This window comes from Argiope bruennichi, chromosome 3 (assembly GCF_947563725.1).
Source record: "Argiope bruennichi chromosome 3, qqArgBrue1.1, whole genome shotgun sequence".
NCBI lineage: Eukaryota > Metazoa > Arthropoda > Arachnida > Araneae > Araneidae > Argiope > Argiope bruennichi.
Window position 1 is genome coordinate 6,475,867 of NC_079153.1, and position 288,358 is coordinate 6,764,224.

Here is a 288,358-nt window from a genome sequence, read left to right on the forward strand (position 1 = left end):
CATGAAGATGGTTAACAGTGCTTCACATGTAGCTTTGGCAGCTAAACTGGTTAGTGGTACTACCTCAGCCCATCTCGTGTGTTCATCAACTAGATATAATATATATCTGTGACCTTTTGCACTCGGCGGATCTATAGGTCCAATGATGTCGATGTTTACAACTTGGAATGGCAATTCTGGTCTTGCCACAGGAGTAATTGGTACTCTGTCCTTTTGATTTATTCGCTTTGCCAACTGACACTCTTTGCACTGTTGACAAAAAGCTATGACATCTTTGGATATTACATGCCAGTAAAAGGAATACCTTAGTCTTTAAGCAGTTTTTCTTGCGCCCATGTGACCTCCAAATACTGAACAGTGAGCTAACTTCAGAACTTCAAATCTACGTTTCATGGGCAAAACTAGCTGAGCAACGAAGTCCCCTAAAACTTTTTCTTTGTGAAATAAAAATTTATTATGGAAATAAAATCTCCGGACTTTTCATTTTCACATTTTCTAGCATATTCTAAATCTGGACAATCCACCTAATCTTTAAGAAATTCGTCTTTACTTCATAGTTCTTTAGTATTTTATTCTGAATTTTCCACAGAAAATGCCTTTATTTCTTCAATACCCAAGACTGGGTTGTCATCACTTGTTTCATCGACGATTTCTCTATTTTTAATTTTCTTCGGTTCTGTGTTCTTTTCGGAAATAATTAACCCTGCAACTTGTCTCTTATTTCTGGGGGCAACAGTACATCATCCACCAGAGTAGGAGCAACTACACACAACACTTCTTGTTGAATCATATTCCCGTCTTTGCCAACGATGATACCCATTGGAATATTGACAAGAGAACATTTCTCTGCTGAACTAAAAATGCCTTTTTATATAAATTGAAGCCTTATCTTCAATAGGAAAATCAGTCAATAGCTCTCTTCTGACTACAGTTATTTCAGTGTCAGAATCAATTAAAGCTGTTGCAGGCTTTCCATTCACACTTTTACGTATCTTTTCTAGATTACAAAGACCTTTATCAAGAGAAAGTCGTCTGTGAGACATCACTTTAGCCACTACTGCCGTTTTCTTAGTGACCGGTTCTGGGTCCACGACTGTTCTGTGAACATTTGCTTTTCATCTACTATCTTGATCTGAGTCCGTCTTTAAAAGTTTGGGACATGATTTCTGTACATGACCATCCTCTCCACAGAAATATCAGGTAAACTTTGGACGGTTTTTCGGTTAGTATCGATTCCGTGTAAATCCTTATCTTGCTTCGTCTGTTTAAGGATACCATTATAGTCCCTGTTATCACGGCTAAAGGCTTTACTTCTAGCATTTACTTGTTGATGAGTCTTGGGATTTGAATTCGATGGTCACTGATAAGTTTTTCGGACACGTACTCGTCTAGCTTGTCCGCTAAATCTTGGGGTTTGACTATTGTCCTCCACACGTCAACAAAATAGTCACGAACCTCTTGTAGAACTCTCTTTTTTACTTGATCCGTAATAATCAAATCTTTAAGTCCCTCCAAATCCATGACATTCAAAGCACTTATCCAGCCTTGAAAGTAATTTGTAACTTCATAAACGAAATATTTCCAACTCTTCTCTGGGCTTCTTTGGTGCTGAACAAATTTCTGGCGGAAGCCTTCAGCATTCAATTTAAATTTCTTCATCAAGATTTCCTTTACATGTTCAAAATTGAAAAATTATTCTGGAATTCTTGCGATCAGTTCCACTATCTCTGCAGGCATGAGAGGTATTAAACATGACACCCAGTTTCCCTTATCAATTTTCAGTCTCTTGAATTGTCTCTCAAACAATGACATATATAAGACAAGGTCACTTTTTTTTTTTTTTTGTAGAATTTTGGCATAGACTTGGAAATTTCAATCTGCGGATTGATATGATATTGTCCACCACTAGCTTACACTAGCATTAGATGCAGCCATTCCTGCTTCTATTTTTTCTTTTCCAAATCAAATTCCATCTCCATCTGCAACTTCGACTTACTCTCTTGTTTCTTTCTTGTAGAGATTATTGTTTCTAGTAAAGTTTTGACAAATTCTTCTTCATATACCTGACTGCCAGTTATTAATGATTTTAGCCCATATACCGTCATATCAGATTTATGTTTCTCTCCCATTTCAGTTGCCAACACTATAAGATCACACTTGATACCCTTTGCCAAAAACCCCATTATAAAATAATAATTCTGACCCGAAAATAGAAATTTACTCTGTTTCTTTTAAATTATACAAATGTTTTTTTTTAAACACGCAACAAGAATTCTGTTACTGCGGAGATTCTCATTACAATATTGAAAAATATTCAAAATAAAATAAAGTAAAAATAATAATAATTGCTAACAAAATTATCTTGATAATTTTTAAATTCATAAAAAAATTATTTTAACAATCTAAAATTTAAATACATGTCCCAAACAACTTTTGCTTTATTTAAAAATATTTCTTAAAATATTAAACATAAAATGTTTTATGCATTTGCGACACACTTTTTATAATCTAACACAAATTAACTTTTGTTGTCTTTCTATTCTACAACAATAAAATATAACCTCTAGTACAACAGTTCCTTTATACTTATATCAATAAAAAAGAAAATGCAAAAGTAATAAATCTTCCATTAATAAAGATCATTCATATTAAAATATTAAACCAGAATTATTTGTTTGAGCTATAGTCAAATGTTACGCAACAATTGCTAAAAGAATTTAGTACATAAACAATCATAAAATGAAGAGAGTATTAGAATGCTTTCCCAAATAACAGCAAATATTATTAATTCAAAGAAATATCCGTTTAATAAAAAAAAACACAAATGGCATGAATTAGATGATAAAAAAACCCATAAATCTACTCTTTCCTTTTACTGATTTCTTGTTTTCTTTTTTTTAACTGCCGTCAACATGATTCATAAAACAGGAATGAAGTAACTATCCAGAACACCGGAAATACGAATACCATTCAGAAAAGTATTATTTTAAAAATATCTTTCGGTCGGAATCGAAGCGAAAGTTTTACTGGTAATTATTTTTCAGCTAGAATATAGAATTATTAAGCATAAAATACAATTAAACAAATCACTTATTTAAGACAACAATCAAAATAAATTCTTTAATGTCCAGAATATCTGAAAAAAGAACATAAATATCAAAACGTGAAACAAAACCTCGTAGAGCTTATTATTATATTTCCAAAGAATTAATTCGTTGCAATGTTTATTGAACAATGACTTTATTATATATTTTTAAAAATATCAAAAGAACATCAGTCTTATTCTTATAAAAATATAGAATTTATTACAAAATGATATCAATTATTTATGACAGCATTCACCCTTTCAAAACGAAACGATAGTGTCAACAGTTGTTCACCTCATTTCTTGATAGAAATAAATATTTAACATAGCATGTCTTATTATTATTTCTCTAAAAGGTACAATAATCACCTTTCTCTTTTTTTTTATTTTACTGACGTAAAATATATTTAATCATCGTAACCACTGACGCGGTATTATCACTGACTTAACATATAAAATGACAAATTCCTGGAGGAACAAAGTATAAACAATAATAATTTAATACTTGTTTGTGCTGTAAAGATATATTACCAACATGTTAGAAAATTTGGATATCATTGACGTGATACTTAAGTCTATATTCCTGGCGGAACAAAATCACTGGTGTGATACAACAAATTATATTCCTGACGGAACAAAATCACTGGCGTAATACAACAAATTATATTCCTGACGGAACAAAACTATATCTTTACGCGCAGTCAGTAAACATTTAGCTTAACCGAGTTCCTTTGGCTACTGCCGTAACTTCCCTCATCACATACCTGGATTCAATGGGTTACCTCGATTTCCATCTGGATTAACTGGAAAGATAATAGACACCTTCATTAGTCCAGATCCCGTTCGCTGCCACCAAGATGTCGGCGCTGCCGAGCTTTCTCAATTTTGATTTCTCCTCTGGAAAGATAAGTAAGGCAGAGACTGCCCTTTTCATTAGCAAATGTAAACTAAAATAATTAGTATGACACCAAATTTAATTTTTTTAACAATATTTAATTGACATTCACTTAGGAAGACACATAGCATACAAGAACAATATAATGAAATTTTTTACAAGAACATCATCGAGCTCCAAACATCAATCTTTTCTCCGTGCACCGTCTCTCCCCTCGTTCAACTCTTCCCTTCAGTTCGTTTTCTGATTCTCATCATCCGCAGCGCCTTCACAATGCTTACTGCAATTGAACTACGATGTCAGATTTAACACCCACCGAAGTGTAAACGGATAAATGACGGAGTCTGGTTTGAATCTGAAACCTTCCAATTCCAAGCTTAATATCTCACCACCAAAGAACCACTACAAACTAGTGGCCCGAATAAAACAATGTATTAAAATTTATCTACTTAAAATAACAAGAACAATGAAAACAAACTATCAGTTACATCAAATATTTATTTAACGGAAAAGTACTATTTATATTTATCACGATATCAAGCATTTTCCATATCTCTTAGACAAACAATAAAGCTTCAGTCAGAAACATAAATCATTTTCTCCAGTTGTTAAGCACTAACAATGCTATCCGAAAAGCCTCGGGGTCTTTGAAATCCTTCATCCAGTGCGCCTCAAATTTGTTTCAGACTAGCGTAACAACTTGAGTAAACAGACAGAAGTACACAGAAATTGGTTTTCCTAATGCAAACACATATCAGGAACATTATTTTACCTTTGTAAGTCCGGAACTCTTTCGCTCGTACTTTGAGTTTAACTAGAGGCTTTAAGTCTCAGATCATGCTCGGAAGCATTTTGCTAAGTTTAAGCAACTATTAGTGATTTTCTTTCTCAAGTTGTTGTTAAAACTCTCTTAATTACTTCAATTCCAATTGAAATGTCTAGAATTTTATTCTTGTAAGATACTTTAAGTTTGAGATAGTTATATATATATATATATATATATATATATATATATATATATATATATATATACTGTTTTCGATATATAAGCATTTTTATAGATATTATAGATTGCCACAGAATAATTCTAATTACATTTTTACTATTTTAATCGATGTAAAGTTATATTGAAGCCATTTCAAAATAAGCTTAAATCATCAAATTTTTAACTTCAAACTCTTCAACTTTTCTGTTTTGTTACATGATCTCATAATTATAAACATTTATGTAAATCAATCAGCTTTTAATAACTATTGTTTTATTGTACCGAGATCTTCACATAAAGAAGACCAGGACTAGTTCTTAAGCTTTCTTTCAAGACTTATTTTGTAAAGAATCTTTAAATACTTTTTTAAAAATGTACTCTACTTATTGAGGATCCATAACATAAACTATTTGGTAACAATAATTCGAACAGTATGAACAGTTTTATACATATAAGAATTTCGTAAGAAATTGCCTCACAAAGGAGTATATTGTTACACTGCATGGGGAAATTTGTTACATGCTATATATCAGCAATAAAAACAAATATAATTTTACGTTTCTATTATTTTGCAAGTTCTATGGAACAACAATAGATATATGAAGATTATTCATTATGCGTTTAACTTCAAAAGTTATTTTAATGAACCATTTTAATTATAATTGATGCCTGAATTGCAGTTTTTACAAATATACAATTTGTGAAATTATCTCTATAGTCATGAACGCATTCCAATCATTTGTGACGTTGAAGCCTGCTTGAATTTTAAGATTCGTTCAGAAAATGTTATACAGTACCAATTGGCATCCTCTTCATAAACAAAAATGTCTGTTAAGGGGCCCTTTTCCTTCATTTATTTGCCTGAGTTCATGTCTTTTCCTTTCAGTGCTTAACAATTTTCTCTGCATAGCTTTTCATTTTGCAACTTCAGTTTGCAAAATATTTTTTTTACGAAAGAGTATATTTAAATGAAGAGTTTCTGCTTTGATCATTTTCCTGTTATCAGCTTTTGGAAATGACCTTGTTTACTATCGACTGACATGAACATCTCCTCCCTCCTGTGGAATTACACGGACCTGTTCTAATGATGGATTTGTTTTTTATCGTTCATTACCAAAGACTGATACATACATATATATATATATATATATATATATATATATATATATATATATATATATATATATATATATATATATATATATATACTTTTTTAGATTATCAAACTTATGAAACTTAAATTTCATAACTTTTCTTTAGTAAAACAATTGTCTTATTGTCTTTAACAATTGTCTTTCGAAAGATGTCTTATTATATATTTGTCTGCATGCGAAAAAGAATCCAATAAAATATGTATTTAGCTTAAAAGGCTTACAAAATTATATCTAGCATGTTTGGAACACTCACAAAGATAATTCATTCAAAAAGATTTTGGAGTTTCAAATGAATTCAAATTACAAAAAAATAAATAGAAAATGTAGCATAATATGTATATATCAAAGTTTTAATAGGTATCTCGCTAATGTCATTAAATCTCAGCCATAGAATTTTAAAATATTATATTTAATTAAATATTTCGAATTTATCACACTTACATTTCCTGCTACGCTTTGGTTCCTTTTGTCCTAATTGTAACTTTCAGCTACTGAAGTAATTTAGAATAAGAATCAAACTCTTCTTAAAAATATTTTAAGTTTCATTTCGGAATCCTTAAATTCTTGAATTTTTTCCAGAATCCCCCAAATTTTAATCATTTAAAAGTTCAAGTATAATTTTATGAGCTTTCAATTACACATATTACTTAATTACTCAATTTTAATTACACATATTACTAATATAATAGACTTATTATGTATTAATTACAGGTGAAAATTGCGTTTTATGTATTAAATGTATGAATCCAATATATGTATCAAAAAATAAGCGAAATAAAAGTCTTTTTTTAATAAAGTTAGATACAATACACATTCTTATAAAATATTTTTAAAAATTTTTGAATTTTCTTAAAAAATTATACTTATTTACTTTACGGTAGGGAAATGCAATTCTCTACTGTAATTAATAAAATTAAAATTATTGTAGTCTATAATTTACGAAAACAATACTAGTAGAGATGATCATTTGAAACATACTACGACAGCTTACGAATTACTTTCCCACATATTAAGATAACGATCTTTACTCCACCTACTAGAGTGTAACGGGTTTATTTTTCAAGCTCCATAACTTTCAAGGATTACAAAAGCTTTAAAACTTGTTCAATATTGATTCTCGTTTCATCTGCATGAGCTCAGAGGATGCCATTAACTGAAATTTAGGGGATTTCTAATAAGTTGACAAGGAATTAACTAGTTGAATCAATTCATTAATGAAGTTTGCAATAACCACAGATAATCAGCAAAATTTGGAAATATGATAACTGTAATTAAAGTGAGGTTAAAATGTGTATAATTTATATTATCAAAGTAAGAGTAAAATTGAATAAAGTATTAAGGAATGTAATGAAATAAACAATAAAGCACAGTGATATAAATCCTATATTCTATGAAGCTCTTTAAAATGCACTTATTCGAATTTATCAACATATGCCGACGGCGTGTTATGCTTACTAATACTATGCCAACAACTTAGGATTAGAATAAAGAGAAGTTTCAGAGGGCTTAATTACCTGTGGTCCATAAAATAGAGTATTCTAGATCCTTAACGAGATATTTCAATCGAAGAAATATTTTTCGAGCCCTGAATAAAATATCTTTCAGAATATCATTTTAAATTAAGAATGTGATTATTTACATACAGATTAATGCATAAAAGATAATAGAATACAACTCGATGATTATTGGAATTATAATACATAGAATTATATGAATATTTTATTTTCAGGACTGCATTTCTGTTTAATAATAAATTCTAATGCAAATGTATTTGAGATTCTATTAATAATATAGTAAATCAAATAAACTAACTAAAGTTTATTTGCCAGCTTAATAAGCATACTTAAGCCAGCCACTCAAGATTATAAAAAGACAAAAAGTTTCGGAGTACTTTTAATATTTTTGGTCGATAAACCTGAATATTCTAGTGCATTAATAAACTATATTTCAATTGAAGCAATATCTGGTGAAGATTGAATAAAATCCTTTCCAAAATATGATTTAATAAAAGGAATAGAAGGTTATTTGCATACAGAGTAATACAAAAGTGGATAATCTAATGCACAGAATAATAACATCCAGAATGATATAAATCTTTTTCTTTTTTCTTTTTTTTACTTTTTAGATTATATTTCAGATTAATAATACATTTTTGTTCAAAATTGTTTGATATCATATATATAATAAAATATTAAAAGAACATCATTTTTTTAAATAATATCGGCAAGGCCATTCATGAACGTAACTAAAAAAAATTAATTCTTTTGATTACTATAATTTTTAACCTTTAAAAAATACTATATGTTATTTCCATTCTTGTTGTATATTAATCTTAATATATATAAATTACGTGTCACGTTGTTTGTCCGCGATGGACTCCTAAACTACTTAACCGATTTTAATCAAATTTGCACACCGTGTGCAGTTTGATCTAACTTAAAAGATAGGATAGCCCTTTTTTTGAATTTTTAATTAGAATTTTAATTATTAATTAAAAACTAACTTTCCCGCCAAAACAATCTTTTAAATTTCCCCACCGCCAAATAAATACGGCTTCACTTTTTTCCCCAACAGTCATGAGGCTAGGCTTAAGATTTTTCGGCTGATTATTTGAAACGATTCTATTTATTTTCTTAATGTTTGATGCATTTAAAATTAAACATTGTTAATTAATCGATCTTTCGGATTCATTCTTAAGTACTTTTGAATTAAAATAAAACAGAATAAAGGAAATTAAAAATTTCTAATCTGCATAGCGTTACCCCAACTGGCGTAGAAAAACTCACGCATTTGTGTTACCGTAACTGGCGTTGAAAATTCACGCATGCGCATTGTGTTCTGATTGTTGACATGACAACCATTATCAGCGGATGATTTAAATTATTTTGAGGTTAGTTGCATGTTTTTGTAATTAAATTGTATTTATATTAGTTATATATTTTTTGTATACGCTTATAGTTTTAAGTACATCGTTTTTTAAGTAGTTTTTTTTAACCTGTTTTCAACCAATTATTTTAAACAATTCGTTTTATTTTCTTAGTGTTGGATACATTTTAAATTAAACATTGTTAATTAATCGTTCTGGTCATGATGAATCTGAGAATATTTTGTTGACAAATTCTTGAAATATTACATAAATTAGGAAAGATTTTCTTTAGTGCCCATAAAGTTTAAACGCTGAGTGACTGTTTTCTGTAATCATATTACAAAAAAATACTTTGTTTCAGTAAAAAATATTATTATATTAATTGCAGATTAATCCTTTTCACTTTAATTTATAGTATAAATTCTACGAGAACTAACAGAAAATTAGAGAGATACATATTACGTTATGACTGAAGGCGTTTATAATTATGAGTAAATTATATGACTATCAAAATTTGAAAATATTTTGATGAAGAAGCTATTAAAGTAGGAATTGCATAAAATATTTAATTATTAAAATTTTAAAGAACATTAAGATTGGCGAGCCGGCTGGGCGCCAAAGGTGGCTTGTAGAATTATATAGTATAAAATCTTGAAATACAAATCATCGATTTGTTTGTATTCTACAGCTTTCGAAATTTAAGATATCTTAAATCATCAGAGAATGATTTACGATATAATTAAAAAAAAGTATTAAATTTAAATATTGTCTCCACTGATTTGAAGCATACTAATGATTTATTGTTTATCTGTTTCATTCTCTGTGCTGATAATAGATTAATAACAATACCGCTGATTATTATACTAAGATTACTTCACTAATACTTTAATAATAATAAAGTATTAGCCAAACTTATAATTTTCTTCCGGGGAATTAAACAAAGCAATGATTTTCCGTTTTGCATTTTAAATATTTAAATCATTAATGATTTAAAATTAATTTTCTTTATAATTTGTGTAGGAGGATTTGTTTGAAAATATCAAGTTTTAGAAAGCTTTTTTTTAATAATTAATTTTTCAGGTCAGTTTTCAGGCATTTATCACTTGGGTGATATGTATTTTATTTGTTTGGTCCTGATGTTTTAGATTATATAAGGTTAAAATTTAATAAACAAAAAATCAAAATGTAAGAATAAAAACGCATAAAAACATAAATATTAAAAAAAAGAATAAAATGAGTATTTCTCTTGTAAGATGATGGCTTTTTTTATTCAATAATTTTATTTCTCTAATTTTGATATTAAGAATTCTAAAATTATATATTCTTTCTCATATACGTTTAATTCTAAAATTACACTTCAAAACATAAATTTCAGAAATCAGTGAATATATTAAAAATTTTCATAATTACAAATGGTATTATGAATACAGTATTATGCATTTAGTCAAGTTAAATTAGTTTTTATTCATTCTCATCAATACAAAATTTTATAATCATTATTTTTTTTATACAAAGCAAAACTGTATTGTAAAATGTTATTGTAAATTTGGCCTTTATGAAACTCAAATGCTTTAGTAGCAGACACATAGTCATTAATTTCGTTGTCACTAATGAATTTTACAGCCAAATAACAACCGGTGTTTTATTTGACAAATTTAATTGACTCTTTTCACATCCGTTAAATTCTAAACTAAACAATTTGCATTTTTGTTAATTTGTAGCATTTCCAAAATTATCAGAATTAATGTGAGAAATAATTATGCAACTTCGAAAATACCTCATTATCTTTTCAAAAAATATCCAAACATGATGGATAAATATTAATATAAAATGACCAGTGAAATTATCAAATTTACGACCAAACATTGAGTAAAAGTAACATTTTTAGAAAAATCCTTTACTTTACTTCAAAATAAAAAAAAGTTTAGTGGCTTTCCAATAAAAATATAAAATAATATGTTGGAAGAGGACTTGGCTTTTGATATCGCACCCGTCCAAATGCCTTCCTATCTAGCAAAATAGTTGTTCGATCCTTTTCAAATTTTAAGAGAATCCAGACAAAGGTTCAGAGATAATTGTAAACACAAAATACAAAAACCATTTAAACCAAATATTGCAAATAACCAATACCAAAACCATTACACACCACAAAATACATTAACCATTTAAACCGGTTTGAAACGATCACGAGGGTTCTCTGTCATATATATATGACAGAGAACCGGTTTAAATGGTTAAGAATTATATATATATATATATATATATATATATATATATATATATATATATATATATATATATATATATAGGCTATTTCCAAGTAATAAACTATTTACCAATAAATTATTAAACCTATTAATTTATATAGAATTTTTATGAAAACAATATTTTTGTAAACACAAACTGCTATTTTCTAATTTCTGAAATCATAAAACATTTTCATCATGGATTATCTTAGAACAAGAGTCAAATCCTTCAATGTTTCCCGCTTAAGAATGAATGAAGTGATATTTTCCCACTGGGAGAAAGAGAAATTACTTTTATAAAAACTGTTATTAAACGCGAGTTAAATTTTTTTAAACATATTATAAAAATTAAATTATTTAATTTCCACCGAAAAAAATTATTTTCCATGAAAATAACAGCTATGATATCATAGTTCTATGTCACATTTTTAAAAACGCATCTGTTGTCAAAGAAGCATACGTAATAATAAAGCAGTACTGGTAAAAGCAGATCAACCTTTTAAAAACGCATCTGCTTTCAAAGAAGCATACATAATAATAATGCAATACTGGTTGGTTAAAGCAGGTAAAAAATTACAAGCGATTAAAAGGTGAAGATGTAAATTGGCATTTATGCTTTTTTCCTTGCCTACGCGATTTCCAGCTTCAATTATTTATTGAGTACGTGAGCTTCGAAAATTTCCTAACCAAAACAATATCCTGTTCTCACATGATTATAACTAAAACTCAACTATCTCTGACATTACTTGATCATCTCCTGAGTTGTGAAACTACTTAAACTGTAAAATCAGACACCCGTTAATCGTCTAACAGAAAATGCGGGCAATTGGTTAATGAAAGTCCTTTAAACAAGCATAACTTCTACAATATAGGTAATTATTTCCTGTCAAGTGATCTGAATTACCTGAAATCCAAAACCGCTTAACGGCAGTGCCTCAGATCAACTTGATTAACCATGGGTGAATACTTTGGGACACTTCACTGAGCGTTATATTAGATGTCTCGTGTGCAAAATACTCATTATGCAACAGGAGTGATAGACGTGCTGTTGATATTTTCTGTTGATAGAAGAGTTCATTTGGCCTGGTGTTGTGAAAAAGAAAGTGCTCTGAAAGTGATTCGTGGTCTGAGTGAGTAAATCTGATTTATTTTAAGACAAATTATTATTTTTATGAAAATATGTAACTTGTTGCTCCGTATTTTTATCATAAAGTTGGTAAGCGCAAAGGTGTTAAGATGTTTTTTTATAAAGATTTTTTTAATTTCATATGAAATTTCCACTTTAAACATACTTTTAATGGGCATTTATGGAATAAGTTAGTAATTCTAAATTATTTTTCCTTGTATAAATATAAAAATCGCATTTCAATGCTTATTATGCAAAAATATCATGAGATATTTTTGCAGGATTTCAGAAGTAGGAATAAATATATATATACATCGATTTATATTCCTGAAGTTTTTATTTAAAAAGTGTTTCAATTTAAATTCAAGCAAAAAGTTACGAAATTAAAAACTCGATATGTTTTTAAATGAATAAAATGCTAATTAAAAAAAATGGTAATGAATAAATTTGGAAACCACTCTGATATTTTGTGATCTATTAAGCAAATTTAAAACTATTAACGATTTCTAAGTTTTTTTAAATACATGAAAAGAAGAATATATGTATGTTGGCTGCAAATTGTAGTCTGGTTTAAAATATATCATATTGATAAAGTCTCATTTTTATTGCTAAGCAACACTTATAAGATAATAGTGTTGAGATTAGAATTAAGAATTTTATTGAAAGACATTCAAAATATTGGATATCGATTTCAAGTACATATATTTGTATAATAGCTTTTCAATTCAAGATTAATTTTGCTTTCTGAAACCAAAAAAAGTGTTATTCTAAATTCAATTGTACAGTACTTTTTTTAAAAAAATTTACACTTTGAAGTAATTTTTTTAAAACCACAAATGATGGCTTGAAAAACCTCTAACGAATTCTTTCTAATTAATGCAATAGAATCTATTAATATTTTCAATATTTAACTAGCGTATAAATATTTTTTTATATTTTTAAAAGATCAGAAAATAAATAGTAATATCAGTAATAAATATTTTTAAATGCCACACTATTAAAACATAATTAATTAATTTCAGATTAAGAAAATTGACATGAGAGGTATGAATTAGAAATAGTATTTTATATAAAACAATCAATAAAGGAATCCCCCCCCTCAAATAAAAGGTAACTTGAATAGCTAAGATTTTTTCAAATTGTTTGGATTTTAAAATCCATTATTTCAATGCAAAAAAAAATCTCAATATTTCTTATAAATTCGTTCCCAAATATATTATAAATATAATATATCTGAAATATATTTTTTGATAAACCCATATAAATATCACTCAAAACATATTTTGATATTTCAAATCAAAATCTTGAAAATATTAAAATTTTAAACTATCTGTGGTTTGATGCCCTTCTTAGGATTATTAATATAACTTACTACTAATTTTTATCAATTTTGCTGTCACAACTATCTTTGAATTTTTGGCAATTTTCAAAGCTTCTGGTAAATTTAACAGTTGAAATGAAAATAATCATGCTGTTACTAATCAGATGCAATTTTATTTGAAATAATTAGGGCAACAGTGATATGAAGCTTCTAATTATATCAAATCCCATCAACCTGTCCAGAAACTCTGGAAATCTTACTCAAAATGTAAAGGGTGTCAAGGATTCCAGAACAGTTATGTATTCCACTTTATGCATATTGATCACTCGGATAGATTGCAATTATAGGCTGCTGCTTTGACAGGTTTGTTTATTTCCAAATGGCCACAAACTTCGTCGAGTCCTCGATTTATCATCAATGTAATTCGGCGCAATTCATACTTCTTGATTTCTGAAATGAAATTTGGAAGCAGATAAGGTTGATTAGCTAGCAGAGAATTGCACTTTTCTCACACATATATATTTCCCATTTATTTCAAAGATAACTGTAATTACTTTTGAAGATGGACCGAATTAGTATTCTTTTGAAAATGAAATAAGTTGGAGAACTATCTAATCAGATATTATTAGATAGTTGTATTTCATTCGCTGGATATGTCACAATGTTTTACATTTAATTAAAGCATCTTCCCTACTTGTATATTTTCGGCCTTCCAATGACCTATTTGAGAAATGCAAGCTGCGAGATTTTCGATCATGAAAGCGATTAAATCGCACTTTTTGACAACATTCGGAATTATAAATTGATTTAAATTTCCTTCACTAAATTAAAATCGAAACTTTAATTGAAATAAATCAATTATTTGTTGTGTATTTTTAACCTATTTGCAGCGCTGTTGAGTTATTTACATTTAAAAAAATATTTTAAAAGCATATATCTGGAAAAATTTCTGAATTTTCAATAGCAGTTACGATTTGTTTTTATGTAATGTAATATTTAATTATTTATTCGCAATATAATAAATAACATTTTAATTTTATTGTCTAGCAGAAAATATAATTCTATTTTTCGTAGATAAGATTAATTAAATGGTTATAATTTGTGTGGAGTTAATTTTTTAAAATTTTTTTGCAAAGTATAACTGATTGTTACACGTGTAATTGATTTAAATCTTAATCATAAGTATAAAGACTTAAAACAGTTATACAGGTAACAAATTGCTCTATCAGTGCTATTCTATGTTGTATGAAAAAAAGAAAAGAAAAGTTAGTTTCAAAAATGATTAGTCAAAAAATAATTTTATTATGAGAATTACAAATTTTAACGAAATAATTTTTAACAGATTATTGACATATTTATGTACAAAAATGTTTTCATTATCTATGCTGATCGTCAACAATTGAAATCCTTTTTATCCTTTTATCGAAATCAAATCCTTTTTATCAATGCACACCAAGATAAAGACTGTGTGAGTAAAATAGTAAATTTAAATTTTTTTTACATATACAACTGGCCAATACATTTACATTCATCATATTCTTTATTAGTGAAATGTGTGATATGTAATAATTATATTTAGACTAAACTTATTTCAAAGGATAAAACTGGGTGCGATTTTATCCGAATATGAATACGAATTTATGACTATATAAAACCGCCGAGGGATAAATATACTTTCATTGAAATGCTTCTGTTTTATACTAAATGCATGTACTTTCTTAGTTACGTTTAATAGTTAGAAATAAAGGAAAGCAACTCTATGACATTATAAGGTGAAAGTAAATTAACCTACAGAAAAACTGGTGTTCATCGAATGTATAATTTTTAAAACTCTTGTATTCAACAGTTTTTGGGACATAGCATTTATAGAAATCTGCTATTAATTTATTTTTCCCAAATTGTAACATGTTGCTCATTATCAGTAGTTCAGTATAACCTCTTAGTTTACCTACGATATACCTACCGCATATTCCTACCTGATTCCAACAGTTAAAATGGGAAGGGGTGGGGGGATATGTGAATCCAAATTTCGAAACATTCCCTTTTAAGTTTATATGCAAATAATAAACATATGTAATAAGATGCTGCAATGATGAGACCGAAAACTCATTAAAAAGAAATTAAGGAATATGCATTTTCTACTTTATGATGGAACGTGTGCTCTAGATTTCATCATGCGATCATGACTTCAATAAGTTTTTATTTCTCTGACAAGAGCCACAGTTGAACGGATGTATCATGGATGATGGAACATTGTTGTCATCCTTCCATATTTTATCACGCATTATCGCATAATTTATTTATTGGGAACACGTTTAATTTCATTTTCATTTTTCCAGGGAATGCAAAAAAAAAAAAAAAAAAATTATTCGTCGAGTGACAGCAATTTAACTGGGACAGACATAGATAAGCTTTCTGCTCCAATGTTTTGTCTTCTAATATTGCGCCAAAATGTATTTATTGTAAAGAATGGATCATTTTAAATAAAGACCTTTATGTCAAAGGTGACTTCCACAACTGTTCAAATTTTAGCAAAATTGAAAAACTTTTTTTAGCAGTTATTCAAGAGTATTTTTTTTTTTTTTGTCATTTTCATTTTTCTTATTTATTCATTTTTGCATCTCAGTAACAATAAATAAATAATAATGACAAAAAATTCTCTGATTTAGTGAAAGTTTCGAATTTATCTGTTTCATCTGTCGTTTTTCATAATAATAAAACAAATCGCCTTTAGTGACCAGTTGTTTCGTCGGAATCATAGGTTGCTAAAAGTTTCAATTACATAGCATTCCCGTAATAGTTTTCTCAATAAAATATTTTTGAAATTCAAATGACAAACATCTCATAAACTAGTTTGTTATACTGTTTTGTAATATTTATGCCATTCTCATCAATGCATCTCATTAATTTTCTGCCTATATCTTTGTAAATTATATCGCAAGAAAACACAGAAGTCTTTAAAAATGGACACATTAAAAAATATTTTCACTTTTGCTTGATTCTGAAATTAAAGTTTCATCGCATATACAATAAACAATTTTTAAAAAATAATTATACTCTACTAATAATACCTACCTACTTGTTCTACTAATAATAAAGACGGAAAGAGTGAACAGATACTAAGCAAAATTCTAAATTGATCTTCCAGGAATGGAAAAAATCACGTAATTAAGTATCTGATAGAACAATGATAATGGTTTGGGTTTTATTCAAAACGATATAAACACTGCTATAAAATATATTTAAAAGTATATTAAAAATTGACTTAGTCTATATTAATGAATTTTGCAGCAATAAAATAGTATCATTAAAAATGGAATTCTTTTTATGCCTTAAAGCATTTTTAAAATACTTTTTTGCTGGAATATTTCCAGAGCTTATCACAGAAGAAATGCTAACATTTAGCTTACATTTAATTAAATAAAATTATTGTTAAAATTTCAAAAAAATCGCTTCATAGCATATAGTTGCCGACTTCGGTAATTTCTAGTTAAGCGATCTGACCTGTTTAGCACCCAAACACGCACGCGCCTTTTTCTGTATTATTAGTAAAGAATATTAATAAATATGCATTTAACATATAATTGAGCACCATTATACTTGCAAATAGTTCGGTGGGTAAAATAGCAAATCATTTCAAAGAAATTGAAATTATTAGCTATTTTGTTTATTATTTCAAGGAAATTGAATAATTGAAGATTATACTGAAAGAAGGAGAATCTACAATAAAAATCAATTTGGTAATCAAATGCATAAAACATAACTTTAATCGAAATATTTAAATATTATAATGAAAACAGTTTATTTCAATAAATGCAAAACCTGAAAGTGAAAATATACTGACACAATTTTAATTTACTAGGTTAAAAAATTGGGACTAGACATTAGACTTTCATTCAATTTTGAATTTAATTCTGTTTGAAAAATTCTTCATTCCTCTGAACTATTTCTTCTAAATAAAAAATCTTAACAGTCACATTGTAGCTTGTTTGGCATAATTTTATACTACTTTTAAATATCAAATATGCGCAGAATTTGTATCTGGAAATTCCGTTTAATTACTAGCTATATCCAACATTAGAAATTTAAAAAAAATCAATTCAGTACAGATACCACAGCAGAGCATATCATTACTTATCAGATAAAATTAATGATTATCAGATATAGCTAAAGTTAATCGAAGAGATAAATTTAACATTAAAGAACTGTTAAAATGATTACATGTCCATTTCTTCTAATAAATGTCCAATTTGTATTTATTCTGTATTCGAGAAATAAATAAAAAACAGACATTTATTATAAGCATTTAATATAATATCGGGATAAATGATTATTTAAAAAAATTCACTGTACTTGTTTTGGTTGGCCTGTTTATCCCATTTGCAATAATATAATTACAGAGATTATAAGAAATTCACTTAATAGAAGTGAAACATTTTCTGCAGTGTCGGCAAATACGAAATCTATTTTAAAATCAAATGTTAAAATTGGTCAAATAACTAAAATAAATGCGAATTAAAAGTTTAAAAATTAATGGGATAATGTTTAATATCAAAAAGAGTTTAATATCAATTCCAAAGTGAAATAAAAACGTAATTATTTACCTGAAGGGCTCACAGAGCGTAGAATGCATATTTATAGGATATCAACTGATAAATTTAGGTATATACTGTGAAATTGTAGAATTGAAGGCTGTAGAACAGTAGAATGAAAGATGAAAATAACATTACATTTTAGAGAAAATATATTTAAGGAAAATTCTGAATAGTAAGGAAGTAAGAAATTTTCTAGTAAATTTAAAATTAAGTATGAGATTATTAATTTTAAATGGAAACTTTTAAAAGAGTGGCTAATAAAATACGAATAGGACAAAAAAGAACTTGTAAAACCTGATGAATCGATATATTTCCAAGGTTCAAATGAAATTTTGTTGGGTTGCTATATAATTGCAAAAAAAAAAAAAAAAAGAATTACCAATACTAAACGTAAATAAATTTATAATTTGAAGTCATTCTAAATACTTTATTCTCGTTTTCATTGTTTTTCCTCTCTTAATTTTCCTTAAGCAATCAAAATTCATCAAACTTATTTCCTTTCTACTTCTTATCTTTTTTTTAATTAATTATGTTATGCGCATCATTATAAAGACACATGTATTGCATTTGTAATTTTGAAGAAAGAACTAGGGATATTTGAAGATAATAGACATGGTTCCAAGTCTCTCCCTACTAGTGTTACATTAATAATTCAATATAATTGAATTGTATTGTATAATTGAATAATATTCCATATCATTTTAAAAGCAATCCTTTACTTCCTCATTAATAGAATAATTAAAAATTTTCAGAGTGAAGCAGGGGTATAATATATTATGAGGGTATTTCTAAAGACTTTCTGTTAATTTTTATAAGAATGTATATCAAATTTTATAAGAATTTAATGTTAATTAGAAGTTTAGTGTTAGTTTCATAAGATACGTTTCGGAAAAAAAAATGTCGTTCCATTTAATATTTAACAAAAACATTGAAATAAAATATGACAAAGAGAGTATACGTACATTTTTCAGAGTGCGGCATTTTTCAAACTCAGACAAAGTCATTATATCACATAATTGAAGTTGATTAATTTCTTTTTAATTTTTTCATTCCGTTTTGTCTACCACTTCAATTATAACATATTTTATAATGTATCGTTTAGTTTAAATATTGTGCTTTGGCTTTTTTATAATGCCAAGCAAAAGATATGCTATTTTAGAGTTGTTTAAGCAAGGAAAACGTCAGTATGAAGTTGTTTATTTGCTTAATATGCCTCAACGAACAGTGTCTGATTCAATCTATCATTTCAAAGAGCTTGGCAATGATGGTCCAAGTCCAATAAGTGAACAAGAAGTTATGCTGAACACTTTCAATAGCCGTTAGATTATCAAAAAACAAGTTCAATGAAATTTGAGGGTTTCCATGAGAAAGATCGCTCATGAACTGATGTAATGAATGGCAAAAACAGAGCTTGGACTAAAGCCTTACAAGTTCCAAAAAGTTTAGTTTCTCACTAAAGAAAAAACGCGGCTTCAAAGACGCCGAAAATTTTTGAGACGGGCTGCAAGTCAGCGCTGAGAGAGATTCATTTGCACTATTGAGAAGCTCTTTTACATCCAAAAACTCATAACTCCCAGAACTACATGATCTAGTCTGTAGAAATCTCTAAGCATTTCAGAAATTGTTGAAAATTTCGAAAATCGGAAGTCGGTCATGGTCTAGGGCGAAATTTGCGAGAGCGGCAAGACATATCTGGTTTTTGTGCATGAGGACGTTAAAATAAATTAAAATGTTTACCAACCGGACATTCCAGAAGATGTTGTATCTCTGTGGGCCAAAATGCACAATGTAAAGTGGCAGTTTCAACAAGTCTCCGCACTAGCTCACAAGGCTAAAAAGACAGAAGAGTAGTGCAAGTCGCATTTCCCTGAAGTGGTATCATCTAGAGAATGGGCACAATATTTGCCGATCCTCAATCCCATGATTACAGTGTATGGTTCATTTTGGAGTCAAGGGCTTGCACTAAACGGCATAAAAATTTGGACTCTCTAAAGCAATAGCTTCGGCGGGAATGAGATAGATTAAAGGTAGAAGACTTGTGGTCTATTGCTGAAAGTTTCAATAAGCGTTTGCGCCAGTGCATCGCTGCAAAAGGCGGCCATATTGAATTTATTTATTAGTAAAAGTATGCTCTTAATATGGCTTATTATATTTTTAATTTATTTATTTATAATCAAGATATATCAAAAATTGTTTGTCCGGGTTTTCTACCGCATCTGTATTGAGTCCATAGTGTTTTTAAATAATATACCGTTTGCTGTTATGTAAAAGTATGTGAAAAGAAATTTTATACGCATTTAATAGGATTATCATAATTTATTTCAGATTAAAAAATCGTTGATGAAAGGAAATTTAAAAATGCAGAAACAACTCAAAATGCTTTAGAAAATTAGATGCTAGGTAAAGTGAGCAATATCGCAAAATGTTTCTTTCTTTTTCCTTTCTTTTTTTAGGGGAGGGGGGTAACATAAATGTTGGTACTGAATAAATATTTTTTGAAAAAGTATTTTCTGAAAAACAAAATTAAGTTGAATTGCATAAATACAGGTACTTTTTTGCTTCTTACAAGCACTGTTACAGTGAAGTTATATAACATTATATTTCAGAAGAGAAATTTATATTTGAATGTGTAGGAAGCGTACTTAAAGAATGAAATTTATATTTGGATTAAAAAAAGTAAATTTTTTATCATTTTGGAAATGAAGAAACCGATGAAAATATAGCTCAAGAAAAAAATGATTCATAATTACCAGATTTTTCGAACAATTCTGAGATTTCAACAAAATATGAAATTAGTTTTATGTGAAATTCTCAAGTAACTAAAAAAAATTCCTCATTAATTGTATGTAGTTGAAACTTCAAAAGAAAGACGAGAAGCATCTAGTTTAAACTGCATAATTTTTTTTTAATTTTTAAATAAAAACATTTAGAAGATTAAAATAATTTTTTTCAGTATTTTGAGAATCTCTAATACATACTTTACTAGAAACTCTTATTTTGTCCTCAACAAAGATATTCACATCAATAAAATATTTTTTAAGCAGACTAACAATTCTAGATTAAAGTCAAATCATGTTTCTAATACTGCTTAATAACTACAAAAAATTACGAGCATAGGATAAATAAAAGATGAAAAGATGTTTTATTTTGATTAACAAGAACCTGAAAAACTTCGGTTTCTTTTCATGCATATATAGAAAATATTTTGTTTTGTAGAAGCGACTGATCTCCGGTGGTTTTGCGTGTTGTTTTTCTTAAAATGTATCAAAATTTGATACTTCGGAGCTTTATTCATGTGTTCAATGACCCGTATAAACACCTATTAAATTATCTCATCAGTTCCGTGCTTCGGTAATGCGGTTGATATGATTACTCAAGCATTCAATGAACTAGCATACTTCTATAATTGATACACGTGCCAACGATTGAGCGCTGCACACACAAAAAAATAACAACTAAGTCATATTTGTTATTTGTACCACTTCCAAAAGAGTTGTAGGCGTGAGATGATCAAACTGTCATATATTTTTTTTTAAACAATTGAGATTTATAGATAAAACTAAGCTTCACATATCCGCATTCTCAATGTGCTAACATATTTAAAGGTCTGTTGATTTCTGAAATAAGTTATTGTTATTGCAGAAATAATTGAATTATTTTTGATATTCATCATCCACAGCAAAATTTAATTTATAACGTATTTAAATTGGATTAAACATACATTTTATTCTTATATATCTTCTATCTTTACAAATGGTCTTTTAGATTCAAAAGTCAGATTGAGATATTTTTCCGAGTGGCTACAGCAAATTTCGAAAAATCTGAAATATGTTAATTATAATTAATTACAGAGGGGATATATATTTAGTCATAAAAATAATGTGTCTGGGAAGAAAAATAAATATTTATATAAAAAGAAAAGAAATGAATTCATGTATTATCGTTATTAAAAATATTCTTACAACAAGATCAATTAAATGGACTGTTATGGCTTTGTCTTTCAGAAAAAAGAAATGTATGTCAATTTGCATTCTATTTTATAGCATTGACATTTATTATAAAACTGGAAATATTTTTGATACGCTTTATTATTATTGCAGCTTATTCAGCATATTGTAAATAATATTTGTAATTAAACAAAACCATGAATGGGATTGCCCTAATATCTCCGGGCTGAATTCAAAAATTTGAAACTTGTTCGATGAACACATCAGGATGATCTTTCAATTTTACTCTAAATTGATGATCATGATTCTAGAAAAAATAATCAAGGTTTTATACATAGGCGCTATGCATTTAAAGTTTTATATGCAAGTTCTATACATAGAAATGATCTAGAACTGAATTAATACGCCAGGAATTGGGCAGGTTTAATTTCAATGAATCTTTTTATAAATAACGCGATATTCACGATTCCGACAAAGAAGTATTAATTACTTACGAATTCGTGATAAACATTATAATTGTATGATTTTAGTTGTCTTTCCTCTTCTCTGTTTGTTGTGTGTATAAGACTTTTCTAATAAAGCCAAGTAACTCTCATGACATTATAGCGTCTTTCAGAAAAGGGTCACTTTCTTGAAACTACACCTCGTATTTCTAGTGAATGTAGACTCATCTCTTATTTTCAATGCAAGTTGGCCAGATAATGAACATCAATCATTTCTCTTCCTTTCAAAAGTGTTAACTAAATATTAACAAGTCAAAATTCAAAATTTTGCGGCAACAAAATTTGTATATTTGGTGATAATATCTTATTTTTTATCTTAAAATAATACATTTTATACAGTGATTTAATCATACAGTGTTCCATTTTATGCAATAATATTTTGGAAGTTAGTATAAAAAATGTCAAATTAGCCTTTTTTATATTATATTATATTTTTTTTGTCAAATTTTGAGGCTCTGAGAGCAATTACCAAGGCTGTAGAAACCAAAATGTTCAAACACGCATGCACATATTTTCATTTATTATGAGATGAAAATATAAAACTGCCATTTGTGAAAATAGTTGTCAAAATCGACTGACAGACTGACATAGTACGTATTAGAATAACTGAGGCTTTTAGCCATCATATATCTGGAAAAAAAAAAATCAGTCGTTACAAATATTTAGTCAAGCTATTCAATTCATTTATTTTTAAACACATTGCACATACTTTTTTCCAAAATTTTTTATTCTGTTAAAGTAAAAAGAGAATTCTTGTTCCGTTTCCTGAATTTATTTAATACATATTATTCAAATAACACTTATATATTGGTGAGAACGTATTTTTCAAATAGAATTGCGAATGCACGCCTATTGAAATACATTTCATCTATCACGTATATTATATATTCTATTTAAATCACGCCCATTTCCCAAGATAAAATATTCATGAAGCTGCTAAAAGTTTCGAACAACGTGAAAACTGCAAATAACGAATTTCCAAAGTTTCTCTCGAACTTTCTCCTGAGTCAGACAAGGGATATTTGAACTCCTGGATCGCACGAAAGTACTGTAATTACAATGATCTGACTGATACTTCGGTTGAAAGCGAAAAATTGAAAAAAAAAAAAAAAAAAGGAATCGCTTCCAATGCAAATCAGTAGCGGAAAGAATTGGGAAATCTTTATCACCTGCTCGAAACACACGAATGAGGTCACGGAATGTTTAAAAAGTTGGCCAAGAAAGTGGCTTCAACCGAATTCTTTGGCGGTGATAATAATTATATAGGTTATTTCTGATTCTACTTTCACTATTTGAATTATGTTCTTCCACAAAACTGTGATATCAGGTTCCTACTCTAAAGATAATTTTGCTAACTAAATGTAATATATATTTCAAGTATTTCCTTTATTGCAAAATTAAAAACAAACAAACAAATAATTATATAGTTCTATCATTTCCAATCACAAGGGAGGTAATAATTAAGTTCATAGAATGGATACTACGCAAATTATATTTAGTTTCATTTTACTAATTAATAATAGTTTCTCAATTAAAAACTTATATTCCTAATTGAGATTTCAAATAAATTCATTTTTCATTTTTACAGTTGTAAGCATTTGCTTTCTCTATCATTTGGCTACATTTTACCAAATAGAATCTAATTACCTACTTAATTAATACCAATTATTTTGCGTAAGAATTAAAAAAAAATAGCTTTGAACTGATATCCATAATATTAAAATATAATATAGCAATGCATTTTAAATCGTGCTCTACAAAATAGTTATTTTAGAATAAAAGTTTTCAACATAAAAGAATAATTTATAAGATAATAATGCTTTAAAGAAATGATACTGAGTGGAAGTTTTACAATACATTAGATTTAAAGATCTTAAATGTCACAAAACACATAAAATAATCTTGTTCTGTTTAGGCCATTTACTAATTGTTCTTTACACAAAATCTTTTGAGGAAAGTAGTTATTACGTATTGCAGGCATTCAAATTTGAACTCAACTTTTATCTCAAACTCAATTCAACTCAAATTTAATACAAGTGGACAATCTTTTACTCAGTTATTTTACTTTAATTATTTACCTACTTCACTTACTAAATAATCTTTTAGATTTAAAGTTTTATTTAATTACTCTTCATTTTACATGCAGAAGGTTCTTTCTTGAAAGTAAATATATTATTTTCTCATTTTTAAAAGCATTTGCAACTGAACAATCTTAAATCTACATCTGTAAAATGGAAATCTATAAAATTTTATATTTATGCTTTAGTAAAGGTAGATAAGAATTCGGATATGAAGTTTTTAATCTGTTATCAATTTAAATTATTCAAGTCCTACAAACACTAAATTTTTATGTCTCTTTATTATAATTTATTATCTGTTTAATCTTTTCTCTTTTAACTCCATCATTAAATTCATACAATTATCAATTACGGTATGAATTATGTCCATAAGGAATCATATAAACACTGAACTTTCTAAATTTCTTCCATGCATAAAATTACCTTTGTAAACAAGACAGTACTTCAGGATGTGCCATTTTGTTTGTAATAAGCTTCCGTATGACACATTTTTTTAGTAATCTGCTGTAAACAGATTAATGTGAAATGAAAGCTAATGGTGCATAACATTGCCATAAAACCTTAAGTACGCAAAATCCTTTCCCACGACATTTCAACTTTCACCGAGGAAAGTATATGTTACAGTTCGGAGCGCGCGTTCCACACGACTAAACTTTGGGATGAGTTAACCTGGTTCAACAAGCATTATCATAGATACGGATGATAGCTTACACGTGTAGCTGTCACATGGAAGTTAGAAATGGCATGCGTCTCATGATGAACGACCAGTTGTGAAGTGAAATCCACTACACTTTATCCCACTCATTGTATTAGGTCCTGTCTGTATTAAGTTAAGCGTTGAAATATAATTAATATTTTAAATTACAAGGAAAACTTGGTAATTACAGCTTAAAAATTATACATTATAATTTATAAAGAATGATTAAACTAAACAAAGGATTTACTCAAGTTTAGAATTATTTGAGTACTGAAGAATTCCTTTGTTTTAATATTATTTAATGGCAAATTAGGCATTTTAAATTCCTTTTTTTTGTGAAAAAAATCTGTTTAATGAAAATTAAATGTTTAAATATTTAGAAATCACTCGCATTAATATTTTTTTGGGATAACATGAAGTAAATTAAGCTACACGATATTAACTAGTTATATGCTCTAATACTCTGCCTTAAATTCTGTAATGCTTTTCATATAATTTACTTTACCACTTGATGAGTTTGTGTCATTTATTAGAGAAATTAAAAAGTAAGTTATTAGAAAAGAACCTTTATTAATTATGGTTATTAATAAAGGCTATTTTTTTTTAAAAAAAGGTAAGTGAAAATGTTTTAATGAAAAGCTCATTCGTTTTGTAAATATTTGGATTCTGATTATTAATATAATTCTTATATGGATTTTTTTTAAAAAAATTCGAATAGATATATATTGATTTTGGTTCATTAAACACATAAATTGCGTAAATAGAAATAAAGAGTCACCTAACTTGGCAATAATTTCCCACATTCAGACAGCATTCTTTTCCGAATTACATAGAAATAGAGAGGGAAAAAAGCAAAAGAAAATGATGCAATGACATATCATCGTTATTTTCTAATTGGAATTCGAGTGCTTTCGAAAAAGAGAGAAGATGAAGAAGAATTGCATTTCTTCTTTCTATTCCCATGGCAAGAAAATCACAATTGCATGGGATTTCGGGAGCGCGTCTCTACCGGGCCCTGCTGTCATTTTATTAAAGGCAATTCATTATATACGGCGGAAACTAATATCTTGTGAGCCAAAGAAAGGCGACCTGCCGGCTTGTGGTGATGGACGAGGAAATAATAATGCGGTCTTTCTCCCGATTGATAGATTGAAGCTGCGCCATTACGTGTCGTACTTCATTCGGTGAAGGATTGATTGTCTTGGCGACCTTTGACCGCAGACGCCAATTACTTTCGCCAGTCCCTATACCGCAGAGAAATTCTTGGGATGATTATGGTTTTTCTATAGACGATTAATTTTCTCGTCAATTTTTTCGGGCTGTTTCTTTTTAATATATCAATTATATTTTCATCAGTTTTCGTGTATTTAAATTATTAATGAATAGTTTTTTCTATACTGTTAATTGTTCGTTAATTCCGTCAAGATATTTTTATAGAATTTAATATGACAGATATTTAATATACAATTTAAAACTGCAAGATATAAAGGCAACGGGTAAAAAGAGTTACTTATTTATTTATTTATATTAAATGAAATTCTTTACTGCAGAAATTGAATGATCTATACAGGGCATTATAAAACGTAATATATTATCTAAAAACATGAATAAAAATGATAATTTTTTTATACACTATTGTTCAAAATCAATTTTTTCTGATCATAAAACAATTCCAAAGAATACATGAATACGTTACACATGCATAATGTACTTTTTAAGGAAGGAAAAAGTTTTCTGGGGGAAAAATGAATAGGACGCGTACATGTAATCTGAAAGTAGTAAGCCATAAAAAACATTTTTCAAAAGTAAGCTCTAAGTAAAACTAAATTTTGAAATTTAATTCATTAATTTAAAAATGTAAAAAATCATTCACCTAAACTCTTTTTTTATGATAGTATAAGGTATTCTACATATTTTCATTCCTGGTAGCACAGCCAGGAATGAAAATATGTACAATATTGTACAACATTATGCAATATTATATTATTCAACAATATTATACAATAGTGCGAATATTGTTAAATAACATACAATATCATATAATATGGGTGTGCTAGTAGAGATCATATTTAGCATAAAAAAGTGATTTTTATTCCATGAAAATATTACAAAATTGATTTTAAAAAAATTTAAATTTTAACATCCTTAAATTTTAGCACAAATTAGAGAAGCGTATTTTATAGGGACATGCAAAATTTCGGTTTATTCCTACACGTAGTTTTCCTTTACATTAAGTATTGCTCCTAAAATTATACATTTAGGGATACATCTATAAATTTCAAAATATCGGCGGCTTTTTATTTGGATTTAAAATGCTGCCGATCATGCATTCCTCTAAACAAGTATCATTTTCTTCATTGTTGAAATATAAAAATATCTTTAAAAAATACGACAACGGCAAAAAAAATGAAATTAAAAAAAAAGAATCCCATTATCATAATATTTTATTATTATTCGCTACTTTGAAATGTGGAGGGTTCTGTACTTTTAAATATGTATGTCCTTATAGAAAGCTAAATTTTCACTCGTCAGCTCATATAATGTCACTTAAAGAATATAACAATTTCCAAAAAGCAGGAATTTTTTTCGTAATAAATCTTTGTAGGATATGACTATTTAATATTTCAAATATTCTGCCAAATTACATCTCTTATTAATTTATGGCAAAAGAACTTCATATTTGCTAACAAGAAAAGGACCATCTGTGTTCGTTTAAATTTACTCAAGTTTGTTTAAACATATAAAATTTCTGACACAAATCTCAAATTTCATAATATCAATCTGCCGTAATTATAATTATTGTATATAATCATATACGTAATAAAAATAATTCAGGCATCAAAACATTATTTATTAAGTATTTAGCATTGATATTGTTAATAATATGTACAACATTGTAATAGTATATTTCCAATAATGGTTTATTATTGTTGATTTATTTTATTAATCTATTTAATACAGTTGATTAATAAGTACTCAAATTTTAATGCCAATTCATTTAAATTAACTTTGTTCCATTTAAGCAAATAGATTCTAATGCAAATTTTCGAAATTAAGCTGATTACTTCTTAGAGACATCCAAGGAAATGATATTCTTACAATTATCTAAATTGATATTTATTGTAACTATATATAATTATTCTTATAATTCTATATAACTGTTCTTATAATTCTATATATTAATTCTCATAACAATGCTTCCTTTCAAATTTCTATTCATATAGGAAGCAGTTCAATTATATGTGTTGAATTATAGCTTAAAAAAAGTCTACAATACTTAAAATCAGAGATATGAATGAACATTTAGAGGGATGTTCTGTAATTTGCTTTTCACGTCTATAATACTCAGATATCCTGAGCTACTATGTTGCATGCTCATAAAATAAACTGGTGCATCAATTCATGTCCATTTATGAATAGTAAGCAGTACGCTTAAGAGGTAAAAGAAAAGATTTCAAATTATTTTGTAAAAAGTTAATAAGCTTCTATTAAAGATAAATCAACTTCCATTTGCGAACTATATTGATTTCCTTAGCACAAGTCCTATTAAGAATATATCATATAAGCAACTTTTTTTCTATGACATTCAAGATAGCAATTATCTAACAAATATTCATATAATTCTACCAAATATAGTATGTTTAAAAAATATTTGCACATTTTAAATATTTCAAAAGCGAATCAAAAGTCCATTCAATTATTTTATTCACTAATCTTTAAAGAGGGAAGATGTCATATTTTAAACTGAACGTATTTTTTATGTTTTTCAATATTTTTTAACATAAGACAGTACACCAGAAATTTCAGATTTTCTGAAAAAAAAATTGGAAAAATTGTGAACTGTATTTAAACCGCATCTTATTCTTTAATGTTATTAATTTAAATTTATGGGATTTTTCAGAATATATTTTACATTATTCATCTGAGAACCAATGAAACTGCAATATTTTAGATGCATTCTTTTGAATATCTGTTGGATTCCACAGACACGAAAATACTTTTTCAAGTTATCTGCATATAGCAGAATGAAATATTTTATCAGATATAGAATGACATACAGCAGTTGAAAATTTGAGAAAGCAGTTTGAAAATAATTTTAGAGAACTCTATCAGGAAACGTATCTGTAGTCTACTACATTTTGTGTTTGGCATCAAAACACTATTTCGATTTTTTTTAAAGAATACTTGCTCTCCTATACAGACGTAAAACTCTCCAATTCTGTAAGATCTCACGGAGAATACGAAAGAAAATGGCTCTACTAAACATATTTCGCTTTCCGATATTTGGATTGTTACTCTTTTTTTTTATTCTATGTCTCCCATCTCTATTTTTAGGAACATTTACATTTGATTCAGGACGCTTCAGTGAGATTCTGGTGAAAATATCTCTAAAATTCTTGAGAGCAAACAGCAAAATGGGAAATCGGTTGAATAGTGCGCTCTTATTCCTTCTCTTTTTGTACTGTTTCGTAAAAATCAGAAATAGCACAAAGCCAGAAAAAAAAAAAAAAATAGAATCCGCTCGATTCGGTGTTCGGAAGTAATTCACGTCCAAACGCGAATGCAGTTGCTGCGAATTCTTTCCGATTCTAGAATAGAGATTTCAAAAGCGATTTCTGCATAGCTTGATTTCTTTCCTTTTTCTATTTTTTTTGTTATGTTGTTGCCGCGTTTCTATACCTTTTTGCCTTTCTTTTTTTTTTACCATACACACTTTAGTGGTACTGAAATCTGGGTGCAAATACTGACAAAAGTTTACGTTCGAAAGTTTTAGGCTTAAAGTCGGTCTTTTTGAAGAAGATTTGCCAGTGAATACTATCTGGGAAGGTAAATAAAAACGCGAATTTTAGAAAATGTAGAGATTGTTTCAAGTTTTTTTTTTTTTTTTTTTTATTGAACTGTATGTTGGCGTTTTTCTGAATGCTTCTTCAAACACTGATACGCTTACATGATATTTCCTTTTATAGTTCTAACGATGATTTCACAGCTTAATAGAATAATAATAATAATAATAATATATATATATATATATATATATATATATATATATATATATATATATATATATATATATATATATATATATATATATATATATATATATATATATATATATATATATATATATATATATATATATATATATAGATATAGATATAGATATAGATATAGATATATATATAGATATTTTAAGATGTCTACAGGCAGAGAATTAGAAGCACATGGTTAAAGGAAAGTAATAAAATTACAAACACTGCATGATTTTTTTTATTTTTCCTTGAAAAAAATATATATGTATTTATATATAGTGAGAAAGCATGAAAAAATATTTAAAAAAAATTAGCTCTAAATGTTCATTATTTTTTAATTAAATATTAATTTGTTGCCAAATGGCAACAACATGCAGTTGAACATAATAAGAAAAAAATAAAACATGCGCCAAATGGTTACACCATGCAGTCAACAAAGAAAAATTACTTAAAATGATAGTCTCTGAAACAGTTTTTCTCTTTGTGAAAGCATAGAGGAATTGAGCATTTGGTTCACTGTACTCTTGTAAATCCTTTGCAGTTCAACGTTTTACATCGTTGTTTATTTGTAAAGTACTTTGGCTAATGATCAATTCTATCAAATTTGATATCTTTTGGAGGATCTTTTGAGCAAACATTTTTTTGATTGTTTTCCATCTATTTCCTCTGTGGCTGATGGTCTCCCTCATTTTAGTAATTTTGCTTGTCCATGTAAGCACAGAGTTTGTGCTACTGCAATTTAAAAGTAACAAGTTTTACAGGCTTTTCAAATGTTTACAGGCTTTTGAAATTTTTTTTGTGCATTCTCTTATACAACAACCAATCATTGATAATTGCCAGGTCTAATAGATTGTGAAACAACCGAAAATACCACTTTTTGCTTCGCATGATGACTTTATATCTTCCAATCAAACTATCAAGTAAGTCCACACCTCCCATGGGCTTGTTGTAAGTTGTTATGATGTAAGGACAATTTACTTTCACATGACACTTTTACTTTCTATCAAATATCTGTACTTCACTGACCGGATTAGTACCAGCAAATGTGGAGAGCATCAATACACTTTTGTTATCTTTCCATGCCACGTTTAAAAGTTCAACACCATCATATTCAGTCACAAAATCAGTGGTGTATCCACGAACCTGTAGTTTCAGTTCCTTATCACTTGGAAGTTTGGAGTCTGGAATTCTATTTCTTCTAATAGTTCCAAGAGAAAGTATTCCTTTTTTTTTCAAATATACTTGCAATGGAATAGATGTTTAGTAGTTGTCAAAATAAAGTTTGTGTTTAACGTTTTCTTGAACTGGACGAATTGATCTAATAACAACATTACTACTAGCTCCTAAATCAGGCTCTTGAGGTATACAATCTACATCATGCCCTTTGCCGCCATAAATCTCGAAATTATATGCAAATCCTGATATTCCAATCAAAATGAACAATTTGTAACCATATTTATGAGGCTTATCAAGCATATACTGTTTTAAGTGATGTCTACATTTAGTGGCGCACATTTGTTCATCGACGCACAAAAATTCTTCCATAGGAATGGAAAGAAAAGATTTTTGAAGTTGATCAATCAAAGGTCTCAATTTGAAAAATTTATCCTGACTATGCAAATCAGTTGAAAATGCATTATTGTCATTGAAATGTAGATATTGTCTCATTTTTTTTCAAATTCGTTGCCATAGAATTTTTAATGAGAGAAATTCCAACAACAGGGTTCCAGTACAATCTAATGTCTTTAACGCTTGTTACAGAACTCAATATATAAATTCCTAAATATTTTATTATATCTGATGATGTTATATTGAGCGGTTTTCCAAGCGTCTGTTGTACACTATATAGAATAGTTTGTTCGGTAATAAAAGTTATGAGTTCAGGAGGGAAAAAATACGAAAAAAACTCATAAGGTGTTTCCAAATCCAAAATATTTTGAAGTAGCTTTGTATTTCCACTGAAAGTTATGAATTCAGGATTTAAAAACTTTTTCTTCCATACAAGTTTAATTTTTTTTTCTTTTCAATGTTACTTTTATTCTCTAACGCCTTGTTACATGAAGTAGAACTTTCATTTTGAATATTCACTTCATTTTCAAAAGATTCTGAATCATTTTCACTGTCAGAACTATCCTCTTGATTTCTATTAAAGAGAAGATTAGGATTAAATATAGGATCTTCATCACTACCATCCAAATCGCCATCACTTCCACTGGAAAGAGCATTCCATATTTCATTCGTCAATAATTTTTTTTTTACCGTCTTTATCAATAAAGTACACAGAACTATGGGCTTCCATTATTCTAGCTTACAGAATTTCAAAAAATAATTAAATTTCTTCTTATTATATCCCAAAAAATTCGTAATTAAAACTGCATGGGCGAAAAAAGACAGAATATGAAACGTAAATAAAACACATGCCAGAGTTGCTCACTGCATCCTTCCTGCATAGTGTTGCCAAATGGCTACAGATATATTTTATGGCCTAAATTATTTTTTAATGTTTACTTCAATATAAAATGCATGTTAAATGAAAGATAAATGTTTATTTTATGCTTATGATATTTTTAATTGACATATAAAAACATTTAATTGTAAATAACAGTTTCGAAATTTGGTCATTCAAATGATTTGAAAAGTTTTAATTTATTTCTATGTTACGATCAAGTACTGCCATCTATTGAAGATAAATGGTGATAATTGAATCACTGACGTCCAAAACTTCCTTTTGATGCATAAAGTTGCCATATGGCTACATTTTGATGGTCATGAAGACAATTCGCCTGTGTAGCCAATTGGCAACACGATGCAGTGTAGGGTTGTAACTATTTTTTTAAGATGTCTACAGGCAGAGAATTAGAAGGATTAGTTAAAGGAAAGTAAAAAAATTACAAAATTTTTAACTAAATATACAATTTCTTCTATAGTTCAAAATTAAAAATTTACAGAAAAACAACACAACGGATCATTTCACAAAAAAGGATCATTTCAACAACAAGGGATCATTTCACAACTTTATCAGTTTAGTTCTTTTAATCCACAATTAAACTTACTGAAATATGCTTCCCTCGACAAACACAATACGGCTCATTTTATGGTTCAAAGTAACATAAAGGATAGCCGACTGTTAAAGCGGGAAGTCTTTCTTTCCTCCATTTGATATCAAAATTTGATAAAAATTTATAATTTTGATGACAAGATTGCACGCTGAATTCTATTTGTCTAATCTGTCACATTTTTTTTTTGTTATAGTATTCGCACACAAATAAATAAATATACAAACCGATGACGGTCCACTCTTTAACGAATTTAGTTGTGAATTAAAGACATATCTAAAATTCTAATTCTAAATTTCTGAAACTATAGACATATGTATATCCATCTAATTGGATTTTTAAGTCATCGTTCTCCAATATATATGGGTTAATCATAATGCTCATATATAAATGTGTCACCGCTAAAGTGCAGATTAGCTACTAATCTGCACATTAACTAGGATAATTCGTTAAACTGCAGAAAATTGTTTTATTTTTCAAATTACCAAGGTAATCTGAGAATTACTTAGATTTGGCAAATTGCCAATTAGATACTCGTTGTTCTGTTTTAATGAAGTGTATTTAATTACTTGATCATTATGTCTCTTCCATCTCGCCCAATTGGCAAATAAGTGAAATACAATATGACAAATAATTCTTCTGCATGGACAAACCTTTTCACACTTTCTCATGCATCGGACAACGGTTCAATGCGTTTTTTACAGCTTTGCTCACTCAACACATCATACCTTTGAATTAATTATTCGATAATCTCCAGATGTTCCTTGTAAACTTTTATTCGCTTAATATGTTCATCCATCCATCATATCAGTGATATGGAATCATTCTTTTGTCTTGTCATTAAATCACTATTATATTTTGAATTTTCGTTAAAGAGGTTTGTGAAGAAACTTTCGTACATTTTACTTACCAATTCCGTTCTTGCTTCCGTACTTGGAGCTAGATTTTCTACTTTAAAAAAAAATTATAACGCGCTAATCGGCAGAAACGAATTTGAAAATAGAATTAGCTATGCTACGCACTGGCAGCCGACACAAATTATGAGAAATAAAATCAACCGGTGACGTTCAGACGCTGGGAAACCAAACCAAAAGTGGAAGGATAGGGGGAAGGAGTAGGGAAAGGGAATGGGAGAAATAAAATTTTGAACTTTAGGATATGGAAGCCGCTAATGTGCATATTACCTATTAAAATGAGGAAAACTCTCGATTCCGCACTTTAACGGAGCATATAAGTAGAGAATTTGCACATTAACGGCTTTCAATTTTTAACTGTAACATAATAATATAAATAAATATAAATTATCTACCAATAAGTAATTGGACACCTGTGATAAAAGAGAGAAACACAATTTATTCATATTCAATAGTTGGTATGCACAGCCTCCACCTGAAGCAATTATAGCCTTAACCCTCATTGGCATACTTTTCACAAGAGTTTGGATGATAGATAGAGATATTTTCTTCTGTTTGGCTTGGAGAAGGCATGTAAGTTTTTTCACCGATTTTGAACAGTCGTTGCACCTCTTAATTCGGCCATCCAATTCGCCCTAGAGGTTATTTTATAGGATTCAAGTCTGGAATTTGAGCGAGGCCAGTTCATTCGGGTCATTCCATTGTCGTCATACCAATCCATGATGGTTCTCGCAACAGGACAAATGGCGTTGCCATTCTGAAAATAACAATGATCCACCATATAGCATTGCCTCAGCGTAGGGAGCACATTGTTGTCTAGAAAAGTGGAGCAGGAGTCAGCGTGAATCTAACCATGAATTTGAATCAAAGTTCCCTGTTCATAACACGAGAAACATCCCCAAACCATAATTCCACCTAATTTTACTGTATGCACAATGCATTATGGCACAAGGAGTTCTCCATATATATGCCAAACACAACTCTTCCATCCATTTAGTAGAGATTGAGCTATCACTCAAGAGATCCCGTTTCCATTCATCTACGGTTGAATTCCGACGTACTTTGCCCCACCTCAACCGATCAGCACAATTGAACTTTGTAATCAAAGGCTTATGTGTGGTAGCACGACCATAGATACCTAACAAATGTGCTTCCGTACTGACGGTATTTATCGAAAAAACAGTCTCGGATTTGTTGGAACTTCTGAAGTATGTGGGCCATTGATGTGGTGCGGCTTTTCCGATTTTCTTTGTACAACACTCGTCCGTCTCGGTCTCTTCGTTTCATTTGTCTACCGGGTCGAAGCACATTCCAACAATCGTCATTCATCTTCCACTTCTATATAACAAAAGTCATTATTGATTTTGCAACGTTTAATTCCCTTGATATGTTCCTTAATGATCGGTCATTTCTATGATATCCGACAATTACACCTCTCTCGAAGTAAGACAACTCTGAATTTCATAGTACCTTGCATGCGACTAATGCTAATGTTGTTTCCTACTCGATATTCAAACAAAGAAGGCGTGATGTTGATCAGGGCAGCAAATATCCTTATTATCATGGGTGCCCAAATACTTATTGGTAGATAGTGTACGAACTGGCAGGTGGTCCAATATTTAATGAATTTGCTTCTTGATATAATGATTACCTAAAATTATAATTCTAAATTCACTTAAATCCATTCAATCAACTATTTGGATTTTTGAGATTCTGTAATTAGATGGATGGATGAAAAAATATACTTTCCTGTGAGAAAATTTCAAATTTAACAAATTAAAATTTTAATGAAAAGATTATGAATTCGCCGATATATGCTTGAATCTCGTTGCGTATTTCATTTATCAGGTCCCGAGTCTTTAGGAAGAATTTCTAATTAATACCTCAAGCTCAAATCTTTAATGATTACAATATGTCCTCTCCATGTATTCAGTAGACAAAAACAAAAACAGTTGTTTGATGAATTGTAAAATATTTTGAAAAACATATTAGATGAACGTTGATATTCTTTTTATTTCAATACTAGCGTACGTTTATTAGATAAAAATGTATACAAATTTCATAAAAATCGACTTCCATACATTTCTTAAGATTAAAATTCGGCGTTTTAAAAACAAGTCGCATTTTTCATATACTGTTTTTTTGAGTTTTCTATGCTGCATTTTAAATATTTTATTCCTTATTCACATAAAAATACAGCAACACAAATCTAAAACAGCAAACATTTCAGCAGATTTTTCTTATATATCTCTTCGATACAAATAAATTTTTCATCACGTTATCTGTATGTATCTGCAGGAAGAAAATATATTTCCCCAATGATGGCATGCACACAACAGTTTCGAATTTCGAGATAGCCCTCTCTGCATCGGAAATGATTTCGAAAACAAGCATTTCGTACAAGATCAAAAAACGTATCTGTAGTTTACTACCTTTTGTATTTCGTATCGGAGCTATATTTCCTTTCCTCCCATTTCCGAATGGATGCTTGCATGAGAGTAACGGAAGTAAATCTCTCCAATTTCGAAAGATATCGCGCAGAATGCGGGAGAAAACTGTTCTGCCTCAACATGTTTTCGCTTTCCGATATTTTGATTTTTACTCCGTTTTTTTCTCAATTCCGTTCAGCATCTCTGTTTTTAGGTGCATTTACATTCGATTTCACTCCCAGCAGCATGATATTGGCGAAAATATCACTAAAATTCTGAAGAGGAACAAGGGAATAGGAAATCTCTTGGAGAGCGACTGCTTTTACTTTCGGTTTTTGGCAGTTATGGGATAAATAGAAAATAAATCAAAGCCGAAGAAGGAAAACAAAATTCTTCCTCTAACTGGTATTTAGTAGTAATTTCATATCCAGCCGCGCATAGAGATGTTGTAATTTTTTCCAATCTTTAAAACAGAGATTAAAGAACATAAAAATAATAATAATAGATGCGTTAAAATGAAATCTGCGATCGCAAATTTCAAGTTATCATGTGAGAAATTTTTATTTTTTAAGTCATTATTTGTCTTAATTAATTTAAGTCATTAACCAGTTTTAACAGATTTACGAAAGATTCAAAACTTTTTTTGCCAGCCAAGAAAAAGTTGAAAATGAAAATTGCCATTTATACTTTATTCATTGCCTACGCGATTTCGAGCTTCAAAACTCCCTAACCAAACCAACATCAGGTTCTCACTAAAAGGAATGCCATGTTTGGAAGCTAAATAACGAGTGTTTCCGTTGCAAAGCGATTTCCAAATGATAAACTATTTACCAATAAATTTTTTAACATATTAATTTAAATAGAATTTTATAAAAATATTTTTGTAAACAGAAACTGCTAATTTTTTTTTTTTTTTTTTTAATTTCTGAGATCATAAAACAGTTTCATAATGGATCAATCTTAGAACAGGAGTCAAATCCTTCAATGTTTCCCGCTTAAGAATGAATGAAGTAATATTTCCCCTTTGGGGAAAAGAGAAAATACTTCTATCAAAACTATTATTAAACGCAAGTGAAGTTTTAACATATTATAAAAATTAAATTATTTAATTTCCTTCGAAAAAAATTACTTTCCATGAAAATAACAGCTACATATGATGTTATAGTTCTACATCAACCTTTTAAAAACGCATCTGCTTTCAAAGAAGCATACATAATAATATTGCAATGCTGGTAAAAGCAGATAAAAATATACGCGATTAAAAGATGATGACGAAAATTCACCATTTATGTTTTATTCATTGCCTACGCGATTTCGAGCTTCTAAACCTCCTAACCAAAACAATAAGTTTTCTCATGATAAAAAACAAAAATCTGCATTGCTTGGTTTTTTTTCTTTTAATATTTGCTTATTATCGTGTGAGAACATAGTGTTGTCTCGGCTTGAGGTTTTTGAAGCGATTTGAAGGTAACAAATTCTTGAAGCATCAAAATGCGTAGGCAACAAATTCTTTAAGCATCAAAATACTTAGGCAAGAAATTGGCGATTTATCCCTTTTTTTATTTTGGTGTCGGCTTTCACAGTATAGTTTTTCCATTATCTATCGTCTGCTAATGCAGTTTTATTTTGGAGTCGGCTTTCACAGTATAGTTTTTCCATTATCTATCGTCTGCTAATGCAGTTTTATTTTGGAGTCGGCTTTCAATGTATAGCTTTTGAATTACCTATCGTCTGCTTTTGTAGTATTTCCCTTGGAAATGGCAATGTTATTGCCTACCTCGCGCAACGTTTTTTTTTTTTTTTTTTTTTTTCTTGAAATAAACTAAACAAGTTAAAATATTGTTTGTGTAATCGATAATATATTGTTGGTTCTGGGATAATTTCAACTAATTAAAATAAGGTTATTAGAAAATAATGCAGAAAGTTGTCACATTTGGCGATTTATCGCCAACTAAAGTTACAACTTGATTTCCAAATTATATATTCTCTGAATTCTTATGAATTTTCTTAATTAATTTAAGTCATTAACCAGTTTAAACCTCTTTGAAACAATCACAAGACTATCAGATTATGCATGCGCCGGTATTTACAAAAACGATGGATTTTTTTCATCTGAAAATCGGTGGAGCTCCAAAACTTTGTTTGCGAGCTAGAAAAATTGAAAAAGGAAGTTTAAAACCAATTATCATTATATATAGAGACAGAGAGAAAGAGAAGGGGATAGAGACCGATAGACAAGTCTCGTGATTGTTTCAAACAGGTTTTAGCTAGTTAATGACTTTAATTAAGACAAATAATAACTTAAAAATTGATAATGTTCTCATATGATAATTTGAAGTTTGTGATAGTAGATTTAATTTTTTTTATTTATTTTCTTTACTTTTAGTTTCTCTTTTAACTGGTTCGCATTTCCATATATTTTAACATTTTTTTCCCTTTATTTCGAATAGTGGTTTTGAAAATTTTCAGATTTTGGACAAAATCCTAGATTTAGAAGTCAGGTCAGAATTTTCCTGTTAAAAAATTTCATCTTTAAGGGAACAGTGGACTTTGAAATAAGCGAAAATGGACGAAAAGCAAGAAATGTTATTTTAATCACTTCGTCACCAAAATATTTGTTTATGTTCAACCAAAAAAAAGTGTCATAATATGTATATTTCAGTAAAATGAATATTTGAATAGTATAGGAAAATAAAGTACATTTCAATGACTTTTCTCAAAATAATATCGTAATTGGACTTAAACATCTTTGAAATGTTCCAGGTGCCTTAATTTTTGAAAAAATTATATTCAATACCTATGATAATAAAGATTTTAGTTAAACATTAAAAGAAAATATGGTATGTATTTAAGATAGTTTAAAGTAAATTTCAGTTCAGAAAAAAAAGAAATTCTTATCAAAATTTAGTAAGAATGTATAAAAACATTTCTAAAAGTTTAGCATTTTATTAAAATTACAAAATTATAAGAAGAAACTATTTATGTATGAAAGTTATCAAATATTAAGAAATCTAGAAATGCGACAGATTTTTATGCTTTGAATTTAGTATAAAATATTTCTCAATGCTTCTTCTAAAACTCAAATCATTTGTTTTAGCATTCTTTCAGATCTCTATTTGAGCAAATATTTAGGTGATTTTAAATAATAAAAAAAGAATTTTTTTTATATTGTTGTTGAATTTTCATCCTCAGTTAAAACATTGACTTTGGTATTTCGGAAATTAAATACAAAATCATTCATTTTTCTTTTTAAATCTGAAAAATGGCTAATTTTGAAAAGACAAAATGCTTACACTTGCATAAACAGTAATTTAAACAGTCAATATTGAAAAGAGTGACAGAAAATATGGCAAAAAGTTTTTTTTGTTGTTAATAACGAAATATAGTTATTTCTTATTTTTTTAAAATTGATTATATATTTGCTTATTAACATACTGATTATTTTTTTAAAAAAAAATACATTCTATGAATAGGCTTATCATGAAAGCAGAATTGAATTTTTTTTTTTTTCAAATTAAGTTGGCGCCTTTTACTAAAAAAACATTTTGGTATTTGAAAATAATGTAATATACAATATTATTCCTCTGATACTTAAAAAATAGGCCTTTTATGTTTGATTTCTCACTGGGAGGGGCACCTCGTAATTGAAGATGAGACATCTCCGGCAGGTGGTTGGTTTTCGCCACCCTGGAGGGTACATGAAAGGGTGAGGATCCAGCTCTTCCCATTGATGACGAGACGTACTTCCTTAGGGAAAGGTTGTACCGTGGCTGGTAAAGGCCTTTAGGACTCAACCACAGTTCTCGCCAGTATTGCTGTTGCGGCGGCCAGCTCATTCAAGTTTTTCTGTGTGCGTTCCGGCAGTTCGGAATAGTCAGTTTGTGATTATGTTTGATATTTATATGTAGCTTTGCAGTTAATAATTTTATATTCAAAGAATTATTTGAGATTTTTATTCTTAATAATATAGCAAGTACCAGTATCAAATAAATGATACTGAAAAGAATTTCGTTATATAAAATGTATATCACAAATAAAATTTAATCTATTAATCATATTTTAATTGATCTGATTAATTGATTTGCTCAAATTCTGTCGCCTAGGTATCTTCAAATGCCTTTCCTCTACAACAACAACAAATAATGCCTTTTTTTTCAGTTTTTTTTTTTTACACCTTAATAAATTTTTTAATCAATATTATACGTATTCCAAAATAAAATTAAATTAGCTTCGCTTTCATTAACCTAATGTAGTAATCCTAACCTCAAATGCGAGATTTTATCACATTTCACAAAGAAAAAATATCAATGACCGCGCACTCATCTGCTGCCTCGTTTCAAAAATGAAGTAGGAAACCAAAGCGCTGTGAACGCGGCACTTTGTTTCCATTATGAGAGCGCCTAAATGTCTTAATAAGAAACACTTACAGCTCCATTGGTTTCCTGAAAACTACAATTACCGAGTCGGCTTAGAGACGCCAAATGGCGTTCTCAGGTGTCATGTTAACACATTACCCTGCAATTCCGGCCCGCGATAGCATCTCGCTAAGTGCCTAGTTAACGGCCCGCACTGCCGGCTCGTTCCACGTTGTCATTCGAAGGCCATTGTTTTATATGCGGGAGCGTCGCTCATTCCGGGAGACGTATTTCCCGGAGATTAATAGACTGGGAACTTTCAGTTTAACGCAGTTTTCCGTCCTAATGAGCACAGCGGTGGATCTTGCGTTGGGAGAAATTGATTTTGCTCAAAATGGCTGCCTTAATCACCCTATAAATGTTCGCTGGGATGTTCAGGTTATCTGGTGGACTCCAGATTTGGGGAAAGTATCTTCATCTTTTTATTGAGTGGAACATTGTGGCAGTTCTGTTGTGTTTATTTACTTTTATTTTTATTCTCTAATATACAAAGAGATAAAAAAGCAGCACAACAATAAAAAAATTCGACCTCTAGGATTTTGAGAGTTTTCAATTTTTTAAAATCCGATTAGCAGAATTAAAAAAAAAATCATTTATCGCAGTCTTCTATTTGTTTGCAAATGAATTCGTAAAAATAAATTCTAAAGAAAAAAATCCATGAAATTTTGTATAATGTGAAAATTATATTAAATTTTGAGATCTGCATACAATTTTAGATGCCCATTTTACGTTTATTATTAAACGCTGTCCGGTGCTATGAACATGATAACTCGGTAAGAGTAACAAGTATTATCTTCGCATCAAAACTTTATATCTTTTCATATTTAGGGACACAAAAGATGAACTGTCTAATATTCTGACTATGTAAGTGTCAAAATCGCAGTTAATAAATAAAAAAAAATGTCTAAAATGTTGAAACAAAACTGTGCATGTGTATCAGACTCTTCCCCAAATGATGAAAAGACATTCGTCAAAAGTGAGAAGCAATTATTTATTATATACATAACGATGAGCATACAATAGTTTATATAAATACATGACGCACCACAATATAGCCGAAAACATGAATGTCGAAGGAGAACTATCTGTTTAACTATCAAGTGTCTACGGTATCCGCACAGACAAAGATCGCACATTTTTTCATTGCCATTAGCTTAATTTGAAAATTATTGCTTCCAGAAAATAAGAAGATCGGGTTGAAACCTACTGAGGTATTCGAAATCATGTGTTAATCCTTTATTTTCATAAAAAGAAATATTTTGTCAGTCTTTAAAATTCAATTATATTGCTTATAATTAATTTTGAAATTAATAAATATTATCTACCATATCTAACTTATTATATACCAACTTTAATATCCATCATATTATCTACCATATCTAACTTATTATATACCAACTATAATATCCACCATATTTTCTAGCATAACCAAATGTCTTCCATAAGACGATTAAAGCCATTGATTTAGTAATATAATATTATAGAATTGATAGTAAATTGGTAAAGCATATGTTTTCATTTTTGTAATTTCTTTTTTGATCCTATAAAATGCAAATAAATTATATTTACTGGAAAAAATATTTTAGTTCTTATCTTAAATTTATTCTATAAAAAGAAATTTTATGCTAATGTAGTATGGATTGCTGTTATGAACTTAAGTTTCAAACTTGAATTTGCTGATGGATAACAATTAATAAAATGGTGACACTATTCATTTGCATATAAAAAAAATTGTTAATTTTTGTGTGCATTATACAAATAATCTGATATTATCATTTTTTTTATATATTGTTAAAAATAAAATTCAGATATTATTTTTTTCAATTAAAAGAAATCTTCAAATCTCTAAAATTGCTGCACAATTTAAAACAAATAAGTACATATAATCTTGCATCAGAATACTAAACATCATTTTTTGTTTTACCACATTATTAAATATTGGTGAATTGAAATTGCTCCCAATTAAAACAATTCCTATAGTTAAGTACAAACAAATAAACATTAGCAGATTTTTTTTTCTTTTTTACAAACATTTTAATCATTTTCTTCTATCTGAACATGCTATAAACAAAAGGTAAATATTTCACATTCGAATTTTGCATTTCATACTCGTGGCGCCATCTACTAATACATATAGAAATTATTTTAACATTATAATAACGAAAAATATGTAAAAATTGTACATTCATCACACCAGAATACAAACAAAATGGAAAATGAATTTAATTGGTGATAAGTAAGAATAAGAAAAGAATGATAAATACTCAGATTAAAAAAAATGAATTTTTGTGCCTAATTGCATGACTATTTAAGCATGCTTATTTTATACTGTTATCGTCTTAATGAGAACAATAATTAACTATAGTTAGAATTTGTAAGAAAAAAATAATAACTAAATGCACGATACATGTGTGCTCAAATCTGAAAAGTTGCAAATATTATAGTTTTATGAAATAATTAGGTAAACCTGTTCTCTGAGATAATTTTACAGAATATTTAATAACAAAGACTTTTCATTTAAAAATACAATGATACAAATTTTTGTTAGCAGAGTAAAATCTTGCTTCAGCAGGATACATGTTTAAAAATATCTTAGATTCACCCTTTTTTATATCATGAAAAACAATTTATGTTTAGATAAAACCATGAAGTTGAATAAAAATGTGTTCAAAAATTGTCAAGCATTATTGACGGAATTAAGCAAATATTTCAACAATCAAAAGACAGCAGGTTTCATTAAGATAGGGATTGTTTTATATAATCCATTCGTGCACAATAACTATCCACACTTGTAATGCATTATTAAAACCAAAATGCGTAGCAATGAGCATGTGCCGTGATATTTTGCAAGCAAATTAACAAATGTCATTCGTGAATTCTGTATAGAGCATGACTTTATTTGTTATTATATTTCAATGTAATTGCAAAATAATTTATTTAATCAATGTAATTACAAATTTATGCCAAATATGAATAAGTATAACAATATTTTAGTAAATTACAGGAATATGACAAAACTAATTTTAGATGTTTTGCAAAGACATAAAAAAATACGTTAGACTTTTATTCTACGAAGACTCTGTTGTTGATATAAAAAAATGTAACTGATACATCAAGAGGTGAAAAGAATTCCCTTCTAACATTTAGAAATATCGTTACTTAAAAAAATATAAGGCAATGAAAAAAATATTAAACGAGCTTAAAACTTGAAAAAATCAACTTAAAGTGTCCGGTCTTATTTTCAGTGAAAATTCAGGAATTGGAAAATTAGTTAATTTTACGTCACTATCTCATGTACATTAAAAAACAGGTAAGAACAAACATGCAACTCCTTTTTACATTTTTACGGAATTTGTTTATCTTCTATACTTATATAAAGCTCAATGTGTGTGTCTGTGTGTTGGCGCTCTACAGGCCAGTCCGTTTGACCTACAGCTACTAAATTTGGTACATGTATACCTTAGAGGTCGGGAATGTGCACCTGGGGTCCCTTTTTTTGAATTTTTAATTAGAATTTTAATTATTAATTAAAAATTAACTTTCCCGTCAAAAAATCTTTTTATTTTCCACAACGCCAAATGAGTAAGGCTTCAGTTTTTTTTCCCAACAGTAATGAGGCTAGAGTTAACATTTTTCGGCCGATTATTTCAAACGATTCTGTTTATTTTCTTAATGTTTGATGCATTTAAAATTAAACATTGTGAATGAATCGATCTTTCAGATTCATTCTGAAGTACATTTGAATTAAACTAAAACAGAATAAAGGAAACTAAAATTTTCTAATCTGTATAGCGTTACCCCAATTGGCGTAGAAAAATTCACGCATTTGCGTTACCGTAACTGGCGTTGAAAATTCACGCATGCGTATTGTGTTCTGATTGTTGACAATATTATCAACGGATGATTCTTGATTTAAATTATTTTTAGGATAGTTGCATGCTTTTGTAATTAAATTGTATTTATGTTAGTTATATATTTTTTGTATATGCTTATAGTTTTAAGTACATCGTTTTTTAAGTAGTTTTTTAAACCTTTTTTTGACCATTATTTTAAACGATTCTGTTTATTTTCTTAGTGTTTGATGTATTTAAAATTAAACATTTTTAATTAATCGATCTGTTCATGATGAATCTGAGAAAACAAATTCTTGAGATATAACATAAATTAAAAAAAGATATTCTTTAGTGTCCATAAAGTTTAAACGCTCAGTGACTATGTTATCAGTAATCATATTATAAATAAAATGCTTTGTTTCAGTAAAAAATATTATTATATTAATTGCAGATTAATTCGTTCCACTTTAATTTAAAGCATAAATTCTACGAAAGCTAATAGAAAATTAGAGAGATACATATTAAGTTATGACTGAAGGCCTTTATAATATTATGAGTGAATTATATGACTATCAAAATTTGAAGTTTTAAAATATTCTGATGAAGAAATCTAGTAAAGTAGGAATTGCGTAAAATATTAAATTATTAGAATTTAAACGAACATTAAGATTGGCGAACCGGCTGGTCACCAAAGGCGGCTAGTTGCTAATAAAAAAAAATCCCAATAGAGACTCCCTAGAATAATAAATAGTCTAGATTTTAAAAAAATTCCATATAATTTTTGTTTAGTATAATGGGTTTTTTAAGTAATACCTTAATAAAAAATTATTGAAATCGCTATAAAACATACTTTCATTGTCTGATATTACTTGCCAAGGAAACAATACACACAAGCATAAAATAATCAGTTCGTTATCAAACAGCAATCACTGAAATAAATGAAAAGTATGAGCACGTGTAACCTGATCACAATAACTCTTTTTCAGGAACTAAAGATCCTATCAGATATTTCGAAAGGTCGCTAAGTGTCTTTCTATTTTTGAAAATGGCCCAAGCGATAAAAGGAATAAATAGGGGAGACAAATAAAAGACGGTAAAAAAATTCAAATATCGATAGAACGTCGATTTATTTATTTATTTTTTTCTAACGATTTTCATATTTTAGATAACGGAAGGTACATTTTGTAAATTTCTTTGCCATTAATATTTATTATAATTTTCAGAGGCAATTCTAAATATCTATAAATGAAAAATAATTCAGACAAACAATAAAATAATTATTTATCTATTTTAAATTTGCAATTATTTTTTCTAAAACAGTCATTAAAAATTATTCCAAATTATTATGGTTTGATCTTTTTACTTTTTCTCACCCTCTCTTTCTCTTTAGTATTGTGTGTGAGAGAATATGTTACGTAATCAAACAAAAATCTCTCCATCCTTATGATCGTGAATTAAAACTATACGATTCATACATGTCTATAATCACATATTCTGAGCAGTCACGAATCTTTCAGAATGAAAAATTCTGACTTTTAATATTTTTTTAATAATTTTTTGGTTTAATTTTTATTTGATTTTTGTTTTTCCTATTAACTTGATTCTAATACTTTTGTATATATATATATATATATATATATATATATATATATATATATATATATATATATATATATATATATATATATATATATATATATATATATATATATATATATATATATATATATATATATATATATATATATATATGTAATTATATTCCTTAATATAATTTAATTTTTAATTGATTTTCTATTTTTTTAATTTTAAATTAGACAATAATCATGTATTCTAAAATTTATCTCTCTTTTTTTTTTTAATCCCAGTCCTATTTTTCATTTAATTATTTCTAATATGCGCTCTAGAAAAATTGATGAGTACGGAATTCTCATTATCATAGTTTAAGGCTAAAAATCCCAAACGGCTACGACGTAGCTTCTAAAGATGCTTAAGATTATCTTTCCTGAACTAACACGTAACACAGAAATTCCTGTAAGAATATCTAAGTTAAAGCATTAAGGGAAAAATTTCTCACACTTTCGTCCTTTTATTCTGGTGTAAAACAAGCATGTTTCATCAATCTATGTACAAACTTTACACTTACATAAAAAAATAAATTCAGTTTAAACTTTTAGTTTGCCTTCTTTTTGGTCGCTCTTCTACAATATTACCCTACACACACACGCGCGCGCGCACACACACACACACGCGTACACACACACACAAACACACACACGCGTACACACACACACAAACACACACACACGCGTACACACACACGCGCACACGCACGCACACACGCACACACTCACACACAAACTTATATATATAAACACAAAGGCAGAAATTTATTTTACATAAATTTTTCTTTTAATTTTATTCAGTTTTATTAACCCTTAACTGGGGACGTGCGGTCTGTGAGACCGCCAGCGATGGATTTTCCGTCCCCCCTATTCTATTTTTAGCTCAATTGAATGGAATAATCCTGTAGCTTCTTGTATTGTGACCTTCAATACATGTGCACTTTTTCAACCGATTTCAGCGGATGCGTTTTTAAATAATTCAGTTATTTCTTTAAGCGCGGTCTGTAAGACCGCACCCCCCTGTTAATGCCCCAGTGATAAACAAGGCATAGCAGATGGCGCTAAAACTTTGGCCCTGAAATATCATCCAATTTACTGATCCTATAATGAAGCAGTACTCCAGACACTTTTAAATGAAGCAAAAAGTGATTTTAGTGATAAGGATAATACACAGTTAAATACACATATACACAGTTAAATACACATATACACAGTTAAATACACATATACACAGTTAAATACACATATACACAGTTAAATACACATATACACAGTTAAATACACATATACACAGTAAATACACATATACACAGTTAAATACACATATACACAGTTAAATACACATATACACAGTTAAATACACAGGATAATACACATGTACATATCAGTTTTTCGATGAAAATTCGCATTCAACTGATTCTGATATGTATGTTCAAACATAACTAATTTTTCTAGTGATATTGTATTTTGAAAAATTTATAAAATATATTAATATACCAAGAGATATATATACATAATTTGTAGGTTGATTTTTATACTAGTTCTTAACCTGTATGTTTAAAATACCCTAGAAAACTTGCTATGAATGTCACAGAAGCCGATAAAAAAGGGCCAATTTCACCCATTGTCATTTTTTTAATTTTTTATATAATTGTTAAATTTTACATTATATTGTCTTCTATATACATTCATATACTGTAACAATAAGTAGGATTTAAAAAGTAAAAAATAATATGTTTTTCAAGAATATTATGTATTGTAACATGTAATTTGTGAAGAAAATGTATGTTCCAACGCATTTACTTTTTTCAATGATAATATATTTTGAAAAATTTCTAAAACATATTTAGATATCAAGAAAAATATCTGCAAAATATAAGGGTTAACCATTCAAAGAATAATTAGACAACCAACTGCTTGAAAACAATTTCAAGGCAAGATAATCTATCTTGAATGCATTAAATGACTTTCTGAAATTTTTTAAGGCAGTATGAGAATGACAAAATCTATTATGCAATAAATGCTTTTCTACAAATATTATATTATTCATTACAAAGAGATAAAATTTTGTATGCAATGGCGTCATAACCAATCTTCTGGGCATTTGTAATAAATAAATAAATAGTTAGATAAAATCTTGTAGATAAAAAACTTGAAGGCAATAAAATAAATTTGGATACGGTAGCAATTGTAAATATGTAAGGTAACAAATAGGTAAATATATTGTAATCGGAACTGAATTCTGTCTCAGGTTTACTGAATTTATATACATATTGATTAAAAGGCCAAGATTACAGACAAATAAATTCTTGTTTAGTGGCAAAAATAAAGGCTTATTTCTATTCTTAACGGTGAAATTATTCATGTAGAATAAACTTTTCATCCTCACTCTTTTGTTAATTGTTAATTTTAAAATTTGTTTTGAGATTCAGGATCGTTTTGGCGTTTTTACAAACAAATTAGCTTTCATAATTCATTTTCGGTGCAAGTGTATATCAGACAGTTCTTTTTGTATTTCAAGTGTTTTTTTGCCTATTTTATTTAAGTGGTATTTGTAAATATAATTTAGCTTAAATAGTAATCTCTTTTCAAAGTATATAAGGAAAAGGCAAACAGATCTCAAATTCTTTGCATTAAAGTGATTTATTAAGATACATAACATTATATAACTCGTTCCTTTTAGTTTTTTTGAAGTTCTTACGATATAATAATGTCTTCTCAGATATGCGTGTCAAAACATTCACTTTTATTTTGCTACAAAATTACATGATTATTATTAAAATTTATAAGGTATATTTATTATCATATTTATGTTTGCATATTTTTCAATTATTTTTAATAATTTTTAGAAATAGTTAATTTTTTTCTTCAGCATTTCCATTTTCTTTTTTGGAGAAAATTTTAAATTCTGAAACATTAGAATATTGTCGTTTCATTTCTCTTTATATATATGAAAAATATGAATACTTTTGGAAAGAAATTCGCCTAACGCTTTAACTTGCAGATGATATTTTTGACGAAAACGGCATTTCGCTAACAATATCCAGAAGAAGAAATTATCTTTTTTAATATGCATAAAATAATCACAAAGCAGTATTTGTTTGTGACCTTTTGTTTATGATTAGCATTTGAATGATAAATCTTATTAATAAATGTAAAGATAAAAACAGTAATCTTTGCCATCAGTTCTAACAAAAGCCTTGTAATCTATGGCTATTGAAAGCAGTTAAAAACTAGATTTTTTTCGCATTGTTCCACTGCTTTTTATATATATCTACACTTGATCTATATCCTTTTGATAAGTGCATGAAGGGAAGGGGGGGAGTGTTACTTATCATATGTCATAGTTTCCCGTTAAACTATGATACGACTGTCATCTCGACACTCTTTATTGTCTTTTTTTGAATGATGCAATTGCCGGAACATCAGTTATTTATGTGCTATATAACATAGACACTGATATGCCAATATGATAATCAAAAACAATGAAATGATATAAGCAGGAAAATTTAGCTGGATTTACGAGAAAAAATTATGAGCAAAAATAAGACAATGCATTTAGTAGTAGTTCTAATACACTTCTATTGGTGCACTGAGAGTAAAAATATCGTAAAAGTTTTGAAATAATTCAATTTCTATTTTTCTGCTATAAATGTCTACCTTTTTTTATTTTAATTAATGTTCGCAGTTATAAATATTATGGTAAACTAAAATGAATTTTTTAATATAGTTAACTAGTAAGTGCTGCTTTAAGAGATAAATGAAAATTTAATTAGATAAATGATAAACTGATAGTTATATCTTGAAAATATAAATATATTATACTGTCAATAAAAATGTATTAAACTTTCAAAACTCTCTCCTCTCAAGGAGGAAATAAAAATGAATTGCCAACATTACTCTTTACAATCTTGAAACAAGTCAAGATAAATAAAAATGCTGGATTATTTTCTATGCAACAATTGCTTTTTTTTATGACGCAAAGGCCATTTTCCTAAACGTATTGCGTCAAGCAAGACTGAAAAAAAATGTCAAGATAAAAATATAGCTTTTTAATTCAGTAAAATTCCTTTCTATAACAAATATTATATTTCATATTTGCGAATTAAAATTCTTTAAATTCTCTTAAAAATGTTACCTACCAGTTGTAATTTGTGAATGTCCTGTTGAGAAAGAACAAAATTTTGAAATAAATACATAGTTAATATGAAGAAACAAATTTTTAAAATTAGGAAAAACATTTACTTTAGTATGATGGATTTACAATAAATAAAATCTGAGTATATTTTAAGTGGAACAATTTTAAAATTGATCAACTATACTGTAAAAAAAAAAGTGTATTCAATAAAATTATTTGCCTTCATTTGGATGAATCAAAATTTATTTAAATTATTGTTTGAATAATAATTAAATTTTAAATATATTAAAACAGAGCATCGTCATCGAATTTGCAATCGTGAACTAAAGTTCAGAACTTAAACATTTCAGAAACTAAGTAAAAAATTGATTGCAATCGGTTTCATGTTATATAAAAATATGTAAAACACCTTTCACAAAATATATATATATATAATATATATATATATATATATATATATATATATATATATATATATATATATATATATATATATATATATATATATATATATATATATATATATATATATATATATATATATATATATATATTTACTGTTATTGAGTAAATCGTTGTTTCCCAATGCTTTTCTTCAATTCTGAGAATGCAAAGAGATTTATTAACTGTCAAATCTTTCGATTCTATTGGATCTGGAAGATTACTTCGAGTTTCTTTGAAAATATTATTATATAAGGAACAGCATCATTTTATTAAACTAAATAACGTACATTTTATGTAAAAGTAATATTATGGAAAGAAATAAACACGAAAATAAACAAAGGTATGTGTTATGAGTTTTTAAAAATATCAAAAAGGGTAGCTGATTCTCATTCGATTTTGATTTTATCATATTCATCATAATATATATTTTTGCAGTTTATTTTGAGACAAAATAAAAATCGTTAGATATGAGTGATAAAACTAGAGTAGCAAAATAAATTTCCTGGATGAGTTCAATATACTTTAAATTAAGGAAGTATTGAAGAAAAAAAGGGATTCATGAATAAAAATAATTACCATTAATATGCTGGGAGAAATATTTGAAACCAAGATGCACATCCTGATACATAAGTGGTAAGCTATGTATAGTTAAAGTTACAAAGTGTTTATTGAAAACTAAAGGCACACAGTTGCAATTCATAGTTTAAAGTTATTTAATTATTAGAATACATATGTTTGAACATAGATGCCTTTAGCTTACAATAGCCTCTCTGGGTTGAATTCATTTCAATTAAATCTCGTATGCCTTATTTCATGATTAATTAAAGTATTTTTAATTATCATATTGTGATAAATATTTAAAGGCGTTTGTATTGTTATAGTTTTATAACTATCAAATTAAAATGGTTATCATGTTGGGAATACGAACTTTCTTAATAAAATGAACACCATCGCGTCACAAAGGCATTACAAATGTAACTATCTGGTTAATTTATCTTTGTATTAATTAACTTTAGCTGTAGTGAAACTTCGTTTTTTTTTAAATTTTTTATTTAAATTGTACGTGTGTGCGGTGTACGAACAAATAAGTGTTAGATTTTTTTTCTTTTTCTTTAAATAACGAAAAAAAGCTAGAACAGTTCATACAATGATTCAATTTCAAGATTTTTTTTAAAATTATGCAAAAAATATTTCTGTCAAAATACCGCAATAATATTTTACGATTATGAGATTGAGATCATAAACAGCATATTTTTTTTAAAAAAAACTTTTCCGAATTACATATTTTTGCACTTAAAAGTATATTTGTACCTAATGTTGATAACTCAAATATTTGTAGGTTTGTTAGGCTTGTAGAAATGCAAGAGATGCACGGACGTGCACACATACACAAACAGAAAGAGGCATATTTTCGTTTATTGTCAGTAGAGAAAAAAATAATGCGGAGATTTAGATCAAGATTCAAATTACATTTTCCACCATTCTTTTAATTATAAATTTAACTCGTGTCAAGTAAAAAAGAAAAATTACATTGTGAAACTCATGGTTACTTTAATATTTTACTTCTTTTTTTTTCTGCAAATCATTTATGATTTTTTTTAAATTCAATTTTATATTTATTTTAGCTTTGCGTAAATTTATACCAAATGTTCTTTTATCTGGCGCTTTATGTGAGTCAATAATCGAATATTCCTTTTACATTGCATATATTTCTAGATAAAATTTTGAATCATGCAAATTGTATGCAATTCAAATATATAGGTAAAATAATAGAAATGCACTAATTGTTCCGTATTTTTTTGTGCTTTGTTTTGTACATCTATACAATAAATAAGCTAAATTTTTTTGTAATGTTTGGATTGTTTTCTTCGGTATGTTTATTCAATAATTTTAGTTTTGAAATGGAATTTAAAGAAAATGTACTACTCGGTATATTGAAGGATTCACTTATGTTGACATTCATTTAAAGATCTTAATTAGTTTTATAATAAGAAATGATGTCATTATCTTCTAGAAATATAGGTTATTAGGGAAGAAAACACGAAAAGCAAAATTGTAAATAAATGAATTTATTATCAAAGATTTCTAGAAATCCTGATATCAAAAATTTGAATATTGTCTAATCACTATTTTTTTCCATTATTTACAGGTTTTGAGAATGAAATTATATTCTTTTGAGATTGTAAAAGAATTATAATATGGTAAGAAAGTTTTTGCGATTTAAGTGGCAAAGAGAGTACGAAGTTAACTGCACTTTGAGACCAGAAGAGCGAAAAATTCAAGAAAATAAAAAGTAATTTCATTTTGCTTTAAATATGTCAGATATAAAATTACGTTGTTTAATCAAAGTTTGCATTGTTTAATAATTTTTTATAATGCGGATATAATTAACAAAAAATTCAACTACTTTTAGTGCGTTTCAGTCGTTTCATTTACACTAAATATGGCAAGAGGAGAGGCAACTGTTTTCCTAAATGCCTCATAAGTTAAAGCCTCATTGCATGAGGGTAAGACAGGTTGATACTTAAAAATATGTAATGGGAAGTTCTTTATTGGAAGAAAAAAATCACTTATATTGGCATTGATTTCAGCAATTATCGCAAAAGTACTCTGATTACAAACTAATATGGTTCATGTAGAATAGTTTAAAATTTTTGTTAAGTCACATATGAATTTTGAGATGGATATTATTTTTCAAAACCTAAGTCAGTTTTGTTATATTGACGTTGCATTTTAAAGAGGACATTTTGGAATGGACCTTGATAAAAATAATGATAATAATTTTTATGAGCATATAGAAAAAATATGAATACAAAGATAGAGGCACTGTTTTGAGATAGGAGTTGTAAAAACTTTGAAAACTTAAATCACATTTACATAGATTCGAATTGCAAATGTGTATTTAAAATTATTAAATTAAATAAATCATAATAGGTAAATGTAATTTATCTATCTTATTTTTATCTTTAATTATGCTAGGTCAATGAAATATTGCTTTTTAAAGTCACTACAAATTTTTAATTGGTGCATTTTGTTTACTATAATTGGAACTTTAAATTTACAATACATTTTTTAACATTTAAAACTTTTAAGGCAAATACATATTTAGATTAGAATTATTCTGAATAAAATATTTTAAAATTTCTAATTTTCAGTTTTATTAAGGAGCATAAAAAAATTCATAAACTATTATTTAAATACTAAATTGGCTGTTAAATAAAAAGCTATATTATTCTGTCACATCTAATCATAGACGATCCGCCCGTTTTCACACATTTCCCCGAATCTCGACATACTTGAAAATCAAGGTCAAGGTATCAAGGTTTTGTCTTGTACTTTCGAGACAAGACGAGAAATTGAAGAAAATGTGGCGGTTGCAAAAAGGAAGAAGAAAATTAGATATAAAAATAAAATTACAGAAGTTTTCGAATGCTTGATTAAAATTATAATATTTATTAAAAGAAAGTAATTTTATTCTTAAAAATTTTCAAAACTTGGTCAAATATGATATACATTCTCGGTAAAATGAAGTTATTTTCTTTAAAAACAAACAAAAAAAGATTCTTGGTCAGATCCTTGACTGAAAAGTTTGAATTTGAGTTTTTATCTCTAAATCTTTCCCACTTATTTACATTTCTCTTTTGATTAAATCTCTTTGATTGATGATTGACCCTTTGTTAATTTAAATTGATACAAAGATCCCCGAAACGGGATATCAGATTTAAATTTTCGCTTTTATCAAAGAATTATGGTTCAGATTTCTGATATTTCAGTAACATAGCAAGCAAGTACTGAGAAATTAAACTAACTTGTTAATCAATATTTATTTTTATAATTTTAAGCAGCTTAAGCTATCATTTTTTTGTCTTTAGATTTTAATATCATTTTATTATACTGAAATATTAAATCTTATTTTTATTTATGTCATAATTTTTACTATATCTAAGTATTATTGAATACTACCGTTTCATTTGAAGGTTGGAAGACGTAAAATATAAAGACAATTGGACAATGACTGTCAATGAGAAAGATATACTCGAAACAGAAGCAAATCCTAAACACTTGTAAGTCTTTCTTACATCTCAAAAGAAATTAAAAATGTTGGATCTATTTTCGAAATAGTCAAAAAATACTTTTGTTTTCTAAGGGAAACCGAGAAAACCCTTTTAAAGCCCTTAAATACAACTGATTGAAATTCGGGACATGAATACTTTTCTCTGCAGGCTAAGAATATTCACAAAAACTAAATAAATGCATAAATTGTTACAATTGCATTTGCAAAACAGTTTCCGTATCTATTATTACCTAAATAGCTAACCAAATGAGAAATTATAAATACTACAGAAAGGTTTCTCCTAAATGTGTGAAATAGAAAATTGTATAATGAAGTTAATACCAAATTATCGTATTAAAATTCATCTGTATGGATGCTATTAATGTATAAAAATTATTTTTCAAATTAAATCAAATGATCTGTGGAAATTGAAAATTTTCCATATTTCAGAAAACACTATTTAATAATAAATGAGTTTATGTTCAATTGAGATATTATCTCAGTACATGTAAACCTCTCTAAAGTTTGGATTTGTTGACAATTTAGGAAGAAATCTCATTATTGCAGCTCTTCCAATTGTTGCAACAATGCATTAATTTAAAAAAAAATATTTTTCTATTTTGATATTTAAAACTTCCAATATTCTGCAATCATCTATGCGTTTTCTAGATATTTTATATATTCTTATACAAAATTATTAGCAGTTCAATAAATATTGTACGTGATTTATAAAAAATAAATTTATTTATAATATCTAAAATAGTTTATTTTTAATTTCATTCATTAGAAAACACTTCAAATAATTCAAAATATTTCAATATAGATAAATGTTCATATCACTATAAATTATGCTTTGTTTAAAATTATTAGAATAATCAAAAATTTCCGGTGGAAAAACAGCAAAACCAAATTATTATTTTTAAAATTAAATAACATTTATTAATATTTAGTTTGTCTACCTTCACCATCTACCACTGAATTCAGTGATCCAATTCATATAATCAAGTTATTTCTGATAGTATTTGCACTATTTGACACTGTGCCATTCATCTTTGATCGTTTCAAAATACCAACTTTTATTTTTTCGCTCTCCCAAAGTATATTTCTTTATCAAAATCTACAAATTCAATCGGATTTGTTCAATATTTCAATCGGATTAAGATATGTAGTGGTCACATCGATTCATTATTATTTGGGAGATGGAGAGTAGAATAAACTTGAAAATTTGTCTTTGACCTATTCTCAAATTTTCAATTATGTATTTAATGCCTTTACTTTCAATCATTTTAATTCTATTAACAATTATTAAGAAAACTCTCATACCATTACAAGCATATATTTCCATGTTTTTCTGTTCGCAAGATTTTTAAATTGATTTAAACACCTCACTTATTCGTGGTCAAGATCGTTTACTCCTTTTCCATTTAAAGAGCTTCTATTTGTTTTTGTTTTTTTCAGATTTTAAAACATTGCCTTAGATTTGGGAATCTTTTGAAAGATATATTTTCATAAAAGTCAAATGCTTTGCAGTATTTTATTTCTAGATATATAGTGCTTTTTTTTTTCTTTGGGGGAAATCCTGAACAGTTGCTTTAACAGCTAAGTGTTAGAGTTGATGATATCAATTTCTAATCTTCTATCATTTCTTAAGAAGGTATCTCTTTCATTTTCATTTTCATTTTCATACGATGATATAGAATATTCTCCTCTGCTTGTTTTCAGTTTTTCAAAAAGCACTTATCCTATTTCAGTTTTAATAATGTTCCATGCTTTTTGCACAAATATTAGATACTGATTTCGACGACAAATTTGCTGATTTTTTATATGATACCGTTTTTTTTTTTTTCTGTCTTCAATTATGTTTCGATAAAATAGAGATAAATGTGATTCTAATTTATTTAAATACAATTTATATTACCAACTATTATGATAAAATTATGATAACCAAAATATACGATTTGAAAAGGAATATTTTTATAAATAATTATAATTTATATAAATTTGTGAATAATGAAATAAAATACGAAAAATATCATAACAAAAAAATTATTAAGTTTTTTTCCTTAAATTTTCTGAATAAAAAAAATATGTTCATGGGCCATTCTAATAAGAATGAACAAAACTGCATGCATTTAATTAGTTTATACAATAGTTAATAATATAATGTAAAAAATAATAATAAAAATAAAAATTATATATATATATATATATATATATATATATATATATATATATATATATATTAAAGATATACCTTTACAAACTAAATAAAAATAAACAAATATAGCCATTATTTTTGAAAAAATCATTCCAAGATTTACTACAAATCATTTTCGTCATTTTGGAATCCATCCAAAATAACTGTGAGTATATGGATTTTGGAGTAATGAATTTGCTGAGTGCGAAGTTGGTCAATACTTCAATAAATCTTGTCTTGAAGAATTTCGTTGAAAATTTTAAAATGCATATGTTTAATTATGCTCATGATGATTTTCAAAAATTGTGTTAGATAGCAGAATTATATTTTTGCCTTCTTGTTCCTTTTCTCTACTTGTAAGCGTGTTTAGAATATAGAAAAAACAACAACATTTTATTCATAAATGGGATAGGGGAATATGTTTATAATGTGAATGGTATTGCGAGAACCAGATGATTAAGAATTATTTATCGATCGCTACGCATACGAAATGTCAAAGATGTTATTTGAATCCCCTTTACAATTAATTATATCCGAATATAATAAGAAATTATTATCCACTGAAATCTTTTGAATTATTTAAGGGAAAGATATATGGACAAAAGCAAAAAGAGAATCGCTGTCATCGGCGCTGGTGTTTCAGGAATGTCCTCAATAGCTATGCTCAAAGAAGAAGGGCTCGAACCTGTTTGCTTTGAAAAGACCGACAGGCCAGGTGGCACGTGGTTCTATAGAGAGGAAACCATAGAAGGTGTTGCTTCCATTATGCCAACGACAATCATCAATCACAGCAAGGAAATGGGAGCATTTAGCACTTTCCCTCCTGCCAAGGAATATAATAATTACATGAGACATTACGAAATGTACCAATATCTAATGGAATACTGGAGCAAATACGATTGCTTGAAGCATGTCAGAGTGAACATGGAAGTCATTAGCGTCAAGCGAACAGATGATTACAATGAAACAGGACGCTGGGCAGTAACGGCGAAGAGTTTAATTACGAATGAGATATCAACTGAAGTTTATGATGGCGTGGTGGTTTGTGTTGGTCACATTAATCGCCCGAAAATGGCCATTTTCCCTGGACAAGACAAGTTTAAAGGCAAGATAATACACAGTCACAGCTTAAAAGGTGTAGATGAATATAAAAATCAGGTGATTGTGATTGTAGGAACAGGATGCTCCGCTTTGGATGCAGCAGTAGAAACGAGTAATGTGGCGAAACAAGTAAGTTCCCCGATAACTTATTATCAAATACATTAGTCAAGCCAATTTATATTTTTCTAATTGATTAGTTGATCTAATATTTAAATATTTTTAGAAAATTATCAGATAGCAAGATGAATGAATTTTGAGATTCACAACCATAGCATGCTAAAATGAATAATAACAATTTTTCTTTATAATATATCACTTATATTACATAACCGAATACAGGGGACACTTCCCTTACTAAGTATTTCTGCTCTATTCGTGAGCCCATACCCTGTGCTCCTGTTTGCAAAAAACAGAAGATTCTAAGCAAGAAAAATCAGGGAACATTTTTCTTGACTAGTCAGCCATTTATTCACATCGAGCCACTCCTTATTTTTATACCATTTTCGATAAGTAGTGTCGTATCTTACGAATATTTCTAAAGGCAATAAAAATTATTTTTTTCATAAACTACTAATTTCATAAGAAACTCGCTGGATTTCTGCGTGATCGTTATAATTAATTTGATCTGTTTTTCCTCGCGAGATACTGATCACTCATACTCACGTGAGCATCTATTTTTTTTGACTGCTAAGCAAACCAGAACTCTTTTCTGCCTAACGTTCAAGACAACGGAAATAGGCTGCCATCTGGGTTTAGAAAAGGGAAAGAATTTCGACATACATCAAACCCCATTTTTAGAGCCACGAAGCTCTCTTCTGGCTTAAATGAAAAGGGATGAATTCTAAACTTTTGAGATAAAAGACAAATTGTGGGGACAAAATACAAAATTAATATACTAATGCGAATACAAACACAAAAACCGCATAGAAAGCAAATAATAAGAAAAAATAAATAGGCTGAGTTTTGAGTAGAGGTGTATATCGTAAGCTATATGTAATATCCATTCAGAGAACATTACACTTTATATTAAAAAAGAAAAAACCGAATATTAAAATAAAAATAAAGTTATATTGTTGAAAGAAAAACTACTTGACTTTTCTTTATTCAAAACAAACTGTCTATTTTTATGCAAAACTTAAAAAATATTTTAAGAATTTTATAAAATCGAAAGGGCTAATCAATTAAAGAATTTCTAAAGTTTTTATTTCATTATTTAATAGGTATATGTCAGTTCAAAAACTGGAGCTCATATCATGACAAGAATTGGACCCCATGGGAAACCTATGGATTATGTTCTTCTCAGGAGATACTTAACAAACTATTTGAACTTATGGCCTCGAGACTGGTGCAGTAAGTTCCTAGAAAAGAAATTTTTAGATTCGAAATTCGATCACAAATTATATAAAGTTCACCCAAAACATAGAATGCTTTCAAAAGATCCCATCATCAACGATCATATCGGATCGAAATTACTCTCTGGGTCCGTCGTTCAGAAGGGAGACATCAGCCATTTTACAGAAACCGGTGTCGTCTTCAACGGCGAGGATGAAGAGACCAGGGCAGATACTGTAATCATGGCAACCGGCTACACGTGGAAATTTCCTTTTCTGGATGATGATATCGTCATCCAAGAAGAAGGAAGATTTAAACTTTACAAATGCATGTATCCTCCGCATTTGCCACACCCCACTTTGGTCCTTGTAGGTTTCGTTTTAGTTTGGGGACCTGGCATGCCAGTTGGTGAAATGCAAGCTCGGTGGGCTGCTAGTATTTTTTCGGGCAGAAACAGTTTACCCTCAGTTGAAGAAATGGAAAAAGATATTCAGAAAAGACATTCAAGAAATGCAAAATGGTATGCACCGAATGATAAAATGACTATTCGTGTTGATTTCGTTCAATACTTGGACGAAATTGCAACACTGTTAGGTGCGAAGCCAAACTTTTGCAAATTGTTCTTCACTGATCCAAAACTATTTTGGAAATTAATTTGGGGTCCTTCGCTTTCGTATCAGTATCGATTACAGGGCCCTCACAAATGGAAAGGCGCAAGGGAGACCATTTTGACAAGCAAGGAAAGATTGATGTTCCCACTTAAATTTCACCAATGCCAAAAAAGAGGAGTTGAAAAGGAAAAAGGTCTGGTGAAGGCTTTCTAACAGAAAATAATTTATTTCTTTTAGAAAGACAAGGGAGAGAAACTAAAGATATTTATTGAATTACTGAATGAAGCGTAGTATTCTAAATGTACTTTCTTATTGGAAAGTCGTTTAGGAAAACAATTAGACAAAAATCAAGTAATTGCTTTAAAATTCAAAAGCAAAAATTTTATTTTTTGCTGGATTTACAAGTTTTTGCATACTTTTAAAAATGGATACTAGAGTTTGTATATTGCAAACTTAAGACGGAAAACGACATTTAAAAAGTTAGATTTCTTAGCATTGGAAAATTCTTTTCAGTTAATGCATTCTAAGTGCTTAACATTATATTATTTTTTATTTTGTCTTTGTGTTTTATTACAAACAAATAAGTTTATTTGCTTTAACATGATTTGTATATTTCTAAAAAAGTTACTGTAAAAAACTGTATTATTTTTTATATGTATCACCTTTTTTGTATACTTCATTGTTTATTAGATAATATGTTGTTCCGTAATCTCAAAAGTTCCTGTAAACATGTACTTAAATTTCGAATAAAATAAATGTGTTCTTTTATTCCATATCATACTGCTTGATATTTTAACTGTTTTTAAATATAATTGTAATATAAAAAAATCCATTTATTCCATTCATTATTTTGTTACTTTTTGTTTTTTTATCTGTGAAATGCTTTTAAAAAGATTTAAAAATAGAAACAAAATATTTGACATTTTAACGCTCCTTCTCTTGAAAGCAATTTAAAACAATTATATAAGGATAGTTACGCATGGAAGGGTGAAATGAACTCAGTTATTATTTCTCCTCACTACGGTGGTGGAAAATCCAAAGGTATCGTTAATTGACAAGTGCAATAGTGACTGTAAAATCACCAGGTGTTATTCTGTCTTAGGCGTAAAAATCTTGGCCTTGCACAAGATTCAGAATTTTATGCCGGAGGAGGACATATAAGTCCTTTACTGGAAACAAGACAGTTTCGCTAAGACCACTTTTTTTCTGCTTTTACATTTATCTCGTAATTGAAGTAAAGACGAATGCTGTTGAATAACTAAAATCAATAAATGAAAATTAGTCTTCTTTAACAATCGTTGAAGACTGAAAATTTCAATTATTATAATTTGTTATTAAAAACATTTACTTTGAATAATGTCTTCTATAAAAAAATTATCTTGCACCGTGCCCCATTTTGTGTTTTATTTATCAAATTATTTAGTGATATTTTAACTGGGGCTAATACAAATGAAATAATTCAATGGGAGAATTATAATTTCTTAGTTGAATTCAGTGGAGATCCATCCATTGAGTTCAAATAAACGTAAAGAATGTGGCGTTGATGCCTAGAGTGCTCTCAAAGATTCATGAGATTTAGAGATTGAGAAATGAACCCTAATTGAATGCGAGTCTAGTAACAAAGTCAAAGCAAAGAAATTTTTGGAATAATGTAGAAATGGATGCAAAGAAAATGCATGTATATTCTATTCAAATGAAATTTGAATCAAAATTACTTTACTGTAGTTGAGATACATAATAGCCAATTTAATTTGATACACTTTTTCTGTTAACACAGTTTTGCTACAAAGAAAATAAAGTAAAATCGAATAGTCAGGTTTGAAAGAAGATTCCCATAATGACTTTCTTCCCACTTTCTCCTTTGTTTTCTTTTTCCATATTGCTTTTTTTATCATTTTGAAAATTGTGATGCCAATTTTACATCGTATTGAACTACAATGGCGTGCATTTCATTCAATCTGAATCATGCCAAAACTTAGCAACCTTAATGGAAACGTTGAAAAAATGAAATATGTGGCAAAAGTGCATGTTAAAGCAGAACTGAATGCAAACATTCAAGAAACATACACGATTAATAAAGAGCGTTGAAAAGAAAGTATATAATACAAATAGCTTTATCTAAAAAAAATCTCATGGTTATTATTATGAAATATGAAAAATAAAAGGTCAATAGCTAAAATAAAACAAAAAAAATCTAAAATTATTAAACGTATAAAATTAACACGGAGATTTTCCTCGGAGGTTATAGTTATCGTATTCTCTTTTCCTGTATCCGATTCTGAGATATTCAATTCCATAAGGCAAAAATATTATAAAGTACTTTTATTTAAAATATAAATGTAATTTTTATTGTGATAAAAATACATATTTATACATATTAAAAATATATATGTAAATTTTTTATTGAAATAAGACTGAGAATGATTACTTATATATTTAACGATCAAATTTTACTTTTCAATCGAATTTCATATTCAATACTCATAAGAATATTAAAATTCGATCAAAAGTCAATCCTTTTAAAACCTTATCAAATCCTTTTACCTACTTTATTAACAGTAATAACAATTAAAATGGTACTTTCATTTTAGCGTTTCATAAAAAATGTATTTGAGGATAAGTTATCTGAAGTTAAAGCTAGAATATAATTCGATATTTATTCACGCCTATCGGTTTTTAACATGGAAAAAGATCCATTGAAGTAAAACAACAAAAAAAAGCATTCATTGCGTTGCTAAAATATTTTATTAAATCAAAGTAATCTTTTAAACATAAGTTGGTGGAGTGGCCAATAAATATGAAAAATGCAAAAAAAGAAAACCAATTGAATAAACTGATTTTAAGAATAAATATTCATTCAGAAAAAAGTGAAAATTAAAAATAAAAATCAATTTGGAATGAAGCAAAATGCTGATAAGCAAATAAAATAAATTTAGAACAATGCATACATCTAAAAAAGTATGCTGTAAAAATCGTTTCGATTAATTGTGAATAGCTAAAATATTAAACAAAGAAGCTAGAAATTAGTGATACAAAATAATTTGTGAAAAAATATATTGAAATACAATACTGGATTTGTTTGAATTTTTTTAAATTATGAACTGCAGTATTCTTTAATATACATAGCTTGATTTTCATAAAAGGTGATTCATAATATTTAAATAATAAAGATAGTGCAAACAAAGAAGGTTATGGGTTTACACCAGATTCGTATTTTTTGGCAGAACATAATCAATTGATTTACAGTAGATATAGCATATAATAGTAGAATATATAATGCAAAATTACTTTTAATTAGTTATTTGAGGCATTCAGTATAGTACTTGTTTACTATATCAACAGTACTTGAACATTTTACAATCAAAAAATCATATAAAAACCCATAATCCATTGAGATAATCTTTTACAAATAAAAGGCATATAAATAAATGTAAACATACTCAAAATGTAATTTTATAAAAAAATCTGAAATATTTTATATTCATCAGTACAAAAATTTCTAAGATACTCTTATTGCAAAGAAGAATTTTTCTTATCTATATAAAAAAAAGAGTCCTTTTATAAGGAAGTTTTTATGGTTCAATTTATGTTTCAGAAATATTTTTTCTGAATTATTCATTTTTCGAAATGAGCTTGTGGTGAATAGCATATAAGCCAGTTAACATCTCTTCTACCCGAACGATCGTTTAGGTAAAATGGTTTAGTTACTGGACTGCTAACCACATGGTGCCAGGTTCTATCCTTCGCGCATCCCTTACCGCTAAATTGGTGACCGCTGACAATGAACCTTCAACCTTCGTACAGCTGTTGTGGCGCCATCTACCTGCAACCAAATTCGTCAAACTCACTTGACGCAGCAAACCAAAGTCTTCAGACTCACGTAATGCAGCAACCCAAAGCTGTCAGACTCACTTGGCGCATCATCACCCACACACACTCGCCATGACGTTTGGCGCTACTCAACTGGGTAGGCCCATTAAAACAACAGATACTACTAACTACTCAATACATCACCACTCAACAGCCGTATCGTTCGTCTCACCTCCGACTCACCTTAGGGAGAGTACTGTGGTGAATCGCATATGAGCCAGTTAACAACTCTTCTACCCGAACGATCGTTTTGGTAAAATAGTTTAATTACTTGACTGCTAACCACAAGGTCCCAGGTTCTATCCTTAGCGCATTAACTACCGCTTCAAGCTTTTGTTGCTGAACCAAACAATTTTTTTTTTATTTGCAATATTAATCATTTCTTGCAGTTATCTTAATTATGTTACAGCGCATTTAATATTCGAAACAGAATACATAATAAATATAAATATATGCATAAGTAATCAACCATGAATTTTATGTAATTATGTAAAATTACATAAAATTAAATAATTTGCTTTAAAAGAACTGACAGACTTGCTCATTGAAATGTAATTTTTTTTTTATTTATTTAATGTATGACAAACTCGCAGATGAATCAAGTTTTTCAATTTCTTTTCTGATGGTTAATACAATTCTCATGATTCATGAGTTTATTATGTATGGATTTGAAATGATATCTGTTTATTTACGAATACCCTTACTCGAATGTAATAATAATAAAAATGCTATTTGGTCTAGAAAATCTAGCTAAATTCATGAATTAAAGATTCATGACAGCAGGAGACTACAGCTCCTTCCATGGATTAAAGAAATTTGGAAAACATAGCTAGTAGCACTTCAGTTGAAAATCTGAATTAATCCAAATATGAAATCACTTAAGAATTTTTTTGCACAATATCGTTTTATGCCTTCGTTTTCTCACATGCACATATTCACTTAGCCTTATTTTCTTCAAACCAAAATTTAATGACTTTTATGTTCCTTTTTTTTCTTTGCACTGACTTTCTCTGCTTCTAATTTAAGACCACTAATGATTATAAATACTTCCTTTGGTATTGCGCCAGTACAAAATAATTGTTTCACGGAATAAAATGTTCAATTTATGCAACATTTTATAATACAATTCATTAGCCATATTTTTGTTTTCAAGGCAACTTTTGGAAACAACAAAATATCTGAACATTTTATTTTGAATAATTTAATAAAATTATTAAGTGATTTAAAGTCGGGTAATGAGTTTCCTTTCTGTGAAAAAATTTGAGTTCGCTTTATGTTTTTCTTTGTTTAAAAATTCATAAAAAATCAGTCCTTGGTTAAATATTCAATTGGTTGCATCTTGAGGTTAAAATCTACTGTCTAATTAAACTTCAGAGTGTATTTTCTAAAACCATAATTCTATAAATCAAATTTAAAAAATGGCAAAGTAAGTTATTTATCTTATGACCTAAATAATGACTAGTGTTGAGGTTATAATATTAATATAATTTAGTTGCTTTACAAATTTTGGAAGTCTCTCCTTTAACTTTCATTAACTATTTCATTTTATGCCTTATTATTATTTAAATTTAGCCATTTGAAATTTTTCACTTTTTATGAAATATTTTGTGTCAAAATATTTTATGCTTTTGCATTTCACCAGTTTCTAAAATTTTTTATTGTGTCATCAGAAATATCATTTTTGGTATCCAAATTATATTTTCGGCACATTCCACATATAAGTAAGAGAACGAATAATAGATTAGACCTAAATATCATTACTAACGATAATAAAAAATTAAATATCTTCCAGATGATGGAGTCACCGATAAAAAGAGTGGCTGTCATTGGAGGTGGATTTGCTGGACTGTGTTCAGTAGCAACTTTGATGGAGGAAGGAGGTTTTGAACCGGTGTGTTTCGAAAAAACTGACAAACCAGGTGGGACGTGGTGTTACAGAGATGAAGCCATTGAAGGTGTTGCTTCCATCATGCCTACCACCATTATCAACCACAGTAAAGAGATGGGTGCCCTGAGTAATTATCCGCCGCCCAAAGAATGCAGCAACTTTATGCGGCACAAAGAACTCTATCGAAACGTTATAGAGGGAGCAAAAGAACGAGACCTTCTAAAATACATCCAGTGCAACACGGAAGTAATTTCTGTAAAAAGAACAGCAGACTATGAGCAAACGGGCAAATGGATGGTGACAGTGAAGAACACAGCTTCTGGTGAAATAACTGAAGATATTTACGATGGCGTGTTAGCTTGTGTCGGACACATAAATCGACCAAAAATGCCGAGTTTTCCTGGCCAAAACTCATATAAAGGAGAAATCATACACACGCATAGTCTTAGAGGAGTTGAATCGTACCGAAATAAAAGAGTGATTGTGGTAGGTATGGGTTGCTCTGGATTAGATGCTGCTGTAGAAATAAGCAATGTTGCAGAACAAGTATGTGATTCATTTTTTTATAATTAGTTTACTAGATAAATTTAATAATTAAAATATGCAGGTTATTTAAAAAATATCATAAATACCTGTTCTTCCTTTTTTTAAAATTTAAAATAAAGGTTTTGTCTTCAAGTTGTCTTCTCCTTTGCAAGATTTTTTGAAAAAAAATCCTAAAGATTAGTTAAAATTAAATATATTATTTATTTATTACAATTGCCCAGAAGATTGGCTACGACGCCATTAGATATCTAGCCTTCAAAAAATGTCAGAGTCACAAAGAAGGAGGCAAAGCCGTAGCAGATTTAATGTTAACCAGTGTGCACCGCTTAGAGGCCTACTACATTAAACCCCCCTCATACTATTCATCTAAAGTTTGCATTCTTGAAATAGTATTAAGTGATTTTCATTATATTGTTCTTAAATTTGTTGGCAGTGTTATTGTGTTAATTTTATTTTCTCGTATTTGAGGTATAATGAAAGTACTGCAATCATCAAAAAATTCGATGCTGATATTATAAACGTTTTATATCCACTGGTGTTCGGAAAACGCTATTTTGCCACTATGTATATATGTAACAAACAAAACTCAAAACCGCTTTGAAGTAGATTAACGAAATTTTATATATCGTCTTTGCACTATATTTGTAGATTTCTATATTATGTTGAACTGAATTCATTCAGAGGCAGTCTGTCTGAAATTAGAAAAGTATTTACAAAGCGAAGACAGTTGAATAGATAAAATAGGGATCACATATTTAATATTTAAAATATATTCCAATTCTTCAAACAGTTGACTTTCTGGCTGTTTGTAATTTCACAATCATATAAGCCCTATAACTCAAAAAACATATTGTTTGAAATATAAGAAATTCGGTTCGTGATTTTGGATCCCCAACTGTAGTTATCCTATATAGTTGCGATATGAATCCATAGTACCAAATTTGGTTCCTATGAGTTAAAAACAACGGCTCTAAAAGACAAATTCAATTTTTGAGCACCTCTTTCCAAAATTCTGAAATTAATCGCCAAGGATCAGATGACAGATCGAATAAAAATGCTAGTTTTCACCAAATTCAATGTTTTTAACTATTGTTCGCCAATGTCATGCAAATCGTTCATGACCTTACTCAAGTTTCACAATTTTATACGGAAGGCGGTAATAACACGTTTATGCAAGACAAGTTTTAGAAGCCCATTCTCACTGATTTATATATTTTATTTATTTAGATTATTTATCTTTGAAATAAAAAATAATGCAAAATTTTTATAACATATCTCTTTATTGTAGCATTTAATTCGATGAGGCTAACATTCATTAATATGATTTAAGGAATAATTATTTTTCTTTTTTCTTTATAGGTATATCTTAGCACTAGATCCGGCGCACATGTGCTTCAACGTGTCGGACCTCATGGATATCCATATGATTACGTATTGCTTAGGCGCTGTATTTTCTTCTTGTTTGATATACTTCCATCAAATGCTGTTAGTTGGCTTTTAGAGTCTCTTTATTTAGATCCACAATTCAATCACAATATATATGCTGTGAAACCTACTCATCATATCTTCTCTAAAGATCCTGTCATTAATGATCATATAACATCTAAATTACTTTCTGGATCCGTGAAGCAGAAGCCTAACATCAAAAGATTCACTGAAGATGGCGTAATTTTTGAAGGAGATAATGAAGTGACCAAAGCTGATGCGGTTATTATGGCCACCGGCTACACTTGGAAATTTCCTTTTCTTGAAAAGGGCATTATTATGGAGGAAGAGGGTAAAATCAATCTGTACAAATGCATGTTTCCGATTAATCTGAAGCATGCTACTTTTGCAGTGATTGGATTTGTTCTACCATTTGGTCCAGGATTTCCTATAGGAGAGCTCCAGTGTCGATGGGCAGCTCAAGTTTTAGCTGGTAAATGCAGCCTTCCTTCTAAATATAAGATGATTAAGGAGATTAACGACAGATTCATGCACAATAAAACAAGATACGCACCGAATGAAAAAATGTCGATTCGAGTTGATTACATTAAGTACTGCGATGATATAGCATCACAGTTTGGAGCTAAGCCTAATTTCTTAAAATTGTTCCTAACAGACCCAAAATTATTTTTCCATTTGATTTTTGGACCCAGCCTCCCTTACCAATATCGACTGCAGGGACCTCATTCTTGGGATGGAGCTCGGAATGCTATAGTGACTAGCAAAGAAAGAATGTTGTGGCCTATAACGCATAGAAGTTCTGAGGAATATAATGAGAACATAATGATAAAGATTTTCAAAAAAATATTTAGACTTATATTTTATTGAAAGGAAGAGTTTATTCTAAAAAGTTTTTAATATATGTATTCATTTTTAAAACATTCAGACTCTTAATTACAAATTTACTATAAATAGAAATTTCTTATGTCATTTTAATGTTTCATTTTTTATATTGCACCACTATTATTTAATAGATATTTTTTATAATTTGTATTTTTTGTATTAATTAATTTATTTATTTTATAGTTTGTATTATTTTTATATATTTTTATATTTAATGTCTTATTTTCTATATTTAAATAATTTAAATTTAGCGGTTTATTTTTTACTATCTGTGAGAAAAATATTCTGAACTCATTAAACTTAAAGTATCTGAAAGTAATACGGTCTTATTTTACACTAAATTACTTTGTCGGATGCAATATTTAAGAAATTAATATTGTTATCTACCCTTTTTACACTTTTGCAGAAATTTTGTTTTTACCTTTTACTTTTCATTCAAAATTTAAAATTTCGCAAATGCCACTCTTTATTGTAGTAATTTAGTCATAGAAGGCAATTTGAACTTTCTTTTTTCCCCTCAATAAATCCTTTTTTTATTAAATTGTACTTCAATTAAGCAAAAAAAGGTAAGAAAGCCATATTACTTTTGCAACAGTATACTTTTTTTTTACATTTGAAATAGTTTGAATGTAAATAAAAAACGCTTATGCTGTTAAATACAATCAAACAATAATTTTGAATCCATTAAAGAAATATAGAAGTAGATAGGATAAAATAATTATTATAAATGAAAGTTGCAGAATTTTGAAAAAATTGTATCAAGCAAATGCAACAATTGAAACTGGGCTTATTTCTCTACAAATTTATGAAATCTCAAGCATAAATCTAAAATACTTTGAGAAAATTCACCATATATTGTTAAAGAGTATTACAGAGTTTTCAGATTTAATTATAATTTGCATTTCTTCAATTAAAGAAGAGGACAATCATTTGAGATTAAAATAAAAACAATGGCTATCGAAGACAGAAAGTGCAGATTTCTGCATTCGGAAAAGCGTTATTGGACTTTGAATAAACTTTATTTCAAAATAGAAAATGCCTCTATTTTCAGTAAAACCGAGCATAGTGTTAAAACGTTTTGCCTTTTTAGAAACATTGGACGAATTATCTTTAGATATTTTACATATTTTTATGAAAATGAAAGTTTTGCGCGAAAGATTTCCATGACTCCGTTTTAAGATACATCTATATCTATATCTATATCTATATATCTATATATATATATCACTCAGGATTTTCATCTATTTCATTAAATGCTGTTTTGAAAAAAAAAATATTAAATCAAACAGCTGCTTCAAAATTTATCTCAGGAGAAAAATTCTTTCATTTTTCAGCAAATAAACAAGTAATCATAGTAAAAATAAAGCAGCAACAATGTATTCGGGAACTTCGTAGAAACATAGAACATATGAAAATTTCTTCAAAGAGCATGCGATATTTCTAGCTTTTTTTACAAATCTATCACAATAAATAATTTTTGACACGATTGCAGCAAATCTAGTTCTAATGCAATTGTGGGATTCAAAGAAACCTATGTCGGGATAAATAGATAAAATGGGAGCAAAAGAATATGTACGAATCGAATATGAATAGAAAGGCATCCAAATAGAATTCGCTACTTTAATGAAATAATATGTCATCATCATGATCAAGATTCCGAAAAAACAATAATTCTGGTCTACATATTATTACTGTCAAGCAGCATCATACAGAATAAGAAAATAAGGATAAATTATACTTATTCTAGAATCACCACAACCACTTAGGTTGAATAAATCACATATTGACCAAAGAATATATAATAGTAAATACACTAAAGGAAATAAAAATGTTCTTCGTATATCTTGAATACTCACCACTCAAAAAGCTCCATAGAATGAAAAAGAAAATTTATATTCTCCTTAATTTCGGATACTTCCTTCAGACATTATAACTGGCGCATAAAGCAAATACTTTTCTCTAATTGTACTAAAGTTATGACCCTTTTCTCACATTTTTAAAATGATTTACTTAAAAAACACGAACAAACCTGTATATAATTGGAGAACATGGGATAATTGCCCACAACATGCCCTCATAAAAAATATGGCATGCCTCCAAATAAGTAAAGTAAACATTGTACAATAATTCTAATGAAACGAATTCTATTGAAATAAACCTTCGAAAAAAGGATTTTAAAGTTCTAATGAACTTCATAAGGAGCAGAGACATGGTTTCTCTGAGAACAATTTAACAAAAATATAAACATATAAACTACAAATATGGTGTAAATTGAAATTATTGTGTTACCTGTAAAATGAAGCTAAAAATTAATTGAAAGACAAAATTTATAAAATTATTACAAAATATGAACTTCTAAATTATTTAAAGTACTTTTTGTCTACCATGTAATGAATTATTTTGTAAATTTTCATTATTTTATCATTTTATTTATTTATTCATTTTATTTATTTATCATTATTTTATTTTATTTTATTTATTTATTATTTATTTACTTTTTTCATCATTTATTTAAATAAATGATAAATAAATGTTTTGACTGTTTATTTATATTTTATAATTATTGTTGTATTTATTTAATTTAAATTATTGTTATATATTAGCTTGTACCCGGCGCTTTGCTGCCGCAGAAGAAATAATCTTGGAAATACCATTTCAAGCATTAAATAGCTATCGTATTTAATTAGAAATAATAGAAAGAATTATATTTATTTTCTCGTCGACAATGAATATATTCGAAGAAATTGAATGATATATAAAATAGAAACATAAATAAAATTTATTCTATTTCTTTTACTTTATTATTCAAGTAAGGTGATTTTCTTTCGTTTCTGCCCGAACAAACAAAAATATATTTTTATATATTAGATATAACAGTCAGTTTCATTGTTTTTGCAATTGTATTTATATGTTTTTTATTCATTTTGGGTATTTTATCTTATATTGTTATTGAACATTTAATTTTATGAATGCTAATTTTCAATGTGTCAGCTGCTTTTACCTCATAATAATGTACAAGAAAAGTGAAGATTTTAGTTAACATGTAAATTCTTTTGCTCTTGATAATCGGCCATTATAAAGTAGTTGTTGTCACATCTATTCTTTTAGGTGCCTGTTGATTGGTTAACTACATCTTCAAAAAAAGAATTCCCTGCAAGTTAAATCAGTCCGTGATTAAACTAGCAAGGAAATATTATGAAAGTCATAATGATTGGAAATGTTGTGAAGTGATCTTAACAAATCATAAATGATGGATGTTTCAATAGTTTTTATGTTATTTACCAAAGAAATACTTCTTTATAGATTTTTTCTGAAATTGTTCTGAAACACAGGAATAATTTAAATATGAATATTTCTATAACAGTCACAACGCTTTATTTGAAGTTAGTTTGTGACTTAGCTATCAGAAATAATCACTTTAACTTTTCTGAAATCTGAACTATTTACTACATATGTTATAAATACAGTTTGATGCAATAAATTATACTTGAATTATATTGAAAATTGGTGTATTTTTTTGGTTGTTCTTTTATTCCGAAATTAAGAAACGTCTTAACTCAAAGGCATATAAACGTTCATGAACAGAGTTTTAGAAATGAAACTTTGATTTTCAAACAGAAAGAAAAATATATTATTATGCCAGAAGTGCAACTTTTGTGCAAATATATATCCAAGTTGATCAGAAATCCTATATATTTGCATTTACTAATGAAAACTTTTTATATATTTTAATTTTTGAAAAAAATTGCTTTTAGAATCTTGTTGCGAAATTCCAGGATTTCTCTGAATGTTTGAATTATTTAATAATTTGTTATATTTTCAACAGAGAGCAATATTATAAAATTATTTGTAATTCTGGGAACATTATCATGTCTGCCTATAATTCCACTATGTTCAAAGCTTTTATTTGAAATTATTAACTATAATAACTAAATAAAATTAGAAATTTTCAAAAACCCATTTCAAGTTTTGTGGCAAAAATTAGAAAAGCAAAAGGCTATATCAAATATCTAGATAAAAAAAATGGATTATTATAAATCAATGATAATTTTTCATATTACCACATCTGCACTTTTTAGAAATATTTCTAGATATTAGTTTTTTTACTTTCCACCCATAGATACTTTTTTTTTCAATAAATGCGTGGATGCCAGGAACACAATTGATGCAGGTACCCAAAGGAAACTACATGATCATAAAAGTAAACGAAAGGAAATGAAATAATGAAATCTTTAATTAATAAAGGGCATGAATAGTCATATCCTTGTCACTCCTCTCTGAAAATTGAAGAACAACTTATTTTATCACCTATGTTGAAAAGGAAAATGGAGCTAAAAGTAGAAATGAATAATAATGTCAATAACCTCGTTACATTCATGTAAAAACAGAAGTAAATGTGTCACAGTTTTTTTCTAAACATTGGATGTTCAGTTGATAATTCTTTCGATTTCTGCAAGCGTGCTTTATTAAAATTGGGGGCGATAAGTAATTAATAAAGCAATAAAATCGGAGAAAACTAAGAAATTTTATCAAATCGATTAAATTTTTCATAATAAATGTTTATCGGTATAAAAGATTGGTATCGTTAATATAGAAATTGTGATCTAGAAAATGTGATTTACACCATTCATTAAAATAGAAGAGAGTCAAGAAGATAGAAATTATGTTATCACAGTACCATACTCTTATATTGTGGTTATCAAAATTTGGTAGGAGTTTCAAGTCATAACCTTGATCATTGACGTTTAAAAATCCTCTCTGATGATTTTTGTTTATAATAGTTTTGTTTATATATAGTCCGAAGAAGGTGAAATTTGAAAGCACATCATCTTCTTTTCTTTTCCTCTTTTTTTCTGAAAAAAGCAAATAAATTTATTTGAACTTTATAGATATGCTTTCAAATAATGTTTCTAAGGAAAGCATTAGTGTTTATACCTGTTTAAGTTCTTCAGAAAAAAATACAATGTGCCGAATTACATTGAACGAAAGAAACACATCACCAATAATGAATGTTAATCTTTTGCGATAAATCAATATCTATTTTGAGAAAACAATTTTTATTGCCTTAAAACTGTCAAACCTTTCATTGCAAAATACCTTATTCAGCTTTCTGTCTCGTGCATCTTCCAAACATACATTGGATAAATGCATGTAAAAACTCATCAAAATACTGAAAGAATAACAGCATTACCAACCTATAAAATATTCTAATTTTTAGTAGGTTTTGTTGATTAATAGATCTGTAAAAGATTCGATTTTTCTTAATAGGAATCCAAAAATAAATAATTTAGATATATGTAGATGATTTGATCATAGCTTACTTTACGTAGAAGATTCACTTTAGGAATTGCTTTATAAATATACAGTTTCTTCCTTTCATAGTAATCCTTTAAAAATTAATTTCAAAATAGTTAGCGACTCTCTTGCCAGCCTAAGAACTGACGAACGATGTCAAAGAAAATGAAGTCATGTGATACGGTTGCATTTGGTCTTTTAACGTTACAAAATCTCATAAGGATAGATAAATTAAAATCAAGTTTTTTTTTTTTTTTTTTTTATCCTCACGTAAGTGTAACATACTGAAGAAGTCAAGTAATTTCCTACAAGCAAAAGCTCATTTATAGACATTTCTTGAATATGAAATCGTTTGAATGTTTAATTCAATTAGGTGCTTGCATGTATATTGACCACTTTTTCACTTTAAAACGACATTTATTGAGAAACATAGGTACAATATATATCAATCAAAATATTTTTCATCATTTTAATAATAATAATCCAATAAGTCTTGTTATTGATTGTCTTCGATTTTTTGTTTTGTCCTCCAGACCTTTTTTTGTCATTGACATCGAAAACGCCACTCTTAAACCATTGAAGCCAAAACCGACAACTAGAATACGACGGAGCAGCATTACCATGAGTTTCTAAAAGTGATGGGCTTCGGCAGAACATTTCTTCAAATGAAACAAACAAACAAAAAAAAAGCAAAGAATGTAGAATATGCAATTTAGAGATTTCCTTGATTAGGATCTTTATACACTGAATAAATCAATAATTCTAAATGGAAATCTTATTAAATGATAATAATAAATAATAGTAAATTGGGAAAACACAAAATCATTATCGTTTATATAAATACTTTGCATGCTTACCAATAAAGGTCGCTGATGAAAATACATGCAAGCACCTAATACAATGTTTGAATCCAAATACACTAATACAATAATATATGTTTGTAAAATACATATATCATTTTGTGAGAATTAAAGTGATATTATTAAAAAAATAAAATGAAAAAAGAAATTGAATTCCAGAGAAAACACCAAATTCACCCAAAACTTATAACATACATTGTGAATTAACTTGTTTCTTAAATAGTTATTGAAAGCCTTATGATTTAAAAGCAGTTTGACAGTTTTAGTATTACTGTTTTTATATAAATACTCGTTTGTCCTATTTATCTCTCAAGACCTATTAAAGTGACTCGATTAAATGATCAATACGCTTCGAAAGAAAAACTCTAATGCCACAGAATATACTATGAGATTGCGTTCAGAATGTATTTTTTTCAAAAAAGTTCGAAAATAGTTATATTTTTTGAATATTTGTGTTAAAAGGATTTAAAAAAATAGGTTTGAAACCAAAACATAATAGTTAACTCTCAAATTAAAGAAAACAAGAAAAAATTTGGAAAACGGGGGTTTCTTGGCTAAAGACAGGAATAAATCAAACATCTTCTAGTTTAAACGAATGATTTACTTAAAGGATTTGCAGATAGCTTAAGAAATATATAATCTAGTTCCTATACTAAAAAATAAGCCGTATTTTTATCCATTCCTTAAATATGGGGATTAAAATGATAAATAACACGAAATTTCCATTTTTTTTTTCACATTGTGAAGCACGAAAATAAATATAAAATATTCCTAAATGAATAGATTATTTATTCTCCAATTCAGAAACTAAAGAACATACTAAAGGATTTTTATACGAAATTTGAACAAAGAATGTGCATGAGATTTTAATTTATAAAGTTTTTTTTGTAAGGAAATTCTATCAAAGATTAGAATTTGAGGAAATATCATCTAAATACACAAAATTGCATTAAAACATATGTAAAATAGCATAAAAATTAGCGTTACTTCCCCCAAAAAAAGACTTAGAAACAAGATTATCAATCGTTTATAAAGAAACATGTTAAAACATTAAAATTATTAAATATAAAAATTGTCTCTTAAATGTAGTCACCTATCTTAAATCTGCAAAGATTCAAGAGTAAAGATCCAAAAGTATTAAAGGAAAAAATATGAAATTCAGATTTGAAAGCATGAAACGAATCAAGTTAATAAAAATGAGTAATGTCGAACTAACAGAAAGACTACCAAAAAATAAAACAAACAGTAAATTTTTAGTTTCTGTATTAATAACAGTAAAATTAATGCAGAACTGAATATTAATAAATGCGACAAACTAATAAATAAACAAACATGAGAAATAAAGTTAGTTTGAAAATTGTTAATTATTATATGGAAGCAATGCATTTTAAAATTGTTCATAAAATAGACAAAATCAGAAGAAAAAGTTTTAAAAAAATGCATATTAAATTGAAGTGATTCTGTTGAGTCATAATTGAGTTCTCGAAAAAAGACTGTAATGATATAATTTACAGTAAAATGTTACATGATTTATACACATAATTACAGTGTTACATAATTGTTGCGTTATTACAGAATTTATAGCGTCAAAAATTTAAATGTCCATCATAAAATTTGTTAAAAAAAAAAAAAAAATGAGATACAAATTTACGTTTTTAGAACACGAAACAAATCAAGATAATGAAAATCTGTAATGATGAAATAATTGAATTTGGAAACAAAAAAGAATAAAGACACAAATATTAAAACTAATGTAAAAACTGAAAATTAGTAAATGGGACGAACTAAGAAATAAATAATCATGAGAAACAAATGAAATATAGTCAGTGAGAAAATTGCAAATAATAATATTCACGATAAGTATTTTAAAATTCTTCTGAAAGTGGAGGGAGAAAAAAAAGTAAATAAAAAGATGTTGTGGGATCATTTACACTATTTTATAATTTCTCTGTCGTCAAAAAAAAAAAATTAAATATAAATGAGTTGTTTAGGCTTATAATCTAACGTTATAAATCAAATGAAAAATATTAAAAAGGAGCTATATCTTATCATAATGTTTGTAACATACATAATTACCTTCGTGTTTACTGAAATTTTTTAAATGATTTTCTCTTTTATATTCGAAGTATTCTCTTCTAGTATAAAACATTATTTTTCTGAAAGATAAACGATTAGCAAAATTCGTACAAAGTGTTATGCTCAATTTATTATTCGATATCCATAATGGTTAAGATGCTATATAATTTAAATTGATGTCGTTACTAAATTTACTACTTAATTCATTATTCTATGGAATTTTATAAAACATACATACATTATTATTATTTTTTGTTCTTAAATAATTACTGGTATTTAAAGTAATAAATTTCCAATGAGAAGTAGGTGAAAATATGTTTATGTAATAAAAATATGTAAAAACGCAGTATTTCCTAATCAATAGATGGTAGCAAAGGATATTATTATTTTTCATTAAAGATAAATATTTTCAATTCAACATCGCTATAACAATGTGAAAGAAAAAGGATTTTTTTTTAAATTATCAAAACACGCGTAAAAAGAATAATTATGAAATTTCTGATTATCTCTCACATTTTGATAAATATTTTCAATGGTGGAAAGATATCTTTTCTGATGAAAATATGATTTCTGATGAACAGTTCTGATGTATGTAAAAGAGGAATTTGAACGCTTATTATTTTATTAATAGTTTTGTGATACTAGATTAAAAATTTGAAAAAAAAATATTACTTATAAATAATATTTATTAATAATGTTCTAATGTTTACTTCTTATGTTAAATCTTATTTTGGATTGAAAAAAAATAAGAAGAAGCTTTTCAGTTTAACATTTAATTTTTATGAAATTAAACATTGATCATCATACGTTAATTGTAAAAAATAAATCTTACCAGATTTCTAAAAAATTCTATTGTTTTACTCTTGTTACTTGTATTTTAATCAAACAACACCTCAGTGAAATCAACCTCTGGTAGATTTGATTGTTAAAATTTGAATGAGTGGTATTGGTTTTAATGTGAAAAATATTTATTTAAACTTTTACAGTGCCTCATTTTTAATCAATAATTCTTTCAATTTTATGTTTAATTTTAAATGGTAACATAAATGTCTAAAATTAACAAAAAAAAGGAAATATAACTGTGCTGCTTCCATTTGTGAAAAGATATAAATTATTTTCAATTAGATATCACTATATGCTTTAGTTTAAGGAAAATTAAACAGATAAAAACTTTTCTGTCGAAAAGGATTTACGCTTGAAGGATGAACCCTGCGATAAGCTAAAATTTTGTGCAGAACTCTATAAGATTCTCAAGGAATAATTGAGATAAAAGGACATCACACTAAATCCATTCAGAAATAAATGAAATTATGAACATTTTTAAATTTCATTTACAGATTTTATTAAGAATAAGCGAGTTCAAAAAAATTGAGAGATAAATAATATTTTTTTATTAAAGAAAAATTGGTAATGATAATTTCAATAAAGTTATAAATTTCGTATAAAAGGAATCATTCGCTTTGAGTTTAGCATAGAATAAAACAGAAAATTAATATACAAATATAAAAAACAGAGATCAAGACGAAAACAATACATTCCATACTGAAAATTAAAACTAACAGTTTTAAATGAACATTCAATTTTTATTTCTCAAATTTCTCAATAGTTGCTTTAGATTTATTTACATTATCAGAAAGAAAAACTGATGCATTTCAAAATCATTATCCTTTTCTCCTTAAATTTTAAATACTGACATATTAATGCATTTTTATGATGACTGATGCATAATTATTGGAGGCTGCTTTAAATTATGGAATTCATTACAAATGATGATATTTATGAAAAAAAAGTCCTTCTATAAAAAGATCAATGATATTTAATAAAAAATTGATCTCAAAATTTTCAATATAGGCTTCAGCAACATATTTTCCCCATCTGTCCTTGAAGCTCCTTTTGTTAATGGGTAGAATATTCTTTCTTCTGCTGTCATAATAGCGTCCCTAGCACCATCCCAAGAATGAGGCCCTTGAAGTCTGTACTGATAAGGTAGATGGGGTCCAAAAAACAGTTTAAAAAACAGTCTCGTGTCCGTGAAAAGCATTTTCACCAAATTTGGCTTTGCTCCGATTTCAGAAGCTATGTCATCGCAGTATTGTATGTAATCTATTCTAAGTGACATTTTCTCGCTGGGAGCATATCTTTTTAAATTCTTATCGTATCTGTCTTTTGCTTCTTTCAGCATTACTTCCGGTGGTGGAAGTTTACATTTACCAGCTAACACTTGAACTGCCCATCGAATCTGAAGCTCTCCTACTGGAAATCCTGGCCCAAATGGAAGAACTGAGGCTATTACAGCGAGAGTCCCGTGTTTTAATTGCGCTGGAAACACACATTTGTAAAGATCAATTCGTCCTTTTTTCTGTATTACAGTTCCATCTTCCAAGAATGGAAATTTCAATACATAGCCGGTTGCCAGGATAACAGCATCAGCTTTGGTGACTTCAGTATCTCCTTCAAAAATGACACCATCCTCTGTGAAGCAATGGATATCGGGTTTTTGAATAACAGATCCCGACAACAATTTCGAAGCCAGATGATCATTTATAACTGGATCCTTAGACAAAATATGATATTTGGGTCTGATAGCATATAAATTGTGGTTGAATTGTGGATCCATAAAAAGAGACTCAAAAAGCCAGCTCACTGCATTAGATGGAAGTATATCAAATAAAAGGAATATGCAACGTCTTACTAAATGATAATCAAATGGATATCCATGTGGTCCAACCCGTTGAATAACGTGCGCTCCAGAGCGTGTGCTAAGATATACCTGCAAAAGTTAAAAATACAATTATTTCTTTCAATTGTTTAAAAGGCAACTAGCAATTAAAATGTATGGAAAATTTAAGTACTCATTTTGAAGCAAGAAAAATTTATTTTAAAATTATAATATCGGTCTTAAAAGTTTTAGGTGATAATATGCTACTATTTTAACCTCGGAATAATTAAATTCGTTGCTAAAGAGTTTATGAGAACAAATAACCCTGAATATTACTTATAATATAGCCATGTGTATACAATATTTAGGCTTTTAAACAGGATTTTATCTTGAAGAGAATTATGCTATATTGGAGGAAATAAAACTATATTTGTCGGGGAAATTCTTTTATTGTGTAGAATGTTTTCTATATTTACCAAAAATTTTACCATTTTTCTATTTTATCAGTGATTCTACTCATATGATGCTTTATGTGTGGACACTTGCTATTTGACGAGATTTGAATACTTTTATTATATTACAATCAAAATTTATAAAGAAATATAATGTCTTATTTTCATATTTTTATGATAGTATATTTATTGCAAACCTTTAATGCGGTTTTCGTATGAAGTTCTGCTTAGCACTCTCAAATTTGTATTGCGAAAAGTTACTTGTATTAATCTATTAATTGCGAATTAAAATATACTTTTAAACATGAGACAACATTAATGAAATTCAGAATAATGACTGTATTTTAATATTCAAAATAGAAATCTTTGATAGACGAATTAATTGACTGCTCTTTGAAAAATAGCGTATTGAATAAAACATTAAATGAAGGAAATATTAACGGTAAATTTATTTATAAATTTTCCTTTTATAACGCCTTAAACAGTCATTTTAAAGTAATTAGGAATTACATAATTTTTGCAGCTCAGACTGAAAAACTAAAAATGTCTTATTCATTAAATAAAATTTGTTAGGTTTTAAATTCTTTCTTTAATATACTTTTCTTTCTTATGCATGTTAAATATAAATTTCTGTTAGTGTAAACAAAAAAGTATATGAATGTTTTCCTCTTCTATATAGTACCACAATTTTTTAATAAATTTAATACTTTAAAGGCGGTCTCTGTTTTATATTCTGTGACATATAGTTGAACATCCCCCTTTATGAACGAGTTAATTATTTTTGGTAACAAGTCAGTTCTCCGGTAATTCTGTTTGAGTTCACCTTATGAATAATACAATATGTTTAACTCTCTCAAGAAAATAGTTTTGAACATTTGATTGTAACAGAAAATAAAGCGCTTTAAAGTTATTAAGCTATGAAAGTGGATTGAATTTCATTGCAAGAATGTAATATATTATTGAAAATTACACACACACACATATATATATGTGTGTGTGTGTGTGTGTGTGTGTCTTAAAAATTGAGAAAATTCAGAACGCACATGAACAATTTTTAAAAAAAACCGATTAAAAGCCCATTATTTTACTTTAAGACAATGTAAAAATAATTTTGGCGTTTTAATATTTTCAGGAATCATTGTGAATAATCATCACAATTTTGCTAAATTTTGGAATAATTCAAATTGTCATAAACATTTTTTTTAAAAAGAAACGCTCAAATGGGCAAATTCCCATCTTTCATCTATGCCAAATTTGGTTGGTCTAGGTTTGCCTGCCATGTGAAGCTCCGAAATAGACACATTTATACTCCTTTTTACTTAAGCCAAGTGCAAAAGTTCAAGAAGGAAAAATAGCATATGTAGGTACGAATATTTATAAGAAATATATTATTTACCTTGTATCCCCTTATATCATAAGCCAAAATTCTATTATTATATTCTAATTGTTTAATCAACTTCTTTATAAAATATTTCTGGAAATGATTAGATAACTTTCCAAAAACAATAAAAAATTGATGCATTAATTGGTAAACATAAATTTCATGGCATCACTCTTCCTCCTCATGAAAATTCCATGGAATATTCTCAGAAAAGTAATATATATGGAAAAAAAGCAAAATGCTTTCCAAAAGTCTCCTTTAAAAAAAATTATTTTCAAAATCCGAAATTCTTATAATTTTTGAAAAACATTATTTTTAGAAATTAAATTAATAAGTTAATGGTACTTTTTATAGATTGTGAATGTTTAATTTGGGAATATTTTTAAATGAAAAAGCTTAAATACTCATTACATTTACATATAAAAATACTGCTTATATAAGTACTTCATTGAATATAAGAATTGAAAGGTATTCACCTGCTTTGCAATGTTACTGATTTCTACTGCAGCATCCAATCCAGAGCATCCCATGCCCACAACAATCACTCTTTTGTTTCGATATTTTTCAATTCCTCTCAAACTATGCGTATGTGAAATTTCGCCTTTGAAAAAATCTTGACCGTTGTACGTTGGCATTACTTTCTTTGTAAACTGTCCAGTACATACCAGAACACCATCATAAATGTCGGTGGACTCCTCTCCAGTAACTGTGTTCTTCACTGTAACAACCCATCTACCAGTTTCATCGTAGTCATCAGCTCTTCGTACATTTACGATTTCCATGTTGTACCGGACGTGCTTCAGTGCGCCTGTTGCTTCACCAACATTCGTGAAGTATTGGTACAGTTCGCTATGCTTCATGAAATTGTTGAATTCTTTCGGAGGTGGAAATTTGCTGCTAGCGCCCATTTCTTTGCTGTGATTAATGATTGTTGTAGACATGGTACACGATACACCATCGATTACTTCTTCTCTATAACACCAGGTCCCGAATGGTTTGTCTGTTTTTTCGAAACAAATTGGTTCAAAAATGCCTTCTTCATTCAAACAAATTATTGAGTAGATTCCAGCTATACCACCTCCAAGAACAGCTATTCGTTTTTTGATGCCAGCCATTGATCTGAAATATATATTTAAAAATTTTCTTAACATGTATAACGAAATTAATTACTCAGTTCTTAATTACTCTTTTTATAAAAATCATTAAAATGCTGCTTATCTCTATTTAGTGATATTTTGTATACCTATTTTTATTAGATGCTTGCATGTATTTCTATCATTTCTATTTTTATTAGATATTGCATGTATTTCTTGCATATATTTCTATCCGTATTTCACTTTAAAAAAGCATTTATTGAGAAAACTCGGTGCAATATATATCAATCAAATTATTTATCATCATTTTCTACAACCTTTCCCCATTTTCGTTCAGTACGTCTTGCAATTGATTGTTTTCAAATTTTTTGTTCCCAAAGCCCGTATTTTATCACTGACATGGAAATCACCACTCTTAAATCATTGAAACCAAAACCTACAATCGGGATATGACGGAGCAGTATCACCATACGTTTCAAAAAATGATGGGATTCTACAGCAGATTTTTCACAAATCTTATAAACAAAGCAATGAATGTTGAAAATGAAATTTGAAGCTTTCCATGTTTAGGGTCTATATACACTGAATAACTCAATGATATTAAATGGAAAACTTTCCAAAAGAAAACAATAAAGAAAGAGTAAATTGGTAAAACCTATAACCTTTAAAGTTTATATAGATGTTCCGCAATGTTACCAATGCATTTAGCTGATTAAAAAACATGAAAGCACCTCATATAATGAGTGGATATATCAATCACTGAAAATATTTCAAGAAAAAAAATATTACATATTTTAATTAAAATTTAATGTTTAATATAAATAACGCTTTTAAATATTAAAAAATATTTTTTTGTTAGAAATAAGTTTTACTTTTATATATTATATCTACTGTGATTGAGCCAAAATTATATGAAATTATAAATAATATTTTAAAACAGATCACATTTTACAGAAATGACAAACTTATTTAAAGTAAACCATGTTAATCAGCATTATATTCAAATTATTTGAAATATATACATTACATTTTGTGTATTTTAATTGCCTTGAAACAATTATTTTATATATTATAGAAGATGATTTCTTAATGAATATCAAATTTTTACTCATTTTATTTCACAAGGTAATACAAATAAAAAAAATATCCAACACTTCCTTAAAATATGAAATTTAATTTCTTTAAATTTAAAAAAAATCCAGAATGGCTTTCTTTTGATAAACTACAAACTTTTGCATGATGTCCGATTCTCCCCAAATATATATTGGAATACGCCAATACTTATATTTGCAAGACATCAGCAATTAAGATTATAAAAAATTTTCAACTTCTTAGCAAATTTCACACAGATTTAATGCAAATGAAATCGAATTACAAACTGAAAAATCACAAAAATTAATGTCTGATGATATCTGAAGTCATCTGAAAAGGATCAAAATTCAAAACCATATTGCCAAATTCAATTTATCTTTATAAAATAGTCATTTTTATTCTTTTTTGTATTATTCTTGACAGTGCTTTAATGTTGGGATTAACAACTTACATAGAAAAGCCGAAAGTTTGGAATTAAATATTTGGCACTTGGTTTTTCTTCTCCTTGTTTACATTAAAGGGAGTTATTAATATTTTAAAAGTTAAATTATTGAAATACCAATACTTTTCCAATTATACTTTATTTCATATCTTTTATGAAATATATAGAAATAAAACGGATTATGTTGAATTTCTCTGATTTTGTTTTTTAAAAATATGGATATATTCTGCATATTATGATTTAAATACGAGTAAAACCGCATTATTTTTCATCTTTCCTAAATAAATAAGTCATTTTTATGTATTACATAAATTTCTTCAATTTTTTTAAAAAAATTATTAAGTGTAACTAATTTCTAGATCTTACTGAAGATTATCACACAGGAGAGGGCTTTGGCGATCTACAGCTATTAAATTTTTAAAGGCGTTTTTTCAGACTGATTGTTAGGTCTCAAAACGTTTTCCATTTAGAAAGATCTCATGACGTTTTTAAAAGAGATCGTCATTTAAAAATTCAATTTGGTAGTGAAATGAAAAGTGAATAAAATGTCTTCTAAAATTTATATCGCTGAAATCACGCTGAACTAACTTAATAATTTACATTTGTAAGCGATTGAAAATACTCATAGATATCATACACTTTAATAACATGATGGATAATATTTCTTTTATTTTAAATTATTTAAAATGCTGACCAGGTCCATGTAGTCACCAGGCAAAATAAAGTTTTATTTTATCTTGATAGAACTTTTACATGAAAGACAAATCAGTAATTATGTGAAATTATTTTCATACCTGGCAGACAAACGGTAAACTATTTATATTAAATAGACTCTAGCATATTCTAATAAATTGTGTAATTTCCCCTTAAATGTGATATAGCAACATACATTAATGATTGGCACAATTGTATCATTAACTTAATCAACTTCCACTCCTATTTCTTATCTTGAAACTAAAATATGCGATATAATAACTTTTTTTTAATATGATAGTATCAAACTTGTTTTAAACTGCACTCCGGTATATGTGAAAATTAATTGCCAAGAAAGAAAAAGTTTAATACACACAACTTGAATTTTTACTCTTTTTGAGCTGTTTAATACAGATAAGAATACATTCCTCGACTGAACATAATCTGTATTGTTCTAAATAAATTAGATCAATACTGATTTAAATAAATTAGATCAATACAGAAAGCTATAAAAATTTTAAAGTATATTCGGAAATTACGCTAAAAATTCTAATTATTTGACGCTATAAGCTCTTGCCTAAAATATGTACATTTTACGAATTTATTATATACTTAACAGAAAAAAGAAGAAAAAAAAAATGTGAATAATTGTTATCTGGATTCATATAGCTTGAAACTCGATTATTTCAAATACAAATAACTTTTGATTAAATTAGAGACTTTCAAATCTCGAAAGTCATTTAATTTCTTTTGAAAATCGTATGCACCATATTTTATTAAAATTGAGAAATAACTATAGTTTTCTTTTTAAAAAGTTGGCATTGGTTTTTAATGAAATGAGAAGATATATTTAAATGTTTTATTTTCCAGCGAAAAATCAATAATAAAAAGAATTAACAATGGCTTACTAACTTATTCAGAGATATTAACTTATTAGAAATAGTAAAAAGAAAATGAACATAGAAATATTAAATATTAAATTATTAGAAATATTCACTTAACTTTAGCTCGGAAATGCATTGTTATATTTCTAGCAAATTAATTCAGAATTTTTTTTGTTATTTTAAGTTTGGGGTATTTTAATATTTCCCTGTAGAAAAATTACTGAATTTAACTATAAAAGCTCTAACATACCTTTTTTTAGTCAAAAACCCTTTAAATATAATTCAAAGGTACTACCATTGACTTTGTGTGAGTTGAATCAGAGTGTTGAAATGAAATAATATTTATCTTTCTTAGACAATATAATAACCCTTATCAATAATGATATGAAAGTGTAAGGGTTCATTATTATCTTTACCTATTATTTGATGTCGATTATGTATTAAAAATTTATTTACAAGTAAAAATGTTGGTGTTTTCCTTATGAGCACAATAACAACTAACATGGCGATGTTATATATTTCAATATTTGTTTTTATTATACGATTTTCTGATATTTATCAATTAATTTTATGATAAAAAATTCAATAAATATGTAAATTCTTCACTTCATTATTTTAGTTTAAAAGCACTAAAAGACTACTAAAACTTATTCAACTTAGTCTGATTAATTTTATTCTGAGTACGGAATCAGTAATTACCTCAGTACGGCCAAATTGGCTTTTGTGACATTAAAACCAACCAAATCACATCACATATATAAGTGTTTTAACTTTTTAACGTAATGCTATGAAAGTCAGAATGATGTATTTAAAATTATATTAAATGCAAATTGGCAAATTTGGGAATCTAATTCTTTAATTTCATACCGAAATCTTTAAAAACCTTGCTAAATGATCGAATTTTTCTTTAATATAAACTTTCGTATAATGAAAGTCAATCCTATTTACTATTAATTTAGAGTGGATGACTTCGAAAGTTTCTCTTTGATCCTGTATAGATATTCTCATACAATTATCTAATTCATATATTCTGTAGAAAATTGTTAATATTTCACATTGAGAGTATTCATTGGTGATATTGGCTTATTTAAAAAGAAAACCTAGAAAAACTGGATGAATTATCTTTTAATCATATTTATTTTAAATTCAGTTCAAAGAATCAAACTGCATTTATTATATTTAATTTTCACTCAATATACTCAAATTAAATTAAATTAATTGAGTATACTGAGAAAATATATTCAATATTTGCTCAGTATATTCAAATATATACTCAATAATTGCTCAATATACTCAAGCATATATTCAATATTTGCTCAGTATACTCAAACATATACTGAATAGTTGTTGAATATACTCAAGCATATATTCAACATTTGCTCTGTATACTCAAACATATACTGAATAGTTGTTAAATATACTCAAACATATATTCAATATTTGCATAGTAACTCAAATGCATATTCAGTAGTTGCTCAATATACTCAAACATATATTCGATATTTGCTCAGTATACTCAAATATATACTCAATGGATGCTCAATATACTCAAATATGTACTGTATCGAATTGTATATACAGTACAGTAGAGTTGTACATATTGAGAAAATTACATATACTTTTCCCACCAATTGCAAATGAGTTGTGGAGACTCTGGAAAAACTTAGAAGCTCTATAATAGAATAACTTTGTAGTCCAGAATTCAAAGAAGTATCGACTCTACAGAAGAAGTATCTATTGAGTTGAAAATAATTTCCTTTCCCTTCAAGATATTGGACAAAATTCCCAACTTGCTTGCTCTTTAAGCTTATTTACCCAAAGTATTTTGTGAACGTTTTCTAAAAAAACAATGGAATTCAGCTATTCAGCATTTCTGTTCCAGGTGATCAATCAAGTTTGATTATATATCAAACGTTTACCCGAATATTTAATACACTGTATTCTTTCGGGCATTTCATTTTTTAAACTGACTACCTCACACCATAATAAGATTTTAAGTATTAACATTTTTATTTATTTTATTTAAATGAAAAGTTTAAACCTTGTTTCCTGACTGGCGATGAATTTAGATTGGATACTTGGCTAAATTTTAAATTCATATTTTACAGATTACAGTAAACTCGTGAAATGGAGTATAGAAATGGACTTCAGTTAGACCTGAAAAAAAGTTGAATTCATTGAAAAATTAATTCTAAATTTCTTATTTTTTAAATGAATCTTGAAATTCCTCTCGAGGTGTTATATTTCGTTTTTATTATAATAGCTTGATTTTGTCGAGTCGTAGCTAGAAATATAAAATCTGTTTTTAGATATGAGATGTAAATTACTGAATACTGCTAATTATTTCTCATGATTACAATGATTTATTGACTTTTCAATCAATATATTAACGAACAAATTCCTCTGCATACTTATACTTATTTTCTTATATGTTGTAAAATTTAATTTATTGTGCACGGGGCATTTATTCGGATTATTAACGAATTTGCATTAAATATATGTTAGTACTTTTCATATCGTAGTGCAAATAACAGTTGATTTTCAACAATGGATACTTTTACGTTCTTTATGTCTTAAGAAATAGAATCGTAACTTAATTTTTAAAAGTGCTTGTAAACTGTTTATTACGCAGTGTGCGAAGAACTTAACCAATTTTCATTTCATCAGAGGTGGTGATAGCAGGGGGACAAGGGGGGAAATTTCTCCCTTGTCGACAGTCTCTTGCCCCTCCATCCCATCTTCGGCGAGAGAATGAGAGTTTCGTCGGCAAAATGTTCACTATTTCAAGAAGGTTATAGAGAACTGCGCATTATCGAATATGTTTTTTTTTAAACCACCTTAAAGTTAATATATTGAAAACAGCCAAAATATAGAAGTAACGGCTAAAGTGTTTTGATTATACTTGACAAAATAATCGATTGGGTGGTAGGTCAATAATATGTCGTATTTGGCCGACGATTTTTGATCGCAGTGTAATTTCGCAGATTTTCAGACATTTGATTCAAATGTCATACATCCAGCTTACAATTTGTACCACTTTTGGCAATATAACTGAAAAGGTAACAAGTGAATAAGATATCGACAAGGTGATAGCCACATTTTACTGGAATTTTTGGTCGGCCAACTGTGAACCCAATGCGGTGAGTGTCGAAGACTGTAAGTATGCAAATTTTCAGACATTTGAATGAAATATCGTTCATTTAGCCTATAATTTGCACTAGTTTTGGCTATATATCCGATAAGCGAATAAGATAGCACATTCTGCTGACAAGTTTTAGCGTCTTACTATGAACTTAATGTGATGAATATCGAAGACCAAATTCGAAGATTTTTAGACATTTGATTCAAATGCCATTTATAAAGTTTTTAAGCTGCTCTACCTTTGGCAATATAACCGAAAAGGCGATATGTTGATAAGACATGTATTTTGCCAAAAATATTTTGATCGGTCGATTAAGAATTCAATGCGATGAATGTCAACGACGTTAAGTTCAAATTCTCAGTCATCTGATTTAAATGTTATAATGTCGATTTAGTATATAATTTATACTATATTTCGCAGAATAATCAAAGCGCTGGCATGTGAATAAGACGTCACATTTTTAACGTCTAATCTTTGCCCTTCTGATAAGATTTCATCATGGATTATGAATTATTTTGTTTTCATTGAGCGGTTGATTATATACCAATGGAATTGTTGGAGAAATTGTGGCCTTATATTAATCATGATTAGGACGATAGAGTTGTTTTCCATAATTCAACATTAAAATTCAAGTTTTAAAATAAATCATCATCTTATTCATTAAATTATTACTTCATCGTTAACTTAATAAGTAAATTTATTTTATTCATTTCACAATGAGAACTGCCTGACTAAAATCTAGTTAATGGTAAAATAAAATCTAATAAAACACTATTTTCTCTCAACGCTCTTATGCAATATGGATGCTAAGAAGAGTTATCTTGATGTAGCCAAATTATATGAATTGATTATAAATCACTGGAGAAAGTAAATTGTAGAGTTGCAAATTAAGTTTATTTAATAGTAAAATTCGTTTGCAATTTAATTTATCAGGCTTCAATTATTACACTAAAGAAATATTTCCGACTTTAATTGACTATACTTTTTAGCTACATTCAAATAATTTATTCAAGTATGCACTAATTTTTTTAAATAACTACATAAATTCTTCAGACTCTGTATTTCAATATTATGACTATGCAATCGGGGCATAGTCAAAATATTGAAATCGTTATATTACATATCGTTTACAGTTTTTTTTTCATTCAATTACTATTCGCGGCAAGAACTATAAATTTCATGGGCTTCTAAATTTTTAACAGACTTTGAATAAAGATGTCTTGATAAAAGGATGATTAAAATAGTTATTCTTAGGATATTCATATATAACATATTAACCCCTTGATATACGAATTTACTTAACTTCCAAATTAAATGGCAGATCTTTTTTGGGATGTTTATTATATTTTTAATCCCTATAATAATATAAGAGCATTTCAGGTAATGAGACGTTTTCACGTGATTTCTGCATTTTAAATTACTTAATACATTCACTTAACTGCAGATTTAAAATTAAAAAATTTAGTAATTCCATGCGCGAGTAAGATTCGGACTATGCTAAATAATCGCTTTTTTTAAAAAAAAAATCGAATACTATTTATTTATTAATCTGTATTTCTAAAAAAGCTTCTTTTAGAACACTTTTTGTTAGAATATTAATTTTATATAGCTACTGACATAAAATAATAAGAGCCTGCCTTTGTTCAATTAGCATGACACGTCATTCTGGCGCAATCTGTATTTCTATTTATATACTACATTCTAGAATAGAATATAACCATATAACATAAAAATCGAAGTACTTCATTTTGGCATATGGAAGTCCATCGTATCTCTTCCTTAGCGAAAACATGAAAATATGACTTTTAATTCTAAATAATAGAAAGAATTGGTGAGAAGTGCTACAAGGCGAATATATATATTCAGAGATCAGAGATAGATGCATTTCTATGCTATTTAAATGAAATTTGAATCAAAATTACATTACTATAGTGTAGATGCATATTAGCCAATTAAATCTACACACATTTTCTGTTAATACAGTTGTACTAGAAAGAAACGAAAGCAGTATAAAATATTCATGTTTGAAACATGATTCCCACAATATTCACACTTTCGCTTTTGTTTTCTTTTTTCATATTCCTTTTTTATTATTTTGAAAAATGTGATACCATTTTTACAGCGTATTGAACTAAAATGGCGGGAATTTCATTCAATCTGAATTCCTTAAGGCAAAAGTATTATAAAGTACTTTTATTTATTGTAAGCATAATATTAAGAATATATATGTAATTTTTTTTTATGATAAGAATGAGAATGAATATTTATATATTTAAAGATCAAATTTTACTTTTAAATTGAATTTCATATTCAATAATCATAAGAATATTAAAATTCGATCAAAAGTCAATCCTTTTACCTGCTTTTTTTTTAACACTAATTACCGAGGACCGAGTTTTACTGGCCAAAACTCATATAAAGGAGAAATCATACACACGCATAGTCTCAGAGGAGTTGAATCGTACCGAAATAAAAGAGTAATTTTGGTAGGTATGGGTTGCTCTGGTTTAGATGTTGCTGTAGAAATAAGCAATCTTGCAGAACAAGTAGGTGATTCATTTTTTTATAATTAGTTTACTAGATAAATTTAATAATTAAAAACTGTAGATTATTTAAAAAATATCATAAATATGTTCTTCCTTTTTTTAAAATTTAAAATAAAGGTTTTGTCTTCACGTCAATCATTTTTGCAAGATTTTTTGAAAAAAAAAACAAAAAACTAAAGATGAGTGAAATATTAAGTCATTTTATACTCATATTATTTATTTATTACAATTTCCAAGAAGATTGGCTTCGACACCATTAGATATCTAGCCTTCAAAAAATGTCGGAGACACAAAGAGGGAGGCAAAGAAGTAGCAGATTTAATGTTAACCAGAGTGCACCGCGTAGAGGCCTGCTACATTACACCCCCTCATACTATTTATCTAAAGTTTGAATTCTTGAAATAGTATTAAGTGATTTCCATTATATTGCTCTTAAATTAATCTTTAGTGTTATTGTTTTATTTTTACTTTCTCGTATTTGAGGTATAATGAAATTACTGTAATCGTCAAAAATTTCTATGCCGATATTAGTGACGTTTTATATCCACTCGTGGCGTAATGTTTGAAGGAGATAATGAAGTGACCAAAGCGGTTATTATGGCCACCGGATACACATGGAAATTTCCTTTTCTTGAAAAAGGCATTATTATGGAGGAAGAGGGTAAAATCAATCTTTACAAATGTACGTTTCCGATTAATCTGAAGCATGCTACTGTTGCAGTGATTGGATTTGTTCTACCATTTGGTCCAGGATTTCCTATAGGAGAACTCCAGTGTCGATGGGCAGCTCAAGTTTTAACTGGTAAATGCAGCCTTCCTTCTAAAGATAAGATGATTAAGGACATCAACGACAGATTCATGCACAATATAACAAGATACGCACCGAATGAAAAAATGTCGATTCGAGTTGATTACATTAAGTACTGCGATGATATAGCATCACAGTCTGGAGCGAAGCCTAATTTCTTAAAATTGTTCTTGACAGACCGAAAATTATTTTTCCATTTGATTTTTTGACCCATCCTTCCTTACCAATATCGACTGCAGGGACCTCATTCTTGGGATGGAGCTCTGAATGCTATAGTGACTAGCAAAGAAAGAATGTTGTGGCCCATAACGCAAAGAAGTTCTGAGGAATATAATGAGAACATAATGATAAAAATTTTCAAAAAAATATTTAGACTTATATTTTATTGAAAGGAAGAGTTTGTTCTAAAAGTAAAAAGTTTTTAATATATGTATTCATTTTTAAAGCATTCAAACTCTTAATTAGAAATTTACCATAAATACAAATTTTTTATGTAATTTTAATGTTTCCTTTTTTATATTGCACAACTATTATTTAATAGATATTTTTTATAATTTATATTTTTTGTATTAATTAATTTATCCTTTTTAATACTTTGTATTATTTTTATATATTTTATATTTAATGTCTTCTTTTTATATGTAAGTAATTTGAAATTAGCGGTTTATTTTTTACTATCTCTGAGGAAAATATTCTCAACTCATTAAACTTAAAGTTTATTGCACTAAATTGCTTTGTCGGTTGCAAAATTTAAGAAATTAATATATCATGCTTACATTTTAAATACTTTGAGAAAATTCACGATGTATTGTTAACGAGCATTACATATTTTTCAGAATTAATTTTAATTTGCATTTCTTCAATGAAAGAAGAGGACAAAAATCTGAGATGAAAATAAAAATTATGGCTATCGAAGACAGCAAGTACATTTCTGCATCCAAAGAAGCATTGTTGGACTTTGAGTAAAGTTTATTGCAAAATAGTAAATACCTCTGTTTTCAGTAAAACCGAGCGTAGTGTTAAAACTTTTGGCCTTTTTAGCGACATTTTAGATACTTTATATATTTTTATGAAAATGAAAGTTTTAGGCGAAAGATTTTCATGACTCCATTTTAAGATCTAATAAAAAATCGCTCAGGATTTTTATCGATTTCATTAAATGCCGTTTTGAAAAGGAAATATATTAAATCAAACAGCTGCTTCTAAATTTATCTCAGGAGAAAAAATCTTTCATTTATCTGCAAATAAACAAGTAATCATAGTAAAATTAAAACAGCAACAATGTATTAGGGAACTTCATAGAAAGATGAAACATTCTTTAAATTACATTCAATATTTTTAGCTTTTTTTCAAATCTATCACAATAAATAATGTTTGACAAGATTGCTACAAATCTAGTTCCGCAATCAATTCTAATGCAATTGTGGGATTCAAAGAAGTCTATATCGTTATAAATAGATGAAATACCATGAACACAATTCATGCATGTGCCCAAAGGAAACTACATGATCATAAAAGTAAAAGAAAGGAAATGATGTAATGAAATCTTTAATTAATAAAGGACATGAATAGTCATATCCTTGTCAAACCTCTCTGAAAATTGAAGAACAACTTATTTTATCACCTATGTTGGAAAGGAAAATTTGAGCTAAAGTAGAAATGAGTAATAATATCAATAACCTCGTTACATTCATGTAAAAACAGACATAAAATGTGTCAAACTTTTTTTCTAAACATTGGATGTTAAGTTATTATTTCTTTCGATTTTCGCAAGCTTGCTTTATTAAAAAGGGGGGGGGGATAAGTAATTAATAAAATAATAAAATCGGAGAAAAATGAGAAATTTTAACAAATCAATTAAAATTTTCAAAATACATTTTATAGATATAAAAGATTGGTATAGCTAGTATTTGTCTAGAAAATGTGATTTACACCATTCATTAAAAGAGAAGAGAGTCAAAAAGATAGAAATTATGTTATCACAGTACCATACTCTTATATTGCGGTTATCAAAATTTGGTAGGAGTTTCAGCAAGAACATTTAAGTGCAAGAAGACATAATCTTGATGATTTTTGTTTATAATAGTTTTGTTTATATATAGTCCGAAGAAGGTGAAATTTGAAAGCACATCAGCTTCTTTTCTTTTACTCTTTTTTTCTGAAAAAAGCAAATAAATTTAATTGAACTTTATAGAAATACTTTCCAATAATGTTTCTAAGGAAAGCATTAGTGTTTATTCCTGTTTAAGTTCTTCAGAAAAATTTACTATGTGCCGAATTACATTGTACTAAAGAAACACATCACCAATAATGAATGTTAATCTTTTGCGATAAATCAATATCTATTTTGAGAAAACAATTTTTATTGCATTAAAACTGTCAAATCTTGAATTGCAAAATACATTATTCAGCTTCCTGTCTCGTGCATTTTCCAAACATACATTGGATAAACACATGTAAAAACTCATCAAAATACTGAAAGAATAACAGCATCACCAACCTATAAAATATTATAATTTTTAGTACGTTTTGTTGATTAATATACTGTAAAACATTCGATTTTTCTAAATAGGAATTTTTTTAAAAATAATTGAGATGTAGAAGATTCGATCATAGCTTACTTTATGTAGAAGATTCACACAGCTTATTTTGGAATTGCTTTATAAATATAATTATTCTACCTTTCATAGTAATCCTTTTAAATGCGTACATGATTTTAAAAAATACAAGTCTTAAAATTATTTTCCTAAGTAATTAGCGAGTCTCTTGCCAGTCTAAGAACTGACGAACGATGTCTAAGAAAATAAAGTCATGTGATACGGTTAGCATAAATCTCTAAATAGCCATTACATTTAGTCTTACAGCGTTACAAAATCTCATAGGGATCAATAAATTAAAATCAAATTTTTATTTTTATCCTCTCGTAAGTGATACATGCTGAAGAAGTGAAGTAATTTCTTACAAGTAAGAGCTCATTTATAGATATTTCTTGAAAACGAAATCATTTGAATGTTTAATTCAATTAGGTGCTTCCATATATATTGACCACTTTTTCACTTTAAAAAGACATTTATTGAGAAACATAGGTACAATATATATCAATCAAAATATTTTTCATCATTTTAATAATAATAATCCAATAAGTCTTGTAATTGATTGTCTTCGATTTTTTGTTTTGTCCTCCAGACCTTTTTTTGTCATTGACATCGAAAACGACACTCTTAAACCATTGAAGCCAAAACCGACAACTAGAATATGACGGAGCAGCATTACCATGAGTTTTTGAAAGTGATGGGCTTCGGCAGCACATTTCTTCAAATGAAACAAACAAACAAAAAAAAAGCAAAGAATGTAGAATATGCAATTTATAGATTTCCTTGATTAGGATCTTTATACACTGAATAAATCAATAATACTAAATGGAAATCTTATTAAATGATAATAATAAATAATAGTAAATTGGTAAAATACAAAATCATTATCGTTTATATAAATACTGTTTATGCTTACCAATAAAGATCGCTGATGAAAATACATGAGAGCACCTAATACAATGTTTGAATCCTCTATTCACTGATATATGTTTGTAAAATACATATATCATTTTGTGAGGATTAAAGTGATATTTAAAAAAAAATGAAAAAAGAAATTGAATCCCAGAGAAAACACCAAATTCACCCAAAACTTATAACATACATTGTGAATTAACTTATTTCTTAAATAGTTGGTGAAAGCCTTATGATTTAAAAGTAGTTTGACAGTTTTAATGTTACTGTTTTTATTTAGATACGCGTTTGTCCTATTTATCTCTCAAGACCTATTAAATTGATTCGATTAGGTGATAAATAAGCTTCGAAAATTTTAAAAAAATACTCTAATGTTACAGAATATACTATGAGATTACGTTCAGAATGTATTTTTTCAAAAATTTCGAAAATAGTTATATTGTTGAAAATTTGTGTTAAAAGGATTAAAAAAAAACATGTATGAAACAAAAATAGAGCAATTAACTCTCAAATTTAAAAAGAAAATGGAAAATGGGGGTTTCCTGGCTAAAAACAGAAATGAATCAAAAATCTTGAAGTTTAATCAAATGATTTGCTTAAACGGTTTGCAGATAGCTTAAGAAATATATAATCTAGTTCCTATACTAAAAAATAAGCTGCATTTTTATCCATTCCTTAAATATGGGGATTAAAATGATAAATAACACGAAATTTCCATTTTTTTTTTCATATTGTGAAGCACGAAAATAACTATAAAATATTCCTAAATGAATAAATTACTTATTTTCCAATTCAGAAACTAAAGAACACAATGAAGGATTGTTATACGGAATTTGAACAAACAATGTGCATTAGATTTTAATTGTTAAGGGGTTTTTTTGTAAGGAAATTCTATCAAACCTTAGAATTTGAGGAAATATCATCCAAATACTCAAAATTGCATTAAAACATATGTAACCAAACGTAAAAATCAGTGTTATTTCCTAAAAAATAGACTTAGAAATACGATTATCGAGGCTTTATAAAAAAAGATGTTAAAACATTAAAATTATTTAAAAAAATGTGTCTTAAATGTAGTCACCTACCTTAAGTTTGCAAAGATTCAAGAGTAAACATCAAAAAGTATTCAGGGAGAAAGTATGAAATTAAGCTTTGAAAGCATGAAACGAATCAAGTTAATAAAAATGTGTAATGTCGAACTAGTAGTAAGACTACGAAAAAAATTAAACAAACAATAAACTTTTAACAACTAAACTTAACTAAAAAACAAACAAAACTAAGAAATAAACAATCATGAGAAACAAATGAAATATAGTCAGTGAGAAAATTGTAAATAATAATATCCACGATAAGTATTTTAAAATGCTTCTGAAAGTGTAGGAAGAAAAAAAAGTAAATACAAAGATGTTGTGGGATCAAATTTGGAAAACGGGGGTATCTTGGCTAAAGACAGGAATAAATCAAACATCTTCTAGTTTAATCAAATGATTTGCTTAAACGGTTTGCAGATAGCTTAAGAAATATATAATCTAGTTCCTATACTAAACAATAAGCGGTATTTTTATCCATTCCGTAAATATGGGTATTGAAATGATAAATAACACGAAATTTTCATTTTTTTTTTTTTTTTTTTGCATTGTGAAGCACGAAAATAAATATAAAATATTCCTAAATGAATAGGTTACTTATTCTCCAATTCAGAAACTAAAGAACATATTAAAGGATTTTTATACGAAATTTGAACAAAGAATGTGCATTGATTTTAATTTATAAAGTTTTTTTTTTTGTAAGGAAATTCTATCAAAGATTAGAATTTGGGGAAATATCATCTAAATACACAAAATTGCATTGAAATAATATGTAAAATAGCATAAAAATTAGCTTTACTTCCCCCCAAAAAAGACTTAGAAACAAGATTATCAATCGTTTATAAAGAAACATGTTAAAACATTAAAATTATTAAATATAAAAATTGTCTCTTAAATGTAGTCACCTACATTAAATCTGCAAAGATTCAAGAGTAAAGATCAAAAAGTATTAAAGGAAAAAGTATGAAATTCAGATTTGAAAGCATGAAACGAATCAAGTTAATAAAAATGAGTAATGTCGAACTAACAGAAAGACTACCAAAAAAATTAGACAAACAGTAAACTTTCAGTTTCTGTATTAATAACAGTAAAATTAATGAAAAACTGAATATTAATAAATGCGATAAACTAATAAATAATCAAACATGAGAAATAAAGTTAGTTTGAAAATTGCAAATTATTATATAGAAGCAATGCATTTTAAAATTGTTCATAAAGTGGACAAAGTCAGAAGAACAAGTTTTAAAAAAAACTGCATATTAAATTGAAGTGATTCTGTTGAGTCATAACTGAGTTCCGGAAAAAAGACTGTAATGATATAATTTAGAGTAAAATGTTACATGATTTATAAACATAATAATAGTGTTACATAATTTTACATTGTTACAAAAATTCAAATGTTCCATCTTAAAATTTGTAACAAAAAAATGAGAGTACAATATTTACGTTTTAAGAACATGAAACAAATCAAGTTAATGAAAATCTGCAATGGTGAAATAATTGAAATTGGAAACAAAAAAGAATGAAGACATAAATATTAAAATTAATGTAAAAACTGAAAATTAGTAAATGGGACGAACTAAGAAATAAACAATCATGAGAAACAAATGAAATATATTCAGTGAGAAAATTGTAAATAATAATATTCACGATAAGTATTTTAAAATTCTTCTGACAGTGGAGGGAGAAAAAAAAAGTAAATAAAAAGATGTTTTGGGATTATTTACACTATTTTATAATTTCGTTGTTGTCGGAGAAAAAATTAAAATTAAAATATGATGTTTAGGCTTATAATCTAATGTTATAAATCAAATGAAAAATATTAAAAAGGAGTTACATTTTATCATAATGTTTGTAACATACCTAATTACCTTCGTGTTTACTGAAACTTTTTAAATGATTTTTTCTTTTATATTCGAAATCTTCTTTTATATTCGAAGTATTCTCTTCTAGTATAAAACATTATTTTTCTGAAAAAAAAAAACGACTAGCAAAATTCGTACGAAGTGTTATGCTCAATTTATTATTCGATATCCATAATGGTTAAGATGCTATATAATTTAAATTGATTTCTTTACTATATTTACTACTTAATTCATTATTCTATGGAATTATATAAAACATACATATATTTTTATTATAATTTTTGCTCTTAAATAACTACTGCTATTTAAAGTAATAAATTTGCAATGAGAAGTAGGTGAAAATATGTTTATGTAATTAAAGTATGTAAAAAAGCAGTATTTCCTAATCAATAGATGGTAGCAAAGAATAAGATTATTTTTCATTAAAGATAAAAAATTTTAATTCAACATCACTACAACAATGTGAAAGAAAAAGGATTTTTTTTTAAATTATCAAAACACGCGTAAAAAGAATGATGATGAAATTTCTGATTATCTCTCACATTCTGATAAATATTTTCAATAGTGGAAAGATATCTTTTCTGATGAAAATATATCTTGAATTTAGAATAACAGTTCTGATGTATGTAAAAGAGGAATTTGAAGGCTTATTATTTTATTATTATTTTTGTGACACTAGATTAAAAATTTGAAAAATATTACTTATAAATAATATTTATTAATAATGTTCTTATGTTTTCTTCTTATATTAAATCTTATTTTAGAGTGAAATAAAATAAGAAGAAGCTTTTCAGTTTGACATTTAATTTTTATGAAATTAAACATTGATCGTCAAACGTTAATTGCAAAAAATAAATCTTATCACATTGCTGAAAACTTCTATTGTTTTACTTACGTTACTTGTACTTTAATCAAACAACTCCTCAATGAACCATAATCAACCTCTGGTAGATTAAAGTTTTGATTGCTAAAATTTGAATTGAGTGGTATTGGATTTAATGTGAAAAATATTTATTTAAACTTTTACAGTGCCTCATTTTTAATCCATAATTCTTTCAATTTCATGTTTAATTTTAAATGGTAACATATATGTCTAAAATTAACAAAAAAAGGAAATATAACTGTGCTGCTTCAATTTGTGAAAAGATATAAATTATTTTCAGTTACGAAGTGTTATATGCTTTAGTTTAAGGAAAATTAAACTGATAAAACTTTTCTGTCGACGAGTATTTACGCTTGAAGGATGAACCCTGCGATAAGCTAAAATTTTTTGCAGAACTCTATAAAATTCCCAAGGAATAAATGAGGTAAAATGATATCACACTAAATGCATTCAGAAATAAATGAAATTATAAACATTTTTAAATTTCATTTACAGTTGTTATTAAGAAATTAGAAAAAGCGAGTTCAAAAAAATTAGGAGATAAATAATATTTTTTATTAAAGAAAAATTTGTAATGATATTTTTAATAAAGTTATAAGTTCGTATAAATGGAATCATTCATTTTGAGTTTAGAATAGAATAAAACAGAAAATTAATATACAAATATAAAACAAACAGAGATCAAGACGAAAACAATACATTCCATACTGAAAATTAAAACTAACAGTTTTAATGAACATTCAGTTTTCTTTTCTCAAACAGTCACAATTGAAACCAATTGTTGCTTTATATTTATTTACATTATCAGAAACAGAAACTGATGCATTTCAAAATCATTCTTCTTTTCTACTTAAAATTTAAATAATGCCATATTAATGTATTTTTATGATGACTCATGCATAATTATTGGAGGCTGCGTTAAATTATGGAATTCATTACAAATGATGATATTTCTGAAAAAAAAATGTCCTTCTATAAAAATATCAATGATATTTAATAAAAAATTGTTCTCAAAATTTTCAATATAGGCTTAAGCAACATATTTTCCCCATCTGTCCTTGAAGCTCCTTTTGTTAATGGGTAGAATATTCTTTCTTCGGCTGTCATAATAGCGTCCCTAGCACCATCCCAAGAATGAGGCCCTTGAAGTCTGTACTGATAAGGTAGATGGGGTCCAAAAAACAGTTTAAAAAACAGTCTCGTGTCAGTGAAAAGCATTTTCACCAAATTTGGCTTTGCTCCGATTTCAGAAGCTATGTCATCGCAGTATTGTATGTAATCTATTCTAAGTGACATTTTCTCGCTGGGAGCATATCTTTTTAAATTCTTATCGTATCTGTCTTTTGCTTCTTTCAGCATTACTTCCGGTGGTGGAAGTTTACATTTACCAGCTAACACTTGAACTGCCCATCGAATCTGAAGCTCTCCTACTGGAAATCCTGGCCCAAATGGAAGAACTGAGGCTATTACAGCGAGAGTCCCGTGTTTTAATTGCGCTGGAAACACACATTTGTAAAGATCAATTCGTCCTTTTTCCTGTATTACAGTTCCATCTTCCAAAAATGGAAATTTCGATACATAGCCGGTTGCCATGATAACAGCATCAGCTTTGGTGACTTCAGTATCTCCTTCAAAAATGACACCATCCTCTGTGAAGCAATGTATATCGGGCTTTTGAATAACAGATCCCGACAGCAATTTGGAAGCCAGATGATCATTTATAACCGGATCCTTAGACAAAATATTATATTTGGGTCTGATAGCATATAAATTCTGGTTGAATTGTGGATCCATAAAAAGAGACTCAAAAAGCCAGCTCACTGCATTAGATGGAAGTATATCAAATAAAAGGAATATGCAACGTCTTGCTAAATGATAATCAAATGGATATCCATGTGGTCCAACCCGTTGAATAACGTGCGCTCCAGAGCGTGTGCTAAGATATACCTGCAGAAGTTTAAAATACAATTACTTCTTTCATTTGTTTTAAATGCAACTAGCAATTAAAATGCATGGCAAATTTAAGCTGTCATTTTGAAGGAAGAAAAAAATTTATTTTAAAATTATAATATCGCTCTTAAAAGTTTTAGGTCATAATTTGCTACTATTTTAACCTCGGTATAAGTAAATTCGTTGCTAAAGTGTTTATGAGAACAGTAAAATAACCCTGAATATTTCGTATAATATAGCCATGTGTATACAATATTTAGGCTTTTAAACATGATTTTATCTTGAAGAGAATTATGATATATTGGAGGAAATAAAACTATATTTGTCAGGGAAATTCTTTTATTGTGTAGAATGTTTTCTATATTTACCAAAAAGTTTACCAGTTTTCTATTTTACCAGTGATTCTACTCATATGATGCTTTATGTGTGGACACTTACCATTTGACGTCACACCAATTCCGTGCAACTTTGTTAATTTTCTCTTTATAGACTGTGGGGCATGATATGCCTTTAGATGATACTCTCTAATTCTTAAATACTTTTTGATTCATGAAAATGGTTACTAATTTTTTGGATGGGGGTTCAAGTTTACTTTTATTTTACACAGTATTTGACCGAAAGATTTGCTGCGGTTCGTCATATGCAACAATATTTTTATCAATATTTATTCGCATTTTTTTTTTTTACAAATTCTAGTGATGGCAGTCTTGAAACTGTGTGTGTGTGTGTTTATCTTCAAAAATTGCAAAAATTCAGAACACACATGAACAATTTTTAAAAGAGAGCGATTAAAAGCACATTATTTTATTTTAAGATGGTATGAAATTAATTTTTGTGTTTTAATATTTTTAGGAAACATTGTAAATAATCATCAACATTTTGCTAAATTTCGGAATAATTCAAATTGTTATAAAAATTATTAAAAAAGTAACGCTCTAATAGTCGAATTCCCACCTTTCGTCTATGCGAAATTTGGTTGGTCTATGTTTGCCTGCCATATGAAGCTCCGAAATAGACACATTTATACTCCTCTTTACTTAAGCCAAGTGCAAAACTTCATGAAGGAAAAATATCATATGCAGGTACGAATATTTATAAGAAATATCATATTATTTACCTTGTATCCCCTTATATCATAAGCCAAAATTTTATTATTATATTCATATTGTTTAATCAATTCCTTTATAAAATATTTCTGGAAATTATTAGATCACTTTCTAAAAACATCAAAAAAATTGATGCATTAATAGGTGAACATAAATTTCATGGCATCACTGTTCTTCACCATGAAAATTCCATTGAATATTCTTAAAAAAATCTTAATATATATAAATTACATGTCACGTTGTTTGTCCGCGATGGCATCCTAAACTACTTAACCGATTTTAATCAAATTTGCACACCGTGTGCAGTTTGATCTAACTTAAAAGATAGGATAGTCCTTTTATTGAATTTTTAATTAGAATTTTAATTATTAATTAAAAACTAACTTTCCCGTCGAAAAAATCTTCATTTTTCCCATCGCCAAATGAGTACGGCTTCAGTTTTTTTCCCCAACAGTCATGAGGCTAGGCTTAAGATTTTTCGGCTGATTATTTGAAACGATTCTATTTATTTTCTTAATGTTTGATCCATTTAAAATTAAACATTGTTAATTAATCGATCTTTCAGATTCATTCTTAAGTACTTTTGAATTAAAATAAAACAGAATAAAGGAAATTAAAAATTTCTAATCTGCATAGCATTACCCCAACTGGCTTAGAAAAACTCACGCATTTGCGTTACTTTTCGAATCCGAATGTTCGAATTATTTATGATCCTATCCGAAAACGTTTCTCAGGAATAAGATATCATTTTCCACAATTATTTTTTAATGTATACAATAAATTTGATACGTTGCAACGGATAAAGTATCACGATCTTATGTTTGAATTTTGTATTACTATGCAAGGTGGCAATTCTCAGAAATAAGATATTTTATTTGAAAATGATTAATTACAAACGTTTTAACGGATCACTGATTAATATAACATACTAAAGTTCTGCTTTTTTTACTTATAAAGAAGTTTGGAAAAATACTTGGAGGTGCACACGGATAATTATTACTTTTCGTTTTGAATGAATTCCGATTCTTTATCTGACTGTTTACTAAGAAAAATGTTGTACGGCAATAACATTTGTTACCTTCATTGAATTTTCAATTAAATGATTTTATTTCTTTTGTTAAGGATATCGTAAAAAAGGTAAGTGAACGAGCCAATAATAAGTTCCTCTAATCGGATAATAAAAAAATATTAATTCATTTGTATGTTAAATTAAATTTAATCTTTTTTTATATAAATTATTGAAGATATGATAATAAAAAATGGTTACAATAATCGTTTCAGTTTTTCATTTCTTTACTAATAAACTGCATGTACGTATCAAGTTATGTCAGCTGTCATCAACTCAGCTATCATTCACTTCAGCTACAATGCTTATCATTATTTAATAAAAGTTTCTGAAACTGATTTCATTTTGTAAATTAATTTTGAATTATTGCAACAGACAAATGTATCAATGACGGAATAAATCTCATGGCAACTTCATGTGTGGAATATAGAACTTTTTTTAAAAAAAAAATCTTTCCTTTAAGCTGAGGAAACCAGAATCTGTATCACTGAAGTTAGAGGATTTATTATACATCATAAAGGGTTTATACTAAGAAGGAACAAATTATTTGTTCATTATTTGACAGTCAGAATTATCTGTTATCTCCAAGCGATTCTAACAAAGGGCGGTATCTGTTGACTGGATTGAGTTAATAATCTAACAGATGGCGCTGTGTTAAAAGTAGCAACGTTTCACATAAGCTACAATTTAATGGCATAACCACCACGTGTTATTTAGACTGAAGTATAAATTGAATTCATATTATAGTAAAAGTAATACAGTGGAATTCTTCTTGCTTTTTAATTATTAGTGCTTCATTGTTCAACAATTTTTAATTAAAATATATACATGTAAGTATTATCACATAGTTATATTATTATATATTTTCTATACATCAAATCACACTGTATGATATATGTATTTTGATGGTTATAAGGTACTTAAGGCTTCAGGATCAAAAATTAATTAATATATATATATATGGAAAAGTGGTACAAAGCTTCTCACACTTTTTCAATAATTGTTTAAACGGCAATGATAAACTTTTCGGTGGTGCTATCTTACTTTTGTCTGTTGATTTCCGTCAGACCTTACCGGTTATACCTCGCTCTACTTTCGCGGATGAGGTTAATGCATGTTTAAAACAATCATTCTTATGGCGAAGTGTTGAAACACTTCGATTGGCCATAAACATGCGCGTACAATTGCAAAATGATCAATCAGCACAAATATTTTCTGAGCCATTACTAGATATTGGGAACGGTAAAATAGAACTGCAACCAAATACGCAATGCATTAAACTGCCAGACAATTTCTGCACTGTTCTTCAGGGAAAAAATTAATTGATTCAGAGTATTTTTCCGGATATACAGAGTAATTACTTGAATCATAACTGGCTCAGTCATCGGGCTATTTTGGCAGCCAAAAATTTTGATGTTGACGAAATTAACTTCCAAATACAACAGTTGTTACCAGGCGATCTGATGTCTTTTAAATCAATCGATACTGTTGTTGATGAAATTGATAGTGTAAATTTTCCAATTGAATTTTTAAATTCACTAGATATACCTGGAATGCCACCAAATAACCTTCGATTAAAGATTGGTTCACCTATTATTCTCCTGCGTAATTTGAATCCACTTCGATTATGCAACGGTATGCGTTTGGTCATCAAAAAGATCACCGGAAATATACTTGAAGCTACCATTTTAACTGGAAAGTTTAAAGGAGAAGTGGCCCTGTTGCCACGTGTTCAAATGATACCATCAGAATCTACGATACCCTTCAAAAGGTTACAGTTTCCAATTCGTTTAGCTTTTGCCATGTCTATAAATAAGTCTCAAGGCCAAACAATGTCCATTTGTGGTTTAGATTTGGAAAATCCATGTTTTTCTCATGGACAATTATATGTTGCATGTTCACGTGTAGGAAAACCGTCAAATCTATTTGTGTTATCTAAAGACAGGTTAGCCAAAAATATTTTGCACCGATTAGTGCTAAATTAAATTGAAATTAAAAGTATTTATAATTCAAAATAATAAACATTATTGACAAAGATTTAAAACTATCTGCCCTACCTACCTCATTTATAAGTTTAAGTGTTACGTGATTTTTACTAACAACTTTGTAATGTACTCATTTGTTACAAACTTGAATGCAAAAAATAAAGAAATTCAAATTTATTTTTTTTGTATTGATTTTTGCTCAATATCAACGGTAGTAGAAAATCAATCATGGAGGTCCCCATGTGTTTTTACAAATGGCATCTGTGTAAAAAAGCATGGTGGTCCCCATGACTGGTGTTCTCTTACCGTTTCCCTTGAATAATTTACTATTATGTTATATAACAAAAACCTTAGCCACAGCAACACGTGGCCGGGTCTGCTAGTAATATATATGGAAAAAAAAGCAAAATATTTTTTAAAGCATAAGTCGCAATTAAAAAAGAATATTTTCAAAATCCGAAATTCTTAAAATTATTTTCCAAAACATTATGTTTAGAAATTAAATTAATAAGTTTATTGTATTTTTTATAGATTGTGAATGTTGAATTTTGGAAAATTCTTAAATGATGAAGTTTAAATGCTCATTACATTTACATATAAAAATACTGCTTATATAAGTACGTCATTGAATATAAAAATCGAAAGATATTCACCTGCTTTGCAATGTTACTGATTTCTACTGCAGCATCCAATCCAGAGCATCCCATGCCCACAACAATCACTCTTTTGTTTCTATATTTTTCAATTCCTCTCAAACTATGCGTATGTGAAATTTCGCCTTTGAATAGATCTTGACCATTGTACGTTGGCATTACTTTCTTTGTAAACTGTCCAGTACATACCAGAACACCATCATAAATGTCGGTGGACTCCTCTCCAGTAACCGTGTTCTTCACTGTAACAGCCCATCTACCAGTTTCATCGTAGTCATCAGCTCTTCGTACATTTACGATTTCCATGTTGTACTGGACGTGCTTCAGTGCGCCTGTTGATTCACCAATATGCGTGAAGTATTGATACAGTTCGCTATGCTTCATGAAATTGTTGAATTCTTTCGCAGGAGGAAATTTGCTGCAAGCGCCCATTTCTTTGCTATGATTAATGATTGTTGTAGACATGGTACACGATACACCATCGATTACTTCTTCTCTATAACACCAGGTCCCGAATGGTTTGTCTGTTTTTTCGAAACAAATTGGTTCAAAAATGCCTTCTTCATTCAAACAAAGTATTGAGTAGATTCCAGCTATTCCACCTCCAAGAACAGCTATTCGTTTTTTGATGCCAGCCATTGATCTGAAATATATATTTAAAAATTTAATTTTCTGAACATGTATAACGAAATTAATTACTGTTCTTAATTACTCTTTTTATAAAAATCATTAAAATGCTGCTTATCTCTATTTAATGATATTTTGCATACCTATTTTTTTAGATGCTTGCATGTATTTCTATCATTTCTATTTTTATTAGATATTGCATGTATTTCTATCATTTCTATTTTTATTAGATATTCCATGTATTTCTTGCATATATTTCTATCCGTATTTCACTTTAAAAAATCATTTATTGAGAAAACTCGGTGCAATATACATCAATCAAAATATTTATCATCATTTTCAACAACCTTTCCCCATTTTCGTTCAGTACGTCTTGCAATTGATTGTTTTCAAATTTTTTGTTCCCAAAGCCCGTATTTTATCATTGACATGGAAATCACCACTCTTAAATCGTTGAAACCAAAACCTACAATCGGGATATGACGGAGCAGTATCACCATACGTTTCAAAAAATGATGGGCTTCGGCAGCAGATTTTTCACAAATCTTACAAACAAAGCAATGAATGTTGAAAATGAAATTTGAAGCGTTCCATGTTTAGGGTCTATATACACTGAATAACTCAATGATATTAAATGGAAAACTTTGCAAAAGAAAACAATAAAGAAATAGTAAATTGGTAAAACCTATAACCTTTGTCGTTTATATAGATGTTCCGCAATGTTACCAATGCATGTGGCTGATTAAAAAACATGAAAGCACCTCATATATTGAGTGGATATATTAATCACTGAAAATATTTCAAGAAAAAAATATTATAGATTTTACTTAAAATTTAAATTTTTTTATAAAATAATTAATATAAATAACGCTTTCAAATATTAAAAAAATATTTTTTTGTTAGAAATAAGTTTTACTTTTAGATATTATATCTACTGTGATTGAGCCAAAATTATATAAAATTATAAATAATATTTTAAAACATATCACATTTTACAGAAATTACAAACTTATTTAAAGTAAACCATGTTAATCATTATTATATTCAAATTATTTGAAATATATGCATTACATTTTGTCTATTTTAATTGCCTTGAAACAATTATTTTATATATTATAGAAGAGGATTTCTTAATGAATATCAAATTTTTACTCATTTTTATTTCACAAGGTAATACAAATAAAAAAAATATCCAACACAATATCCTTAAAATATAAAGTTTAATTTTTTTAAATTTTAAAAAATTCCAGAATGGCTTCCTTTTGATAAACTACACACTTTTGCATGATGTCCGATTCTCCCCAAATATATATTGGAATACGCCAATACTTATATTTGCAAGACATCAGCAATTAAGATTATAAAAAATTTTCAACTCCTTAGCAAATTTCACACAGATTTAATGCAAATGAAATCGAATTACAAACGGAAAATTCACAAAAATTAATGTCTGATGATATCTGAAGTCATCTGAAAAAGGATCAAAATTCAAAACCATATTGCCAAATTCAATTTATCTTTATAAAATAGTCATTTTTATTCTTTTTTGTATTATTCTTGACAGTGCTTTAATGTTGGGATTAACAACTTACATAGAAAACCGAAAGTTTGGAATTAAATATTTGACACTTTGTTTTTCTTCTTCATGTTTACATTAAAGGGAGTTATTAATATTTTAAAAGTTAAATTATTGAAATACCAATACTTTTCCAATTATACTTTATTTCATTTCTTTTATGAATATATAGAAATAAAACGGATTATGTTGAATTTCTCTGATTTCATTTTCTTAAAAATATAGCAATATTCTAAATGTTATCATTTAAATGCGAGTAAAACAGCATTTTTTTTCATCTTTCCTAAATAAATAAATCATTTTTATGTATTACATAAATTTCTTGAAATTTTTTAAAAAAATTATTAAGTGTAACTAATTTCTAAATCCTATTTGAACCCAATGAGCACTTAATATTCTTTTGTATTTTTCCGAATATCGTATAGATATTGTAACAAAAGTGTTAGATTTTGTGCTAACAGTTAAAGATTTTGATTTACAAATTTTCAAGGAAAAGTCATAAAAGATTTGTAAAACATGAATCAACATTTCTGAATACATATAATCTGAATTAATTCCGAAATTATAAGTAATGTTCCGTAAAAATTAGAAATAAAGCCTTAGTTCTATTTTTAAGCTGGTTCAAAAATAAATGTTATTACTATAAATTACTGTTACGCTATTGTGCTATAATATTGAAAATAACTAACTTATTTAAGTAAAAAATACTAAAGATTGTCACACAGGAGAGGGCTTTGATGATCTACAGCCATTAAATTTTTAAAGGCGTTTTTTCAGACTGATTATTAGGTTTTGAAATGTTTTCCATTTAGAAAGATCTCATGACGTTTTTAAAAGTGGTCGTCATTTCAAAATTCAATTTGAGAGTGAAATGAAGAGTAAATAAAATGTCTTCTAAAATTTATATCGCTGAAATCACGCTGCACTAACTTAATAATTTACATTTGTAAGCGATTGAAAATACTCATAGATATCATACAGTTTAATAACATAATGGAGTATATTTCTGTTATTTTAAAATTTAAATTATTTAAAATTCTGACCAGGTACATGTAGTGACCAGGCAAAATAAAGTTTTATTTTATCTTAACAAAACTTTTACATAAAAAAATAAATCAGTAATTATGTGAAATTATTTTCATACCTGACAGACAAACGGTAAACTATTTATATTAAATAGACTGTAGCATATTCTAATAAATTGTTTAATTTCCCCTTAAATGTGATATAACAAAATACATTAATGATTGGTACAATTGTATCATTAACTTAATCAACTTCCACTCCTATTTCCTATTTTGAAACTAAAATATGCGATATAATAACTTTTTTTAATATGATAGTATCAAACTTGTTTTAAACTGCACTCCGGTATATGTGAAAATTAATTGCCAAAAAAGAAAAAGTTTAATACACACAACTTTAATTTTTACTCTTTTTGAGCGGTTTAATACAGATAAGAATACAATCATCGCCTGAATATAATTCGTATTGATCTAAATAAATTAAATCAATACCGAAAGCTATAAAAATTCAAAAGAATATTCGGAAATTACGCTAAAAATTCTAATTATTTGACGCTATAAGCTCTTGATTAAAATATGTACATATTACGAATTTATTATATACTTAACAGAAAAAAAAATGTGAATAATTTTTATCTGGATCCATATAGCTTGAAACTCTATTATTTCTAATACAAATAAGTTTTGGTTAAATCAGAGACTTTCAAATCTCGAAAGTCATTTTCTTTTGAAAATTGTATGCGCTATATTTCATTAAAATTGGGAAATAACTATAGTTTTCTTTAAAAAAAGTTGGCATTGGTTTTTATAAAAATGAGAAGATATATTTAAATGTTTTATTTTATAGCGAAAAATCAATAATAAAAATAATTATTAATGGCTTACTAACTTATTTAGAGATATTAACTTGTTAAAAATAGTATAAAGAAAATGAACATAGAAATATTAAATATTAACTTATTAGAAATATTAACTTAACTTTAGCTGTGAAATGCATTGTTATATTTCTTACAATTTAATTCAGGAATTTTTTTAATTAAATTATTTTAAGTTTATGGTATTTTAATATTTCCCTGTAGAAAAATTACTAAATTTAACTATAAAATCTCTAACATACCTTTTTTTAGTCAAAAATTCTTTAAATATAATTCAAAGGTACTACCATTGACTTTGGGTGCGTAGAATCAGAGTGTTGAAATGAAATAATATTTATCTTTCTTAGATGATATAATAATCCTTATCAACAATGATATGAAAGTGTAAGGGTTCATTAATACCTTTACCTATCATTTGACGTCGATTGTGTAAATCTGATTTATAGGAAGACTTGCCAATTTAGAATGCATAAATGTTCGCATTTCAAATGCTTATATACTATTTCTTTTTTCTCTTTAACACAGTTCGTATTCCATTGTTCTTTTATTTTTAATTATTTGTTTTCTTTGTCTGAGAAGTTAGCATGATTTCCGAAATTATAATAGTTATAAAACATCAGAAACCTAAGTGCTCATTATTTTTAAAATTTCCGTTTCTTGTTTTGATTCTATTTCTTCATAATGAAAGGAATTAAAAAATGATATTCTTAAAAAATATTTCTTTATATCTTAATTTTTTTAAATATTTTTTTGCACAAATATTAAAAAAAAATCAATTTTTTTTAAATATTTTTTTTGGAAAGTAGGATAAAATTTCCTTGAAACTTAATTTTATATCACAATTATCATAATTTCAATATCTTAAACATGATTTTGAAAAATTTAATCTTATTGTATAAGGTTAAGTTGGAATTCGTTTTATTGAAAAATGAGTAGTTTAAAGAATTTCCCAAATAGCAGGATAAATGATCCATATGATGTAAAAAAAAATATTGGATTTAATTTAAAAATTTATTTAGAAGTAAAAATTTTGTTGTTTTCCTTATGAGCACAATAACAACTAACATGGCGATGTTTTATATTTCAGTATTTGTTTTTATTATACGATTTTATGATTTTTATCAATTAATTTTATGATAAAAAATTCAATAAATATGTAAATTCTTCACTTCATTATTTTAGTTTAAAAGCGCTAAAAGACTACTAAAACTTATTCAACTATGTCTGATTAATTTTATTCTGAGTACGGAATCAGTAAGTACCTCAGTACGGCCAAATTGGCTTTTGTGACATTAAAACCAACCAAATCACATCACATATATAAGTGTTTTAACTTTTTAACGTAATGCTATGAATGTCAGAGTCATTTATTTAAAATTATATTAAATTCAAATTGTCAAATTCGGAAATCTAATTCTTTAAATACATACCGAAATCTTTAAAAACCTTGTTAAATGATCGAATTTTTCTTTAATATAAACTTTCGTATAATGAAAGTCAATGCTATTTACTATTAATTTAGAGTGGAAGACTTCGAATGTTTCTCTTTGATCCTGTATAGATATTCTCATGCAATTATCTAATTCATATATTCTGTAGAAATGTGTTACTATTTCACACTGAGAGAATTCATTAGTGATATTGGCTTATTTAAAAAGAAAACCAAGCAAAACTGGATGAATTATCTTTAATCATATTAATTTTAAATTCAGTTCAAAGAATCAAACTGTAGTTATTATAGTTAATATGCACTCAATATACTCAAATTAAATTAAATTAATTGAGTATACTGAGCAAATATATTCAATATTTGCTCAGTATATTCAAATATATACTCAATAGTTGCTCAATATATTCAAATATATACACAATAGTTGCTCAATATACTCAAGCATATATTCAATATTTTCTCAGTATACTCAAATATATACTGAATAGTTGTTCAATATACTCAAGCATATATTCAATATTTGCTCTGTATACTCAAACATATACTGAATAGTTGTTAAATATATTCAAACATATATTCAATATTTGCATAGTAACTCAAATGCATATTCAGTAGTTGCTCAATATACTCAAACATATATTCGATATTTGCTCAGTATACTCAAATATATACTCAATGGATGCTCAATATACTCATCATAATGGATGCTCATATCGAATTGTATATACAGGACAGTAGAGTTGTACATATTGAGAAAATTACATATACTTTTCCCACCAATTACAAATGAGTTGTGGAGACTCTGGAAAAACTTAGAAGCTCTATAATAGAATAACTTTGTAGTCCAGAATTCAAAGAAGAAGTATCGACTCTACAGAAGAAGTATCTATTGAGTTGAAAATAGTTTCCTTTCCCTTCAAGATATTGGACAAAATTCCCAACTTGCTTGCTCTTTACGCTTATTTACCCAAAGTATTTTGTGAACGTTTTCTAAAAAAACAATGGAATTCAGCTATTCAGCATTTCTGTTCCAGGTGATCAATCAAGTTTGATTATATATCAAATGTTCTCCCGAATATTTAATACGCTTTATTCTTTCGGGTATTTTATTTTTCCTACTGACTACCTCACACCATAATAAAATTTTAAACATTAACATTTTTATTTATTTTACAACTCAAAGATTTGAACCTTATTTCCTGATTGTGATGAATTTAGATTGGATGCTTGGCTAAATTTTAAATTCATATTTTACAGATTACAGTAAACTCGTGAAAAGGAGTATAAAAATGGACTTCAGTTAGACCTGAAAAATTTTTTAATTCATTATAAAATTAATTCTAAATTTCTTATTTATTGAATGAATCTTAAAATTCCTCTCGAGGTATTATATTTCGTTTATATTATTATAGCTTCATTTTGTCGAGTCGTAGCTGGAAATATAAAATATGTTTTTTTTAAACCACCTTAAAGTTAAAATATTGAAAACAGTCGATATATCTAAGTAACGGTTATAAAGTGTTTTGATTATATTTGACAAAATAATCAATTGGGTGATAGGTCAATAATATGTCGTATATGGCAATTTTTGATAGACTGACTAAGTACTGAATGCAATGGATGTCACAGACGTTAATTTCGCAGATTTTCAGACATCTGATTCAAATGTCATCCATTCAGCTTACAATTTGTACCACTTTTGGCAATATAACTGAAAAGGTAAAAAGTGAATAAGATATCGACAAGGTGATACCCACATTTTACTGGAGTTTGTGGTTCGCCAACTGTGTGAACTTAATGCGGTGAATGTCGAAGACGTTAAGTATGCAAATTTTTAGACATTTGAATGAAATGTTCATTTAGCCTATAATTTGCACTAGGTGTGGCACTATATCCGACAAGTGAATAAGATATGGCATTCTGCCGACAATTTATAGGCGGCCGATTATGAACTAAATGTGATGAATGTCGAAGTCTAAATTCACAAAGTTTCAGACATTTGATTCAAATTCATTTATAAAGCTTTTAAGTTGCTCTACCTTTGGCAATATAACCGAAAAGGCGAAATGTGAATAAGACATTTATTTGCCAAAAGTGCATTTTGATCTGTCATGTGTTTTGCCGAAAATATTTTGATCTGTCGACAAAGAATTCAATGCGATAAATGTCAACGACGTTAAGTTCATATTCTATCATCTGATTTAAATGTTAAAATGTTGATTTAGCATATAATTTATACTACATTTAGCAGAATAATCAAAACGCTGGCATGTGAATAAGACGTCACATTTTTCCCGACTAATCTTTGCCCTTCTGCTAAGATTTTATCATGGATTATGAATTATTTTGTTTTCATTGAGCGGTTGATTATATTCCAATGGAATTGTTAGAGAAATTGTGGGATTATATTATTCATGAATAGGACGATATAGTGGTTTTCCATAATTCATCATTAAAATTCAAGTTTTAAAATTAATCATCATCTTATTCATTTAATTATTACTTCATCGGTAACTTAATAGGTAAATTTATTTTATTCATTTCACAATGAGAGCTTCCTGACTAAAATCTAGTTAATGGTTAAATAAAATCTAATAAAACACTGTTTTCTCTCAACGCTCTTATGCAATATGGATGTTAAGAAGAGTTATCTTGATGTAGCCAAATTATATGAATTGATTATAAATCACTGGAGAAAGTAAATTGTAGAGTTGCAAATTAAGTTTATTTAATAGTAAAATTCGTTTGCAATTTAATTTATCAGGCTTATCAATTATTACACTAAAGAAATATTTCCGACTTTAATTGACTATACTTTTTAGCTACATTGAAATAATTTATTCAAGTATGCACTAAATTTTTTAAATAACTACATAAATTCTTCAGACTCTGCATTTCAATATTATGACTATGCAATCGGGTAATAGTTAAAATATTGAAATCGTTATATTACATATCGTTTACAGTTTTTTTTTTTCATTCAATTACTATTCGCGGCAAAAACTATATAATTTCACGGGTTTCTAAATTTTTAACAGACTTTGAATAAAGATGTCTTGATAAAAGGATGATTAAAATAGTTATTCTTAGGATATTCATATATAACATATTAACCCCTTGATATACGAATTTACTTAACTTCCAAATTAAATGGCAGATCTTTTTTGGGATGTTTATTATATTTTTAATCCCTAGAATAATATAAGAGCATTTCAGGTAATAAGACGTTTTCACTTGATTTCTGCATTTTAAATTAATTAATACATTCACTTAACTGCAGATTTAAAATTAAAAATTTAGCAATTCCATGCGCGAGTCAGACTCGTCATTGTATACGAAGGGCTTAAGAAAATCCAATGTAAGCACTTTTTGGGAGGAATATTAGCTTGCAATACTTTTGAATTAAAAAAGTACTTAACCATAAAAACGCGTACCTAAAACTGAAGATAGGAGAATTTATATTGAAAATTTAATTTTTTCTTAGCAAAATTTATTGGTTTTTTTAAGTCTAAATATATATTGAAAAATAAATACATTGGGGATCTAATGTTTAAGCAGTCTATTTATCACAAGAATATTTTTCATATCTTACATAAAATAGTAAGTTTGTACATATATGTACAAAATAATTTTTTAGCTTTTATAAGAAACAACATCATTGTATCTTTTCCACATTATATATTTTTCGTATCTGAACTATCGTAACTATTTGTTGAGAGCGTGCACTTTTTCTCCTCGGATTCAAAACACATCAGAATTCCTGCACGTTGTTACTATTCTTATTTAAAAATATTTTAGGTAAGGGACTATGCTGAAAGATCGCTTTTTGGCGAGAAATCGAGTACTTTTTATTTATTATTCGGTATTTCTAAAATGTTTCTTTTAGAAAACTTTTTGTCTCGATATTCATTTTATATAGCTACTGGCATAAAATAATAAAAGCCTACCTTTGTTCAATTAGCATGACATGTCATTCTGGCGCAATCTGTATTTCTATCTATATACTACAATCTAGAATAGAATATAACCATATTTTTTTCTAAAATTGGATCTCAGAGTAATTAAATTTCAAGAGTCTCATAAATAAATAGACTTAAATATCGACAATTTTTTGATTGTCAGTGAAAAAACTCAGAACTTTTTTTTTTTTTTTTTTTTACAAATTTTTTTGCAAAGTTTTAACAATGAAAGGAATGATTGACATCTGAATAAAAAAAGATGTTAAATAAGACTTAGATTTTTTAAATTAAATTTAAATTTAATTATCATGATTTATTTTGAACCCAAACTAGAGACATTGTGCTTGCCCCCTTGTCGAACTGGTCTTAGATAACATAAAAATCGCAGCACTTCATTTTGGCATATGAAGTCCATCGTATCTCTTCCTTAGCGAAAACGTAAATATATGATTTTTAATTCTAAATAATAGAAAGAATTGTTAAAAAATGCTGCAAGGCGAATATATATATATATATATATATATATATATATATATATATATATATATATATATATATATATATATATATATATATATATATATTTGGAATTGCTGTTTCACCTAGTTTTATGGAAACTACTGATACTGGAAAGTTATGCTTATGCTTCTAATTATTTTCCCTCTGGTTGAATGGATCAGAGACAGATCTGTCTATAAATATTAATATTATTGTTTGAAGAATTTAACCTCAGAATTTTTCAAAAAGAATTAAATTTAGCTTAGGATCATTTTCTAATGATAGAAAATAAATACAAAAATATTTGAATGTGAATGGAAAACAAAAATAGATGCTTAAATGAAAAAAAGCCATAAGTTTTTGAAATTAGCTTACATTATGGTAACATAATTTTAAAGCCATATTGACCGAAATCGACCTTATTCCATCAATCTGTATTCATTTTTATAGTGTATGTTTTACTAATATGCAGGTCCTCCCACTGGTGCTGTATGGAAGTTTGGAGAGAAGGTTCCAGCTCAAATGTCGTCCTCGTCATCCAACCGAGGATCAAAACTAGGGCTATTTAGGATCCTTCTCAAAATAGCCCTAGTGTTGCTTTCAAACGGGATATTAATATAATAAACTAAACTTACTCACTAAATGTGAGTTCCTATGTTGATTGCAAGTTGACAAACCGAACATCATGTAATCTCGAGAAGAAATACTGGAATCCAGCTCTTTTCATGAATGAATATGGTTTATAAGTTTATACTGATATTAAATGTTCTTTTGATTGGGCGGAACATGTAACTCTAAATTCTAGTGCATTTTTGCAATAAAAATCAGATTTAGCATAGAAGGAGCCATACTTGTATCTGTTCTCTCATAAATAATTAATTATCATTTACATAATTAAAAACAATTTCTGTTCTCTTCAAACACATAGGGGTGAGAATGTATACATTTTGCAATCAATTATGCTTTCAATTTGCTATAAATTCAAAATTTATCGACTTAAATAATTGGTTGATTTTACTAATGTAATTGTAGTATTGGGATAATTTGGCTAGCTTTTTGTCGGAACATGAATCTAAGAAAACTCGTTTTGGTTACATTATATTGGTAAATATTCCCCATCACAAACTTTGACATAGTTGTAAAAAGATAAGAAATGAATTTGTTCAAAATTATATGTTTAAACATGAGATTATGACATTTGATGTACATTAGTCAATCTTTTCCAAAAATTCGTAATTTTTTTTATTTCCATTTAATTAAGTTTTGAGTGTGCGTATATTTGAGTGTGCTTATTGCTTAGCACTGTCAATTCATCTAGAGTTATGAAGAAAACTCGCTCCTCATTGCCCATTTCTAAACACGATTTTAAAGTCAACAATTCCAGTTTGCCGATACATGTGTGGTTTAACCCTTTTGATTCGACTTTAGCAGGATTAAAATTTTAATTCCCATGTAAAAGGGATTTTTTTCTGTCATAACTTATTTAAAAGTAAAATTTATATAGCAATTGGGAAAGAAGTCTGATCTACAGGAAGTATATATTCATATCAACCGAAAGGGTTAAAAGTGGGCTTTATTTTCCGAACTGGGAAAGAAATCTAATTTTGATATATACCCATTAGGACGAAAATTGGTGAATTCTCTGAATCTTTACTTTAAGAATTTCTATCTACAGCCTTTTTATCAGAAATTTCTACGATAACTGAAATTTATAAAAAGGAAGAAAGTTTCCTTGAAGTTTCTAATACTTCTTCCTAATAAATAGGTTTTAAAATATTTTTAATGATAATAAATTGATTACCACAAGAAGATTCAGTTTTTGAAAGAGTGAGATACAATGAATTTTTAAATGCAGATTCCAAAAGAAAGAGTACAGGGGTTTGCTGTTATTTAAGAAAATGATGATCTGAATTCATAAAATATTATAAAATTATTCACATATTACTTAATGATCATATTTACTGTGTGTATTTCTAACAGTAAAGAAACCTGCAATTGCAATTTTATTTTATTTATTTATATGATAATTAATTTTCTAAAGACTATGGATTTCTTGAAAATTTGTTAGTGAGCCCGCCTTTAAACACTGCTTAGTAACATATAGTAATACAGCTATAGAGTAACTGTAAAATTATATGTAATTTGTAACATCATGAGGTCAATTAGAAAATTTGCTTGGCAACGAACAATCTTAAAACACGGTTTTGGACATATGTCAAGTTGAATGTCTGGGAAAAATGTCAGCGAGATTTGGAGCACTTTTTCCTGTCTGACAATATTTGGAAGATACTTTTTATCTAGCTCAGATCGACATTATTTTATTTTTTATCAATTTCACTCACTTGCTACAAAGTACATAAAGGGTGATTTTACACAATTTGACATTTTTGTTAACTTTTCCAGATAATGACATTGGTCCCTTCGTCTCTACGTTCAAATAACGTCTAACGTCACTCAGGTTTCTCATAATTCAGTCTCGTCCACTGAAGTTCAATTTTTCTGTCTGAAAATTTTATTAAAATGAAAAAATGGATATGTGCAATTTTGCCTGGTGAACAGTAACGTTAAACATCCGTAGGACAAAAAAAATCTATCAAGATGATGATCTTGATGTAACTAAATTGTTCCATTCTTTAAGAAGCAATTAAAATTATAAAGCGTAGTGACTGTTTCTAAAATAATGTGTTCACTTAGTTAAGTACATGCGAATAACCATTTCATAGTTTTATTCACAGTTATTATTAGTAGTTTTCAAAATGGGTTATAAAAATTTTAAAGCAAGGAATATAATATTCTAATAAAGATACAAATATCATATAAGGAATCATGTATATTGATGTCATAAAGGAGTAAGATAAAATCTTAATATACAAACGATAAAACAAAAGGGCCTAACAGACTATATTTTTACTTTTGCGCAAAAACATTTCTCATATATCAAATTAAAGATTAAAATATTCAATTTTTCGTCCTCAAGAAATATAATTGAAACGGATGGAAGTTTTCGATTGATTTAGATTATTTTAAAAGGCAAATGAGTATTGATTTTTTATAATAGCTCATTCATAAAATTTTATAATTACAATCACAAACAGAATACATTATAAATGATGATACTCCTAGTATAGTATCCAATCTATATAAAAATATATATATATATTTAGAAAAATAAATTTTTTAAAAATTTTCTTATAGTCATGAGGAATATATTGTCCCCATCTGTCTCTGAAGCTCCTTTTGTTAATGGATAGAATATTCTTTCTTCGGCTGTCATAATAGCGTCCCTAGCACCATCCCAGGAATGAGGCCCTTGAAGTCTGTACTGATAAGATAGATGGGGTCCAAAGAATAGCTTCAAAAAAAGCTTGGTATCAGTGAAAAACATTTTCAACAAATTTGGTTTTGCTCCGATTTCAGAAGCTATGTCATCGCAGTATGGTATATAATCTATTCTAAGTGACATTTTCTCGCTGGGAGCGTATCTTTTTAAATTCTTATCATATCTGTCCTTTGCTTCTTTCAGCATCACTTCCGGTGGTGGAAGTTTACATTTACCGGCTAACACTTGAACTGCCCATCGAATCTGAAGCTCTCCGACTGGAAATCCTGGTCCAAATGGAAGAACTGAGGCTATTATTGCAAGAGTTCCGTGTTTTAATTGTGCTGGAAACACACATTTGTAAAGATCAATTCTTCCTTCTTCCTGTATTACGACACCATCTTCAAGAAAAGGAAAAGTGTGTACATAGCCGGTTGCCATGATAACAGCATCAGCCTTGGTGACTTCAGTATCTCCTTCAAAAATGACACCATCTTCTGTGAAGCAATGGATATCGGGCTTTTGAATAACAGATCCCGACAACAATTTCGAAGCCAAATGATCATTTATAACTGGATCCTTGGATAAAACATGATATTTGGGTTTGACAGCGTATAACTTTCTGTTGAATTGCGGATCCATGAAAACAGACTCCAAAAGCCAGCTAAGTGCATATGATGGTAATATATCAAATAAAAGGAATATGTAACGTCTGGCTAAATGGTAATCAAATGGTAATCCGTGTGGGCCAACGCGTTGAATAACGTATGCTCCAGATCGCGTGCTAAGATATACCTGAAACAGAAAAAAAAATTAATCACTTCCATTAGTTGTTTGAAATTGCACCTAGTAGATATATTCCAACTTTACTTAAGGTTGTCACCTTAAGTAAAGTTGGTTGGCTATTTATGGTTCGCTTAATGGTTTATTAATATGAAATCTAAATATTCTTAAATAGGATTTAACTATTACTAGGAGATATTTATGAATTCGAAAGAAATTTAGTTTTAAAGTAAGTTATTGAATAGTGTGTAGAATAAAAATAGAGTTGATATTAATATTACTTCAATGCACTTAATTGCTTTTTTTTTTACTCCACTCAAAATAAGTTGTGTTTTCCGTGTGAAAATTTATCATATGAAACTTAAAGTATGTGAAAGCATGACAATGTAATGATATTTTATTAAAATTTTAGTAGTCATTTGGCCTGCTGTATTGTTAAATGGCATCATTCCAACAAATTTCTGAATTTTTCTGACTTTCACACTTTATTAAAAAGTTGAAAATATTTTGTATTTCTTCATCAGGTTCATAAGCTGTGCATGACTATGGCTTCGGCATTAATACACTTATAATATATTTATGTTATAAAATTTCTCAAAGATTATATTTTGGAGATTTTGCTTAAATTAGTAAACTAAAACAATAAATATTGGGTAGAAAATAAATCTTGAGTAGATTAAAGAAAAACGTCTTCGATTCCCATTTCACTGATTATTATACATATATATATATATATATATATATACAAAAGTATTAGAATCAAGTTAATAGGAAAAACAAAAACCAAATAAAAATTAAACCAAAAAAATTATTAAAAAATATTAAAAAAGAATCCGGATTCTTTTTTAATATTTTTTAATAATTTTTTTGGTTTAATTTTTATTTGGTTTTTGTTTTTCCTATTAACTTGATTCTAATACTTTTGTATCAATTCATCTGTGTTTTAGAAGTAGCTGCAATTGCGCTCTCTAAATACTATGAAGTTCCTTTTTGGTTTTAGTTTAAATAGGTAATAAATTTTAGTTGCGATTTCGAAACTGTTTTGTTTCGTTTTCATTTTAGTTTCGTTTTCAAACTTTTTCTTACTTTAGATTGGTTACTTATATATATATATATATATATATATATATATATATATATATATATATATATATATATATATATATATATATATATCCCCTTGGCAAAAATATGTCTTTAGAATGTGAATGTTTCAAAATTTTTAAAAGAATTCATGCATACAAATTCATGATTTTCCCAGAATCATTCAAGTTTCTCAAATATAAAATAGAATAACTCTTAACTGAAGATGCTATTTCATTTGCTTTTTCTTACTAACTTACTGTTTATATAACTACAGGGTGCGGCAAAAAGACTCGGGCAAAGTTATTACAGCATAGAATAGAGGTTAACTAATTTCTTTTTAATTTGTATTTCTTTCTTTTTGTCTAAAACTTCAATTATAACATATTTTATAATGGGCTTTTTAGTTTACGTGTTATTTTTTGCTTTTTTACAATGATAAGCAAAATATCTGCTATTTTGGAGTTGTTTAATCAAGGAAAACGACTGTGTGAAATCATTCGTTTGCTTAATATGTTCTTGGCAAACGGTGGCTGATGCAATCTTTCATTTCAAAGAGTTTGGCGATGATGGTGAAAGTCCAGGAAGTGAACGAAAATGTATGGTGAACACTTTCAATAGCCGTAAGGCCATCAAAAAGCTAATTCAATGAAATTCAAAGGTTTCCATAAGAAAAATCGTTCGTGAACTGGGAATAAGCGATCAATCAATACGACGAATGGCAACAACAGAGCTTGGACTGAGGGTTTACAAGTTCTAAAAAATTCAGATTCCTACTCAAGGAAAAAGAAAACCTTTGAGTCCCCAAAGATGCCGAATACTATTCAGGCGGGACGCTAGTCAGCCTGGGAGCGGTTGCTTTTCACTAATGAGAAGCTCTTTATTGTCCAAAATCCTCGTAACTCCTAGAACTATAGCATTTAGTCCAAACATTTCAGTAATTGTTGAACATTCAAACATTCAAAGTTAGTCACAGTCTGGGGCGGAATTTGCGCAAACGAAAAAATACCTCTGTGTTTTTTTGTGTGTGTGTGTGTGTGTGTGTGTGGATTAGGGCGATAAAATAATCCAAAATTGTACCAGTAGGACATTCTTAAAGCTGTTATACTTCCGTGGGCTAAAACGCACTTTGCCAATGAAAAGCGGACATTTCAGCAACACTTCGAATCAGCTCACAATGCTAAAAAGAAAAAAGAATAGTGCAAGGTGCATTTTCCGGACATGATATCATCTAGTGAGTGGGCACAATACTAGCCAAATCGAAATCCTATGATTACAGAGTATGGTCCATTTTGGAGTCTCGGGCTCTCACTAAATCACACAAAAGTTTGGACTTTCTAAAGCAATGGCTTCGGAGGGAATAAGATAGATTCAAGGCAGAAGACAAGCGACCCATTGATGAAAATTTCAAAAAGCCTTTTCGCCTTTGCATCACAGCAAAAGGAGGCCATTTTGAAAGAAACTAAATTTATTTATTAGTAAAAGTCTGCTATTATTGTTATTTGTTGTATTTATTTAATATGTTTATTTTTAATAAAGTTATATTAAAAAATGTTTGTCCGTGTTTTTCTGTCTCACCCTGTATACATTATACACAAAAATTGAAATACATATACCTGATTAGCAATATTACTAATTTCTACAGCCGCATCCAATCCAGAGCATCCCATGCCCACCACAATCACTCTTTTCTTGCGATACTTTTCAGTTTCCCTCAAACTGTGAGTATGTGAAATTTCTCCTTTGAATAGATTTTGGCCCTTATACATTGGCATTATTTTCTGAGTATACTGTCCAGTGCATACCAAAACGCCATCATAAATGTCGGTGGATTCTTCTCCGGTTACCGTGTTCTTCGCGGTAACAATCCACCTACCAGTTTCATCATAGTCATCAGCTCGTCGTACATTTACGATTTCCATGTTATACTGGACGTGCTTCAGGGCACCTGTTGATGTCCAAATGTTCATGAAGTATTGGTACAGCTCGCTATGCTTCATGAAATTGTTGAATTCTTTCGATGGTGGATATTTGCTCCAGGCTCCCAGTTCCTTGCTGTGATTAATGATTGTTGTGGACATGGTGCATGAAACGCCATCAATTACCTCTTCTCTGTAACACCATGTACCACCTGGTTTGTCTGTTTTTTCAAAACAAATTGGCTCAAAATTGCCTTCTTCTTTTAAACAAATTATTGAAAAGAGTCCAGCTACTCCACCTCCAAGAACAGCTACTTTTTTCTTAATACTGGCCATTGATCTGAAATTTAAAATTAATTAATTTTCTCACATGCATTATATAATACTTTGTTCACTTACTTATTAACCCTTAACTGGGGATGTGCGGTCTGTGAGACCACTAGCGATGGATTTTCGGTCACCCCTATTCTATTTGTAGATCAATTGAATGGATTGACCCTGTAGCTTCCTTTTTTTTTTACCTTCAATACACGTGCACCTTTTCAACTGATTTCAGCGGATAATTTTTTAAATAATTCAGTTATTTATTTGAGCGCGGTCTCTAAGACCGCACCTCCCTGTTATTGTCCCAGTGATAAACAAGGTTTAGCAGATGGCGCTAAAACTTGGGCCCCGAAATATCATCCAATTTACTGATCCTATTATGAAGCAGTGCTCCAGACACTTTTAAATGAAGCAGAAAGTGATTTTGGTGATAAGGATAACTGTACAGAAGAGTTTTTTCGATGAAAGTTCGCAAATGACTGATTCTGATATGTATGTTCAAACATAATCAATTTTTCTAGTGATAATTTATTTTGAAAAATTTGCAAAATATATTAATATGCCAAGAGATATATATACAGAATTTATAGGTTGATTTTTATACTAGTTCTTAACCTGTATGTTTAAAATGCCCTAGAAAACCGTTATATGAAAGTCACACAAGCCGATTAAAAAAGGGCCGATTTTACCCACTGTCAATTTTTTTATTTTTCATATAATTGTTAAATTTTACTTTATATTGTCTTCTATATACCATCATATACTGTAAAAATAAATATGATTGAAAAAGTAAAAAGTAATATGTTTTTTTCAAGAATATTATTTATTGTAACATATCATTTGAGAAAAAAATGTATGTTCCAACGCATTTTCTTTTTTCAATGATAATATATTTTGAAAAATTTCTAAAACATATCTATATATTAAGAAAAATATCTGCAAAATATATTGGCAGTTTTTTATACTAATACCTTTATTAGAAAATTTAATTTGATTGTAAATGAAATGCGGTCTCGTAGACCGCACCTTCCCAGTTGAATCCTAAAATTTCACCTCCCCAGTTAAGGGTTAAAAAGTCTAAGGAATAAAATAATTAATATATGTTTATATCTTTTCATTATTCTTTTATATCGAATATGTTAATATGAGAATGCATGAATCACTAAATAAAATTCAAGTGGAGATGTTATATTTTTTTTAAAAAAATTAATGACATTAATTAAAATATTCTTGTAATATGGATGTAATTAAATGCATTAATTAAGTAATTAAATTTCCAATTACATGCATTGTAATTCTATAATATAAATTTTTTCTATATTTAACAAAATTTGATAAGGACATAATCTTTTCATACTCCCATAAAAGACAAAATATACATTGTTCAGTATATTTTCGTCAAAAGTATTTTTTATTTAGGAAATGTTTGCTGATGTAAGGTAATGAGGTACAGTACACTCCCGTGTATCCGTTTCCCGACTATTCGGCCTAGTTTTCTTTTATCATAATTAATTGAGGAAGGTAAGGCGTTCTATTGACAGCATTGCGAAAGCATTATAAGCGGGCGGTTGCTACTACCCTCCTACGTGTTGTGAGCAAAATACAAGTTGTGACAGGAAAAGAGCAGCGTTCTGCTCGTTGTTCATTGTTCCCTCAGTGTATAGCGGACATATATTAAGGACGTTTTCAAACATTAAAAAATTTTGTTTCTTATCTTAAGTTTACCGTTTCATATCTACGTAATCATTTATCTGTGAAAAATAGAATCAGTTTGAGTTAATTTTGTTAAGAACTAGGCTTGCGATTTACATTAAGGTTTTGTTTATGTTTCCTGCACTTAAATTATGCATTACAGAATTTATGTTAAAATGTGAACAACTTATATCCTTTAACTTACTTTTCCTCTAATAAATTCTTGAAATATGGAGTGCAATATATAAACATGTATAAACTATCAGTACAGAGCCTTCTATTTTAACTCGATACGTTACTTGCAACTGCTATAATTCACCGTGCCGCGGTCGCGTTCACACTCTAAGTGGCTTGAGATAAATGGAGGACTTAGTACTCAATAAGAAGTGAAGAAATATGTATTATAACAGTGAATTTTGGTATAAAAACTTCTGCTTTCTGGTAGAAAGAAATAAGGCATTGGTTAGAAAGAAATGAAGTGTTCGTTAGAAAGAACGGCCTATCCGGCTTTTTTGTTATCCGGCCTTTCCTTCCACCACATTAGTCCGGACACTCGGGAGTGTATTGTATATAATGTATTTAAATGTAATGACAAAATAAAATCAATACAACAAATGTATTTCTTATTTTCGAAAAAATATTTTCTGAAAGTCGATGAACATATATGTAAATTTAACTTGTAACATAACTCTGTCTTCTAATATGTGAATTTTTCAGTAAATTGGATACGATTCAGTTGTACCATCTTTGATGAGCTATCAATTAGAAAATTTATGAATCAGAAATATTTAGATTTTATTGATTTTGGGGGTTATATTAATCGAAGTTTTTGTTAAAGACAAACATCTATCCGATAATGTTGATATTTATTATAAAATCTTCATATAATTAATGAAATATTAATTGAACTATTTTTTAATCTAAATATTGAATAAAAACATACTTTTGAAAAAAATTAATTAATTTTTCATTTGTTTCTATCTAGACATGTATTTCATAACAATCTATTTCTTTTATCTGCTTAAGAAATTGAAAAGTGATTGTTAGATAAACTATGAGGAAACATGGTAATACTTATCTCAATATCATTCCAGTTTTAATATGAGTGCACATTTATCTTTTACATTGGTATACTTTGCTATTTGATCTTCATTCAAAGTTCAATATAGCTGTTATATTTAACTGAATTGCAGAATCCAAAAAATAATCTGAAGATGTATTTTAAATAGCATCAGATAACATACTTGAATATGATATATTACATAATGCAATTTCCTAGACGTTTAAACTCCAATACACATAATATCAAAAAATATTGATAACAAGGGTAGAAGATTATGAAGGCATTGATATTTTATATCGTTGATTCTCAAGAGTAAATTTATAATTATATGCATTTTTTGAAAAATAAGTTTGAAATGGAAATATATTTTAATTATGAATTGTTTTCCTTAAATCTGTATTAAAAACATCTGAAATCTCACTTTTTTTAAAATAAATGCGTATCTCACATCTAAGTTATGTTTTAGTAAAAGAATCGTCAAAAGCTTTGTGATGCTCACATATGCAATCGCATATTAAACAGAACTTTCTAACTTATAGAGTAACAAAGAATATTAGAAAGTTTCTTTACTGCTATAAAGTTTAATCTGTTTCCAATTTTTCTATATCTTATAATATATTCCATATTATTTCTTATTATGTAAACAAAATTACAGGAAAATAAAAAGAAATAATTTAATAAGAAAATTGCTTACATACATTTTGAAACATATTTCAAGTGAGTTTTATTTTCAATAAAATATCGAAACATAAATATACTCTTTTTTGACCACTCTTAATAACAACAACATAAATAACTCTCTTTTTTTGAAAACTTTCTCACTTTTAGGTAATGGGTCAAATAATAATTTAACATTATAAATTTGTTATTTGTAATTATGAAATGACATTTCGAAATTATATAGATAATAATATAGAAAACTGTATTTTTGTTTTTTCTCGAAAAAATAGCATATTCTGTTATTAAATGATGATATAAATATCAAAATTCAGTAACTGTAAAGACATCAAAAATATTAATGTTAATAATAAAAGAAAGAATTAATAAGTTTAAGTCAATAAAAAAAGAATTTCGAAATTAACCGCAATATTAATATTAAAGCGAAATCAGCAACACGAGCAGATGCTGCTTAGTCATGAAATTACTTTAGTTATAATTATAAATAAAGATATAAACAACAATCTGTTAACAATAAAATATACATAAAATATATGTACAAATTAGCTTTTATTTAGCATTTAATATGAGATTCATTTTACTATGGAAAAGTGGTGTGATATTGAATGAAGCATAACATTCTTTAAGCGATTGTGATAAAATAAGTTATATTTTCTAGAATAAATTAAAGAAGTAAATTTGATATTTTGATTCAAAAACTATAAAGAAAATTTAATTTAGTGATAAGCTGTAGTAGAGTATTTCATGCAAAAGAGAAAAATTAAAAGTGATAAAGGTTGCCAAACATATAAAAATTCCTCATATTTGAAGAAACCTTCTATGGCTATTTATTATTTTATTTTCAAGATAAAATAACTTTGAAGCAAAAATATCATTTCTTTATCCATATACATACTACGCCATATCAAACTGAAGAATTCTACAAAAAGCAGAACAAGAAAAAGTGAAATCTATTATTGAATTTTTTAAAAATAAAAAAAAAGCTACTATTAAGAAAATATTTTTTATTCATCTCTTATTATATAACTGATATCAAGACAATTTTATACACCTTTTATTATTAACTGATAACAAGACAATATTTTTTATTACCTCTTATTATATAACTGATATCAAGACAGTATTTTTTATTCATCTCTTACTATATAACTGATATCAAGACAAAAAATTTTTATTCATCTCTTATTATATAACTGATGTCAATATTTTTTATTCACCTTTTAATATATAACTGATATCAAAACAATATTTTTATCCATCTCTTATTATATAAACAGAATCATTCATCTAAAGCTTTTTGTCTATTAAGATTATTGAAAAAAATACACAATTATGAATTTAGAATTATTAAAGGAATCACGGAAGGAAACTGTACTTGAAAAGGAGGATATTTTATTTAATACTTTTTAATTAAACTCGTTATTATCATGAACATGACATATGAACAAAGGCGGTCCGACTAAACACTTAAATTATAAACTATATAAACAAATTATTCATAAAGAGTAAAAATAACTCAAACATATTTTCCTATATTATAATTGATCAAATTATTCACTGCTAATATTCATCATTCATTTTTATCATTTATTTTTAGATTTTATATAATGTTTTTTTTAGATTTTATAGCATGTATTTTCCTGCCGCAGAAATACAATGAAAAATCAGAGTTAACATTTTGCCTTTTGAGATCATTTACATTATATACTACACATTTTAGGCTTTCTGTCTTATTACAACTATGAAAACCAGTTTAGTATTACTGAAACAATTGATATTAATATAAAAAGAATCTGTAAACAGTTTTTCTTTCTTTCTTTTTTTTGCATTTTATGCCATTTCAACGTTTTTACCAACGATACGTTTGCTTCAGTATTAAACTTATCTGTAAATTTATTCACACGAATGTTATGCCCTTATATAGTAAGGATTTCGTTAACATTCCCAGAATTCAATTCCTTGATGTCCCATAGCCCCCAGAAAGTTTTACAGGCTTGTTATTTAGTAGCTTATACGTGTAATATTTAAATTAAATGTCACTATGAAGTGACAAGAATAATTAACGCAGTTGTTGAACATCATGGAACATGCATGAAGGATTTACTTTTAATTTGCTCGAAAGTTCATTTCATTCCTAACATATTTTGATGCTTTTACGTCTAGAGAAAGTTCAAGCGAGATTTTGTGTAACTTCGAAAGAAACCCAAACTTATTTATATATATATTATATATATTTATATGTTTCTGGATTTTATTAGGATTACGAATAAAATTTTTCGTATTCATTTTGAACGTTAACAGAATAAATTACTGTTAAGCCCATTTAGTTTTCTGATAATCTTTATATATTTTCTATATTTGAAAAGAAATATCTGAAATTTACTATTCACAATGAGATAACACTTACGTCTTATCAATATATCTCTTTTTTTCAATTAAAGACGAACATTTATTATTTTCAAATTAATACATGCTGTGATCTTACAGAAATTTAGAATTCTTATTGAATACAATCAAAAATAAATAGCTGAAAAGTTACTTGCAATTCTGTCCAATCAGATGAGTTTAAAAGTTTTGAGAGTTCATCTGATCTTAGAAATCATGTTTGAATATGAAAACAGCTGCGTGAAATGAACTAAAGTAAATTTTCAATCAGAAAGAAATATGATAAGAAAGCTAAGAATTATAATAAAAGAATTTATTTTTTTAATTGCTACACAAAATATTGAATTATATATTTTTAAAAATTTTAATTATGTTAATATTTAGTTTATAATTCACTGATGTCACAAATTTTATGAAATCTGAAAATACATTTTTTTTCAAATTTATTATCAGTTTACTCCACTTGTAAGGAATTCATATTTAATTTTATCAGCTGATTAGCATTGAGAGATTGTTAGTTTTATCTAAATTTTGATTAACTACTAGATAATTTTTGAGATATGTTTTAAAAAATGCACTCTCATCGAAAATATGCAATTGTAGAATTAAAAAATCTAGCAAATCTAAAAGTAAACGCAAAAGTGAAGTAAATCAAAAATGCTCACATATTTTTCAAATGTGTTTATTTAAACATCCGGAAACGTGCTACATTTTAAAAAAATCTAAGGTACCTTTATATTTTTTTAATAAGCTATATTTACGCAAAGATTTACTATTCTCAGAAGAAGACTTTCTTAGACATTCTAATTTTTTTTCGCAGTTTTATGCTATTATCAGATGCTGAATTTTCTGATAACAGATTCAGATTTATTTGCACACTTCATTAGAAATTTCTCTTATATTTACATATACTAATATAAGATTGGGTGTTAATATTAATTATTAAACTTGTAGTTACAAGTACTACAATCAGTATTTAGGGAGGGTTTTAGCCCAGTTAGAGATTCTTTATACTAGTGCCATTTTTGATTAAATAGAATTTCAAAAAATTCTGAAAAATGTACGTGAGATTAAATACTTTTATTTTAAATAAAATATTATTCTTTTGCAAAAGACTGAAACAGAACGTTTTAGAAATTTATTAACCTGTTCACTTGCTTTAACAATAAATTTTCATGATTTTGTTTTAAGGTGTATTCAATCCTAAATGAAGCGTTTTAAAGGCAGCCATGATTTACAGTTTCTAAAATAACATGTAAAGTGTTTTCTTATTATTCGGCAGAAGCAGTTCATAGATAACTAATATATAATCTGATCATTCAAGAGTTGAGTAGATAACATTGTCGGAGAACGTCGTCGATATCGAATCTAGTGATTAGGCCATCTAAGTACCCAAAAAATACCTGTATATGCAATATTTTAAAACTCGTGTTGACCTTTTGACTTTACCCTAGTTAAATACATATGAAGAAGTGCGATTGGTGTGTGAGAGAGAGAGAAAAAAAAAGTCTTTGAAATAATCTTGAGCTTTAAATGCCTAGACTAATGATAGCACCTCTTTAGTAGCGTTGCAATCAATTACGGTGCACTTAAAAGTTTAATGTGAATTGGTATTCATCACAGCCTAAGTGTTTAAGTGATTTGAGATTCTACGGCCTCTAGAGTAATTGTTTGACAAGTGCGTAGAAACTATTGGAAGTTTGATGATGCACTGAAATATTGCTTTGTTATTATAACTTAAAAGTTTACGACTGGTAAGTTATTTATACAAACAGATATTACTTTAAAAAGAGACTATTTTGAAAATGCTAAAATACTTCTGCTCTGTTCACAATAAAAAAAAAAGTCCAAGGATATTTTTCACGCTTTATTTGTAATGCAATTATTTATTTTCAAGTTCATAACAAGATTATATCTTAACGACATTAACGATTTCATATAGAATTGAAAGTTCAAGGAAGTTTAAACTTTGTAAAACAACTGAGCAAATCATTGTTTGCATTCCTCCTGATTGAATGAAAAATTAGAAAATATTTGCTGAGAAAATATTGTGCCAACCCAGGACAAAAATAAAAACAACAAATTCTTGTGTTTTAATTCCTAATGTTTTATTTTAGAACGAATATTTAACCGTTCTTCTGAGAGCGTGTTCATTTTTCTTGTTCAAAAGCATATAATTTATATTTTTGTATTTATATTCATACTTTCTTATATATCCCTAGTTAATGTATTAACGTGATTAAAAAAAGAAAGCTTTTTTAGCAATACAGCGAATTTTAAATATGGAAATGATTATAATACAACAGAACACAGTTCAGTAAAGTGAAATATTGATTATGTGTTTACTTACGATTTAAATTAACAATAGAAAAAAAAACAGTTTTTTTTCTTTGAAAAGAGATAATTTATTAAACGATTAATATTAACTATCCGACCAGGGAGCCGAAATATTAATACATGGCTTTGATCCTGAAAAGGATGGCATTATTTTATATTTGAATCCATTTGGAAGGGAACTGAGATTTTAAGTCGGATTAAACATCGATTAAGATTAAAAATCAGGATTAAAATACAAAATTCATAATACATTTTTCAAATTTTTATTTGTATTTATTTTTATTCAAGTAGTTAACTGAGGGTATAAAATTCACCTAGAAAAATTAAAATCTTAACAAAATTATAGGTTTGAATATGTAAAGGTGACATTTTAAACTGAAAAATAAATCATAACATTTAAAAAATATACATTTTATATTAAAAATTTCTCATTTCAAAAATTAAATGTATCTAACTAATTTTTACAATTTGGACTACTGCTTTTATCAGTATAAAAAATGCCCCTGAAGTTTTTATAAAATTTTAATACAATTAGCAAAGCTTTTTATCAAATCTCATTTATATAATTAATGGACATACAACAATGTTTACACAAAGATGTTTATCCTATGTATTAAACATTGAGATTTATGTTTAGCAATAAAAAAAATTATCAGAAGAACTGATAGATTACGAATTATGGTATTTCTTCATATCTATATATATAAAAAAGCTTAAAACAGAATAATTTCATCATAAAAAATTTCCTTTACTCTCAGACATCTTAAATCTCTTGGTAGTTCCCAAAGAAGAAACAATATCTTGCATTCAATCTTTTACTTTTATTATTATTATTATTATTTAGTGTAAGTTGAATACAACAAAGACGATATACTCAATACACTCAATATACTCAACTATAATACTATATATACTCAACTAATAAGGACTTTAAAAATTCATTATTCTGACAGACGCGAATAACCGATTTTAATACGAAAAATGCATTAAATTACAACCGTCTGTATTCAAGAATCGGCGATAACAATTTACAAGTAATTTAAAGAATCTCTAAAAGGTTTACAGTTATATCGATATATATATTGCAGATATACTAGCTTGTTCCAAGCACCGTTTGCTGTCTTCTTTAGATTTTTCTTCTTTACTTGTACCATATATTACAAAATAATATTTCTGACACTTTTAGAATGAAAGTAAAGCGATTTCTTCCTCTTTAATTGTAAAGATTAGATCATCAAAGACTTTTGATAAAATAAAAGAATTAATCTGACTAATCAGTTTTAAACAAGAAATAGTATTCGAACATTTTAGCATTGTTCAATTCTGAACTAAGAAATAAAATAAATTGTTTCTAGACACTACTTTTTATGTGTTTCAATTACTATTTCATAATATCGGGACAAGAAAATTATTATATTTTGAAAGTTGGGAAAAAAATGTGTGTACTTTTTTTATTTTTAAAGTATCTCAAAATTCTTTAAAAATACTATGAAGTTGAAAAAGGATGAATTTGGAAATAAATTTATTACTGTTTCCTCAGATTTTCCCAGATTCAATAAAAATTTAACTCCATATTTTAGATTTTGAATTTATTTAGAAATGTTTCTTATTATTCAATTAGATAACTAAAAATTTAAGGGAACGTTTGGCAGTGTGTGGTGAAAAATTTGATTGGTGGCCCTAGATGAAAATCAAATAGTATTGCTTCATATTGAAATAAGGAAATAAAAAGTATTTTAATAAATGCGAAGAAATTATTATGAATAAGAACGAATTAATAGTTTTAATAGAATCAATAATAGTAGAAATAATAATACATTTATGATTATTAATGGTATATTTGTAAATAAATAATAAAATATGTATTATAGTATATTTGTAACATCGAAATTTTTTTTAATACCAATAAAATGTCATGGAATATTTCTTTCCATTCTCAGAGCAGGGATATATTCTCCATGCTTTAATAAGTATCCATGCAGGAAAAAATTTATAAAACTATTTTAGACTTCGGCCTAAATTTGTGCTATATGATTTAAAATATCTTTAAACTGTCATTTTATTTGAAACAGAAATTCGTTCTTATTGTTTCGATTAATTTTGAAATTTGTTTTTGAAGTCCTGACCGATGTCATAATCTTGGATTTTTGTCAGATGAAAAAAAATGAGAAATGCGACGGCATTGTATTAAGTAGTCAAAATGATTATATGATAAATATTTCCCTTATATAAAAGAGTATCTAGTTATGAGCATAAATTCATTTTATTCAAATTCCGAGGAAAATGTTGGATAAAAAGTGTGTTTAACAATGAAAAGAGTTGACAACATGTTTCATTTTTAAGAAATCTATTTTTAAGCATTACATAAAAGGAAATATCCTCACTTTAAATATAAGAAAATATGTGTTAGAACAAAAAATAATTCAAATAAGACAATAAGGTTCAAATCTTCTGATCATGAACTCGATGAAATCTGCAATATATTATGACAACAAACATTTTGTTTTAAAAGAAAGTTAAGAACATGTTCCTTTTGCAGTAATTTGAAGATAAAATGCATCTTCAAACAAATCATTCTTGGTCATACTTATTCTTTTTTTAAATTAGCAATAAACCCAATGAAATTGTATTTTATAATATGATTGCTAAGGGGAGTAAAATTTTGTGTAAGACGTTGAGAAATCGTTCGAATTAGCTACGAGAGAGGCAAAAATAATTAATATATGTATTATACATAAAAATATTATTTATTTTTGGCTTGATAAAAAAAATAATTAATAAAAAAAATTATAAAAGCAAAGAATTAATGGAGGATATAACAATGAGTATTAGTTTCAAAAACATATGCTTTGAATAGCTCCTGAAATACCCTCTTGATGTTTTGTGTGAAATTATGACAAAATTGTATTATAGTTTAAATTTTTGTCTTAAATATATACAAATATGATGCATTTCATTTTTGAATATTGTTCTCATTCTTTTTTCCAGTGAAATGGCATCTATAAATAAAAGAATTGCGATAATTGGAGGAGGGATTGCAGGGATAGCTTCCCTTGTTGCTTTGAAAGAAGAGGGGTGTTTTGACATGATTTGTTTCGAAAAGACAGATAAATACGGAGGAACATGGAACTACAGAGAAGAGCCGATTGTTAGCGTTGGATCAATTATGCCAACAACACATTTTGTTGTCAGCAAAGAGCTCAGTGCCATCAGTAACTTCCCACCTCCAAAAGAGTATAATAATTTTATGAAACACGATCAGATATTTGAATATGTGGAAGAGTACGCGAAGCGTCATGATGTACTGAAGCACATTCAATGTAATTCGGAAGTTACAGAAGTAAAAAGGCACGATGACTTTGAGGAGACGGGAAGGTGGACTGTTACAGTGAAGAACATATTATCGGAAGAAATAACCACTGGAGTTTATGATGGGGTCATGATCTGCATTGGCCACATAAACAGACCAATCATACCTTCATATCCTGGCCAAGATTTGTTTAAAGGAAACTTATTCCACAGTCACAGCTTGAAGGGAGTAGAGCCGTATCGAGACAAAACCGTTGTTGTAGTGGGCATGGGCTGCTCTGGACTAGACGCTGCCATAGAGACAAGCAATGTTGCGAAGCAGGTATGTACCAGCTGATTATATCATACCTTTTAATAGCTTATTGCATTATAAATTTCAAAGAGATTATTCCAATCTCTTAATATATTTTAATTGAAAGTTTATTTGTATTTTTAAATGTTATACATGAATTACTTTTATTTTTAATGAAGAATATTTGGAAAATGTAATCAAAAGTTAGCAACCAATTGCATAGTAGATTTAATATTTTATTAATTTATTCCTTTCTTCTCAATTTTGCCAGTTTGAAAGGAATCTCCAACAAAATAAAACTCGATTCCATTTTCCAAGCGGGCCACGTTGGCCCGGTGGTAAGATCTCGGCTTCCGAACAAGAGGGTTTCCTATTCGGGACCCGATTTCACGGAGCAATCGTCTTGCAAGTGGGTATGGTGCTCGATAAATCTTTCGGGGCCAAATGTCCTCCCGCTGGTGTGGTGTGGAAGTTTATAGAGGGAGTTGCCCTCTCAGATGTCACCCTCGTCTTCTGACCATGATTAAAAAATTACGAGATTGTTGGAGACTGACTAGAAACAAGTCAATTCTCCTTTATACCCTCACAAAAGGCTTTGAAAACAGGAGAAAATTGTTTCTCCTTAAATGTTAATTTTTTACCAATTTCAAAGGTTTTCGATGCTCCTCTCAATCATTCTTGATTTCCCTTGGTAAATCATTATAAAAACTTTCTGTCATATATTTTTCTGTAGTTTATATCAAACTGGATTTTTAAAAAATCAATTATTATAATACAAAAATAAAATATTTAAGAAAAAAAAACACAAAGAAAACATGTTCATAAGTACAATTCTTTGTATTCTCTGCATGCTTTCAGTAGAAACTACCATTTTGGTTTTGATTATAACCCCGGCCCATCAATGCAGAATGTCTATTAGAACGGAAGTTTTCTTTGATGATATACTCATTCTAATAAACCAATGTAATGTCGCATTTTCTTCACTTGGTAAATTAACAATTCAAGAAACAAAATCAGCAAAATATTTTTTTCATTCGTTTACTGCGCACATAGTCTATAAAAATTCTGTAGCAATATTTATTTCAATGTCAGTTTCATTATTATGATACCTTTGTTTCTTATCTTGCAGAGGTTTAGTTTAGCTTGATTTAGTTATATTAAAGCAACACTAGGGCTATTTTGTGAAGAATCTCGTAATTTTGAATATGAGCTGGCACCTCTTACCCAAGCTTTCACACCAAACAGCCCCGACAGATCGGCGCGCACCAGATCCGCTAACGCGACGGTTTTCGGTGGAATCTGGTATCGAAATTGAGACTCCCCTGCTCCGAAGCCGAAACCTTACCACAAAGCCACCGCTGGCCTCGATTTCACGTGAGAGTTTTACTTTATCTAGATTATTTTAATATGGACGATTCTGAGTTAGGCGCCACCTCGAATGATAATGCGCTTGCTCATAGCTCAGACATCTTACGATACGTAATGTTTTTTAAGAAAAAATGTTTCATCCGTTTCCATTGAAAGAATAGGATTATCTATGATGTTTTACACATTCTTAAACTAAACAATTACAATTTGATGATATGCTTGCAGCCTACACAAATTTGTGCTCAAATTTCATCATAATTTTTAACAAAGATTTTAATCTTCAAAATATTAAGAGTATAAAATTATAAATCTCATTTCTATTTGAAGACCAGAATGCGTTAGCTTTCAATAATCACGAATCTAAAAAAATAAATTGTGTGCTGCCGAAATATATCAGTTTTTTTTTTTTTGTTCAATAATAGCTCAATTTCTTTGGTGTTTGATTTTCTTCTACAGCCAACCATCTTTTAATGATGCAGTGGATCTAAATCTTTGTTAGAGTTGCAATTACATATCATCACCACCAATGAAGAGTTCCATGAATAAGCAAAATCATGTGCTGCTTTTTGGTGGAATTCTTCACATTCCATTTAGTTTTGCCGCAAATACACATTATCGAAATAATATCTTTAAAAAAAATAAAGATTCACTACTTTTTAATGTAATGGAAGAAAAATCTATTGTTATCAAGTTGCACAATTGTAAAATTGGAAGTCATATATAAGAATGGATATTTCAACAACTATGAATAGTTTTGACCCTGGTTATTCTCCATCTTACTAGTAAGAGAAACACTTTAAGCTACATTCTGATATCGAGATGACTAACGAAAAACATTCAAATATGCTTTACATTTTAGGTTTATATTCAATATGAAATTAAAATCAAAACCATCAAAATGCTGTTCATCACTTTAAAAAGCTAATACAAAATTTTAATCAAATAATTTCCAAAAAAGTGTTTTATTTTATTTTTTTCGATCATAAGAGAATTTAATTAACAGGAATTAGAAATTCCAGAAAGAAAGTAATTTATTATTTTTAATTTTATGAAGCAAGAATTTGTATTGAAGAGAAAAATGTCAAAAGTCTTTAATTTCTTATGTTGTAGGTTTACCTGAGTGCCCGGTCTGGGGCTCATGTTGTAAACCGAGTAGGCCTAAATGGAATTCCGTACGATTACACCATGCTCCGACCTTACTTATACCAGTTGATGGACGTATTTCCTACCAAATTTGTAAGCTGGTGTTTCGAAACAGGATATCTAGATGTACAATTTAATCACAAACTGTATCCTGTTGTGCCCAAACATCATATATTAAATAAAGATCCATCAGTCACCAGCAATTTTTCAGCAAAATTGATCTGTGGAGCAATCATTCAAAAACCTGGTATCCAGCATTTCACAGAAGACGGTGTCCTTTTCGAAGGTGAAACAGAAGTCACGAAAGCTGATGTCGTAATCATGGCTACAGGATATACATGGAAATTTCCATTCCTCGAAGAAGGTATTTTAATTACAGAGGAAGATAGAATCGATTTGTACAAATGCATATTTCCAATACAACTAAAACACCCAACTCTAGCAATCATTGGGTTTGCTCTTCCATTTGGCCCAGGTTTTCCTATAGGAGAACTACAGTGTAGGTGGGTCACTCAAGTTTTTGCTGGTAAATGCAAACTTCCATCGCAAAAGAAAATGTTTAAAGATGTCAAGAAAAGATACGAAGCGAATGTGGCAAGATACGGCCGGAGTGAAAAGGTATCGATAAAGGTGGACTATATTCAATACTGTGATGAATTAGCTGCTGAATTTGGAGCAAAGCCAAACCTTTCAAAGTACTTTTTTAGCGACATCAAATTATATTCAAAAATTATGTTTGGGCCCAGTCTTTCATATCAATACAGACTGCAGGGACCTCACCCTTGGGATGGAGCCAGAGAAGCTATAATGACGAGCGAAAAGAGAATGCTTTACCCTTTGGCAAGGAGAGATTCGAAGGTTCATGAAAATGCCTTCAAGAAATTTGCTAGAAAGACATTATCGGCTACGGTATTTTGACTTAACCTGAATTATAGTTAAATCTGTGAAAGTGAAATCTGCAACTTACAATATTTTGAACTTACTAAAGTGAATTTTGCAACTTACTAAAGTTGTTTTTGGTAAATTGCTATGTATGATATCCTTTTAATTTGTAAAAATTTGATATGAGCATTTACTTGTAACTACGAATGAACTGTAATAAACTTACAATTTTTTTTATTCTTCTTTTCTAATACTCCTTTCAAGTCTTCTAGCTCATCAACAATCTCACTTCATCTAAATCAGCAGCTAAATAGAATTAAAATATAGATTATATCTGTTATCGCTCAATTAGTTTGAAAATAGCTGTTCATATAATTGATTATGAAATTACCCAAACGTTTCTAAATGTTTCCTAAATTATTTATTTTTTATTTATTTTGTTTAAGTATTTATAAATCTTTTATCGAAGTATAAGCTTATTTTTAAGAATATATTTTTATCAATGGAAAGGAATCGTGATTTAAGAAGCGTAACAGACATTTACAATTTTTTTATGAATTTTTAATATTAAATTTTGCTTTAATATAAGTTTTAAAATTGATTTTAAAAATTCTTAATTCTTTTAGAATCCAAGCAATGCATTTTTTATATTAGATTCATAATAATTTAGGATCTGATTTATGAACGAATTGGAGGAGATGTCAGCCTACCTTGATGTCCACACAGACTCTGTGAGGAAATACTTTTCTCACATATCACAATTATGATAATAGGTCTTCCTGCTTGTGAAACAGACATATTGATAGTTGTTGAGAATTTCAATCGATGGTCATTAATCACAGCATAACATGGTCTTAAAAGCTTAATGAAACAAAATAATTTTAAGTTTCAAATTTCGAAGACTTAGGATTTAGAAGTTTCACATAGTTCTGTTTATTCTGTTATGGACCTCAATAAAATTGGAACATAAGGTTTGAACTTGAACGTGAAAGATAAATTATTAACTTTCGACTAAAACAGTAATTTTCTTATTTAATCGATGCATGTTCATAAAAATATGAGGGAAAAGATTGAACCAATAAGTTTCAAAGTCTACGTAATGAATGACATATGAATTTGCTTCATAATATGAAAAGTTTTCAGAAAAATTTCTCTAATTTCCCTACATTTTTTTTCTAATTTTATAAAAACTTCTATAAACTACAAGAAGGATAAATTTTAAATTTAAGGAAGCAATAATATATTTTTATGCAATTAATCATCCAATAGGGGAGAAAATTCAAATGTTCAAAAATGTGGGGAAACTTCAAAAAGTTTAAATCACTGCTAAATTTTGAAACTAAACCTAAACTATAAATACACAACAATTTCAAAATTTTACTAAATTATGCTTTAAAAAGATTACTTAAAATGAGGAAATTTCCTAATCTTTATATCGTGATGATGAACGAAGGAAAACAAATTTAGAAAGACCTATATTTAGCAAATCAGGAGTTTGTAGTTTTAATTTCATTACAAAAAAAAGGAACTACTATAGTTAAATATACTAATTTTTTTAATTAATTCAAATCCAACAAAATAATGTAAGCAAATAAATTGATTTCATAGAAAAGATAATGCTTAAAATTTTAAAATGCTATAACCATTTTTTTGTTTTATCATCTCCAATTTTAGTGGAATAAAATTAATTTTATTATATTAAATCATTAAAATTTCAAAAAAAATAGCTTAAAAGCGAGTATTTTTTTTCTTTATGTGTATGAAATTCGATTGTTCAAACTATTTAGCTCTTGTAAAGCTATCTGAAGAGTTCTCTTGTAGAAGAATAAAGAGTTCTCCAGTAAAGCTACCTGAAGAATTCACAAAATATTTCAGAGTAGGAACATTTTCATATGGAACTAAATTGTATTTCGTTAATAATTGTTCAAAAAATCAAATTAAAAAGGGGACATATTGATTAAAATCAAATGTAAATATTTAATATATTGTTTGACCTCCCTTATGTGAGTCTTTGATTCCTAGCTCTCAAAACGCTTCTTCGATGCTTCTCCTGATTAATACTGAGTCTTTCGTTATTTATCGATGAATAAAACTGACTTTTAGTTTTCACTCTTTGACTCTTTCATTTTTTATCAGAAATCAAATATAAATTTATGATGGTATGGAGTTCTTAGGATAACAACCTCTGTTCATAAATTTTGTTCTTTTGATAAATATTCTTTGAAATATTTTTTTATCATTATCTTTCAGAAAAAAGTACCATCAATCATATGCAAATAAGTGGTCAATTTTAGATTATAGAGTTGAGACATTGGCATACAATTTCATATTGCACTTGAATTGATACAAAATGAAGTTTCTAATATTTAGCGAAATGTTTCTAACACAATTAGAAAACATACTTAATGATATGATCACTAATAAAGGGTCACATATTGGTAAACCAGATTTAGACAGAGTTATTTTTGGAATTGCAAAAATGTCACAATAATATTAGCTTGTGAGCTAATGAACCAAAAATTAAAAAAAAAATATCCTTATACTGAGTAACAGTTATAAGACGGAATTGATAATATAATGATATTTATAATGAAAGATATTTATAATAAATTCGTGAACGTAATTGATATTTATAATGAAAGAAATTTGCTACTTTTGGTCAGATAAATCTATAAGAAGTCATGTAATTACAGAAAACTGCCATTAAAACTAATGCATAAACATATGAATAATTATTTAATCGGAGATAAAGTGCAAAAATTTTGAAAAAATTTAGAAGTGATATAAGTAATTGACCACTTTGGCTACCTATTATTAGTTACTATAAAAATTGTTTTTAAAAAAGTCACTATTTTTTCGATCTATCCTAATCAGCATCATTTCAACCTTTCAGAATAAAATTCTCCACAAGACTAGCGACATTTAATCAAACGACTTGCAAACCAAGTCCCTTTTCTGTTTCCCTTAAAATTTTACGGAGACCAACAAATTATTTGTACGATTTCACCATAAATTTCAGATACAATACTCCGCAATTAGTTTTAAGCCACGAAAATGTTTTATTTGCTTTTTTTTATTTCGAAATTATATACATGCAATGAAAACATCAGTTTTAATATTTTGAATTTACTTTGTAAATGTTATTAAGCATTTTTGTGATTAAGTATACTTTTAATATCTGTTTGTAGTTATATTTGAGAACTCACTCTGGAAAACAAGTTATTAACTGAATAGCACTAATTGGATATCCCTATTATGATTATATTGTAATTTGACCTTACTTGTTACAGTTTTTGGATATATTTACAGCTAATTTTGTAAGCAGGTGTTTTCAAACTAGCTACCTAGATATCCAATTTCATCAAAAACTATACCTAACCTCCATCAAAGTCCCAGCTATCAGCAGTCAAATTATATTGAAGTTTATGACAGAAGGAGCAATTCAGAAGTTTAACATTGAAAAATTCACAAGATGGCACCTTTTTTGGAGACAATACGGAAGATATAAAAGCTGATGTTACCATCAAGACCACTGGATACACATGGAATTTTCCATATCCTGAGGAAAGCAATATGAACAATAATGAAGGCAAAATTGACCTTTACAAATGTGTATTTCCAATTAATCTAAAACAACACACTCTGTAATTTATTTTTTTTCCCTTTGGGTCTGGAATTCCTCCAGGTGAAATTCAATGTCGGAGGAATGCTCAAGTATTTGCTGGAAAATGCAAGCTCCCAACACAAAACAAAATGTTTAAAGATTCCGAAAGGAGATACAAAGTCAATGTGGCTAGACATAGTCCAAATGAAAACGTATCAATAAACGTTGACTATATTTAATATTGTGAAAAGCTATCTGTTGAATTTGGTCCAAAGCCAAACCTTTTAAAGTATTTTTTCATGGGTATTAGGTTGTTTTCGGAAATCATATTTTTTCCAAGTTTTGCATATCATAACAGACTTCAAGACTGCAAAAAGCTCAATCATGGGATGGAGCCAGAGAATATATTATGACAAGAAGAGATTGAATACTGTATCCTATTATAAAGAAAAGCATGAAAATGTGTTCAAGAGATTTGCTTAGATTGTCTAGTAATCTAAAATAATATGAAACTAGGGTAAATTTGACTAAAGAATCTAATTTATTTTTTTAAGTATTTGAATCTATAGAATTAGTTCTATTAATTCCATTAGTTCTAATATATAATAAGTTCTATTCCATTATTAATTATTTCTTTTGTTAATTATTTAATCCAATTAACAATATTATTTTATTCATAAAGAATATTTAATATTTTAACTATTAATTTTTTATGAATAAATCATTTTCTTAATCGATCATTTGGTGGGATTCAATAACAAGTTTTAATATTAGAGACTGCTTAATGTTTGTAAAAAATCCAATTAAAAATTGTATTTAAAACAATGATTTCATTTGCATCTAAAATATTTTTAAATGAATTAATTTAAATTGCATTTTTTTATTTATTTTCAAATCTTGCTGTTGAGTCTCATATTTTGCTATGAAAATAGAAGAATGAAATATTTCGTTTACCTAAAAGTATATAAATGATTTCCAAATTATGATAATATAATATAATATTATGATAATATAAAGGAATTTCACTGAAAACATTATAATGATGTAAAATTAATGAAGCGCTATGGAAGATTTTCTAAGTCTTGAACAGGTTTTCTGATAGCAATGCCATCTGAATCTAATTGTTTTCATACAACTTCCATGAATCCAATGAAGAGTTATTTCCTCTAATATGAGAAATTCCAAGTAGCACAAGTTTCCTTTGGCACAGGTCCTTAATAAAATTAATAAGCCAACGAATTGATTCAAAAACATTGATACAATGGCTAACATCTTGAAATCGAATGACAATGAAGTCTGGAAACTGAAACAATCCCACATAAAGAATATGGAATATCTAGGAATTTTCCACGTCATTTTTTCAAGGCAGACAAGAATCTTTTTATTTATTAAAACAATTAAAATTTAACACAGTTATTTAACTGTAATGAAATATGCTCATAGAAAAGAACACATGAATATCGTCAGTTTCACCATATAATTGCAAATGATTTAAAGTTTTTTTAAAAAAAATCATTCTTTTTCCAGATAATGTTATGCTTTTATCAGATTCAACAGATGTTTTCTAGTAATTATATACAGAACTATATTCTTTTAAAATTCACTGTTCAATTTATTATAAATCATTCAATTGCTATATCAATGCACATAAAAAATCGCGCGTATTTGAAGATAATAATACCTAATTTGCAAATTTCCATTATCGCTATTATTGCGATAAATAACGGGTGGGGCATAAATTCGTGCAAACTTCAAAAAAATCATAATAAAAAAAGTAATACTCGAAAAAAACTGAGGTTTGCGGGAGTATGTTCAGACAGCCTTTGGATTTTGTTATTTCCATTAAAAAAGGGTATTTAGAAAATGACCGATAGATGGCGCTCACACGTCACGGTTTATGCAAATCAGCATAGCTATAAAACATAAGGCTGAAAATTGTTCTGTCATTCGACGCCAGTAGCATGCTATCGCTACAGGATTGAGCATTAGTGGTTAAACTGTTCTATTAGAACGGTGAATCCGCGACTAAAGCATTGCGACAGTTATAGACGGTGAAAGGAATGAAGACGAACAAAAACCCAATTTCATTGAATGGGATATTGAATTTAGTTCGCCATTTTGAGGAAACGGGAAGATTAGAGGATCGTCCACGAAATGGCAGACCATCCGTCAGCGCTGACCGTGTCCCTGTTATTTAAAGGGTCATGAGAAATGTGGCAGCCGAGACTTCAACGGGAAGTTGCAGTGCACGTGAAGCAGATAAACTAACAGGAATTCCGGAAAGGTCGATCCGACGCATTCTACACGAAATCTTGAAACTGCATCCGTATAAGGTAGAGGCATTTCACCAGTTGTTGGCAGCAGATTGTGAGAAAAGACAAGCCTTTGCAACATGGGTGCTCGCACAAATGGAACGTGACCCAGAATGGCGACTGAGCATCATGTGGACAGATGAATCCCACTTTTCATTGCATGGTGATGTCAATACGCAAAACAGTCGTATCTGGGCGACATCAAACCCTCGTGCGTACACGACCAAACCACTACATTCTCCGCATGTGACTGTTTCGTGCGGTTTGACTGCGTCCTTCATTCTAGGCCCTTTCTTTTTTGAAGAGCGTTGTCTTGTATCCGGTTAAAAAACCTGTTCCATCACTGCAGAACGCTATCTTAGGCTTTTGCGTGACCACGTTATGCCAGCTTTGCAGCAAAGACGTGCATTATCTTTCGTCACCTTCAAGCAGGATGGTGCCCCACCCCACTTTGCTACTTCCGTTAAGACGTTCCTCCTAGACGCATTAACTGAGGACAGAGCGATAAGCCGAGGATGTAAGAATGAGTGGCCCTCATGATAGCCAGATCTTGCTCCAGTGGACTTTTGGTTGTGGGGATATCTAAAGTCTCGTGTCCCGGAGCTCTCCTGCCACTTTGATGGAACTTAAAGATGCCATTCAGTTGGTTGTTGGTGACATCGATGCCGACATCTTACAAGCCTCACTTGCTTAATACCTTGTGGTGACGGTCATGTTGAGCATCTTTTGTTTTAAAATAAAATGTACTATACTGTTACTGGGCTCTGTTTTCCTGAATTGCATAAAACCTCTCGGTATGATGTGTGAGCGCCATCTATCGGTCATTTTCTAAATACACTTTTTTTAATGGAAATAACAAAATCCAAAGGCTTCTGAACATATTCCCGCAAACCGCAATTTTTCTTGAGCATTACTTTTTTATTATGATTTTTTGAAGTTTGCACGAATTTATGCCGCACCCGGTACTTGCAACAATTAATACACACGAATATATTTCTTAAACTGGTAAAACAATTTTCCCCTTTTTGTAACAGATACCCATCGATTTTAAGATTGTATTTTAATTCACTTTTACAAAAAGGATGCAAACTTTTATATTAAATGTTATGAAACTAATTAATGAAAGCATAAATAAATTCCTCCTTTGAAAGAATATAAATGAATTGGAGACTATATTGTTCCATAAAGCTTAATATCGCGTGAAGGTATTATCGACTTTAAATATATATGTTTACAGACAAAGAAAAAAAATTAATTTTAAAAGAGAAGGAGACAAATAGCCGGATTGATGGTTTCAGCAAAGTTTTATACTAGCACTTTAAAGTCAATAGGGTGGCCTAAATGTTTTGTAAATTAATTGTTTGTTAAATAAATTAGTCAAAAATAGGTGGCATTTAAAAAATAAACCCCCAATTATCGAGTTAAAAAAGCAATCGTATTGGATATATCTTTATATAAGATATGCAAAAAATTTGCATTTAGAAATGAATATGCAAAATAGAATTTTGTTTGACGTTTTTGAGAATTTTTCCTCACTTTATAGAACACTGTTGCGTATTCACTTAACAGTGATTGAGTTCGAATTTTAGGAGATAAATAAAGCACGAAAGTGTATTTATAAACGAAGAATCTGGGTAGACAAATATTTCATTTTTTTCAACTGTGCACTTGTATATTTTGATTATTGTTTTCTAAATGTGAAAATAAAATCAAAAATCATTAATCATGAGATTTTTTTTTCAAATCATCTAAAAATTTATAGAAATTTATTATTAAAGCACAAATAATTAATTTTAGTTACAGTTGTTAGTCATTATTCACCCTCTTGAATTTGCAATTCAAAAATTAATGCTCATTTATTCAATCAACAAGGTATGGGAATCAATACACCAAATCGATGCAACAAATTATTTATGTCTTTATAATCTGAATTCCTTCAAAATGACTCAGAATGAATTTCACAATGGTCAGTTGTGCAGTTTTAGAAATATGCAACGTAAATATTTAAAGAATTATGTTATTTCTATCTTTTTTTCAATTTAATAAAAAAGGATTGATGTTATATATGCCTTTGCATACAAATACACTTTATTTGCAAAACTAAATAAATGCAATCCTGCACGAAATTTATAAAAGTTTCACAAAGAGAGGGGGGGAAAAAGGGATAAACGGACGTGAATAAATTTTGAGCTACCATATACCTTTCTCAGTACATTTTCCACATTCAGAATATATCAATGACACAAAGCAGGCAAAAGTATATTTATTTCGATTTCCAGCAAAGGCACGTTTATTTCGAATTCAAACGGAGTATCTGGTTTCCGAATAAGGTTTTGAGCAAACACGAATTTCCATTTTCTCCAATGAAGAAATTCAATCTCGAAGATCGATAGAAAAGTCAATTTTGCCGGCGCATCTGCAGAGGCCAGTTTTATCAATCAAAAACAGACGCACACCATAAATATGCAGTCTGGGGGAAAATACCTTCTCTGAGCTGCATTTAGGCTGATTTTCTGGCGAGAAAGTAGAGCAAGTCCTCCATATGCATGATCTAGTTTTCAAACTTTTGGGTAATGTCATTTTTCTATAATGTTTTCAGCATTTTTCACTTTAAATTTCGAATAAGCATAAAATATTAATCTCCGTAATGGCATTACATTTTACAGCAAAGTGAGTTTTACAACGAAATTGAGAAAAGTTAGTTAATAATGGAATAAAAACAAAAAGCTTGAAGAATTTGTCACATTTGAAAATTTTTAAAGTTCAATAATTTTTGAAATTTTTACTTGAGAAATGTATGTCACAAAATAACTAATTTTATTCGATTCTTGAAAATACAAAGAATTTTATAATTTTACTACATTCAAATCTTAAGTAACTTACTAAAGTCTTTAAATAATTTTCAAAGCTAGAGATAAAAAAATAAAATAATGTTGATTCTTTCAAAGTTGAGATTCCGTTTAATAGAACTGTAATTAAATTTTGCTTATAATGTTATATTTCAGGGCTTTTTGGAAATAAAGAAAGACACCATGACTCCGAAAAATAAATTTAAAATATTACTTCATTTTGATAATAATGTTTAATTAATTGATATTGCAATACTTTCAGGTTTCCACATAAACAAGGAAGAAGAAATATTATTAATCATTATATTTTATAAAGCTAAGGACACAATTTTATTTTTCTGTATGTAAAATCGTGATAAAGTTTTAATAATCATATTTAAAGTAACATTTGTTTATATGGTTAAATTAAGTTTACTTTGAAATAGTTATTTTAACTATGAAAGCTATAATTTTTAGAATGTATAATTTGAATGTTATAATGAATGTTGTAATTTAACTATGAATGTAATAATTCAAAAAATCGTTTTAAAAGGTTTCTTAATAAATTTATCCAAGTTTCTCAAATGCAATAAGCTAAAGTAAAATCAATTAAACGTTTATAAAAATTATAAAAAAATTTCTAATATATAATTTTAACATAATCTTTCATGGTCATTCAAATATTTTAGAAACACATCTTCATACATATATTATTAGGTTCCATTTTTTGGCATTAAAAAAATGGAAAAATATGATTATATGTTTGTTTTTCGTCTAATACGATCACATGTTTATTTAATTCGCCAATTCCAAATTAATTTAGAATATGAGAATTTAAATAATTAGTATTCGTTCATCTAAGATAAATACGTTTCGTGTAGAGTTGTGTTTCCCTTATATGGAGTATTAAATAATTTTGGAAAATCTTAAAAATGATAAGTTAAGTAATTATTAAAAATTAAGTAACCTACTTGTATCATATTTGAATAGATTATAGAACATTTTACCATAATATTGAAGTAATTAGATAATTTATTTTATTTAATTAAAACTTTTGCATTCGATTTAATTAATTAAAATAAATTTTCTAATTATTTCAATTTGATGGGAACACGTTCTATAATAGATAAAATATTACATAAAGTAATACTTTATCATTATAAGTAAAGTATTAAAGTAGTATTGTAGTTGGTAATTAAAGAGGAAATAATTTTAAAAATTATGTTCTTTGAAGATAAATCATATAAATTATTGAATACTTTATAAAAATTTTTCATATTTATTAAAAATAATTTCATAGAATATATATTATCTCTGGAAAGAGACCGAAGATTTAAAATTCAAGACCAATGAACATGAAGATGCACTATGCTATTGAATAATGTTAAATAATAATAATATGACAGGCACTTTGAACATAAAGAATTCTTCTAATTAAATATATATATATATATATATATATTTTAACTGAAACTGTGATTTTGTTTTTCATAAATGTGTAAACGTGGAGTCATTTTGATTCCTGTCTGCAGTTACGGGTTAAATAACATTTTTATTACACTCCTTAAATAACTAGCTATATGGACATACCGGGTAATGTTGTGGGAATTGTCGTTGCTCTGGAAGGCATAAAAAGCACACCTGGTATTTTCCAGCCATTCTGGAAATCGTTCCTGTGCCGTTATTGATCAAGCAATGCGTCAATTGTAGCCACTTCCAATAACCGTATAGTAATGAAACAAATAAATCCTTTTGTAGTTATTATTTTAATTTTGTCATTCCAGACTGAAGTCGAAATCTTCATGAGTGTTTCGCGATTTTTACCTGCTTAACGAGGTTTGCGACACCACACTCGACTGCAATTTTATCTTCTTCATGACTATTAATAAACTTCTGAGTTTTTTGTCCTATTAAAAGAACAATCTATATAAATAAAAATAGCCACAGCATTAAAAATTCGTAAATAATTTTACGATAAAAAATTCACATTTTGAGAATTAATTGATATAAATATTTTTTTTTAATTTTAACTAATGTTTATTTTATAAATTAAATTTTAATTCTTATCTAATTCATTGCATTCATTTAGTTTATCGTTTCAGAAAGTAAGATCCTTTCCTGTTAATTAATAAATTTAAAAATGTAAAAGTATAGTCATGGAAAATATATGCATGGATATTTTTTATTATGCACAAATAAATATATGTTTGAGTATTCAAGTATATATATTTTTTCCTAAAACAATTTTTAAATATTCCTAGCTTTGACGTGAAAATTTGAAAATATTAAAAATACTTTAAACGTATTCTGTGCAAAATATATGAAATAAATTCTCTAAAAAACCGAATATGAATAAGAATGGGGCATTGTGAAAAATTCTTAAAAAAATGAACAAAAAGAAAATTTTTTTGAAAGGCATGAAAGGTACTTTTTTCTGAACTATAAAAACGAATGAAAAAAAAACTTCAAAAGCCTTCCATATAAATATAAAGAAGTGCATATACAAGGTTCAGGCTTACATTCTAAAATGAAAGCCTCATGCATACCTCATTCTCTCTGAAATATGCAGGGAAAAGAGTAGTTTAACTTTTTACTGAATCGATAAGGATGTGTTCAGGTGGGTAGACTTTTTTTTGAAGTTGGAAACTTCTTTATAACGTGTCTGCTTACGAGATACCAAAATTTTTATTCAGTTTGCAGATCTAATATGCAGACTGCATTGAGTTTCGACCGCAGCTGAATTTGTTTTCCAACAAAGAAGGTTTATAAATATATTGCTCCTGGGCTTCAAGATAAATTTCCATCCCTTCTATGCATGCATAAATAAGTAGTACTTTTAGCCACTCTGTGGTGTTGGGGGATCTTGATATTCACCGTTATGAAAATGGAAATAAATGTTATTGTGATTTTATTCAAAATAAACACCATATTAAGCTGAAGTTAGTTTTTTTTTTTAAAGTTTCTTAACAATTTTCTGCTCTTTCAAACATAAAATCAGTAATATATAATTATGGAATAACCTTGTAAAGTCAATTCTTTTACCATTTATAAGAAATGCAAATATGCTTCATGAAATATTTCGAATTCCACCGAATTACATCACTTTAAAAATAGAACTTCTTAATTGCTTGTTTTACATGTTTCTAAATGCTCAATCATCGAACCTAACTTTTATTGTTAAGACGGAAGGCTGTTTAAGAAGGACTGAGACTGTTTGTTAGTCACAAAAGAAAACTACGACTCACAGTGTAAAATGCTGTTAATTTTAAAAAATACTGACAAACATTAATGAAGCAATATATTATATATAAGTGGGCTTACTTGCTTTACTGGAATTATTATATCAAATTAAGTGAAGTTCAAAATCACTCTCAATACATACCAAGCAATATTGTTGTTCACTGACAGGTTAGACAAGCGCTTTCAACTGCCATCTTTTAAATTCGCTCATTTCGAAGAAATTAATATGTTTATGATAATTTAACAGTTAATTTACTAAGATAAATTCATTCTGAAATAACGATAATTCTGTAAAAAAATTTTGCAACATGCGTAAAAATTTGTAATCAAATGTATTGCAGTTTCTTTTTTATGTCAATATTGTCAAGCTCCTAATGAATCTGGTGTCTTTCACTTAAAGATTAAGAAAAAAACCTACCCTCTCAAAAATCTATATGACAGTCCGTATTTTTAAGCGGTTGATATGAAAAGAGAATCTCACTTAGTTGATGAATATTAAGTAAATGCATGCTAAGATATTCTCTGAGAGTTCTCCAAAAACCTCTCTGTCCTCCAAGCCCATGTGGCCGAGCATCTCCAACGAACAAATCACGCACCACTGGTAATCAGTGTTCAATCAGTCACACTTAACAAAAGATGATGAAAATTTTAAAATGATATCCAAGTGACTCGAGCGTTCACCACAGTTTCTCGAAACATGAGTTTGGGGCCTTCTTCATAAAAATTTCTAAAATTCTGCAATTATGTTCTCGATATCAATGTTTCACGCAATGAATTTGATAATGAGAGTGGATTAAATCGATTTAAAATTGAAATCTAATAACGGGAAAAAGGATACAATTATGGGGCTATTTATGAATTATTTGTTGTTAAAATGTTTTAGAGAAAATGCTTAGTCTGACATATTTCCAAATAATAACTTATTTTTCTGAAAAGCGCATCCAAATAAATTTAAATATATCGACAAGAAAGAAAATTTTTAGAAACAAAAAAAGAAAGACGGAAGAAGCAGAAAGAATACAGCTAGATTAAATTCAAATATTCTTTATAAAATAAGAAAAGTGTATCATTATCTTAGAAAATGTTATTAAATTGAGGACTCTAAGTTCAGTTAAAAAATACATGGAAGAGTGTATGGATATTAACATAACATTCATAAGAATGCATCTACTTTTACAAATAAAGTGGATTATCCTCTTGTAGCAAGGGTTTTTTCAAAAATTTTCATTTTTCTTTGAAATGAAATCTAGAAATAACGAAAAATGTGATTAGAAATTTTGAAACATGACGGTTAAAATTTGACTTCTAGATATCAAAAGTCATCTAAATTATTCATTTCAGATTTTAAAGATAAAGTCAGTTCTGTCTATCAAAAATTTTATAAAAAGTATTAAATAAATATAACATTTTGATGATTGGGATGATGCAAAAATAAATGTTTCTCTGAAAAATTCACATTTCTGAATAGATCTGAGATTTATTCGAAAACCTTTTAGATTACCAGACTTCGACTGGCCGGTTTATTTTCAATAAAAAGCAGAATATAAGATTAGACCATAGTTTCTAAACATAAAATTAAGGAAGAAAATATAATCCTAATATATATAATCATGTGTATAAATGCATGATTCGATACATGAAAATATAATCATATATTGAAAAGCATGGCGAAGCAAATGATTGAAATAGAATTTTTAAACATTAGTATAATTTCTGAATTTAAACTATTCTGAAGAAATGACCTGACTTTATTATTAACGATATTGAGAAAAATATTTAACATTGTAGAGTTAAGATGAAATTTAGAACTTTTGATGAAAGGCTTAATAACGTCTATTGATGTTTGAACAGATGGAAGAAATATGTTTGAGATAAGATTGGAAATTTCTAATCAAAATATAGTCAATATACTTTTTTTAAAGTCAATTCGTCCACTCCACATTAATGTTATAAAATAAGCTCATATTTCCAAATTAAACTTTTTTATTTAGAATATTCGGTGTAATAATTTATCTCCCTCTCTTATTTTTTTTTTTCAAATTTTTGCTGATATAAATTGAAAGTAAACTCATTTTAATTATCCAATTTTTTTCTGTTCAAATTTTCCTTATTTTTCTATAGCTTTAAGGAAAATTCATTTCTGCCAAAGTGTCTTTAGGCATCTCGTTCAGATGCTACTAATATTAAAGTTCAGAAATTATTGAAATTTTTGTTTCACTTAACAGATTATCAATTAAAACTTCTATTTCAAGCAGGAAATGAGAAATAAACTGCTATTTAAGCAATCGATTTTCAAAACTGCGAGTAGTATTATCTGAAAAAGAATTAACTTTTATCGCACATTTACCGGATCCCCGCAGTTGACGGAAACTGATAAATGAATTATGGCATTTATGCTGATTATCATAATCTCATACAACTTTGGATGCTAACTAATCTATCCTAATTAAATTTCTAACGTTGTCCGATAATTGACTATAGAGAAATGTATAGCTAGAATGTTGATTTTTTTTTTAATTGGAAACAAGCGTCCTTAGGGACATTAATGTTTAACGATTTTTCCATTCATCCTTTAATTCGTATTTGCAAGGTTTTCAACAAGTTTGGCTCGAAAGTTTTAGTATTTATCAAAAAGGTCCCTGCAAGGTTTATTGAAACGATAACACTTTTTTTCTTTTTTTTTTCTTTTGTGATCATTAACATCTGTATAATAAATGGTTACAAAGTTATTTGAAACAATTCATTTGTACATTTCTAGAAATGATTTATTTCGTTTTTGCATATGTCTGAGCTAAATCGTGGCACAAATAAATTTTCACATCAGCCTGCACGAAAAGCTATACAAACAACAATGTCTTAATTAGGACGATATCTTCATGTACTGTTTAATTGTGACAGCTTTGAAATAAAAGGAGAATAGGCCTCGTATCTGAATCGAATGAAGATATTTAATTATTGAACTTAGTTTCAACCTTAGCTTCTTAAACGAAAATGACAACGACATTAATAAAATTATATTCAGCATCCTAAAACCATTTAAAAGCCTTAGAATACAGCGGTATATCCAGTTATTTCACTTTTTTTCCCTCTTATTGTAAGTAATTTTGTGAAAGAAAGCAAATAAAAAATATTCCATTTATATGAATTTATAAAGAAAATAAATCATGATTATACAATAACAAATAAAGATAGATAAACATCTAAATGTTTTGAACTTTGCCAAAACATTTATGCCAGCAATAGTCATAAAAATTTATTTAAATAGTATATTTGGTTGAGGGAAATATTTCTTTAAAAACTTTGTCAAGATTAAAGGATTGTCCATTGCTTTAAATAATAACAATAAACATCTATGTTCCCACCGTAAACAATTTGTTCGACATCCCAATATCTTTCTTATAGAACTATAAATTTTTCAAGTAAAGGCTTCTGAGTTTTCTTTGTGAGAATTACTTTATATTTTTCTTTGTTCCATGCCTAGATCAGAAAAATTAATATTCAGTGTTCAAGGATCGAACCGTAGGAGGAATTCATAAATTATTTCTAATTAGTATTCTTTTTAGTCACGATCTTTAAGTTTGTAATGACTTTACAAAGATGTACAACAGCCTCAGAAAGGTCCTGCCTTAAATTTTGCTGTTGTAAGTATATCATTTTATTAGTCATTACTGCATATTGCACTTTAAGTTAAAACGCTTTGCATATTTTTATAAATTATTTCCTACTGTTCATATTCGATTGTTTGTTTTATTTGTTATTGTTATCATATGCCGAATTCAAAGGGTGATATTTTTGCATTTTGATCAGGAAATATTGACAGGCTTCCAATTAACAATATTTTAACAATAAAGAAAACACAATTACTGACATTATGTCTAAAAACATTGTCGTTTCTTAGCAGATTCTGTTAGCTTCGATTGTTTTTTAAATAATATTTCATGACGCTTTGTAGTCTTTAAATTATTTTCACTCATTAAAAAGACATTTGAACAAAATGCGTTGACTTTTTCATAAGAATTTTTTTTTAGAAATCATTTCTTTCAAATTAGTTTTTAATTTTCCTGATGCAAGCAATGGTGTACATGTGTGTCTTCGTATGTCGAAAAAAATAAAAGAATTTGCTCCAATCTAATTTAATTTGAAATATACTTTTTGACTCATACATTTTTCAAAGAGGATTGCATTTTTAAATTAAAAGACGTAAAAGGTTCTCTTCCCTTTTATCAAAATTTCGCTTTCTCGAAAAGATATTTAGAGAAAATTAAAATTGATTTGTAAAATAAATATTATTTAATTTTAAAAATTAATGACCTAGAAATTTAAAAACAATCTAAAAATTTTTTTAACCAATAGTTCTCAATTTCCCAAATATAAAAATTAATGCATCGTAAAAATTGGATTTCAGGCTGTGTTATAAATAAAATTGATTAAACGATTACATCATCATTTTTTTTTAAAATGAAAACAATATTTCAAATTCTTTTATCTTGAAAATATGTCACTACTGATAAAATAAAAAAAATATTTAAATACGAAATATTTCTTAAAAAATTTTTTAGCCAACATTTATTGTTGGGGTGCGTTTTTCTACTTTTTTGTTAATAAAAACATTCAAAATTCTTGTTTTTATTTGATTAATTATTTTAAGTTTCCATGCCTTTAAAATTGTCAAAATAGCAGATACTTGGAAAAAATGGTTAAAAATTAATTTTCAATTTAAGGTTTTATGTTAAATTATTTAATTGAATTTTTTTTAAATTATGGTTTCTGCGAAGAAAATACATATTTTTCTAAATTGTATTGATTGAATAGAATATATATATATATATATATATATATATATATATTCTAATCAAGCAATCTAAGACTTGTTTAATACTTTAATTATAAAAGCGTTCTCCAGAAATTGATATTACATGTTCACGAACGAGATTGAAATCTATTCCATGAACTGGTCACATGGAGAAATTTAATTGAAAGTCAAACTACTAATTTAGGGAATCTTAAGGAAGTATGTCTAGTAATATGGCATCTAGTTTTCACAACAAAGCATGGCGTGAGTGCCGGGAAATTAATGAGGGAGCAAGAATGTTAATTAGAGCGATCGAAGCAATCAGAAAGGGACACAGTACACGTGATGAGTCAAATAATTATTTGGAATGAAATGGGCATTGCACGGGGATATTTGCATTTTCATTTCCTTAAATTATTTAGGTTTGATTGAAAAGTGAATTCTCGCATACTTTAAAGCATGAGATATTAAAAGTAATAAAGGATGGAGTTCTCATGAGAAATTAGTAATTAATTATTTTCTTCATTTGCAATTGCTTTCAGTAATGACAACGAATATATGAAAATGAAATTTATGAATAGAAATAGTGAAATATCGTTATATTCAATTTTAAATTGTTGTATTGAAATATTTAATGGTTTATATTCTCGGTTTTAATAATGGGAAATTGGTTCAGGTAGAATACTATATATTCATATCCCCATGTAAGAAACCATACAACAACTGAATAATTGAAAAAAAATATGAAAAAGTCTCCTTTATTTAAAATTAGAAAAACAATCTTTACAGAATTTTCTGAAAAAAGATTATTTGTAGAGATACTATATATCAGAGAATACTGAAATCTTATTTAGACTGAAATTTAAATCAGTTGATTGATTAATAATTAATTTCTAAGAATTATAAGATAGCTAATTGGTATCCAATGTACAAAGTTTCAATATCTCGGCACAGTAGGAAATTACGAAAAATATATTACAGAATTCATCCTTACGAGAAAAATAATGTTAAATAAAACTTTATGAAAGAAGAAAAATAAATAACGTAATCTAATTTATTGCATACATTCATAAAATTAGTACATTTGAACCTACTCGGAATAACAAATTTCCCTCTAGCCTTTCTTTTCTTGCTTGAAAGAAACCCTTTTGCTTTTATCGATTTTATTCCAAGTTTCTTGCGACATTTTAAGCTTGAAAAATGTCGAAATTGATAAGATTGAATGTTTCTTGATACTTTAAATAACCATTATGCAAATATATAAATTAAACAAGAAATTATAGTTTTTCCAAATCGCTCCCCACAGGTACGGGATGGGAAATGTTTCGTCTACGGCGGGGGATCGATTCCGATTTTTTCGTTTTTAAGTTTGACTATAAATCCTTTATACAGTCAAAATACTTTGTAAAAAAAGCATAAATAGAACTAAAATGAGTTTTCCTCATCTCACCATATTCCTCTTTTTTCGCTTTTGCATTATTCATAGTATTCGTTCCACATATTTTCCGATGAGTTCAGAGAAATGTATTAAACTCTTTTGGAAAAAAAAATGCTAAAAGGTCGATCCTATTTCCATTTATATGGCTCTAAAAATGTGAAAGTAATAAAAATAAACTTTGTAATATTCTCAGCACTCAGTATTCAAAATTGTCTTCTTTTTGCATTAGAGGGCGTTTGGGACGAAATCGTGAGATCAGAAATTTTGTATCAGGAGTGTGTATTTAAGAAGGGAGAAGAGTTCAAAAATGACAAAAGTATGCAAAACATATTGAATCGCATACATTTTTTAGTTGCTTTTATTTTATTTTAAATAGTTTTAAATTGTCGCTAGAAATAATTTTGAATAGCTAAATTATTTTTATTAGTACAGCGTATGAAAACGAGATATTCACGGAACAAAATATTGATAAATATGGAATTAATTGCTTTCTTGTTCCATTAATATTATATATTTCCTTTTTACACAAAGAAAAATATCATTCCAAGTGAATACATTTTTATTTTCATTGTATTTTTAATTTTTCTATGTTTTATTTTATTTATGATTTGCAGGCTTCTAAAAACAATGCCGTATGCATATATTTATAATTTAAAAACATCTCTTCAAATTATGTACACTCGCAAACAAAAATATCTAAGTATGCCTTTTTTTTTGTTTTAAAATACAATGCATTTTTTAAATTTATATTTTCATCTATTTATATGTTCTGTTATTTTATTTAGTCATTTTATTATACACGAGTTCCATTTATCTGGTATTTTTACATGTGATATTCAGACTAAAATTAGAATCACATACTGAACAATGTGTTGTTATATTATGTTTGAAAGTAACATTTTATCTAGGATTATTTTTTAAAAAATTTTTAAGGATGATTATTATATAAGCACATTGTATCTCAAACTATTACTTTGAATGTATATGATAATTTTACTTTTTTTCTATAACTATGAAAAGCAAACATTTCCACTGTAGTAAGTCGGAAATAGAAAGTAATTTGGTTTATACGAAAATAATAAATTTAATTTAAAACCTCTAGATAAATGAAATTTGTGAAGATAGTTTTCTCTACGAAAACTGACTTCTTAGAAACTACTAAAAAATACATAGCTTTCATTATAAACATAGTCATAAGATGTTTACTTATTTCAGTAAAGAAATTCCATTTTTCTGTATAATTGTTTTTAGAAAACCATTTAAAACTAAATACATTTCCTTGCAATCAATAATAATTTAGAAAAATAATTTATGTTACATGTTAAACATTGATATTTTTTGAAACAATAATTATTCAAATCTAATATCTATAAGCAACAAATTTGTATATAGTGCAATTCAACTTTAGAGTTTAAAATATAAAAACTCTGATGTATTTGTGATATTTAAGAACATCGGTTAAATTCATCGGACGAGTTAAAATGTTAAATTTCTATTACCGTTATACTTGCTTAATGTAAGTTATACTAAAACGATCTTGAAATAAAAATATTCTAAGAATTCAACTTTTCCAGATTTCGATGGTAGTTTAACTTCTATGTATAGTCAGGCAGTTTTTTGCACTGCAAGGACTTTAATTTTTTTTCTTTTATATAATATATTAGGATTATATCCAAAATAAAGAAATCCAACCAATCCAAAAAAGATATAAGGATATTATCGTATAAAATATCATACTATGCATGCTTATATAACTGGTAAATATTATCATATAACGCAATATGGAAAATGACTTATTTGTAACTATGAAACGTTACAAATAAAATATTTCCCTATGTACTTTGAGAAAGGCATTTTATAAAGAGCTTTACAGCATGCCAAAAAGTAATTCGAGTGAATATTTGTTCACAATATAAAATTACAATGTTTTCTAATATTTTTACATTATGTCATGACCTGTAATGTATTAAGTATTTTATTATTTTATAACAAAAATTAATAATGAAAAATGAATTCATCGAAATTTTTTTCATTGAAAATTATTGAAACTTATATATTGAAATTAATTTTATTTATTAAAATTATTTAATGAATTTATTGAAATTATTATTATTATATTTTATACATTATATTAATTATTATATTAATAATTATTTTATGAATTCATTGAAATTTATATCATTACATACATGAATACAATTAATAAAGCAAAATATTGTATTTAGGTAAAATTTAAATTAAGTTTTCAGCAAGTGAAAACTTATTTTCTGTTTCAATAATCTCTTTCAGGCATTAAAGTGAATTTCTAAATTATATTTAGAGATTAATTCAAATTAAATTTTAATTAGATGTTATGCGATTATTTTACTGATAAAAATTTATTTCTCAAAAAATGCGATTACTATTTCGAATTGTGTTCCCAATCGTTTTAGTTTAAATCTAACTCTATTGAACCTTGCTATTATTAATTTTATTTTATTAACGTTTTTGAGAGGAAATATTATATTATATTATTTTATAAATAATGTAACTATCTTTTGTTACATTATTTATAAAATAATGAAGCAGATTAAATGAAAGATTGTGTCATAAAGAAAATAATGGAAACATTACTTGAATGTTACTAAGAAAAATCGAATAAGTTTTCGAGCAATTTTATTTTGATTTTATAAATAATAGTATTTCAATTTTTTGGGCATCAATGCGCCCATAGCGATAAAAGATAAAAGACAATTGGATTTTTTTTTCAAGAACTATAGAAAAATAGCATCATCAAGATACATCGGCAGTCTGAAACAATTATTGGATGAAAACTAAGAAACATTGGAAAAGTGCCCAGACACTGCTATTTGAGATTATTTATCTAATTCGTTTCCTCACAAAACTCCAGAAATTGCCCTACAGTGCTGGCATATGATTTTCTGTAAATGTTTTATGTTCACGAAATGGTGATGTTATATTTTTTTGTATTAATACTCAAAAAATATATCCTTATGCTTACTAATTAATTTGTGTATTTACTCAAAAAATATTATGGTTACTAATTAATTTTATTTTGTATTATTTTTGAGAAACGTTTCAGTTTAACAAAACGAATTTTTACTTTAGTATTCTTGCTAGAGAGTAGAGAGTAGTAGATTCCTTATAGTCGATAAGTTTTTGATGTAAAAAGTATATAAGCAACCACATATTTTGTGTTTAATATGTTCCATGCATTTAAAGTTAAATCCTGTTAAATGTCACTTTTCAAAACACGCAGGACAATAAAAAATGTGAAAAATTACTCTTATAAAACCTACAAAATTGTGAGAAAATTCTACTTATTTTTATAATGAAGCTTTCGCCATCTAGCAAGCATTAAGATAAAGTAGTACAAAAATTCAGTTAAAACATTATGTTCCATAATACTACTCCCTAAATGTAATTACTGAAAACTATTTCAAAGAAATCCAAAGCTAGTTAGAATTTAAAACTCTTATCCAGGTCAGCCCATATACGAAATATACATTTTTTCAATTTAATATTTTTGGGAAAAGCTTTTTTTCTTAAAGAAACTCTTTCAGCAGAGATCATAAAATTATATTTCCATAAAAATCCTTGTAGTGATTACTAAATATCAAATGTATAGCTTGTTTCATTATAAAGTGTGTCCTAGATTAAAAAAAATATTTTTCATCACAATATAAAACAAAATATTTTATAATTCGAAATATCAAGTGCATTTTTTAATAAATCTTATGTAAAATTAATATGAAACTTCATGCAAAATATTTCGAACACAAATCACAAAATTAATTAATTATAAAATAAATACTTTATAATTAGTTATCATTTAACTCGTCACAAGGTATTATATTTAATAAAAAATTATAATTGGCAAATAAGTGTGATTATAAATGTTTTTGTAGAGAACCATAGAAATAATTTTTAAGAAGTTATACTCCATTCGTGGATTTTGACTTCCATAATCAAAATATTTTATTGCATGAATCTGAAGAATCCTATTTCTCCCTATGTAAATATATTAAACTGTTCAATTATTTTTGTAGAAAGAAACATATCCATTCTTAGATTAGATAAGTTGTGTAACTGCATTAATTTACTTACTGAAATAATAAAGCAAAAAAAAAAATGATCTTTGGAGTTTTCTCCAAAAAATTTGATTAAGAATCCATTTCATTATTCCTCAGGTGAAAACTCTGCTGTTCATTAAAGCAGAATTGTATTTTATGTTAGGAATTTATAACTTCAAATATATCTGAAACTAATTAAACAAAGCATAGATTTAGTTTTTCTTCCCGTCTTCTCAAATCCGATTTTCTGTTTTTTAAGATTACACTGTCGTTTTTATTTTGCTTCTTCAAATTTCTTTAGAGAAATTTTTTATACCGCTTAAATTTTATTTATTTTTATTAGGTAGTATTTAAGTAAAGGTGTTGAAAATGTATCTGCTTGATATATAAAATTAATTCTCTTTTCGAAACTGTCTATTAAAAAAAATCTGAGAGTTTTATGTCAACCTATTTACAAAAAAAAAAAATTGCTTTAAGTATTCACTTCTTAGAATCTTTTAATAAAATATCCATTGCCACAAGTAGTGTTCATCTGAATTTTAACAAATTATATTTAAATTCTGAAACACTAAATTTTAGTTGAATTCGAAATTTGAAACAAATAATTTTAAATAGTATTACTAGTGGAAACAATAAATTGTATGACAGCAAAAAAATTAAATGGGATGATTTGATAACTTTAAAATGTGAATTATAATTCATAAAAAGTAGCCTAAACGTAGTTATAGATATTGTGGCAAAAAATTACTGATGTAATATTATTCATAAAATAAATTTTTAAGAATGCTTATTAGCTTGGAATCTTTTTAACCTTCTCAATTTGTATTTATAAATTATAATATATCTCAACTCAATATCGATTGCTGGAAGCGAAAACAGCACTGATATTTGTATTCTTTCTTTATTGATCTTTATGCTGAAAATTATATATTTAAAATTTTGTGTTTCAAAAATTTTGAAAATAATTTTAAACTTATTTAAATAGCTGAACACTGTAATTAATGAGAAAATTCGCCAACATAAGAAATAATTTTGCAAATTATAGCTAAAGCATAAAGTTTATCACACGCTTTGGCTCAACATGTTAACCATTAATAAATTCGTTTCTCATCGTAACGCATCTTGCCTTCAGCAGAAATCCATAAGAAATTTCCTCATTTCAAATCTGTTCAGAAACTGCACTGTAAGCTCACAAAGAAATAGTCAAGTGATAAAAAAAATGGAGAACTTCGGGGAATATAGAAAGGAATGTGAACTTCCATACGACAGAAATTGAAATATAAAATACATTCATGCTGAAATCTCGTTCTGTTTGCTTTTCTAGAATCTTTACACGAAAATATTCAAAAACATCTCTTTGGGACAGATGACAGAAGAGAGGTAGAAAAGAAAAAAAAAACTGCCTTCTAAGAAATATGCAAATTGAGTACTACATGATGTGATTACAAATCTTTCTGAATCGTGATTCAAGAACCTTCGTTGATTTTCTTTTGACTTACACTTTCTGAAGCTGCGAAAATAATTCGCCTTATTTTCTTGTTATTTTAAGACTATTTTCGAGAAATTATTCTATAAACATGAAATTTAAAACAATTTTTACAAACAATAATCCTGCGAATAAAATTATTTTAGGTATAGATAATCTTTACAAATTTAGAAATTTCTTTGCATGAATTTCATCTAAAGTAAAGAAAAATCTTGAATTACACAGAAATGAAAAAAATGCATCAGAGCTGAAGGCGAATTATTCAAAATTTAGTTTAAAATTTAAAAAAATTAATCGTTTCAATTTCCTGACATTGAATGAATGATAAGCACAAAATGGAGTGAATGAAAAATGTTTCTATGTGCGTATATTAAGGAAAACCAAATTTAAATATGTAAGATATATTTTGGTATATATTGGCTGTGATTATTTTTAAAAATTTAATGCAAAATATCTAATATTTGAGATTTTACTTTTTTTACAATATTTTCTTTTTACAAATCGTTTTCATTTACTTATAAGTCTATTTACATTTCTGAAAAGTCCTGGTATACTATTGTTTAAGGAAGCTGGGAGTTTCACTATAAATAAAATCAATAGCTATAATTAAAATTAAAGTCAACATATTGAACTTTTGATTCTAGAAAAAAGTGGTATTTTAAAATCTTCAGGATTCATTTTATGTTTTTGGCAACACAAATTTGGAAACTTATTATTCCAAAGGAAAATAAATATAATTTTAATTTTTCTTAAGAAATAAAGATTCAGTAACCAAATGTAATCAGTTTAAAGATTGTTAAGAAATTAAAAAAAAATCTAATATGGATATATTTATTTATGTCGATATAAGGCAATCATTTGTATTACCTATCAACCAGAGGGACAGCATTCGACTAAGAATTGGAAGATCAGCAAATTAATACCACTAATCTAGGATTACTTGTTCGGCAGCTCATGACTAGGGATTACGGTTATTCGGTTGATTCATAATGATTACATTGAGAAGAATGACAACGGCGATATGCCGGTCCAATTATAAGTAGTATTTTGCAGATGAAACGGAAAGTGCATATTCGGCTTCACTTATCATTCGTAGTTAAGCCAAGATATGTCATTTCTGCAATTATATGCCATGCCGTAGTTTTCCCATGATTATTTCTGAAAATAATTTAATTTGTATTTAATCAGATGGACGGAATTTTTTTTAATTATCTACAATTTTAAGAAAATACACTATTTATACAATTTTGAAGTATATTATCTCATTTCTTCATTGATTGGAGGCATTTATAACAGCATTTTTCAAAGAATATTGATTGAAATTTACTATTTTAGTGTCCATTGCTCTCCCGAGAATCGCATTTCACATTAGCAAAATAAATAATGACTATTAAGATATACTTGAGTGGATGGAACTAATAAAAATCATGTTTAATCATGTTTTAAGTTATTTGACAACACTTTGCTAACATTTTCATGGTATACTTTCTTCTAGTCTTAAAATATGTTCAGTTATAAATATATGTGTTTCATAAAAACTTTTATCAAAACTATCATGTAAATAATATTATGGAAAAACATTATTTATGAAGATATTTTTGATATTTTTCTATTGTGCCCTTAGCTCCTTCAAAGCAACAAATGCAATTTACATTAAAATATTTTCATCAAATGCAAATATTAAACGGTAGATAGAACCATAATTTGAATTCTAAACAAATTAAAGTAGCTTTAACAAAAATATCATAAATATATGAAAATAATTTTTTCCTATTAATGTTGGAGATTCATATTTGTTCTGTGCTGCTCAATAATGAAAACAATGCATCAGTAGTTTCTAGCCACTCCCATTTTATTGAAAGTGACTCTCTATTAAACTTAATGTGTGACTTGCTGAATGTAAACAAAGACAAACGTTGGTTCTATTGTCTGTTCATACAAAAAATAATTATTTACATTTTTGGATAATAATTTAATATAGTTAAATAATCATTTTTTGGTATATATCACAAATTTAAACATACACTTCAGAGCGTGTTTAAATATCAAGAATATTAAAGTCAAAGAATATGACAGATTCGTTGATGGAACTTTTTTCATTGCATTGGAAATAGTTTTTTTTTCTACTAAATAATATAGGCGCTGAATTTTACAAACTAATCATTTTCTTTTTTTACATATTGGAAATAAACATAGAAATGAGCTGAATCATGTCAAAAAAAGGCATTGCTATATTAGTGAAAAACTTATTTTTTGAAATTAGGAAATGAAACGAAGTTTTGAACATTTAATTTTTATTGCTTTATTTTGTTTCCGGGAAGTAGTAGGAGATAACAATTCTCACAAAAACAACATGATACATTGCTGTTTGCCTTGTCAGTTTATCAACTGCCTTAGAGCTTGATAATAAATTGCAGTTGATCCCTAGAAATGAAATACCCTTTGCATTGAATAGTAATATAAATAATTTTTTGTGATTAATTTTTTTTAAATGATTCATTTTTTTTTCTTTTTCAAAAATTTAAACAAATAAATTATTAATCACAATAACGTTTTCAGTAAATTCAGTAAGTTTATTAACAATTATTTGTTTTTATAAAATTAAAAGGAGTTAGTACAAAAATTTTTTTGTTGAGAAAATTTCAAATCCATCGTGATATCAGCATAGAACACGTATCGCAATTTTGTAACTTAATATGAAACTTGTAAAGACATAGAATATTTTCACTATAAATTTTCTGTTCTAATAATTTTCTTTTATTCTATTCTGTTTTCTGTTATTTTCTGTTTTAATGATTAATATTTGCTAATCACGGAACCGAATAGAATACTTTTATTTTTGTATAAAAACTCGCGGATGTGATAATATCAAAAAATTATTTTGCAAATTAGTCATGAATTATAAATATATCCATATTCTTTTAATTTCCTTAGACAGTCGGAAGAATAGAAGCAGAAATTCAAATGACGTCTACTGATTACTTATTACCTTAATCAAAATTTTCATTTGCATGCAAGTCGAAAGATTTAACACATTTTTTTTCGAATTGAAGATAGCGAAATTTCAATTATTTTATGGAAATATTTTCACGCTCTCAAAGGAGATGAGTAGTTTCACTAGGTTAATGTCCTTAAGTAAATGATCAGATCAAAAAGAATATTCTTTTAGCTAAAATAAAACAAGCAAGCTAAAATGAAACAAAAGATTAGAGTGCAATATCTTGTTCCGATTTCAAATAAATCTGCACCAAATTAACTACAGAATTCATACAACTCACTATCATTTTTCTGTTTCCTATCTTCGCTTAATATGAAAATTTTATTTTTCATTTCAATTCTGTTTTCGATTTACTAACTATATTCGTGTTATCTTATATCGTTGTTGTTATAGTAAGAATTAACATTGCGTTACCTCATTGAAGTTATTCTTTTAATAAAACTTTTTTGTGAATAATATTAGCATTTTAATATATTTTATTTACATCATATCAAAATTCTCAAACAGAGCTTCTAGATAGTAAAATTAATAAGTAATTGGGGGGGGGGGTCAGTTTAGTTACATTAATGTCACTATCATCGAATATCTACAACATATCGAAAGCAAAACTAATGCTATTTTGAGACGAACATCGCAATTTTATGCCCTGTGAGATGACAAGAATGACACCGGAGCTGGTAATACCCTTTCCAAGCTTCCACCAATAGTAGAGAGTTTGGCTCACGAATTCAGATTTAGTGTGGATTAGATATACGCTTATGATGATTCGTTAGTGCAATCGAGTATCGAAACTGGATCCCTCTTGCTCGATATCGAGACTTTACCATACGATCCTTATGGCAATAGTGGAAGTAGAATGAATTCGATGAGATTTTTGGTTTCATTGTATTTTGAAACAAACTTCTTCTATTCCCATGCCGAATATCTGAGCAAATGGCATGCATGATGTATAGGGGATTATAATTTAAAAACATCAAACTTACTTATTTATGACAGAATGAACAAAAAAAAAATGTGCTTGATATTTTAAAATTATTTTCAGGAAAAAAAAATATTACAAGCACATAAAATTTAATCGGGTCATCGTCAGTGTAAGAAAAAACACGTGAATCAGAAAAAAAGCGATAATGATTTATTTCAATTCAAATTTTTATTCACAATAGTCTGCAACAGACTTAAGTCCTTTATAGTGAGTGCAAGAATGCATTTTCTCCTATCTCTTACGTCATCTGCCATGTAGATTCAAGCAGATTAAATTAATCTTTTGATCGAATATCACTTAAAATGTGTGACGAAGTGATAAAAATACCGGATAACAGGAAAAAGATTATTTCTAACGTCCGACTTCAATTTCTGCTGGGTGATTGAGTGAATAGCACCTGATCTGAATTCAGCAGAAAATACATTGCTAATTATTAAAATAGTCCGGTAAGGGATGAAGGTATCTTATACAAGCACATTTTGAAGGTATGCTACCAGAGGCAAGAGGAGAGGACCTTCCAGCATATCCGCTTATTATTATATTGATATGAAAGGTCCAGCATATTTTCTAAATATACTGATATAAAATATAAATTTCTAAGTAGTTAATTATCATCATAATTTAATTAAGGTTAATAAGTTCAATAATTTAAACAATTACTATTAAAAAGGAATGACAACAATACTATTGTAAAACACAAAAAAATATAAAAGAATCAAAGAATTAGCTGAATAACATTGAAGTGAAACAAATGGAATTGCCATTATACCATATAAAAGAATTACATTTCTAATAAAAAGCAAAAGCATGAATTTGCAGATACAAAAGCTCAATTTAAGATATCAAAAGTAAAATTTGCAAATACATATTAACAACACATATATGCTCCAAACATATAAATTATATGTAAACATATAATTTCTGGGAAATTTCACAATTTAATTTTGTTACATTTTTCTTGTCATTTTGATGGGCTTGTCTGTGTTTATTTTTATTCATTTGATTTCACATCATTCATTTATTTAAAACAAAGTTCTTTTCTATCTAATATTTTTATTTTCAGTTCGCTACTAAAGAAGCATATTGGCGTGTATTTTTCATAAGAGCATTTGCCAACAATCGTGGATATTTCCTTTTTTCTCTATTACTGAATTATCGAAATGTTGTATTTTTGAATGAGTAATGTAGCTCTCAATTCCGAATACGTTATTTTTAAAATGGCAAAGAAAATGCAGAAAACACTTACCTCAACGGTCGTTGGTTATTCTGAAATATAAGTAGTAGATTCGCAGAATCTTATTACTGGGCTCGAATTCCAAACTTTAACTAACAGTTCATCAAAAAGAGCTGCAAGAAAAGTCAAAGTCACACTTTATCATGAGAACGTAACCTTCAGCTACCATAACTGAATAAGTACGGGTGCTGATTAAATAAAATAACTGCTGGGCGCACTTGCCTTTAAGTAAATAGTTATTAAAAGCATAGTTAATCTAAAATAAAAATAAAGGAATAAACGTTTAATTAAAAACATTTTAAAAATATGGAAAATATAGACGTAACGTTGAAAATAATATTCTGTATTACGTATAAATTCCTTAAAAAGGCATGTTTCGAAGATTTTTATTATAGAGGTAAACAATAGATACAATTTATTTTTTGTTGCTTACAAAATAAAACATTATAAAAATAAGTAATAATAAAGTCAATTAAACGCGAATGATAAATTAATCCCTCCATTCAAAATTTTACAATTCTGAAAGTATTTTATTGATCTGCACTAAATATATATATTTCTGTGTGTGTGTGCGCGTGTGATTCTCTGATTCCACTCTTTTTAAAGATTCGAATAAAAGTTTGGTACATGTTTTGCTCAACACCTACAAAGGTTTCATGCGCTATTAAAAAAGATTCTATAACCCTTTAAAAAGGGTAAAATCGAGGTTGAAAGATTTATGTTTTTTCGCCATAATTTCCGAACAAATCAATACGCATCAATTATTTTCACACCATCATAAAATTTCAAAAGCATTTTAATGAGATAAATGTCATTTCTACGCGGTTATTTCCTTTTTATATATTGTATTTTTTAATTCGTTTTTACATATTAATTTAAATACATTTTATAATTACTTTTTTTCAATTAAAATTTTAACGGATTTTTTTTTAAATTTTATTTATTACTTGCTTGTTTTCACCATTATTGAATTTATTTCCTTTGGTTATTTTTACTATGGTTTTTGTTACCCATCTTGTTTATTTTCTGCATGGTAACTTTTGATTTATGTTTTCAAAATCTGTAACTTCAAGTTCCTGTGTTTTTTTTAATTGTGAGATTTGCTTTTGCTTCATATTTTAGTAATTTTAAACTTTTAATATGCTTAATTAACATATTTAGCATACAATGTTTTCTACAGGTTTTTTTTAACCCTGAGTTTATTGTCTTCTAATTTTATTGTCTATCTAAATTTTTTAATATCTGGAATTCTGTTTTACCAGTATCAGTTGGTTTACCATTACCAGTTAAGAGTTTCTATAGTACCAGTTGGCATTAAAACACTTGGATTTGTTGTTTCTATCAATTGAATTTTTATATGAATATGACTTATATCAATGTCCCCCCCCCCGGTTGTATATTCTTAAAGCAGAGGACCGGATGTACAGAAGGGCATGAGGCGAACATGATTTAAGTAATCGTAAACTGTCCTGTTCTTAATGAGGATGTTGTATGTTGATTTCTAAACGATGGTATTGAAGCTCAAGTGCCAATTATCAAACGAAATAAGGATTAAAATTTTAAACATGTTTAACGAATACCACATTCAAAGATTCTTTTATAAATAAAATTGCTGAATATTTTCCTGTCATGCTTCTAATCGGTTCGAAACCAAGATATTTGCAAGATAACTATATTTATTAATTTCAATCTGAAATGCTTACAAATGACATTCTTTAAATCGGTGTTGTTTATAATATAAAAAGAAATTCCATAAATTCTTTGAAATTTGTGAAGACAATGTTGTATAATGCATAAACATTGGAGCTCAGTGTGCGATTTGTAAAATTTATAAAAATCTAGAATTTAAGACGTTTTCGGATTACTTTGAAAATTTTCTATATTTTTTTTAAGAAAAAAAATATATAATTGTTGGGGAAAGTATTTAAAGATTTAAATATTTTAAAAATAGCTGGCATCTCAATCATAATTAACTTGCGTAGCGTGAAGCATTAAAAAAAGCTTATAGTGATTTCCTTTTTTCTATTTTCTCTAACTGGGAAAGAAAGAGCATGAAAGATAAGGTGCAAAATACGAATAGACAACAATTTTTTAAAATTAAAAACAGAGCTGAAAGTTATACCTAAGAGTATTTAAATATTACAGCCTAGCTATAATAAATAATATTACAAGTTTAAACAATTTCTGAAATATTCCTTTAAAACTCTACCTTCAAAGCTTTCCAAATATTTTTAACATGGTTTAAGATTTTTTTTAAACATGCTTTTATATGTTAAGTACTTAGAAAACTAATGTTTAAAGTAGCATCATTTAATAACAGCTAATTTTAAACTAATGATTGGTTTAAAATAATTTTTCAACTTTTATTTAATTCGTGATTTGATTTGATTATAGGTTTAACTCTTAATTATCTACTCAGGTCATTCATTTGTGTTCATCTTTGAATTCATTTCGCACCATGTTACCAGTCTTCGTAGACAAGACTGGAAATCATGAGAGTCACAAAAATTAAAAGTCTTTTATTTTATTATCATTTCGGTCCTCAGGAAGATAATTTCTCATGAGCATTTTTAATTCACCTACAAAGTTCGGTGGGAGGCCATCCTGCCTGAAACTGATCACCTCTTTCTTATATGCAGGTGTAATTTGCCCCCACACAAGTGAAACGTACAGCTTTGCAGGGACTATGCAGGTCAACACTCCGAAGAAAAAGTCCAGATCGAAAAACGTTGTGAAACCAAACAAAGTAGTTTCTTGAGAATTATTTAAGTAATATTAACATCCTGTTAGAAGCAACAGGAGAGCTGATTTAGGACGGAACTATTCATTTCGAATCCCGGTCAGACGACAAGAACGATGTCTGAACAGAAAAACCCGTCTCTTCAAACTTCAGGAACTGGAGAACCACATGACATTCAGTACCTTTTTGGGTCACCTTCCATTCGCCTCAGGGGTCATATAGAAAAGTTTAGACTTTCATCTGTACTTGCCAATAATATTTGGTGAAATGCCTGTATCCTGTATGGATACCGACCCTTTTTGAATGCATATGATTGATCATTCCAGAATTCCTGTTATTTTTCCAACTTCCCACAAACTAAGATTCTCATTTTAATGTATCGGCTGCCAATTCTTCCATGGCAAATCTTACAACAAGGAGATGACCCAAGCTCAAAGATGATGTACCATTTCGTGGAAAGCCCGTCCAACCTCCCATTTCCTCAAAACAGTGTACTAAATTTAATATGTCATTCAATGAAATAAGGCGTTTTTGCACTTTCTGAATTTTCTTTGTGTCAAGTTTTCGCAATGAAATTGTGGATTCACCATTCGTGTAAAAAAGCTCTAAATACCAATGATCGATCTAATAATGACATTTCCAATCAGGTGTTTTATTGATCCTCTTTTGTATGAAACACCTCAATAGGAAGAATGATGAAGCTTAATCTAGAATTGTATTTACTTTTAGCACAATTTATGCATGGAAAAAATCCAATGGGCCTTTGATCATATTCAAGCCTTTTTTACCTAGCATTTATTCTTTTAATATGGATTTTTTTAAAGTCTGAATGAATCTATGACACATTCTGCACATTAAGCATTTTAAATGCAACGCTTGAATGTAAGTGTGTTAATATGAAACATGTGTTAATATCAAATGTGTGTTAATTTTACTTCTCTTTATTATGCAGTAAAATTGTAATTGTTAAAAATTGAAAATATAAAATAAATACTAATTTTTACAAAGTCTCAAAGTTATTTACTTTCTACATATAAAATGATTTATTCTCCAGTATATTTACATTCAATTTTTTCACAAACAGTTTTCAACCAAAGATTCCCCCGAAAATTCCTTTACTTCATATTCCTTTTACAAAGGCTTTACAAGCACCAAAAGCAATTTTCAAGAAATATGAATACGAAAAATTTTGAATTTCGAAGATAGAAAATACTGTTTGTATAAATTTCGCTCTGTTTCCATCTAGGGAATAGAGACATGGAATTATTGCAAATATAGCTCCTGGGGCAAACGAGATTCCAAAGAGAAAAATCCACCCGGAAAGATATATAGATCAAATATTGCAACACGGAAATCCATGCTAACATATTCTAGAAATAGTAATATATTCTAAAAAACTATAGATATTCCCTACAATGAATATCAACAGCTTTAATTTATTTTAGCTGTTTTAATATCTAACTTCCTAATTTTTCATTTGCATTTATAATGTGAAATGTCATTAAAATTTGAAAGAATTATATATATTTTTTCTCTATTATCTATGATTGAGCAAAGAAGTGTATAAATACTGATAGAATATTTTGGCTTACTGTATCCTTCAAATCTTAGAAGAAACAGTCGTGGAGTTCTTAATAATTTTTATTTTTCATGATTTTGAGAATACAATCCAATTTTTATCTAGCACCAAGACTTCTTTGTCTATCTTTGTCCCCATGACAAACGCAACCAAATACATTGCCTAAGAATGCAGGAAGGAGCCATGAGAAAGTATTTAGAACTTATATAATTTTAGAAAGGAACTTTCTGATATCCTGTTTTCATCATAGTTGGGAAATAACGTTATTCCATGCAACTCAAAAGCTAATGAATCCGATTTCAAATCCTTTTGAAATTATTTTTAAGACTGAAATAACTACGAATTATCACACACATCTATCTATATTCATTTATCTAGGTCTTTCGCTCTCTCTCTCTCCTTCTTTCTCTGTATATGATTTATGAACAAGCAAAAGCGAAGAGCATATCAGCACAGAACGACACGAAGCGAAATGAGGACAAACTAATGAAATTTTATCTCTGTGAATACATACTGTGAGATTTTAATAGAGATTTCCCATACGTGTCGACCACAGACAAGGGAATCATAAGGATCTTTTAGAAGAATTTGTTTAGATAAGCAATTTTGTATCCCTTCACTCGGAGTGTGGGAGCTGCTGCCGAAAGCATTTTTACAGTATTTTCTGTTGTATTAATTAAATAGAAAAAGTTGAATTAGATCAGAAAATAAGAGAATATTTTAGAATGAAGTTAATATGTGCTGCATTGAGCTAAAAATTAGGAAATTAATTATGTTTTAATTAGATTTTAAAATATCACGCAAACACACACACATATATATATATGGAATTATTAATATGCCTTCTGTTCAGTATAAAACGGCCTAATATTTTTAAAAATTGTATCTTACTAAAACTGACAAGGAAAAGACAATTTTAAGCCTTCATTTCTCCATGTCGTATGGAAAATTTAATAATTTTTTGGAAGTCCAAATCTTTTGAAATATCAATTTGAATTATATGGTGTTGTAATCAAAAAAGATAAAGGGAATAATCAATAAAGTTTATATCATAATTTGTTGGATGATAATGTGTGCTATTAAGTGTGCTAAGATGCTAGTGTGTGTGTGTGTGTGTGTGTGTGTTTGTATGTGTGTGTGTGTGTGTGTGTTTGTGTGTGTTTGTATGTGTGTGTGTGTGTGTGTGTGTGTGTGTGTGTGTGTGTGTGTGTGTGTGTGTATGTGTGTGCGCGCGCGCGCCTGTAAACTTACCTTTTGAATCAGAATCTTGGCGGAAGACAGAAAAGAGTGTGCATGTGTGTAAGCATATTTCTGAAAAGTAGGAGATAGGTTTGAAGACATAGAAGACGCTTTGGATTTTTTAATTCTCTTTAATTTCCATCTCAGGAAGAACAAAATTATTTACAAGTAGAGATGCGGACAGAACACGTCCACAACAGTGCGAAACAAAAGCAGAAGTAAGGAAGGGGCGAAACAAATAATCACTAGTCTTATATAACATGGGATTTCCGGCCACTTGGCGACTGAATACACGTGTTGACTTTTGACAAAGCCAAAGGAGGGATCATTTTCACTTGACACCTGTACTGATGGTACAGTAATTTTTACACAGCTTCATACGTGGAATGGGATCAGGAAACAAGAGAACTCTTTAGAATGACCCCGACATGGGACGAATTAGGCAAATAATTTAGGAAATTAATTTGGATTAAATTAGATATTAAAATATCATAACAATTTTTCCCCCACCGCAAACGGGACCCTTCGAAAAACAGACATACCTTACAGTGGTATTCAAGCAAGAAATTAAAATGTAAAGGCCTATCACAAGTGATAAACAAGTTTCCTTTACCTTTACATTAATACAGAAATCATTTGAAACAAGATTATTTAGAACATCAAAAAGATAAAGTGATATCTGTGAAAATATTAGATAAATTTAAATATCCACCAACACCAAAATAATAATATAAAAATGGTTTTCTACAGAAACTCAGTTAATTGTCTCTCACTCTGTAAGATTGTCTCTTTTTGGCGAGGAATGTCTCTAAAGAATGCTTGCACACAGTGTCCTTTAATAGTAGAAGGCTCACCAAAATCATCAAATGGAATATAAAACAATGGAATAATAAATTGAACTTATATAATAACTAGCCGCCTTTGGCGACCAGCCGGTTCGCCAATCTTAATGTTCGTTTAAATTTTAATAATTAAATAGGTTGAACCGGAGTTTAATCCCCTTCTTCGCCAAGTTGCAATAACGCACCAAAGCTGACAATCTTTATTATGCACTATAATTGAACATCTGCTTCTTTGCTTTTGAACATTTCGCAAGGCCGTTGTTTGCGATTTTTAAAATTTCGCCAAGCAGGGGATAAAACTCCAGTCGTACCATTAAATATTTTACGCAATTCCAACTTTAATAGATTCTTCGGCAAAATATTTTAAAACTTCAAATTTTGATAGTCACTCATAATATTATAAAGGCCTTCAGTTATAGCGTGATATGTATCTCTCTAATTTTCTGTTACCCCTCGTAGAAATTATGCTTTAAGTGTAAATGATTAATCTGCAATTAATATAATAATATTTTTTACTGAAACAAAGCATTTTTTTAATAATATGATTACTGATAACAGAGTCACTGAGCGTTTAAACTTTATGGTCACTAAAGAATATCTTTCTTAATTTATGTAATATCTCAAGAATTTGTCAACAAACATTTCTCAGATTCATCATGAACAGATCGATTCATTAACAATGTTTAATTTTAAATGCATCAAACACTAAGAAAATAAAATGAATCGTTTAAAATAATCGGTCGAAAACAGGTTTAAAAAAACTACTTAAAAACGATGTACTTAAAACTATAAGCATATACAAAAAAATATATAACTAACATAAATACATTTTACTTACAAAAGCATGCACCTAACCTAAAAATAATTTAAATCGTCCGTTGGTTGTCATGCCAACAATCAGAACAATGCGCATGCGTGGATTTTCTTCGCCAGTTACGTTAACGCAAATGCGTAAATTTTTCTACGCCAGTTGGGGTAACGCTATGCAGATTAGACATTTTTAATTTCCTTTATTCTGTGTTATTTTAATTCAAAAGTACTTCAGAATGAATCTGAAACATGGATTAATTAACAATGTTTAATTTTAAATGCATAAAACATTAAGAAAATAAACAGAATCATTTGAAATAATCCGTCGAAAAATGTTAACCCTAGCCTCATTACTGTTGGGAGAAAAAAACAACTGATGCCTTACTTATTTGGCGGTGGGGAAAATGGAAGATGTTTTTGGCGGGAAGGTTAGTTTTTAATTAATAATTAAAATTCTAATTAAAATTTCAAAAAAAGGGACCCCAGGTGCACATTCCCGACCTCTAAGGTATACATGTACCAAATTTGATAGCTGTTGGTCGAACGGTCTGGCCTGTAGAGCGCCAACACACACACACACACATTGAGCTTTATTATAGGTATATAGATAAAATATCGTCATAGTTCAGATTTTTGTATGTAACACTTCAATCTAAAAACAATAAATATAGAGATTCAAATTCTCATTATAACATTAATACTCAAAACAAACGACATAAAAATGAATAATTTTAAAAGAAAAATATTAACCCACTAGTTAGCCAATTAGTAGTGCATAGTTAAACCTTGTCAACTAAGTTCTAGTAGTGGGTGAAACTTAATGACCTAAAATTAGAAAAAAATAGAGACAATTACCTAATTCTCAAGAAGAGGGGACATAATTCTTATTCTCTTTCTACTCTCATATAGGAATATTTCTTTCCAAAGTAGAGAATAACATATCCGGGATAAAAATAGAAAGAGATAGAAATTAATTGTGAGGTTGACCCTATACTCACATCTCAATAAGACTGCAATATCTATCGCATCATCATTATCATCATCTTGAAGGAAAAAAAAAAAATTCTTAAGTGCAGACAACGAGCCAACCAAAGTTGGGGTTTATGTGGAAGAAACATCGGAAATACTTTTTTTTAAGTCTAAATTATTATTCATAACTTAATTTTAATTTTTCTGGTGGGTGATTTTAATTTTAATTTTTCTGGTGGGTAATTTTAATTTTAATTTTTCTGGTGGGTGGTTCGTAATTTTGATACATGGACAATATCACTAGCTTTGCTTGTTAATGTATTTGGTTTAGTTACTTCATAATTTACATCTGAAATTTTAGATACTATTTCATATGGACCTGAAAATATTGGAGATAATTTTCTACGATTTGGATAATTAATTTCCTCATACATTACAATGTCACCAGGTTTGAATGGAGAATCTACAAATCTAGCACCATATCTTATTTTATTTTTATCATGATATTTTATTGTATTATCTTTTGCTAATTTTCTGGCTTCTTCTACTGGAGGATAGAATTGATTTTGAGTTAAGGGAGGAGGATAAGATAAAGTGCCAAATAACAAATATGCAGGAGGAAATTTTGTAACTGAATGGAGTGTTAAATTATATTCATGGATTACTTGTTGTAAAAGTTTAGTCCCAAGAATTTTGGTAGGAGAAGAATTGACCCTACACTTTAATTTAGTTACTATTGACTGGTTAACTCTTTCATATTTCCCATTAGTTTGTGGATGAAGTGAAGATGTTAACAGATGTTTGACACTGTAATTTCTGAGCAAATGTTTGAATTTAGATGAGGTGAAAGTACCGTTTTTATCAGTTAATAATTTGGAAGGGACTTGAATTTGAAAAACTTGTTTTAATATATTAATATAAGTTTTTAGGAATTTAGGAAAAAATGTAGGAAATTAATTTGGATAAAATTATATATATATATATATATATATATTGAAAAAATAAATGTAATCCAATGCGTTTTTCTACGTGTAATTTATTTTTCATGTTCTTAAGAAAATTGAATTTTTACGGTCCTATTTGACAAGATATCGGAGCGAACATCTTGTGCAAATATCCTATCCATCACATCTTGTTGCATTCTATTAAGTATCGATCTCCGGTTTCGAAGTGATTCTAGAGAAAATTGAAAAGGAAAATATGCAATTTTTTCTATATCTTATTAAGACTTATCTTCGGTAACAGGAGACATTATTCAAGGAAAAGCACAATAAAAATAACATTTGCCATAAATAGTAATTATAATAGGTGCAAAAGATTATTCACAGAAACGAAAAGGTTATTATTCCACAGAAGTGAAGAATGCGCTCTGTGTTGTTCAATGTGTTCGGAAACAAATGGTTTTTATCCTTAAAAAATATAATCGGTTTCCGATACATATGCGAAATAAATAATATCTTTCGAGCCAGAATCAATAATTATCTGCGCTTTGAAGTAATTTTCTATTATTACTCCCCCTTTCTATACCTGTACTACTTCCATCAATCTGCTCAAACCATTAATATGTTACGTTTATTTAAGTAAATAAGTTCAATTACTCTGATATATTATGCGTCTTTCATAGTGAAAATATCGACTTCGATGATTTTTTTTAATCTTTCACTACTTACTTATCCTTACCAACCGAGCTAATTCGATACTGGCTTGGCAGGTTCAGTTTCTAATGAGGAGTGCAGGTGTAAGGAGTTTGAATTGTAAAGTGTAGATATCTTTGATGATATCTCGTTTCACATTTTGCATCCCTTGTTTGAAACAGAAACTGGCCTGCCAGTATAGAATTTACACTATCGGTTAGACCAGGTCAGTAGTGAAAGGGTTAATATGAAAGCAACAAAATTAATTGTTATTTATGAATTAGTATTAATAATTTTTTATATATGAAATGGCGATTTTATATTTACAGAATTTTATGATTCTTTTCAATTTGTTTTTTCATTAGTTTATTTATTTAATTTAACTTTTCAGATATTTATCCAATTTATTCTTTAAGAAATTGTTTTTTAGGTTTGATCTCGAATTCTGAATTCATGTAAACTGAAATAAATTGGTTAACAAATCATTTACAAAGATAAACATTTGTTCGAATGACATTATTTTCATCACACTGAAAACTATGCAGTGATATCTAAAATTTGTATTAATCCTGAAAAAGGGTTATATACACGAAAACTGGTTTTATTATAATCTGTCCAGTCAAAAATGAAAATAAGCAATGATATTAAAGGTACGATGTATAGCTTGATGTGGAGAACGAAAAAATTGAAATTACCCTGCCAAAATAAGTTCATATTAATGAGACTAAATAAGAAGCTCTAATTGGCGCTATTCCAATCTGAATACATGCCTTACAAGGAAGATGAGGTACGATGACGAATTATCAATCGCCGAATTTCTCCATCAAGTCAGCAACTCAATGAAATCCCCTGATGAGTTTAGATCTAGAAAATGATTGAAATGAATGTGCAAATATATCTTGTTCCAGTGTGGATGTATATAGAAATAACTGTTAGCAATAACATCATGATTTCTGGCAAGAACATAAGATAAATTTGTCAGCATTGCACAGCGACATAAGATATGACCCTATTAAACAGTCTCATATAATTCCGATCTAAATCTTCATAAAATCCAATGCAATGCATATACTGTTTAATCAACCAACTAATTGTGAATGCTTAATATATTATCGTATTGCATTTTAAAAAGTAATCGCTTACTTTCGACAAAAAACTAATGGTATACTTCTTATTCAGTATATAAATATATCTTCACGTCTTTTTAACTCTTCTGCCTTCCATTTCTTCTGCAACTAGGGAAAATGATTGATTATTTGATAGAGTAGGCACTAAAAAGAACGGATAATCAATCTGTTTTCAGTAAATAGAAAAGACAGATGAAAATTAGCATCAAAACCGCGTCCCAAACAAGATTTCCCGCACCTATTCAGGCAATAGAAAAAAATAAAGTAGTATGGTTGCAAAGTCAAACTTTTTCCTTTGTCCAGAAAATTAAAAAATAAATTTTTAATTTTTTTCAAACTTTAGTTGGTTTTTATAATAAATATTTCAGTTTTCATAAAATAAGTCAACAATTCGTTTAGTAAATCACAGAAAATTAGATTTTTCAAGTAAATTTTTAATGAATTATTAAAATGGAATAATTCCTGCTATATTGTAATACATTCCCACAACGAATTAAATTCCAATCATTTTCTAACAAATTCTCATCTAATGATTTTTTAAATAAGCCCCAGTTAATTTTTTGAGTAAATTTGTCAAACATCTTTGCTCAAACTTTTTAGATAATGAAAAATAATTTTCAGAGTCTACTGTTTTAGCAAGTTTCAATACTTTGAATAAAATTTACAATTCACATTCGTCATAACTGAAAGCCATTGAAAACCAGATGACCTACAATTTTAAAGAATAATAACTATTCAGAAATCAAATTTTGCTTGAAATCGGTTAAATCTCATCTCGCGCAATTCTGCTTGATGTAATGCAAATGAACATCTTACCTAGTAACAAAATCAGTGTTCCGAACTGATCTATAGTGCATACATTTTATTGCATGTAGTCAGGTGTTATTTGATCATTCAAATACCGATTAAATTTTCTAAAGCTTGTTATAATTATTTGGATAAGATCGAAGGGTCTCTAGTTCTTTCCAAAGTTTAAATCCGACCTCACGATCCACTGAAGTTTTCAGACAGTCTATGAATTTCCTTTCATTGCTGGAGTTTGTCATTATGTTGACAAGAGCAGTTAAAAACATTGATATTATATTTTATCAAGTACTAAGCATTACTGAATGAGTAACATTTAAAAAATGAAGAATGAGAATTTCATTGAAAGATTTTGAAATTAATTGTTTCAAGATCATGTATAGGTTAATTATCGGTTTCATTTTTCGGATATTCAATTTCTGAAACAATTCCAAACATTTATATTTCCATTAGAAGCTGATAATTTTTCAGTCGTAATCATTTGATAATTCATGTTCCACTGAGATCTAGAAAAAGGTTAAATTTTGATTTTTCTGCATTATATACTTTCCATAGATATTTTGATTATAATAGAGAAAAATATAATGCGCATTTAAACCTTACAAACTTGGAAATTAAAACAAAATAGAATTGTGGGATTTAAAGCTTTTTTTCTGTCTTCTTTTCAATAAGTTAATGTAAATATACAAAAAAAATGCTTTGGTTATTTAAACAATTTTATTTAAATTCCTAATTAATAATACACAATCTATATTGTTAACTATATCCCCGTATATCCAGAAAGTAAAAGATAAATTAATACTTAAAATTGTTCAAAGGTTATTTTAATTTAAATTACTTATTTTTTAAATTCAATTAATTTTAATATAAAAATTTTTGAAATTCGAAGCACGAATCAGGCAAGATATTATGTGTAGAAGATTTGCGCCAAATATTCTCTTGGACATTGATAGTGGTTTGTTCCTGTTGAAGGCAAGTTTAATCCGTACAAAACAAACTTTAGCAAACACATTTATTACCCCCGAAAATTCGGTTGTATTTGTTATTTATATAGTTTCTTAATTATCAACATAATGAAACTAAAAATTGCTATAAACCTATTCTTATTTTTCCAACAGCTATTTATTATATAATATTTTTTATTATAATGCAACAGAACAAAAACAAAAAAATAAAGTAGTTTCAATATTCTGGATACAATTAAACAACAAATTTAACTTTACATTTTCAAATTTTAATTTTTTTAATTGCAAAATCCTTTAAAAATAAATGTATTGAAAGTGCATAAATAAATATTGAAATTATGTGAAATAGTAATAGCATTAAAAATTAAAAAAGGGTTTGAACTTCGTAAGAAAAGAAATTAAAATATTGAAAATATAGGTCTGAACATTTTGTTCAATTTCTTTGTTGGTAATATCTACTAAAAAATGTTGTATACGCATTTGTATGAGACTGACGTGAATAACTATGAAAAAGAAGAAAAATTTTCATTTTTAGCGTTGCATAAACTGCACTCTGCATATTAGAGTTGCAAGCATAATGCGACAATGATCTTACAAGTATCACTGACTGCCTTCTAAGGTATATATTTCAATAAAGTGCAAAAAAAAAATCTTTTAAATAAATGTAATGAAATACTTTTAACATGCATTGAAAAGTATTTGCACCTATTTTATTTAGTTGTATTTAATTTATAGTTCATTACCATAAAAATAATGGAATACTGATTTTTTTTCTAAAAGAAATGCTATTTGTATGGAACTAAAGCTTAATTAAATAAATCTATTAATAAAAATATAGTTCTTAAAAATTAATTATCTTATGGTCATCAAAAATGTATAAATACACAAAATCTAGAAATACTTTCACATAACTAACCGAGTTGAAAATTGATTACGAATTTCTATCTTTACAATAAAAAAATGAAGCTAAGAATTTTTTTAATTGCTCTTATGTATAAATAATAAAGAATAAATATTTTTTATATATAAATAATTTTTATAAGCACATTTTTTTTTTATTTTCTTTCTAAACTATGCCCTCAGTGCTGAATTTATGTATCCTCATGTAATTATAACAAAGAAAAATTTTATGCTGCTTGTGCAACTAAAAATCATTAATTAAGAGTATTTTCAAAAATGAAATTAAATCTTAATCATAAAACAACATAAGAAGTGATATTAATTAAATTATATTCTAGTATGTTTTATATTTTCCCTCTTTGCATATTTTAGTCAATTCAGAGAGCAGTACATATTATCAGTTTTTTTTTCAAAATGTCATATATGTCGGTGATGTAATATGTATGACTTATCAAAACGTCTAAAACATGAAATCTAAATCACTTCAAAACTTAGAAATGGGACTTTAAAAAGTGATTTTATTAAAAACAATTATACTTTCAAATAAAGAGGTAAGAACTTTGAATCAGAATGAAGCCTCATTTAATATATTCTATGTAAAATATGAGATCAATGATTCTCCAATAAGAATTTATTAGAAAATCCTACCCTTTCAATTTATACGAATTTATCTGTTTCTTTCTTTTGAATTTGTAAAAAATGCAGCAGCATCGTTTAATAGCTCCGTTTAAAATGATAAACATTTTTTTTTAGAAGAAGATGATTGTTTAAGAAATTTGTACGACACAGGCAGGAAGATAACTTCATGTCCGTTATGAACTGGTCAGTTTCTTTATCGTGGATACATTATACTCCTTCAGAAATGATTGGGGGGGGGGATATTCAGATATGAGGGGTTTCATGTGCTGATTTTTAATGTAGTGTAAGTTTAGTTTGATGTTGGTTCCGTTTATTAAATGAATTTTAGTTATTTTTGTGTTGTTTATTTAGAGTGTTGTGAGTTAAATTTTTATTAACTTTGTAAATGAAAATAAAGCGACTAGAAGATTATTTTTTTTTAAAACTGTGTTCAATTAAGGAAAGCACAGAAGATCATAATTCATATTTATAATAAATAAAAAAGATAAGCAGAAAAATATTATTGTAAAAAATTATTTTTTTATATAACTAAAAACTAAAATTTTGCCACAAAATTCCAGGAAAAAACTAAATGGTAACTGTAACATAGAATTTATAATTCACCAAGAATGAAATATCATTCCAGAATATGATTGTGTTTCACCAATGAAATTGTATTAGAGTGCATTATGTTTATTGCAAGGAAGATAAAATTATTTTAAATGGTATTTCACAATATACAAATTTAAATTCCTAATAAATAAAAGTTAATGATCAAATAAATAATGAATTGTCGTTGATAAAAACGTTGAAAAAATTGCTAATTTTTCTTCTAAAATTCTTCTATTTCTCTGCTTTTCTTTATAAATCACGGAATTCGTAAATCTTCTATTCCTATTTTTTTCCGTTCGTTCCAAAATAAAAAAAGAACCCTATTATGTTTCTATGTTATGTTATGTTGTATTAACCTATTATGTTTATGTTATAAATCTATTATGTTATGTAACAAGTAAGTTAATATAAATTTTTATTCAATACCTATTAACTTTCATGTATACTGACTATTCAGGAATATATTCAGCAAACATTAACTATTACAATAAAACAAGCAATGTTTTAACTTAAATGAAAAGCATGCCATTATTTTTTTTTAAAATAAGTAACTTTTTTTACATATTCCTCTTTAAAATTCATGAAAGTATACAGCTATAATAAAATCTTATGGCTGTTTTTATTTTTTTTTTTTCTGAAAAAAATAAATGCGAATTCTCGATATTCTGTAATAAACATCTTGATAAAGCATAAGAAAAAAATCCAGGAAATCAGATAGAAGGTATAATTTCTTCAGAGAATATTTTCATTTCTAATATGTTTTTTACTTTACTTATTTTGAGCAGAAAAAATATAGGTGTTGAAGTGTGCTAAGCCTTTCAGTCCTTTAAGTGCGAAATAATATATTTAATTTTGCTTCTATTATATTTGAATGTAAATTTGACATAAATCTATTTCTTTATAAAACTTTGACATCAGGGTTTTCAAATTTATATTTCACAATCCACTAAATTATTTTTCTTACTTTTTCAACTAACGTAACTGATAAAATATCTTCTTAAGAAGGAATAAACAGCATTTTTTTCTTTTTAAAGTTAACTGTTGAATTGAAATTTGCGAATTGAGACTTTGCGAGATAAACAGATTTCCCGAGTTCCAATTTCGTTTTTTTTTTCTTTCTTTCTTTCGTGCAAAATTATTGCATACATTCGTATTGTTTCTCTTATCATTATAGATTAATGATTTGGTTTTTCTATAAATACATAGAAAATAAACTTTGATTTTGGTTATCAAAATAAATAAAACATTTCAATGATAATACCTTTGAACGAGAAGAGTTTAAACAAATTTTGAAACGTTTCTTCAGAAAATATTTGGAAATAGTTATGAGTACATCAAGAAGTAGCTCAATTTTATTTATTAATACATCCATTGAAAATAAATAAGAAAATTAGATTTAATTTTCAATTAATACTTAAAATGCTAATAGCTAATACTCAGATATGCTTATCTTTAAATCTTTATATTAATTAAATCTTCAAATAAAGATATTAATATTTCCAAAACACAAATGCAAAAATAATTCTCCTGAATGTACATACATCTGCATTAAATAATATTTTCATAAACCTGCTGCAAATGCTTTATACTTCATAAAGACGAAATTTAAAAAAAATGCGTGGGAAAAATAAAAAAATGCAATATTTTCAAAAATAAACATATACTTAAATTCGTACTCAATTTATTTAATAACTTTAGTTATGTCAACTATTTAAAAAAGTATTTAATTCAAATAATAAATGTAAAATGATGAATAATTCTATTAATTAAATAATGAAAAATAAAATATTAATTTTAAAAATTAGCAGCAATTGAAAAATACTTCTTTTATTCCAATATCAACTTTCCTCGTTTTTTTTTTTTTGTTTTTTTTTAATTTTGAAAGATACAAAGTTAAGTTCATATAAATGCCCTCTAGAGATTTCAGCCATTTCATATTGAGATATGTGCCAAATGTTGTAACCTATAAAAAGACTTTTTTAAAAAAAATTATAATCGTAAAATTTATAAAAATTTACAATCATATGCATTTGCGTTTATAATTAAATAGATAAAATATAATGAAAAATGGCAAATTTGGTAGGAAAAGAGATCATCTTTCCTCTATTAATTAAAACTTCATATCGAGGACATGCTTATATAAAAAACGAAAATTTTCATTAATACGATGTCCTCAAAATATGAAATTCAGCAATTTCAAACCATTCTGGTGTAATGTTCTCTCTCAAAAAACACAAAACAAAACAAAAATAATAATAATAATTAAAATTAAATTTTATGCTTTTTGTTATGACATTTCATGAAGCATATTAAAAAAAAACGAATGCTATTTAGGTTTTCTATTTATTTAAATTCTATAACCAGCACAAAAGATCAACAAATCCAATCAGGATAGCGAAAGCAATCCTTTAAAATAGTTATTATTCTTATTTGCTACATAATCTCATAAAATTTCACTTGATATGTCCTTTTAAGCAATATTCAATCTTTTCCTGAGTTAAATTCATCTTCTGCAGCTGAATTCCTATCTCCAATCCAGCTGCACGCTTGCGTAATTATTCTTCCAGACCTAATTCAGTATCGCCTTTAATCCATGCAAAAGGCAAACAATATATTGGAAAAGAAACGTGATTGTTTCTGAAGACGGTAGGTAAGGCGTGACATTAGGATGGACTAAGATTAAGTTAACAGTGTCCGAACTTCACGAAATAGAAATTGTATTATAAGCTGAAATCAAAATATACCGGTAAAAAATAAAAAGGAAGAATGTCTATGAGGAAAATTTCTTGAAGAATTAAGAATTTTCTCTGCAGTATAAAAGTTCATTGCATGAATATTGAGGAAAGGAATTAAAAATATTTTTCTGAATATTTTTAATACCTTTCCTAATTAGAGAAGAGAAAAATACTGAATTATTTTTCTATTTCTCTAAAAAAATAAATTAGCTTTGAAACAATTTTGGCATGGTTTCATATTCCAACTTCATATACTTTTTAATAAATATCATGAAACTGCATAAAAAATTGCATTTATAATAAAACAATGTTGCAAATAATGTTTAAAACAAGATACAAGTATTTATTAGTCATCTTAATTTTAAATTCAAGAGGGTAGAACAATATTTTAAATCTTTAATAAACATGGCTTCAGCATGTAGTTTCATATTCAAAACCAACTTGCTCAGAATTTTTACTTATTCTTAAAAGTAAAAATTCTGAGCTGAGTTCTCCTGGCTGCAGTGATAGAGGCGGCATATATGCTTTATTTTTGCATTTCATCTTCATTAATCTAACATTTTCAAGTACGTTGTTGATTCTTTTTGAAGTCTATATTTGATGTCTATTTTTTTTCTTCTGGCTGCAGTGATAGAAGCGTCATATATGTTTTATCTTTCGCATTTTATCTTCATTAATCTAACACCGGGTGCTTACATTTTATTATGTTTTAACGAACAATGAGTATTTTTGAACCGAAATATAATCTAAGAGTTTAAAAAATTACCCAATTATCTATTTTTTTTTTGTCTTTTTATTCCTTTATTGAAATTGTAGTAATAGGTACCCAATATCCTGAATAGGCAATAAGCGAATTCTGTTACCATCTTATGAATCAGTTTACTAACGTGGAAAAAGTATATAAAAAAGGATCTATATGTAATTCTATATGTAATATGAAAAATTCTATATGTAATTTTGCTTGCTAAATATTTCTGTTTAGAAACTTCTTGAAATAGTAGCTTCATAGGTATCTGAGAAAAAATACTTGATAATATTAATTCCTCTTTCAAGTGCCATCAGTACTCAATATTTTCGCATTTATTCAATGGCTTCAAGACAAGTTAATTTTTTTTTCTAAATTTTCATGGATAGGTAATTAATTATTTGCCTATAGTTAAAAAAAGTCATAATACGAATGAAAAGTCTACTAAAATTAAATCTATTAGTAATTAATAGATATTGAAAAAAATATTAAAAGGAAATACATATGCAATCATGAAATTATTCAAATTTCTGAGATAATGGGTGTTGGAACCCATACTTTCCCACATACTCTATAATAAATAGAGATGGTAATGATTAATTTTGTATTTTATTATATGGTAAATTTTTAACTTTATAAAAACGTCTTATTTTGCTTCCTATGATAGATATAGACTTCACATTTTAGCTTTTAATTTTTATCTAGCAAATCAAAAAATATTCTGATCATCTAGCAGTGACAAATTTTTGAGATAAGTGTTCAGAAAGGCAAAATTCTGAAAAATTCAGAAAGACAAAAACTTTAAAAAAAATAGTTCTCAGTTGATGTTGTAAAGAATATGGGATGCATTATCATAGATATTTTAAATTCAAAGTTATTGAAAAAATATTTATTTAATATTTATTAATTTTTTAAGCCAAAGGCAGCGCAATTACTAATTTCTCCAAAAAAACATTTATTCATTCAGGACATTTTAATTCAGTTATATATGGTGCTCTATCAGCATTAAATAATTGCTATTAAAAAAACTGAAAACTTCGTGAAAAACTTACAATAAGTACGGAACGTAGAAAAAGTAAGAAAGTCACTTAAAGACCAATTTACAACCCTAATTTAGAATTAACAGAGATAGCTGGGAAAGAAAAAATGATTTAAAAATAAGACAGAAGATGGCGACATAAAAATAGCTGTAATTATATGTAGAATGTGAATCTGTGTTATGTAGTAGACAGTTTTTGTGAAATGACACATCGTGCATTGTTAATTTAATATTATCGGTACAAAGAGATCCTACAATTGGAGGTTCACTTACAAATTTTATGTGATATAATTATTAAAGATTTGAATATACTACAGATTTCCATTTTTTTAAAAGAAGTTACATAAAAATTAGGAATAAAAGAATTCATTGCAATAACTCCGTAAATCATTTTTATGATACTGCCGTAAATTTAAAACTTATGTATGAATACAAAATTGAACTCAGCTTCTGATATATTAGCTTCAAATTCTAGAAAAGATCCTTCCGAACTGAACAAGTTTCAAAATTTTTTTAAATATTTGATTTGAGACATAGAACATTTTTTAACATTCACAATACAAAACACAGTGATTTATAAGAACTAAAGAAATCAATGTGAATTTGAAATATTAAAATTCGAAACAAAAAAAAAAATCGGAACATATCTTGATCTCCTTCCAGCTTCGAGAATACACTTTTAAAAATATTGTTGATAGAAACAAATAGATATATTTGATAGCTGTATAATATATAAATTGTCCATTGCATTATGATAAAATGAACTTTCTTTTGAAAAAAACTCATCATATAAAACATCAAAAACAGTTTAAGAACCATTTACAGATAAACATATTAATTAGGACTATAGTTGTGACAAATCTTTCGATAGGTGAAGGACGCTTTAAAAAACATTTTTGTTAAATTATTTCTTGTTGTTGTTTCTTATGTCACTTGCCATAGGCAAGCCCGCTGTTCGAAGACAGCGGATTTAAGCCTGGGGGGGGAGCGCCTTTTGTTTCTATTGTAGCGCCATCTAGGGCCAGGAGAACGACTTAGCTACACACACGTCACAACCCTTTTTACGGGCGGACTTCATTCACGCATTTCATTCACTCAAACACAGATCGTAATTTAGACCTGAATCAGAGAACGATCACCCCTGATCCAGTGGTATTACTCTTGACATGGACTTTGTGACCACGACAGATTTAGCGCGCGTCAGCCACCAAGCACGCGGGGTATCTTTGGCCGGCGGGGTTCGAACTCGCAACCTAAGTGACGCGAATCCGACGCTCTACCAACCAGGCTATAAATTATTTTAATCCCGGCCTTAAATTATTTTTTTCATAGAATAAAACAATATAATATGAAGTGATATATATGTACGTGTATAATATGTATTATGTCAGCATAAACAATTTATAAGACATCCTTAGACTCGGCGACTTTTTTAAGCGCCAAGTTCATTTTTATCCATAATATTTCAATCTTCACATTCAATGATTCAATATTTAAAATTATTTTCTTATTTATCATTTTATTTCAATTTTCTTCTAAAGGTAAGCCACTAATTTCTTAAAAATAATGCATAATGCAACTGCTACTCTCTTTGCAAACCATTGTAATCTCGGAAACAAAGTACAAGACTGAAAAAAATGTGATAGTACAACAGCACAATTTCATATTGCAAACAATAAATGATGAGGATATGAAACTTACGATACTTGGTTGATGCAGTTGGATAGAATGGATGTGATTTCTACCTATTGGCAACAGATGTTTTTCAATGAAACTTCCTTGATTTTTTTTATCTTGAAGATCTGAATAGTTAGCTACAAGAACACCAGACTTTACTAAATGTTTTCAAAGATTATTTTTCATGAGCAATATGAGAGAATATCAGCGCCTGTTGAAGGATTAAAAAATATCAAATATAAATAGTCATTCATATTATCATATATTTTCACAAAAATGTATTGATACCAAGTACATATACCAAAATGCATAAAATATAAATATAAGATAAAGATAAATAATATTTAAACAAAAAATGCGTTAAGTAAAATTCTACTGTTAAAAAAAACAATATTTTTTGTTATTCAATGCAACATAGTTAACAGAAAAAGGTAGGAGAATAGCAATAAGACTTCCAATATTTTTTTTCAATAATTTTATTTTTGTACATTAGCATAACCTATTATTTTTTACTTAACTGGCACTTAGCCAGCATAACAGGTAACAATGATTTGAAAACCTCCAAAGTTCCCAACTTTTCATTGTTATGCTTGATGCTCTCAAATTTTGTATGCTTGATATGCCTAACTTTTCAGTTACTCTAGACTTTATTTTTAAATGCCAATCTCTAAGAGATATTTATATAACTACTTACAAATTGCAATTAAATTATTTTAAGTCCAATTAGATTTCCCAATTTATTTTTAATGCATATTTATTCAAATTTTAAATCCAAGTCCAAAATGTAAGATTATGGTTTCTCGAAGTTATGGGTAGAATTAAAATAATCAAATCAGTTTAATAATAATATTATTATTTGAACTGAAAGCGTATCTTGTTCATTGAAGTCCTGAAATTGAACTTTATGAAAGCAGTGCTTTGAAGAACTGAAACATTGTCGCTTATATAATATCAAGAGAAAAAGAAATATTGAAGTAAGCCATTTTATTATTGCTGTTGTTTATCAATTACATACTGCAAGATCTTTACTTTCTTCTTAAAGGAACAGGAAGGTTAAAGCGTTATACATGAGATGCAGAAACTCATATTTTGGTTTATTTTCAAAGTTGTACTTATGCTAAAGTACAGAAAGTTAGTCAGAATCATTCAAAAACTATCAATATGTATCTAGGGCTCAAATATCAGAATTTCAGCCCTACCTTCAATCCTACCTTTACCTTAATCAAGATACAGACATCAAGACGAATACTTTTGAAATGGTAAAAATATATTTTTCGTATAAAAAGTTTATCATCGCTGATAAATTTCTATAAATGTTAGATGTTACTTAATAGAAATTTCCTGTTCTGTTCGATTTTGTATAACATTATGTTGAATGCTGATGGATACACTGTTAGTTTTGATTAGCATTCAGTCTAAAATAAGGCATGAATTGACTTTAGGAATACCTGCTCTTGTAGATGTTTTCTGAGAAATTCCAAAAGCATATGTTTAATTAACAAGTTATGAATCCCATCGCATGTGTGCAAGTGTTTTTAAAAGATTGTTGCAAATTTATGTAAGTGTCGAAGATGTTCATTTTGCACTTTCTTTAATTAATTCTGAACATTTTTCGAAAATATTGGAAGCTAATGAATTCGGTATTGTTTTCTCATTCCGTCATTTTAATAATTTTTTGTGATAGGGAAATTATTTCCGAAAATTATGTTAAAAGTCTCTGTCAAGTGCCGCTCAGAGAGGCGGAGATATCGTCAACAAATACTCCTTTTAATATCTTAGCAAAATGTACGTACAGAAGCAGGAAACTTTATGATTCTATAGATGAGTGCTAAAAAAACATTTTACTCACTGATAATTTTTCGCTATGGGGGCCAAAAAAATATTTCCTCCTTGTATTCGTTACTATTTTCTTCTATAGAAATCAAAGTCCTTTCATAAATTTAAGGACATTAGTTGATGAAACATTGCAATTGGAAATATATGCTCTAATTGTAGTAAGTAAAGAAATATGGACTTTGTTCCACTTTTTTGGAACACCTTGTGTATATATACCTTCTTCTCTCTCTCTCTCTCTCTCTCTCTCTCTCTCTCTCTCTCTCTCTCTCTCTCTCTCTCTCTCTCTATATATATATATATATATATATATATATATATATATATATATATATATATATATATATATATATATATATATATATATATATATATATATATATTACATTTTAGCATATTAAGAAGAACCGGTCCGTTTTATTTCTTATTTACTCTAACTCCTTTATCACGTTGAGATTTTTAAAATCCCCGAAAGAACAGATCATAAATAATTGTAAATCGTTAACCTAAAAGTTTGTTATCAACGTCTTTCAATGCATTTTCAACTTTCCCATCATTTTAACCCATTCCCAATATTCCACTCTATTCACTTCCATCAGCAACAATTCAATCTCCGATCTAGAAACACGTTTTCATAATTAAAAGACTCTCCCAGACAAAATGCAATATCGCTTTTAATGTGTGGTGAAGAAGAATAATGGAAGCGGAATGCATTCGCATCTGATATCAGATTTTTAATCAAAGGAAAACAATAAACTGAGGCTAAGTAAACAGCATCGGAATTTCATTCAGCAGAAATTGCTTTTCAGGCTGAAATTGAAATGCACTGGAAACGAATGAAGTTTCATATAAGCAAAATCAAACGGTGTCTCAAGAAGGAAACTTGGTTCTTTGAAAGTATATATCGAAAATTCCAATATTGTATTCAAGTTCTTACAGCAAACACTCCGACTTAGATTTAAAAGAGAAATAAGAATAGATATAAGAATAGAGAATTCGACATCACTGGATAGAAACAAAGAATTTGCGCATGATAATTATAAAGCTGGCATCTAATATCTGAGTTTTTGCATTTTGTAAAATGATCGCCTATGTTTTTAAGAAAATCATTTTCATTTCGATTCTATCCTATGAATATCACTACTGTGACATTTATATAAGAAGATTTTAGTATATTACGATTTTATGAGTAAGATAAACCGTAGTATCTATAGTATTAATTTGTATATTGAATACTAATTATTATTTATGCTTTTATAAATGAATAAAATAAGAGACATATTTATAATGCTCAAATTTTATATTTATATATTAGACACATATTTTAAGTACAATAAACGATACTACTTATAATAATAAATTACGGATTGAATATTAATAATTATATTATGTTCCTATATCGAATATCAGAAATATTTATAATATTTAAATTTTATGCTTGTATATTTAGAAATATATTTTAAGTACGATAAATGATACTACCTATAATAATAATTTGCATATTGAATATTAATTATTATATTATGTTCTTATAACGAATGAAATTGGAGACATATTTATAATATTTAAATTTTATATTTATATATTTAGAGATATATTTTGAGTATGATAAACGATACTACTTATTATAGTAATTATTATATTGAATATTAATTATTATATTATTTTCTTATAACGAATAATATTGGAGACATATTTATCATATTTAAATTTTATATTTATATATTTAGAACCATATTTTGAGTAGGATAAACGCTATTATCTATAATATTAATTTGTATATTGAATATTAATTATTATATTATATTCTTATAACGAATAAAAAGTAGACATATTTATACTATTTAAATTTACAATACCAACATCAATGAAATCCCAATGTAGAATTTTTTTAATTGGCCTAAAAGTAATAAGCCTTTTTTTCTCTCTTTTAGCATTACTTTAACCCTTGAGAATCTGTAACATTTAAGCTAAAATTTCATTCTTTAACTGAATTTTTATGTAAATACACAACAACAAATTGAAATAGTAACAATGTATAATCTCTCTAATTAAAGATTCATTTGCAAATCGCAATATATATTATTAAGTTCTTGAGTAATTTCTTAAGTCGGTATGCATATTTTCAGTCACTGAGGAATTGCTTCTATTAAAATTCCTTGAATTTCCACGCTGAAAATATTGCTTCCCAAAGAGGGAAAAATTATGATGAAGAAATGTTATAATATAGTGATAATTTATTTAGTATGACTGTACAAACTATTTTTGAGCAGAATTTTGTTTCGTTAGTATTTATCTTTATATCAGTATTATTTATCACAGCTTTGATTGTCAAATTTAATAACGTTAAACATTATTTTATATCTAAATTAATTTTTCCCATCTATTATATCGAAATTGAATAATTTACTAGTCACTAAAACTGAATAAACGACCTGCCACAATATAATATATTCATTCCTTTTGTAATGAAGTTTGTAAATCGTTAGAAGTTTATGATAAGTTTATAAAATGAAAAAAGTAATGATGATAAATTTTTAAATAATTAATTAGATCGTGGATTTTTATTTAAAATAAAGGCGATAATTTTTTTTTTCTTTTAGAAAAATGCTATACAAATGGCATGGCTGGTTAAGCATTTGTCCATATGCAAAAAAAATTGCATGTCAATAAATTAATATCATGGTAAAAGGCAAATAAAGATAAATACAAATTTTTGAAATTTTATTTTATCTATACTGGAACAAATATGCAAAAAGATACTTTAGAATATAAAAAATAACAAATATATGTGGACGTCCATATAAGAAATTAAAATATCGGAAATATTGGTATTGCATATTTTGCTTTGCTGCTTTTTTTTCGATAAGACAAACTCAAGAATATTGCATATATATCTTCCCGAAATGCATAAGATATGATTGACCAATAAAAAATGGATACATTCGGAAGGATACAAATATTGGGTAATTCAGAAGACGATTGGAAACTTTCCATGTTACGAAACAACAAGTTTTATTGGTTCTTTCAAATGGTAAAATATTTCTAATACTTAATAAAAAAAAAAAAAAAAAAAAAAAAAAAAACATTTTTTTTAGGATTATAACTTTAAAGACAGTTATGGTAAAAGAATAACATAAACCTTTCAGTTAAATGAATGCCAGTCCAGATGTGTTAGAAATTACAAATGAAAAGACATTGAAATGAACATAGATCATTATTATAATGACATTGATTATTAAGGAAAATATGCAGTAAGTCTGTTTGAGGGGGTTCTTATCATTATCAGTGAATCGTTCACAAATAATTCTTGCATCAATATTCAATTTTTCTGATGTATCTTCCTGTACACTATTTACTGTCGCTCAAGAAAGAATTGAAAATCGAAATAAGTATTAACAGAAGAATAAATAAAAGACTATAAGTTTATCTCTCAATACATAAAAAGAGAAAAAGCATTCAAAGACAAATTTCATTCTCATTTCTGTCTATGTGTAGGGAGGAAAATCATAAAATATTTTCTGAGAAATTATTTGTATCCCATTTTTGTAATATCTCTCTTCTACACACTGCGTTCTGCAAATACCGATTCATCACATTTCATCGCATTCTACTTGATATCGATCTCCTGCTTCAAAATGGATTCGAGAAAAATTGAAAATGAAAGCTTTCGCATCCTTCCTTGTTTAAATTTGTCCTTTTATTATATTTCCTAGAGTCTTAGATTTGGAGATGCAATAATCCAAGAAAGAAGTATGAGATAACATTATCTTAAAGAAATTGATAATAAAATACATAGATTAGGTCCATCCCTTCAAGGAGCTCGACAAAATGCTGGTATTGTTTTGAAACGCCTGTGTAAACATGTTACAAGGTAATTGGATTTTTCCCCATAAAATAGAATAATTTCCGTAAATCTCTTTCCGATAAAGATAAGCAAAAATACACTCTTCACCAATAAAAATTCTTAGGTTAAAACAGCGAGTAGTAATTTTTTCAAGCAGTGGAAAATATAAATACACTTATTTGACTTGCTTTTTAATATAGTAACATATTTGAAACTACATTAATTAATGGATTTCATAACATCTATGCTAAAATAATTAAAGGCCATGGATTTTATATAAATTGAAGTTTTCATAATCATCTTCTTATTTTCATGCAATCATCTTCTTCTAGTAATCCTCATATTATGTGCTGCTAACATTTTCTTTTTCTAATATCTGATCTCAGAAAAACACCTGATAGCTGTATAAAAATTACAAACGTCATTTTTTTTACACCTACCAGCAAATCAAAAGCCTGCCAAGAATTTTCAAAATTTCTTTGACAATAAGGGATTTATGAGAAGAATTTAATTATTATTATTTTTATTTGAAGGAGAAAAAGAAATTATAATAGTTTCTCCATCGAATTTTAAAGGTGTTTTTTTTTAAATATAGCTTTTAATTTTTAACAAAACTTTTGCTAGATCTCACGTGTTTAAGGGAATTGAGTTTATGAATGATAAAATATTGTATAATAATCACAGAAATATTTTTAGAACACACAATATTTCTGTTATCGTTTTATAATTATGACACAGATATTAACATTTTAACCATTGGTATTTAATTTAATATAAATTTTTGAATAAAATAAAAAGAAAGCCTTAATTAAAATTATTTGAATTTTGATAAGCGTTTATGAAACATTAAATGCATATTTTTATGCAAAGCTAATAATGCTTCTTTTGTCATAATAAATTCCAGATTTCAATATTTAGAAAAATGAAATTTAGAACCTTTCAAAACTAAACTGCAGTCTTGAGCTCAAGAATAGATTTAACAACAAAGAGAAATTATTATAGAAAAACGATAAATATAATAAAAAAATTCTCCAGATGGTTTTGCAAATAAAAGACATTTAAAAGCAAATTGTTATAAAGTTTAAGAGATTGAATTTTTTATCTAAGTTCGAAGTGAATGTGACTTCTAAATTTCAAAAATGTATCTATTTATTTTTCCTATAACAAAACTTTTAAAGTAAAATATGCCTTTAGTGATTTTTATCGTTACTTTTTATAAGATTAAACTTTAAGTGAATAAAGTTTATTCGCTTAATATATATTCTTAGTCTTTGTCTATCGCAAGAATTCCATAAGTTTATCTGTGAAAGCGCCAATAATTTGTATCCAGTATTCCTCCTAAAGCTGAATGGTTTTCACAACAACTTGTAATAAACTCACTTGTAAGCAATACCCAATCTTTCTCCGAGATAAGATACACTTCCTTCCCTGCATTCCAATCTCCATTCCAGCGCACGCTTGCATAATTAAAGGACTCTTCCGGGCAGAATCCAATATCGTCTTTAATTTGTGGCGAAGCGAAATAATATATTGGAAAAGGAACATGGCTATTTCTATCGTCTGAGTTTAACTCATTGCAGACGTATGAGCTAAAATAAAATGAGTTGCATCTGAACTGCTTTCCGTATTAATTACAATCTAATCTAAAATTGAATCCTACCGGAAAAGAAATGAAGTCTTCTAGTGAGTCAATTCAAGAGGCATCTTCACGACCTTTGAGCTTCAAGGTTAAAAAGAAAAAAACAGAAAATGTTTTTTAGGTTCGATATGCAAGAATAATAACTTTGAGAGAGACTTGGAAAATGAAAGTTTAGGGACATGTTTTTTAGGTTCGATATGCAAGAATAACTTTGAGAGAGACTTGGAAAATGAAAATTTAGGGACAGAAATAGAAATTTTGGGATTAATTGTATCATTTTCTGAAAACCGATTTTAAATCACTAGAGTCGGATTCTAAGTCAGGAGTCTGAAAATCTGAATTAAAAAAAAAAAAATGTCTCCCTTTTTACTTACGACGACGGCATGCTACTGCAAAATATAATTTTCGTCTTAGTCGAAATAGTTTTATTTTTTTATAATAATATTATATAATGCGGTCATCATACTTTGATGACATTTTTTAGTTCTTTTCTTCTTTACTTTATTGTTTATACACCACTGAATATTTGAACTCGAAATCCGTCATATACTGCTCGTTTGAGACGACCGCTTTTCGACGATTCTATCTCACTATGGGGTGAGACGCGGAACTATGTGCGCATTTCTGAAATTCACTTTGTTGTTAAATGTAAACATCTCTTCCATTCATTTTTCCATTTTTCCTCTCTTCCCTAATTTTCCAAATTAAATCTATCCCAACGCATGCCCAAAGGCGCCGACAATAATTACTGCCATTATTAATTATCCATAATCATGAACTACCATTTAAAATTCCAACTAGGATAGTATAATAACCAATAAGTTTATGAATTTTAATTAACAGGCATTCATTTACATTTCCATTACTTTATAATATCTAAATGCAGCATTTCAAAAAATTTTATTTCACTTTTGAGTCTAAAAAGATTTGATTATTTAAAAAAACTAAATGAACAAATAGCTTAAGTATCAACAAATAGTTTAACAAATTATTGAAAAGCAACTGAATAAAAAAAATGGAAAAAATAAAATGTAAATGCTTCTTAAATTTTTTAATGAATATGCATAATTAAATCTCATTAAAGGCTTCAATTAGGGAATGTGTAAGTAAATTGCCTCACTCTTGAAAATGTTTTCCATTTTTTATTAAAATAGTTAAAATTAATTCTTATCATATTTTCTATTGTTTTTCTTAAATACTATATTTGCAATATTTTAAATAAATTAAAAATTATTAATTGATGTAAACAGGAGTAAGTTTTGTTGCTGTTGTGCCATAATTTTCGAAAATACAATAAATAAATTCATGAGTTGAATTTGACTTCGAAGAAAATTAATTAATTCAAATAAAATAATTAATGGATTTTCAAAGAAAAAATAATTAATGGATGTTTCAATTTATTATTAGCAATTGCTTTAATGTAACTCATGGTTTTTTTATACTTTTTTAAACTTAAAATTGCTTTTATGCTGATAAATAATGCTTTAAATATGCTAATTTTCTTCCTTTAAATTGCATGATGCATTAGGTACCGAATGAATGCAATCAATATTATCATATTAGCAGGTAATAAAGTTTTTTTAAAATTTCAAATAAAATCACAAAATATGTGACTTCTGAATTCGTTCAAATCAAATCCTGTGTAAAATTACCCAATAAATTTTTCCAGTAGTTGTATAGATTCAGTAAGTAATACTGCAATGAACTCTAGTGAATATCTTCAACACATGTGATGAATTTATTTTTTAACAAACTTCTTCGTTTACATTCTTTTCTAGAATATACTTTGAAAGGATACAAAAAAAAAAATATTATCCAGGTGATATGAAAAAAAAGAAAGGTCTTCGTTGAATGAAGAATGGACTATGATATTTGGAAAATGCTGGGACTATATATTTTATTTTGTTTCTTTTCCGAAAATACATATTTGAAAAAAATACATGTTCTCCAGGATCAAATGAATTTGATTAGTTATAACGCCCAGTTTAAATGCAATACTAATGCTTTTTGGGGATGGATCTCATAATTTTGAACCAGGACTACATGACGAGGACGACACCTGAGTTGGCCCCCTCATTTTCAAATTTTTATGTTGCACCAGTGTGAGTACACTTGTTCCGACGGAATTAACGTGCAAAGACTCGCTTATAAAACTGTTTCAATCTAGAATTCCCTAGTATGGAAGCCAAAGTGCTACCGTGGCCTCTAGTGTCAGACGAGAGAGTACAATGACAGATGAAATATTTATTTAATATGGATATTGCATGATGGTATGAAAGTCTTTCAGTTATATGATTCAACAAAAAAAATGGTAAAACGGGTTAACTTTACTGATTTTTCAAGATCAAAAATTATTGTGAAAGGGATGATATTTTTAGTTATTATTTTCTTCTTTTATGCTATTTTAAAATATCATAGTGTTCAATACAATAAACGCTCATATCTCGCAGATTAACTTCTTGAAACTAATATCTTGTTTATATGGAATATAAAATATTTTGATTTGAATCAAGGTGAATTTAAAAATGAAATATCAAAGTGAATTTAAAATCATAAATTATTTCATTTTCGATCAAATATGAAGATACATATGAAATTGATACATATTATATATCTATCAATTATTGAATTATAATCTCAAAATGGTACCGCTAAAATGTCATATTTGAAGTATCTCTTTTGTAGTTTTAAAAGGAAAAAGCAATCTGAATGTAATAGAACGTGGTAATTGATATTTCACACATAACATGCGAAAAAAAAAATGTTTCAAAATAATTTTCGAACGCTAATAAATAAAATATATAATAATAATAATATATATTTCATTTATTAGCGATAATAAGTAATAGTAATAATAATATTCTTATTATTTTGATATCTATATTATAATTATCTATTATAATTATCTATATTATAATTATCTATTATAATTATCTATATTATAATTATCTATTATAATTATCTATATTATAATTATCATTATCAAAAGAACACTTTTAATTGAACTAAAAATTAAGTCATGGCATGAAGAATAATTAGCTTTTTAATAAATTAAAGATGCGATATATATAGTATTACAGCAATATCATTTATCGGTTTTAGTGTACATTTTGTAAGATTTAGGTAAAACACGTGGTCATAGATAATCCGATAATGCATTCTATTCCGTCTTGTAGAATGTTTACTGCATAGAAAGAAAAACCTTTTCTGTTTATGTTTTGCTGTTTTGATTTCTTTAACTTATTTTTGTTTCAACTGGACAAGATAAGCAGAAAATCAAAACAATTATTCCCTTGGAACGATGCATTTTAGTACAAAAGATTATAATTGAATAGCTAAAAAGAAATGTTTGCATTTGTTTCAGATTATAACTAAATAACAAAAACATCAAAAGAATAAGATCCTCTCTGTGGTAAATGTATCTGATTATTTTATTTTTCAAATTTTTGTTTCTTTTTCACATCTAACAAAACAGCGTGCTTTCTTAAACCTTCCCAAAAATTGAAAACAATTACTTAAATATCTAACGTAACAGTATCAATTGAAAGATTAAAACGGAAATAACAAAAAATGAACGGAAATAACAATCTTAAGATAAAATTTATCTTATTCTACTTGTAAGCTTCTCAGAAACCCGTTTCAAATATCTAGTCAAATTTTGAATTCTGAAGATGTAGACAAATGCAATTTAGTAAACTTCTCTTCATATAACATTTTATTTGCATTTTTCAAGATATCAGACTTTTATAGTCCAACCATTGGAAAGGCATAGGGGCTTACGTCTTGCAAATAACTCATCCATCACGTCTTACTGCATTCTATTAGATATCGATCTCCTGTTTCGGCGCAGATCTCGAGGAAATTGAAAATGAAAGCCCGTGTCTCTTTACTTTTTCTCTTTTCTTTATATTTTCTAACCCTAGTGCAGTTACGAGAAAGAGGTGTAGTATCGACAACTCTTATGTAAAATGGCCAAGAAAAGGGAAAACGACCGAGTCTTAAAGAAAGCTCACACTTTTTATACCTATTACAGCTCAGTAATTTTGAAATTTCAAAAATAGTTATTTGTTTTGCCAGGAAATGACATTTCTTTATATTCAAATCCCTGTAATGATAATAATTTTCGCTCAGAGCATTTGCTTTCATCAAGTTCATTTCAAATTCAAAATTTATTTTCAATTCACAGTATTTGAAATATTAATAAAGATAATAATATATAAAAAATAATTATTAAAAAAAACTAAGCAACGAATACATCATGAAATTCAAAGATTTTTTTTTTAATTTTTACTCTCGCCACCAGCCTGTTTACCGAAATAAAAGGCAAAGTTTAAGTATGCATAAATAAGCAAATCATAAATAAATAAACGTGTCAAACATATAATTCTAGCATCTAGAACGTTACGATTACGATAATAATCGTAAAGAATTTTAGACGTAGCGTGTGGTAATTTCTGCTAGAATGGAAGAATTTCGACTTAAAGAAAAGAAAAAAATATTTCAAATTTCCTTTTTTATACATAATGCAATTACACCGACGCTTTAAATTCGATATGAGGTCGATATATTAAATGACGATTATAAAAAAAATCCACTTTATGACAAATATTTGGAATAGAAGATTTATAAATTTATATCTAGATATATGTATTTATATATGATTAAAAAGAGATATAATTATTATTTTACACTGAATAAGCACTTTCTAGAAATAAAATATTGCCTTTTATACTTGTTGATATAATCAATACATAATTTTAGTATTTAACATGTTATATATGAAATAAATATTTTTATTAGAAACGTTTTTCATTCTTGTTTGCATTCAATTTGCTAAATTTTGGAACTTTTCCATTCGAGATTTTCCCGGAGTCTTACAAGTAATTTATACTTTAAGCAATTTTTAACACTAATTCTCTGTATTTTTCCGTAAGTGACGAATTTAAAGATATTTAGTAATTTTTTCATTTATTTCATTTAATATTTGTTTAATCATTTATTTATTCTGAACTTCATAATTTCTAATTTACTTTCATGGTCTTCAGGCTTTCCCATAACATTTTTAAATAATGATACGATTATATTATTTTACTAGTCATCTTTGGCACCCAAATGTTTCGCCAGAAATATTAATTACGTAAATTTAAAATTGAATCTTCTGGTCTTGGTAGTTTTTTCAGCAGCGTTTTTTTTTTTTTAAGTTTCAAATTTTAATTGGCAGGAAATTTATTTGCTCTTTTAAAAGCCTGATACACTTATTCTGAATGCCCTATACGCCTTTCTGTCATTTCACAAATTTGAAGCTTAATTTTTAAAGGGAAATTTCAACCATTAAACTTGAATTAACTTGGTAAATTTAATATGTTTATAAAATTATATGAACGTAAGAAGTAAAAATCAAGATTTTTGTCTATGCACTATGGAATATTTTACAAGTTTTAAACAGTATATCAGATGACTATTCAATAAAAAAATTTTCTTATTCAATACAAGCAAACAACGTACCTCTATCCAACACACATATAATATACACAGGAATACGGAAAAGCTTCCTAATTACTTGCTTCTTAAGTTAAACATTAGTTATAATTTAAAATATGTGATTAAAATATGCCTGAAAAAATTTATTTAATATGGGAAAGCAACTTGAATCTTTACAACTAAATCCTAGACAACGAAACAAGCATTCAGAATGAAAAACAACGAAGGAAAATGATTTCTGTTTCATTCGTAACAAGGAAAATATTATTATTTATAATCCTAAAAACATAATTAAATCAACAGTAATTTATTTATTGCAGATAAAAGGTATCATTGAAAAGAAATTTTAAAATGGATCAAAAACTATTGTCATGTTAGAGTAAGTTATTATGATTTGCCTAGTTTTTAAGTAATTAAATGTTCTAATCAAAATTTGAAATAAAATCTCTAAAAGGTCCTCGTTTCCGCCTTGCAAAATATATTTGTGATGTCTAACTTTAATGTGTGACGTAAAGATAAATTAGGTTGAAAGGGAGCCTGAACTTTATGTAGCTAGGAAGTTCTTGAAATTGTATAGAAATGCAAATGTTTCTTTCTGAGCCAAAATAAGGTAAACAATTTGAACAGCAAACCTTCATGCCATAACTATTTAAATGCAGGAATCTTATCAGTATTTGAATAGTTATTGTTTTCAGATAGAAATTTCTTTAAGATTACAACTGTTGGGAATTATAGTGATGCATATTTAATAATTGCTATGTAAGTGCAAAGCTAAGTTTCATGATAAGCTTGGTTTTAGATTCCTTAGCAGGAACAGTCAAGATAATGAAGTTAAAAAAAAATTATGATCGAGAACAATGAACTGTTGATTTCTGAAAATCTTTCCACTCTTAAAAAATTTTTGCATGGTTTTTTATTGTTATTCGAATAAAAGAAATTTGTATAAGTTCTTCTAAAAGATATTTTCTTTCTGAAATTTTCATAGATAATTTTATAATTCTCTGTTTCCGTTTATAAAAGTAAAGTTCACCCCCTTTTTCATATACAAGAATTTTGAAATATTGTATATTGCATAACTATTTTTCGATGATTATACAACGTTTTTGTATTTGCCACTTTCAAATTATGATTTATCGTTTAATTGTATTAAATTTTTATTCTATGGCACTGCCGCAATCTCTCTGGAAACTGAAAATCATTTTGTATATTTCGTGATTTGATCCACTTTACAAAATTCTTACATAATATTTATAAAAATCTTCAACAATATTTAAATGAACGAATTGTAAGTAATGAATATAAAACAGTGTCTATTTTTTTGCACATTAATAAATTGATATTTAAAAATAGATGTTATTAAATATATTATTTACTATTTTTTAATCATAACATTGATATCAGGTCCAAAAATTTGGAGGATTAGATTATTTATGAAACCTTTTACAAATCATTCCTTACAAATTATTTCAATGAAAATTCAAAATCATTGCAGATTGAAAGTTTTGACCGCATGCGATTGCTGTGAAATTATGAAAATCGACATTCATCAGCCGTTAATTCCTAAAGAATAATTTGAAATTATTTTTAAAAATATTTCACGACAGGCATCATTTTTTCCGTTATAATTAACAGAGGAAAACTAATAAAAAGCATTAACGTGTTATTTTGGTGATAGTTTTAACACCAAAAAAAGGTGTGTTATAGTTATAAATTTAGCAAATGACAAACATAATTTTAAAACTAAAAATTAGACTTAAAATTTAAGATAAGTTAATAAAGCTTTCACTTATAAAGTTTTAAACGATATAATTGCAAAACACAATATTTCATGCCAATATAAGTTCATTATTCTCATATTAACAATCTTTTCTGCTCTGGTTATTAAACTTATAACTAAAATAATCGTTTTAAAAGATTCATGGAATTTAACTTATTAAAAAGAGAAAGAATTCATATGTATCAAATGTACGATTAATTAATAAATATTTCATCGATTTATACCAACATCGCAATAATTGTTTTAATGATCGAGTGGGAAAGAGAAAAATCTTCCGACAATATTTTCTTGTTATATAAGAACAAGAAATTATTACGACATATATATTATAACTGCTTCGATATAAAATTCAAATTGAATTAATATTCATAATTAAAATGTTCACGATTTTCAAATACATTAAATGAACTTTTCTATTTTATCATGAACATTTATTATTAATTTATGTTTGCATATCTTTCTATGAAATAGCTAACAAAATTATGTTTTTATAAGAAAATAATTAATACAACAAATCTGTGTAAAATAATAAGACTTCTTACCTCTTTCAAAGCAGTTTTAATTTTAGCTATTTTTTAACGATTTTCATCGCCTTTGTTCTTATCGTTTAAATTTTTGTTCTTAATTTCTGATCCTAAATCTTTGTTCTTATCCTTAAACAATTGACAACGATTGGAGGTATTTGTCCAATGGGAGTTGAAGGGACAGAGTGATATAAAGACATCTCATTTCCCTTGGGCATAAATTTAGGAGAGTCATTTTACTTTAACGCCCTTTTTCACAGATGTGGAAGCATCATCAAAGATGTGGAGGAATTACAAGACCCTTTCAGCTCGTAAATGTATCCCTGTGTAAAAAGAAGAAATCCTCATGTTGGCTCAGCTTCGTTTAGTGGCAATGCTTCTGAACATTATTAAAAAAGATTTTATTCGTCGAGTGCGCACATGTACACGCAAGAGATTCAGAATTATATATTTTTTCTAGCATTAAATTAAAATTAAAATTAAGCATTAAATTTTGCTACAGAATGATTATATATATATAATGTTAAGTACGTTTTCAAAAAATTTTAACTGGGGGAATTCAAATAGTTATATATTCCTTATTTATTATGGAAATTTTTAAAATAAGAATTCATAAATATATTCTTTTATTTAATAATAATAAATATAATAGGAAATAATTTTAATAAGAAAATGGATGAATGAATTCTCTTTAAATCATTAAAAAATGGCACTGAATAAATATTTATGATAGCTATGAAAAACTATATTTTTAACTGTAAAAAAACGTTTGTTTGTTTTGATACTTGAAAAATGTGTATAGAAGCTGGTATCTTCACAAATTCAATAAAAAGAAAATCTAGTGAAAATAAAGTACTTTAATGGAAATGTAAACGACAGGAAATAAAAATACACAGAAATCTCTACTATTTCTGCCGATTCATCACTGCGATATAGATTTTGAGACCCCCCCATGTCTCAAGTCACAAGGCGACCGCCTCCAACGCTTGTGCGGAAATCCGCCACTGCCCATTCCAGAATTTAATTGGTTCGCTTAACTCTCGAATTCGGTCACTTAGGTATTTCAAATGCATTTCCTCTACAATAGAATCAAAATATCTGTTAAAAAAGTGTTTTTTAAATAGTTTTTAGGGGCAAAAAATATTCCGAAATAAAATAAAATTAGCTTCGCGAAATAAAATAAAATTAGCTTAGTGTTGCTGTTGCGGTGCTCCGGTCATGCAAATTTTTCTGTGTGCCTTTCGACGGATCAGAATAACCAGTTTGATGTTGCAGTGTTTCCCATTGCAAAGAAATATTTATTTCATTCAGATAGAGTTTCTTTCATTAATATTTGTCATGAAGAATAAATTAAATCAATTAAAAATTGAAAAATATATATTTTATGCCAATTTATTTTTCATACATAGTCAGAAGAAAAAAAAGGTTTAATGATTCAATTCACAGAAATAATGAAACAACAGTAATAAGTTAATTCTTATTGAATATTTTTTGCTGATATTCGGAACTCTCAGCTCAGTGCCTAGCAAATAATCTTCGAAAAGAATCTTTATGAAATTTACTTGCTCCGAATCCATTTCAAAAATGCTATCCAAGCACACGAGAAAAGCATTCAATTGATATGAACTGGGTAGATCGCCACGGGAATAAAGAACGAAATGTGAACTTGAAAAGATAAGAAATTGAAATATAGAAAATATTGGCACTGTAAATTTTGTTCTGTTTCCTTTTCGAGTATATGCACTGGAAAAAAATTGCACAGATATCTTCCTGGGACAAACGAAAGACGGTGGGGGAAAAAAAAGACGTAGACGTATTCAGAGAAATGCATAAACTGGATATTTTATGATGCGGTTTTTGGTATCGCTGTTCAACAAATATAATTGGATGGTTTCGGATTTAGATATTTTAAGATTATATATTAAATATTTTATATTTTTAAAATACTCATGAAAACCTATTTATAATTTCATCCTAATGGATTAATATTATTAATGATTTAAAAAGTTTATAGGAATTCAAATCAAATTGTAAATTTCAAAGGCAATCTCCTAAAAGATAGAACGCATTTCTATAATTTATTTACAATCATTAATAATATGTGAAAAATATTTTAATCTATCAATTAATTGAAAATAAATTATTTTATAATAAAAATGAGCGTAATAGCAAAAAAATCTTTTATTTGAAAAAAAATGGACATCGATTCAAATCAATGAGAACTGAATATTTTAAAATTAAAATAAATAAATAAATAAGAAAATTTTGAATAAGATTTGAATCGCTCCTTTAATAAGGAGCATAAAAAAACATGTGCAAAGGAAAAATATTTTATGTCATTACTTATTCGTTTCCTATCGACGCTTATCAAATGAAACATATACTTTAATAACGCATAAAAATACTGCATCGAAATAAACTTCTTTGATGCAACGATTTGAAACTACGTATATAAAATTATTAAACATTACTTCAAATAAGCAGTAATACTTTTCATTTCTTTTTGTTTAGAAATTCTACCTGCACTGGGAAAAACAATATACTTCCTTTTTGTGATGTGCATGCTTGAAATTTCCTGCGCGTGCAACAAGAGATGTGAAGGAAAAAGTATTTAAATGAAGAATGCGTATCATTGAAGAACTCGCTCTAGAATTATTTTATCGCATTCCCTTTGTTGAAGAACTAAGGGATTCCCTTCTATTCCCTTTCTATTATTGAAGAACTCGCTCTAGTAGACATTCAGAAACTCACTAGAATTTCGATTACAGAATTAATCTTTCATTTCCAAATTCCTTTTCAGTTTAATACAAACAGCTGAATGCATTGCGCATTCCCTTCTTTGCAACTTATTATTATGGTTTCCAGTTGTTTCTTATATGTTTCATATAAATAAACCAGCAAACATACTGTAGTATTTTTGTCTCAAATTCATAATTTAACTTAGCGTGTCGAAAAATATTAAAGGTCTTCGGAAGCATCTCCCTGCTCACATAAAAATTTATCTATTTTTCTCATGCTCCACCTGTTCATCATCCATGAAAATCAGCATTAAAAATACAAGACACCGAAAACAGTTTCAAACAGATTCAACAATCTTTTAAGTATTACGGAAATATATGAATTCGGTTTTTATTTTATTTGTCTTTGGTGCAATAGCTGCAGTGTTTTTCTTCAAAATAAACGCTGGAATAAGCTCACATCCGTGTATTAATTAAAGAGTAAATTAATCTGATGTATCGTTTCCATACCTCTGTAGCAAACGGCTGAAATGTAATTTTTTTGTGCAAGATTTGCTTTGCTTTTTTACTAAACATATCATGGTTTTCTCGTCATCTAAGAAATAGCATAGATACACGTATTGCAAATAATCCAAGAATATTCGCTTATTACATTCTACCAAATATCCCCCGCGTGTTTTGTTAGATCGGGAAAAAAAATGAAACAAGTTCAAAGATACATGAAATACTTTTCGGATCTTTACCTTTGATCATTTCAGATATGTGACTATGTTCGGAATTATTTTTCTTTAAAAAACGTTCGCAAAAAAATTATATTTTTAAATATTTGCATAAAGAATTAGAAACATCTAAAAAACAAAAATTACCAATTAAGTGAAAAAATCTTTTAAAAAATTGAAAAAAGGGCTTTGTTTAGCTAGAAAGAAATATAAAACAAAATTCTTCTAGTTTAAAGTGATTTATCAAATGATTTCTTAAAATTTTGCAGATAGCTTAAGAAATATATTATCTATTTCCGGAAACTAAAACATATTTCTGTCCATTCTTTAAATATTGGATTTCGACTGATAAATAATACGAAAATTGCAATTTATTTTCACGTTGTGAAGCACTAAAAGAACTATAAAATATTTCTAAATGAATAGATTACACATTCTCTATTTCAGGAACTGCAAAAAATATTGAGAATTATTGTATTAAATTTGAAGAAAAATATGCATTAAGTTTTTATTTATGAGGTTTCTCATAATAACATTTCAATCAAAGATTATAATTTGAGAAAATAACATCTGAAAATGAAAAATACCATTAATACGAGTACAAATGGAAATATAAAAAAACAGTGTAACTTCCCTAAAAATAAACTTGGAAGCAAATTTTTTATTGTTTTATAAAGAAACCTGTTCAACATTAAAAAAATTAAATTAAAAAATTTCATAGGTTTTTTTTAAATATCTACTTTTTAATGTAGTCACCACCTTAAAAATGAAACAAAAATTATAAATAAAGCATTTTACTTTAAAATTGGTCCTAAGATTGTCAGTACTTGTTTACGCTTCTTCAATTTTTTTCACGGAATCCCAAGGTATTTCAATTTCAGTCCCTTGAAAAGGATAAGCATACACAATCTCTTTCTTTTGAAGATATACCAGAATTATTTTGCTGAACCGATACGAAATTTCTATTATACTTTGTAATTTTGGGGCATATATTGTTTTGTTGAATAATAATTTAACGTGTTTGTTAAAATAAATTGATAAATTTCTGAAGGAATTCTAGGCATACAATGTTTAATATACGCTTAGATAGCAAAAAGTTTAAAAGTTTTAGATGGCATTTTTATTATTAAACTGACTATTCATGATTTTTTACTCGAAACATCGCTTGTAATTTTTTTTTAAATATTGAATTCTTTGGGCCTAAATATTTTCAGATCGTCCAAGTACGCAATCGCTGAATTGATTTTTGAAACCTCTTGGAATAAATCTTTATAAGTTGAATTATAACTAGGAAAAATGTTATTGTGTGTCAAATGATACTTCAATGTTTTTAATAATTTTTAACTAAGTAAAAAATGGAATAAAAGCAAAAATAATTTTTTTTGTCAAGTTTTTTTGAAGCATCTTTGATTTATCTGTCGTTTTGAAATTTTATTGTTTATTTCTATCTATTTTAAATTTATATATTCTAAGAATCATATGGCCGGAATGGAAATATATTCTTAAATAATATTAGAGAATCAGATATACTGCTGAAATAATATTTCTAAGTTCTATTTTCTATTAAATAAAAAAGATACAGTTAACATAAATAAACTACATGTCTCATAAACCATGCGCAAGTTAAAAAAAATTCTTTATTGAGAAGCAAATAATTGAATTAAAGAAATCAATATAAATTTTAATAATAACAAGACAAATTACACTCTTATAATTTTGCAATTTAAGATTTTGTATTACATACCTCTTTTAATTTTAAAGCATCCTACAGTTTCTAACTCACGCTTCAAAATCACCACAGATCTCTAAATGAAATTCAGATTTCGAATGTTTGTTTATCAAATCTTGCTACGCTTAAAATAATTATTTGGAGGAAACCGAAACAATAGAAAATCATCTCAAAATAAAAAAAAGAGCATATTAAGCTTATTACATATAAAAAACAGAAATCTTATACATTAGATGACAATTTTATACCGTTCATAGTTATGAATTTCTTTCCTTTTCAAAAATAATCTTTTCTTTAAATCAAGCATTATTCAAAATTTGATCTGATTGAGATTAATATGATACTACATTTGAAAATTAGAGTGAGATTACTTTCTTTGAAAATAAAAACTTTTAGCCTTCCTTTTGAATTCAAATATCTAAATTAAGGTTTTATCCTTTCCTTAAACAATGTTCAAAATCAGATTTATGAAATATTGATTAGAGGCATATTAATCATGCATTGGTCCCACAGAAATATACGTATAGATCTTAAATAAAATTGGATCTCTGCCGGTTCATTTGATTTTGAAGTCTAGACTTTGCATTAAATCAATGAGGCAAAAGAAAAGGTTTCTTTAAAAGCCTGTATGGAATAGAAGTGACGTTAATAATGGATTCAAAGCCAACAATTGACGAAATTTTAGCTTTATACTGTAATGGCATGACAATAAAATGCCTTAATGCCTTTCAAGAAAATTGATACTTCTGAAAACGCTTCTGAAGAACTGAATTAAATATTTTTTTTAATATTTACTCTTAAGTGTTGAATTATAATACCACATTTTCCTGGAACCAATTATTTTAATACCGCTTATGTGCCCCCACTTATTTTTGCGTATATATTCCACACATCTTGAAGATTTTTTCAAATAATAATAATAATATTCTAACCTTTTGTGATCTAGCTGAACAATGTGGAAAATATATTAAATCGATGTTATATAATGTAATGCCATTTATTTGCAGCGTACGGATGGAGGTATGAACTTCGTTAATTAATGTGCGCATATATTTCCTCTGTGATGTTGCATTAGAATTATTTATGTCAAACTAAATCTTGTTCAATATTTTAGCATGTAATTTTTATTTTTAATTATGTTAGTTCTAATTCAATACTTTTAAAGTTAGGGTCACAGTCCTTTGCTATGGATGTGTGTATTCTTTAATCGAAACGGCTTTAAAGAAGGAAAAGATGCATCTTTCTTGTTTTCTCTTTGCATATAGTTTCAATCAACTAATAATATCATAATTATATTAAAATTTTTTAATGCAAATATCTGGAGTCAAATAAATTTCGTTCGTCTGCACTTCCTCCAAAATTCTGGAGCCACGGTGGCCTGGTGATAAGGTCTCGGTTTCGAAACAGGGGGGTTTCAGGTTCGAGACCCGATTTAACCGTAAAACCGTCGTGCCAGCGGGTACGGTGCAAACGAAATACGTTGGGGCCCACCTCCTCCCGCTGGTGTGATGTGGATGTTTGTAGAGGGGAAGCCAGTTCAGGTATCGTCCCCATTATCTGAAGGCTGTTCAAAATTCCGAGGACCGTCTCAAAATAGCTCAAGTATTGCTTTAATTCGGAACTTAAATATACTTAAGCAAAACTAAACAAATCCTTCAGAATTCTGGGAACAAATTATGAGAAGATAAATTTTTCAAGAAATTTTTCATGAATGAACAATTTTCTAGAAGGGATTATTTTACTATGCAAAAATTTTATTTGTTTCATTATTATTTTATTGTACTATGCAAATATGTTATTTATTTTATTATTAATTTATTATATACTATGCAAAAAGTTTTGGTCATAAAAAATATTTTTAATGACGAGCATATTGATGAAAATTTAAAATCACTAACTTAGAAAATCAAGAAATTGAAATAGGTCCCTCAAAAACATCTTTGTTATTCTTTGAAATTTGTGATTGAACCATCCGGGGTAATGCCTATTGTTTGGCTGAAACTCGATTATAATGCTTGATTGATTATTATTATTCTAATCAAGAATTATATATCTATGCCTATTGAAAAAATTTAGATATGCATGTAAATTATAAAATAAAACAGAGAAGGAAATTTAATCAGCTTTAATAAAGTAAGTAACTAGCACTGGTAAATCAAATGTCGGTAAAAGTAGGAACAATTGTTTCGTCAACTCTCCGTCTACGCTGAGAACGCTGGGTTTCAATTTTATTCAAATTGCGTTTACATAACATGATGCTCATAAGTTTATCAAAAAAACATCCTTAAATGTCAATTCGAGACAGGCTAAAACCCGTGTCACCTTATCTTTATTTAGGCATTAATAGCATAATTTTCCGGGTATATTTATCTACTAATTGTGCGTTATCTTTCAAGGTCAGGAACGTCATTTTCTGATTTCTCCTGCAAATTGAACAGATAAAAATCAAAGTCTTTTTTCTGTTAGCTTTCAAGCGTGGAATAAACTCACGCGTTTTAATATTTCTTGAAATAATCGGAACGTTTGATTTTTATTTTAATAAGGAAATCTATTATTGAAAATCAAGCAAAAAAATTAATATAAAAACTGTTAACATTCAGAAAATAAATTGCGCAACTTACAAATTGTCATCCAAAATTCTTTTTTACGCAAAAATAACTTCGGAAGCTACCGTGAAAAAAATGCCAAAATGTAGCTTAATTTCTAATTAAATAGAATTTTAATTAAAATTTCAAAAAAATTACCGCATCTTTCTGCATATTCAAATCTCTCATAGATTATTTATACGAAATTTAGATAAAGATGGTTTGGCCTATAGAGTGCCAACACTAATGCATACACATTTCTACATGGTTATTAATTAGACGCCTTTAGTGACCAAATGCTTCACTTGGATTAAAGTTTGTAATTAAATATTTTATGAAACTTTTCTTAATAGTTTCTACATGAAAATATTTTTTTTAACATTTTGATAGTAATGTAGCTCATATCAATTTAGAAGCCATATACATTTCGGTTCATTATAGTATGTATCTCTCTAATTTCTATTTCATCATAATTATAACGCGAAACTTATTTTTAACGGAAGTGATTAAAAACAGATAATATGCTAAAACTCTATTGCTAAAACTTTTAAAGATATTTAAATAGTTAACAAAATTTGAACATTGCACACTTAAATTAAAATTAAAAACTAATTATTAATATAATATAATTTTAAAAGATTTATTGAAAACATGCGTTGAACAAAAGTCCTTATCTCTACTAAGTAAACGAGAATGTTCACATATATATGATGGCTTCTATAAGACATACCTTTAAACACAGAGCTAATAAATTTGCCAGATATTAATTTAAAGAATAAAAATGACATTTTTTAACATTTTTTAAACGGTTTAACTAATTGAAATATAAAGAAAATTATAATATTTCCTCCAATAACTGCGATATATATCATAGCATTAAAATGAGTTAATACTTTCTAAAAATTCAAAAGATTTCCTTCTCATTCGTTCAAATTTAATTTCCAAAAAACTTTTTTAAACATATTTTAATGAATTTTTAAAAATAGCTTTGGGCTCATTTTATAGTATCTTTATTAACAATATCATCAATTTTACTTCTGAAAAGACACTGAAATCTTTTCCACTGTTGCTACAATTATTTCATCCTGGAGTTTTCCTTCAAATTCCTGTCAAAACTATCAATTCCTGTGATCCATCAGGTTGTCAAATACGGCTAGTGGAAAAATAGGACATTTCTTCGTATTTCAACATTTACGAAGATAGAAAAAATACAAGATGAAATATGAGCAACAAGGACAACAATTTAAATTTCTTTAAAATGGTGAAAAACATTGTTCAAAATGAACAATTTTTTTTAAAATGAATAAAAAATAAAACAAAATTGTACAGTAATTTAATTGGATTCTTTAAAAATATTGCTTTGAAATTTATTGTGATTAAATCTTCTTTTAATGTCATAGTATTTTCAGCAGTTATAGAGGAAAAGTTTCAAAATATCATTTTAACATTCCAAATTAAAACTGCACCAAATTTGGTATTTATATGTCTAAAGATCTGTCCTGTAGAGTTCTAACATAAGCAGACAGAATCCCCCACCCCATGTATTATCCTTTATTAGTAGAGATAGAGATTTAATGCAATTAATTTCTAAACTAAGCTCTATAGACAAAAGTTTAGATGAATCCCACATTTATGTTTTATTCTTACAGTATCTTTAAAATGTAATAAGTTAAATATGACCTGTATGGCCTAGGGGTAGCGTGTCTTCTCCGTGTTCTGGGCGACCCGAGTTTGTCCTGGTTCGGGAATGGTTGTTCTGTATCCTGTGTTCTATTTTTATATGAGCTAGAAGCTACTGCTCACTCGGCTTAAATAGCTGACATTTCGTCAACGCCTTGTAAAATGCCATAAGTAACAACAACATTGTGGCTTATAAAGAAAATCTAGGAAATAAAAGTGTTTATTTATTATAGGAAGCTAATTAATAGATACTGTTGAAAAAAAAACGAAATGTTTTGTACTGTTATTTCTAATCGCTGTTTAAATCACAAAATAGACTGATATCAACGCTACACAGTAAAAATAATTACAAAATACTTGTTGCCAAGAGGAAGTTTTTGAGGAATATCATAAGCTGACATCTTAAAATCAAAACCGATAATCAACAAAAATTTCGCAATAATTATCCCGCAGAGAAAAAAAAAAGACCCTTTTCTTTTTTTAAACAGTCAAACAAAAGATTAGAAAACCTGAAATTTAAGGCACGTGATAATTACTAGGGAATTAAAAAAACCCGAATTTGTTGTTGTTGTTTTCCTCTGCAGCAATCTTAAATTTAGAGGTAAAATGATATTTGAAGGAAATAAAATATCAAAGCGATAGTTCTGCTTAGTTCGAAGATGGTAATAAGTTATAATTTCGTTTAAAACTGAAAGTTTTTAATCGGATTCTAACCTTCAATACCATTCAATAATTTCGTTGCCCATTCTTTTACGTTTTTTTTGTGAGAAAAACTTTAAACCTCTCTCTCAGACTCCATAATTTTTGATTTTTTTTTTCTTACTATAGTAGATGTGCATTGTCCGACTAAAAAAGAAGGTAAGTGAAGTGTTTTCTTATTAAAAAGAATTTAATAAAAATAAATTTTAATAATAATGTATATATTTTAATCGTAATGTATATTTAGAGGTCTTCAGTTAACCTATGACATAGGACTGGAATCCCTTCTGAGCAATTGTAGGTAGAATTACAAAAAATATATTGAAAAAACAAGTGGAACCGGAATTGAGATTAAAGGATAACTTTCCTTCAAATGAACTTTCAGGAGCAACTTAAAAGCAAAGTTGTGATGAAGATAGTGAGAAGTAGAATGAAGTGTACCTTTTCACGAATGCAAAAATTAGGATAATAAATGGATTAGTTATGGCATTATTTAGGGGCATGGATTGAACTTTTATTTGGGCATTTCATGTAAACCAAATTTTTCATTTCATAACCACAAAAAAAGTCACATGACTTAATATTTGAAAAATAAAAATGTAAAAGAGTACACCGGTATAACAGCTGAATATCAAATAACTCGAATCCAACGAGCTAGTAGTTGATTCGTTCGTTTTTGAATTTGCAGACTTCCAACGATAAAATAGCTTTTTCATCATATAAATGCTAATTAGGCTATTTTTCATAAATTTTAATTATTAAACTAAGAATTAAATATTTCGTTTAATAGGCATTTAAAAGAAATTTGGAAGGAATAGAAACGAATTCAAGATACTTGCAAATTAAAAAAAAATTTTACGTTTATACATTATTAAAAGCTTGCAACATTCTTTTATCTTCTATCACAAAATCTAAAAATGGCATTTATTAAATTAATTTTTCAAAGACACTAAATTTATTGAGAGCATTAACATATTTAACATAGGAAAACTCTAATTGAAACAAACTTATTATATGGTTTTCTCTAAAACATTTCATTGCACTTTCATCCAAATTTTTTACAAAAAAATATCATAATTGGTTTTTTGCTATGTGCTTATCAAATTTAAAATTTATTCAATATTATAAAATTTAACTTGCTTCAAAATACCTGCGTCTGTGGTTGATTTAAATACACATTGTAAGGGTTCACATGGAGCGCAATGCAAAATAAAGGTCATATGAACTTTCAATTAGTTTGGTAATTTTTAAATATCGCATTTGATAGTTAAAATAATTTGCTAATTAAACTAATTGCTTATTATTTATTATATTTGATTATATATTTGAATATATATTTGATTACTCTTTGTTTTATCTCATTAAATATGTTTGAAAAATGTTTTAAAATATTTAGAATTTAAAAATTTTTATTATTTAACACAGCTTATAAAAACACATATAGACTATTTCTCACCTACATCTCACCTAACCTCACATTTCGATCGTTGTTTATTTTTTCTCTTTTTATTAATGTTTCAAGATTTCAACAAAAATTCAAGAATATCAATTCACCTCGAAACTAGAATAATATGAAAAATTAAAAAATGCTTCTTACAAATGCCGTTCATGTATGATTATCAAAATTTTGTGTTTTTCATGCTGTCATTTTTAGAATTTTTTTAAGAAAATACATCTTTTTTTTTCTTAAAAAAATCTAAAATTCAGCTAATAATTCTAAACCTGCAATCGGTTACTTCAAAGTGTATCAAGCCAGTAACTTGAAGAATGGAAATCTATATTTTTACAAAATAAAAAGGATTTATTGGTTCTATCATATCATAAAAATAGAATGCCCATTATAATTATCGTCTGTTCTTGATTTATACGGATAATAAGATACGAATATTATTTAGTACATTTTGAATGTAAAATTCCTTTTATTATCTATTTTCAGAAAATGGATTTATTGACTTAGCAGGAAACGATTTATAAAGCATCCATCATAATATTTAAGATATTCGGCTTCTGTTTTGGTTAGGATCTTAAAAGAATCGTCTTTTCATTTGCTTTTTTTATTTCTTTAATTTACAAGATATCTCGATTCTTATTTTCCCAAACATATGTATTGTGTAAAAAAAAGAAAGAGGAAATTTCGATTTTTGTACAAATTAATAAAAATGGCTTTGTAAAAATATCAAATAATTGTTAGCATTTATTACAAAGTCTCAAATTGATTATTTGGGGAAATTATAATTTGAGCAATATATAGTCTTTTGATTTAACAAAAAGCAGATATTTTTCAATAATAAAATTAATTGAATGAAAAGGAAAATTCTATACGTTATAAGGAAAAGTAATATGTTCATTATGGTTTATGCGATAGTCAGAAAAAGGCCTACTCTAGCACTTTTTTCAAATAACATGCCTTCGGCTGTAATGACTTTATAGGCTATAAAACCGTTGCTTTGTCATATGACTTGTGATTTCATTTGCTAAAAGCTGATGGCGCTGCTCGAGTATGGTGCAGACAAACGAGTCATGGATATAATTTGTTAAAATGGCACTGTAAAAGCTGGCGGTTTTCTTTAATAGTGCGGATTGTTTTAAACCCAAAGAATAGATAAGCCTTTAAATGTATGGGCACACTTACAAAACTGAACCACTCAACGATATTGGTAAATGTTCAACTATTTGGAAACCATTTGCACCTAATCATGGACTTCGTGCACTCAAACAGAGGCGGAATTTGCAAGTGTGAAAAAAAAAACCGCTTCAGCAAAAACCGATCATTATTGGTTTGAAGGAAATTCTTTACAGTTCTAGTTAAGGATTTGATCACCTAAATCACCTAACAGATGTCCTATTGGAAATATATCGAATATGATCGGAAGGTCCGTTCATGCACAAAATAATCAACCTACAACACTTTCAGAATTATGAAAGGCTGTGGAGACATTATGACTAAACATTTTTCAGAGATTTTGACGTTATGTCAGAAACGGTTTTTTGCGATATTAAGAGATATCTTTTGAATATTATCACTTGAATATGTATTCCAATTTCATACATTCTCCTTTATGGAAGAGACTGCTTTCTTCGTAAATATCATATGAAAAAGAAATTTAGATAAGCAATTATGTTGTTATCGAGTTAACATATTAGTTTTAACTTTGACTGAATTTGAATAACATGAATTTATTAAGCACTATTCTTTGATGCGATAATTTTAGATTGCGTAATAACAAACTATTTTTCTGTTATATTAAGTTAGAGCCAGTATGATAATATATTTCGAAAATTTTGAATGGATAATTCAAATACTTCAATAAAAATAAAATATCATTAACTTTAATTTTTCTCCATTTACAAGCATTAACAAAAATATTTACTATTTCATCTTTTTCCTAAGAAAGATAAGCAGCATGATTGAGTGTGAATTTGTATTCGTAGCTTCAAAGGTATCGACTTTTTTTACAATCCTGCCAAAGCCCAGGATATATGGATTTATGCCATGTAAGGCAAAAACCCATCTATCCATAGACAGACAGCCCATCCTATATGCTGTTAGATATTGATCACCTTCTCCGGTAAGGAATCGAGGAAATTGAAAACGTAAATTTTTGTTTCTATACTATCCACATTCTTTCTGCTTTTTGCATCTTATCACACTTTCAAGAGTATTTATTATCTTCCTTCACATGAGTAGTAATTTAAAATAGCGATATGAATCAGGAAATTGTTTATTCACTTCATAATTACCTTAATTTACTACCATTATTTTAAGAACTATAAATTTGCATAACTACGTGAAGAAGATTTTATTTCTGAATTCAGTTTTCACCCAGGAAAATGCAATTGAGAATAGGAATTCTAAGTAATTTTTTCCCGTATTGTGATATGTATAATCAACTTAAAATTATTGACAATTAATATACTTTTTAAAGATTACTAAATTAAAAAAATGTAATTTATTTACTTAAATTATAAGCATACTAAAATATTTTATAACATCACATATCATACACTTGCATTGTGATTAATTGATAAGGAATCTGACTATCATTTCTTCACACTGTTTATAATTTTAAAAAAATATTATAATTCCTTTAAATGTTTGAAGGTATAATTTTTTCATTTAACTAATCAACTTCAGAATTCATTGCTAAATATTTTCAAGATTTTATTATTTATTTTCAGAAGTGCAAGATTATATGCAGTTAAGTCAAATTATTACGTGAAATTATTAAACATTGAAATATAAGGAAATAAATTTTAAACTTCTAAATTTCACATTCACCATAGTAATTAACTTTAAAACTTATCTGAAATCTTGCACAATTTTATATTTGCACTCATATATTATTTAAATCATGGAAGATTCAATATATCAAACAATTTCATCTTGCTTATAAAGAGAATGAAAATAAATTGTTTTTTATCGTTTTTCATTCCATATGATTTTATTTTCTGAATAAAACATTTTAATTATAATGTGATATACGTTTTAGTTATATATTTAGATTAATTCAGTATATTTTATGTTTTAGTTATTAAAATATCATGATACTCATTTTCTAAATGGTATACTTCTATTTCACACATCTATTTATTTTTCTCATTGTATATTTTTAAATCTTAGATTCAAATATGTCTTCACACAGAATTAATATTTAATAATTTGTGTTTCTTATGAAACATTTAAAATATAGTATTTTTTTATGAAAAAAATTGATTATTTTTGTAAACTTTTAATTGTTTAATTATTTGTAGGGCCTTCAATAAATAACAAAAACAATAAATAAATATTATGTTTCTTATGTTTATATTTCTGATTTAAAAAAAACATTTAGAATTCGATAGCTAATAGAACCTTACTGAATTCTAATTGCTTTTTCCGATTATACTTGGCGATAAAATCTTAATAAAATATTTTGTAGCATTTGTGATATAAGTGTTTTTTTATACACTAAAAATATTAAGGATATTTCCACTATGTTTTCTACTTTAATTCTTGGTTTATTTTTCATTCATTAATGAGCTTGCAGAAGAAAGTTTTATTAAAGAAGGGAAATAATTCTATTTTAATCGCAATTTTAATTTAAAAATTAAAAACGAATTTAGACGAAAAAGAAATTAAACGGGATTCATATTTCTTACAAAATATTTGGCTTCAGAATATCGAAATCATACATTAATGAAGAACGTTATTTATATTTTTGAAATTGAATAAAATTATATACTTAGAAATATGCATGTGATATATTTTTTAATTATATTTGAAAGACCACAGGTGATTGAACTAAGACATGGATGGCGAACCATTGGTACAAGTTCCATTGATGGCACGCGACATAATATTTTGGACACGCCGCTGATCAAAACAGTTTGCATTTTAATTCAAAATAACAAAGTTCACTATGATATATTATGAACAAACGCGAGTGTTCCCATTCCATTTAAAAAAGGGCAAAGGGCACGGCTGTTAAAAATTCGCTTGCTGAGAAAGAAGTTGATTTGAAAATAATTGTATCAGTAACTGATAGTGCTCCAAATATGGTGGGGGAAAAAATGGCTTCATTAGTTTATTTCAAACAAATGTAGGACATTGATTCTTGAATTCGAAACTTCACTGCCTTATTCACCAACGAGTCTTGTGTTCGAAGAGTGATTTTACATCTCTTGATAAGGTAATGGCGTTTGTCACAAAAATAATCAACCGCATATAGTCGCAAGCTTTAAATAAACGGAAGTTTGAGGTTTTGTTGGATGAAGTGAACTAGGTGTGTAATGGCTTACTAATGTATAATAATGTTCGCTGGTTGAATCGCGGGAATGTACTTCAAGGATTTGTTGACTACTTGGAAGAAATCAGACTGTTTCTGAAAAATGAGGGGGAAATTCAAAATATTCACAGTTGTTGGATGTTATGTGGCTCTCAAAATTGATGTTTTTAAAAGACATATGCCAATATTTCAATGAATTGAACGTAAAGCTTCAAGGTACAAATAAAAAAAAATTATCGTCATGATGAATCTCATTCGCGCTTTTGACGCTGGATTCAATGTTTTAGGAGCAATATTATTTTAAAAAAAACTACAAGTTTTACCTAAATTTGAAAAAAATATGTATATTAAAGATTTATATGTACATAAGAAACCAGACGAAGTAAAAGTTATTGAAGAATTTGTTTCCGTAATTGATTCGTCAATTAAGAAATTTCATCCAGATTTTCTCAGTTCAAATATTTATCGGAACCGCTCAAGTTTATTATGTACCCTGCTTGATGTGACTTCATTTGATCAATTCGATTAGTTGAAAATTGAAGAATTTGAAATGCAATAGATTGATTTCCAGTCTAATTCAATATGGATTCAAAAATTTATTCGAACAAGGAAAAAGTTGGAATTGATTGAAACAGAAATATTAACAAGCAATATAAATAAATATGCCAGTAACGAAATTTTGGAAACATGGAATTCCATTCCAGACACATTTAACAGTTTGGAGAAGCTGGCTCATGTTATTTTAACCATATTTTCATCTACCTACGCCTGCAAGTATTTATTCTCAGAGATGAATAACATTAAAAACTCTCTTAGAAGCCGTTTGGCAGATGACTCCAATTCAGCATGCATTCTGCGAAAAGTAACATCTTGCGATCCTAATATAAGTTATAAGTAGTCATCTAATCTCCAACAAAAGAAGTCACACTACTATTACTTTAATTTGAATTACACGTATAACTAAAACATTTACTATTATACAGTGCAAAATGTATTTTTTCGTAGTAATAAAAGAGTTGTTAGTATTTAGTTTTATTATTTTCCCAATAATCACAAGTAAAAATTATTTCAAGGCACATCTATACCTCATGAAACATTTCTTTAGAAAAAATGGCAAATTGATCCATAAAGGTTCGCCCCCCCCCCCTGAACTAAGCTAAGATTAAGTTTTATTTTTCTTTCCATTTGAACAGTGAGAATATTTAACTTTCAATTTTTATTATGTAGATATATGTAGTTTAGTGATTTTTTTTTCTCGTAAGTTTACTTTTATTCTTCGAGATATCGGATTTTTTTATTATCTTTATAGAGAGTGGGACTGACAAACAAAATGCCTCGTATATAATACAAATCATACAATTTTCCATACGATATTTTGACACGTAACTCATGGATAAAAGCTTTCAACCTGTTTATTTTATTTATTCTTTAGTTTCATCTTTTACTATATTTTCTCGGGTTTTCTTTTTTAATTATCGGAAGGAATAGAGAAACTTCTTTAGGATTACTGACTTCCGTAAAAAAGAGTTATGAATTATTCTTATAATGGAAAGAATTGAGGACTTCAATGAATGTTGATATTTGCTACAGTTTCAATTGTTGCGAAACTAATTTTTCTAGATAATTATTATTTTTTGCAGAAGAAAAAGACATATTTAAATTTATTTGGAATAAAGATACACCAGAAGAATTGTTCTTAGGTTCTATAATTCAATACATATATTATATGGTATCCTTAGATTCTATAAATCACTATAAATATTATGTATGGTCATATTTTTCCGTTCATATTATGAAAAATTTAAAAATAAATTAAAGACCGGTTTAATATCTGAAAACAATTAATTTAAAATATTTTATGATATATAACTAGTTATTTAGTTACTTTATAAAGATGAACTTATGAAGTTACTATATCAGCTAAATTAAACTCTTTTTTGGTTGATAATTTAATAATCATTGTAATTTTTGTTACTATTTTATATGGAATAAAAATTTTAATTCATTTTATCACTTTTCTCTACTAAATTAATTAATTTCATAAATTCCTTTAGAATCATGCAGTTCGGATTTTAATTTTTAGTATATAAATATCACTTCATACAAATTTTAATTTTTATAACCTCATAACCTCATATAATAACCTCATTTGTATGAAGAACTGAAATTTTAAATTTCAAACGCAAGGAAAGTGGATATTAACTTTTTAAAAATAAAATAAAATTCCAGTTGTAATATTATTTTCGGCATATTTCAATGAAATTAATATTATTTTCCTTCCTACATTTGTTTACTTATTTTTATTTTTATACAAATTGAGATATGTGGAAAACCTCTTGCCCATTTACAATAAGATAAGGTTCTTTTAAATAGTTAAGAATAATTCCTTATACCTTCATATATCAAAATAATTTCTTTTTCACAGAAAGTTCACATTCTTTGTATCTTGATATAACTTTATATCTTTTAAAGACGGACAAAGAATATATTTAAAGTACAAAATACACTGCTTTCATTAATTTTCATACAGAACTTTAAAAATGGGTTCATAACAAATAAGTGATGTAATTCAGACTATATTTTTAATTTAAAATAGTAAACTTATACATTAGTAAATAAATATAATTTCCTGACTATAATTCACACAATACAATGTAATTTAAATTTTTTAGTCTCGTCCCATTGACTTAAAACAATTTACAGATTTTTCGCTGCAAATTTTTCTGCACTTTATTCTTCTTAGGCTTTTTACTGCACTTGATGTTACCTATAAATATTCCTTTGGAAAATTAGAAAATAATATGAATTAACTTTTTTCTATAAAACGAAAACGTCTGCATTTTAATGCTCTAAAATATTATTGATTGTGTATTGATTTAAAATATTATTCAAAACTTTAAAAAATGAATTAATATTGACAATAAAAATCGAAATAATTTACAAAATTCATGTGAATTAACTATTTTCAATTACTTCACCAATTAATCTCAGTCTGGGGCAGACTTGAGAGTAAGTGGCATGTGTCTAATTACTACCAACTTTCGACTGTGAGGACGATTTTTATCACGAGGAGTTATCAACAAATTTCACTTAGGTTCTGATCCCTTTAAAATATGTGGGTGAAAAATCTACCTGAAATTTATCTGTTGACAAGCAACATCTTAGTATTTTATTGACCTCTTTTGAATTCCTTTTTTTTTTTTTTTTTTTCTCGCGGAGCTGCATTTGCTGCTATTTGTTTCTATGTATAAAATATTCGTTTTCTTATGCCTTACTTTCCATTAAAATGTATTCAAGTTATTTTAATTCATTCTGAGTTTGCAGAATAGAAAAAAAAGCTTAATACAAGAAATCAGAAGCAAATTCCCCAGAAACATGCCCGCAAAATGTTTCTAATTTCATCACGATATTCATAGATTTCAGAGTTTTGTCGTTTTTCATAGCAGTGACTATGCTATATAGTGAATATATTAATGCTTAAAAGTGAAAACAAATGTAGAATATATGTCTTTTGTTTATCTCATCTCACTCAAGGATCGAGTCCACGACTTCTTATACATTCATTTACTCCAGCCTTCATGACTAAGAAAACACATTAGGGAAAATTACTTTTCACTTTGATTCAAATGCCTCACCTTACTCTTAAATAAATTATTTTTCTCCTATGTTTAAGCATATATCCCGTACAAAGTTTCCGCATATATCCAGGAGAAAGTTTACGCATATATCCCGTACAAATAACCTATAATGGAAATAAGGAATATGATTGAAAGGTATTGTATTCTTTATAAAGATAGATATTGAAAAAATCGGAATTTTGGAAGAGTTCATATTTTTTTTTATTTTGGCGTTTATACGCTTCATAATACATTAAATAAATATATTTTATCAATAAAATTCAGAGTATAAACAGCATAAATAGCATAACAAAAGAAATGCTAAACTATCGATTCATTTTTAGATTGTTATATATCAAGTCTAGACAAGTTAAAAGTTTAGATTGTTATATTGTCTATCCTCAAATATGTATTATTTTTGTTTCAATAAATAAGTAATAAATGTGGATTATAATATTAACATTTTTCATTCCTTGTGAAGAATTCATTTTATTGATAAATAGGAAACACTGTCTGGCAAAGATAAAATATTTCATAATTATTTCCAGCCAGAAAATCTATTAAATCAACGTCAATAAAGGAACGAGATGCATTGTTTTTAATATAGTCATTTAATCCCTTGAAAACAGATAGTTTTAAAACAGCTCAGTCTGCGAGTAAATTAACCATAGAATGCACTGCCACTTTCTAAATTTGCTGAAGCGTTTTTTACATCCCTTAATCTCTTTGAAAGAGATAAGGTGAAAACAAACGAGTTTTGAATTACACAAGATTTACATTTAAGAACCTGTCATATTTCTCCGTCTAATTACCATTACTTAGCTGTCTTCTCTTCTATCTCTTCCTCTTACAAATGGAAAATTTTTGAATCAATAATTATCATTAATGTGAAACCGCAAAATGGATAATGGAAATTGTTATTCCCTTTCTTCTATCTGGATTCTTTCTTTTTTTTCGAGCTTTAATATAAAGTAGAAATAATTTCAATTTTTAATACCGGGTGAGATAATAACTAATGAAATCAATCGAGCTTTCTTAAAAGATTTAGAAACGAATGCTTTTTTTTTTGTTAGTAGTCAAAGGTACAATTTAATTCGAATAAAATGATAAGTATAGATAATTAGTAGAAGGATCTTTTTACTGATATTTTCATAACGGGATTCTCAAATGGTTTGATTCTGATAAGTGGGTACAAATGGTAACATATTTTTCATTCCTGGGAAATGTGAGTGGCTAATTGAAGTTATTATTTGCCATTAATTATTTCTTTGTTTATGCTTTTTTCCCCTTACTCATTATGTTTCATTAGCCTCATTGCAAATCAAATCGATACATTTTCCATTACGCCTAACTACCACTCTATACCATCCATTTTTATTTGTCTTTTCAGAAATCTTTCCTTTGTATAATTTGACAGATTTTATATTAAAAAATTGATTTCGAAAAATGATGGAAGAACATGAAATATTATACAGATAACTTCATATATTTCGATATATATTTTTGGTATATTTATTTTCTATATCAATAAGATTGACATGAAAATATTTAATTGTTATTTAGTACATTTCAGCTTGTAATTCTTTATTTTGTTTTATCATTAAAATATCACTATATAGAATTTTTATATAGCTAAACACATTTTGATATAGAATATAAGAGCATGGTAAATTTTAACAATCGATGCACAGTTACAATACAGTGATAAATATTATTATAGTATGTTTTACATAATTACGCAATATGTCCACTCAAATCGAAGACAATAAGTTAATTTCGAAATATTAGAAATATGCAAGTTCCTCCTGTTAGAAAAATATTTAAATGAGGTGAAATATTATTTTATGTTGTTTGAGTCAGTGAAATGCTGGAAAAAATTTTAAAACTAGATTTGTACATAGTCATATGAGTTACTTTTGGAAAAACAGTTTTGCTATTAGTTTAACGCTCCTTATTTTTAAAAACTTTGAATTTCCTTTGTCTAGGAATAAATTCAATGTTCCTCCTTAAATGAATCAAACTTAGTCGCAAATAAAGGATACATTAAATTAACTATTAGAATAATATTTTATTAGAATGTTGGATTTCTTTCGATTATTTATTTTAGAATTTTAGAAAGTACCGAAGCGCTTCAAAGAAAATTTTACATCTTCAGTTATTTGGCCAAAAAATAAAAAGATTATTTTAATTTGGACATCCATCTTCAACAATTAATGACTTTAAATTCTTTAAATTTTATGGCTCTTTTTTCTGCACCATTTAGAGATTATAATGTAAAATCTATTTCTCTTAGAGATTTCTCAACAACTATAAAAATTAGATTTCGAAATTGTTTCGGAATTATATATTTTTTCGTACTCAAGCAATATAAAAACAATTCACTACTTAAATTAATTAATTTTAAGTAAACTCTAATTGTATTATGCTAAGAAATTTTCTATTACTCTACAATGACAGTGAATACCCTGCAAAACTGGACTAAAATATCATAAATTAAAAAAAATGATATCCAATATGTAACGCTATGTGTAAATTGTATGTAGAAGCAAAATATCTCTGAATGTTTAAAATAGCTAATTTGAGGTAAAAAGAATGGGAAAACAGTCCCATTATAAAAAAGACATTTAATCTGATAACTATGGTTAGTCGATTGCTAGGAAAATGTTTATCAATGAAATTCTTTTTTGATGAATGCGAATTTACCAAAAAAACAGCTAAGCAAATATTACACGTTCTATGGAAAGCACTATTTCATCTCTCCTGTTATGATATAATATCATTTATATTTTTCGTTCAAGAAATGAGTAAATAATTTCGAAGAAAATACTATATATTATCAAAGACAAATGGATCCTAAAAATGGCTATGCATTTTCAAAGAATAACCTACTACATACTAAATGTTTTTAAGCGTTTTTTTTTTCAATATTCTTTTCAAAAATCCTTACTTGTTATTTTAATGATTATAATTTTGCGATTACTTTACCGTAGAGAAAAATCCTCATCACTTAAAGTGATAAAAATAATTAATTAATTTTATGTGTCTTACAAATTAATTATGTATAATTTTTGGACATTAATTTTTGAATTTATTTCATATCCTAATATAAAGCGTTGGGGATGTTCAAGTAATTCTTGTTAAATATCTTCGAAAATTTTGGAAATTAACGCTTGTTTTCAAGGAACTTTTGCTTTCATGTGCTATATAAAGTATATATTACAATGAAACGTTCATTTTGCTGAGGTTAACATATTTCATTTAATTTAATAACTCTAATATCTTAAATAATATTTCTTATAAATGACATATCTCTCATTTCTTCTTATTTCAGAAGATTATTCTTTACACTATGCAAATATTAATATTCTTCCGTTTTATATACAAAATTTGTAAAAGGAAAAATCAGAATTTTATGTTTTTATCTTAAAATTTCATAATCGTATCTATAGAAATATATAAAATTTTCTTGAGAAGAAATAGTCGACTAGTAAAAAAAAAAAAAAAAAAAAAAAAAAAATTAAGGCCTGATAATATTTAAAGTGTAAAAATGTATAATGCGTACTTTTAAGTTATGGCCATTTTTCAATAAAATAAATCCATTGGGAAAAAACATGAATATATTTTCAAATCTAATAAAAATAACAGGAAATAAACTGAAAAGATTTACTTTGTGAAATGAAATAAGAAAATAACATTTAAGGGAAATGAAATAAGAAATAACATTACTGAAAAAAATCTAAAATCAATATTTGAAAAATATTTTTTTTTTCGATTTAAAATGTTTTCAGTACATATATCTCTATATAGAGAGAGAGATAGGTTTCTTTTGACTGTTAGTTTTATATATGAAATCCTTTGGTGAATATAGAATTAGTGGTTACATTTACACAATATATTGATATTTTTACACCATTGTTTTCTTTAAAGATATTCATATATATTTATAGATATATTAACTGCATATTGTTCTATTATTGTTGCATATTCAAACTATTATTATAAGAATGATATTCATTCCCATTTTACTCATTAATTCATCAATTATAATTTCAAGCTGAAATAGCAATGTTTTCTTGTTGCTTTTAAAGATTTTTTTTCTTATTCAATAAAATTAAATCATCTCTATGAAAAGAATGAAAGTTTTCACAAATCTTTCCTCTCGGAAATTCCATTAAATTTGCCTCACTAAAGGGACGCGATTCGTCTTTAATTAAGACCAAGACTCCCAATTTATTATTAAAAGCAAATAGATTTGAAAATAATATTACACATCACTATTTAAGATTTTTTTAATACACTTTAATGCACTTTTCATGTCAGCTAATTTCGTTTCATAAGAGAAAGGATCAAGGAAATGAGTCTTAATATGTGATATATTTGAAATTCAGAAAACCAATGACACATCCCGTTTTAACCACAGTATTTCTCTGTCTCTCTTTTGAATAAATGGAAAATTCTCTAATCAGTACATGCACATTAAGACTCCATCAAATGCATCAATAAAAGAGACAATGGAAGAAATTTGAAGATTTGCTCTATAAATGTTTCATTTTTTTAAAAAAAAAATCTTACTATGAGCTTTAAAGTACACTAATTTTTAATATTGAGCAAATTGAATCTATTGAAATCATTCAAACTTTCGAGTTTTATTAATGGAAGCTTTTCGTTTAGTGATAAATGAATTAAATAATAGGCATTAGTAATGGATATATATATACAATTCTTTTTCCCTTGAAGCAAACATGATTTTACTATTAATTTTTCTGATTATTTTATTATATTAAAAATATCGACTCATTCTACTAATATAAATGAATGCGGGTCGTTAAATGAAATAAAAAATTCTTGTTTATTATTTGTAAAAGAATGGTTCTTTAAAGTAACCCATCGACATTTCTTTTTAAATTTTTGTTTACACAAGTGAAGATTCCTGATATCGTGCTTTGGAAAAAGGAACTGCAGTATGACATATATTTATTGGAAGTTCGATTACAAAAGCAGGAAGTCATATGCCCTCATAAAAGCATTCAAAGAAGGATTAGATAACTAGGATATTTTAAACTTTGCTACTGCTAAAAAACTGCTCCACTTCCGCAAACATTTTTTTAAAGATCATTTAAAGTTTGAAATTATAAATATTTTGCGAAAACATGATAACACTGAAAAACATAAAGGCGTTATCTTCCATAACTTGAGATTCAATTTGTTGGATAATATAAATCACTTGAAAATTCTGACTGATAAAATGATAGCATTATAGATAGGAAATGTTTTTTATTTTAATCAATAAACACATGTGATCTACAAGAAGATAAAGAAAGGCTTAAGTTCAACTACCTTATAATGTAACATGATGTGATATATATCTGATAATTTTTTATAGAATAATATATATCTGATAATATTTTAATTTTCAAACAAATTATGACAAGAAACGTATAATTTCGCATTGTGCCCTAAAATCTAGAAGAAATTAATTCAATAAATGAACAAAATTATTTTTCAATTACATATACATCTTTTTTATTGTGAAAGTAAGCCAAAGTTATCACTAATTAATTTTTAGGATTAGACCAACAAGACCACAAAGTGAATAAAAATGTTATTCACCGACCTTTTTTTCTACATATTCTCTGAGAAAAGAAGGTAAAGAGCTGGGTCACCTACTGGGTCACTCATTGCGTGTAACGTTGCAAAGAGATAGCCAGATAATCAATATTTAATTGATACTGCTTCTGTGATGTAACAACACTATATCCATATTGTAAGGAGAGTCTCTTTTCCACTCAGCACATGAATTGGATGACTGCACTGCACCCTATTCTTGGTATAATAATACTAATAGTATCATTATTTAACATCACTCATGTTGTCTGGGGAATGCATAGTATTACAAACCCTATGTATTCCCCAAAAAATTTCCATTTAGATTTTCCTCGTTTGCCCGATTTAGTTGCAGACAACGTTTATTTACTTACATACGCCTCTTCCTTGTGTATTTTCTTTATTCTTGAACTTAAGGTATCTGTTTTCCTACGAAGACAAATTTTTCAAAAATCCCGCTTATGAGCTATTTAAGTTCCTTTTCTGATTCAATGGGATTGTAAATAATTAAAAATATTGATCAGGAAATTCTTTGCTTTTTAAGATTCTGTAAAATGTGACAAGTCAGGGAAAAAAATAGTGAATATTGCAACAATGAGCAAAACACTCAACAAAAAAGAATCTATTGTAGATATTCCAATTATATTTATACACTACATACTTACAGCTGTGGTGAAGGGAATGAATGAACTAGATTCTTTGAAATATATGCAATTTCAAAAATATTATAGCTAATCAAGTATTTCTGTTAAAAATTTCACAAAATGCGTTGTTGAAAACTACATTAGGCAGATCTAAAACAAAACCTATTCACTTCAAAGTTATATCCCTAATTCATTGTCTTTGAAATACTTAAGGTAACATATAAAGAAACTTTCAAGGCAAAATATTAATAAGTTTTTAAAATGTTTTGCGTATGAAATTTTTACGAAATTCAAGTTTTTCAAAAAATTCATCTAAAGTTTTCATTTATCTTGTACTAAAAATTCCTTGTAAACATAAACGAAAGCAGATATAACTGTCAATCCTTTCAACATAAAAATGACTCAAAACGTATTCTAATACGCGTGCTTGCTGATGAAACATATTATAAAATAGATTATAATTCAGAGAAATATGTATTTATTTGATAAAATGCTGAAAAACATTCAACTTCCGTTGGTACTTTCGGTTTCATTATCAGCTATAGTGGTTTATAAAAAAGTCACATCTCTAGGTTTCTATTTATCGTAGAATCAAAACAAATACATATTTAAAATAAAACAATAAAAAAATTATGAATTTTGACCAAAATCTGCCTTTTAAACGTAGACAGATACCTTAAAAAATTTCCCATTTGCGACCAACTAGTGAATTGCGAATTCATTTGCGACCAACAAATGAATTCGGAATTCATTTTATTTCATAAGCTTCTGAACTTGATTTTAACTGCACTTCGAATCTAAATTTCTTTTAAAAAAATTCATCATTTACTTAAAATAACAAGAATTATACTGAAATAATTATTTGTCGTTTAGTGATAATATTGACATAAACATAAAAGGAATAATAGAACTATCTAGCAAAAAAAAGCAAATTTATTGATTCGATGTAACCCGTAACATCAGAAACAGAAAGTTTATCAACAATTGTGTTACTCAAAATTTCAGCAATTTTCTGGAATAATTTTATAGAGTTTTAGAGAAACATCAAAAAATGCCTAGAACACTCCATAAATGAACATTTTGAAATGAAATGGCAATTTTTGCATTGAACTACTAAAATAGGGATTCAAATCACAGACCAGCTGAATAACAGTCCTAATGCTCTATCAATTGAATTATGAAGACTACTGAAATTAAATTCCTTCCTGATTTTCTGCTTCATTAATAAAAGAACTATAAAAATGAATGAGGGGTTGTCCATGTTTTATTATCTAAAATATACTTAATCAATTTAGTTTTGGATTCGGTCCCAAAGTTTAAGCAAGAACAGTGTTGTACCGCCCTCCGCTCAATTGAAATCAAGTCGCTCTGGAGCCGAATTTGTTCGAACCTCTTCAACCTTATTGGAACTTCAACTGAAGTTAGCTGGGCTTCGATGATATAAAAAGAAAGGATGAGGCGAGAGAAAAGATTGGTTTTTGCTCAGTGTGATGGCCTAATCCTGAACTCTTAATATTTAGCGATTTTAAATTAGTTTTTTGAAAACCCCAGAGATTTTAAAATGTTAAACTTGTTTTTAATTTATGTTTAATTTTAATTGTGTCTATGTCTGTGAATAAATGTCTTGTGTGTTTTTAAAACTATGAAAACTTTCTTTCTCAAGACATTACAGTGTATGCAATGCTAATCATTAGAAACTATTATTCCATTAAAGTTCTGAAGTAAAAATAAAGTTATAAACTAGACTAATTATTATCATTATTGAAAGATAAAAAGTAGTCATTGCTAATAACTTCATGAAATTAGTAATGACATTATAAAAATATACGTTGTAAATTTTTATAGTACCTTTTACTTCAATTAAATAGCTCTCATCAAAAACCTCTAAGAAAAATGTAATTCGAAGTTTTATTTTAAATATAATAGATACATTTTGTGAAACTTATGAATCTTATTATAAAATTCTATAATAAATCCATTTTTCTTACTGATTCTAATATAAAAAATATAAGTATTAACTAGAAAAATTACTTAGAAGGTGATTTCTCTTATTAATATTAGATAAGAAAAATTGCAACTAAGTAGACCTTTTACGCAACGGAATATGAATGTACTTAATTTCTGATATAATTAATTCGATAACGACAAATAACATATTCTAGGGATAGTGTAAAGCAAATTTCTTCTAGAACATATATCAAGATGCAAAACGTCTATCCGAATCGTATTCTATACAAACAGGACAAGAAATAGCTGCCCTATGCAAGCAGATAATAGATCCTGATATGTAACAAAAACAACATCTTATCATTGTTTTACTAAAAGCATAAGCTCTCTGTTTTCATATCCATTCCCTAAAAAAGTTCAAGTCCCATTAATGATAAGACCTTGAACCTGGTAAAGGAATGTCAGAATGGGGAGCATTTGCGCGAAAACATGTCACAAACAAGAGTCTGGATGCTTTCCGTTGTAAGCAGCCATTTCTCTTGTGCCACCTCAATTTGTTGCACGTGAGAAAATTGAAGTAAGAACCACTCAGAAGGATGTCACAATATTTCTTCTCGGCTTTCCTGCAAGACGTTCTGTTTTTTTTATTATTATTTATTCTAGAGCAAAGACAAGTGTGGGAAATGTTTAAATTACTCGGAAAATAAATAATTGCTAAAGGGTTTCTGTCTAGACTTATTGTCTAGCCTTATCTATACCTTATTTGTTTATATTGATTGTTTTGCAATGAATTGTCTTTATTTAATAAATAGTTTGTAATAGTAATAATTTTTTTCTGTAATATCTTGGTACGGTCTAGTCACGTTCGTATATAATCAAGACTATCATTCAAGGATTTGCAATAAATGAAAAGTGTGTGAAATCCGGAAAAAGTGTCCTGTAACATTTAAGGTAAAAGCTTGTTTTTATTTTCTATGTTTGTTTATATCTCCTATCTCCAATAAGTTATTTTCTCAAAGTGTTTACAAGGGAAATTGGCACATACCTGTAGATCTCAGAATTAGTAGAATTTGAATTAATATAAGATAAATTTGTTGCAATTTAAATAACCTCCATATGTAGTTTATTGCTATAACGTACAGAATTCTATTTTTCACTAATGTTGATGAAGAATAAAACCTAAAGATGAAACCCACGATCTCCTTCCCAGAATTTATGCCCCTCGCTCATGCTATGTGCTTAGGCCACGTGTGGCTAAATAATATTTTTTTTTTAATTAAATTTTTAACAGCCTTAGTTTGCTTCAAAGGAAAGCTTAATGTTGTTATTATTTATTTTTTGGCCAAACCTATTCTAAAGTGAACATAGTTGTTTTAGTACGTCAATTTATTTAGAAAATTCGACGGATTTTATCACATTCTCCATATGTGACTGGCTATTTTCTTGCAATTTTTTTTGCCCTTATTATTTCATGTTATTTTAAAATATGAATAATATTAATTCATCCATCGGAAAGATTGATCGTAATAAATTTCATTTAAATTGTTATGTATAGTATTCTTCAATTTTAATAGTTTCATTAGCAAGGTATTTTTAAATTTTAGACTGTAGTGTACATTTGAGCTTGCTACTTAAGAAATCAAAAATTGTAGTATCACGGTTATGGACTAATACTTCTTTAGTTATAGATTTGAGATATCGTAAATATTCAACTAACTCAGTAAAAATTTTGCTAAACGAAATTTCCCCTTAAAAATTTCCGAAAAAAATGTGAGTTATTCTGCATTAAAGTTTCGTGTGCAATATTAAATTTTAATTAAAATATATTTATCTAAGATAAATCATGTTTATTGAATTAATTAAAAATTAGATTGCACTAAAATGTTAAAGGAAAAGTTAAAGATAACTATGTGATTATATATAAAATTATATTAAAAACGAAGAATATTCATTTATTCCAAAAAGTCAATAATGTTTCTTCTTTGCTTGCTTCTGAAATTAAAACTGAACAGCAATTAGTTCAAAACTAACTAGAAAAAGTAAAAAAATAATTTTAAGCAGTAGTTTTCACCACATATGGAACAAAATTTCGTTTCATCAATGAAAAATGAACACCTTAAATATTTATGTTAAATATTTTGATAATGAAATGCAACTAAAATATTTTATTAATGAAAACAATTATAACTTTATTACAGTAAGAAAAGAATTGTATTTAATTCAATTTGGGAATACCTTATAAAAAGTTTCAATTTAGAGGAGAGGCATCACATTTCAACAAAATTAACAAACCAATATTTCTGGATGTGGTAATTTTAACTTCCAAAGGTATAAATATAATTTCTGTAGGATTCTGAAATTTCGCTTAAAGTTTAATAAACAGATTTTAAAATTAAAATATTACCGTATAGCCGATCCAAATTCTTCATATGCTTCTTCCAAAGACTATACGTGCTATAATTCTAGTTTGACGTTTCATTTTCAAGTCGGAAAGTATCAGGAACAACAAACACTCAAAACACAATCAAAGATTTACTTTTATTCATGAAAAAATAAACATAAATTATTTTAAATTTTAATCAATGGATAATTTGTTACTTTTGAAGATAAAATATTTAAAAAAATGAAACTTTTGATCTTGAATACATATATGTAAGGGCTTTAAAGGCGTTATATAAAATATCATTATTTCATTGTATAAATTATCATTATTTCATTGTATAAATTATCATTATTTCATTGCATAAATTATCATTATTTCATTGTATAAATTATCATTATTTCATTGTATAAATTATCATTATTTCATTGCATAAATTATCATTATTTCATTGTATATCATTATTTCATTATTTCATTGTATCGTTTCCAAAATATTACGAAAATATCTTATCAAAGGTTATTAAGATATCAGTCTGATAAGATGCATTGTTAAGTTTCATATCTCAATTTTTCAGGTTTCAACTAACTTATTAAGCAACAGATATACTACCAATAGAATTTGAAACATTATTGAAAACGGTAAGTATTTTCATTTTTATTTTTGCTAAACAATTTATCCAAATTAACATTGTAAATTCTGAGAAATGAAAGATATCATTTTGTTAAGGCAGAATATTCGGAAATGCGTTCTTAATTTGTGCATATTTATATCCATTCACCTTTTTACTGCAAGAGTCCTTGCCAAAACAAATTATGTATTATTAAGAAAATGAACGTAAAAGAAAAAAAAAATTAATCTTGAGCAGATTTTAAGTAAAAATTTACTTAAATGATTCCAATCAAAATAATGAAGACCCTGCGAATATCTATGAATTTCAGTTTCATAAAATGAATGCCGAGTACTTGTTAGTGCAGAAATTCACTTATTATTCAAATAAATTCAGCTTCTCCTGAATTTTTGCGTCCGCTCTTAATGAATGAAAAATATTTTGTTTGTCTAATTATACATATTTAATGCTTTGAATCTAAATGCTTATATATAATTTTTATAATAATAGATTTACTTTTATGTGATAATATTATATATAAATATAAATTTCATATTTATTATATATAAATATATTTTTATAAATGTTATATATATATTTTAATTTTATAAAATATATTTTTATTTTATAAAATTAATTATTATGTATATACTACTTATTATTACTTATTATGTATAATTAGTTCATTATACATATTTTCAATATATACATTTACTATACAATACTATACTATATACAATTTATACATATTTTTTTATTATTTTATGAAAATGAAATTTTCATAATTTGTTTTTTAAGAGAGACATTTGCGTTTGAGAGTTTTTTGCATTTTTCTTTTTTGCAATGTTGAATTTCATTAATGAATTAATGATTTTAGTAAAAATCAGTACAGTTATTCATATTCCTTTAAAAATTGTCACTGTATTGTAGTATTTCAATTAATGAAGAATAACAAAATTTTATTATCAAAAAATGAATTAAGTCTTTTTACTGCATCTTAAAAATGTCAGAAATAATTGAAATGGTATGTATAAAACACTTTTAAATCAACACATGTATTTAATAGAATATATTTTACATTAATCTAATTTTCCTTATAAAATAATATTGCATTTCATTTATTTATATTAAATTTAATACATTCATTTTTTATTTTTCAAAAAATTTCATAATTTTTTATACTTAAGAAGAAATAAAACTGCCTAAAAATAAGCTGTTGCAAAAATTATGATCTCAATCTGTTAACTAATAGTAAAGTTGTAAGATTTGGCAAATTTATGAAATTACTTTAATATTCATCTTTAAATTATGAACATTTAGAAATCGCAAAAAAAGAGCTTCTTAAAAAGTCAATCTCTCCCTTCTTTTCTAAAATTCTTGGCAAAGCAATTTTGTAGCTTCTCACCATTACCCGTCAGTTGTTTATTTTTTATTTTTCTGAATTATTCTGAATATTTGTAAAACACATGCAAAAGAATAGGAGAATAAAAATATATCCTTACTAATTGGGGGGAGGGAATTATTACTTCATTCTTAAAGATAAAATGTTGTGGTTCAATAAGTACCAGTGCACAAGCAGGAATTAATTCCATTTTTAGAGTAATTGTACTGCTATGAGGAAAATGTTGTTCGCACAACTTGAATGTATATATTAATATTCATTATCATATAATGACGCATACTATTTTATACATTCATTATCATAAAATAAATTTATTTTTACTCGTAGCATAATATGATCAAAACTGTTACATACTAGTTATCATATCGTATTTTTTTATAAGGCAGTTCTTATAAAGCAATTATATCATGTGAAAATAATAATCATCTGTTTCCTTTATAGTGTGAAGTTATTTATGTTCTTGATAAGGTTTGACCATCTACTAAACTAAACAACGTTTCCTTTTTAAAGCAATTGTATTCATTTGAATGTTTATTTATTATTCTCTAATGCTTTCATTTGATATTTCCGTCATATTTTCGCAACAAAGTTTACTTTAAATATTCATAGATTAATTTTAAAGAAGGTAGATAAAACAAACTGGAAATTTTTAAATGGTCTAAATAATTCATATGACTAAAATGTCTAAACTCTTTTTGAAATTCTTGAGCAATATACAATGAACTGTTTAGCAAATTCAAATATTTTTCATAATACTTATTAATAATTTTTTTAGAAATTCTTGCTAATATTAATATTTTTTGCATATAGAAAAACATCCCCATGGCTTTAAAAAATAAAACAAGCATCATTAAAAGTTTATACAATTTTAGTCCGTAAATGAAAAATCACACTTTGCGAGAAATTGCTTCAGATTTTACAACAACCAATCTCTGAATGATGCATTAAAGCATTTTTTTTATCTTGTAGCAAGAGACATGCTTCCATTTTCATATTAGTTTCTAATAAAAGCATTTAATCATAACATAGGTTAATTCTTCATTGCTAACAAGACAAATGGTTCATTTCATGAAGAAACTTTCTATACCTTTTGTAAGAAAAAGATTAATAAATATTATAGATATCTCTGCATTACCTTTATGCTGATAACATTTTTTTTTTGAAAAAAAGGAAATAAGAGATAATGTTGATATTAGGAAAATATTTTAAATCATGTCATATTTTTTTAGATCAATGGCGAAATCGGTCAAGAAAATAGCAGTGGTGGGAGGTGGTTTCGCTGGGATGTGTTCAGTTACTTGCTTAAAAGAAGAAGGTGGTTTTGAACCAGTGTGCTTCGAGAAAACATCCAATCCAGGAGGAACGTGGTATTACAGGGAAGAAGTTGAAATTGGAGTTCCTTCCATCATGCCCACTACTATTATCAACCACAGCAAAGAAATGGGCGCTCTGAGCACATATCCACCTCCAAAAGAGAACAACAATTTCATGAGACACTCAGAGCTCTATGATTATGCAATAAATTATTTCAAGTCCAATGATGTTCTGAAGCATGTTCAGTGCAACATGGAAGTGATAAGTGTGAAAAAAGCACCTGATTACGAAGAAACAGGTAGATGGGTCGTTACTGTAAAGAATACAGAATCAAGTGAAGAAACCACTGATACTTACGATGGCGTAATGGTTTGTGTAGGGCATGTAAACAGACCAAACATGCCATCATATCCTGGTCAGGATTTATTCAAAGGAAAAATCTTGCATACACACAGCCTGAAAGGAGTTGAGTCATATCGAGACAAAACGGTGGTTGTTGTAGGCATGGGTTGCTCAGGATTGGATGCAGCCGTGGAGACAAGTAATGTTGCAAAACAAGTAAGTATTCCTGAAATTTTACATTTCTTTCGCGCTCAAACATTGCTATAATATCTAAAATAATTTTTAATTTTCCTTTTTCTTACTTAATAATGTTCGTAAATAAAGTTAGAAGGAATCATACAGGAACAATGGCTTTACATTGTTAATAAAATTCATTACAAAGATTAAAGAACAAAATGTTAGAATAGAGATTAAAAAATATGTTTTTGTACCATTATGTCAGGTTAGTTTCATGTGTTAACAAAATCAATAATTTGTTTTGAAAATATCTAAAAGGAGTTGCTTTACAGCCAGAATAAATCGCATGGCATTCCCAAAAAATAGTTACAAAAGAGTGGGTTTTTTTTTTAAATTTAGCATTTTTATTTAATTTAGCATCTATCGTGTGAACATTGATGTTTTGCTCATTCATTCTGGTAAAATTATATACCCGAGAAAGGAATTTGCATTTTAAACGTGCGGTTTCCAACCGGTTGAAACCAAAATATGAAACAAGGCTGTAGTCAGAAAATCACATACCAAATTTCCTATATTTAAGTCATTACGGTTTTGAGTAATCGCTTTTACATATTTCTGAAAGTACAAATAGATAGAAAATCAATCCCTGGGCGGATGATTTGACTCCAAATTTAAATCTTAAAATCTACACTTAAAATGGTAAATCCATGAACCTAATTTTGCTTATATAAGTCGTTATTTATGCTCGTCCTAAATATGTGCATTATATTTTATTCCTTTAACTCTTTTCGTTTTATAGTTGCTTTGTTAAATTGTAATCAAACAGCCAGACAGATAGACTTCCTCAGAATGAATTTCTCTCCAATTTTGAATAAATTTTACAAAATTGGTTGAAAGATCATATATGAAATTTCATCAATCAAATTCAGAACACTTTTGAGTTATCTTTATCAGAAACGGACAAATGGTCTGACAGATAGACAGATATAATGCCAATAATGTATTTTTGGGACTCAAGTAAATCGAAAATGTGGAGTTTAATCAAAATCTCAAATTTGATTTTTTTTAACAATTACATGCTTTTTTTATGATTCGTATTCTATAAAATAAAAAGATGTTTAAGAAAATGAACACTCAGTATTTTTGAGATATTTTAGTTGCATAAAATGTTTAGATATTCTGATGAGATTTGCTGTACCTAATCATAATGAGATTGTATATAGTCGTATGTTACTGTGTCCAATCGTAATACAACAAAAGAATTACTCAAACATCAGTCGGAAGTATAAAAAAAAAGAGTTTAAGCCATAAAATTCATTTTCTAATATACCGACAAATTTCATAGTTAGAATATTTTTATTCTTTTAGATGAGTGTAAAAAAACATTTCATTCACTTACAATTATTCGCTATAGGAGCTTATTTTTTTCTTTATACTATCCGATTCTAGAAAACCCAAAGCATTTTCATACATTTAGGTATTTTAGTTGATGAATGCTATTGGATCTATGTGTCTAATTATAGTAGCTATGGAAATAAATGCGTTTTGCATTTTTTTTGCCGGGGGGTGGTGAGTGGGTACCTTGTTTATATGAATAGGGTACAACTGTAGTTATATATGCACCGTATATATTGTTTGTATGCTCATATCGTAATTTCTGAAGCAATAAGATAAATTAATAACTTTAGATGTAAAGTATAAATTTAGTTTATATAAAAAGAATGCATTCCCCCTTAAAAAGGTACTTAATATTTTCAAATTGTTAATTATTTTCCATTGCTCTATATTTGTAAATATTTTGGTTTATACGTGTTCTTTGTTTTTAATATCTGGTTCAAATCCGATAGATGGATGAGATAATGATAAGCATGAAGCAATAAAATAAAATTATTTCTTTTTATTGGATGTATAATTTCCAGAAAAATAGATTTATATATTTAAATATTTAGAGAAAAATTCTAAAAAAATAAATGACATCTTATAACAGTACATAAAGAATTTTAACCAAAGAAATTTAAGTATTAATTCAAATTTGTATTGAAATCTTAAATTTAATATACTTATATGTTATTAGATTTAGAATTTAAATATGCTGCTTCGCATCAAAATAATGCATTTAAAAACACTCAGTTTTCGCTTAATGCTTAAAACCTTATATGAATTATGCTTTCAGGTATACGTTAGTACTCGTTCTGGAGCTCATGTCTTTCAGCGCGTTGGACCTCATGGATATCCTTACGATTATACATTAGCAAGAAGATACATTTTTTCTCTTTTTGACATATTTCCTGCATCTTTTATTAGTTGGCTTTTAGAATGCTTATTCATGGATCCTCAATTCAACCAAAGATTATACACTGTCCAACCCAAGCACCACCTATTATCCAAAGATCCCGTTATTAATGACCATCTAGCATCAAAATTACTTTCCGGTTTGGTGAAGCAGGAGCGTGACATCGAGCGCTTCACGGAAGATGGTGTCATTTTTGAAGGAGATGATGAAGTCACCAAGGCGGATGCTGTTATCATGGCTACTGGATATACATGGAAATTTCCGTTTTTGGAAGACGATGTTATAGTTAAGGAAGAAGGCAGGATTAATCTTTACAAATGCATGTTTCCAACTCAACTAGAGCATGGAACGCTGGTACTGATCGGGTTTATTCTTCCCTATGGGCCAGGTTTCCCTCTTGGAGAGTTGCAATGCCGTTGGGCAACTCAGGTGCTGGCGGGCAACTGCAAATTGCCATCCAAAGAGGAAATGCTCAAGGACGTCATAGACAGACAAGCGTATAATGTGAAGAGATATTTGCCAAGTGAGAAAATGTCACTGAGAGTTGATTTCCTTCCCTATTGTGATGATATAGCCTCAGAGTTTGGAGCAAAACCCAATTTTGTTAAAATGTTTTTCACAGATCCAAAGCTGTTTTTCAAATTAGTATTCGGACCCACCCTCTCGTATCAGTACAGACTCCAAGGCCCTCATGCTTGGGATGGTGCCAGAGAAGCTATTATGACGAGTGAGGATAGAGTTTTATACCCGTTAAATAAGGGAAATTTAAAAGAAACCCATGAAAATATGCTGGTGACTTTTATAAAGAAAATCCTGAGAATGATCTTTTTTTGAATCATCTTTATCTTTGAAGGAAGATAAATCTTTCAAATTTTTTAAGTTCCATTATTTGAAATCCTAATAATAAAAACTTTTTTTATTATTTTGATTATAAGGAAACGGACATCGCAACACACACACACACACACACACACACACACACACACACACACACACATATATATATATATATATATATATATATATATATATATATATATATATATATATATATATATATATATATATATATATATATATATATATATATATATATATATAATTCGATAAAACTATCATTTGCGAAATGGTCTAAATACTTCTAATTATAGAGGCCTCAAAAGAAGTTTCTTAAAAATTGAATTTCTTATTTTTCTGTATGTCCACTAGCTGATATGAAATAAGGTACTTATTTCATATGCGAAGATTATTGTATTCGTCATGAATTGTGTTGTTATATTTTTATACTGAAATAAAGGTGTAGAATCTATGCTTGATCTTTTTGTAACATATATAATATAAATTTTGTTACATAAACACCCGATGCTATTGTTTAGATGTGTGTGTGTTTTTTTTAATACGGAAATTGTTATTGTGTTTGGTAAATGTGTAATTGCTTACTACCATAATGATTCAGAAGTTAGTATCCAGATTGTTAAAATTAGTTTGGCAATTGAAATGATATAAAATCAGAGTGCTTAAAAATTAAAACAATAGTGAATATATAAAAGAAAATAAAGAACTTCAATTTATTTTAGTAATCATTCGTATAATTTTTTCAAATTCCAATAATAATTAGAAAAAAAATTAAAATTTGCAAATTTATAGAAAATAAAATCTTTTATGATTGATTTTTGCGTATATATTTACCTGTTTATTTATGTATAATAAGTGCTCTACACCACTAAAATTTTTTTGAATATGTTGAATCGTTGAATCTTTTTCCTTCAGCGTTTCACAAACATTCAATTCAGAAAAGTTTGAATACACGAACATATTTGTAGAGACAAAATCTTTCCAAATATCATTCGATATTAAAAAGCCTTGAAAAAATATCATTGAAATAATAATATTTATTTTCATGCGTATAAAGAATTCAACGTAATCGAAAAAATGATATTAGGATTTTTTTGAGAACATGGTGTTATGGAAACATCTTGTTATGTACAGCATGGTGTTAGTGAAGAATATAGCTTATAAACGTAATAGGAAAGAGAAATGAAATTTGTCATATCACTTTTGTATTAAAACTCAAGTTAAATGAAATTTAGAACGAAATTAGTATTTAAAAAGTATTTCTATTCCTCTATTAATGTGGAGATTTGATTTATAATTCAAAAACACAACAAACAATATAAATGAAATTTAGTATACAGTTTTTCAATTGAGTTATAAGCATCTATCATAATTCAAAACCGTCTTTGAAACTTTTTTTTGTCCATCTGTCTATTCATGCATATGTGAGCAAGATAACTGAGAATTGTAAAAAATAAAGAATGAATTTGAAAACATGCTCTTTACATCTTAATTAGGGATTTACGAGACATTTCGCACTAAATTCTTGAATAATGTCTAGTTTGGGAGATACAACAAACGAGATATAAAAAATTAGAAGCTTTGGCATTAAATTTATTGACTATATCTACGTTTGGATCAAGTCAATGAACTCAAAGAAATAGGTATTGGATTATTTTTATTCTAATGGTTAACCTATTATTATTTTACTTTTCTGAAAAAAATAAATACCAAAAGCACTTTATTAGGTAAAAGTACGGAAAGATTGAGAAGGGAAATCTCTTGCCTTTTATTTGCATTTTGATTTCTTTTTCAGAAATCTTTCAATCTGGAATTTAAATAAGAAAATATAAATCAATCAAAAAAACTAAAAATACAGCAAACAAAGAAGTAAAATATAGTAAAGTGTGTTTACATCTTTCAATAAACTGGTTTAAAACGATGTGTTTGAGGAGAAACACTCATTATTATTTTAATAAACAACTTTGATTATTACAAATTCAATTTGCCATAAATTTTGTTGAAAATTTCGTAACAATACATGCTATAAAAGTGAGAAAAATCATCTCTAGAAAAAAAAAATTTACGTCTGTCTTTCATAAATTTAACTGTATGTTAATAAGCATTTGATTAAAAAAAAACTCTTTTGATCATCGTCTGACGTGCAGCTTGTCTATTAAATACATCATTATGGATTTAATTATATCCAGTGAAATATTTTCTGTATTGCTAAACGAAACAAGTTTCAGAAAGTTTTATTGAAAATTGGAATAGTTTCTTTCGTGATTAACTATTCTTATTACCAGATAATTTACTTTCTATTGATTAATCCGTTGGAAATAATTTAGAAACAATACTATCTCAATAAAAGTTCAAACATCTCTTGAAAGCGATACGATTCAAGGCCAAAAACGGCGGATAACAAAATGTTTATTTTTTTGTGTCATTTCTTAGCACTCATTGTAAATATCTAAATTGCGATATTCCTTTACCATTTCTAAGAACTCAATCAAAGATGCAAGTTAGCATTAAAATAGCAAGTTAGCATTAGCATTTACACAACATTATGAAAATTAAATTGAAACTAATAAATATAATAACATTTTTAACGGAGGAGTTAAATAATCGCGACAGGGCAAAACGAGAAATGCTAAGTACAAAGACAATTAATATACTTAAAGAATGGAACAAATACTTCCCATGAATGTCCGGTAATACATCTAGCAGCCAGCACAATTCGCGTCTTCCTTTTTCTTAGCGCTCATTGTAAATATCTAAATTGCGTTATTCCTTTACCATTTCTTAGAACTCAATCAAGGATGCAAGTTAGCATTAAAATAGCAAGTTAGCATTAGCATTTACACAACATTATGAAAATTAAATTGAAACTAATAAATATTATAACATTTTTAACGGAGGAGTTAAATAATCGCGACAGGGCAAAACGAGAAATGCTAAGTACAAAGACAATTAATCTACTTAAAGAATGGAACAAATACTTCCCATGAATGTCCGGTAATACATCTAGCAGCCAGCACAATTCGCGTCTTCCTTTTTATAATACACAGACTTTATAGACATAAGAAGATGACGGGGTTGGATGTTATTGTATCGATGGGAACATTTTCTCACAACAATGATGTAGGATGAATCGGGTAGGAGACAAAACAATGCATAAATACAAACGATGAATAAATGATAAATATGTAAAGAGTACTTGGTTGCTACTTTAGACAATGAAGACTGAACCTGAAAGAATCAAGAAAATCATGGCATTTTATGCATTTCAGCGTCTTAGAAATACAGCACACTCCCGAGTATCTGGCCGAGTGTGGAGGAAGGTCTGGCCGGATAACTAAAATGCTGGATAGGCCGGAGTTCTATGAATTCATTTCTTTGCTTACCAATACCAGAAGACAAAGTTTTTATCGAAAACTCACTGTTATAAAACATATTTTCTCATTTCATATGGAGCACTAAGCCCTCCTTTTATATGAACTGGAAAGCAGCCGCGGCCTTGCGAATCATAGAAACAGTTCTGGTAACGTATCGACTTGAAATAGAAGGCTCGGTACTGGTAATTTATATGTATGTTTATATATTGCGCTGCACGTTTGAAGAATTTATTAAATAAAAAGTAAGTTTAAGTATATACACTGCTCACATTTTAACATAAATTCTGCAATGCCCAACTTAAAGGCAGGAAACATAAATAAAACATCAATGTAAATCAATGGTCAGTTCTTAAGAAAATTGACTCAAACTGATTTTATTTTTCTCTGGTAAGTAATGACACAGATATGAAAAGGTAAACCTAAAATAAGAGTCAAAGCTTACAGTTGTTAGGTTTTGAGAAAGTCTTTAACAGATTGACTTAATAGACGCCTTTCTTTCCTCAATTAATTACCGTAAAATAAAAAAACTAGGCCGAATAGTAGGAAGAATGATAGCTGCGAACCGGAAACTCGGGAGTGTACTGTATTTAAAAAAAATCCTTTAAATTAAACCCCCTTAGTTTTAAGTACATATTTTTATTAGACTAATTATTCATAAATGTTTAAATAGTTTTAATAAAATATGGCAATTCTTGCTAAAAATATTAAGAAAAAATAAATGTAATAATGCATTAAAAGTTCACCACCAAGTTGTCAACTGATTAGGAAAGTTACCTAAACAAACAGATGATATACACCTTCTTAATAATACGCACGTACTGCATTCACGCTTCGTTCTGATTTTAGTAAAGTTTCCCACTTGAACATGGAAAATAAAGGCAACATGAAAACAAAAACATTTCGAGATAAGCTCTAGACACTTCATCCATTATCACACTCTGTTATCTTTATTTTTTTGAGAAATAGATGAAAAAAATTTCACACCGATGTCGCAATTCTTACTCATGCTTTCTTTCAGTTCATTGGAAAGAATATTTTTTATATGATAAATACAAATATTATTCGAAAAAAATTGTTTGTCAGTTGATTTTATGATAAAGAGTGGTTATACAAAATAAAAAACAGCGGTTATCAGGAATTTATTGCTATCTAAAACAAGTTTTATCGGGAGGTTTTCCCTCTTTTTTTAGGATGGAAAATGAAGTTTCTGAAACCTTGAGAACATTTAGTTTATGATACATTTCTTATATCACAAAAATATTGTTAAGACAATATTTTTTATACTTACAACATTAGGAAATGCTCTTCGTAAAATTTGAATCTTCTACAATTTCTTCAAAACCGCTAATATAATTTTCAACATCTGAAAATTTTAAACTATCTTTAAATATAGGATGAAAATTATTTAGATTTTCCATAGACTTCTCTTATGGTTTAAACTGTCGCCAATTGTGATTCAAGAGTAATTTCATGATAGCATTCAATTTGTTGTATTGGTGAGAATATATTTTTACATGAGAGTTATCATGTTATTATAATGGCACGAGGCTTAGAAATTTAATCTCACTTCTAGCATGGCATGTTGTTTAAAGAGGAGATTAGATAAAATAATTTTCTTAATCTCTCCTGCACAGTATCCAAATGAGGATACATTCTGACTTCTTTGTTTTTGATATTAATTCTGACTTCTTATCTCCTACTACAGGTGTAAATAACTATTTATTTAACCAAGATTAGAACAAGTTGTTCTTTTGTATATAGAGGGCTGTAAAATAAAGAATTGTCTGGAAATTCTGCTTCGTTATTTGATCAGTCTAGATCAAGACATTACAATCCAGTATCAGACGAAACACTATACTTGTTTTTTTTTTCAGGATAATTTAAACTTATTAGTGTATATTTCTCAAACTTTCTTAAAGACGAGCCATCCCGCTCTAGCGTTGCAATGTCATAATAGCACTCAAAAGAGCCTTAATGGCCATTACCGGCCACAGTATAACCTCTTCCATATGAAATAAGATCTATCATCAGCGACTCAATCCTTCACCTTATCCACTAGGGAAGCAAAAACCACCTATCTTACTGGAAGCATTTCATCCACAAATATAGCGCTTACTCAGGGTTTCTTAGCAGAAAAACAAAATGTTCTTAATTGGTGTTTGATATTGATTTCAGTAGTTAAAATTCATAAAATTTCAATTTTTTACAAAAGTAAATATCTGGACAAGAATTAATTATGATATTTAAGTGACCTGATTTATTTTATTAAAAGACAATGCTGTTATATATGGTTATTATCATATAATAGTCAAATTATTTGTTATCAATTCGTTACAATCAAATCAATTATTTTTATTAGGAAGCAAGAATATACTTATTAAGAAACATGATATCGTGCATCTTTGGGTTGAATAATGATACTCCATCGATTTTTTTAATAAATTAGATTATGAGAAAGCATTAGTTGTGATAATATCAACAATTCTTTCAATATTTACAAATCTCATTTTTAATTAAAAGTGACATAATTTAAGAATCACCGCAGCTTTCAGATAAAAGGACTATAATATAAAAAAGAGAAAAAAGCAGAAAAGAAATATAAAATTTCTTTTTTAATTTTTTTTTGAGATTCCTGTGAAATCAGGAGCTTGATATTTAATAAAGTAAAGTAATTCGCGATGGATTATATACTAATGAAACAAAAATCAGATTATATACTGCATCTCCAAATGGATGAAAAATTCTTATATTCCGAAAATTGGAAATAAAATATTTCAAGAGGAAAACATAATTCTAAATTATGACCAGACCAAACAAAAAATAAAATGTTTCAATAAAATTTTCAATACTTTCAATTCATAGAAAAAATTTATCTTATAATTATTTAAAAGAAACCTTTCTTCTGTCAACTAATTTGGGAACTGAATATTTAGTAATAATTCTTTTCAAGCTGTTTCAAAATGTGGAAGAAACAAGCTCGTTTCCTAAAAATTTTAGAAATAAATCATCAGTAAATAATCATTATTTAAGAAATGATTGTTTTATATATTCACAATCACGATTTTACATTAGCAACGAAATTTAATTCCTTCAAATTATTGATTACAAAATGCTTAATTTGATGTTTGATTGTATAATACTCAATTTATATAATGCTTAATATTTGTTTAGTACAAAGAATATTATTATTAAATTGATTATGATTATTTTGATACTTTCTACAACTGCCAGAGCTGAAACTTTAAACTTTTAACCTGCATTAAATTTGATTTAATGTGCTATTAAAAATTATCTCTAATTGGATTAAACGATAATTGACTTCTATTTTGCATGTCTTATGTAAAATAACTCTTATAGAATGACATTAAAACAAAGATTAAAGTAAGCATGAAACCAGAAAGAACCAAACGTTTCTTAAAAGCTATGAAAAGTCGGAAACTTTGGATCTTTGGAAATCATTTCTTTTTGTTATGCTGGCTAAATGATTATAATTTATAAAATATACCGTTCCAAACTTTAAGAATATTCATTCAAGTTCTTCTTATATAACTGAATGTTATTGCCATTTTCAATGTCATCTAACTTTATTATTTATTATTATATTATTGAATTTCGACCAGGAATTTTAATGATATTTTTTTAAATATAAAACTTATTTTATATCATTTGATTTTCACGCATCTTAGCATAAATAAACAATATGGATATTAAAAATTGCCCTGATTCATTGAATCTAGTGTTACCATTCTCATACAGAATATTGATGTGTTGCATATTGAAAATTTCATATTTAACTTTTCATTATGATTTCGATAAAATCATTGATAAAACAAGGAAGACTTTTTATAAATTTGATGTTTAATTTAAATAAATATTCCTCTATACTGAATTGTGCTCTCCTTTGGATGGAGTAAAAGAATATCTTGATTAAGTAATTATTTCCTAATTCATTCCAGGGTTCTAATTGCATATATAATGGAATTAGAAGTGCGAAATATTTTCTTTTATTAAACAAAATAAGAATAAAAAATATTCTGCTTTTTTTCCTGCTGTTTCTTTGTGAATAATAATAATCTCCCCAACAAAACCAGAAGTACAAACTCTATGCCGGTCATTTAATTTTTTTTCGTGTATATGACATATACAAGTAGAGTGATTACCTGTTGATAAACTTTTAGCTTTGTTCTTAGTGTCATATAGCGAACGGGTGCATGCATCTATTTTTATTTATTTATTTATTTTTACTAATGAAGAAAAAGAGAAACAGCGTAGAGTTAAAAAAAGAATCCCGTTCTTCTCGCACTATGCAACGAGTGCGAGAAGGGGAAAGGGCTTCCCTATTGGTGCGTATCTGAAGTAGTTTCGTCTCAGAAACCAAAGATCCAGGATAATGGCTGAGACATTTTCCGAACAAAAGTGGAAAATCATTACATTTTGGTATAATTAGAATGAATAAATTAAATTCAGAAAAAGAATTAATTATGCCAATTCAGAATTAAATATACCGATTCCATGTTTGTTATGAATTTTTATCGTTGCTGTATTGCATTGTCTCATTTTCTAAATAAGACATAATCAGTTGTATTGCAACTTTATTTATTTATTTTTTATATATATTTTGCATTAGAGAAAACACCAAAGAAAAAGAAAATAATGACATTATAGTGAATGTATGTGTTTGTTTTCATAAAAAATATGAATATTCTCCAGTGAATCTTGGACACATTTCAAACAGGTCCGAGAAAGAACAAATATTTAATTATATTCTTATACATTCAAACCAATGTTACTGTATGTCGACAAGCACAATTAAGCACTGATAAGAGGCGAAATGAGAAGGTGATCATAACAGTCCAAACTGTTGCAATAAATAACATTTTATAAACTTATTCAGATAGTTTTGTATATAAGTTTATTATTTGCATTTATATGGTCTCGCTTAGAATGAACCATTCGTTTAAATTTCAACAGTGTATTTACATAAGTTTTTAAATAAGTTTCTCTCAATATGGATTTAAAATACTTTTGAAAGGTACAAGATAATTTTTTATTTAATTTCTATTATTTAAATATTTAGAAATTTTTAATATATGTTAATAAGTTAAAAGATTGAGGATAAACTGATGAAAGAATCACTTTATTATTATATTCTAAATTATTTATAAAATTATGGTAAATAACCATGCCATCTATGATGTAAACTTTCAGTCGTAATTTGTTTTTCTTTTGACAAAAAAGACAGGTCAAGGTTAATGGCATATAAAAGGTTTACAAAAAGTCGATACTAAATTTTTGGTACATTTCTAGAGTAGATACTAGTTCCAAAAAGACAATTAGCTACTATCGTGCTGCCATCTATCCTGAATAAAACTTAATAGAAATTGAAATTAAATTGTCCAAATAGGACTGAACAAAAACCTTTTTTTTTATCAATGAATAAAAGAAAGCGGTAAAAAATTCGATCATAATTTTCAAATATATCTTTCAAAAAAAAAAAAACTACTATACTATATTATTATAAGGAAATGAAAAACTACTTTCACACTATATTCTTTGAAATGATAAAAAATAAAAAAAGTAAAACATCATCCTTTTTTTTTTCAGAAAATTTTAAATATTTACTTCATGGAATTTTCGAATTAAATCTAAAGGGAAAAAATCACTCATTTATTTTCATGGTAAATTATTGTACCAGTTTGAAAAATAAAATTAAAAAGACAAAATGTGACATGTTATTTTTTGTGCGTGTTCTAATGTTAATTTTTATTATTTAATGATATTAGTTATTAAATTAATAAAATTTTTACTCTGATTTATAATGATAATATACAAAGGAAGGAAATTAATGAATAAATTAAATCATTTTAAAAGGAAATATGCATTTTTTAAATATTTCCGATTCATTTTCTCTAAATTGGTGCTGCCATCTGCAGGTTCTCCCTGCATACTAAAATATAATTTATTTCAAAAAATTGTAGTACAGTAATAATAATCAACAGATTGTATAAACTAACAGGAAATGTAGCGGAAATTAACATTCTCTACAAAAAACAAATAAAGAACCTTCATTTAATTAATATAAAAATTATTGCATATGTAATAAAAAAAATACTAATGCACTTTTAACACCATTAGACTGAAGAAAATATGTCAAAAATTTAACATATTTTATAAATACCTAAATAACCCTGAATAGAGTTTTAATTGATCCCCTTCTGTTCTAAAACAAATCCGCCTAATTTGATAAAATATATAATTCTATTAATTTCTATAAATAACATAATATTTCAAGCTACATACATGCTGAAGCGTCCTTCAAAACTCGTTATAGGTTATGGATCGTTGAAGACTGGAAGCACCAAGATAGATATTTTGTTATATCTTGGATTACAGATTTCATTTAAAAAGACATTAAAATAACATTTTAATAAGATATTTAATGAAAAATAATTATTTTAATGTTTACGAAGTATATGTTTGCACAAAATATAATTTTTTGCTATTTTAAAAATCAAGTAAATGACTTTTTAAGCAATCCTAATTCAATATCAATGAAATTTTTTAATTATTGAAGAAGATAATTTCAAAATATTTATTTTTAAATATATTTAACAATAATATGTCAATTGTTTTAATTATTTAGTTTATATGCAAGCTGATGATGTGAAATTCATTATTTTTGCTTAGTTTATAGCTCAAAAAGGTAAGAATAATTTTTTAAAAGTAATGTAAAGGGAAAAATAAAAATATCAGCATTTCATGATATTACGTATAAAAGTTTGAATTTAAAAACTAAATGAAGTCTTAAAGACCTTTGTTGGTCAGATAACCTGATTTTTACTATTTTGTGATATTTTTAAGACTTTTTGTCTTAGTCAAACAAATATTTTATATCGATCTAATAAATTTAAATGAATTTGCTTTGACGCAAACATTATTTTCCATAGTACAAAAAAAAATTAGAATATATAATATCTACAAATAAATTGAGGATATATGAATAAAATACTTTTATGTATTTTTTATGTCTTATTTTTTACTACAAATTTAAAAACACATCGCAAATTATGCAAAGCTAAATGAAATGTTTTAGCCTTCTTTCATGTAATTTTCTATTTGTGTAATTTTTCCAGTTTCACCAATTTATTTCTCTAATATGTAATGATAAAATTATTATAAGGAAATGAAAACAATACTTATCTTGCATTTTTTAAAATTGCATTACTTGTAGAATACTTTTTTCCTTTTACCAAGCAATTCCAATACTTTTTAGATGGCGCAACGAAGTCATCAATATATATCTCCATGATACATTTCTCCTACACTGCACAGTGTTTTCAGTTGTAGAATTCGTTTATGTTTTATTTCCAGAATATCTGATATAATTCGAAGGAAGTTTGTGTTCCGAAATGAAAATAAAAGCGTATGAATAATTTAATGAAAAAACTAACTAAAATAATGATTTTTTTACGATGAAAATTCAACATGAATAATCAAATTTGAAACTAAAAATTATTTAAAGGCCATTTCCGAGTTCAATGTTTTAGAGTTTTAGATTTCCAGCATGCCTTTAAATGCAAGGAGTTTATTTTTCGAAATGGTTATGCATCTAATTTATTATTTTCTCTTTAAGATTTGTCTATGAAAGCAGTATTTTCACCAACTTTATAATTCCTGCATGCAGAGAAATGTATCTCCGATAGAACGTTTCGAAATAACAATCCATGCTTTTACCATATAAAAACATACTCAACAAAAAAACATGCAAGAAATACAATAATGAAGTTTGGAGCCTTACGCACAAGTTAGAGCTATTGGGAGATGAAGAATCCTAAAATGTAGACTCGGAAAGGTTTAAAATACTTTTTTATGAAAAAAAATATTAACCAGTACCTCATCATACTTGAGCAAAATGCAAGATATATTTTAAAGGACATATAGGCTTTTTTTTTCTCTTATTAACATTTTTAGGTTATTTTTACGTTAAAAAATCAACGAACAAAAAAAAAAAAAAAAAAAAATTCAAGCAATCATTTATAATACGGTTTAATTTGTTTAGTTATTTCTTGACTTTTAAATTGTTAAATTCTTTTGCGATAAAGCATAAAAATTTATATCTATCTGAAAAAAAGTTTAATCTTTCGTAGCTCCAAAATTGCTTTTTTAATTAAATTTTTTATTTATATAATATGTATAAAATTTACATAAAACGCTTAATAATTTACTTTTTCGCGGCAGACAAGTGCCTCTGATTTTTCTCATCAGTGATTAATAACATTATTCTTGTTTAATCTACTTCAAGTCATTCGATTTTATTCCTCTCCATCATATTCAATTAGAATAATATGACTCTTCCTACAAAAAAAAAGAAGTGCTTAAAAATATTGTTGTGAACACTCAGTGGATGTTTATATTGTAAAGAATTTGTAACCCTATATAAATTGAAAACTTTAAAGAAGCACCAACAATATACTGCTCAATGTAAATAAACAGCATTAGCTTTAAACAATAATTCCATAGGAACATTTTAGGATCATTCAAATGAGAAATAATTTCAGATTATTATAATAAAAAATTATAAAAAAAAATTATTGCATAAAGAAAATGAAACAAAGTAAATCATAGAAACATAATATATCTTAAATAAAATTTCGACATGTGATATCAAGAATAAAATATCAACAAATTACCCATCTATAGATTTAACATTTTAATTGCATCTGCCGAAATCAAATCAAATCTTAATGAATATGTCGGCAGTGAAAGTCTAACGAATTTCAGGATACCGAAGCTGTCAATCATTGATCACACAAAGATCAGTTAGGGTTTTTACAAAAAGAAATCTGTTGACCTTTTCACATTTAATTTGAAATATTTACAGAATTCCTAAATACTGCATTACAAACTACTGGCTGATTAACCAAAAAACTCGGTCTTTTTTAATTGCTGCTGATCTGAAACATTTGCGAATACGTCCAAATGCTTTCTCTATAAAATTATTTGCATGTAGTGTTCATAATATAATGCAACGTTATAAAACAGCATTCGCTAATTAATTAATCTATTTATTGCAACATATGTCTCAAAATTATAAGAAATATTTGGCATGTTATTATTCTTTTTAGCATGAATATAGCATATTGTATACTTGTGAAATTCTGAATATTGCACAATATGGCAAAGATATCGTACATTGTAGAGCAACTTCTGATAATTAAATCAGTTACAGTTTATACTAGCATGCTTTAATAATCAAATGAAAAATAATGTATTTCTTTCTGTTATTTCGAAGATGAAAAGTAAATAAGATTAATTAAGTGTAAATAAACATTTCGCTTCGATTTTTTAATAAAGTAACTGCTGCTTAATATGATCATTTCAGGACTTCAAAATTTTGATAATATTAATCGGCTGATAACAATAATCGAATTGGTTAAAATTAACTTTACTTTTATTACATCGTAGTGAAAAGTAAAACTCAATTAATTATTTTTATTTTATTAAAATTTTACAGAGCAGAAGCAATGAAATTTCAAATTTTGAGCTGCGTCTCAGCATTGTATTGACGAATTTTCGGTAAATTTTCATACTTGTTAAAAATTTTAATTTTATCTTTAATACTCAATTTTTTTTATGTACTTTAGCTGTAAACAGACAAACCTTTACGGCAACAATGGTTTATGGCTGTTCAGATTTCGCCTACAAATGGCAGCATAGTTGCCCTTTTAAAACTATAAAAATTTCCTAGTCCAGATTAAAATAAAAAAAAAATTGAAAATCTGATGGGGAAAATGACTGTTATATATTTCTTTACAAATTTTACTCAAGAATTTTAATTGTTAGCGCAGGTTAAGTATGTTGGGTGTGTCAATTCTTTACTTCAAAACCGATAACATTAAATAATATAGTGATCACACTATAAGAATTTTTTTTTGTGTGTTCATTTGAATATGCCGGTTCGGGTCTGAAGGACTTTGATAATATAAAGATAATGATAACATTAACCACGATCACATTAAGCGGCATCTGCAGAATTGCAACAAGCAATGAATTTCAAAAATACTGTACAATATCCAAGCCTTATTGGGATGCTGTTTTTCTCTCATGAATCATTTTTTTTTTATTATTATTAAAGTTCCGACTCACTTGTCGAAGGCACTTAACAAGAAGAAAGCAATGTAAGTTTATGGCGCCATCTATCATTTAAAAAGAAAAATGTCTAAGAATAGCTCTTTATTTGTAAGTACTTTTTTCTATTTCAGTAAAATGATGATTAATAACCAAATGCAAAATTAATTAGGTTTGTGAATCTATAATGTGATAGGAAATCATTCATTATTTTGGAGGGTTTTTTAATCTCGATAATGAAACCTGCAGTCAACCGCAAAAAATGGGAAGAGGGGGAATGGTAGTCTTTTTTATTTTAATTGAAAAGGATTAAAAAAATTGATTGAAATGGGGAAATTTTGAGTATCAATGTTACACTATCAATAGTTTCATTTTAGGTTTTGTTGTTTTTATTTATCTGGTCGATCTTCTGATAATATTTGTAATCTTTTCTGGAAAAAAATTCGCGTAAATCTTATAAAATTTCCGAAATTCTAACTGTACGTTGCAGTTCTTAAAGTTAATAACTAGTTATTCATGAATATAAAATTAGCGTTAAACAGTTATTTCAATCATTTTGTGTCTTCCGCTTATTTCATTAAAAAAAATGTGTCAAGTAAAATGTTTACTTATTTGATAGAAATTCCGCTCGAAAAGAATATTTCAGGTATTTATTTTGTGAATGCCAAATAAAAAGCAACAATGCTTAATAGTTCGTAATATATTTAAAATAAAAATAAAAAAAAATTTATATATATATTGTACTTTCTGATGCATGCAATTTTTTTTTTTTTTTCAGATCGTGTCATGTTTTTTTTTAAATTTTATTTTATTCAAAAGTAAATGAAAAAAAAAATGTGAACTCACATATTTCAGAAAAAAAATTACCTCATTAATAAATAAACTGAAATTGCGTTTACACAACAGTCTTGAGATAAGATATTTGATAAACAACATATGACTCCTTTAAATCCACTTTCACTTCATACTTGTGTCCAGATTAAACATAGATCTTTTACATTCTAAACGCGCTTCGAATTTCCTTAATGGAAATTTGAACAAATCAACATGATTATCCGGTTACAAAGAAAATATATCATCTGCCTATGAGAAAGTGATTTTTATATGCAACGATATAAAATCGATTGCTTTATAAAGGAAGAGAGAAGCGATAATATTAAATTCGATGAACAAAGAAAATGCAAGTGAACATTTTAATGCTGTATTCAGCGTATTATTATTGAAGTAAATTCTTAAAAATGAATAAAAATACTGAATGTATATTATTCTGTCAGTGACTAAATGCGCATATAATCATACATTTCAAAAGAAAAATATTTCAAAGATGGATGCCATTATTGAGAACGAAGATTTTTGGTCAACATATAAAAATACAGAGTTTTTCTAAGGACAGTAGTAATCAGATAATAGGGCTAAGTGCTCGAGATGAATTATTCCCACAATTTATATATGTTATTTTTAGAACAGTTTCCTTTTTCTTTCCTTTATTTATGTGAAAAAATAGTTATGACTTGTCAGCCACTTCAGTATGAAGTTTTTCCATTAGTTTTCGGTTGTTTCTGCCTTGGACTGATGCCATACTTGTTCTATATTTTTTAGGAATGAAATGTTCTTTGTGAAACTCCATACGATGAATTGCAAAATATAGTCCGCTGATGTTTTGAACTATTATTGAGTTTATTTAAATGATTCCTTTAATGACTTATACAAACTTCACTAACATTAGAATAATACTAAGGAGAAAGTTCAACTTTTAAGAAGTTTTTTCAATTTATTTTTTTAAACATTTCCCATATATAATACAACGGAATATTTGTTGAAATCGTCTCTTTTTTTATTCTATATCCTTTCTCTCACTTTTCAAAGCTTCTATTTTTTTATTATTATTATTTTATTTTGGTAGTATCCTTTGCTAACAAACAAACCAGTTGCAAGTAATTTTTAAATTAACACTATATTCATAAAGAGTTTAATGGTAAAATACAAACTGTTGTTTGAAGCTATTATATTATATCAATATTAGCAATCCATTATTAATATTGCTGATTGACTTATAGACATATCATTATTGCAGATCTCTTTTCTATTGTTGAAAAGCCAGAATTCATTAAACTTTCTCTTATATTTTCGAAAGTTATAATTAAAAACAAAATATTTGTTCATGTCAATATATGCAATTTAATAATTCCTTATGAACTCTTAAAATTTTAAATTTTTTTAATTAATTATGGCATGCAGAGAAATATATTTATTTTTAATCTACTTTACTTATGAGGAAATATCTTGATTAGATTTGAAAACTCTTCAAACAATATAGTGTTTTAATACACTAAATTTATTACAAAATTATTTCATTAGTATCCATCCACGTTTGATATTGGGAATAGATTCTAGTATAATAAATGTAAAATAATAAAAGAATGAAATGAAGACATATGATTGATTTATTTAAAGCTGAATTTTAAATGTGGTGTAAAAATAGCAAACTAGAAAAAAAAATTTAATTCAGAAATTTAAAATTCAGAATCGTTCCTCTTGAGCAGGCATGAACGAAATCGACTAGTTTAATTATATTAGAAGTGATGTGATTGAGAAAATTTGAAACACGGACATCTGAAGTTATTTATAAAAATATGATTTATTAAATGCGTTTTATATATTTGTATTTAATAATATAGAATTGTAATTACTGAACATCTTGATCTATGAAATGATTAACAAAATTTTAATTTTTATTTTTTTCTATAAATATATTGATGTCGGACAATTATGATATTATATCTAAATTTACCTGTGCAAGTAATGATTAAATTGCTTATTAAAGGATTTATAAATAATGATTTAAGAATTTTACATCTAAGTTTAAAGAGAACTTAGAAAAACAGGTTATGAACGGCTTATGTTTTAATCATTTCATCAAAACCACAAATTCTCATCAAATTGGCATCTTATGCAGATACTTGCCATCTCCTTTTCAGTAAGTACGTACATTTAAATATCCACAGTTTCTACCATAATGAGTAATCAAATATTTGAATAATAGCACATTAATGTTTCCTGCCATAATTCAAACTAATATGGTCATCAAAATTTTGATAATATAAAAATCAGCAATAATGTTTCATTGTTGTATAATAATGTAGGTTGTCAATAATTGTGTAAATGCAGTGATCTAAACGAATAAAAATTACATCAATACATACATTGTGTTATATAATATTAAATTATTGCTGTAATATATTTCGTATTATCACCTTAATATATTTTATTAAATTATTATCATAATATATTTGAATGGTCTGTATATTTCAATTTCCAGACGAACTGAAACAAAAAAACAAAAACAAAAATTTTCTCATAAATATTATATACTACTATCTGATAATCATAGTTTGTCACAAGTTAGTGATAGTGACAGATTGATTAATGTGAAGATTGCTCCAAATTCATTTTCCTTATAGAAATATTGGGTAATATATAAATCCTGTAGTAATATGTAACCCATATTATATTCAGTTATATGGAAATATTTCGTGGAAATTATCACGGTATGTGAGAATAGAGTCTAGGAATCGATGCCACGCTTCCAAAGAAAATATTAATTATGTTAATAAATTATGCCGAAAGGTGCAGCAAAACCGGCTCACATGTCTAGACTCAGTAATAGTTAAACTATTCTTCATTGCGGTCTTTGTTTCTGAAAAATGATGTCTTCTGAAAAATATCAAACTTTATGACTTTGGTAGCGTGGTTATCACAAAAAGACGAAACATCTCATAAATCTTCTTCTTCCTTAGCTCTGAAATATTGATAGTTATTTATTGAACTTGTGTTCTATTTTTCTTAAAGTTATAAAGTCAAAACAAATTAGATATATGAAGCACCGCTTGCTCGAAAAGTATCCTGCTGATATGTTGATCTGACAAACATGAATTACAAAAATCCATCATGATTTTAATGGCATTGAAAATATTTTTGTCTCGATGTTCCGAATATGAAAAGTGTTGATATCTCCACCAAATGGTACCCCAGATAAAGGGATGATATGCAAATTAATTCATTTGGATAGAGTTATCTCTACTTCTATGATGGGACGTATCTTCTAGGGAAAGAGCTGTACCATGGCCGACGATAGCTACTAAGACTCTTTTCTTCTCTCCCTTCTCCCCGTTGTAGTGGCAAAGTGGTTAATCACCCCGAAATCTATGGCAAAAATAACTCCAAAATGGGTTGTTTTGCATCATAGTTAAATGGATAGATTGTGCTCAATTTTTGAATCACTTCCAATTAATCTAGAATTTGATATAAATCTACTGTTTTGGTGCTATATTTAACTATCGAATTTTATTTATTTAACTTGTTGTGTTCTTTATATTACTATGTTCCCAGACCAAAGAACACACAGCTAAACTTTAGACATATTCAATACAAATACAAACGGATGATTGTCATGATAAAATCATACTATAAATTTCGTCTACTGTCGGTTTTTTTTACTTGCAGAGTTAACAGACCAAATAGATACAATCATCTCTTCCATTGTCCAAAGAAATCGGCATTAGAAAGGTCAAAAACTTAAAGATTCAATTAATGTAAAACTGGAAAGTTTTGATAATCACATTAGATCTATAATTCGTATATTATAAAGTAAAATGGTATGTTAATCATTAGGGATGAATGCAGTGCTAAATTACTTACCACTAATATTATTGAGATATTTTTGATAAGTTGGAATTGTATCTGCAAATTTAATTGAGAAGAAATGTAAAGGGCCAATAATTGACTAAGCAGATGACAGCAGATGGTTGTTTAAAAGAATCATTTGAATTTATTGCATTCACAAAGCACAACCATGTTAGCATTAAGGATTTCAATTTGTGATAATTTCTAATCATCAATAAGCATTTTTTTGAAGTAAGAATGCGTGTTCAGTTCGTAGTGTCACGTCACAGTTCTAATTAACTTGTTACAGTTCGTGACTTCCCAACAGAAGTAACACTGTTTAGAGTGCGCATGCACATATGACACAGGTTTTACTTGACTTGAAAGATGTCTTGGCGAAAAAGCCAAATAAAAGATAATTTCACTAAGTACTTGGGATTTTTATTTTTTCAATTTTTCTCTTTCTCTCATTGGAATGATAGGTCCATTGGGAGAATGGAGATTTTTGGGAAATAAGTATTAAACAGATATGTAGTAAAATCCTAGTGGAGCACCAAAAGATAAAAACTTTGCTATATCGTAGATAGGTAGACACTTCTGCTTTAAGACAATATAGATGCCCTCCCACTAAAGAAAAAAATAACTTCATAAAAATTTATTAATTAACTTCCTAAAATAACCAATTATATATACTTCCGTTTGTTAAACAGAATAAAAGATATCTCTTTTCATCATTGAAATATTTCTTTCCCTTTGTTCATTTAGAATTGCAATATTCATTTTTTATAGATTTATCAGCCTACGAAAAAACAAACTGAATTTAGAATGAGTGTTTATTTCTTTAACTATTGCAATTAGACATGCACTTCCAATTGCAAAGTTTCATCAAACCCATATGTATGGAAATAATTTGTCTTCTGTAGAAATTATTAATAAATAATTTTAAAAACTTATATTTTCATAGGTCACAATAGATGTAAAAGGTCACCATACTAACATTTGTATAATATTGCCACTGCTGTTAAACCTTGTGTACGAAGAATTAATTCATTTCTATCTTTTATTGTGACATTTATCTTTCCAGATTTCATCCCATAGAAAAGAGGGTTTTACCTGAAAAAAGGCCCAGTTTGTAAAAATCTAAACATCGATTGTGTAATTGTCCATGCAGGTTTTTTAAATGTTCATGGATTCCACGAAGGCTGATTCGTGTCATTTCTTAAATTGAAATAATCTCTGCAGTGTCGTTTATGGAATATTGATCTCTAGTTTGACTATTCGTACTATAGCATAAAGGTACACTTGAAAAATTAACCAAAATGTCAATTTCATTTATTATTTCGTTTCATGGATCATTTTCTGTGTTCTTCTCTGAGGAAATTAGCGATGAACCAATCGATGAACCATTTTGTAAATTCGCTTCTTGGACGGAAGCCGGGAAATCTGAAAACAATGTTTGTATTCTTCTATTAAAAGTCCAACTTTACGGTCACGTAAGCGTAAATATTGGCATTTCAAATCATTTCTTTTTATCGAAATGTGTCATTCTTTTAAAAAGCACAAAATTGTTGGAAAAGACATTTATATTCTTGTTCGATATTCCCTTATTTCTGGAATACATTTTAAATGTTCAAGTACTCGTCTCTTCTTCACAAAATCGAAATTTCGTCTTCCAATCCGTGTGAACAACAATATGGGTGATAAGAAAATCTATTTCAATCCATGATGATTGAATCATGCACCATAGACAAATACATAACGGTTTTTCCGTATTGAATGAATTTTCTATATCAGAATAAATGTTTTTATCTAAATTTGTGATAATTCCCTCTAAATTTAAAATAATAATATATCTGCAAATTTTGTCGATAAGATTATGGAACTTTGCAAGATTATATATCAGTTCATGTAAGAGTTAACATTAAAAGTATTAATATGTAAGAAACATTAACACTTTTAGTCTATGAGAGACGTATAAATATTTATTATTATTATTATTTACTTTTTGCTATCAATTTTTGCAGATGCCAAAGTGTTTCCCATACAATTTTCCACCTTATTTTATGAAACTTTATAATTGAAAGTATCTACCTAAATGCAATATCTAGGGGGAAAAAAGGTGTTTTTTCTCTATTTTTTGAGACATCCTATTTAAGTAATAATATTTATTTCCCTTCATTAACTCTGTTGGATTATAAACTTCATTTTCTTTATCATGGTACTAATATGTAAGCTATAATTATTCAGTGTCCTCCAAAATTTGAAATATTCGTTTATTCTGTGTTCATTTTTAACCACATGCCGATGTGGTTAAAAATGAAAAATCAATTATTATCGACGCTCAATTCTAATTAACAAATAAATAATCATTGGAATTGCCGAATTTTAATCATGACACCAAAGTAAAGTATTAATTAATGTAACATCTGATATCAGAAAACCTTCTTGTTTTGTATCTTCGGTAAATGAATTGCACTTATAATTAAGAATCTCTTTGGAAAGTGCAAGGCCAATTAGGATGTAAACTTTTAATCCATGATACAACACGAAATGAGCTTCATTCAAACATTCTCTCCAAATAATAGCAGTAACAAAATGAAACAGAAAATACCCTCTTTTAAGAGAGGAAGTTTAATAATTACAAGCCACGTGGAAAATCCAGTGAAACAGTTTAATTTCCGATGGAATAAGTAATTCGTGCAGTTCTCAAACAAAGAAGCACCAGATAATGCTTCATGCTTCTTTATAATTTAAATTAGTTCAGTACGTAGGGTAAGACATCCGCATCATTCGCAAGATGCGGAAAAATAATCTAATTTAAATAGTTTATTTGGGTTTGCTGGATGTTAAATATTTCTAAAGAAATCTCAATTAATTGCTATAATGATAAGCCGATAGAAGAACATATTTGAAACTCATTTTTTCTATTTCATGTAAAGTGTTTTAATTATAAGAAAATATATATTTTGATGTCTTTAAATTAATATAATAGCGTATTTTCAATTTTTTCTTAATTTCCAAAAAAAAATTCTTAATTTCTGGCATACGAATCATGCATAGAAATAGTGTTCAATTAATAAAAATTCTTGAGATTATTGAGTTAATAATTACTGTCATTTCATACTGCTTTAATTATGGGAAAATTAAATCAGATTGTCTATTTGTATGCGCTATGAATCAGAAACGGAGCAAGTTAGAAGAAGTGGATTCGATCTGTAATCATTTCACTAAAAATATTAATGTGAATCAAATTTTAAAATTCGCGTAGCCATGAAGAAGAATTTTAACGAAATATATGCACAATGTCTTGTAAACTGACATTCTTCGAAAGTACCATATTTGAAACCCCTTAACTTAGTAATAAACATTCCTTTAAAATAGATTGATTTTTATAAATAATTGCAAAGAAAGCTGAATAAAAGTATACAAAAAAATATAATTTTGACCTTAATGACATATAATTTAATTTTTAAAACATTTAAACAAGGAAAGATATGTAATCAAATTAAAGTTAATAAGAAAAGAAAATATCGAGCAGTTTGCTGATTATCGCATACATATTATAAAAGAGTCGGACACGTAATTTGGGACATGTAAATCATCTTCAATATGATTGATATTCACTATTTGTATTTATGGACTTCTTAAAAAAGTCAGTAACATATATTTTTGTGCATTGTTAAAGTTAAGGGGAAAACCAGTGTTATTGTTTTAACAAAGCTGACGTACAAACTAAAATATCTGCAAAAAATTTAGAGTGGAATAAGGCTTTCTATATCATAGTATCAACATCTATAGTATCCCCAAAAAATTTTTCGCAGTGATTTAATTAGAGATCGAATTAATAACTGCATATACCGCGTTTCTTCTGCTGATAATAATCACGAACAAGGCAAAAAAAAATCACGAACAATTAATAAACACGAACCCGAACTGTGTGCGATATAGCAATTATGGCTTTATTGTTTAAATTATCATTTATCATATTAGCAATAAAGTACCTTCATTTATTTATTTACAGGAATAAGCAGTAACAGATCTACGCAGAAAAGTAAAGAGATAATAAATCCATCTAAAGAGATAAACTCCACACATTATTTGTGTCACCTTCATATGAAGACAACAGCAACCAAATTCTCTTTAAATCAAGCAAAATTTGTAATCGATTTTCAATATTCTAATCACATTCAAAATTTATGAGATCCACCATTGAGTAGCCCTAAAAGGGACATTAACACTATACAGTCCGGGAACACCATGTTGGTGTCCCTCAAAAATCATCGAATAAATGCCAGAGACACCATGTTATTGACCCGCGAAAACTATCTTATCTAATGATAATTAAAATTATCTTAAGCAGTCCTACTGACTCCAACAAAAGAATCCCAATTAGCCGTGCGGACGGCATAGTATTAATATAACTAATTGCAACGTCATAAAACCATTGATTTCTTTGGAAAATTTGGATAAGCAAAAGTATAAAATATCAATCTCCTTATAAACTATCCTGTTACAACAGTGCTAGCAAGATTACTTCTAATGTACAGTTTTGTGATTTAATATAAACGGAAAATAATGGCTAATAACCTTTAGTAGAAGCTATATTAATGAAATGTTCTGCCTACATGACATAAAGCTCCGATTCTTCCTGTTGTAGCACTAAGACAAAAAACAAGTTAAGATGAAGACTAAGTGGTTTTTGTTTCATGTGGTTAATTTAAACATTAATTATCTATTCTCAACATTATTTTTGGCTGGTCTAAGCTAAACTTTTTTAACCAAATTTGAAATTTTAGTAGAAATCAATACAGTTCAGAATAATTATATTTTACCATCTAATGATAAATCCCTTATTTTATCTCTAATATCGAATTTCTGTATTGTTGTTCTTTAAAATTCCTCCTTAAAATATTCAATTCTCATATCGACATCGAAAACTAATATCTTATACTTGAGATTTTATTTTTCTTTAAAATGATAGAATATGAACTTCAGTTATAATGTTTTGAGTGGATATATTCTGCAATTAATTAATTGCTTATGTTAAAATTGCGCATTGCTTTAAATAGTTTTTATTCAGTAATTAGCTGTAAATATTTTGCAACGTAAACACGTCAATTAATTGGAAAGATACCCATTAAATAAATTGAGATTCTTCTTCTCTGATCTTTTTCTAAATCAAACCAAATGCAATACTTATAATACCAAATGATACCAAATGCAATACTTATTAAAAAATACTATAATTATTAATTAATGCTTTTTCCAAATAAAAAAATATTTATACTAATGTTAAAAATTGCTATAAGTCACGTAAATAACAAAGCACAATTTTAGGGGAAAAGGTAATTCAAACAAATAGAAAACTGTAATTAAGGTTAAAATAAAACTTCCATGAGTATCATCGTATTTAATTATAGCTTCTTTTTACTTACCAGTAAAACAATCTTATGAAAAAAATGGCACTGAAAAAATATTAATGTAATCAAGATCATATAATTTTTTCTTTGATATTCAGAGAAAAGCTGTATTTTTTTCTATGGAATTGGGATTGAAGTTGGGTAATAAAAATTCCTCTTCCTTGTATCATATTGTTATTCAAATTTCTTTTTATTAGTTTAATTTTATACTTTTATTTTGAAAAGTATCTATTTTTTTTTCATTTCATTAATGGTTATGGGTCCTGTTCTTCCCTGAAATGTCTGGCGTTTGCATTTTGAACATGACTTCTTTTATTCAAGCTATTACCGGCAATTATTCGTTATTATCTCTCATTTTTTTTCATTAAAATTATAGAAAGAAATAAAAATAAGCGAAAGCACTTATTTGTAAGAAAAATCTTTAATGATGCTAATTTCTGTCGTTTTTTTAATTTTTATAATGTCTTAAGAAATTTTACTAAATAAAATGCAAAAATAAAATATATATATATTGATTTTTCTTAAAATGTATTCCAAAATGAAAGTTATAAATAATATAAATTATATCAATTAAATGAAAAATAAAATGATCCAAAACTCTTATAGAATGAACGTTATTTTCCAAATATAGCTGTATTTATTTTAAATAGTTTCGAAAATATTTTTCTAAAACTATTTTATATTAAATTTGTACTTATTTAGGATGGGCAATTATTTGAAAAAAAAAGTGTATGTTTCATGCAATAGGTGGCTCTAGTAGTTTGTTGATGAAAACTGATCACATGGAAATCAAAATCTTTATTTTACTTTTGATTACATAAATATGCTTTTGTTACCTTAGTTTCAATATGACGCTAAAAATATTAAATTTTAATTAATCCAGCTTCATTTAATGGTGCTTTAAAAGAAATTATGAAGATGGTCATTAGCATTATAAACTGACTAGGGCTCTTAAGAATAAAAATAATTCAATAAATCTGCTATGTGTTTTGTCCAGGTGTTAATTGTTATATAAGTTATCAAAGACTGTTTATAACTGCAGTAGTGAGTATTAATTTACACTAATTGTTATCAATATCGTTTATTTCATGTCTTAGGTTAATAAAAATTCAACTGATTTCAAAGAGTATGATAATTACTATATTAATCTGAAATTTGTTTGGAATGTCAAGTGGAATACATTCGTTGCTATTGTTTTTGCTTGTGATTTGGAACTTCTATATTATTAGATGCCCCCGCCCCCTTCTTTCGTATATCTTAACTGTAGTAGAGATGGGGTCGTGTAATTAGATAATAAATGTGAATCACAGGTGAATTATGCCGGCATTTTTCAGTTTGGCTATGACATACACAAGTGGGAGTTTTCTTTTTAATATTAAATTTCCTCATGTAATTAAAATTATTTTGCCGCATTGAAAAGAGGAAGTCCACTCACCATGCCCGAATGGTCATAGTACTGGTCTCATAATCAAGAGATCGTTAGTTCGAATCCCAATAGAGACAATGCGTTTCACAGTTTGTGTAAATATATAATTTCTTTATTTTATGTTTCCCTTTATTTCATGTTCCAACAGATTCCGGACCTTTCTTTAGTTTACCAGATAAGTGTTCTGGACTTTTCTTACTTTCTACAGAAAAATATTCTGTAACTTTTCCTGTTAGTATAAAAGCAGAAGATCTATCAGTCTCAGAGTTGAGTTAATAAATTGGTTTAGCTCTACTTCTTGTGTGTGTCATTGAGTTCCATACTAAGGTACCTACGTGACAATTTTTATTTACTTATAATCACTTGCAACGCTATTGCCACTTAATGTAAAAATCGAATTCCGTGAAATTCTGTTAGAAACCAACTTCACACATTGTGAGATATAGCTTTTCGTAAAACATTACAAAAAAATTTCAAATATACAAAAAAATTGCTTCCTACATAATAAATAGTTTGTTGAACAGCTTGTATTGTCAGTACATTTTTTCATTAAAAAAATTTACACTCTTTGGAACAGTTTAAAAAAAGTGAACTAGAAATTTATAAAATATTTACTAATTCGTGATTGATCACAGAATTACATACAATTAAATTTTCTGTCTCATCGGACGGAGGTAATTATAGAGGTATATATAATACCAATCCGCTTCATAGCATATCTGCAAGTATTTTTCAAGCTTTTTGTTTCCATCAATAGTGATTGAATCGTATACAAATATCTCAATAGTTTATAATTTTTGAAATATTTCAAACAGCAGTTATGTACAATTTGTCGTTTTGCTCTGTTTTTATTTTCCTTTTTTTTATAAGATTTAAGGAAGCTTTCCTTAATAAAAAGATGAAACTTGCCTGATTTCAACTCAGTTCTGAAAAGCATTATACATATACAGAAGTTTTTTTTTTTTTTTTAACAAGTTGAATACCGCTCTAATTTTTCAATTGCGCATAACGCCAAAATAAATGGTTTTTGTTTTTTTGTTTTTTACAAAGCGATATATATAACATTTAAATATTATCTACATTGGATATAATAATGTTTTAATGAATTTATTTGATGGGGATCATCGATGACCTCAGTGGTGCCATAGCCAAATCAAGTGCCGGTTATTGGAGATTCTCACAGTACTGAACGCGTTAACAAAAGGTTATGGTAATTAATAAAACTAAGATTTTTATTTTTCCACATGAAAACGTTCTACGAAAATATGATAAGAAACAAAAGCAATACCTCGAAAGGTTAAAATTGCTCAAAGATTTTGCAAAATGTGTTATCAAAAATATTCAAAGCAACTAAGATGAATGACTGCAAAAAAATTGTGCTAAAATGTCATGACTTATTGTAAAGATTATGGTGGCTCATCCTTTTTTTAACTGAAGTACCTCATCTTTTTCACGTCATTTTTGTAACAATGGTAATAATAAAAAAAAAATTAAGTATTGGCAGTTGTTCAATCATGCATTTCTAGAAATCTAGGTGTGCCTATCAACTTTGATCTATACGGTGTCACAGCCGAGGTAAGTACCGGTCACTAGTTTTCCCCCTCCCCCCACAGACACACGACCTTGAACGCGTGAATGCAATCTTCAACGTGTTAGTTGCCATGTGACGTGGCAGCATTCACACTTACTATACTATTAATTCATACCTGCTATCTAATTAGATGAGCCCCTTCTCTACTACAGTGCGGTTAAGATAATCTAAAGCAGGATTCAGCTACTTAAACTGTGGCAGCGAATGTGTAAAAAATAAAATAAAATAAAAAATAATGACCCTTCACCGCCGTTTTAATTACATGAGTATGACGAGGTGTAGCTTAAGAAACAAGATTGTTTATGATCCGGGTGATGTGCAAGAATGTATTATACAGCCAAGGAGATCAAACACTACTTCCGTATGTAACAAAATCTTCAATATTGTGTTTGAAGTAACTTTTCAGCTTGGTTATTGTATAAAAAAATAGATGCAATGTGTAAGTAGGTTATTATACTATATTTCATCATGCATAAATGTAGATTAAAGCGCGGCTTTTCGAGACGATTTCTTCACAATAAATTAGGTACAATGAGTATTAGACTCAAACAGACTGGTTTCCCCCCTCTGCCCCCCCAAAAAAACTGAAAAAAAAACTAATGTTTTACTGAAATAGTCAAAAAAATTTAATAAAAAAAAACATTTTTTTTTTTTTTTTACTAATACTGCCATTTAATCTGCAAGTTACCTATAAATCTGTAAAATACATATGATGGAGAAATGTGTTAACACGTTGCCTGTCGTGTGAATTACCAGTGATTCATTCCCATTATCTAATCAGGTGGTCCATTCTCTCGACTAAAGAGAGTGAAAAGATGAGGGAGTGATATAATTAGAGAGATGATTGAAATCGTAGGAGTAAGGAGTAAACCATTGTACAAAACGCATTTGAATTTGATATTCTATTGCGACGTTTCAGTTATCATAACCATAAATTAACTTCATTAATATTTCAACGTCTTTAATCTAGGCACTAAATGATTGATTGTGAGTAGCTGAGGAAAATGGTAATCGTGTATCTTACAATTTGAAACTGAAAGCCTTAGCAGTATTAACTTATTACTATTTTACTAATATATATGTTACTCTAAAATACTCTTTTTAGAGAAGAATTGCGAAATTCATTTTATTTGCTCCTTTTATTGGCCATCATTTAAGGCATCCAAAAATACTTTATTTTCGTTTTTACGATTACTAAAAGCAAAGTTATAGTATAAATAAAAATCGGACTTCTAACTTTTAAAAGTGGAAATGGGCAATTAAAGGGCTACGAAATTACAAACAATAGGTTTGAACAATTATTTTCTTATTCTGGAGCAATACATTGCTAAAAAATAACGTATATAAATAGTGTAAATCGAGGAAAAAAATTTTTAAAAAAAATCAACTTACCTTTTTGTTTCAGTTCTAAAAACAAATAAAACCAACTTACTCAATACTTTTCTTCAGACATTTGGTCAGAAATTATTGCATGGTCTTGTAGACCTATAATGAAAATTTAGACAAACTCATATGGCTTATTTTACTCAATGAAGTTTTAGTTTGGTAGGAAAACTTAAGAAGTACATATTTCAGCGTTATTATCTAATGACTGATGTAAATATGTATAACCTATTGTCAAGCACATATAAATATCTATTGATCTACTATATTTTAAAAAATTCATGAGAATGCGCAAAGCAAGAATTTATATATAGAGATAACAGTCATTACATATTACAATATAATAATGCATGGAACTAAAAGAAAATCAGTTTAAAATCTCGAAAAGAGAGTTTTAAAATTTTAAAGTGATAATAATATTTGTTTTGTTTTGTTTGTTTTGCATAAAAAATGTTTAAATGGATTCTCTGAAAAACTGCATTTTTCGTTATTTTTCTTTGTAGTTGAACCTTTCTGATAATGCTTTTTAGATATAAAAATAAAATTTTCCTAAGACATTTTAATTGATTCTAGTTTTTTTATGAACTAGAATCTAATCTTTCCTCACGCATTTAATTATTTTGCCGGTATTTTAGTGAAAAAATAATTCGATAATTTTCAATAAACCTTTTGAATTTTCTTACAAAATCGGGGATATTTCCAAAACTTTTAGAATTATTGAAATTATGTTTGTTCAGAACACGGCTAAATATATTAATTATGTATGGTATACAAATAATTGAAATATATTCATAATAATTTTCTAGAAGATGCTTGGCGTAACTGCAAATTTAATTAAAAAAAATATATAGTTTCAAAATTAATAAAATTTTTACTGTAATTTCACTCGAATTCTTGGTTTCATTCCCATTGCAATTAAGATATGTTGGTCGTATAGGGTGTCTCACAAGGTATTCAGCATCTAATATTTACAGATTCGGATAAAACAGGTAAAGATGAGTATTTTGATGTATGACATGTGGAGTCTTATTACAGGAAGCGCGTTAATTATGAATCTGACAGTTTGTATTCCAAATTATGATGCATACGGCGATTGCACAACATGGAAGCTTTCCTAGATGATTATTGTCACCACAACATAAACGGCGGCAAGGTGATTAAAAGTACGTACGAAAGATAAGAAGCAATTATTGGTTTATGCAAGATAGTGCAAGATCTCACGGCACTCAGCGAAACTCCGATCTCTTACCGGAACATTTTCACTGTAGATTCATCGGGCTGGATTCCATTAAGAAAACAGGCAATGTTATAGAGTGACCACCTTACTCCCCGAATCTTAATCACTGCGACTTTTTTATGGGGACGTTTGAAATACGCAGTGTATCTCACATAGGCCTCAACAATATGACGACTTGAAAGCAGCAATCGAAACCGAAGTCAAAGAAATTGGAACACATGTTTTGCCGAAAACAACTGCGAATTTCGATTCCAGACTTCGCCATGTCATTTGTTAGAACGGCTGTCATTTCGAAAACCTGTAGTATTGAATGCTTTCAATAAACATTGATTTTCACGTGTTTTCTTTTATGTGTGTGTTGGTTTTTTTCCATTTCTTGAAGGTTTTATAATACAAGCTTCACACATTAATCAAATAATGAAGCTATATTCGAGGAGCCCACTTGTTATACATCAAAATATTCGTCTTTACGTCTTATATCCAAATATGTAAATATTAGACGCTACACACCTTGTGGGACACCATGTATTAAAATTTAGCGATTAGTAACTTTTAGCGAAGTTAAGAAATAGCGATTAGAATATAAGTTCTTACTTTAAAAGAGTTTTGTGATCGTTTTTAATATAATTTTGTAAAAGTAATTTTTATTCTTTTAATGATTATTTGGCATACGACTCTATGATTATAACTTTTTTTTATAAAATTGTCTCCTTTTACTGTAAAGAAGAAAAATATAAAGATTATTGGACTAATTTGTTTAATTGTTGGTGATGTTATTTAGACTTCAAAAATGTACGTCACATTTAAACAGTTTTGCGTGATCATTGATAGCCAATTTTAATACCAAAAAATTACAACGCATGAATTATTGGGCCAGGCTAAGTTTTCTCATGATCAGAAAAATTGTCTTCTTTAATAAATGAATTTTATATTTTCAGCAATCTAAAATAAATGTAAAACAAAAGTACACAATTTGCAATGTGGGATGAATAAAACAATATAAAAGGCATATCGTTAATTCATACAGGCTTTTTCTTGTATCAATCTTTAATTCAGATTCTTCTGCTATATTCATCTGTTGTTGTCATCTCTATGACGATCAGTCGTTTTGAACTGTTCGCCATGCTTAGGTCTCTCCTATATTCTAACTATATATATATTCAGAGAGAGAGAGAGATTGAGAGACGAAAATGATTAAGCCTAGTTGATATTAATAAATAGAAAATATTATCTCGGATTAAGTGCTTCCTGTCAATGTTCTTATATCCCTAAAACTGGAGAGACCTAAGCATGGCGAACAGTTCAAAACGACTGATCGTCATAGAGATGACAACAGCAGATGAATATAGCAGATTAATTTGTAAAATTAAAACTGCCATACTAGAAACATTCTACCTCGATTCTTAATTCAGAAACTTAATAGCATGGAGTTCTTAATTCTTGAATTACCTTTGTCAAATGAACAATAATCCAACGCCATTTGCGGCTTATTCGTTGATTTGAATTATGATTCAGGTTATATAAAATCTTTCTAAGACAAGTATGAGTCAAGTCAACTTCAAATTTTTCATCTTAATCCTTGCGAAAAGCATTATTTTTCTGAAAAGTTTTTAAGTTTTAGATATTAAAGAAGCAGCGCCAGAGGTAATCGATGAAAGCAAATGAAATTATCACAACAAATCTGTTACCAATTTCCAAAAGAAACAAATTCAGTAATATCAGAATAGAGTCAATGCTATATTAAATATTGTGCTGCTAACGAAATAAACCACAGCCGGTTTTGCATTAAGTAATGGTAAAATGGAATTCCGGAACGCATATTTTTACTGCTATTAAAATGAGGAAATGCAGATATTATCCATTAAAAGTTCCTCTTTTTACACGTTATCGTACACTTCTATCCCTTATGCTAATTGCTGTGATATGCATTATTAATCAAGTTAAGGCTTTTTGAACTAAAAACACGGTCACATAATATCGCAGATGTGTGGTAGAGAAAGAGCTTTTGAAATTTAATTTTGATTTATTTCTTCACCAGAGGCCTAATTTGTACATGGTAGAAACAATGAGCGAAAACGTCTTCCGTTTGCATTGCGATTTAAGAATAATGACAGAAATTTTTCCCTTCAGTAATTTCATTATGTGATTCTGACAGGAATTTCTCTGACACGTACCGACTTAAAAATTCGAATCTTAGGTCTAATTGGATGTTTTTAAAAGAATGTCGTAGGCTTTAGTGGTTTTTATCCTTTCTCTTGAGACCTAAGAACCAAAGAAACAGCATTTTTTTTCAGAGTGTGGTGTTAGAAATATTTGAATGCAAAAGTAGGATTCGACTCAGAAAATCATTGTAGAAAAAAAAATAATTAAATAAATTGGTATGTAAATGAGATTAAAAATATCATTACGCACACACATATAAATATAAACATTTTTGAACAATTATTCTACGAATTAATAGCTATAAAAAGGCTTGAACGGATACATCACACACTCAAACAATGATAACATCTTCAGAAAGAAAATTTACATTTTAAACTTAAATGGTAAGTGAATGACTTTAAAATAAGTGGATGACTTCACCACGAGTTTAACACAGCATAAGCCTATGAAAGCTTCATAATTCTTCAAGTAGGTGATAAATGAACTGTATGTTATTGCAATTTTCTTAAATTTTTAACACTATCGCTTAAACTTAAAAATTTAAAAATACTTTTTCTCATATTTTATATTTTCTTCTTAAATATTGAATCAATATAATTATTTCAGTGTAGAAAAAGAGAGAAAGAGACACTGTCAATAAAAATTGTGAAATAAATCACGGTACTACCTCTTTTATCGAATAAAACTACTAGTACTACTAATATTTCAGGTTTAAATGCGTACAAAAATATATATGAAAATAAATATTTGTGGTTTTAGCTTTATGAAAATAGAATTTTCTTGAATCAACATTTGAAATACGCAGAATTTCCTCAATAAATACATACAATGATTCTGTAGAAATAGATAAAAGTATCAAACTACGTGATCTGACATTTTAGATCTTAAGTCTTCAATAGGAGGTAAAAAATTAAAAAATCTTTAAAGAAAATGGGTATATTCGACTCCCTGCCTATTTTGCTTCAAAAGATACTGATAAATTTAATTTATTTATTTAGGAGGTTTAATATCATGTTTGAAATGATAATAGAAGAGTTTAATATTATTCTAAATGTTGCTGCATTAAAATGTTAATGTTTAGGTATTAAAAATAGAATTAAATTTTATATGTTATTTGTTTATATGACTATGATGTAATGAAATAAGATTATCTTATTTTTTAAAATTTTTCATGGCTTGGATCTCTTAAAATATCGTTTTTATTTTTACCATTATAGAATGATATTGAGGTCTTAATTAAATCATTGTTTTCTAAAAAAACAAAACATAAGCTGTTGGAAAATGCTAAGCATCAAGAAAATCTTCAGAGGAAAATTTTGCTACCAGATGTTTGTAACATTTTGGTGTAATTCTCCTTTCAATAATTCTGTTCATTTTTATATCCTATTTTCATTTTTTTCCAGTTTGCAAAACTCCTATTTAAGATAAACATATTATTTTAAGTATGGAGTGATTTGGAGAAAAAAGAAATTTGATTGAAAGGAGCAGTAAATTAAAGCTGTCTTTAAATCTCTCTTTTAAAGGAAAATGTATCAAGATATAGATTGCGAACTCCCAAATTTGATTTCTATAATAATGTAGAATCGACTATTCACAAATTCACGAATTTCATTCAGACATTTTTATCTTCTGAAATCATCGATCGCCATTTTCAATGTCATTTATTATTCTTATTATTCACTACTTGCCGAGTATCAACTAAGAATGGTAAGACATTTTCTTCTATAAATAAGCTGAAATGAGAGAAAATAAGATATGGAATCTTATTGCATTACCATATTTATATTTAAATAAAAATAAAATTTTATATAAACAATAAGCATAGTATAATAACAAAAGAGGATTGAAAGTCTTTATCAATCGCATTTTGGAAAAACTTCTTAATTTTTTTTTTCTCTTTTTATCGAATTAAGATCCATATGGGCCTAGTAAAATAAATCCTCGTCTTTCAATTCGTCGTATATTATAAATGAATCAAATAATTTCATTTGGAAAATACTTTACACATTCTGTTGCTTTATGACATCTTTAGTTACTTTCTCATGCGCGAAATTTAGAGAGAGCATTGCAATCTTCAAAAACTTTCAACTCTAGATTTGCACGAATTTCCACATTTAAAAAAAGCATTGATGTCTCTGACTAAAATAACTCAAAAACTTTTTGCACTAGACGGATAAAATTTGGTAAAACGGTCTTTACACCCTATTTACAGATTTCTATCAAATTTAAGCAAAATCAATTCGAAGGAAATTACTCATCTGGTTGTTCGAATATAGCTCGAATATCGAATGTCGTTTCAAAACGAAAAGAGATATATAGATAAAATCTGATACATAAATTTAACGTCTATATTGTGGATACCTATCCGATTTTGAGTCAAATCTAACAAGGGTTTGAGCGACAGTCAGTCTTTCTTACAAAAGCAAGTACAATAATAAAAACGCAGTGACTTAAACATATCAAATTTGTATGTGATTTTTCGACTAAAAATATAGTTGTGTCAAATGTTAATTTCAATTGGTTTGGGAAAAAATCGCGTTTAGAACACACATTGAAATTTCAGATATTATTAATCGCATGCCAGGGATTGATCACCTAAAAGCTTCAAGGATCACACCTACATTCACAACAAAATTCCTAAAAACCCTACATTCACACCAAATATTAGTATTTCTTAATTATTCTGCGTCTTTGCCAAGTAAGACGTCCCTACCCAATCCCAGATCCACTTTTTCATTTTTATTTTTCTGGAGGATTGGAGAATAGTACCATTATTAGAAAGCCTGTAAGAAATTGTTTTTTTAAAGGTCTACTTTAGAAATTAAAAAAAAAATCAACGATTTTATGAAAATGTAGATAATACCAACATTGTTTCGTATTCAACATACCTTTTGTAATATTTCATTTCCGCTCATTTTCTTGGATATCAGAGGTTACTGAGGTCTCTTTGATGCGCCTCGTGATCGGAAATGAGGGTCAAAAGCCCCATATATGCCACCATGGAAAGATCTGTCGTGACTATATAGGGCTTTTATCTGAAATATGCTGTAAATAAAAAGTTCGTACACTGGTGTGGAGCGATAGCTGCGTATTTAGAATAATAAGATCATTTTGAAAGTATCGATTACGTAGCTTCATAACGGATATATACTCAACAAAGTAAACGAAACATTTTGATTTCATTATTTTAGCAATATTATTGAGTTATTTCAGGGTAATCTTTTGTAAGTATGTATCCTACGTTCTTTGAAGATAAATAAATCTAAAAAAATTGTGTTAAGAATATGAAACAACATTTAAAAACTCAAAATAAATATAATTTAATCTATCTTAACTTATAACTGGAGACATGAATTTCCTCAAGCGGCCAGAGACATGAAGTCAAAATGACTTCATTATTATTTTTACTTTAGTCTTTTGTAAACTGCATTGGAATTTATTTTGGAAACACAAAACATTCTAAAAATCATGTAAGTGCCAAAAATATTTAAAAAAAATTATTAATATTAAAAATGTTAGATGTTATAATATTAAGTGTTGGAATGATATTATAAGAAAAAGGTAAACAATATTTTAAAGACTATTTACTTCGTTTAAATATTGCGAAATTACACTAATGTTAATAACTATTAGAATTTAACAAGTAAAAATAAAGAATACAACATTTTAAAATATTTTTTTAAAAATATTTTTTTATTCTTCTCGCATTATTCAAATTAAAAGCTTCAAAGACTTGGAGTCAATGACTCCATAAATAACATAAAGAACTGAAAAAGAATAACTCGTTTATACGCGTGTGGTCATACTTAGACTTTTGCCAATATACTGCTGAAAGAACTACTAGAAGGTACTAAGGATATAATTGCATTCAAGGACAAAATATCACAATCAGTGCTAATGAACAAGGCGGAGTCATTTTGACTCCCGTCTCCAGTTATGGGTTAAAATTATCTCTTCCCATAAAAAATATTAATTTTGAAGATGATTTAAACCTTTTTTAAATTGTTTGCCATTTCAAACATCTAACTTATAAATACTACCTCTTGTTTGGAGAATAAGTATGCACATAATTAATACAATGAAATACTTGCAAATGAACAATTCAGAACATAAAAAACAGAAGTAAGAGCAGAAATTTAAAAGTTCATTGATGGCGTGTAACAATAGCTATCAAAAATCAACATAGCAACATGTAATAATGAGTTATCTTGTTGTGATGTCTCAGATTTATTTCTCTTAACAGAAGCGATATACTTCATAAAAATTATTTTTACCTAAAGACCGAAACCAACAGCAATCCTGCGTTAAGCCTCTCGATATTTTAAAATTTAAACCATTCACACGCATTTCAAACATTTATATGATTGTCTCAAACGCCTATTTATTTTATGAATTTAAATTCGTCATAGATTCTTCCTTCAATAACAGATGGTAAAGATGCTATAAACAAGTATTTATTTACGTCATGGGATTCTGCCAGACTGCAACGATTCAGAGCATTTGTTTAGCCAAAGGGTTATGGGGTTGGACACATTTGGCTTCCAGACGCTGCATAAAAGACTCATGGTTAAATAAATGCGAGTAAACCAAAAAGCACAAAATGATAAAAAATGAAAACATTTGTAAAATAAAATATTTCCTCACTTCTTATGACAAGCAGTTTGGAGAAATCCTGCTCCTAACACCGGTGTTTTCTGCAATTGCCTTTTGAAATAGGATAAAGAGTCCGAAGAAATAGGCATGTACATTTGAATTTTTGTGTGTAGCAGGAAGATTCTTTTGGCTCAGGCCAAAGTATTTTTCCCCGAGGTAAGATGCATCTGAAATAGCCCATTTCAACAACGAGTTTTTGAAAATTTTATTTCACCCACTGCTCCAATATTTTACGGTGGTATCGTCTTTTTTTTTACAACTAAAAGAAATAAAATATAATAAATAGCATACGATACATTTAAATTTACTAGTATATCCCAAACCACCCTCCGTTTTAGCTTAGTAAAACGAAAAAGAATGGGAACAGTAACTAAAGAAGCAAAAACGGGGAAGCACAAACTATGTGGAAGACGGGAAAAAAAGGAGAAAGCGCGCAGTTTCTTGGGTTTGCGTTTACATAAAGCGTGACGCCTGAAGCCCGAAATAAAGCTTTCTAAATATGAGCTTAGTTTCACGGCTGAGTGGGATAGTAAAAGCCAAAACATTTGTCTAGAGTTGAAATGTATCGTGCTTCTTACGACGGATAAATATCGTAAAGCAAGCTTGAAGCGACTGAGAGCATTTTAAGCCTGGGAAAGAAAATACATGCAAACCTTCGGGAGGATTTATTTGAGCATCAAAAGGAAAATTTTTGCATAAGCCGAAATAAAGTAACTATTCTGTTTCTCAAGGATCAGTAGCATCGTTAAAAAGACTTTCTACGCTTTTTGTGCAATGCTATTTAAGGAACAGAATAAAGATTTCGAATATTGCTTCTGTTTCTGCTATTTTCAATACACTTCGCTTGTTAACATTTGTGTAACAAAGCTTTCTTCTTGAAAGAGAGAAAGTATATATGATCTTTTTATTTAGTTTATGAAATGTAGAAATTTTATTTCATTTTAATCTTTTTTTCTTCTTATTATTTTTTTTCTGTCTCAGAAAGGTTTGTAAATGTATTTGTAACTTATTTTGGAGAAATTTTAGTTAACAACAAAGTTTTGTTGTGTGATATAATTTATTGTTTTTTCATTTAGTGCCATTTTTCATATTGTTTAACATGGAGGATTAAGAAGCCATTCAGCGTAAATCAATAAGCTGATAATGAAATAAAAAATGTTTTCAACAGAATAACAATTTCAATACAAACATTTCCGTTTTGAAATGATACAAAAGAAGAATTTCATAAACAAATAAGGAAATATAAACAGTTTTACAGCTAAAAGAAAAGAGTGTACAATTCTTCAAAATAAAATCAGTTTAATGAAATAACTTTCTGAAATTGTTTTCCTCTAAACTTTTTGATTTATGTATTCTTCCAAAACATCACTTTCACTGTCATATTCTAGATTTGAAGTTGAGTTTCGTACTTCCTAGTCCAGTTCAGCCATAGCCTTATAGAAGGGATAATAATATAGGGGAATAGGGGTGATATTATAGTAATTGATAGATTTCGGAAAAACTATAACTGTTTTGAAATCGAATGGAAAATTATAATTATTATTTTTAGCTGGCAATTTGTTGCAGTTCAATGCATATTTAACAAATTCAACGTTACAAATTTGGATTTCATTATTGACTTGGTTTTTTTCCCTTTTCATAAAAATACTTTACAAGAAACTGCAGAGCCGATGAGTACAATTATTGAATGTTTAAAAGTGCAATTAAATCATTTGAAAACATAATACAGTTTCTCATTGATTTGTTCTTCAAACTTTTGTAAACAAAGTGCGCATGTTTTTTTAAATTTCAATTATCCTGAAAATATCTCCTCTTCTGAGTATTGTGGTGAAAAGCTTATAATTGCTTTTGCTTGCCGAACAATTGCTTTTGTATCGTGGTCATGTTACTGGACTGCGAACCACAAGGTCCCAGGTTCTATCCTCGCCCATCGCCAATTCGCCGCATTGGTGACCTCGGACGTGATCCTTCAACCTTGGTACAGCTGTTGTGGCGCCATCTACCCACAGCAAACCAAAGTCGTCAGATTCACTTGACGCAGCAACCCAAAGTCGTCAGAGTCACTTGACGCAGCAACAGCATCAGCAACCACTCACCCACACACGCTCACCCACACACGCTTGGCGCTACTCAAATGGGTACAGGCGCATTAGAATCAACGACTAAATACATCACCACTCAACACCCATATCGTTCGTTCCACCTCCGACTCACTGGAGGGAGAGTCTGTGGTGAAAGCTTATAAGCCAGTTAACAACTACGCTACCCGAGGAATTGCTTTTGCATTGTGATCATGTTACTGGACTGCGAACCACAAAGTCCCAGGCTCTATCCTCGCTCATCCCAATTCGCCACAGTATCAGTTTTTGTGCCTTTCGAGTAAATATGCGATCCACTATCAGCAATATTCCTTTATTCATGGAAGAAGGTATATTTTTTATTCATTTCATGTACATGAAGACATATTTTCATCCTTTTCATGTACATGAAGACATATTTTCATTTATTTCATGTATTGTGCAGCTAGTAGAATATGAATGTATATTTAAGCTAAGCACATACACTAAATAAAATAAGTATAAACTTTATGATGCCTCGCAATTAACTTATAATGTCGTTTGAGTAATTTCCCTTTTTTTGTGAAATTGATGTTAGTAGCATTATCTGTGATTGCAATGGCTGAATTTCTTTAGCCGCTGAGAATCTGAACCAAAAAAAAAAAAATGCATTCGAAATACTCGAATTATTTGCGATGATATATTGGTTTACTTTGAAATATCTTTATCTTTATAAATAGCTATAATGGCATCTAAGCTGAAACCACCTTTCCAAAATTTGATATAGTGGAAGTATCTTCAACTGAAACGTGCTTAATATACGTTAGTACACTTTTACTAATGATCAACCAGTTGCTTTTAAAAATTCCCCTGATGAAAAAAGTCGTCATGCCCGTTGAAGTTGTTTTCCTGATTTATCGAAATATGATCACGAATCCGAAATCATTGGAGTTGTTTTCCTAATAAGACGAATTTCGTCATATTCTGTTAACAGGTTAAACATCATTGAAAAATTGTAAGCATCCATGTGTGTGTTAGCAATATATTTATTTAACTCGATGGGTAGATTGCTTCAAGTTTTCGTATTTTCAGTCAAACGAAACGGAAATGTGAGCCATTACCTCTGACAATCTTTCATGAAATTGACCCCTAAATATTTATATAAATTATGTATAAATCTGAAATAAGTGCACCAGGATCTCTTTAAATAGTAAAATGTGCCAACTTCTATTTCTTCATTATCACAATATTTCAATTATAAACTGAGTTTCAGCTGAAATTTGAAGTGAATTTCGTAAAAGAGAAGTATTTCATTTAAAAGACATTATTTAAATCAAAATTGAGAATTAAAATCGAAGTACAAAACTTCTGAAAGCTGATTTTTCTTGTTCCAAAAATACAGGACAGAATCTAACTCAAGTTCCACTATGAACCCCAGTATTACTTTGGTTAACACTAAATAGTAAAGCTCTCTATTATCGCTTCATTTCAATGTTTAAACATGGTAACTCCTGGTGAAGAAGATTCTAGACTTCATTCCACGGTAGATCCGCCGCTTACCGAAGTACGCGTCTTTCTGCTAGCGTGAGGGTGAAATTTCTGCCCCAGTCTTCATTCTTGTTATTTGGTATGCTAGGTACATTCCAAAATAACCCTAATGCAGCTTTGAGAGGGATCATTAAATGAGCTAAATTCCCTCTTTTTTCATTAATTACTGACTCAAGAAGAAGAGGGTTAAGAACCTATAATAAAAGATTAAGGTCCCAAAATGCAATTAAAATAAGATATATTTTTTGATCTTTAACAATTTTCATTAAAATAACTACACACATATTTTAATTAAATATTTTAGGGACATGTATTTTAATGAATTCAAATCAAACACAATAACGCCGAAGAAAGGAATAAAGAACCCTTTCCAACCCAAAATTAAAAAATGAAAAGTCTCTCAGTAACGTAATTTCATGTTTCATCATATCCGAAACAGCGGATATGAAATAAATAAAAATTAAATTTTAATTACAAGTTAAAGAAGGAGCATCAATTAATTTTTTAATTATATTCAGATCAGACAAAAATCAAAATATAAAAATATAAAAAAGAGGACTGTCTAAATCATGTTTAGTGAATAAATGAATGTAATAATTTTATCTGTTTTGTTGTCCCTAATTATGTCTTAATATATTTTTTCTTTAATAAAAACCAAGATTGAAGATGGTTTTTTTTTACTTCCATTTTACTCTAATAGAAATGAGTAGTTAATAATTGTGGTAGTGAGGAAATATTTAACTCCAAATGAATGCGTTTTTGTATTATTATTATTATTATTTGTTTACCCTCCCGAGTTCTTTGTGATCGCTCACAATGGAAGAGAACTCTTCATTTGCGTGAAATGAAAAAGGTTCGCATATCTTTAATTCCATTCTAGTCAGAAGAATGGAGACATAACGGCATTATCTAAAAAGACTTCTTGAAGCAGAGAAGAAAGAACTTATTTATGAATTTTAGAAGGAAATTTTAATTTAAGCTTTCTAAAGTTAATTAGAAATATAATTCGAGTGCATTTCGGAAAACTCTGAATTGCCAGAAGCCTTATCTTTCATTTACTGCCAACCAAACTTTTTAATTCGCACTGATGCAAAAATGAATCTGGCCTTCTTCCATTTTCTCATCATCGATAGAAAATAGAATCGATATTATCATCGCTATTTAAAAAGAAGCCGTGGAAAGTGAGTGAAGTGAGAAAGCAGAAGAATAGACTCGCCTTTAAAGTCCGCTTAGAATCCCCTTTTTTATTTCTGATTTTTTAAAAGATTTTTTTTATCGAGTTTGTTTTCTCTTATCAAGCAAGACACTTTTTTCTTTCTTTTTTTTCCCTTAAAATTCCTACCGTGTAAAAGTATATGCATTCCAGTTTTGCCCAGCGATTGGCTCGGAGATTTCAGTTTTACTGATTTTTTTTCTCTCTTAAATGAAAAACACTGGCAAAATCTTATATGCACATAAAGTAAACTGGAACCATAAGAAAAAAATAAACCTTTTAACTTCATAGTTATCAGAATCTTTTTTTTTTCTATATGCAGAAGAAAATTCTATAAGGGAAGAATCCATTATCATGGCATCTTAAATGCACTTGAAATGTGTTGTAATCTTTCAAAGAGCATAGTATCTTAGCCATTACACATTCCAGAGATAATTTACATTTACATAGTCTGCTGCACATTCTCAGACATATAAAAAAAATTCTTGAATTTCGATTATAAAAATTCCATTCATTTTTTTTATTCTTGAAATCTTACTCGCCACCATAAACATTATATTGCGTCCTTTAAATGGAGATTTCACTAATTCTTCTTGAAAGGATCTCATCTTCTGCATTAGTTAGTACCTTATAGACGTTATAAATGCTGTACTATATTTTTATACTCTTTGTTTGAGTAATACATATATATAAGGACATATTTTTTTTCCTCGTCGCATAAACTAATTTGACCATCATAATTCCTAACATTTTGTAATGAAATATAAAACCATCAGCAAGAGAATTTTTTCCATTTCGAACGAACTTATACAGTTGTTATGCGTTTTAACTATTAAATTTGCTTTATATTTGCCTTTTCCTTACATGCGACATAACTACTGTACCAAAAGAATTTAAGTAAAAGCAGATACTGCTTAAGACTATTTTTCCTTCCACTGATTACTGTAGATGCTAGGTCACTTAAAAATTGGGTTCCCTTTCTATAAGCTGTTTCCTTAGATGATGTAGTATAGATGCATTTTTCCTTTCTTTGTACACACGAATGCAGAATGTGTACAGCATTACTGTATTTTCTCAATTTGTTGTTTACTTTATAAATTGTATGGATTTCTATCAAATCATATTTTAAAATTCTTCATTTAATATGGTGAATGTTGCAGTAGAATATATATATATATATATATATATATATATATAATCTTGAATCTGATCAATAATCATTAGTTTGCCAATATCTCCTAAATACATCAAAACCAAAAATTAATAAACTTATTCTTAAAAAATTGCTATCTCAATATCATTTAAGTAATTTTATCTTATACAAGTTATAGTAAAATACTGTTTAAAAAAAAAGGCAAAATAAATTGTTTTCCTCACTGTTATTTCTTAGTGGTTTTTTTTTGTTTTTGTTTTTGTTTTTTTTTATAAGGGACAATATAAATTTTAACAATCGTGTTTTCACCCAAATTCATTGCAATACCCATTTCAAAGCTGCGGTAAACAAGCTTTTGTTTGAAATCATTAATTAAATGCAGCATATTTGGAATACTGAACTGTCTTTGTTTTCTCAAAATAGAAGTTATAAATGAAATGAGAATGAGAAAAGATGCCTTTCAGAACGAACAATATTGTTCTGAGAAGAATAAAAATCTCTTCTAAATTGTTTACTGTAAAGCAATGATATTTTTAATGATGTATAAGAATATTTTTTTTTCTTTCATGGAATTTATTTTTCATTACTGATCTTATAATTGCAAAAATAAATTTTGTCTTTTACGATTTTCAACAAAATATGATTAACATTTGTACGGGGGAAAATTTTGAATTTTTCTTTTTTCAAAATAAATCCTTTGTACTGTTTTCTTGAATGTTGATAAAAGCTCTTATTTCGATGCTCAAAAATTTAAAAAGAAAAATAATTGTTTTCAAATAATTATTTTTAATTGTAGTTTTGCTGTATGCGATTTTTTTCCATGAAAAATCACTTGTATTGAGAGATAATGATTCAAAGTAGTCTTCTGATACTACTACACACTTCTCTAAATATCGGAAGCAGGACATCACTTTCGGGACTGGGCGCATTTAGTCTGTATGATATTTTTTTAAAGTTCCGGATTGAAACATAACTAATACAATTCTATCTTGTTTTAGAAAAGAGCAAGACTTAAATCTGATCCATTTCTAAAAGTGTGTTCAGCTTCAGAAAAAACCTCACAAAACCATGTTAAAAGAATAGAGATCCTGACTGTTATGTTCTGTTTGGTCAAACAATTCTTTATTTACTGTAAAGAATGGACTGATGCATTTTCAAGATGGAACTGCCAATTATCCACTGCCCAAACGTCTATTCAATTGCATCTCACAGCTCTCAAAGAAGAATCTCTTGAGAATACTGTTTGGCTATGATTGTATCATGTGCACTGCATTTATGACCAAAACCTGCCATTGCAGACGAAGAACATGAACAGCTTGACTGAGACATAGCTGTAAGCCATCCGTACCTTTTATAAATTCCGGGATGTTAATTATTTTCAATTTTAAGATTGTAATTTGATTTCTTTTCCGAAATCCTCATCTTATTGCTAAAGAAGACAATGCTTAATATTTGGTATCAATACCAATAATCTTTAACAAGTCTTGTGAGATTGTCAAATGGAATTGCTTTTGATTGATTTTCTTCAATTTTGGTACAGATATCTGATTCTATTGAGCTTCAATAGTGTCCAATCAAAATGATATGAATGTTTTCATTTCTGATGCAAGCAACCGTGTTTTTTTCGCGGATCTGCAATGTTGCATTAATATGTCATCATGCCATAACTATTTCATGACTGAAATAGTAAAATGTGATTTAAATTATTTACTTACATATATATTTTATTCATACAAATGATGTTATACTAAACATTGCTGTGATTTAGAGTGATCAAATGTTATATTCTATCCCTATTTCAATAAAAGTACAGACTTTGGATCGTAATTGAGGATTTTCAATGCTGATATGAAAATTCATTTTGCCTTATTGTTTAAGGGGGAAAATATCATTCAAAGATACTTTTATTGACTGTAGCTTGTATGCGACAATAATTCCAGAACTACAGCGAAACTGTTCAAAAATAACCGAAACAGAAATGGATTTACTGCTTAGTAAGAAATAACATATTTTATGAAATTCTTTTCATAAAATATGAGATTGAATTTTTATATCTTAAGTATGCGTTGGTGTTTCATTCCCGTATAATATATTCTTACGAAGTTGCAATGTTACTTCGAAGGTCAGTTAGTATATCGTAAGGAAAATAGTTTTACAAATAGCTCTTGTAGATGCTTAACAGATACTGGATTACTGACCCCGAAACAAACTTCGCAATTATTTGTTAACTTTGCGAAGAATTTGGCAACTTTGGAGAAGAAATAAAAGATTCCCAAATATTCAGAAATTTTGGCAATAGGCTCCTTACGACGTGATTTATGATAACCCTTTTAGAACCTTCTCTGCCCTATCAAGGAAACTATAAAACACCGAGAAAATGAATTGTGGTCAATTGAGATGAGCTCAAGTAATTAGTAGAGTCGAGTATCGAGGCAACATTCAGCCGTGTACTGAATAGCCAGTCAGTGGGAAGTTGAGCACTGCTTTAGTAGTGAGTCGGCAATGTAGTTTAGTTCAAGCAAATAGATGAAGGGGGAACAGCAGACGTTAGAATAAGGTTTGAGGTATGCGAACAGTTGTGTTTTCTCGTCATACGGGAGTTCTCGGTGTGCAATTTTACTATTACTGCAGTTTACTACCTTTTGCTATTTATGTGGTTTATTTTAAATGATGTTCCTGTGGTTTGTTATGGTGTGTTTTTGTGAAGTCGTGTTGAATAAATGTAATTATTTCATACTGAGTATGTTGGATTGTTTCACCGCACACCCATTTCACAGAATCCTTTGATTTTTGCAGATTTTTCAAGGCATTTTTACAACAATATTCTATTCAAAATATACTTGCACAGTATGATATGTTTTGTATTAATCTTCTTCATATTATGAAGAGAATCGAATAGCTATTTGGAGAAGATTTACTTCTTTTCGACCTATTTAAACCAGCATTTGAAAGAAATCTGCAATTTTTGCCATATAAAATATTATTTAATATTTATCACTAGATTTTAAGCTGTCACGCTTTCTTAAACACGAGTATATAAACGACAAGCAATCAATATATTGATTATCTCAATATAAGAAACTTCATATAATGAGATATTTTTTTTTGGTTGGAATTACTTATAAAATATACTGTTTGTTCTAACAAATTTTATATATATATTTATACCTTGATGACAAAAAAAAATATTTCGAAAAAGGTCAGAGAACTTTCTGCATGAAAAGATAAACGATTAAAAACAGTATTGAAGGTATTAAAAATATGTATGCATCGTTTAACTCCTAAGTCAAATTGTAAGACTTTTCTGCGAGTTTCTTCTCTTTACGCCATTGAAATTGTATCATCCTCAATGAAAATAATTAGAAGATTTATACCATCAAGAGGAAATAATCTCTTGCATGGAAATAAATTGCATGCAAAAATTTCATGGAAATTTCTTTGCAAGTAATAATAAAATTAAAGCAATTTTAAAGTTTATGGAAGGAATTTTTTTAACATATGCTTAATTATAATTAGACAACATATATATGCATACATTTTTTTAGTTTTCTAATGATTTTAAAAGGACTGATTGTTTATTCTATGTCATTGGATACGTATATATACTATGTCATTATACTTCAGAAGAATAAATTATATTTCAGAGGAATGAATTATAGAAGAATTAAGAATTCAAAAGAATCAATTATACGAATAATATTTCATGCTATACTATCAATGAATTAAAGAAATTAAATAGCATTTTTATATTTTTTGGATGCTCCTAGGATATTTGGCGAAACATCCGATAATATTTTATACATCTATGATGCTTAAATGTATTACTCAAAAAGGAGAACAAAATACCTTTAACAGCTGTTAAAAGTCTATGAAAAAAAAACAGATTTCTGCCTATAAAGTTAAATGGAATGGTGTACAGAAAAAGATTAACTTCTACTTCTTTTAGTTTTATCCAAACATTTAGTATTTGTGATTCAATAATAAGTTATTAAGAAAAATCTAATTACGCTAAATAGATGGTTTTATAAACCCCTTAATCTCAAAATTTATTTTGATACAATTACATATGTGTGACGGGAAAATGTAATGAATAAACAACCGGGAGTGCATTTAGATGTTAACTCCACTGCTTTTCAGTCAATTTTGTTAAACATTACAGTAACAAAGCAAAATAAATTATTCCAAAGACAATTACTTGATTATGAGCAATCTTTTGCATTACTTATGAATCCTTTTTTTATTTCGTACCACAAATTATATATTCTTCAGAGAAATTTAAATTAGTGAAACTAAAATTCAGAAAAAATAATCATCTGGCCCTTTACTTAATAAATATGTTAAAATATTCTATTCATTTCATAGATATCTTTTAACATCACTTTGTTTCATAATACAGTTCTTAGTGAAATCATTATCACAATTACATAGCTGAGATAAATGCATATTATATTTTATAGTGCATAATCATGTGTTGCACTGTTCCTTCAAATATATCTTCCTGCTAAAATATATTCATAATTTTCCTAAACTGCATTCTGTCACGTGGATATGAAGAGTTCACATTGAGTATTCGGAATTAAGAATTTTATACAATTATTACAAAATGATAAAAATAATTTGCACTTGGGAATTACTTTGAAAACGTACTTAAAAACAGAATATTGGAATTTTTTCCCCTTATTTCTTGATATGTATAGTTTCAACA

At 27.7% G+C, this 288,358-nt stretch overlaps 7 protein-coding genes across 13 annotated transcripts; 4 read left to right on the forward strand and 3 right to left on the reverse strand.

Annotated features, from left to right (window-relative positions):
* The first annotated feature begins 12,213 nt into the window (after window positions 1–12,213).
* LOC129962514 (flavin-containing monooxygenase 5-like) lies at window positions 12,214–60,890 on the forward strand. The gene is made up of 5 exons (XM_056076266.1): window positions 12,214–12,361; window positions 53,532–53,675; window positions 55,360–55,446; window positions 58,218–58,863; window positions 59,955–60,890. The coding sequence occupies exons 2-5, from the start codon at window positions 53,581–53,583 to the stop codon at window positions 60,888–60,890; spliced, it is 1,764 nt and encodes a 587-aa protein (XP_055932241.1). The 5' UTR covers window positions 12,214–12,361; window positions 53,532–53,580.
* A 5,452-nt stretch (window positions 60,891–66,342) lies between these two features.
* On the forward strand, window positions 66,343–72,471 carry LOC129962515 (flavin-containing monooxygenase 5-like). The gene is made up of 3 exons (XM_056076267.1): window positions 66,343–66,981; window positions 68,341–69,180; window positions 72,418–72,471. Exons 1-3 carry the CDS (start codon window positions 66,343–66,345, stop codon window positions 72,469–72,471), a joined length of 1,533 nt encoding a protein of 510 aa, XP_055932242.1.
* A 6,453-nt stretch (window positions 72,472–78,924) lies between these two features.
* On the reverse strand, window positions 78,925–86,578 carry LOC129962487 (flavin-containing monooxygenase 5-like). The gene is made up of 3 exons (XM_056076223.1): window positions 86,488–86,578; window positions 82,509–83,151; window positions 78,925–80,310 (listed from the first exon to the last, which is right to left on the reverse strand). Exons 2-3 carry the CDS (start codon window positions 83,145–83,147, stop codon window positions 79,357–79,359), a joined length of 1,593 nt encoding a protein of 530 aa, XP_055932198.1. The 5' UTR covers window positions 83,148–83,151; window positions 86,488–86,578; the 3' UTR covers window positions 78,925–79,356.
* A 13,444-nt stretch (window positions 86,579–100,022) lies between these two features.
* On the reverse strand, window positions 100,023–111,253 carry LOC129964177 (flavin-containing monooxygenase 5-like). The gene is made up of 3 exons (XM_056078890.1): window positions 111,181–111,253; window positions 106,836–107,478; window positions 100,023–102,022 (listed from the first exon to the last, which is right to left on the reverse strand). Exons 2-3 carry the CDS (start codon window positions 107,472–107,474, stop codon window positions 101,069–101,071), a joined length of 1,593 nt encoding a protein of 530 aa, XP_055934865.1. The 5' UTR covers window positions 107,475–107,478; window positions 111,181–111,253; the 3' UTR covers window positions 100,023–101,068.
* An 8,479-nt stretch (window positions 111,254–119,732) lies between these two features.
* Window positions 119,733–234,758, reverse strand: LOC129963088 (flavin-containing monooxygenase 5-like). Of its 7 annotated transcripts, none has more exons than XM_056077131.1 (6): window positions 234,677–234,758; window positions 189,469–189,655; window positions 168,422–168,522; window positions 139,649–139,728; window positions 123,647–124,289; window positions 119,733–120,959 (listed from the first exon to the last, which is right to left on the reverse strand). In XM_056077131.1, the coding sequence occupies exons 5-6, from the start codon at window positions 124,283–124,285 to the stop codon at window positions 120,006–120,008; spliced, it is 1,593 nt and encodes a 530-aa protein (XP_055933106.1). In that variant the 5' UTR covers window positions 124,286–124,289; window positions 139,649–139,728; window positions 168,422–168,522; window positions 189,469–189,655; window positions 234,677–234,758; the 3' UTR covers window positions 119,733–120,005. The 7 variants fall into 7 exon arrangements, with proteins under 7 accessions (XP_055933106.1, XP_055933104.1, XP_055933105.1 ...); XM_056077129.1 differs by lacking the exon at window positions 234,677–234,758 and adding an exon at window positions 213,997–214,096; XM_056077130.1 differs by lacking the exon at window positions 234,677–234,758 and adding an exon at window positions 209,747–209,822.
* LOC129963089 (flavin-containing monooxygenase 2-like) lies at window positions 131,542–139,659 on the forward strand. Its single transcript, XM_056077137.1, has 3 exons — window positions 131,542–131,845; window positions 135,417–136,059; window positions 138,508–139,659. The coding sequence occupies exons 2-3, from the start codon at window positions 135,421–135,423 to the stop codon at window positions 139,456–139,458; spliced, it is 1,590 nt and encodes a 529-aa protein (XP_055933112.1). The 5' UTR covers window positions 131,542–131,845; window positions 135,417–135,420; the 3' UTR covers window positions 139,459–139,659.
* LOC129963086 (dimethylaniline monooxygenase [N-oxide-forming] 2-like) lies at window positions 233,128–241,781 on the forward strand. Its single transcript, XM_056077128.1, has 4 exons — window positions 233,128–233,223; window positions 235,230–235,293; window positions 237,894–238,536; window positions 240,671–241,781. The coding sequence occupies exons 3-4, from the start codon at window positions 237,898–237,900 to the stop codon at window positions 241,622–241,624; spliced, it is 1,593 nt and encodes a 530-aa protein (XP_055933103.1). The 5' UTR covers window positions 233,128–233,223; window positions 235,230–235,293; window positions 237,894–237,897; the 3' UTR covers window positions 241,625–241,781.
* Window positions 241,782–288,358: the final 46,577 nt, after the last annotated feature.

What these genes read in the sequence shown, in the direction of transcription:
- LOC129963089 (XM_056077137.1), top strand. Translation starts at nt 135,421, where the DNA reads ATGGCATCTATAAATAAAAGAATTGCGATAATTGGAGGAGGGATTGCA. An exon ending in CAAGCAATGTTGCGAAGCAG is followed by an intron (nt 136,060 to 138,507) that starts GTATGTACCAGC and finishes CTTATGTTGTAG; the next exon opens with GTTTACCTGAGTGCCCGGTC.
- LOC129963088 (XM_056077131.1), bottom strand. Translation starts at nt 124,285, where the DNA reads ATGGCCAGTATTAAGAAAAAAGTAGCTGTTCTTGGAGGTGGAGTAGCT. An exon ending in TTAGTAATATTGCTAATCAG is followed by an intron (nt 120,960 to 123,646) that starts GTATATGTATTT and finishes TTTCTGTTTCAG; the next exon opens with GTATATCTTAGCACGCGATC.
- LOC129962515 (XM_056076267.1), top strand. Translation starts at nt 66,343, where the DNA reads ATGGAGTCACCGATAAAAAGAGTGGCTGTCATTGGAGGTGGATTTGCT. An exon ending in TAAGCAATGTTGCAGAACAA is followed by an intron (nt 66,982 to 68,340) that starts GTATGTGATTCA and finishes TTTTCTTTATAG; the next exon opens with GTATATCTTAGCACTAGATC. An exon ending in ATGGAGCTCGGAATGCTATA is followed by an intron (nt 69,181 to 72,417) that starts GTGACTAGCAAA and finishes CTATTCTTTTAG; the next exon opens with GTGCCTGTTGATTGGTTAAC.
- LOC129962487 (XM_056076223.1), bottom strand. Translation starts at nt 83,147, where the DNA reads ATGGCTGGCATCAAAAAACGAATAGCTGTTCTTGGAGGTGGTATAGCT. An exon ending in TCAGTAACATTGCAAAGCAG is followed by an intron (nt 80,311 to 82,508) that starts GTGAATACCTTT and finishes TAACTTTTGCAG; the next exon opens with GTATATCTTAGCACACGCTC.
- LOC129962514 (XM_056076266.1), top strand. Translation starts at nt 53,581, where the DNA reads ATGGTAAGAAAGTTTTTGCGATTTAAGTGGCAAAGAGAGTACGAAGTT. An exon ending in AAAATTCAAGAAAATAAAAA is followed by an intron (nt 53,676 to 55,359) that starts GTAATTTCATTT and finishes TTTCATTTGAAG; the next exon opens with GTTGGAAGACGTAAAATATA. An exon ending in GAAGCAAATCCTAAACACTT is followed by an intron (nt 55,447 to 58,217) that starts GTAAGTCTTTCT and finishes GAATTATTTAAG; the next exon opens with GGAAAGATATATGGACAAAA.
- LOC129964177 (XM_056078890.1), bottom strand. Translation starts at nt 107,474, where the DNA reads ATGGCTGGCATCAAAAAACGAATAGCTGTTCTTGGAGGTGGAATAGCT. An exon ending in TCAGTAACATTGCAAAGCAG is followed by an intron (nt 102,023 to 106,835) that starts GTGAATATCTTT and finishes AAACTTCTGCAG; the next exon opens with GTATATCTTAGCACACGCTC.
- LOC129963086 (XM_056077128.1), top strand. Translation starts at nt 237,898, where the DNA reads ATGGCGAAATCGGTCAAGAAAATAGCAGTGGTGGGAGGTGGTTTCGCT. An exon ending in CAAGTAATGTTGCAAAACAA is followed by an intron (nt 238,537 to 240,670) that starts GTAAGTATTCCT and finishes TTATGCTTTCAG; the next exon opens with GTATACGTTAGTACTCGTTC.